Below are 288358 nucleotides of genomic sequence, written 5' to 3'. Positions count from 1 at the left end.
ACAATCCAATTCAATCTACCAATACAACCATAATTAAGTTCACATAAACGCAGTCGTTGACGCAGGTCGTAGAAATTTTAACTAGCGCTAAATTAACTCGTAGCGCTCCTCATTCCTGTATGTCAACGGAAATAATTTTATCAACTCGTGTGATATCGAGCAACAGCTGCTTATAAACTGACCTATTAAATTGGTTTCATTACGCGCTAAAGTTGCTCGCTAAGTTACTTAAATAGTTTCTGTGTTAATAAGTAGATTTAGAAGAGGCTGTAAGTAATTTTAAAAGAAAATTGTAATTTTATATGAACGTATTAATATGACGCCGCGTTATAGCGCAGCGGTCATAGCACTGGTTTATTCTCCTCTACGGCTTTCCCCATGTAGGCCTAAGCCCAGCAGTGGGATATTACAGGCTGAAGCGATAATTAATGTAATTTGTGTCAAGGATAGATCATAGATCTTATCTTTATGATTATAAAATAATTGTCATGACACAATACGAGTAGTAAAATTAAAAAGATTTTGGGAAAATTTTGACTAGTGGCTATTTAAGGCAGATCCATGTCGTATCTTTATCTATCATGTCAAAGTATAAATATTATATTTTTACAAATATTTATTGTTCGCCAAGGTGTTTCTCCCTTGGATCTTCCGTTTGTTCTTAGGACAGTTTGGAAATTCGTTGGTCTTTGTTGTTATCGTGAATATACTTGATAACGAACGTTATTCTCTGTCGGGAAATTATTCGCCACCCCGAAGTTAAACATAGTGATAAATTAAGCTCATATTACATATACCATCATTACCTTACATCTTTTATTTGATATGTAATGTGTTTATTCTAATTAAAGACAAGTCAGTTCTAACTCATATACTTAGAGATCTATCATCGGATAATTGTTACCATGTCTTAATACCTAAATGTATGCCATTAATTCTGTTAACTAATATAGTTCTAAAACGTTACGTCTGTGATATGTTTGGCATTTATGTCACAATTCCGGTAATGTATTCAATTACACATATTACGAAGCAAATGAGGACATACGAGCATAGGTCAACATCTTTTTATTGGAACGTATTGTATGATAAGAATAATAAACAAATTCGCCACGATAGCGACGACGCGGAAATAGGCGTAATTCCTTACGCAATGCTGCTATCGAAACGTAGAGGCCTCCGATCGGAGAGCGTGAAACAAGACAAAAGATATTTATTATTTACCGAGGGCGAGCAATGGGAGAATTTTACGTCTTCCTGAAAATTAATGAGAAATGCCGCTTACGCCGTTTGCGATCGCGCCTCTTTCCCACAATACGGCGTCGCTACTTGGTAGAGTCGGTAGCATCGCGGCGCGCCCGCGACCAGCCTGCCCGCCGACTAATGACTACGGTACGAAGTCATAAAAACATGTCGTTCCTTCTCTCGCGGGAACTACGGAAATCGACCATCTCTCTCGGACGAATCCAAAGCGGCAACGTTGCGTTTTAACCCGGATAAATTACATCCTATTAACTCCGATCCGGTGCTCGATTTACGCTTCAATGTCGTCGAACTTAAGGATTAAAATTGCGTAAGGATATCTGTTACGATTTAAATGTTTGTTCAAGACTTTATAGCTTTCATTATAAAGTCGAAGTTGGATTGTTGCGGGCGCGCGTTGAGACTTTCCGGTATCGTCTGCGCTTATTAATTTGCTGTCAAATAAAGGCGCCGCTCACTTGGGCGTGCGTGTCAGAGCAAATTTCTGCCATACTTCGGAATCGGTAGTGATTATTTTTTTGCGTTCGCTGAATTCGCAGACGGACATTTTAGTACACAATATTCTAGTTTCATAATGTTTGGAATTTCTTTTAATTAGGCTTTATTATACCGCAGGGCTCTTTAGCAATTTCACAAAAATATGTTTATAAAAGTCGCTTGAAGCTAAGTATTTTTTAAGGAATTATACTGTTGCTATCAAATCTTAATTACCTTACTTTTAACGGTTTAACAAAATTTAGTTTCATATTTTATGTATATACTCGTATAACGATTGTATAAATATAAGTTAAAACGGTTTACATACTTCATCAAAATGTGTAAATATTTAGTCATTGCCTTGAAAAATTTTCTTTGAAAACATAATCGTTTTAAACATGAACATGAATGCGGTAATATTACTTTTTAATTTTAAATTAAGCAATTTGTAACTCGCAAACATTCGTACTCTAGTTACATTGAGGTTTTAAAAGTTAAATTGTATTTTTACGTGTGTAAGTTTGTGTATGAAATATTAAGCCGAACCCCATAATCAAAACAATCGCCCGCCAGGGGTATTATCTATCAATAAATGTAAACATTGATCCCCTGTGTTGACTCGGGCGGGATAAACCGCTTTAAGATTATGTTGTATTTAATCGTCTAGTCAATCATAGCAATTTGTAAACTATACCAGTAGACCACTTGTATTCAAAACTAGCTGAGCCCCGCGGTTTCACTCGCGTTAATTTAAAGAAAACTGTACTAAAATATAAAATAGCCTATATAGCCTTCATCGCTAAATGGACTATCCAACAGAAAAACAATTTTTCAATTTGAACCAGTAGTTTTTGTGATTAGCGCGTTCAAACAAAAAACATACTTAATACATAATAACAGCCTTATAATATTAGTATAGATTGTATTCGTGTTAGTTTCCTTTCAGTTTTTTATTCTTTATAAAGAAACCTAACCCATTTGTTTGCGTTGACATTGTAGTTTCGAAAATTAAATGTCATCTATTACTAAAGTAATATAATAATGGTAGCGGATAAGAAATTACTGTATGGAACTGAAATGTAAATTAATAAATACGTAATGAATTTCATATTTAAAAAAAAAAAGTCTAAATTGAAGATTAGTTGTCAAAATTATAATAAACGTATTAAAATTCATAAAATCGTTTTATTTAAATTGCAGCTCGATACAGAGCTAGATAAATAATATTAATAGGTATGTCTTTTTATCAGCCGTATTTATAGGAGAAAACTTGTGTATACAGTGACCGGAAACGACAGCTTTAAGTTCTATGAAATAAAGTAAAAACTACAACATTGTTATATAAACACAATAGGACATGACATGACGTGAATACATCAGATAATGAGAACCGAAACGTAGAGCACGTTGGTTAACTGAAACGCATATATGCACAATTGCGAACACGTGTATCAACGAATGCCACGGGCCAATTCTGCCGTTCTTAGATAAAAAACATTGGCCGTTTTTCACTACTTTTATTTATTTATTAGGATTACCAACAGAATTAACAATAGTAAAACAAAAAGAAATATTTTACATAATAGATCAAAGATGTTTAATTGTATTTCTTTTTAAAGGTAATTGCAACATTGCAATAATCAAAATAAAAAAATATAATGGCGTATTATATAAAAAAAAGGCCATTATATTTATTATTTGATGTAATTATTTGATTATAGTTGTAAAATATATTAATAAACATAAACTTATCTTGACAAATAAATAAAATTGGAGTGTATGCTTGTAATAATTAAAATAACCGCTTTTTACTAAATGCGGATGTATGTGTAGGTATACACGGTACATATACCAAAATAACATTTTTTAACATTTTTGTATGTCTGTCTGTTTGATCCGGCTAATCTCTGAAAAAGCTATGCCGGTTTTGACAGGACTTTCATTGGCAGATAGCTGATGTAATAACGAGTAACTTAGGCTACTTTTATTTAACAATTATTTTTATTTTAAAATTCTGCGATCTGAACAATAATTTTTTGTTAAATAACAGCTAGTAAAAAAACAGCTGCTATTGTAATATACCCTGCGATTTCACTTAATTTGAAGAAAACAGGAGCATCCTTCCTCGGCAAATGACCTATCTCACACAAAAAGAATTTTTCAGTTAAGTTCCTGAGATTGGCGCGTTTAAACAAACTTTTCAGCATTATAATATTATAGTATAGATTTATTAAGTTCAAACAATCTAAAACTTTGAACTCAATTTTCTCAGACTTCAATAATTTTACTTTACTGCCTTTTACCTAAGCAAGGCAGAATTGTCTGCATTTTTAATAGTGACGAAATTGTATCCGCAAAGCTTTATCATCCACTATTTTATACAGTTCGTATATCTATATTGTATATTAGCTAGGTGAAAGCTGTTTTTAGGTATCCTAATTAAAATGTTACTATTACGTTTTTCTTTCTTATAACGCATTAACGAACTACTCGCCTCAAGATTTTGAAGAATACAGTCAAATACCATCAGTTTATTGATTAGTTACACTATCTTTGGTTGCTTCCTATAGAATAAATCTTAATTTAACGAGATGAAAGGCAGGAATTCGTGTGGTATTGTTATCTTAACTTTTTGTAAAGTTGATGCAAGTTGATGTGTCGACTATCCACATTTTTTTCAAGAGATGAGTTGGAAAAAGTGGAGTTTTAAAGAGTTTAGTGCCGTATCGTTGAACTAGAATCGTTTATTTTTCTGCGCGCTTTCTGTGGTTTCGTTTATTTTCAAAACTGGGACAAAACTATTTTTTTCCTATAAATAGTAATAAATAACCTAAGAATATTGAAACGTAATTAATACACATAAGTTTATTTTTTATTTTTATGTCACTAGGTCGGCAAACAAGCGTACGGCTCACCTGATGGTAAACGATTACCGTAGCTTATAGACGTCTGCAACACCAGAAGCATCGCAAGCTCGTTGCCGATTTCATCCTCAGTTTCCCCCAGGAGACGTAATTATATTTACCACAATTAAAATATATTACACTCTTCACTGTTTATTAGTGTAAGTTGCATGACAATCCATTTCGAGGTTACCGCGAACAGAAAGTGGCGACTGTGGACTTTTTTGTTATAATATCTTTTATATTTTAAAATTTGCTGTCAATTGACCATATACACATCACACTGCCCACATGGCCACTCGTAACAGTGGCTTAGAGGCAGCGTATTGTGATAATTTGTTAACATACATTCTGATGTATCATTACACGTCGTAACGTCCTACACAGTTACAAGCTTGAACATCATTGAGTTTTGATTCCCGTTTCATTCAAATGGATGGTAGTTTTCCTCTAAGTCTGAATGTAATGGCTTGTAGTGTCTTAAACCTTTTTCTGTAAAAGGCTTTATAACATAAAATTCATAGTAACTTTAACCTACTGGTAGTTCACTTTTCAATTTTTACAGTAGGTACATCAGCAAGCATTGCTTTAAAATATTAAAAAAGATGTTCGAGGTTTTTCTTGTAGATCGTTGCTATATGTGCGTCGTTTCCATGCATATAATAATAACTATGTGTGCGTAACAATTCTCGTTACTTTTTGTGCTCTGAAAATGTACTTACATGTCGATTCATTGTTTTTCAAATTTTAAAACAATTTGAAATACTTTATTAATCTCACTCTCAACTCATTAATTTATTCAATTGATCGCCCGAAACAATAGTGATTCTTGAGTTTCATTACATTCATATTGTAATGTGGGTGTGATTTTTTTTTCAAATATATATAATTAGGTCGACAAAGAAGCGTATAGCTCACCTAATAGTAAGCGATATCCCACGACAAAGAAGCGTATGGCTCACCTAATAGTAAGCGGTATCCCACTAGGAACTCTGTTCACCTTCCTCACCACAGGAACACAACACAGCTTGAAAGCAGTATTATTGAGTTGCGATGTATTTGTATATCTTATTTTTTGAAGTTGTTTCGGTCAAATGAATAGGCCTAGGTAGACAATATTGAACACCCGGACAGGAGTACTATCGACCGATACTAATCTCGGTATGACTTGTCAGTTAAACATAACTTTTGTTTTGTCTTTTGTGTTAAACATAAGATACAAAGTAAGAACGAAAACGATTAAGACAACTTTGATTTATATCACGCAGATAACACTCGCTTATCCAAGCAATAATCGTTAGTTGATACAACATTATCTCGCATAGACAAACTCCGTAACAGGACAAATCTTATCAATCAATGAATATTTAAACGCACGAGGGTACGTATAGATAAAAGTTCGAAGAAAATTTATGGAAAATATAGTGTAAGTATGTTACATCCCACCCAGATAGATTTAAAAGTAAAAAAAATAATTTCGACTAATTGTATTATATTACAACATAAATATTCTTTATTGTACATAAAAAAATATCCACTTAGAAAAAGTGTAAGATGAAAACAAAAATATGTAAAAAAGGCTATCTTACCGCTAAAAGAATGATCTCTTTCAGACTACCTTTAGAAAAAGGCCATTACTTTAAGCGGAATAGAAGTGTGCATTCATAAATGCATAAATATACAGACATAAACATATACTATTATTTAGACACACCGCTTAAATAAAATCTATATAATATATTCTATATATATATTATCTTTTTTTTATATATATAATAGATTAACAAAATACACAACGAAAGGAATATTATTTATTTAAGAGTAAATTACTAATAGTTTACCTACTTAATATTAGTTTAATGTGATTAATCAACTGATTAAATTGTACTTACACAAACATTTTAGCTTGTCCACAAAGTAAACTCTACATAGGTATCTAGTATGTACCAATATTACTCTTTCTCTTATAACACGTATAGGCAATAATTTCACGCCTATAAAATGCTATTTTTCTCCATAAGTCGAAAACACGGGCACATGTGTTGACCCGCTGTGTATGTGTGTGTGCTGTACACACATCGCACACAAACACACCCAGATCCAATTTAACCTCATTCTTATTCAGCACTCGGGTTCGAGGTTCTTGAACATTTCGAATGCATTAGGATTTTTATAAACGAAAACGTTATATAGGTTGTTGATTCACCGACTTTCAATTATACTTATTTAAATAAATACAGAATTGTATAGCTGTAGTCCTTAAAGCCCAATCTTAAAAATAAAAATAGTAAATGATAGTACTATTTTTCTTAAAAAAAAAAAAAAAACAATTGCATATTGTGTATTCAGCCTTACAGTATCGTATGAATAAGGATTTCCCCGAAACACTCGTTCGGATATCGCAATTATTGTCCAACTTGTTTACTCCTCTACTCGTCTTTGTTGCTATTTCGTTTTGAAAATATATGACCGATAAATTTTTCTTTCCAAATTTATTGTACTTCGTATTTCTGATTGCCATACCCGTAATTAAAATGTATGTATATCTAATCGAGAATGTGTATAATTGCTATAACGGTTCGGAATGTGTACTAAATGGTCCGCCTGGTTTTACCTACGTTTAATTTAGCGTGTCAACATCCTAATAATGAGTTTTTACCTTTCATAGTTTTATCAATTCATCCATTCTTTTATCGAGAAAGATTAAAAAGCGAACGATATTGTTCTAAGACTCATAAGAGAGGAGGGCTTACAACGAAAGCTATGTACCTAAATGAAGCGTGTTACACTCAACATACTGCATATTTTTAAAAAAATGTTGGGCACCCATATAAATAACTTGAAAAGTTTAGGTTTTCATCCTTAAAGTAAGATTATAAATCCCTCTATTCACGTATGTATCTCATAGTTTAAGTCCATCGATAACTCTCCTGTAAAGCCGCTAATCTAAACAGTATTAATAAATTCGTTTTCGCATAGATAAAAGGCAATCGACCGAAGCGCGGCCCACGCTAACGAGGGACGACAAAATTGTTGCCCTTTAAAGGTGAGGCACCGCTATCATAACTTAAAAACTCAACGTAGGCCGTACCGAGATGTCCTAAAGGTCTGTAGGTAAATTCACAATCCTGAAACCAGGATAAACGATCAAATTATTGTAGGCGTTCTTTGATTTATTTTTTTAAGTACTTTTTTCCGCAACGTTTGAGATATTTTCGACTGATTCGATACTCATTTAAATTGTGTTTTTGACGTCAATGCCTTTTTTCCCTCTCTTTTTGTAATTTTAAAAGTTAATTGTAGCAAGCGAAACGTTAAATGACTTTTACGATTGAATCTTGCGTCTAATCTCGCATTAGTTTGTAATGTAATTGGTTTGTGAGTATTTTTATATTACATAATAATACTCGCGATGTTTATTATATGGGAACACCGAACAGTGAACACGCTCGCTCCTGTGCGCTGCGGTGGGATTATGCGGCGGTTTTACCATCGTTTCTAATAGAATTCCATTTTCGTTAAAAAAATATTTCGTAGCTAAATTATTTTGTGGCTTTGATGTTTTGAATTGATTTCGCTTTGGCGGTTAATGTATTCATTAAATTATTTATTTCTTTTTTGTGTCTGTGATTATTTTTATATAAATATTTTTATATTCTAAAAATCAAAATCTTTGAATAAAAAAATACTTCAATAATCGTATAATTACAGCTTTAAGATTGCAGTATATAAAACTTAAAATATCGTGTTATTTACAAGTGCCTTCGAGTACCACCGTGGCACCACTGCTGTAGAAACGTCGCAAAAGAAAACATAGTGCATTTTTGGTTCCAAAGTTTTCTTTCTGGGAATTTCGACCTGCAGAACAAGCCCCGTGGACGGCCAGAGATCAAAGTTTATAATGAAGAATTGAAGGCTATTGTGAAAGCGGATCTATCACAACCATGTCCGTTAGCTGCAGGCTGCGCTGTTAGAACAAAACTGTTGAAACTGAAGAAAACTGTTTAATCCTCACTAAGCAAATTGGGAAGGTAAAAAGCTTGAAAGGTGGTTACCTCGTGAATTGAGTGAAGCAAACCTACAAACGCACTTAGACTGCTGCGTAACATTACTCAACCGGCACAATAATGAGGGAATTTTAAATCGAATGTGGTGAAAAGTGGATCATGTACGATAATCCGAAGCGCTCATCGCAATTGCTGAACCCTGGCGAGCCAGCCAAATCCTGCCTCAAGAGAAAACCGTCTTAAAAAAGTTACTGTGACCGTTTGGTGGACTAGTGCCGGTATTACTACAGCTTTCTTAAATCTGGCCAGATGATTACGGCAGATGTCTTTCGTCAGCAACTGCAAACCATGATGGAAAAGCTAGCTGCTAAACAACCGAGGCTAGTCAATCGCTCTAGGCCACTGCTGTTTCAGGACAACGCTAGACCACATACTGCACAACAGACGACTTCCAAATTAGAGGAGCTTCAATTGGAATGTCTAAGACATCCACCGTACTCCCCGGACCTTGCTCCAATATATTACCATTTTTTCACCTTCATGGTTTGAGATTTTTGAGTGAAACTTTTTTCACACGGTACCTACATAGTTCTTCTTTCACAAAATGTGCAACATTCAATTATCAACTTTCAGTTGTTTTTTTTTTTATTCAGCTTAGACAAGAAAGATGGATACTTCGAGAACTAGAGTGATTTTTAAATACGAGTTCCGACGCGGAACTAACGCGGCAGAAACAGCTCGCAATATCAATGTTGCGTTGGAGAGGGGACTGCTAATGAACGCACCATACGATTTTGGTTTAAACGCGTTCTCGATAGAAACTTTAATTTGAAGAACAAACCACGTGAAAGACCGCCCACACAGGTGAAAAACTATGAAATGAAAGAGACAGTGGAAGCCGATCCGAGCCAAACTAATCAGGAATGGAATCGGCATGCCTTAACGTTACTAAGGTATGCCGAACCAACAATATTGACTCATTTGCGTCAAATCAATAATATAAAAAAATATATATGAAAAATGGGTGCCTTATGATTTGACTGCAGAAAGAAACGCGTGTTGAAACTTGCGTTGCCTTGTTGAATCGATACAGAAATGAAGGAATATTGGATGAAATTGTGACATGTTATAAAAAGTGGATTCTTTAAAATAACCGTAAGCGAAAAATGCAATGGCCGACCCCAGGTCAAACGCCGCACCAGTGTCCTAAAGCAAAGCTTACCAATAAAAAGGTAACTGCTTGGTGGTCTCAGCATGGTTTTATTCACTATAGATTTCTTCGATCTGGTCAAGCAATAATGGCAGATATCTACTGTGCCAAACTCCGAACAAATGATAGCAAAACTAGAAGTGAAACAGCCCCGACTCATGAATTTCACCATTATTGCTACATGATAACGCGCCTCATACGATAAACCGTTTTAACTCTACAGGAACTACAATTAGAAACCATTCGTCAGCCTCCGTATTCGCCAGACCTTGCTCCAACGGACTACCATTTTTTTCGTGATTTGGACAATTTTCTACGTGATAAAAAGTCTCTTTTCAGGAGGAAGTACAAAATGCTTTCACACAGTTTAAGGTTAAATAAAATAAAATAAAACGTATTTCAATTTTTCAGTATAAATCGGCAATTTCATACTTTCACCCCTAATATATTACATATAAAAAAAAGTTCATGTTTCGATCATACAAAACGCCAATTTCATATGTAAGGACCTAATATTATACAATAAATACGAAGATGCGTTAGCACTATATTACCTGCCTGATAAATATATTATCGAACCCTGTAACAATGGAAACTCGTTAGTGTGTTACATTTCTTAACCAGATCGCTAAAATTACTAAAATAAAATTTTGTAAGGAATAATTTTGTAACATAGAGACCATAAATTGAAACAAAATACTATTTGCACAATCACAAACGTAATATTGACATCAATAAACTTGTCGCGAGGACGATTATAAACGTAAAAATATTTTTAATTGTATAAAATTACCATCATTACATCTTGTTGTTAATTTTATAGACAGTTTTTTATATATCATTAAATAATTACTTGAAACTAACTAACTATTCTCATTATCGTCAAAGTCTATATATTTTTAAGTTTTAAACGACAACAATGAAAGTAAAACCTTAATAAACAACACTATTATGTGTTGTTAGTTGTTGATGAGTAAGTTCATTGCGATAACGTATTGCGAATGAAACGAAAAGGTCAAAGAGGCAAGGCCGATCGAAAGGAACGTATCACCGCGTGGTACGAAGATAGCCGCGATAGAACGACAGCTATGCTAAATTATTACATGTTTGTATTAAAAACTCGCAAAAGATCTATGGTCTCTCATTGCGGCCTTTAGCAATAAATACTGTTTCCCTCGAAACAAATCAACGTTGGAAAAGGTTTCGCTTGCTTCATCTTGTTGACGCGATTTAATGAAATAAGTTTGATGTATGTCTTTGGTTGGAATGAAAAATGTTTAATGTATTTTATTTATTTTTTGTTACAGGTACGTTTCAAATACTTTATGATTTATGAAGCGGTCTTCACAGCTGTGAGGTAATTGAATTGTAAAAATGTATTTATATATGTATGTTTATTATAAAATATTTTATGGCTCTTGAATAGTTAATAATAAACAGAAGCGCGATTGTACTAAGCGCACATAAATTAGTTTCGTAGAGGCCAATCATGCATGCAAACAATTTATTCAAACGTACATATGCTATTGTAGTAAAATAATATTTTTATGTCCATTTAAAGGCGTAAATCAGAAAACGTGCTAACTAATTTTAATAAATATCTTAACTGTGCTTGCCGCAGTCATACTTGGTCTAAACTTAGGCTTTAAAATATCAAACTATGATTCATATCAACGTCATAATATCATGCGGATGATTTGCAATAAACATCAACGCGAATAAAATCGTAGATAGATCAGTAACAAAAAATTCAGCTACCAAGCTCGTATAAGTGGTAAACAATAAAGGCAAATAAATAACAATATGTACTTTTTCATAATAAAAGTACCGTAAATTCGTAGTTTGTATACCGATTCGTGGAACGCTTATTAAAATTTTCGGCTCGTATTTATTAATTAAATTATCAAGAGCGTTGATTGGAATAATGAATAGTGAGCGGCCTATGTTTGTAGTTGCAAATATCTTTGCGCTCTGTTTATCAAAACTGACCGATCTTCCGAACTGGTTTAATCACAGACGAGTACACTGTCCGACTTGTTTACTTTCTCCTATTATGGGCAAATTTAGGAAAAAGATGTTTTATAGAAGAAATATTGTTATTTTTTTTTTATCATACCGTCACCACACATTTTCGTAATTGCGCTATATTAGCACGGCGATATATTATTACTAAAGTATACTAAACTCATACAGTTAATAAGTTGTATAAAAAAAGTCCTGCATAGTTCCGAAAAAAATATGTTAGACTGTTTTGTTTGTTAATGGTTATGATTAACTAGATGACAAATTTTATTCCCAGAAACTGATTAAATACTTATTGTTACTTATTTGATGTGGATATTGTAATAATTTTATCAGAACTAATATCGACAATACTGAACCCATAGTAGTTCATTTCTTCTTCGTGTAGTTATTATATATACAGTGACGGTGACTAAATATACTATATTATTAGAAATAATTTTATTCAAATCAATATACACCATATATATATAACACCAGTTCTATTCACTACGAGGAAAAGTTTTATTTATCTACCCAATCGTTTAGGAAATCTTGTTCGTCGAAACTAGAGCGATAAGAGGAACATACATCTGAAACGAAACATAGAATATTAAATGATAAATGTAACAATTAAGGAACTGCGCTCAGTCGGAAATTAGTCGCCGGGAGAAGCGACGCGGGTAACTGCAGATTGCAAACTCCGCTAACTGCTCCATAGGCTCTGATGCATTATGTAAAGTTTGAAGCGCAAGTAAATTTATGGTTTGGAAAATCATCTGCGATGTTCGCTGGTATACTTTGTTGAGTTAGACTTAGTTTTGATTTTCGCTGTGTTCCATTCTCGTTTTTTACTAAACTTTTGGTATTAAAAAGGGTCATTATTTATGTTATAGTATGATTGTAGGATTTATGTTGTAGTGTGACTCCTAAATAGGCGTTTTTTTATTTAAAATTAACATAAACCGGCTCTAAACGCCCATCCATGCTTTTTGTTAAAAATGCATTATAATACCATAGGCGATTTATCATTAGAACTACAAATCGATAGTCCTGTAACTGCCTAGTAAAACTAGGACGTGGGTCCGACGCTGACGGTTTTTTTTCTTTAATTTATACATACCTACAGTTACACTCATACACACAAACACACACATTACATTGCATTGCATACTTATACATAGGTATACATGTAATTAGTATACACAGCTTACACTTATACAGCTAATTAGGCGTTATAAGTCCTTGTTCGTAAATGTCCAATGTGCATCTGTCTCCATGTGTTCTTTGGATATGTAGTTTTAGTTATACGAATATGGTAATGAAAACTTCTCATACTCTGTTGTTGATTACGGTACGATAATAAGTCTTTCTCGTGTCAAAGAATTATCAATACCTACTTAAAACTATCTAATACTGATAGATTGCAACGCCTCGTTGCTAATGTTGAGCTGATAGTGATATACATTTTGTCAATACGTCAAACACACACGCAATAATAGATTAACAGCACATAACACGAACAATACTATCCGATAGTATGCTCATATCAGTGACAGTAGACAGTTCCAATTAACTCGGAACACGTGTCCCGATACACTCGGGACATTCGTTCGAGGAGATGCGTTAATAGATAAATCTAATCAATGCAAACAGAGGGTAGAACGAGAACGATGGTGGCTCGCGACGTGACGTAAGCAAACACACGTCCCATCTGACAGTTATTCTATTTTCGGCAACGTACACGAAGCGTCGTTGACAATTGCCCTGAGGGGGTATATCCTCAGGACGATGTCGTCTGATAAATCTGTTCTTAACTCGACAGTTCCACTATCTGTAAGTAAAAAAAAGTGAATTTAAAAATAGAAGTAAAACTGTGTTTAATTTTTGTTCCGTTCCTCGTTAAAAATGAGACCGGGGGATTTCTTCGTGCTATTATTGTAAAGATTTACTTGCGGTATAGATGAGATGGTGCTTATTTTAAGTCACTCACACTCACACACACACAACATTCATTGACACGATCTGCATACGAATAAAAGTCGTGAAGATATTTAATACAAAAATCAAAAATAGTTATTTTTCAGTGATTAATTGTATCCGATAATAGGTTAGAAAAAAAAAGAAAGATAGGGTTTAATTTACAACTTCGTGATTTCGTACTAAGCTTGCTGTTTTATGATGGTATTTATACATCGCACACATCACGGAGAAGTCATAGTTATAAATGCTATTTAAAAATTCTTTATGCTCATATACTATGGCTAAATACTACGAGAACAACTACGTATATACTTATTTGTTATTCCAGGGTCATTATTATCATTGGCCTAACAAGGATATAGGTTTGCCACGAGATATAAATTATCACGTCAAGAGTTTAATTGAAAAAATTTCGTATAAACAACGTCTCATTATAATATTTATTGTTTTTAACAAAGCGCCACTTTGTTATGACTTTGGTAAGATTAAAATTTGTTAAATATGCGAGAAGCTGATAATTGCGGTGAAACTCGTTTTATCCGATATGACAGTCTCGTTTACAGTTGGGGTTACCAAATGTACTCACGTTTTCAGGATAATTTTATTATGACATACACATAGAAATTAATTTTTCGTTAACATTGGTTTTATATTACCGCTTAAATTATTTATAATTAAATATTTATGTAAATTATTTAGCTTTTCATACATGATGACTTCAGGTATTTTTTTTTGTGACCGAGTGTTATTAATATAATTAAAATCGTCCTAAGATATAGAAATAAGTAAAATCTCACTGAAAGAATTGTTTTACGGGAAATATCTGATCAAAGTTAAGGCACAGTGAAATGTATCTGATTTAGTTTCTATACGATAGTGTTTGCTTCTTAAAAGTCAACAAAGAGCCTAACAGAAGTCGGGGGTCAGTGATTAGTTAATTGTGTTAGAGATGTCCAGGAATCGTATCGATTTGGTAACTATAGTAGGTACTCTCGCAGCGCAGCTGTAGTATTAATCCAGTCATTACTAGGGCTGCCATCCTTTCGATTTCCATCGGATTGTCTAAATTTGAAAGGGGTTTGAAAACCGTCCAAGAAAGAGTATTACGGATACAAAATCCTGGATACATTTTATCTCAGTCAAAATCCATTTAAATGTATGTTACATAATTATGCACAAAACCAATAGAAATCTCGTTTCGTATATACATAATCTTTTTTTTTTTTTAAATTTTGTTTACTGACCAAGAAAAGTTTAATTATAATCTCCGCATTTATAACAATTTTATCCGGCGTTAGCCGTTGAAGTGATGCTAGCCCTAGTCGTTACCCACCGGGTGGTCCTCCCACTTTCCCTTATTGTTTGTTTTACCACGCTAATAGGGCTAGTCACCCGGCCGGAATATGAGGATGAAGCGATAATATTGGCTTCGATTATTAATATTATTACATTGATATCATGAGCTGATTTTAACAGACTACGTTTTTGCAGATAGTGTAATTATTGTTACTATTATGAATCTATGTATGTTAGGAATATTTTTATGTACTTATTGAAAATGTTTAAAGACAGGAAGTAAAGGCAATATACAATATTTTTTTTTATTTTATATGCAACTGACGACCGCTCAGGGACCGTTTAAACACCGACGGTCGCGGGTTCGATTCCCGCTCGGAGTGGATATTTGTGTTTATACAAAAATTTATTTCCGGTCTGGTTGTTAGTCTTTGTGGGTTTCCCCACCGTGCCTCGGAGAGAACGTTAAACCATCGTTCCCGGTTATTATTATAAATACCTGATAGGGATCGTTACTCCTAGTAGGGAACATATCCACCAACCCGCAGTGGAGCTGCATGGTGGGTTAATCTGTGATCCTTCTACTATACGGGGAAAGAGGCCCACGCCCAGCAGTGAGAGATTACAGGCTGAAGAGATATGCAACTGAATTAGAAAGTGTCACCTGTGTGGTATCATTGTTCGTCGGGCATTTTGTTCCTTTTATTATTAAATTCCATCATACTAAAATGTTTACCTAAACTCGACTTGATGTTGAGTAAGAAGCGCCGTTAGATTCCTAAAAGTATCTGAGCCTGAGTAGGCAATACATTACGTGAAACCTCATATGGAGGTACTAATAAGTTACTGTTTGTTTTTTACCTCCACGAAAGCCTTCTGAGTTTATGTTTTCAATTTATTGTATATCTTGGATTATATTCTCCTATTCATATACATATACGAGACTTGAAGCTGGTCTCATCTGAATTGGGTTGATACTTAGCAATAGAAGTCCACTGTATATCTACTATGAGTCATAACGTGATGTTACATAGCCAGTCATGGAGCTTTAATATTTTTAATGTAAATTAAATTTTATTTTTTTTTTTACCTCTAAATATAGTTTCATTTGAATATTAGTTATTGCTGGAATTATGAGAAACTTAATCGTTCGATCATATACGAATCTGGTCAGGGAATAACGTTCAAATATTTTTCAAAAAACCATTCCGCACGTGACCGAGTCAACTAGTGTTCAACGAAAAAATAACATTATCAGCAAATATAGAAAACTCGGTTCATTGCATAAATTAATTTGACTCGTAATGAAACAGCTCATAGCTCAACTAAGGCTGAGTCACGTATACGTAACTACGGCGATCGTACACAATAAAATGACCTTTATGTATGTAAATATAGAGGACATAATTATAAATAATATTAACTTAAAGCCGAGTCGACGGGTGTATCGGCAGATGTTGAAATTTGACCCCGTCTCGATAACAATAACGACGGTAGACGCATGCGGACCCCACTTCGTAGACGTTTACAGTGAAAGGTAATGTTAAACACTAAGTAATGATTACTTGTGATTTCAAGTACAACTGACTGCCTACAAACGAATAGATTTTAATATTCATTATATTTTAATTATACGTAAACGTGTGTGTGTATAAGCAATTTAAACGTAGGTTGTTTTTTTTTATTTTTTGTCATACAAGACATTCTTTACGGTTGTGTAGTGTTTATTTAATTGAATTTAGTTTATGGGTATACTGACCCGTTAATTATTACCTACTTCTTTTGTGATAGAATGAAGAGTGATATTAACGTTTTCTACGTCAAATGTTTTGTTATTTTTTAAAGTGAATGATAGGATTTGGAACTTGCTATGAACACCATGCAAAAAAAAAAATATAAATTATGTAAACATGCTTAGACTGTAGATACTTTTTGTACTGAAATTCAGTACAGTTCATTTATAGGACAGGATGACAATAAAACTGGTTTTAGTAACACTGGTTAGTAAGATTTTAACTTTAATTTTGTCACATGAAAACATATCAAATTATGAATGTACTAGGGCCACCAAACCATAATATATGCATAAATGAAAAAAAATTAACATCAGTTTTCCTTATGCTTAAAAACATATATTTTCGTAAAAAGTAGAAACACCTGCTACACTTAGAGAAATAATTATTCGAAGTAAAATATTTATAATTTTTGTGAATATTTCGCGTCTCGAGGTCTTTTCTAAGTCTCAAACAATAATAATCCGCTAACATTCCTGGACTCTTATTTCCCTTGATAGAGCTTGTCCATTAAAGGAATGTCCTGATGGAACCTTTCGCCTTGATCGTCACTCATAGAACCAATTTATCCGGAAAGAAATCCAGATTATTAAGTTCACGTCAACAGAAACGTTATAAAAATAGACTTAGAATCACCTGCAGGCCTAGCATGCGCGCCACGACAAAATTTTGTCTACCCCTTTTCTCGTATTATCTCTCTATGTCTACAGTAGCTAACATGCGTGCACGCGATACTCTTCTCGTTACGTCAAGAAGAGATAATCATTAAATTTTAGTGATCTGTGATATCTATCTCTACGGAAGCTAACATGACATCGTAATTTTGTCGAATTTTGTCGTTTTAGGAAGAGAAACTTCTCGTCTTCAATATTATCGACGAGAAAGACGATAAATAAAAAATAAATAAAACCGGGTGCCTATTTTTTGTATACCATGGCGTTTCCCTATTATAATTATATAATTTCGGTATACGAAGAGCGGGAAATGCGAAAAGTCGAGTGAAGTGTGCCATATAATGACACAAAAATCGTATCTGCGCCCTGTTGCTTCTTATTCTAAATAATAATAATAATAATACTTTATTTCAGACCAAAGTATAAGTCCATATTGGGTTAGTACAACAAGACAAGACAACATTCAGAATAAAAAACAAAACAAAATTATATTAAAAAAATCAATAAGTAAAAATAAAATTAAATAGAATAAAAGTAAAATCAATAATCAAAAAAAAAAATTCAAAAATTCAAAAAATTTAAAAAAAAAAAAAAAAAAAACAATGCGTGATAGAATTACAATTATCTAATGTGCGACAAGATATAAAGCACAACACGAGCATATTGTTTTACATATATAATTAAATTCATTTACTTACGAAGTTTTATTTTCCATATTAGATTTTTTAAATTAGATATACACTTTTTATCTTAGCCAAAAGGCCGAGAACATTGTTAAATAAAACATGTGTCACTCGTTTGAAATTGGTCAATAACCTTGTAAATTCAACTTTACGACATAAGAAATAAGAATGATATTCAGTTGTGATTATGGTTGATAATGTTTCTCTACTCGACAAGGCGAAGTCTTCGGAAGAGAATTTTGTCTCTCGTAGTGCGCATGTTAGGGTAATCGAGAAAATACTCGATGTAGACATTATCTCTCTCTCTCGTCAAGAGATATCTCGTTGTATGCATGCTAGGCCGGCTGATTTAGAAAAGTAAGTTTTATTTCATCGCTGCGATGTTGAAAATTGTGCGGACGGAGGAGTATGATATTTCGCACACTTATAGTTTTAATAGAGAAGGAGTGCAGAATGCTAATGTTTTTTTTTTTAAATTATGCATAAAAAATATATTACACATGTATGTACTCTTTTGTTTTTTTTTTATTTGTCTTATACTTTACTAGGTGACCCACCCCGGCTTCGCACGGTTGCAAAAACTATCAGTGCTCCTCAACTATATTATGCATGTAATATACATATAAACCTTCCTCTGGAATCACTATTTACTAAAGAAAACCACATTAAAATCCGTAGCGTACTTTTAAATATCTAAGCATACAGACAGCGGGAAGCGACTTTGTTTTATACTATACAACGATTGTACACCACAAATATATTACCAAAGCATAAAAATAGTTACAGACAGTGAAGTACAATGTGCGGACTTTTGGCTAATTAGCCATTTCTTCTAGACAAGTATAGTCTTTGACAACAGGATATTAATAATCGACCACTGGACGACCACTAGTAAATATTAATCGATACAAATAAATAAAATTGGAGTGTCTGTTTTTAATTTTTAAATATACTTTTAAATAGCTGTTGTTGACATTTTATAAAATTGTCTAAAAATGTCGAGGTCTCCAGAGTAGGTATAAAAATGTTAATAATTGTATCGTTAAGTGTCGCGAACGTATTATTGTATGCTCGACTTTTTTAATTATAATAATTACCTGAGTCGACTTTGGGTATTTATCACTGTTAAGGTGATACATGTAAGTAACTTTCTTTAGAAACTATTATACTTAATTATAATTTGAAGTATGTCTTCTTCTTATTTAAAAAAATCTCCCTGTTTTATTTTGTAATTTTATTTTATACTAGCTGTACTCCGCGGTTACACGCGATTTAGTTCGAGGGACAAAAAAATAGCCCATCTAATTTACCTTCCTCCGTATATTGGCTATCGTACACGAAAAGATTTTTTTTAATTCGAACCAGTCGCTCCTGAGATAAGCGCTTTTAAAAAAACGAACCAACTTCATCTTTGTAATACAGAATACGATATACCTACTGGATTATAAATTATGTTCCGATTCCCTAGATCAAGCTCAGAAAAGCTATTTATATCCTTGATATTAAAACATAAAATGGTATAATAGATTTTGTTTTCTAATGTTTACGCGAATTTTACTCATTTAATAAAACACTTTTTTCGGATTTTATCGCGGTTTATTGTTAACTTTTGATTCCCGACGTTTCGGATACTTTACAGCAACCATGGTCCTCCTCCCTCCCGTGACCATGATTGCTGTAAAGTATCCGAAACGTCGGGAATCAAAAGTTAACAATAAACCGCGATAAAATCCGAAAAAAGTGTTTTATTAAATGGTATAATAGATGTTTTAATAATTATATATATTATACCGGCTTTTGTTTAGCAAATACTGTTTCGACAGAGTCGATCTATAAGTGTTTACATATAGATTTTGAGAAAACAAACGATTATTATTCTAGGGTCTTTTTTAATATGAATAAAACAATGTAAGGACCACGACCCAAAAAATTAACAATGTTATATTTATATACAAATAAAGCACTCAGCTTTTACATTGTTAAGTATCGTAAGAAAATTTTTATCATTAAGGAAAGAGCCTTCCTTATCATCAGTGCCATAACACTCTAATGGCGTATTGAAGGTCTCGTGATGGGAAGTAGCGAATATCGAGCGTGGGAAAATATGAATACTATTTTTTAAGTGACTCGTCGCATGGATTACATTGTCTAGGTCTTGTAGTTACTATACTTATTTCCGTATTGCATTACATCATGTTTTATACTACAGCTAATAAATCTTTTTTTATAATTTAAAGTGATTAAATTATTATTTACCATTGATAGAAGGATATTATTTCAAATAAATATACTTTAACATACACGCGGTCGTCTGTTTCTAAGGTAAGCAACTTAATGCTTGTGTTTATAGGTAACAGCCAACTGTTATAGGTGATTTTTTTTTTTTTTTTTTGATAAATATACATAGAAGTAATACATATATAAATACAAATATTACTTCCAGACGCACACGGGAATCTAAACCGCAACCCGCAGAACAGAAAGCAGGGTCACTACAACCTGCACCAAAGGGCTAGTCATCGTATTTTATATTAAAAATTTCAAACATTAATGGCGTCTAGGTAATAACTCATAGTTATACTAAAGCATTTAAACTTCAAATTGTACACGAATATGCTGTTAAAAGACCGTGTGATATAAACATTTGTCCAAATCGCGTAATAAATCTCAGAAACCAGATTTTAAACCACAGCATTTGTATTACGCCAATGCAACTAGCCATAAATTTTTATTATGACAATTCTTGCAAGTTTCTTGGCATCATTCTTCCTATCTAGCGCAGACATAATAAGAGAAATTAAAAAAATACGAAATCCACATACTTCTAAGTAACTGAAATAAAAATAGGAAAAAGCAGTTAGGTACATGCATTTCACGTGTAATTTTTTGATACAAACATTTCGATGTTCTTCACGTACTGTAATATTTAATTTTAATTAAAAAAGTAAAAGCTAAATTTAACTTACAGTTTCTCAAAAAAAAAAAAAAAAAAAATACTAAATACATTTTGACTTCACCAAATCAAATGAATATTATATAAGTAATTTGCTTGAGTGATTATCGCAAACAACATCGTATAACATATATCGTGTAACATTTTAGTAAAATAGTTACACTTAATGGATTAGCAGTTATTGCAGTGTCAATAATTATAAACAAATTAATGTTAAAGTTTTTTAATTTATTATTTTATAACCCAAGAGCCCGTGAGGGCCAGACCTTCGTCATTTTATAAAAGCTGAAATTTCTCAGCGCATGCTCCCAACACAGGTTGAAGCAATGACCAAATATGAAGTTTAGCTCATGGTTACTTTGGCAGATACCAGGTATCAAAGGCATGTAGAATTACTTCGCACTCGCACCCACGGCCAACCAAGTTGAAATACGAGATTATTTTTATTTACTTTCATTCGGAAGTAACACTAGACCATCGAAAGTAAAAAGATTAATCGTCGTAACTGAACGGAAGTGTATTAGGAAATTGTTTTCGAGAGCGTCCCGATCGCACCAGTCGTAGAGAGACGTCGTACGTCCACACGTCTGAGGTAACCGGATGATACGCATCCGGCTCGCCTTTACCGTTATCGTACGGACAACTTATCGCAGCCGACAGTCGCACGTGAGCGATGACGCGTTCGAAAATTATTGCACACGTCACGCTATAAAGGAAGTATGTACATAATTATTGTCCTTTACGTAAAGATTGACTTTATATTGCTAATAACCTAGCGAATTTTTTTTTCGTCTCTTAAATGCGTTAGCAAATATGGGGCAAAGGGGGTTTTATGACGAGATATGACAAGGGGGAGAGGCTCTAAGAAAGTGTGACATTGTAACTTCATTAAGTTTTAAAAATAAATTTACCTTGAGTTTTTTCCTTGACAATAAAATACCCTTCGCACTTACTTAAAAGTTATCTCTTAATACTAACTTAAAAGTTACATCTTTGAAATAAAAAAGTGTGTGTGCAATTCACATATGGCAGAAGTGAAACCTTTGAAAAATCGTAGGAAGGTAAACCGTTGCGATTTGTTCTTTCGACGATGATCACGGTCTCGTCAAAAAGGTATTAAACGTCATGCAAAACGCGTCGCTTAAACGTTTTGAGCTGTAATGTATTCTATCCTATTCTTTTTTATACATTTATGTGTTTCTTTCTTTGTCGTGACGCACATTTCGTTACATCGAGTTTTAAATCACAATGATTCTAAAGGAGTTTCACTTCAAAGAATTTCAAATTGGTAATCTAAATGCTACTTATGTTAAACACGAAATTATTTATGGAGAGGAGGCTTAGCTTTTGTGACATAATGTTTATTAAGGGGGTCGATGAAAGTGTGATTTAACGTGAGCAAGGGGGAAAGAGAGAGGTCCAAAACTGTAATTTGTTCGTGTGACGTATTTTATGGACGGTCTCTTATTTGATTTGTTATGACTACTTTTGAAAATTTTAACACACGCTTTCAATAATTTTGTCGCTATAGCATAAAAAATATGATTACAAGAGCTTCACTAAGGATCTCTTGCAAGTTGATCGATTATTTTGATAGTGTATCGTGTGATCGGAATTAATAATCAGCTCATGTTTCTCTTAGTTTAATGCTCGCGACTTCAAAACTTAATTTATTACGCATTTAGATGCGGATCGTGGCGAAACGGGTGCAAAAAAGTGTAACAAGTGTAAATGCGCTTCTAAATTACTTGTCAGTTAGTTTATTGGTATAAACAAATATGTATTAATATTCCCTTATTTGCTGTTAACATTTAATATCTTAAAATTAATGTGAACAGCGGTCAGAAATGAACCGAACCAATTAACACAACATATTACTATATGTAAACGATTGAAAACGTGTTATTTAGACAATTTGATTGTTATAAGATACCTGTTATTTATAACAACCCTTTTACCAATTAAAGCAATTTTGTATGTAGATAATATCGAATCGTGAAGCGAATTTCGGTGCTCGGAGCGAATACCCAAGGTTGTTGGGTCATTCACACAGATGTCGGTTAGTGACGTCTACCAGGTTGAGTGGACCATAATAACGTGAATTGCCTCCGCTGATAAAATATATTTTAATACTAAGCTATTCAAACATCTAAGAGACATTTATATTTAAACTTTTTTATTTATTAAACAGCTTATGAAGACGTAGACAAAAATATTTGTAATTTATTTCTATATTTGACTTGAACAGGTATGGCATAAAAATAAATATATGGGTAAAGAAAGGTCATATAACTTTCGTAGACATTCGGAAGGTCGTATTGTAAAAATATATTTATCATATTAAGGCTTAAGCGGTATTATTCAATATCGAAAGAGTTCAATGTCCGTTTTTGGAAAATAATCGAGTCCAATTACCAGGATAGTAACGGGTATTAGGAGGTTGGCAGGAGTTCGCAGGTCAAGGCGGTTCATGCGTTGTCCCGGGTCGAGGACCGCTATGCGCCGCCCCCCGCGCTTGAGGTAGGTCTGGTTACTGTTTCCGACCTATATCTCGCTAATATGTACTTAAGTTTAAACTAAAATTATGTATAATGCAGATATTATTACACTCCTAAATTTTATTTAGAAAATTAATAATAAATGTATCGTGCTACAGATTCGACGGACTAACTCGTATTAATTAATAAATAAAATTCCGCAGCGAGTAATTTTCACAGTATTACGCAAATAAACTGTTGACTCTGTACAGTTATAATATATATATATATAACAAATTCAAGATCTGTAATTTTAATAGAATATAACTCCAAATGGGACGACAAATTGTCTGTACGCGTGTTTCTAACACTTGTTCGTAGAGTTAGCGTCAAGAAAATATATATGTATACACTGCTTTTATATGTATACACTGCTTAAAATTATATTTAAGTCAATGAATGATGCTTATTATTTTTGTGATTTATTAAAATACTTTTACGAAATAATTTATAGTTTTAAAAATAATATAAAACACATTATATAAATATTCTGTTTTCTTAGGTGTTAGCAGTTCTTCCCGAGTAGAAATTTTTTCGTGTTCCTTAGCGGGACCGGCCGAGCATCCCCGATCTGGACCGGATAAGGTATGTAACGCATTTGTCTGGACCTGATCAAGATGAGATGAGATTTCCTGATCGGGTCCAGATCAATCATCTGCGTTACATACCTTGCCTGGACCGGGTCGGAAATGCCCGGTCCGGTCCTTTTAAAAAACACGAATCTATATTCTTGAAAAAAATTTTAAATTAAAAAAAGTGAATTGATATTATAATTATGTTACTTAACATAATAATTATTATATTTATTTCCGTTTATTTTTTCCAATGTATTATTTATTTTTGTTTTTACTTTAAATATCAATTATTTTTATTTATTTTATTTATTAACTTGTAATAATTAACTACTAATTAACTACTTCCTACTACTTTCGGCTGCTGCAAGTCTAGATAACTGTATCTTTATCTAGCGTTTTAAACGATTCGAATTAGGAATAACTTAATGCCTATTCAAACGAGTTCAAATAGAAAGTGTAACGCGACCACTGTGACTGCGCCTTTACCGTGGGAACGGAACGGGAGCGTTCAGTGTAGTGCCTTATCTCGAAATATCGTCGTCGACAACCTTCCCGCGGTAAATTGCCGACGACGGTCGGCGTTATGGACGCGAGCTATATTTTAACACATGCTATGTCATTTACCTACTACGTACAGTAATAACATTTATGTAGGTACAGATTGTATGGTTTTGCGAACTCTGTGATTTATGTTTTTTTTTTAAGATGTTCTGCTAGAAATAATATTATGTTACTATAGAGCTCATTTCAGTACGGTTTTTTTATTATTATTATTTTTAAGGTTTTACAGGTGATGTTACGAAGAGAGAGAGAGTGATAAAACATTTCTCTGGCGATATTATTATATATCTATAATTTTTAACCAATATTATAACTTAATAAAATTAAGTTTATAATTTAAGTTTGTTTTTAATGCTTATTTAAAATCCATACTAATTAAAGCAAAATTAATATCTAAACACTAACAGCTTAGTTAATAATCCGACCATAATTTAGTATTTCTAAATGATGTAGATACTTAATGATTTTTATTCCTATCGCTATAACAATGTAAAGTCTAAAGCTGCTATTATTAGCCCAGTCTTCATTACAGTACGAAAATATTACAATTGGAATCGAGGCAATTATCAAAATGCCATGGCTAGCGGTTGCTCGCGCTAAAATTTATGATAATTACGGTTTGATGTTGCACGTTTCACACCACGGTGAGCTTTGTCCAGGTAATGCCATTACGAAATACGGCGTTCGGATTTATAATAATGTTAAAAATGTGATAATTTATTTTACATAAATAATCGCAAATTTTGTTGGGTATATACAAATGTCATAACTTTAATAATAATCATGTGCAATTTTTTTTGAGTTTTAACCGACGAAAAAATGGAGGAGGTTCTCAAGTCGACGCGTATATATTTTTCTTTTTTTTAACCAAATTTAAAAAAGGAATAGGTTACTCAATTCGACCTTGTATATATATATATATATATATATATATATATATATATATATATGTGTGTGTGTGTGTTCGGGGATAACTTCGTCGTTTATGAACCGATATTGATAATTCTTTTTTTGTTTGAAAGGAAATATCCTAAGTGTGGTACCATAATAAGGAAACCAGAATCTGATGATGGGATCCCAGAGAAATTGCGGGAAACCCTCGAAAATCCGCGTAACATTTTACTGGGTGTACCGTTTAACATGTGGTCACATTTAAATTTCATCGAGATCTGATTTCAACTTTTGGAGTAATCTTTGATAATGCGTATTTACTTGACTATTTTTTCTTCTATCTACGTTGTATTACTTGTCGATGTAATTGAAGAACACAATTATTTTATTAATAGCACATATTTAGTAAATCATCACCAAAACAGTTTCCAGAGACTGAAACAGTTTCTAAAGATTGAAATAGTTTCCAAACATTGAAATAGTTTCCAAAGATTGATCCATAGCACGATTATAATTTTGAAACTCCCCGATATTTCGGCGTCACGCTGGCACCAAGTCGCGTGTGGGAGTTTAAAAATGAAAATTTGGTAAGTCTATGCTCATGCACGTCGCCAAGACGCACGTACTTAATACGCGGCGTACGTACTTACTGTGTGGCTACGGTACTAAAGAATTTAGCCACCCCCTCTCTTCCCGTGGGTGTCGTAAGAGGCGACTAAGGGATATCACAGTTTCACTACCACCTTGGAACTTAAAAAGCCGACCGGTGGCGGGATAACCATCCAACTGCTGGCTTTGAAATACACAGGTCGAAGACGGGCAGCAGCGTCTTCGGTGCGACAAAGCCAGCCCTGCGGTCATCAACCCGCCTGCCCAGCGTGGTGACTATGGGCAAAACACATAAGTTCACGCTATTTTTGGCGAAAGCTTATGGAGGCCTATGTCCAGCAGTGGACTGTATAGGCTGTAATGATGATGATGATGTACGTACTTACACTACACACTAAACACTACACACTAAAAACTAAACACTACGCATGTATGTACACATGTACACGAGTGCGGGGACAGCTTTGTGTGCAGGCACGGTAGACTCCGATATTACGATGCTCAAACAATTAAAACAAAGAAATAATTATATGTATTCTATTCAATTATTACTGTGTACATATTTAGTTATTTAAAATCATCGCCTTTCTAGAAGCGGGAATGAGATATTATTTGCACAAGTGAATGTAGACAAAGAGTCTCTACGTTGCTTTAATAATTTCAGTTTAAGTTAGAAAATTTTCAAACAAACATGTTACGTTTAATGTATGAAAAGTAAACAAATCTCCTGTTTACCGGGATTTACGTTAAAATAACATAGTCTGGAATGTTCTTTCTATTCGTTTTGTCCTCATTAACTCAACAGCCCTTACAAAAATACCTTTGGAAGTTAGAAAACCTTATAGTTGCGTCGCGTAAACGACAAACACATGTATAAAGAAATACTACTTATAACAAGTTCTCGTGTATCCGCGTATTTTTTCCTCGCCCAAAAGGATAAACGTTGCGCAATATTTGCACTTATACGTTCTACCTAACGTTTATTATTATTATTATTATTATTTATTTACGTCGAAAGATAATGGAATAAGTACAAAACTTTTCCATCATAAATTTTAATTTTTATACTAACCGGTAACGTACACAAATTATAAATCTCTGATTTATAAAACACTATTTATTCGCCGTGAACCATCAAAGCCGACTTCGTGAATATTAAATGTAAGTCAGTAACAATAAACAACAATGTTACGATTATTTCCACCGTGAGAGCTAAGAGTTAAAAACGAAGTCAGTCTCCTTAAAACGGTTCTTTTTAAAACAATATTAATATATAACAACTTCGTATCTTGAAATAAAATACTCGGCTCCATTAATGACTGACGTAGGTGATCTTGGCGTGCCGCCAGTCCAGCGCTCTAGTCTTGAACCTTTGATATTTTCGAAAGCGGTGATAATTTACAATATGCTTAAAAAGCGCGTTATTATAGTGCTGATTGAAGTTTGTGTAAGACGGCCCTTATGCTCCCGACAAGCAAGACCGTAAACAGACGACGCATTTTGATATGGTGTCTGTGTCATTGTTTCTATCGTCTGACCTTAACCCGTTAGGTTTTCTTTGTATAATATAATAATACACCAATCTCAATCGTCCGAATTATAGAATTCATAAATTTCCTTCTTCCTGTACTTTTGTATTTCGAACATGAAAGGATGCATTTTCTTCGATGCTCGATATACCTCTACTCCTTAAATTCCCTATCTGTCTATATCTAATACCTTTAAACATATATTATGGTCGGTCTTTTTTTGTGTTATCTTATAATTCAACTTTTTAGTTAACAAAACACAAACTTTTGACATGGAATTAAACTGTTTTGTTTCGTGAACTGTATTTCAACTAGTAGGTGCGCTGTGTAGCGTTAAAAGCGCGATGAGTGGCCTGCCCTACCTTACGCGTTCAGTAATTGCGCACGCGTGTTTCACTGTACCTTAACCTCATTCTGTACAATTATTTGTCATTAATATATTACAGTTGCGCCTAATAACAGTGATTCAGCTGTTTTTTTTTTGTAAGAAATCAGTTAGTATCGTCCATAATTTGTTTTATACGTCTGTATATATAAAAATAAAATACAGCTTATAATGTGCATTATAATTATATTTTAATTGACAAACCATGACTATAATGTTCTTAATGTAACTAACTAATTCTACTTTAAAGTAGATAAGAATTATTGTTCGGTTAAATTTTATGTGACCTTCGCTGAGGTCAATTATTCAGAAATACTGCATTGATTTATTCCATCAGCAACGTTATTTATTGGCAAGAAAAACGCTATTGAATGCAAATGCGACTTATTTTACTTAAATTTTACATTATATATGCACGCTATGTAACGTAAACATTTCGATGACTTTGTGTTTTGACCATCAATAAATAGTAAGCTAAGGCAGATAATAATTACTTTTTATTTATGAACTATTATGTCATTACGAAAAGAGCTTAATCTTTGCTAAAATGCACTAACTTTTCTGCATTTATTAGTCTGTTTTTGCAAAAGTGTGTCGCTGGTAATGCCTTAATGTCGAGATATCGTCCGGGCCAGCGGATGTAACACCGCCGCAAAATATATGTAGGTATGACGACATTATAAATGTCAAATATTTGTCGTTGTCGAAAACGTTTTGCAAAATGTCTATTTATTTTTAAATTTACCTATCTAGACTCACGGCGATTGTTAAAGCTTACATTAGTACGTTTGGTTAAATTATACTTATGCACGCTGTCAGTTTTTTTGATTCTTTTGTAACCTTATTGTGCCCTTTAGCGGCAATATCCGGTCTGTGTAACCAGAATTAATCAGTTTTTTATCAATATTAATTTTTTGTTTGATTACTCTTTGTTTTAGAACTAAAAGTTTTATTTATATAATAGTATTTTTTCGTTTCAAAACAAATTTATTAAGAAAATGAGATTGATAAAACATCACACCTTATACGAAGCAGTTACCGTAAGCGTAAATGTCAATCCATCTGTGAAGTATCGGATCACGAGGTCGTCTAGTCTTCTGTAATAAATAATTATTGAAAATGCAAAACACTAACGATGTGTCCTAAGTTTCGAAATCAAGATGTTTTTATTTAGATAAGTTTATTGTTAACCCTTAATTTGGCACTGTACCATCGGCGGAACATTAAAAAGATTAAAATATTTATAACTATCGGAAAGAATTTCACTGTGTTTTTTACTTGACTATGGTAGCTTGGATACTTAATTTATGGTAAAAAAATAAATGATGGAGCTGGTAACATTCAATCTGTCAAACAGATGACAAAATGTCGTCGAAGCACTGGTCACGGTTGTTGCACAAGGTATTTATTTCATTTTTTCCTATAATATGTTAGAATTGTACAAAAAAACAGATTGGTATTTACTTATGAATGTTTAATCGTTATGTTTATAGCAAAATATAGCGAGAGTGTGCGATAATCACATCGCTATTCATTGATCAAGTTGTTTGTCCCGTCCACGGGACGTTACCAAATAGGTAACAAAGTACTGCCTCAACTGGTTGTTCCACCCAAGGGACGTTGCCAAGTTTCTAGCGTTGTTTTATTTCACTTTTAATATTATTTACTAATCACTATTAAAAATTATTTAACGCTATCTTCTGAATATAACACTTCTTAGTACCCAAAACAGCATGCTTATTACAAAAATGTTTGAAGAATGTGTTTCTTTTAAACTTTCTTGGGCTTGGTTTGATCTGCAAACTTACAATTTTTATAAACAAAACAAGCTTATTTGTGCTTTTTGTTTACATTGGTTGTGGTTTTGTCAACAGCATGCTGCACATTTTCGCACTCAAAAAATCTTAGCGCTTGTGCCTAAAGAATATGCACCGTCCGAAACAAGCGATAAATCCAGCTCTGATGATGAACAGCACTCATTGCACCCAAGCTTTGCTTCATCCCCCGCTCCTTCATTTGATTCTTCTTTAGAACGCATGCACCTACTCAGTTCCGATGATGACACGAATTGTGATACAGACGAAATGCGAAATGACGCAAACCAAGACAAAGAAAACCAATCGTCAATTGAGGATGTTCCGCTCACTCCTATTTTTCAACAGATATGCCCATTATCACCAAAATTTACCGATTATGATAACATTCCTTCCCTTTCATCCATTCCATCCCTGACTTCAATAAATCCATCGCCATCAACGTCAGCTAGAACTCCGGTAGGCCGAAAAACGAGATCCAAAAAAATGGTAACAGCTCCTGCAGCTAAAAAACCACGCAGGATACATAAATTTGCTCTGGCCTATAAATGGAAGACGGCAATATTTCGTCATAGGGCTTCAATCGATGTAAATGATGTGACTAACATTCAACTTCCTGAAGAAATCGCCAATAAGACAACTGTTGAAGAACATGATGCCACTAGCGAACAACCTGATAAAGAAGCTGCCATTGATTATTTCTTCAAATTCTTTTCTCCGGATATAATTACTGAAATAACAGAGCAAACAAATATTTACTCCGTTCAGTTGACTGGCAAATCTATCCAACTAACAGAAAATGAGTTACAAGATTTTCTAGCAATTCATATTTTGATGGGTATAGTACAAATGCCTTCCTATGTAGACTACTGGGGTAATTGTTTTCGTTTCGAACAGATTGCTGACATAATGCCACTAAAGCGGTATCAACAAATCCGAAGGTTCCTGCATTTTGTTGATAATAGCCTAGAGGACTCAGATAGATATTACAAAGTAAGAAATATATCAGAAATGATTAGAAGGAATTGCTTGCAACATGAATCCGAAAACAACTTTAGTATTGACGAAATGATGATTGCATATAAAGGGAGGAAAGCTGGTAACCGTAAGCAATACATGAAAGATAAACCTAATAAGTGGGGCTTCAAGAACTACGTCAGAGCGGGAGTCAGCGGCATGATTTACGATTTCATTTTGTATGGGGGTGATGATACATTTCGTTACCATAAATTCACCGACGACGAAGTTTCTTTAGGCTTTGGGGCTCAAATCGTCATTGCCTTATGCCAAAGCATAAAAAACAAACCAGCATTAATATTTTGCGACAACTTTTTTTCTTCGCCAGAACTTTTTTATTTATTAAGGGAAAATTATGGCATTTTCGGTTTGGGAACCATCAAGGATAATAGAATACGTGGTGCGGAAAAACTTTTGCCTGACCAGAAGGCAATGAAGAAAAAACCAAGAGGTTCATATGCGCAGGTAGTTTGTGATAAAAATAAGCTAGTTGTAGTTAAATGGAATGATAATAAGCCAGTGACGCTTATTAGTTCATTTGTTGGAGCTGAACCTGTTCAAAAAATTAAGAGGTATTCAAAAGAAGAAAAGCGCAAAGTAGAAGTCGATTGTCCACAGATTGTAAAAGAATATAACAGACACATGGGGGGTGTCGACTTAGCGGATATGTTAATATCCCTATATAAAATTCCTTTTAAGTCTAGAAGGTGGTATATTGGAATTTTCACCCAATTGTTGGAAATTTGTCTAAATAATGCATGGCTGATGTACAGAAAGAATTTGGAAGGAAAAGGTAAACCTTTAAAGGGTTTTAGGCATGAAGTATATCAATGTTTGATAAAGAGAGGAAGATCACAAGATGTTGAGAAAACAGAAAATTCTAAAATTCAAAAGCCACGTTTAGCTCGGCCTGTAAGCCCAATAAGATACGACAATGTTGGGCATTTCATCTCAACCAAAGAAGACATAGGACGTTGCATGCATTGTCATAGCAAAACAAGTGTATATTGCATTAAATGCAATGTACGGTTATGTTTCATAACTGGAAAATCACCACGCAATTGTTTTTTAAATTTTCACCAGAAATAAATAAAGGTTTTTATTAAAATCAAAGTATGTATTTTATTTGCCCCTATTTGGCAACGTACCATTTACGGGACACTAAAAATTGAGTATAGTTATCCATAACTTTGGCAATGTACCGTCAGTGGGACATTCATTATCTAAAAAACTGCAATTACGAGATTTTTAATTTTATTTTTTTGGCCTTTTTTAGACCCTATAGAACACAAATATATAGATAAAACTTGAAAATTCAGGGAGCAATTTGCTTGCCAAATTAAGGGTTAAAAAAATTCTTTTTCTGGGTCTCCATTGTGACTGTACAATGGAAGCGTAGACCTCTGCCAGAGCACTTAACTGTTCCGCTCCAAAACTCTTCTTCAAGTAACAACGATAAATAAAACTTGTATTAAAACTTTACCTATAACGTTAAAGTAATATATCAAGAATTGTAAAAAGAGTTGATTTTGACTTGCTCTCAAGCAGAAGCCTTCGATGTAGCCTTAATGTCATTTATAATATCTTTTTGAAAATGTTGTTGTCTTAATTTTCCTAAATTGGATGATCGCACACGACGACCGCTCTGGTGTAATAGTGCATGTGCCTTGTCGACGGCGCCTAAAAACCTACGGTCGCGGGTTCGAATCCCGTTCAGAGTGCACATTTGTGGTTATACAAATATTTATTTCTGGTCTGGTTGTTAGTCCTTGTGGGTCTTCCCACCGTGCCTCGTAGAGTACATAAGCTATCGGTCCCGGTTATTACACCTCCGGTCATGTACATCTGATTTTTCTAATGTGATTGATTTATTTTGGGGGGGACATATTTCAGTTGATTTAATTATTATATTAGTATAATTAATTCTTATATTTTAATTTCATTATAGAATACAGATAAGATGACCGACTGACGGAACATTTGATCCTTAAACGGCATTTAAAGTGTTTATTATTAAAAAGCAGTATTTAGTGTGAACCCGTTTTTTATGCCATATCGTGTTGTTATAATAAGTTCTATAATTTTTTTTTAAATTATTCCAATATATATCAAGAATAAACGAATTATTTTTAAAAAACTCACTTTTGTACACTAGTTTAGATTAAATGTATTCTTTTTTTTTTATTCTTTATTCAGAAAACCATCAGCTTTATAAGCCATGTATCTTACAGCTATGTATATGCTTTATAGTATTGCCAATAACAGGTTTCCCTTAAATTAACAAATAACACTGTAACAATCAAACTTACAAATTTACTATTTTGCAGAATATACATACATACGATTATATGTGTTTAAATATGTTCTGTGAAATAGTTTGCAACTGTTATGTTGTTAAAAAAAGTTATATTATCCGTGTGAAAGTCATTGAAATTTGTGAAATAATCAGATTATATAGTCAACGAGTCCTAGACTCGAGGTACCTGCTGCGGTTCATTCCAGTTCTAGTTTCCAGCGACAAACAGTAAATAAATGTTAACTAGTGGAGGTTTAAATTTACATTTTGATTGGAATTTCCACTGAGATCTGTTGTATTCAGCTCGTGTGCCGAAGTTGAACTACCGAGTTGAGTAATGAATGAATTTATTCGCACTCGGGTGTTCCTACTGAAAATATAATTGTTCTTATCGTATGCACTCACTATACATTCCGATGAGAATTGTATTATCAAATTAACAAGCTACTTTTGGTTTTCGAAATTAAGTTCAAACTGTTTTAATGTTAAAAGACACGTTTATTTTTTAATCTCAAAGAATGAAGTCTTTGAATTCTTGCAATTATTGTAATGACTGTACCGATTTAGAAATTTGAAACTTTTTCACTTTAAAACTATGAAACCGCTTATTATAAGAATAAATTTGATATTATAAGGAGGAGGATATACTGAGTAATTTTTTATTCAAATACTCCCGCCGTACGCATAAAATATGTATGTATAATGTTTAGTCGTGTTAATTGTTAACATTTCTTTGTATTACTTACTGTAGTTAACGTGTTTATAAAGTAATTACCCTTTCTCAATTAGGAATGAATAAATGTTAGTCACATCTTTGTTGACATTAAGTATCCTCTTCGACAAAAAGACTACACATCAATGTAAGCTGCATTCAAATTGGTTCCATATCAAGAATGTGTTAATAGACTCTTTTAAAATTTTATGTTCAATTCTTCCGATGAATAGTTTGCTCTTTTCGACCTTTACTTTTCGAACAACTATGCATGGAATGTGCTGTAAGGGATGCAATTTTTTTTGTTTGTTTGTCTCTATGGAATTCTTCTATTATGTTTACTATAAATCCTTCCGAGTTGGTTAAGTCAACATTTGTCGTACTATTTTATTTGCGATTAGTGATAAGATAGAATACAAATTGAAAGTTTTGAATAAATGCTCCATTAATCGAATCACGTTTAATACTTTTGAAGTTAAATATAATATCTACATGTACTAAATATCGAATTTCAAAAAATATTATAAAGAATTAAAGAAAACAACTAAATATAAATATTGAGGTCTGTTACGAAAAGCTTGGACGCTAATATAACAAGTAATTAGACCTAAGCGTCGTCTAGCCACAAAAATACCGAGATCTGGGTTCTTGGTTCGGTTTTATCTAGGTCACGTTTAGCGTCAAAACCGCTAATTGACTTGTGATATTCCCCCCAGATACCTTTCACATTAATATTCATATAATATGACACGATAATTGATAATACAGTGCCATAACATAATTATGCTTTAGACGTTCAAAATGTATATTGTGTGTTTTATTTAAGCTATCCATGTAAATTATTTATGTGTAAATATAAGTATCTATTATGCACACGCGTTCAATTGTTTCTCAAGTAACTTAATGCCTGTGATTTATGTAACAACCGACTGTTAAACAAATTTATATATATTTTTAAATTAATAAATATACAAATATTACACACGGAGCGGAAAGTAGAGTCACACCACTATGCCAGAGTCATCAAGGTTTTATTTTTACTAGTAACTTCTATAATTTATTTATCGTCTTATATTGTGCATATTTATATTAATATAAAAATATATTATGTAGTTTTTGTTATATATTGATGAGAAGTTCCGTACCTATTCTGTATTCCTTTTGTCTTTGGCATCGTTTTTCCTGCTTCGATACGGAGAACAGTTACGTATACGTCTCCGCCAAAATATTCATTGTTATATAAACAATAAAAGTTCAGCAATTATGATCAATGCTATTAATACGCTGCAGTTGGAATTCACACGAAATTCGCTTGTGTGTCTGTATTTGTTTGTGCATGATGCCTACTTAATGCGCTTGAATTTTTACGTTTGTGTGATATCAGAATGTTTATAAACAAAAAATTAAAATAATAAAAAATATGTATAGTATATATTATAATAATAAAATGTGTATCATTGGGAAGTAAACATGGGAAGACAAATGTATATTGCAGTTTTCTCAACTTTCTTTGCCACAAAAATAAAGTTTAGTTCAATTAAGTCGTTTTCTTTGACGCTCTAAGTTAGAGACAACATTAGTTCAGTAAACACTGCTAATGTTTTCACTGTTATTTGTTTAAGACGAATTAAACTAAAATCATTAACGTCTCGGTTACTTGTAAACATTTTAAAAAGTAAATGTTTAATTATTATCACGTTACGTCTGAAAGCAGTTGATGAAACCGAATAACGTTTTTTTATTCATGACTTGTAAAGCTGCTCATATGATCATGCAGATAATCAAATTATAATTTTTACAAAACTTTATGAATAGGCAAAAACATTATTACTAAACAAAATATTATACTACCCAGACCATATTTGTAAAAATATTTATCGTTTTTGGTTCTTTAATATACTTAGGTACTAATCGCCATCCTCCTCTACGAGTGGCGTTTTGCGATAACTCTCTTTCACGAAGATTGAGCAAATACTTTTACTTAAAACGATTTCAATAATTTTCCAAAAGAAAATTCCATTCTCTTCTTGATTAAATGAAATATTATTCACATCACAGCAATACATAATATAGAAAAATTTGAAAAGCCATGGGTACCGAAGTCCACTCGGTCGCAACTACTTAGGAGCCAGGTGTAAACAGATAGTAATTTGTTGTATTTTTACGTCCATGACGTATATTCATTGATTTTTTTTTTAATCAAAAGGTGATGCTTGTCATGTGGTCCGATTTAAATGTCATTGGGATCTCACAAGTACTTTTCGAGCTTTATCTAATGATGCGTATTTACTATTTTTTTCGTCGACTTACTTTGTTAAAATTTATTCTAGGTCTGATAAATGTGTATAACTTGATAACGCGTATTTCCTTGACTAACGTACGCTGAATTGCTTGTCGATGTAATTTAAGTTGGTTATTTTTGGAGCGCAAATAAGGGTTACTAACAAATAAAAATGTTAGGTGTCAAAGATAAAGTGAACGGAGCTATCGCAAAACGCCAATGGCGATTAGTAAGTGTAATAAAGAACTCCAATAACGTTAATTATTTTTACAAATATGGTCTGGGTAGTATAATATTTTGTTTAGTAATAATTTTAACAAAAATTAGTTTAGTTTAATTTTTTATTTTAAAATTTATGTCTTGTTACCTTGTTTTTTATTTTATTATTTTATGATAATAATTTCTTATTTATAATTCTGGAGTATCTTTAAAGTCGTACATCGTCTACTCTGCTTGCGTCGTTGGTTGAGAACCGTATCTATCAACTCATGCGTAATGGCTTTACAATATCACGCACCTGGTACTCGCCATTATCCCATAAACAATACATTTTATAATAATTATGAAATGAAAAAAAAAAACAAACTAACAAACGTAACTAAACGTTATACATGGATGAGGGTGATTAAGAAGAATTAAAAATACATCATAGTAAGTAATCAAATCATACCTATACGAGAATTTTAATGAGTACGACGTCAAACATTTTAATTGATCATCTCATACTGTAATACATTGTAAAAATTTATTACCCACCAGTTCAATACAATGTTATGCGCAACCATGGGATCTTAGATTTTTATATCTCTTTTGTAACGACACTGGGTCACTCACCCTTAAAACAAGAACACAACGCACGGCAAGGGGTTAGAAAATAAAATATAAAAATTTAATTACACTTTTATACTTAGTCAGAATCCATTACGTAACATTGTAGAAGGTAGTCTATGAAACTACTGATTTTATAAGTAAATTATATGTAGGCTCCAAGTTTTTATCCCAAACAAATAAAAGTGGTTTCTTTTCTTTGATCTGGCTAATTACAGTATCTGCAGATCCGACTTTTAAAGATATTTTCGTTATAGAACAGATTAATTAGAGAAGACATACGCAATGAAGGAAGACGCTAGAAGTACGCGGTAAACTTGAATTCGAGGAAACAGCCCGTGTCGCCTAACCATTTCATAAAGGGTTATGTTTGTATTATTTATGTATGTACAAACAGAAATATTACGTATGTAGTCGGACAGGGGAATATAAATCCTAAAGAGTTACCCTTCAGAGCTCGATATTATCGGAGCACTTTCTGAGGATACCTCGCGCACGACATATGAAGAGACAAATTAAAGTGAAACGATACAAGTGGGACGGTTAGCACACTACACAAGGTCTTCGACAGTGATCGATCTAAGAGTTAGCGCATAGCGGTAGAATTTATTGCGACTTTTTTTTCAACGAAATGTGTGCCAAAATAGTATATTATGTTACCAAGCATGTACGGTAAAATGTTACGCTAACTCTACTAAAATCTACGAATGCAAAGCAATATCTTTTCCATACTGTATTGAAATCATACTAAGTCTCTGACCAGAAACTGCTCGATATTAATCGTTTACAGAAGCTAAATAGTGAAAACGATAATATTAAAACTCTTAATAAAATATGCCCGAACACCAAGACGTCGTAATATTTTATAGTGTAATAAGATTAGTCCGTGGCTGAAACGTTCTGACATCGAGTAAAGTCATGGATTGCCCAGTTTGTGCAATTATTTTCCGTTTCATACTAAAAGTCGTATCGCATTCTTGCCGTAGGTATGGCAGTGCGCGCTGGCACTCTCAGAGTAGTACTTGCAAATATGTTGCGAGCTTCTGTGGACACGCCCAATGATTACTAGCTATCGTTTGAGTTGGAAGCCAGTGCGTATGTGTATACAGATGGACGAACATGTATTGTATGTATGTTTTAATCTTTTGTGCAGACATTCTTGAATTTGCTTACAAGCGAATGTGCCATTGTTATATTTATGTAGGTTTTAATGTTTTGTTTTAATACTTTTTATCGCTATACTTGTTTTACATCATTACGAAGTTTTACATTTATACTGTTGTTATTATTAAGAGTATCAATATATCTATATATCCTCCTATCTATCCACTTACTTCCTTTTAGCTAGTTTTATTATAAAGACAACAGGCAAAATGAAGTAGGTGTCACGGCTAAAACACCATTGACAATGAAAGGGCAAAGTACTTGAGGCTTTGTTGATCATACGTATGATGATATTACAATATCATTGAACTAGTAATCTTTTTTTTACAGAATGAACTCGTGTACGTACATACACATTTTTGCTTGAATTTGGCACTTGAACTAAATAAAAATGTGTTAACAAGATATTTAGAAAAAAAATGTTTTTTTATTTTTATTCAATTATTAATTATTAGTGACCCCAATCGGCTTCTCACGAGTACAAAATATGTCATAGGTAAAGGACGCGTCAGCCCATTCAGCTATGAATGATTTTTTTAGAGTTGCGTATTAATTTGTAACTTATCATCTAAAGTACTCGATTAGGTAGTCATAATTATGTAAAAGAAAATTTTAAATTATATAATATTTGAAAAAAAGATTACTTATTTAAATAAGAGATGATAACAAATTAAGATAAATAGCTTCATAACTTAATATATTATTATGTTACTTTATTTATTATTATATCATGTTAAAATTGTAGATCTTTACTTCTAAATTTTGAGGATGAGAATATCTCACTAAAATGTAATCTAATTTTACCAAGAGAATTTAGGGATCCAAACTTTAAAAAAAAGGCGTAACGATATTCACTCATATATTTATTTTAATAGCAAAATTTTTACTTCCATTTTTGAAAAGTTTAATTGTTAAAATAAATATTAATTAAAAGTCTTGTCTAGTTGTTATAATAATGTACAATATTTCTCAATCACAACACAACACAGCGTGACCTATTGTCGTCTTAGAGTATCAACTTAAAAGCCCCGCGCTCTCTCAGCTAATTAGTATTTAAAGGCAAGATGTAGATCGATATTGTTCATTTCCTCTTATCGATTCACGTTTTAATAAGTATTTACGACCTAGTACGGCTGCCGTATTTATAATTTTTTTTTTTTATCAAATTCTTTAACTCTCTATTTCTTTCTTCAACAATTATTCAACTGTTCAGTAATTAATTTCTGTTATGTATTCAGTGTTCTGAAATATTTGCATACAGTTTTCATTTAATCTTGATAAAGGAGGCTATATCTAAATTATAAAAAAAAAAACTGTCCCAACATACTTATATTAAAAAATATGTGATATGCTTGAATTGAGCTAACGTGCTGCTTTTATTTCCTTTTTTACGAACATTCAATACATTAATTGCACGATATTTTTATTTCATATCGAACTTGATATATGACATGAAGAGAAACCAATTTTTACTGTATATAAAACCTCGTTTAAAATAGGAATGAAAAAGAAAATTAGTAGGCAGCATAAAACATACTAAAAAATATTCATCTTGATGTGTTAAATGGTAAATAACGTGTGCGCATTGGAAAGCTGACAAGGTCGCGGGACAGCTGATAACCAGTCCCGTCACACCGGTACGCTTCGTACGATCAAGCCTCGCTTATTCATAGCCGTGTTGAGAATATACTGCTTTGATGAGGGCGATGATTTACGGATCTGTTACGTATTACTCTATTAAAATGTGTTAGAAGGAGATTTAAAATGTTATACATATAAATGTTATCAAAGCTTTTTGTAGGTAATACCTACTTTTCAATGCATATTTTCCTCTGTCTAAAGGTTCTCTGGAAGAGATCGCTATTAATCGATAAGACCGCCCTTGTACATTACTAACTATGTGTAAATAACTGCTTTATGTAAATCTTTCCTGAGTGAGGTATATACTATTTTCTTTTGTTTTAATTTTGTCGTATGTATTTTTTACGTAAATAGGTAGTTATCATTTAGAACTAAAGAGTAGGTATATGAAATTTATCGCACATGCAAATGTAATTTTAATATCATAACTATCTACTTGAACGCTTTGCGTGTATACTATTGTGCAGTAACTCTATATGTCTTGAAAATCCGAGTCAAATTGTTTTATTAATATCATTTTTTTATATAAATGTTACACTAGCCGGAATCTAATCTGCAGCTCACAGTAATAACTTCGTTACTATACCAGGACGTCTATCAATTAATTGACCATTATACGTAATAAGCGACGCTTTATCAATAGTGAACTCGTTAATGATCCCGATCTAACGATTACCGAGTTTTTTCTGTCTTTGAACGACGCACAGCTGATAAACCGGCATCCTCATAACTCTCAACAACAAACACCTGCCGAATTCAATGAGATTTAGTCTTACTACCGGTTTTCTGTATTGATACAGACGCTGTACGACGATAACGAAGCAATGAAATCTTATATCAATTGATAATTATAATTGATGTGTCAATTATAGACTGTTTAATGTGTTGGGACTGTTGAACACTGGGTTTAAGATATATGCCACTTTTTAGGTGCTTGAAATATTATAGTCAATTCGACGAAATGCATTTGTCTTAAAATTACACTTAGCTACAAGTTATAGCAGTTACGATATATTTTTTTTTTGTATGAAAAATACATGTCACATAAAACGTTTATATTATGATCATAGATATAGTAAAAAAAAGTAGATAATGCGCGGCCTTTGTTGTTAGTGAAGCCACAAAACTCGGCTCCTTCAAGTAAATACACGCGCTCACGCACACATATGCATCAAACTACGCTCATTTTCGTTAGTATGTCACGAGGCTTCATACAGTAACTTTGCTTATAAAATGCCGTCTTGTGTGATTAAATGGTGCAAAAACAATTCCAAAGTAAACAAAAAATCTGAAGGAATATCGTTTCACACGTAAGTACATATAAAACTTTAAATTTATTGTTATTCCAAAATAATATTGAGGTTATTCGGAACTTATAATTTCAATGTCACGAAATGATGTACCCCGAAATGTGGGTAAGTAAATTGTACGCAATCAGAAAAATAATTAAGTAAAAAGTAGACATAGTTATTGTTTTTTTTTCTCGTGTTATTTTATGTTACATAAATTGAAAATAAAAAAATCAAAATATATTTATGAATTATTAACTCGTTTGTTTTATGTTTTAACTTTTTACAATTTTTGAGCAAACTAGGTACCCATATTTTACTATCAAATTACATGGTTTTAGGTTTCCAACGAATATTTTAATAAGAGGTGAAGGTAGCGGCTGTAAGACTGAGAAAATGACCACGATTATGCTGGCCATGCGCATAAAGTGAATTTAATACGATTAGTGATTGAAAAATATTTGAACATAAAACTACATCATATTAGTAAAATGCAAACAATGACGATGACTCTGAGTTCTAAGCGACAAAAATTTAAAAAACTTATACAACATAAAGGATTCTAGGTTTAAGAAAAATAGTTAAAAAAAACCGACTGCAAACTGAAAAGAGATAAACAGAGGGGATAGGAAGTGTCCATTCATACTAATATCTTACGAATATATTTTTTTATTATTCTACCGATTTTTTGTTTTATTTTTAGTAAATTTATTTAAAAGTATAAACAGGTTTTTATTTTCACATACCCATTTTACCTATATTAAATTAATTGTTTAATAAAAATTTTAGGGACTTTTTTTAAAAGGTGTCAACACTTCACTCACTCACACATCTTTAAAAAAGTGGCTTCAGTTTTCTGTTCTAGGTGCGTTATCTACCTTTTTTTACTTGATCTATGATTATGATTTAAATAAGCTCCTTATTCCGTCGATATAAGGGCTTTTTTTATTTGACTGTAATTGATGATTGAACTACTCAGTCGAAGACAAAAGAACGTTAATTAATCCTATTGTAGGATAGGTAACAGCGTTTCAAAAAGAATCAAAATAAATAAGGCCTACTTTGTCAAGTGCGCTAAATATTTTCTCACCGTTAAAATATTTTCTGCTATTTTTATTATATCGCTAAATGGTACCCATTTTTAACCAACTTCAAAAAAGTTGGAGATTCTCATTTCTACGCATTAATTATTATGCATTATTTGTTACTAGTTTTTATTTTTAATGTTCCAGAGACATTGATCGTCATTTGATAACTTATCCTACATTATACATTAGGGCTCTATGAGTTGTCTACATTCACTGTTATAAACGGTCTCATATTAAAGTTACCGCTTGTAAAGGAAACAAATAGAAAACGCTTCTCGGTTTACTTACAAACTTTAATATTCATTACGTATATTCTGCCATGGTAATTTTACTTAATAGCGTTTTGCCCGCATCTTGTGTTCGTTTGATATAGAATTTACAACCTGTTTCATTTTCTACTTACATTAAAAACTTAACGAGAATTTAAAAAAATTAAAAAAAAAGTTACAATACAGAGGTATATTTATAAGATTATTTGTAGGAGCTAATCTCAGGGAGTACTGAAATGATTTAAAAATTATTTCATCACAAGAAAGCTAAGTTAAATAAAGGCTATATTATATTTCACCATGTGTAGAACAAGTCGAAAGAAGATCTAGTCCTTTAGTACTGCATTGCTTATCCGCAAAGTAGCGTGGGTCAGCTAGTGTAAGCTTATAAAATTGTTTCTATACAGGTACTTTTGTTCTACTGATTGACTGCCAATTTTTTTAATCTTTTTTAAAGTTTTTTCTAAGTTTCTTTTTCCTTCTATTTTATTTTTCTCCGTTATATTGATACTATCATTTCGTTAATCTTACCAATTCTCACTCCACTCAGTTTCGATTGAGGAATGTACCACAATGTTGATGCCATGCACGGCACAAAGTGGAAAGCACCGCAATGTCTTAACGACTCTGTGTCGGCTCAGCGCTATCATTCAGACAAACTCACGCTGCTTAACTAGAGACTGCACCTTGTTCTGTTGTATTCGCAAACTGTGCCTTTGCACACCTATTCTATATTTTAGCTAAGGGTCTTTTTAAGAACAATTGGTTCATTTATTGTTATTAATACGATTTGTAATTTTATTGATTTTAGGTAAAAATATTTTTAATCCCTTATTATAGTCTATACTTAAACAATAAACGTATATTGATTGGCATTCAATAATTTTGTGCGTAAGTAATTTTAAGCGACATCTAAAGACTCATTAATAAAACATAATCAAAAATGTCTCGCCTAAATGATGAATGGTACATTCAAAATCTCGAAATGGATTTTCGTTTGATCGAATTAGCTGTCAGTAGGGTGCTTGTACTCATATGCCATTCGATGCGGTTCGCTTAGTCTCCATAGAAGGAGGCTAGCGGTCGGAATACATTCATAACATATATAGCCTGAATGACTAGACTTAATATTGAGGGTTATCTGTACGGTGTGGAGACCGATTCCTTGGTTGATAACACAATTGCTTTCTAAGTAATGGTCAGAAGTTGAATAATTACTTGAACATATTTATATATTCTAACTATGTGATGTACATATATTAAACTAGCTACGCCTTGCAGTTTCACTCACTTCATTTCCGGTCCCGTGGGAAAATTAGGATACAATGTTGTTCTTTATCTCCAGCTATCTACGCAAGTTTTATCTACAATTAGATCAGTAGTTTTTGAATGAAAGAGTAATAACCACCATCCTCACAAACATTCGTATTTGTAATGTTAAGTAGGAATAATGTGATTTTTTTTTTTTTTTTTATTTGTTCAAAACACAAAAAACACATAGTTAAAACTTATACATAAGCCTGCCACGAAAACTCACAAGAGCTTATCCGGACAAGCCGCCGCGTCGCATATCATATTATCATATAATATCTTTATCGTACCGTACCATGTTAGGCCATTAAATTTAAACTAAGGTAATTACCAAAATTTTGTAACTATTAAACGCTTAAAGATTTTAGTAAATGTTCTTTTAGTGATCTTCTATATTTGCGTTTGTCCAGGTATAACTCTTGTAGGTCTTCGGGAAGTTCATTAACAAATGCAGGTATAATAGTGTTTAACATTCTAGCTCCGTAAAAATTCCTAGCATTCGGCACAACAAATTTTTTTGAGTTTTGGATATTTCTTAGGGTATTGGGTCTACATTTTTCGATTAATAAAGAAGGATCATTAACTTCATTTAGGATATTGAATTTCACCAAAGTAAATACATCCATGACATTACAATATTTAAAAATATCACCTTCATTCAAGATACATTTATTTTTAAATTTTGGGATAATGGTTTTTAATAAACGTAACTGTAAAGCATAAATATTATTTAAATGTGTTTTATAGGTCCTACCGTAGCTACTCAGTCCATAACTGATAACAGATTGAGCCAGGGCTAGATACAGTGTTCTACAAATTTTATATGGGAGCTTATGTTTCAATATAAACAATCTACTAAGTAGAGATCTTAATTTAGAGCAGACGAGGTCTATGTGAGGCTTCCAGCTAAATCTGTTATCAATAACGATGCCGAGATAAGTATGTTGATTTACTTTTTCTAACAGTGGACATTGACAATTCAAACTAATACGACTACTATGGAAACATTCATGAGTGTGGGCCATGATAGCAGGGGAGGTGATAGGTACATTATGGGAAGAATGTATATGTATAAATTTAGTTTTTTGAGCGTTAATCACCAGCCCAACATCGTGGGCCCATTTACAAATAAGATTATAGTTGTTTTGCATAATATTTTCAGCTTCAGATACTGATCTATGTGCCGCAATCAAACAAGTGTCGTCGGCAAATTGATAAATGGAGCCTTGTTTTATCAAATTACACATTTCATTAACATAGAGGAGATATTCAATTGGCCCAATTACAGATCCCTGTGCTGTGCCATTTGTGGTTGGATACATATTACTATAGCAATTGGCAACTTTAACGGTGGTAAAGCGATTCGCATGATAATCTTTTATTACATTTAGTAAAGGGCCTTGAATCCCATTTTGTGATAATTTACTGTATAAAGTATTGAAATCTAGCATATCAAAGGCTTTTGAAAAGTCTATAAATAAAGTAATTACATGATATTTTTCATTAAGATAGAAGTTTATTTCATCTGTAAATTCCCTTAACAAGTCAGTAGTGCTTCTGTTTTTCTGAAAGCCATACTGTTTGTGGTTAATGATATGATTGTTTCTCAGAAAAGATGTTATTTGATCCCCTAGAAATCTTTCAATAATTTTATCGATACAAGACAGTATAGTGATGGGTCGGTAGTTACTGTAATCATTATGCTTGCCCTTTTTGAATATGGGTCTTATAAATCCGACCTTGAGACTGCGAGGATATAATCCTGTATCCAGACAGCGGTTTATTAGGTGACATATAACAGGTACTAGCACATCAGATAAATATTTTATTTCGCGCGCACGGATTCCGTCATAACCTGGACTTTTATTTAAGTTGATACGTTTTAAGATTTGGGCAACAGCTTCGTGATTAGCGCGTTTTACTCTTAAGGTCATAGTGGGTTTTATTTCGTACAAATTTGGATCTAAAAGTTTAGTGTCACAGTAAATTTTTATTTTAAATGATAAAGACCTAAAGTGTTTATTGCTTTGCTTAATCGATGTTAGTTGTCAACCCGATTGATTCTAAAGTTTCTAAGCTTAAATTCTCCTTCTCAAGCGATTTATATATATTGAGGAAAGTTGTAAATATATCGTTATAAATACTTTAAAAATTACGCTACGGCTTAGGGGAAGAGTATCCATAAATATATACCACAGTGTAATGAGTTATAGTTCTTTAACGCCTTTGAAGTCTTGCGAAATACCGCCTTATGTCTTTTCCGCAGGGCTGTCACATTGATATTTTTTTATCTTTCCTGTTTTAAATCAGACTATTTCGGGTGGTTATATGTCTAAGTTACCAGGTATTTATTTATCATAATTAATTTATTTGCATGACTCACCTACTTAATATAAAAATAATAATAAATATATGAAATGGTTTTCAGATCATGCTTAACAAGCTTAGCCACATAAAATATTATGTTATTACTAGCTGACCCGGCGAACTTCGTATCGCCTAACACAAACTTTATCGTATGGTATTAAAGTTCAAATTGACTTTTAAGTATTATCACAAATCTTTTGTATGGGAGTATAGAAAAGTGTTGTTTTTAGACTTTTTCAGGAAATTTAAATTTTTTTTTTTAGAATTTTTCTCTCCGTAAGAACCATCCTCGTAATTCAAGGAATATTTTAAAAAAAGAATTAGCGAAATCGGTCCAACCGTTCTCGAGTTTTGCGCTTAGCAACACATTCAGCGACTCATTTTTATATTATAGACTAGCTGACCCGGCGAACTTCGTATCGCCTAACAGTGACTTTTAAGTATTATCACAAATCTTTTGTATGGGAGTATAAAAAAGTGTTGTTTTTAGACTTTTTCAAGAAATTTAATTTTTTTTTTAGAATTTTTCTCTCCGTAAGAACCATCCTCGTACTTCAAGGAATATTTAAAAAAAAGAATGAGCGAAATCGGTCCAACCGTTCTCGAATTTTGCGCTTAGCAACACATTCAGCGACTCATTTTTATATTATAGATAAAGTTACTTCAACGTGTTTTGCTTAATTTTTAACAATTCAATATTCAAAATATGAGATAATCTATCTGTACAGTTCGATCTTTATATTTTTAATATTTATACTTCAAAAAATAAAAACCCTACTGTTTGTCCCTAGTGAGTCCCGTACGATTGCCCCGCATAGATGTCCGTTGAACGACTGTATGAAAGATTACCTTAGACCGTGTGATAGTACTGTGTATGTAGATTGATATGTTTTCGTAAACTAGCTGGAATATTTTTTAGGTTTTTTTTTTGACGTGACAACGTCTAATAAATCGATGAACGCCGCCTGCATGCACGAAAACGGATGACTCATTGTCCCGTTACGCTCATTGTACGCTTGCGCCGCATCTATCTCTCTTCCAGTCGATTGACCTATGCGTCCGAGGAGATGTTTTGTTATGGAGTTGTCACGTTAAGCTATCGTCCGTAAACCAACTTTACAGACAACCAATTTTTTTTACTTTTTTAATTTCTATTATAAAAACTGTCCTTTTTGTGGTGTTTAACGTTATACGTTATTATTAAATATTGAATGTAAATAAAAAAGTAATTCTACAATTTAGTGCAATCGTTCGAAAGTTATACGCGTACATACATTTCTGCGATTAATTTTAGTTTATATAAAAATGTGTGAACACTCGAGAGCAAGGTATATTTATAGTTTATATTATACATTTAGAAAATATTTTGTGTTGAATCTAATTAATACATTTGATTGCTATGTTATTAAAAGCTACAAAACAAGGTTATGTAGAAGTAGTGGAGGTCGCTATGACGATTATGATAATGCACTTTGCATTTTTAAGTTTAAAATCAACTTTATTACTTTGTCAATACATAATTTATTTTGTTTTTCGGTGATATTAATTTGTTAATGTATTCGTGTAATAATATTACTTATTTAAATTTTAGGTAACTTGATAATTTACGTGAATTTTTTTTATCAGTCCACCTAACCGACACTAATCGTTTAATATAGTATGTACTTTACTTTATAAGTATAAAGTAAAGTATAAAAGTTTAAAGTATGTATATACAATTGAATCCACTAGACGTGGAAATAGCATGTATGACAAAGACAAAAACATAATAGGAAGTAGAAGTAAGGAATATAAAAGTATTAATAAAACACATGCAATTCAAAAATACAAAAAGTAAACATTTCAATATTAAAAAAGGAAAAAATCATCACAATGGAAATTTAAAAAATACGATAAAGCAATGTATAATCTAAACACGGAGCTCATTATACAACTTGTTTTTAATTGTAGGTGTGTTACGGTTATGTTAGCAGCTACTCTCACCACTGACAAGAATTTTACCAATTTAAGTGCATTGATTAACCCCTTCATAAGATTAGACAGGAATAAGATATACGCAATCCGCGTACGCCACCTAGTATTACCTATCACAAAATTGCTTGGGCAGCAAGTCGCTATCATTACAGTTAAGCTCTCACGAAATATTAGAGAAATTAAAATCGCCATCGTATGGTATCATCATCATTACAGCCTATACAGTCCACTGCTGGACATAGGCCTCCACAAGTTTACGCCAAAAACAACGTGAACTCATGTGTTTTGCCCATAGTCACCACGCTGGGTATCCATCGTATGGTATGGTGGCTTTTTATTATTGCAGATATCTGTGACATTTAAAAAAAAGCATTTCTAGTACTTCCTCCCAAACAGGTGGAGGAAAGTAGGTAACGCAAACACATATATGTATACCTAAGTATTATGGTTCTAATTGTCAACCATAAGTCTTCACTAGATGATTCCCATTTATATTTCCTTATTGATTTGATCTTTTTATTAACAGCTATTGAAATACCACCACCTTCTTTTTTTTGGCAAGAAAGAGGACTTGACGACCGATCACGCCTGTGCAAATATAACGACTAACGACAATTTCTTTGTCAAAAGCCGTGCTGTTCAACCAAGTTTCAGTCAAAACTTTAATATCAGTCATGACAAAAAACCGCGGAATAGATATCCTCTGTTTTGACCTCGTACGTTTTGATAAAATATATTTACTCTGAATTTATAATAGAGATAAAAAATATTATAGTAGAGAAAAATAAATTATATAATGGTAAACATTATGAGTATATTGAGCGAAATTTAAAATGGAGGTTATCAAATCGACACGTTTGTGTGTAATATTTATACTTACTACAATTTATTCTCATATTCTTTTTTTTTTTTTACAATACTTTATTTACTTTGTTACAATTTTTGTTGTCAATACACTTAAAGTGTATGGAATTAGTTTTATACGTAACTAGCTACTGCCCGCAACTTTGTCCGCGTTGAATCGTGACTTGAAAAAAAACCCCGATTTTAAAACATTCTTCATTTGGGCTCCGCTCCTATTGATCTTAGTGTGATGATATATAGCCTATAGCCTTCCTCGATAAATAGGCTATTTAACACTGAAAGAATTTTTCAAATCAGATCAGTAGTCGGTGAGATTAGCGCGTTCAAACAAACAAACAAACTCTTCAGCTTTATAATATTAGTATAGATTTAGTACAAATAAGAATATACTTTTGTAAAAATAATAATAAATCATATACGTTTACAAATTGTCAATGAATAAAAACAATAAAACATTTTTAATTAAAACGTATTTACAGTAAGCTTGCATAAAGCGTGAAGCAATGTTTTGAGAAAGACAAAACACATTGAAAAGTTTTAATGAGAAGATCAAGGAACTCGACGACAAAGTATTCCTGAAGTGTCACTTGAAGTTCACTCGAACTATACTAAATGTGCAAATGAAAAGTGCGATGAATTTACTGTACAGAATCAAAATGCTATGTGTAAACTTGTCTTTTTAATTACTAGAATCAAAAATATGGGAGAAGTTGTGTACATTTTTTAGAAATAAAATAAGAAATTTCAATTTTTTTTTTTTGATGTTTTCGTATTTTTCTTTTCTTTATCCTGTATCAAAGTAGTTTGTAATATATGTAGACTGTATAACTAACACGGCACATGCAATAACAGTCAGTTTTATTATTAGAAAAATCTATAAATGGTTGCAGGTTGGCGATAATGGTTGCCAGTAGTAAAAAGAAAACTTAAGCCTTGCAGCTTCAACTTTCAATAACCCTGAAAATTGGCTTGCCAGCTTTATCTAATATATAAAATTCTCGTGTCACAGTTTTCGTTGCCATACTCCTACGAAACGGCTGGACCAATTTTGATGAAATTTTTTGTGCTTATCCGGTATCTATGAGAATCGGCCAACATCTATTTTTCATCCCCCTAAATGTTAGGGGTAGTCCACCTCTAAATTTTTTTTTATTTTTTAGACAAAATTTATAATTTCTATTTTTTTATGATACAACATTAAAAAATACATACAACCCTAAATTTTCAACCTTCTACCATCAACCCCTATTTTTAATAGCGTTTAGCGGCCAGACAAAGATTGCCGGGTCAGCTAGTCTATAATAATATATATAAAAGCGAAAGGTCACTCACTCATCACGAAATCTCCGAAACTATAACACCTACAAACTTGAAATTTGGCAGGAACGCTTCTTATAGAGCGTAAACATCCGCTAAGAACGGATTTTATGAAACTCGACCCCTAAGGGGGTAAAACGGGGGTTGCAAGTTTGTATGAAAATCCTATGTTTTTGAAGTAAGAGACCTGGAATTTTAAATGTGTGCTCTATAGATGATGAGAAGACGTCCAAATAATGCATCTTTAGAAATCAACCCCTTTTTGGGGTTAAAACGGGGGATGGTAGGTTGACTCACTGATCACGAAATCTCCGAAACTATAACACCTACAAACTTGAAATTTGGTAGAAAGGCTCCTTATAGGGCGTAGAAATCCGCTAAGAACGGATTTTACGAAACACGACCCCTAAGGGGGCAAAACGGGGGTTGGAAGTTTGTATGAAAGTCCTATGTTTTTGAAGTAAGAGACCTGAAATTTAAAATGTATCTCTATAGATGATGAAAAGGCATCCAAATAATGTATCTTTAGAAATCAACCCCTTTTTGGGGTTAAAACGGGGGATGGTAGGTTGACTCACTGATCACGAAATCTCCGAAACTATAACACCTACAAACTTGAAATTTGGCAAGAAGGCTCCTTATAGAGCGTAGACATCCGTTAAGAACGGATTTTACGAAACTCGACCCCTAAGGGGGTAAAACGGGGGTTGCAAGTTTGTATGAAAGTCCTATGTTTTTGAAGTAAGAGACCTAAAATTTTAAATGTATGCTCTATAGATGATGAGAAGACGTCCAAATAATGCATCTTTAGAAATCAACCTCTTTTTGGGGTAAAAACGGGGGATGGTAGGTTGACTCACTGATCACGAAATCTCCGAAACTATAACACCTACAAACTTGAAATTTGGCAGGAAGGCTTCTTATAGGGCGTAGAGATCCGCTAAGAACGGATTTTATGAAACTCGACCTCTAAGGGGGCAAAACGGGGGGTTGGAAGTTTGTATGAAAGTCCTATGTTTTAGAAGTAAAAGACTTGAAATTTAAAATGTATGCTCTATAGATAGCAAGAAGGCGTCCAAATAATGTATCTTTAGAAATAAACCCCTTTTTGGGGTTAAAACGGGGGATGGTAGGTTGACCCACTGATCACGAAATCTCCGAAACTATAATACCTACAAATTTGAAATTTGGCAGGAAGGCTTCTTATAGGGCGTAGAGATCCGCTAAGAACGGATTTTTTGAAACTCGGCCCCTAAGGGGGCAAAACGGGGGGTTGGAAGTTTGTATGAAAGTCCTATGTTTTAGAAGTAAACGACTTGAAATTTAAAATGTATGCTCTATAGATAGCGAGAAAGTGTCCAAATAATGCATCGTAATCTATATATATAAAAGAGAAAGGTCACTGACTCACTCATCACGAGAACTTAATAACCGCTGGATGGTCCATCCATCGAGGATGGACAAAGATGAGGCAGGGAGGTAGATTATAGTTAGTTGACGTCCGCTAAGAACGGATTTTGCGAAATTCCACCGCTAAGAGGGTTTAATTAGGGTTGATAGTTTGTATGAAACATATACAGCCTGAAAATAAAACTAAAAATGTGGTGTATAGAGAGGTTTTATAAAAATAACTATTAAATTATACTACATTGTGCCTTTTAAAAAGTTACTCAGTTTGATAAGCATTTCAAGTGACTGAAATAAAAAAATAATTTGCGTTAAACATCTTAATAGTGATGCATATCTTCATAACCACGTGGACGTAGTCGCGGGCGACAGTTAGTGTATTATAAAACAAAGTCCCCAAAAGTATATGTGATAGATTCCTTCAAAATCTACTGAACGGAGTTTCATGCGATTTCACCAATGGAGAGAGGGCTTCGAGAGAAAGGTTTACGGAACGGCTAAGCCGATTTTGATAATAGTTTCACTGGAAGTTTGCCGGGAAAACTTTGTGACACACTGATTTCTACGCGGGCGAAGCCGCGGGCACAGCTAGTCTATAATATATATAAACGCGAAAGGTCATTCATCACGAAATCTCCGAAACTATAACACCTACAAACTTGAAATTTGGCAAGTAGGCTCCTTATAGGACGTAGACATCCGCTAAGAACGGATTTTACGAAACTCAACCCCTAAGGGGGTAAAATGGGGGTTGGAAGTTTGTATGAGAGTCCCAGGTTTTTGACGTAAGAGACTTGAAATTTAAAATGTAAGCTCTATAGATAGATGGTGAAAAGGTGTCCAAATAATGTATCTTTAGAAATCAACCCCTTTTTGGGTTAAAACGGGGGATAGTAGGTCGGCTCACTGATCACGAAATCTCCGAAACTATAACAGTTACAAACTTGAAATTTGGCAGAAAGGCTCCTTATAGGGCGTAGACATCCGCTAAGAACGAATTTTACAAAATTCGACCCTTAAGGGGGTAAAAAGGGGGTCGGAAGTTTGTATGAAAGTCCCATGTTTTTCAAGTAAGAGACTTGAAATTTAAAATGTATACCTTATAAATGATAAGAAGGTGTTCAAATAATGAATCTTTAGAAATCAACTCCCTTTTGGGGTTAAAACGGGGGATGGTAGGTTGATTCACTCATCACGAAATCTCCGAAACTATAATACCTACAAACTTGAAATTTGGCAGGTACGTTTCTTATAGGGCGTATACATTTGCTAAGAACGAATTTTATGAAACTCTACCCCTAAGGGGATAAAACGGGGGTTGGAAGTTTGTATGAAAGTCCTATGTTTTGGGAGGAAGAGACTTGAAATTTAAAATGTATGCTCTATAGATAGTGAGAAGGTGTTCAAATAATGTATCTTTAGAAATCAACTCCCTTTTGGGGTTAAAACGGGGGTGGTAGGTTGACTTACTCATCACGAAATCTCCGAAACTATAACAGCTACAAATTTGAAAATTGGCAAGTAGGTTTCTTATAGGGCATATACATTTGCTAAGAACGAATTTTATGAAACTCGACCCCTAAGGGGATAAAACGGGGGTTGCAAGTTTGTATGAAAGTCCTATGTTTTTGAAGTAAGAGACTTGAAATTTAAAATGTATGCTCTATAGATGGTGAGGAGGTGTCCAAATAATGTATCTTTAGAAATCAACTCCCTTTTGGGGTAAAAACGGGGGATGGTAGATTAACTCACTCATTACGAAATCTCCGGAACTATAACAGCTACAAACTTGAAATTTAGCAGATAGGTTCCTTATAGGGCGTAAACATTCGCTAAGAACTGATTTTACGAAACTCGACCCTTAAGAGGGTAAAACGGGGGTTGGAAGTTTGTGTGAAAGTCCCATGTTTTTGAAGTAAGAGACTTGAAATTTAAAATGTATGCTCTATAGATGGTGAGGAGGTGTCCAAATAATGCATCGTAATCTATATATATAAAAGAGAAAGGTCACTGACTCACTCATCACGAGAACCCAAAAACTGCTGGAGGGTCCATCCATCCAGGATGGATAAAGATGAAATTTGGCAGAGAGGTAGATTATAGTTAGTAGACGTCCGCTAAGAATGGATTTTGCGATATTCCACCTCTAAGAGGGTTTAATTGGGTTTGATAGTTTGTATGAAACATATACAGCAGCTATAAGTTCGTCGATAGGTTATTTATACTGCAGCCTGAAAATAAAACTAAGAATGTGGTGTATAGAGAGGTTTTATAAAAACAACTATTAAATAATACTAAATTGTGCCTTTTAAAAAGTTACTCAGTGTAATAAGCATTTCAAGTGACTGAAATAAAAAAAATGCGTTAAACATCTTATAGTAATGCATATCTTCATAACCACGCGGATGTAGTCGCGGGCAACAGTTAGTGTATTATAAAACAATGCCCCCAAAAGTGTATGTGATCGATTTCCTCAAAATCTACTGAACGGATTTTCATGCGGTTCAAGAGGAAGGTTTACGGAACGGCTAAGACGATTTTGATGAGAGTTTCACTGGAAGTTTGCCGGTAAAACTTTGTGACACACTGATTTCAACGCGGGCGAAGCCGCGGGCACAGCTAGTACTATATAAAATCAAACTAGCCGTAGTCAGTCTGAATAATTCTTAACTACGCATAAAGTAAGTTTTTTGATTGGCTTAGTAAATTAATTGTGGTTTTTGTCACCCTAATCTAAAACGTGTAAAAAAATAAACTCCGACAACTGGTAATAAAATAATGTAATCTAAGTTTCTTTCAACCAAGTCATAAGTCGTAGACGTCGTAAAAGTTAGCAGAACTTTATCTTTCCCATACGCACCCTGATCTCGTGACTAACTGGTTTTACTTAACATGAATTTTCGAGAGGCTATTTACATCTTATAAAGAATTTTACATTGAAATTCTACCGTTTGGTACGAGGAGATCATGATTAAATAATTTCAATGTGAAACGGTACTTGACCTTTATTTGTGATATATTTCGTTAAAATACGGCGTGAGATTCAAACAAACATTGAGGTGTAAGAAGTTTTTGATTAAAAAAAACTCTTTAAAAAAAAATACAAAACATATTTTTCTATAGGATGTATGGATGGATGATTTATCTATTTTATACATCAATTCATTTTTATTTGTTATTATTTTTTTAGTATCGTTTTATTTTTCAGTTACGTTTTATTTCGGTTTATCTTTAGATGAAAAACAGTTTATTACGCTAAATATATTAACTATTAAAAATTAATACCCAACACAGAATAAACTTAAAGTCTGTACACTTAATGAGAATTACATTTACATTATTAATACAGAGGTCGCGTTCGCGAGTCGTTCGTTATAGGTTTTAAAGGCATTTATATAAAACGCTAAATATTAATGAAATTAGGTTGTTCAATTGAGGTTACTCGTGTCGCTGTTTCAAAAATCATCTCTTCTTCTAGCACCACTTGGCCTCTTTAGCAGCGACTACGCTTGCCTTGCTAATGAGCTGATGTATCTCTATTGCCATCTACGGAACCCGGCAATGCCTTCACCAACTTCATCTGCAAGCTAAAGTGCACTCACTAACATTTTATTTTTGACGTTAATCTATATTTTCGCTAACCATTGCCTGGTTTTGCCATTAAAATCCTATTCGACAAATTGTTTTGGATGCAGCAAAATATTTATGACTGATTGGTTCTTTGAGTTAAATTTTTAGAATAATTAGCATGGTTGTGTTAGATCGTTTTAACATCGGGTAAATCTTATGAAGGAAAATTTTAACTGTGTTTTTTGGTTAACGTCAGTAAAATTATTAAACTTTGCTTGAAATATCTACTTTCTCACGAGGGCGTGCCGCGTAGTATAACGCAATGTAAGCAAACATTAATCGACTGATTGTAAGTAACGAAATGATTAAATATCACTCTTTTTCAATTGTAACAACCGCTCTGGTATAGTGGTGCTAGTAGTCGCCCAATACACCGGCGGTTTGCGGATTCGATTCCCGCTCGGGATTGATATTTGATTTTTACAACTATTTCTTTCCGGTATAATAGATGTCTGTCCTTGTAGGTCTCCCCACCGTGCCTTGGAAAACACATTAAGTCGTCGGTCCCGGTTGTTATCATAAATATCTGATAGCGATCGTTACTCATAGTAGGGAACATATGAGCCGGACAGTCCATGGAGGAGAAATCTGGTCTTTTCGCCGAAGCCAGCCTGTTGCTGAAGGGATCCTATTGCCTGCAGATCCGGGACCCTCCAATTAAAGCGGCTGAAGGCTCCCGCAGGGGTTTTGGGCGGTATTGCACCCCCCAAGTGCTGAAGCCGACATACGGTCTAAGAATGCCTACCCAGGCTTCCTGGATATCACACGTAAACGGGGTTCCCCTGCGATAACAAAAAAAAATAGTTATATAGTAGTATGTTCCCTACATATCCGCTAACCCGCAGTGGAGCAGCGTAGTGGATTCATCTCTTTCCTCTGCATGGAGAAAGAGGCCTATGCCCCACAGTGGGATGTTACTGGCTGAATTCGTATGAGTATGAATGCAACAAGTCCGCTGTCCTTAAACAAGGAACACTTTCATTATTTGTTACTTTAATTATTATAAAAAGTGTCTCTTAAGATACAGCATAAAGAAAAGTAAGGAAGTATTCATTCTTTAGAGCAAACATTTCTAGTGACCGCGTTTTAAATTCCAAACGAAACTACGGCATTCTTTATTCGAAATTCTTTTGCTATTCTAAATCTTACATTATTTTTAGCGCCAACTCGGTTTGCCATTAAAATACTACTTTGACTAAATATGGATGATGATTAAACTTTAATGAGATACAATATCCTTTATAAATATACAACAGATTAATAAGTAATACATATCTATGAATAAGCCTGCCGCTTAATATTGAATGTGAATTTTGCGTAGGTACAACCGTACCTACTAAGAAAATGTTTTTAGTAATTAAATATTTTACTTAGTATAAATAGTCGAGGATGTAGTTTTCCTTATTTTTGATCTACACGTTTGTTATTAAGTTCAAAGTGATCTTAGTATGTAATTGAAGTATCTGAATAAATCTATCTCTTGGTATGGAATAAAGATTGAAACTTAATCAAAACATGAGATTCCCGAAGTGGTAATTAAAAAAATACAACCAATCGACATTTTTGTAGTAAATATATTATTATCATATCCTAACAATTCGATTACCTGTTAAGTGTAATTAATTTGTAATAGCCAACTTGATTATGAAATGAAAACATTCGACAGTAATTATTTGTACTCAGAATAATTGTTGCTCTGTAAATAAATAAAAGTAACAATAAAATATAATAAATACAGTTATTTTCTAACCGATTAATACATAAGTGACCATGAAACCGTAGAAACTTGTATTAAAATATTTTATTTGTGCGGGCTTTTGTCTCGGGAATAAGGCGTAATTTGAAAATATTTTCTTATACAGGTTCCTCTTTAATACAGTTTCTTCCATTATCTTTGCCTTATATTTTGTCGTTAATAAATCATAACAACATAATAAAACATACGGTTATCTTTCCATTATTATTATAAAAACGATATAATAAACTACCCGTTCCCGATCGAGATAACAAATCATCATCACATTACAGACATTTCGATTTAAACGTATTACTTAAATACAGGGTTTCTGTCGGTCTTTTCAAACGTCGTCCCTCACTTACCTGATTTCGGCTACATAATGCCAATTCAACACGTATTAGAAACAATATGTTCATTTTATTTACCGAACGAATAAAACGAACGAAAAAACCGTGTAGTGTCAACGATTCGGATTGAAAAATATTTATCTTATCTTTGATCTTTATAGTGTTTGTTAATTGAAGATATTTATTTGTATTCTCTCGTGTACCAATTTTATTGTCTTTATTTTTAACTCTGTTAATTTTACGATTTTATTTTTATTAAATGTTTGTTCTTGCTTTTATTTTTTATTTACTTTTTCGTACTTGTATTATTATACAATTAGCTCATTTGATGATGTTCTAAGTAGCTAGTAGTAGTATTTAATGAAATTGGACTGATAAAAGTTCTTGTAACAATAGTACTTATCTCTAGATATATCGTGTATTATATACTAACATTATAAAACTAAAGAGTATGTTTGCTTTTTCTATGAACGCGTTTTTTCAATCAATCTTAGGAAGTACTGGATCAAAGTGAAAAATTCTTTTTGTGTTGGATAATCCAACCGTCAATTCGAGGAAGGTAATATAATATGTAGTCGTCAAATTAATGTGGTCGAAACCGCGTTGCACAGCTAGTTCGATATAATATTGTCGTTTTAGCATAGAAGTAAAGTTTTAAGCTAGCATTATTAAGATCAATATTTTTAGATGGTAAAATGAATTTCTGCAAAGAGAATATCAGTCGAACAATTCGTTCACAATGGACGGCCGCAAAATGAAATGACCGTTCGTGGTCAAGAGCTTGTGGGTATGATGGTTGTAGTTTTTTTTTTTTTTCGAGAATCAAATCGTTGGGTGGTCTATCATTGTCGCTCGACGATTGATTGGACCAGCGGTAGCATTTGGCTTCTGTTCTAACAATTGCAATTTTGATCTCCCTTGCAAATACTTGTTAATATATACGACTATTTGGATAGAGGTACTAACGTCCATATTCATGATTTTAAAGATTTGCTTCTTTTCATAAATGTAGACAAATGTAATTTTTATTATTTGAACTAGGTTATTAAAAATGATAACATTAATATAATTATGCTTTTAAAAAATAGGATCATTATTTTACAATAATTTTACTTAGATGATAACAAATTGCCACAAATAATCTTCATCAGATTCTGATTTTTATTTTCTGAAGATATACCTTATACCAAAGTTATCTATATTTATGAAAACGATGCTGAGTGGCTGCTTCATTAAATAATATAGTCACCACATCTCTTCTCGTGGGTGTCGTAAGAGGCGACTAAGGGATAGCACAGTTCCACTACCAACTTGGAACTTATAAAGCCGACCGATGGCGGGATAACCCGCCTGTCCAGCGTGGTGACTATGGGCAACACACATGAGCTCACGCCATTTTTGGCGCGAACTTGTGGATGCCTGTGTCCAGCAGTGGACTGCGATAGGCTCAAATGATGATGATATTGATGATGATGATAAAAACGATAAGTAAAAATTACATGTCTAGGGAATATTTTTAAACTGATTACAAATTATTTAAATTTCCAAACTCCGTACCTTTTAACACTATCAAATTGATAGCATCCGTCGGTACTGAGATAAACAGTTGTGACGTACACGCAGATAGGTCTTAGTTTTTATAATTTTCTTACTAGAGATCTTTAACAAAAGGAAGCCAGAAAAACTTCCGTTCATATAGTGCCGGTTTTACGGATTGACTTCCTTCCATCCATACATTTAAGACTCGTTGGCCCTTCTTTTGAAAATGTCGGGGCCATTTGCAAAACGATATTTCATACGTTACGTCCAAGTGCTCTGTTTTTCTAAACAGAATTTTTATACGCGTCGCAGACTTAGATTCTGCTAAGTCGGTGATATTCTTTTTGGTTAAGATTTGATGGCTTACGCTTCAGCCTGTGATATCCTACTACTGGGCATAAGCCTCTTTCCCCATGTAGAAGAAGGATCAGAGCTTAATCCACCACGCTACTCCAATGCTTGCAATTTGATGGCTTACCTAGCTTTAAATATTTTATGGATGAAGTCGTTAATTTTATCATAAATGTGAAAGTACGCATACAGGATGATCGACTCCTAATATCTGTTTTGATAGACTCGTCCCGCATGATTCATTATTTAATAATTTACAGCGAGAAACATTCTACGAGTAAAAGAATTCGTTTCCATATGCGGTTCTTTAGTTGTATGCGGCAGTTAATCTTAATATTTTACTTGATCGACGTTTTTAAGGTGTTTTTTTTCACGTAGAATGTGATCAATAACACCTAAAGAACCCCCATTAGAGCGCAATAAGAAGAAAAACTACCTATATACATTGATATTTTTGAACACAGGAATCCAACTTGTTGACTTTAATTGTCAATCTTGTGGTCTGCCTTTCTTTCAGTCAGCAAATGTGACTTTATTGTTTATCTAGACAACTACAGTTGAGATAAATGTAACAGTTGATATTATTTGCTTAAAAAAACTTAATTAAATTAAAATATTAAGTAAAACTCCATTGAATTTTTAAATATACTGTATGCGAGATTGATTCGCATTTAGCTTGAATAACATTTATTGCAAATTTATAAGGTTAAGGGAATGTTAATCGTTTTTACGTAATATAAATATGTAGTGTTACTATTTTCAAACTATATAAAAACGTGACTGATGTTCAAGTCATTTTATATTGACTATATCAGAGTTAGTTGTAAAAATTCTAGTTGCTGATAAAGCCGGTTGATAAGTGTGATAAGGCGATGCACGACCGTGGAAAGTAACGTAATAAGATTTATAGCGATGACCTCGGGGACTTGAAGACTTGATAACAGTGAAATTATTGAGACAAATAATTGCAACGAGATAGGAACGACATCGAATAAATTTGAGATAGTTGATGCCTTCGGTGATTAAAAGTTTCTGGAAATTATTTTGTATTCTTTGTGTTTTTCAATTGTAAGTAAAATTAGTTCACCAAAATATTTAGAAGTAGAGATATATACTTTTATTGATAACAGTGTTGTTTATTTTGCTTAAGTCATACGAAGTTTTAAAGTTAATCACTTCTTGAAATAAATAAAAGTATGGAGTGAAGTGTGTGGCTTTAGGATTTAATATCAAATGTACCATTTATAAATAAACCTCTGCCTGCTTGCGGCTTTTCACGGATAAGTCATCGTGATACACTGTATCAATTTATCATACTGTATTTAAGATTTCACTTTTTAAGATAAATTATAAAAAGTTATGAAATGTTTTACAACGATAAATCAACAACAACACAACAAACCACAATATACAAAATAATTACTTATATTATTCTTAAATGTTCTTAATAAATACAGAAAAGAAATATTTTGTGGATTTATAAAATTATTTTTTATGGGGCAATTTTCCTAAACTTAACATTTATATTTATTATTTAAGTATACCAAGGTATTCTTCTACTGCGTACCATAACCTAAAGTTTAATCAATTTATTAATTTTGAATGATTTAACTTTTTAATAGCTGTAGAGTCTATCGATTAAGTACATACAAAAAATAGATGTGTGTGTACTTATGTAAGCACGTAGGAAATTATATCTCACAGGCTAGCTCTAGCTAACTTTACGTTGCTAACTTCTTGTTGGTGGACTAACTTCAGGATGTCTGTCGGTTTTCTTGTAACGTTGTGCGCGCGTATCGTAGAAATTTACTCTCATCGTTTTCCCCTAACGCGCCAAAAGAAGTATAACTTCAAAAAAAAACAAATACTCTTCTTTCTCTCTATAAGCTTAGATTACACATTCGTAACCAATGATTTTTCCGAATAAAATTAGTATTAGTAATTGTACCAATTTAGAGTTAGTTAGTTTAATGGTTTCTGCGTATCATTGATCGCCGAATACCCCCGAGGGCAGCAAAATAACACGGCAGATATTCGCTCGGGAGCTCGATTAATACCCAATGGACGGTATCACTACAACCTTCCGAAGATTATCGTGATTGCTTTCGTGTCTATCCAATACGATTCCATTCAGTTTTCTATTAAATATCGGATTTACATTTCTGATTTTATTCTGCTTCGACTGTGGCCTTGCATTGTTACAAGTTTTCCTCTTCAATGACATTTATTTTTGTTATCGACTGCTTTTTTTTGTTAATTTTAAGTGTTTAACGTATATTAAGATTTTATCTCATATAATTGTTCCTTAAATAGTTTTCTTGCTTTTGTGATTTTAATTTTTTTTATTCATTTATGTTTTTTATCCATTACAGGCCGCACAAAATGATGCTGGAGTCGAGCCGGTAAGTTCGATACCTACTTAAGATTTATTTTATATTTTAACATTTAATTTCTTAAGATATAATACAACAAAACGATATCTTGATTCCGCCTCTGTCTCAAACGATCGGCGTCCGTTTCACGAAGATATAAAGAGGAGAAAGCGGGACAAAGACATAAACACACTCACTTTTGTATTTTTAATATTAAGTAAGTTATTCCATAATTTGTTTGATAAATGTATTAAATAATAATAATTTACATAACGTACATACATTTAAAATAAAATATTAATATAGTTTAAGGCTCTTCATTCTGCTGATGAAATAAATAAAACATTGGGTGCAACGGTAAAATTTCAAATTCGTCGCACATGATATCTCGTGAAATCTATTGATATACATTTTACAACTTACCTGCACGCTTGTTCATTAACTCAATAACCTTTGTTTTAAAGAATTTCTGGAAATGTTCTTTTAGCCGTAGGGTCGTCTTTTGAACCTTTTTGTCGGTACTATGTACGAATTCTCGTATTGTCTTTTATTATCTCGTATTGTATTATTATTTAGCACATGTTTTGTAAGGGGACTCCATTGTAATAACCCGTAATTTACCATTGCTGGTTAGAGGTTTCTATTCCTATTGTATAAGTAACTGCGGAGTTTCTTTCTGATTATCTGCGGACAGAGTATTTCGAATCGGTGCAGTGGTAGCTTCACTTAAACTGTAATAAATTTATTAAAGACTAGTATAATTTTATTTCTTAAAATGACGATTCATAGTTCTTATGAAGTCAAATCGAGTTAAAAGATTGGAGTTCGGTTAGTTTAGCTGTTACATTGGATTGACGAACGGTCTTCTTACCGTTGAAGGTGGTATGAATGTTTTACGGATGTGATTTATAAAGTAGCATGCACATGTAATGTCTAACTGCTAGACAAAGGATGATTCTTTCATGAAATGAAAGAGCTGAAGCTTATGATCCAAAATGTGCAGGATCTTTTATGTTGTTCAGCGGCTTTAGTCCAGAGTTGTATCGTATTGTAGCACTTCAGGGTTTTTGTGGACTATGTTATCTTTAATTTAAAACAGTGCTTAACTTGATTTAGTTTCTGAACCTTTTAGTTAAGATCCATATTGTTCCATCCGCTAGTAAAGTAATAGTAGTTAGACGCTCGTCAAATTATTCTCATAACGAATCTTATCATGAAATAATCTAAGTTACTAACGACGTAAAGAGCGAGTTAACGACTTTAGGTACGTTTGGTAGGTACCTGTAGTATCGGTGCGGGTAGGGGTACAAGACGAGCGTGCACCGTTCACATAATATCTAGCCGAGTGTGTTGCACTCTGCATAATTAGTTTCGCCTATCCACTCGCACTACCATCAATTACGTGAAAGTACGTCATTTTCTAATTTCTATTTTAATTACTATTGCGCTGCGATGCTACTTTTTTTTACTCCTATTCTCTGTCTATTGAATGTCAAGGAAAGTAAACATCTATAGTGTTGTGTTTTTTATTTATACATAGCTCTCGCTTTGAGTTTATTTCATTTCCAGTATTAAAAATAGATACAAGAATAGATGCTAAAGGCAATTTCTTCGTTTGTTAATTTACTTTCCACTTACGTACTACAAATGTGTGTAGTTAAAAATGTATCTGTCATAAAGGGATATTATGTTATTGCATCATTATTCAGGTATCAAAGGCTTGGCTCACTATATTTATTTATAACAATGTAATAGCTCTTTTTACTATAAATCATCGTGTGAAAGAAGGTTGAATGACTCATTTTAGAAAAACGAATAAAAGAAAGAGATGCATACTGTTTGCGGACACTGTCGCTGGCCATGAACTGCAAACGTAAACACCGGGCATGTTAACTAATTTATTTACCACTATTCTGCTGTTTAGGTTTAATTTGTTTCTATTTTATTTGACTATAAATTCACACAACTTGTTAATTTTAAATTAAGAATTGTAATAACGAAACCTAATTTATGACAGGGCTTTAATAAGTAATCTCGTAATCATAATATAGCAAATTTTCTAGTTACAAAATGTTATGCAAAATACAAAAGGTAAAAGTCAACTTTATCACTTAACATAATCACAGCGATGTTTGCCTTTCGCGTAAATAAAACAGAACTTATTAGAATAACATTGTTGCCAGGCATTTAATAGAAGATCCACAATATCTATAAGTTGTGGCTTACTAGTCTTCAGGCTGAGATTTTATGACGACGCGAGCTCTGTTTACGATTACGAGCTATTTATTACTTTCCAGTTTTCTGTAAACGAGGACCCATTGTTGTCATCCTCAGCGATGTTTAAGCTGACAAACAATAGAATGGCGCGGAGAGTCCAGATTTTAAAAGGCCTCTGGCACAAAAAAAGGTGCATCTAATCAATCACGGCGACTCGACACAGTAAGTCGGATGCCCGCTTTTTTTTTAATCGACGCTCATTTGCATATACCTTTTTCTCGCTCCGTTTCATCGATTTAGTTATTTGTTAGAAAGAGACGAACACTGTCGCACTGACCTTAGAGCAACGTGCGCGTGCGTCAATACCGTTTCACCCGTGAGAAGGAATTTTTCGTAGTGTTCAATCGCTGTCTTAGCTTGTGGTATAATGATCACATTTCGTATTTAAAGTAATTACGTAAATTTCACACAGGCCGATTGCGGAACTTTCTATGGGATCATTCCCATATATTTCTGCGTGATCTATGGTAATGTCTTATGCAACAATCACTTCTTACCAACTAAAGTCAGCTGCTTAATAATGTATCGGTTACATTTTTCGTAAAACAACAAAAAAAGAATTATGTTTCTTATCAATCTAAAAACAATATTATATAGAGAATTAATTTTTTGTTGAAGTGGATTGAGAGTGTAAAGCAATAAAAATGCGAGAGAAACCGCGCCGTTTAGTTATACTTACAATGTTTACTTGTCAGGAATTATGCAATGTAATCTCTGGTTTTAATGAGTTAATATTTCATAACTTCTCTATAATGTGTAAAGATTTTATACAAACAAAATCGACGTAAATTCAGATTTAATTGATTGTACGTTTCGCTGGGTACATTTAACCATATCCAGAGGGTAGTCGAAATCCGATTAGATTCCCAAGGCAGTTGATAAACCAACCTTACTCAAATATGTACGCTAATGTACTTGTGTGGATTTAATGTTCCCTTGTACACTCGCGTTATATTTTAATGTGAAACTTTAAATTTAAATGCGGTTAGACTAAAAGGACTTGGCGATTACTTTACGTCAGATCTAAATGATTTACGTTTAAATAATCAAGCCTCATCTATAAATCAAATTCAAGAACAAAAAGAAAGTAATTTTTACTGGGACCGGTATTAGGGTAACTTGTGTGACATATCAGTTACTAGGCGAGCTGCAGAAGATGTAACCCCACGGTAAGGGGAGGGAGAAACGGTGCCAAATAGACGAAGTTTAGGGTGGCGTATTTTACGACTGACCCTTTTGATTTCCGTACCAAAAACGCAAACAAGATAGGTTAGAAAAATTTAAATGTTAATATAAATTAGGTAATATATTAAAAACCCATCAATCAAACTAAATTCGATAGAAATTCGTTAATACAATTTTAGGGAATATGCTGCTCACTATAATACTACTAATACTTCGCCGTATAATATGCATATTCATTCTTCATGAAAATGTAATAATTAAACGTACAATGTTCGAAATTGACAATATTATCGATGCAAATTTATTATTCTAATTAGGGCTTGGCTTACGATATTAACTCAAAATTACAGACAGCGTTTTATTATAGCGCCGTAATACTTTAACAAAGCGAGCGGTGCGAGTTCGTTGTTATTATCAATAGTTTGCACGTGTCACGGCGTCAAGGCTATAAAAGTTGTGTAGAAAGCTGGTTACCGCGATCGGTAACGATAGGTGTAGATGTAGTTGCTGCATGAGCCAACAATTAGTTTACTTAAAAAAAAAAGATATGATAGTTTTAATAGCTGCATCTTTTGTGTTATTACTGTAAAAGGAAATTAATAAAATTAATATAGTGCCTTATTTTTCTAAAAATAGTCCGAGTAAATTAAATTCGTAACCTCGCCTGACAAACTTGATTACATTAACACTATCTTGTGCCAGTTCGTTTACTTTTTGTGTACGTTTAAATAATTTTATTTTTGTTTTTCATTAAAAGCTTAACAAAATAATTAATACCTATCATAAACGTGGTATTTAATGATGTCATGCGTATCTCTTTGTCGTTTTGCGTAAATATTAGCTAGCATGCCTCACTTGCATCGAACACGCATCACTCCTCGAATTGCCGACCTATTTTAATACTTATTCCTCTCGTGTAATTTATAATAATATTATCATCAGTGCTCAGTACGAGCAAACAATGAAGCGGCCACTCGTGATAATAATTTATTATGAAACTTGTGGCCAATCATGACGCTATTGTCATTTTCTCTTATAACAGGCTTCACCGTATTTATTATTGTTCTTTCTGTTCGTAATTTATCGCCGCGAATTCATTTCGAATTTTCTTCTGTTTCTGTATTAAGTTAAAAATTATAATTTTTATCTCTGTCATAATCTTTCTTAGGTATTTTTTATGAGAATATTAATTTTTAATACGACTCTAGTCACGTTTCAATTCATTTTATGGCATTTCGAACTCTACTGTCTTTGAATAAGGAATCATAGTTGATTTATTTGCTATATGGCATATTATAACTATAAAAATATGTTTACGTAAACACGTGCAAATGGATTTGCATTTCATGTCGTACAGTCCACCGTCGCCCATTTGACGATTACTGTCAACAAAAACATATAATCGCGTTACGTCAGCGAGGTGTGCAACCTTGGCATTGATAGCTTGTTAAACTCGAAATACTCTTGGAGAGGCTTTGATCGTCAGCCCGGCGCTAATTAACTACGCATCGGATTTTATCTCTTGGCTTGTTTATTTTTACCTGATAAGAACGAATATATGGAATAATTCAATTATGCTTTCCCTTTATTCGGTTTTATACTTGCCGAGTAACAGCTACGATAAAAAGTTTTACGCCCATTTACGCCTCTTAACTTTATTAATATTGATTCTTAAGTTATTATAGATAGGCCAGAAGAAAACGTTCAAAAGATCCGAAATGATTGATCGTACTTCGTTAATATACGCCAAAAAAGTTTTTAAATTTGTGGGTGAAGGCCTCGAGTTCGGTTGTTTGACCGTGGTTGCTTGTTCTAGATAAATTGATATTACCAACGTAGTCAAGTTTTGCTGCAGTGGAATAATTACGTTACCTGACTCAGCGTTCTATACCTATGCTATTACGTAGTTTAATTTGTACGTTATGTCACCTCATCATATTTTTATATTTTTAAAAATGATAACAGATGTCAACAAATATTATGTGAGAAGTATGTCAGCTTAGAACACACCCTCTCTTCCCGTGAGTGTCGTAAGAGGCGACTAAGGGATCACACAGCTCCACTACCACCTTGGAACTTATAAAGCCGACCGATGGCGCTATAACCATCCAACTGCTGGCTTTGAAATACATAGGCCGAAGACGGACAGCAGTGTCTTAGGTGCGACAAAGTCAGTCCTGCCTAATCGGCCTGCCCAGCGTGGTGACTATGGGCAACACACATGAATTCGCGCCATTTTCTCAACCATACATACGTTCGCGATTGATGTAAACTAAGATAGTGTAAAGTTTCGTATTTAACGAAAAATTTCAAGTGTATTCCTACAGAATAGACCAACAAATTTATAATGGCATCTATTTAAATTTCCAATGGACGCGCTCTGTGGCGAATGTTATTGGCAGACACTTACTAGTGAATAATTTCTAACGTTGACATTACATACTTCTGTTTTATTTTCTATGACGTTAGCTTAGGACTTTGCTGGAGTATACTTACGTTAGATAAGCGGTTTGTTGACAGTCCGCCGGGAACCCTTTCATTTTTTCAGGATAAAACGTTTCCTTTATATTGACCCTGAATATAATATATCACCTTGTCGAGTTTGATTAAAAGTGCTCAGTGGCTTTCAGATGATAGGTAATATACGTATAAAAATGTAGCTTACATTTCAGTCTTGATAATCATGAAATATTAGTTTTGTGTCATGAAACAGACGTGTGTATTCGCTATACCAGACCGAGATACACATGCTAATGAGGAAGTGGTAATCAAAAATTCTTTCATAACTTGTCGTTGAAACGTTCCGTAGGCGGCTATTATTCGCGTAAATTGTAAACACGGCAGGGAGAAAGTGTAATATATTCGCGATCTGACTTCAACCTGTAGTTGACCCATATACTGAAAATGCATGTAGTTTATTATGTATGGAAATGGAACCGTCTTGAGACGAGCGAAAGAGATATGCGAGATAAAATATTGCCTGTTGAAAATGTTCAAATACTAGCGAGCGTGTAAATATTTTACTGCTTCTGATTCATAATGATTTGTTAAAGCTTAAATTAATTGTAAATTTCATTGGCCATGCTTTGAAAAATTTCTTAAAACTAAGATTTTTATATTAATTGTAAGAGGTGTAATGTTTCATTAAGCAGTATATGTCGATTTGTTTAAGTTTTGACCTCATCGTGTTTCAGGGCACCTATTGGTACATAAAATATATCTAAGGGTATTTATTTTTCTTGTAAATAATACAAAAGTAATACCAAATTTTTATTTTACGTAATTTAGAAAACGCAAAAATTCGTTCTTGCTTGTATTTCAAGCTCGTGTATTTTTTCAAAACGGTACGAATGCGAAAAAAAAGTAAAAAAAAAACTAAGTGCGCAAAAATGTTAACATCATTTATTAAATAATAAATAAACCTTTCACAGTACGAAAATATGACAGTGATAAAGCAACAAGTCCCTTTTTGCCACATTTGAGACCATATTTCGTCGCTGCACCTTCTAGGGGAGGATGGGGGGAGGTTGGGGGAAGTGACGCGCTCTCACCGCCATAATTATTTCATACTTTGCATTCGCGTTTCGAATAGAGAAACAATCGTATCCGAACGACGATGTATTTTTCCGTCTGGCTGCTCGGGGTGGAGATTTAGGATTCCCTTCCCTTTTTTATTGTAAACCCTTTGCTTACGTTATAGTTAATGTATGTAGTCTATATATATTACGGTACTCAATATAGAATTGTATGTTTAAGAAGCTAAGAAGATAAGTTTGTGTAAAATAACTATGTTGTATGGGTATTTTATTGTGTACTTTGAATCTTTTTTAAGACGTGATATTCAAAAACTATTTTAAAGTCTTATTCAATATACTTTTTAACTAGCTTATTGATTCTTTTAAGTCATCTCTCATGTTTAAGATTAAATAATAAGTAGAAATTGTGCAGTTTAGTAAACTTTCAGCACCGTAAGAAAAGCTAGTTACAGAAGCTTACTGGTAATACTACAATTATGATGTCTAAGAATTTTTATTGTAGCTCTGATAAAATGTTAACTATGATATGTAACTTGTTATATATTCTTCCTGTAACATCTACGGAATCGTCAATCCTTATATTCGATCGTACCAACCTCTCTATTTTTTTCCGCTCTCAATAAACACAGCCCTGTTTCAGATGTCTTTGTTTGTCGTACGGTCCTCCACACAGTACAATATTTGTTTTGTGTTACATTCGCCGTTATGTCTAAAAATATAAGAGCTACGATCGTTTCAATCAGCTTTTTTGTGCTTATTCGTGATCCGTCACATGCAAATACACACGCGCTGCAATGAAAATGTGCTTCGTTTTTGTTTATTTTCAGCTGCAGTTGAAGTCTATTGTTATTGAGTCATTTAACAACTAATTACTATCTACAGCATATTACACAAGGAGAAATATATATACCTATTAAATATAATCCTAATATGATACTCAAAGCTATTAGAGCAACGTTAGTTAATAAGTTTCATCGTCTGTGTAAAATGTTTCAGTAACATTTCTTCTAACCTTAATATTACTTTTAAAATCAGAGCTCTCTTTAATTTTATAAAATTAATTATCATAATTTGTATTATAGTCGATTTATTGACATAACGCTTGACTTGGAAAAACAATAATGATAATGGTGTCAAGTTATTTTCTTGTCTTATTGATAATTGTCATTGTTCACGATTGCTACATAATTGTGACCTAAATCGTGTTCATTAAATTTTAAAAATTGAAAGTAAAGTGTATTTTCGTAAATAGATAAAATGTTGTCATAATTCCATAGAACTATTGTGGTCGCGATGATTTTGCCTCGAACGATATGAATGTAGTTTGTCGTAGTACATACATACCACACATGGTGACTTACTCGTTTAACAAACCACAGAAACATTTAAAATTGTGGAAAATTTTGATATGACCTTTGAGGTGTCTCTGTCCACAACTGTATTGACATATTTTTTTAGTTTAGTAGTTTTTAATATTTTTATTAAATACTAGCGACCCGTTCCGGCTTCGCACGGGTGCAATGCTGATACTAAATATACTACAGAATGTCTTTATTTATAGTGTGAAGCTAGCTTATAGCGTGGTTATTAACATTCAAATATGCGTCGTGAGTTACAGAATGCGTTGAAAAAATAAAGGTTCACTGCTAGTTCCCCGTAGGTGATAGCGTGATAATTTCTAGCCTATACACCCGACTACTTAATAATATTCGTGCCAAATTTGAAGTAAATTCATGCAGTACTTTTTGAGTTTATCCCGGACATACATACAGACAAACAGACAAAAATTCTAAAAACCATATTTTTGGCTTCGGTATCGATTGTAGATCACACCCCAAATATTCTTTTAAAAAAAATATTTAATGTACAGTTTTGACTTTCCTAACATTTTATTATATGTATAGAAGTCGTGTGGGACGTCCTCCGGCCCGCTGGACCGACGATCTACGTAAGATTGCCGGTGTAGGCTGGATGAGGATTGCGGAAGACCGGGATGTGTGGCGCGAACTTGGGGAGGCCTATGTCCAGCAGTGGACTGCGATAGGCTGAAGTGATGATGATGATGATGATAGAAGTCATCTAAACAATAACTTTATTTCTATTTATTTTAACAATTTACTGTCAAACCAAATTCTTATTCTAAATATTATTTCAGTAATTTCATTTTAATTTGAACAATAAATAAAAGGTCGGCTTATGCTAAACCAACTAAATTACAATTATAAGTAGCTAACTTATTATATAAATAGACGTCAACTTACTTAAGTTATCAGGATTGGGAAGATCATACTTGTCCGCCCGATCGAATTCTATTTATAGTAGGTATTTTCGTTAGCGATAAATTTTTATATTTCGCAATACGTATACGATAGTCCGACTTACGAACTGACGTCATCAAAGCCCTTTCATTGAAGTTTCCTTGTATCGTAGACAAGTTTAAGTCTCGTCTTATTCCTGAAGTATTGATCAAATTTGAGTTGGTGACGTGCATATTTAAATCCGTGGATTCCGTAAGTCGAGCCAGATTGTGTGCCGGGAAGCGGGATTACTTCGCTGAACTGAATATAATTAATTAATAAGGCGCACTTGTGTTACTCAGTCTTACCGTTCCTGTTTCGACCATTTGGTGTCTAATCGCCTTCATCGTTTTAACGAAACAATTATATTTAACGACATTTATAACATTGTATTTGTCCTTAATTACTAATTGTAAAAGAGCATTATGTATTTAACTTATTAAATATTGTGGTAACTCGTTTATACTAGTGAGACCCAAAAATAGTAGATATATATATTTAAAAAAAAACTTAAATTTATTAATGTTATGGATCCAAAATACGAACTTGTAAACCCCCGTGAGAAATTTCCTTATGTTGCCGAAATTGTACTTGCACCTGCCTAGCAGAAGGGTAAGAATGAATAAAAGGCGGCCTTAACAAAAGTCTTAGTTGAACCGAGGTAGACGAAAATGCAAGGGCTGTGTTTTAATGTACCGAATGCATTTTCTGTTGAAGAGATCATCTAATAAATAACAAAGTCTTTACATATTTATAAGTATTAATAATATTGTTTAACAATTATAATTATTTGCATTCCCGTACGGTAAAGTTTCTGAAGAACTGTCTCAATCCAAATACTTTATAACATTTTAGTAATCCAGTTTTTTTTCGTTTTGACTGGCATTTGTAAAAATACATTACCAATAAATAATAGGTAACTAAATAAAGCTAGAAAGTACGCTCAGTTTCGTTCCCCCGTTGGTCCTAAATTTCCCCTCGCCACTCTCCCGGGATCATCCGCCTATTTCCGCTCCGGCCGACTCAACCGCTCCACTTGTCATGAAATTTGGGTCACCGCGTATTAGTTATCTGTATGGAATTTACTTAATGGTCAATAAAGTAATTCTTTAGCAAGGTCACTAATGATGCGTAGAATTTTTCATTTTATTCATCCAAAAATGAACTATTACAAACGTGAATATTTACAACTATCTCCTTTGGGCGAGTGTTAGTAGAAAATTTAGTACCCAATTTAATGGCTGGCTCATTTAAAACTTTGTATTTCGTTTGAAACTAAGTATTTGACAAATCTTTACGAGCAATTTATTACGACATTTTACCGAACAGTGCGCATATGCTAATTGATGTCTGAGTTTATTTTAGTACCGTGTTTCATACACAATATAGACTACTAAACATGACCAGTCAAGCTCTAAGTGTTGATGAATTAAATTTTGTTGTTGTTATTATTTAGATTTGACTTTCGTGAATCTAATCATGTTTATAGTGAAATTCAATAAGCAGGAAAATATACTTTTCCGCTCCCTCAGTAGAAGCTGTTTCACGGAACTCACCGCATAAACCTCAATAACCTATACATTCATCAAGCAAAAAACGCTTTTTAATCCAACCAAAATTTAGAACCACACACCGTCTTGCAAAATGGAAATACGTGGAGAGATTTTCTTCACCGATAGAAAATAAGAACCTACTGCTGCATAATAAAGTCCATTTTGAAAGGTACGTGTTACTTGTAAAATTCAAGACTTCAAAACGTGTCATTCGGCGTAAAGCAAGCGATCTTTTAGCGACTTCTTAGTGTTCATGATAAGGTATACATTTGTAGTTCGCATCATCGGAACATCAACAATTTTCAAAACGAAACAAGAAATAATGAATAAAGGATTGATCCAATTCAAAATCGTGGGATTTTGTATGTAAGGTTAATTTTTGTTTGTGATAAATGGCCATTGGACATGAATGTTACTAAAAGCGGCGCCCGGCTCATTTCAAGGAGTTATACCTTCCTCTTTTTTGATGCGATTCTCAAACGCTTCAAGTTTCATCAATATATCGACTTAGGATAATATTGCGTTTAAGATAATAATTGTCTATCAGTTTTAACATTTTTATTAAAATATGCATTGCTACTTAGTCAATAGATGGGAATCGATCATGTTCGATTCGTTTATTATTAAAGTAAAAATTCGTCATTAACTAAAGATAAATCCTAATATGTAAGAAAGGTCTACGCTACAATATCGGATTATTTGGAATGTTTATAACATAATAGAGAGCATTAGTCCGATCCACTTTTGACATCATTATCTGTGTAGTCAGTCGACTCACGATAACCTGCGAGCGGTGTTCGTCGCACCCGCCCCGCCTCGAGCACTCAGTCTCGCACTACGTCGCACGCCGCTTGGACGTTTGCACCGCCTTGGTCCGTCGTACTGAGAGATCATCACTTTTGGCGGGTATTCGCACGGACGCGAACGAACGTGACGCGAGTCGGAATGCGCGCGTGTTGTCAACGCGTGCGTCCCGCCGTCACAGTGAAATCTGTGACTCGGAACACTTGGATTGCAGTGTTGGATTGTTACATGGAATAGTGCTCGGAAGTTTTTTTGTAAGCATATGCGGATGGATGCGGTGTCCATGATGTTGACTCATGCATGACGCGCTTGATCGCTGGAACTAGGAATTTTTACGACGAACTGCGCGATTGTTTCGATAGACAATTTACTGGCTTTATATTAATTCATTCAGTGTTAGATTTGTTCAGTCAATTACTATATAATGCTTTTAAAGCTTTCATAAGCTAAAAAGTAATTGTGATGAAAGAAAGAAATTTTCATATCGGTTTATTTTACCTTTCCAAATATTTTGTTGTTAATTTGTAAAAGTTTAGACAATTGTGTTAGATATAGACAATTATTATGCAACAATCAATTCTCATTATTATTAAAAGGTTGTGGAAAATTGTGAAAGTATTGACAATGCAAATTTTCTGCACTATTTGTCGACATATTATCCGTACTTAAATATTGATTCATTTATTTTTTATTCCTATTGTTATCTCAGGTTTGTCGTGCAAGTAATCAATAAAGAATAATTGTGTTGATGTTTTATTCATCCGGTAAAAAATCTGAACATTCACAACAAAAAGTCACAAACCAAAGTTAGATTTTTTACGACTAATTCAAGAAATTGTTTTTGTAACAAAAAGAACTCAATATCAAGATTACGTACATAATTTATTCAGAGATCACAAAAATGCCCCAAACCAAATACTAACTAAAAATGTTTTGTCACATCATTTTGTCATGTTTGTATTTTTAAGAAGAATATAGAAGAAAACGCTATGTTGTTCAAATTTAGTGAAGATGATTTCTTGATATTTTTCCCAAATCTTGTTACGACTATGTTTTTTACAAACAATCACAATTAGAGTGAGATGCTATTATCAAATCTAATGACAAGGCAATCATTTCGACCTCGACTTTAAGTGGGTTAATGTATTTGAAATGTGGAGCGGGCAAGATTTGGTTCTAATAGAAGTTTCCTCGTACACACGAGAATCGCTAAAACCTTGACTGACATTTTTAATTACGATGTTTTCACCGACATTAATACTGAAATGCATTTTTAACGCCATTTCATGAAAGGCCTCATGCCTCGACTTGGTTTTCTTACTTTTGATTTTTTAGTAACGATTTCGACATTCCATCTCTACTACCGCAAATTATTCCAAGTGGTATCTATCAATCACTAGCAAATATCCACGTAATGGTTCGTCCTTACGCTCATGAAAAACACAACATTCTATTTACTGCGCGTTTGTTAAATAAAGCAAAAAGTATTCGTCGAGAACGAAGCAATTAATCATTGACCGAACGGAAAATCCAAACGATCATTTTTCCTTCAATTGAGATTACAACTTGTCTTTCTCAACTTCGCTTCTTTTCTTATTCACACGTATATTAAAGTTGATATACGTTGAAATGACGTTGTATTAGTCAATATTTTAACAATCAGTTGGAAATGACTACACCTTGCATTAAGTTTGACAATGTTTCTGTTTTACTATCAGTCACTCAAACAATTAGTATAATTAGTAGTCATTTAGAAGACTCTAAAATTTTTATTACGTATTTGGATTTTTTGATGATGCTAATTATTTGTTGATGATTTGATATTCAGTATTGAGTGGAAATGTTTGGTAACCATAGCGTTACTTACACGATGTACTTGACTCTTTATGTTGCGTGGTAGTTTGAAACACATGTTCTGACGTGACGCTACAAATAAAAGCAGTGATCGTATTGACCATTTATAGCCACATACATATATGAATACTTATTAATGCAATATTCAATTAAAATTTTCCTTATCTGTTCTGTCTGTGTCTATGTGGGAATATATTTAACTTAAATTTATGGTTTAGGTAATTCAAATTATTTTATGTCAAATAATAATTATTTTCAACCTAATTGTAAGTTTTTGAAAGATTCTTAGGGAGAAGGTATAAACGAAATCAATATGAATTTAATACGATTCCAGCGGTAAAGCGAAGCATGACATGAATATTAACGGTTAACTGATTGCTTTACATCGATTTAGAGCACCGCGTCTAATGGAAATTTTTTTTCGCAGTAACCAACTAATTTGGATTGTGTGCCGTTTGACGAACATTCGCTAGAAAATGTTTGTACGTGGAGTAGATTAAAGCTAATTGGTGTATAAAACAAAGTATAATAAATAAAAGTATTGTTTTGTGATAGTGTTTTAAAACTTTTTCAAAATTTCGTACAGTGGTAATAAAGTGAAAGGGGCTGCTGGTATGCATATGTGCTATGAAAGACCCGGAGTGGTCAGCGCCTTGAACGGAGGCGTCGGGTAAGGACATTTCATTATTTATAGTGGACACTTGATAAAAATGAATGTATATCAATTAATCTAAATCTCAATTAAAATAAAAATTAGTGTATCAATTAATGCGTTTTAGTAAACAAACTCATCGGCTTATTATATTAGATTAGTACAAATGTCATTGATTTTTATTATAAGATCCTCTATAATTATTGATCATTATTACATAATCTATGCAAGTACATGCAAATAACATGATAGTTTAGGTTATCATAAAATGTAAAGACCACGTTCGTATGATCAAGTTTACATTTACGTAATATTTTTCGTCAAAAATCTTATTTTCTACTTAACCTAAAACAATAGGGAAGGGTGATACAATATGCTGATTTGATATTGTTGGTTTGTTTATATTTCATGGCGCATAAACACAGAACTTGACTTGGTGCGTCGTAATCGTGTTATAAAAAACAAAAATCAATTACAATGGGAGCCCTTTTTGGAGACCATCACGGAAAGTTATATTTTATGGCTGTCCTTTCTATATGATCACTTGAGTCAGTTTCTCTTTTATTTACTGTAAATTTTTTGTTTACATCTTTTTTTTTATAACGTATATTTTTTGTACTATTTCGGCAACGATAAAAGATTTTTTTAATTAGTTTTACGACCGATGTGTTGAGTTGAAAAGTTATAGATCTTCGTTAGTCACGCTCCGTCGCTAAAGTGGTTCAAATATTATGTGGACTACAAAAAGTATAAACTCTGTAATTCTAGTTACATATTAAATTTTATACGCTATGTATATTTAATTCATAATCGAAATTACAATGGAAATACAAATCCGGTGTACAGCACTAAACAATGTGGGTTTACATAATAATTTACTTAACAGCTATTAATGATTTAGCCGGAATAATGCATGACGCCGTTCGCTTTGTCAACATCGTCGACTTAAGACCGATGTTTGTCACTCTATTTTGTACTGTATAATGTTGTGATAAAGACTAGTATCATGAGCTTCGTTTACAAATTCATACAGTGATTTTAGCTATTCTATCGCAGAAAAAGTGTTACAAGATTTTCGTATACGGTCCTTTCGAAGACTTTTTTTGCTAAAAGAATGTGGCTGTATTGTTATAGTATAAATATGGCATAAACGCAAAATTTGTTTTAAAATAGAAAACTAGAGACCGCCTGCAATTTATACTTTAAATAGCGGTCTCAAGAGATTCATTTAGGGATTTTAATGATTGAAATAGGTGTAGAATGAACATGGTCTATTTAAACATTATAGTAACCAATGCACGATAGGGTACAAAAGATACGTACTTAAGTGCAATTCTATAAAGATATACCCCTTGCAGGGACCTGCAATATTTACTAAAGGAAGGAAAGTTTAAAAGAGTAGCAAACTGTACGTGCTTTTTCTTCGTGTTCCTATTAAACGTAATCCAATAAACTGAATCGGTGGCCGAGTCAACCATCTCACCGGCACTAGCTTGCTAGTACGGTACGTTCGCTTTGTTGTTTGTATTGCTGCAACAACAATCAGCTGCACTTGAGAAGTTATATCATCAGTTTTTATAGGGCTTCCATAACCTAAAGAGTACTAATTGAACCATTTTACTAAAACGCTGTCTGTTCATTTATGCGTCCTCGTGTCTTAGATATATATTTTTAGAATTATAAGAGGCTATTTTACATTTCTGTGTATGTGTGTGCTGTGTGGCTACGGCACTAAAGAATTTAGCCACCCCCTCTCTTCCCGTGGGTGTCGTAAGAGGCGACTAAGGGATAACAAGGTTCCACAACCACCTTGGAACTTAAGAAGCCGACCGATGGCGGGATTACCATCCAACTGCTGGCTTTGAAATACACAGGCCGAAGACGGGCAGCAGCGTCTTCGGTGCGACAAAGCCGGCCACGGTCACCAACCCGCCTGCCCAGCGTGGTGACTATGGGCAAAACACATGAGTTCACGTTATTTTTGGCGTAAACTTGTGGAGGCCTATGTCCAGCAGTGGACTGTATAGGCTGTAATGATGTAATGATTTTACATTTCTAACGCGATTATTTTTAAAATTAAGTGACAAATCAAAGAGATTCTTTCATATTATACCTATGTTGACAAAATTAGATTTAAAAAAATATATATTTTATTATGTTTAGTATTCAAAATATTCTATGGCATACATTATGTTAACTAGCGATGATTCATTATAGATCTTAACGGTGTTTAGAAATGGAATAAGGCCATAAAAAATTAAGTGGCTATTTGACACGAGCTAAGAATAAAAACGTGCTTAAGGAATAAGACGCCCTATTATTACTTCCTTTTTGACGAATTTTTTAGTTATTATTTTACTAAACTGAGCAGGTACTAAATAATGCTCGATTCTGAGCAGGTACTAATAATGAGAGATTAGAACAGGAATAAAATGCTTATGCCATACGTACTTTACTTTATCAAATGTTTGTTTCTTATACTTATGTCGTGCATTATAACAGTCGATATGCGTTTTAACAAATAATTTAACACTTTGATCGCGGACACAAGAAACGATCTAATAGTATCACGAGCCAAGATTTTACTGTTTTGAGGAGCGGTTGTAATTGCGGTCATTACTCTTTTTTTATTTTTGTAAGTTGGCAAACATTTGACTTGTCAAATGAAATAATACGAAGTATCCTTACACGTTCGTTTAAAAAAAAAACTACAGACAAATTAAACTGCAGTCAAAATAAATGGCATTTAAAATAAATCGCAGTCAAATTAAACATAAACGCCTGTTAAAATATTTTTTATATTAGTATTAATTACTTATTATTAATTAAATGCTAATACAAAATTTTGGCAGTACTTCTAATTAATGGTTAACCGTTAATTTAATCCGCCGATCGAGGAGAATTTATCATAAAAAATGATTTTTTTTTTACTGTAAATGTATAGCAAAAGGTTATTGTTATTTAGATAGCTTTTTGTGCCACAGAAAGTATTTTTTTTACATCAGAGGCCAACTAAAACATAATTATATTGATTTTAAAACAAATCCCTATATTGTAAAATATACTTAAAGATGATAAAAAGCATAATTTTTGTCTTTTGAAACATAATAAATATTACTAAAAGAAAGTATTGCATCGTCCGTAGCTTAAACTGGTAAAAAATGACGTTTAATTATATATAATCATAGTAGGTACTTAACTTTATACTATCCTACTAAAATTAAGAAAGTGTTACTGTAAAATAATTATGAAAATAGTCGAATATAAAAAGAATTGGGAACATGCCAAATACTTATGGATAAAACAAAACTTCCTCGGCGCATCCGTTAAAATTCTACTCACGATATTACAGCTTAATTTTATTATATTTGAACAACCAAAAATTAATATAATATGTAAATTAGAATCTATTGGAAGATACTGTATCCGCCCATACACGGCAATGACCAAACAAAACGTGCAATTTAACCAATTACGACGCTAAACTGATTATAAAACGACTGGAATTAATGCATCCAGGCGGACCAGTCGCTTTTACCACATGCGATATTCACCTGTATACCTATGGATATAAGGTCCGATCGACTCTCCTCTTCGTAGTGACGGTCGTCGTGCCGAGATGTAAGCAAAAAAGCTGCCAGCGGTGGCGCTAGAATTGTTTACAGTGATCATAATTCAAAGAAAGAGGTACAAAGAAAATGTAAAAAGTTGCCCGTTTAATGTAATAAGTACAGGATAGATTGCATTATAAAATTTTATTTTAAGTCTAATTCGCACTGAATAAATATTTACTGCTTTAATTATTCGCGTGAAGATAACACTATAGAAGAACGTACAACCGCCGTTATTTATTTTTATACGCTTGTGTAAAAGAGAAAACATTTTGTATTAGCTTAGGAACAGACTCTCTTGAACTATTTATTGTTAGTCGTTTGGTTTATGTTTTGACAGTTATTATTTTGAAGACAGCAAAATAACTAAAGCGAATACAAATTCAGATGTTTTGGTGCATTGGCACATTTTCAGAAAATAAATCATCTAAACCGAATTGTCTGTCACTTAGTTACTTGATTAAGGCGATTATAGTATACTCTCAAACAGTACCCCGTTGATAAATGAATGGCATAGACAGACGAGTACACTAATTAAACATACTGCGAGGGCTAAAGTCTGTAGTCTGGAGTAACGCGGTATTGTTCGAAACCTCCGATTGGCTCTGTGTCTGTGTTACATGTTTTTGTTTCTTTTTGCTTCACTTTATGATGCGAGGCATTATCGTTATTACTTATTATTCCAAACGTTTCTTCATATGTCTGCTTCCAGTTTAATTGCAAGGCAATCGCTTTGATGCCGACTTTAATGTTATAACTCTACATTATTAGTGTTTTTGATTTTATTTTCAAGTTTATAGTTTTTACCGTTAAAAAACTCTTTTAATTTTGTTTTAATGTTAATAAGAAAACAGAAGTATAACTTGGATGTTGAATGCTCTTATTAAATAACTTTTAAGTTTATTTACGATTTATCGAAGTATCAGTGAAACATATTAAGCTAGTCTCCCCGTCTACAAATGGAGGTTATTTGTTTAAAGCTTCTGGAGGCTTCTCGGTGCGGACGTTGACCCGCAGCACCCCACGCCTACATTGTCAACTCGTAGTGTAATTGTATTATATTCTTCATTATTGTCATCAATAAAGTGTTTTACAATCAATTTTAATTAAAGCGAACTGTAATCAAATTTCTCATGCAATATTTGTTTTAACTTTTTCAGATACAAAAATGTTTTTCGATAGTAAATTTATAAAAGTATCAAGTGATAATAAATTCGTAAATGATATTAAGTTGTGAGATTGCTAATTCTACTCGTGCCCACTTATTGTTTTATCGAGTGACATTGTGTACATTATCGCAGAGATAAAATTTATGTCCTCGGAAAAATAACGCGTCAACGACCGCTCGTATACTAGGAGTCGGATTGTGTTTGTCGTTAATTATCTTTATAGAGATAAAAAAATTGCGCTTGTAGATCACTTGTGTGCTGATAAATTAGATAATTAAATGAAACTTTGCATTGCTCGCTACTTCTATCCCTTTTTCACTTATAACGACTTGTAAACGAATGAATAGCAACGAAACGTATTCTTCATAATAATATTGTAATGTGTTTTGTATGGGATTTTAATGCAAATTTTTAAGATTTAAAGGTAATTTGTCTTCATAATTCTGAAACAAATTTAGATAGTGATGTCGCTTTGGTGTTTTTATTTATTTCAAAGGGGACGTATATGAGATGCCCTCTAGCCTCTTGAATTACGGTCGATGACCCAAAGAGGGTGACTTTATAAGCATATGAGGGGATTGATATAATATGTCGGTGTTATTTTTAATATGTATCTATCTAGTTTTTAATATCTACCTTGATTTTATATTATTTCTTTGAGTACAAAATTTTATGTCATGTTTACAAAAGTAACTTATACTTTCTTTATAATATGAAAATAAAGTTAATTTAAACTGTAACTATTTTGTAAGCGATAATAACAACTATAAAACAATTTTTGTATAAACGTCACTCGGTTGGTATATTTTTTAATTGATATGATATATATAAAAAACAAATGAATATGTAGCATTTGATACCTATAATAATTCAAACGAAGTAATAATAAAAAACATCATTTTTTTATACATTCGTATTGAAAAAAATACTAAGAGGCATTGTGTAAAATACTGATAAATGTGAAGCACCGAATAATAGTTGAGAACAGTTGTGTCCCCGTTTTGAAGTTTTAATACCAGAATTAATGAAAAACTGCGAAATAAAAGCGGTCAACATATGCCACGTGACGAATTTTAGTGTGTCTACAACTCGAAGTAAGAATTCCAAGGTAGAAGAATTTAACAAAGTTTATTTCATTTTTAAACTGAATTTCGATTTCTATTGTATGTAAATACAATTGTAATTTTAAGTCTTCGACAATAAGCTTCCCGATTCCTTTCAAACTATTATTGTGCGAATAACATCAGACCTTTTCTTTCTCCGCATAATAGGAACTGTCATTTGAGCATGTTTTTTTTTTAGAGTTTAGACCATGATTATTAACAAAAAATTACTGCGAAAAATTTGTTGAAACAATCGTATGGTTCGCTTCTTAACTTTTTTTAAAAATGTATTAGTCCAGTCATTACGTCGGAAAAATCGGGTTAGAAATGCAAATGAACCGAGAAAGCCAAATTTTGGATATTACGTGGGGGATGGCTAGAAAAGCTTAAGTTCAAATTGTCGACCAAAATAACCTTGTGGGTTTTCCGCCATCTTGGAAAAAGGGTTAAACTCAGTTTTTTTATCATAACTCGGTTCCCCGCTGAGATACGAAAATTTTTATAGAATACTTTTTTGTTGCTCTTTTTACGATCTACAATTAAGGTCCTATACATTTTTCACGTATCGATCATCGTTATCGAGATATCGTTAAAAAAAGCCACAAATTTTGGGAGAAAAAATTGTTTTTCGCTATTTCCTTTTTTCTCGTGAAAAATATCGAAAAATGTTTGAAATAAAACTTGTAGAGCCTGTTCTGACCTACAAATTCGTTTTTTAATTTTTCGTTTTCGAGAAAAATTACGACCTCTAGCGCACCGCAAAGTGAGTAAGACTGTGCCCGGTGTCGATTTAGTCGCTCGCACGGTTGTATCCACAACGTAAAAATGAATGAATTATTTGCTTAAAGGAATTATTTTTAAGGGAATTATTGGTTAAGGGAATTATTGCTATACGAAATATATGAATAAACCAGCCAAATTATAAATCAAAAACATGAAATTTATTAATCAAAAAATTTTTATGCAGCAAAAATAATAATTACACGTAGTCATTATTGTCACACGTTTTTCTCCGTTTTGATGATCCTGGCTGGTGTTGAAGTTCCTCCTCGGTACACTCTTCGAGTCGTGTAAATTCTTCAATCGCAGGAAATGATGCTGTGACCGTCCAAAATTCGTAATCTTCATCTTCGTACCTAATCGTCGTTGAATAATATCTCGAGTCTCGACTTTGGCGACATTGTCGCATGTCTGTCCACTGCAGTGCAGGCAAATAACCGAGCAACTAATTCCTGCTTTCCTGCACCCACAAGCAGCCCCACACTTTCCTTTACATTTGCACGAAATTAGTTTTAAAAGTTCAGGTGGAGCGGGTGCGGCTGTGGTGCAAATTGGCTCAAGCCCGTAATTCGTCTGTTGCCAACCCCATTCCTGAGGATCTTTAAAAATTTCATGTTTTTGATTTACATGCGACAATGTCGCCAAAGTCGAGATATTATTCAACGACGATTAGGTACGAAGATGAAGATTACGAATTTTGGACGGTCACAGCATCATTTCCTGCGATTGAAGAATTTACACGACTCGAAGAGTGTACCGAGGAGGAACTTCAACACCAGCCAGGATCATCAAAACGGAGAAAAACGTGTGACAATAATGACTACGTGTAATTATTATTTTTGCTGCATAAAAATTTTTTTATTAATAAATTTCATGTTCTTGATTTATAATTTGGCTGGTTTATTCATATATTTCGTATAGCAATAATTCCCTTAACCAATAATTCCCTTAAAAATAATTCCTTTAAGCAAATAATTCATTCATTTTTACGTTGTGGATACAACCGTGCGAGCGGCTAAATCGACACCGGGCACAGTCTTACTCACTTTGCGGTGCGCTAGAGGTCGTAATTTTTCTCGAAAACGAAAAATTAAAAAACGAATTTGTAGGTCTGAACAGGCTCTACAAGTTTTATTTCAAACATTTTTCGATATTTTTCACGAGAAAAAAGGAAATAGCGAAAAATAATTTTTTCTCCCAAAATTTGTGGCTTTTTTTAACAATATCTCGATAACGATGATCGATACGTGAAAAATGTATAGGACCTTAATTGTAGATCGTAAAAAGAGCAACAAAAAAGTATTCTATAAAAAATTTTGTATCTCAGCGGGGAACCGAGTTATGATAAAAAAACTGAGTTTAACCCTTTTTCCAAGATGGCGGAAAACCCACAAGGTTATTTTGGTCGACAATTTGAACTTAAGCTTTTCTAGCCATCCCCCACGTAATATCCAAAATTTGGCTTTCTCGGTTCATTTGCATTTCCAAATGTATATAATGACTGGACTATATTTGTTGTGAATGTATAGTGATTTATTATTATTTAAGAAAGGTTTTTTTTTCCTTTTTACGACCAATTAACAGTCGATTTATACCCACGTATATCAATTGTTATTTAACAACTTTATTAGCTCACAAATAGATACATATATTAGTACAAAACCCTTACATTTTAAGACTTTTAAATAAATATTAAAAGAATTTTATGCAGAATTTGGTTTAAACAGATCCTCTATAGCTATGATATTCGCGCTTCAACCTAGACATGGACATGAGTGTCTCAATTTCCCTCCAAGCAATAGTTAACACGTATCTAGTTTACTTTGTGTTTTTGTGTTTCTTGTTTTCTGTGTTTGCAGGCAAACGAAAAAAACCGACTTCAATTATATCGACAAGTAATACAACGTAGGTACATGAAAAAATAGTCAAGTAAATATGCATTATCAAAGATTACTCCAAAAGTTGTAATCAGATCTCGATGAAATTTAAATTTGACCACATGATAAATAAACATCGGCTTTCGATTAAATTAAAAATCATTAAAATCGGTACACCCAGTAAAAAGTTATGCAGATTTTCGAGAGTTTCCCTCGATTTCTCTGGGATCCCTTCATCAGATTCTGGTTTCCTTATCATGGTACCACACCGGGGATATCTTCTCCCCGAACATACATTAATACGATCGAATTGAGTAACATCCTCCTTTTTTTGAAGTCGGTTAAAAAATGAGCACAGTTAAAATATTTCCTTATCTCTGAGCCACACACACTTTTTTCGTTTTTAACATGTTCCAAGTACACGGTCGCAAGTAATCTTCTAGTTAATGTCAACGGAGATAAGCGCTAAGAAAGAACTTTTGTTGTCATTGTTTTTAATGTGTTTCGAAAATGTGCTTTGTATAAGAAAGTAGATTTCTGAGAAGTTATTGACAATGAATCGCTTACAGAAAGCTATTTCCTGGAAGTATTCTTATCATTACTATTTAGAAAGTTTATAATGTGTATTGTTTCAGTTTTGTTTAAGAAAACATTATAAAGTCGGAGAACGTTTTTTTTTGCGATTTTAAGCTTTTAGAAGCAATCTTTAGAATTTTTTTTGAAAGCTTTTAGAATCAGTCTATTGTTAATAGTTAATACTGCTAATACTGTCCCTTATTTTATTTTATTTTTTGTTTAAGAAAGGTAGATGACATTGTTTGCAAATTTGCTTTTATTTGAATCTGCTTTTGATATGCTACAACTTAAATATGTGTAGTTTAAAAAGTATGTACTGTTGAATATCAACATTTTGAATTCTATATGTATATATTTTAATTTAATTATTGAAACGTATTATTTTTATGAATAGGAATATTAACATAATTATTAATGTTTGATGTCACAATCGTAATAATTAAATCGACTATTGTAAATTATTATTATAACTTAAGAATTATTTTAACGAATTCAGCTCTATAAGTGTGAATTAATATTAATTTTTCGTTTTCATTCAATTACGCATGTTCATTCTTTTGCAGTCACATTTCAAAATTAATTACATATTAACCGCAACGTTTCGACCATCAAAATATTTTAAATAAAACATAGGTACGTTAAATTGATAGCGATAATATTATTTACGAATGCGATAAAATCCGCGAAATCGGCGGCGACAGGAGCGTTATCAATCACACTGTAGTTAGTCCCACAATGGTGGGCGGTAATAGGAAACAGTTCACAAATATTTCGATTGATCGCCTGTGTGACGCTTTCATCGACGTTTTCGCGATCCGCGAGAGACAAGACTATTGAGTAAACGAGCGATGATACGTCCGTTAAGCGTTTGATACGTTGAGCGTAACGCGAATACAAGTGAAACCCGTGTAATGCTATAGAGAAATAGTAAATAATTCTACGTTGTTGACTCGTAAATCCCTAGTTTGCTGACTGTATAAGGCGGAGCTGACAACGCAGAATGTGGCTAAGACCCGCATTATCGTCTGCTCGATACAGCCGTTGATGTATAAGTCGCTTGATGTATTTTCTCTATTTCCCTCTAGTTGCTTTGTCGGTGACAAACTCGAATACGTTTTACTGGAAATATAAAATAGATTTAACTCCGAGACAAGCTGTCGCACTTCGTTCGAGTGGGTGTCGGTTATGCGTTATTGCTCATAGTCTCCTGGGAGTATTTTTATTAACCTCAATTATAAGTATTCTTGGGCTATTATGTTTTCGATGATAATTATATCCTGTTGGAGCGAAGTTCTTTATCGCGCGGTACACGCACTGAGCGCGATGGGATCGAGATCGAAAAAAGCGTAAAAAAAACTTTTCCCGACGCTTCTTGCTATAATATAAAATTAGATGATTAAATATATCTTAATATTTCTTTATTTTTATAATAAATAATAATTATTTATTTTTAAAACTATATATTATTTATAATGAAGTTAATTATCCTCCATCATTCAGTATTTAAATTATCATTGTACCGCTTTGTGCTTTTTACTTATGCCCTGTACTGTTACTCTCTACATTATATAGAAATAAATATATTTTATAAAAAAAAATTTCAATTTACTCTGTTAATTTGATATCTATACATCTATACAAATAAATAAAATTGAAGTGTCTGTTTGTAATACACGGTACTTGTACCAAAATAACATTTTTTACAATTTTTGTCTGTCTGTCTGCTTGTTCCGGCTAATCTCTGAAACGGCTAGCCGGTTTAGACGGGACTTTCACTGGCAGATAGCTGATGTAATAAGGAGTAACTTAGGCTACTTTTAATTTAATTTTGTTTATTTTGTTACTCTCCGAACTATAGAATATTTTTTTTAATTCCACGCGGACGAAGTCGCGGCCACGGCTCGTTGTACAATATAAATTATGACTGTACAACAGCAAACGTCTACTAAAAAGCGAAAGATACTTCGTTCCGGCCGGGGGTCCATAGACCCCTAACGCAGTTTTTTTATTTATTTATTGCGTGATATTAACATTTATTAATTTAATTTTTATTATTTTTATCAATTATTGTGATTTCATTTCAAATTATAATAAGATAAATAAATTAGCATGAGTTGGCTTTAGGAATAGAATTTAGACTACATATTAGACTATTCCATGGATAGTAATCTATGATTAAAAAATATCTCAATAACGTTAATTACTTTTATAACGTTTCTAGAAAATTCATATTTTCATCAAGCTCTTTCAAAAGCATTATCGAAAGACAAGAAATAGAAAGACTCGTCCAGGCAACTTTATTTTATACTGCCATACATTTAATAGCGTTAGATTGAAATAAATAACTTAAGCGTCAAGCAAGGCCTGCAATGCATTAGCTGTGTTAAGTAAGTATAGCTTATAATTCTTTCTTTTGCTAATGATTGTTAAATTGCAAGGTGTTGCTCGTTATCCAATCCATTAGCACGTCAACATTACCTCTCAATAAAAACGGCGTTGAAATATTAAGAGACGTCATTTGGGAACGATATTGAAACGTTTCTCTTTCCAAAGACGTATATTGGAATAAATAGTAAACATCTATAGAGGTGCATAAAACCACTCTGAACAATCACGACAGCGTCTCCACCATTTCATGTTCTTGTCATTTCATTGGTGAAATAATGTTACTAATTTTAAACAATTAAAACATACATCATGAGAAATTTAATTGAGTTGTAGTATAGAACTAGCTATAATGTTCATATCAATATCCAAACCTTAATAATAGATTGCAATGTCGCCAAATCTCAGATCGTCTGATAAAAAAAACAGGCTGAAGTAAAAGTTACGATGCGCGAAACTTGCAGTTGTAATTCTATACGGTGAGATAAGACCATGATTGAATCGCGCCACTTTCTCCTCGGAGGTCGAACATCACAAAGATTTATTATTGCATAGTAAACAGTTGTGAAACTCAAATGCACGACTGTTCGACTAAGCTGTGCTTTAAAAACCCCTACCCTCTACTTAGTTTCAAGCCTAAAGTAATAACTAGTGGCGGTTTTCTAGATTGAAGCAATATTTATGATTGTCGTACTGTGATTCGGAAGTATGAATTATTATCTCATTTCTCGGAAAAATGATAGTCTTACTAATGTCATCTGTTTGCACAGTCGCTTTCTGGGCAAAGTAAGTAGTATAGTACTACTTTTTTCTTCTCGTAGGTACAGGAAAAAAGTAGTTGGTACTATACTTGAGCTATTTGTTACACAATACTGATTTACATATTTTTGTTTCACAAGTAATAAATTAGATTAGAATGAAGTTTTGTCTCATCAAACATCATTTTGTATTCTGAAGTGACACTTCTCAAGTATATTTTAGAATGACAATGAAAATACTCGGCTTAGTTTTAAACGAACGAACGAAAGTTTGTAACGAACGAACTTGATCGTCTTATTATTTTATCTTAAAATAACGCAAGACATTATCAGCAATAAATTCGATGTAAGCTAGCTTAAAATAAATTATACATAATACACGAATTTTAATAAATTCCAAAGTAATAAGCAAAATAAATTTTGCAGTAATGTAATAAGTAAACAGTACATTATAATTAGTATCACCGTGTTGCACAGCTACTCGCGGCGAGACCGCAAATTACTCGATAACGCAAGACTTACGACTCGCGAACGTAAATATAATATGCGCGTGCAACGGCCGTTCCTAGAAGTTACACCTGGCTGAGCTATGACGTCGGCCACTATCTTGATGTATAGCACAAGTTATTTAAAAAAAATAAACAAAACTAAATTACAGTCCTGTGTTCTTTTCGGCGAGGTGTTAGTACAAAAAGGTTCATTAAATTTATTTTCTTACTAACATTATTATTTATCAAATAGTATTGTTTTTGCAGATAATATGCGAGGAAAATTTTCCTATATTTCTCTAATTATTTCTAGAAACTTTGAACCTTTCATAATCGTTAAATGCATAGAATATGACGATCAATTATGGTTTGATGATATCAGAATAAGTCTTAAACGCTTTATAGTTTTGTTGATTGCTGGCGTTTTCCAGTATGGAAAAGTCTAGATAAATCAATGTGTTTTTTGGATGTTAATGAGAAAGTTTTCTTTGTTTTTGTTTCTCTTCGGTAATATCTCAGCAACCAATGATCTCACACAAAGTTCAAACGATGTTTACTAAATATTGAATAACTTCCCTAAATAAATATAAAACACAAAGAAAGTTGAGTATTTATGTTAAAAGAGAAAAAAAATCATGCGATTATATTTTCCAAACAATTAAATTTAAAGAAAAAATAAAAGATTACCCTTAGGAAGGGCAAATCGTTTGTGTTTGAACCTTTTCTACATGATTACCGCTCATAATTCAATATTTTTGTTAAATTCCGTCAATATTAGGATTTGAGTTTCCCAACAGTTTTTGGACCCATAACATCATATTTATTTACGTCTGTGTTCCAATTTTTAAGAAGAATCTTCACTACAAATAATTTCATGTCTCACGTCGAAATCCTTCTTTGGCGCGGTGCCAGGGAATTGAACTTCATATGTTTCCTATTGCTTATTGGTTTATCCATTTCTGAATGTAAGTATAAAATAAAACTAAATATATTACAGATTACTTTTATGTAGGAAGTTATTGGAAAGATAATTTATGTAATAAGAGCGCAGTCTTGACGTGTTGAGTGCTAAAATAGTTAGAAAATTAGGCGTGAATTGGTATTCTAATTGCGAAAACGTCTTGTGGCAATAACATAAAATAAAAAACCAATATATCGTATTTGTAACAAAATGGCTAGTCGTACAATATTCTGTCTACTATGCATTTTTATTTTGTACTCTTAATATTAACTGCTATACTACTTTGTAAATCTCGAAAGTCGCGAATAATATTTGCATTTTCTATCTTTAGATAGCTCGTTTAATGAGAATAGTAAAGACAAACTACGCTCTTATACATAGAAGCCGTAACTAATATTGTTTACTAGTTTAATAGGCGCGAGTAAAATCACGAGGGACGTCTAGTTAAAACATAAAAATACGGTTAAAGTGCGTTTCAGCTATCCTAGTTTTCATATATTGAAAACATTAATCAACTAATATGTTTTATCGGAATCGATTCCCATAACGGAACATACAGTGAATATTGTAAATGAATACGTTCATACGTATCCTGCACGTTTCAATTAAAATCATTGCAGACGCTGATACTAATCCATTAGACATATCGCTTATCTCGGAAAATAAGCGCAGAGTAAATATAGTGACTATCGGAAGGGTTGTATTAATCGATAGTAATCGATCAGATAATGTGATAATGTTTAACCGGTCTTTGTGTCTATGACTAGTTTACCGATAAATCATTAACGTATGTCGTTTAACTAAAAACTTTGTTCACATGCATGTATTTTAATGGAACGGTTAAATATTTTGAATTAAATGATTTGTGTTCGTGTTTACATCGACTTTAATTATCGTTAAAACCTCGGTTTCAATTAGCGCATATAGCGAGTGTAACAGACACTCAAAATATAGTTTATTTAAAGATATCTTTAGTGTGTGGCTATCAGTGTGCGGGTTACGTTTCAAACTTTTTTTATATACCTACTAGCTAATTTGCCGAACTTCGTACTGCCATATTTTTTTTTTTAATTTTGCGATAAAAATATCGCGGCCATTAATTGAAATAAAAGATAGCCTATATTTGAAGTTGGACAAAGTTACATATATGTGCAAAATATCATTAAAATCGGTCCAGTAGTTTCAGAGATTAACCTGACACGAGATTTTTATATACTCGAATTATACGAGTGAGATAGGTAATTGAGGAACTTTGCAGACTGAACAAGTTTTTTTTTGTGTTAATTATAAAATATTGTAAATTATCCTTATGTAAAAAAGAAATTATTTTCATCTACAATAGACTAGTTCAATTATTTGTTACAGTATATTGCGTTGCAAATTCAGATTCGATGGAAACTAATTGTCCGTCTGACTGCGGTTGTAATTTGCGTAGAGTTCGAAATTATTTTTAATTAATTACAAATTGATCGCGTGGTAATTTTTTTTAAACTAATTATTTCATTAAAGTTTATATAAATGTTTTATGTACATAATAGTTTATAATTATTATTACTAATATAACTTATTATTTGGTTTATTTAACGAGTTCTAATATTGTACATGACATTAAATATATTTTGCCTTTTTTATTTGTGAATTGGTTTCAATAAAAAAATAACAATCACTAAACAAACAGTAAGAACGTGTGTGTGAACTTACGCACGTAAGAAGTTATACTTTGCTTCTTCGTTGACTAGCTAATTTCAGGGTGGCTGTTTTTTGTGATGGTGTGCGAGCGCATTGTAAAAATTTACTCTCATCATTTTTCCCTAACAAGCCAAAAGAAGAATAACTTCAAAAATGCTTAAACATTATGTTATTTAATTATCTGTGAAGATAGTTAGCCATATTTACATTAAATATTTGTAAAGATACAGATATAACTGCAATGTTCAGATTTTATTGAACTGTGTTATAAAGATGACTTCTCAACTTCTTGAAGCCAATCCAGGATTTCATACGTTTACCACATGTTATTGTTACAATATATTCGATCCATTTACGCCTTACATTAATCACTTTCAGGAGTATGGAATAGCGAATATTCCACCGAATAGAGCAGCCACAGCGGTAATTAGTCAGATATTGTCCGATAACGAAGTCAACCGACCCAAATCCGTAGCAACACGGACGTAATCACGGTAGCCGAAGTGCAATACGGGGATACAAGTATACCATACCTTTACACGGGTGTATATTTTAATACAGGTATATACCTCCTGAATATAGTATGTGCAGCCGTCCGCTAGTATGGCGATGCAAGTGGTATACGGCGATCTGCAACACGATACGGCTAATCCATTAACCTTTATACTGGTAGCAAGATTGAACGTGCCAATATTTCGTATTGCATTTGGTTCGGATAGATATATAAAAAATATGGATTTATTTTGTTTTTGGAAGGCATTTAGCGATATATATAGAGATGCTGCTGTGGTATAAATATTTTCTGTTTAATATTTTATTGCGCTCATTATCACAATCAAATTACAATATTAAATGAAAACATTCTTAACAGCTATTTAATTATATAATTATTAAATGAATTAAAAAAAAATATTTAAACAAAGCTTAGTAGTCTTGCTTGATTAAATATACCTTAGTACATATTATTTATTATATACTTTGACTAACATCTTTTGTTCATTCATTTAACTTAATGGCAGTAATAAGTATAAATTTGCCGTAAAGGTTACTTGTCCACCTGCATCATATCGTTTCATAGAGTTATAATCAAACTTATCGACTATACTTCGCCTATAGCGATAAATCGTGTTGTAGGTTTATAAAAGTACGTATTTTACACAGTAACTATAGCTCGTAATGTTAAAGACCACCCACTAAAAGGAAGTGGTTGAAATACCAAGTAGAACATTGTCCAAACAAACACTTGTTTCTTCGACCTAATATGTTGTAAGAATACCCTCACACGTTTCATTTGTTCTGTTGATAAGAAGTACAAATATCCCGTTGGTTTTATCATCGCTGAGCATCGTTAATTGTCTTGTGCAATGTAATACGAAAATTACCTATGATTAGTTTCTAAATTAGACAATGTAATTAACTACCTATAAGTAATTCTATTGTGTATACTTTCATATATTGTTGGTTAAAATTTGTGTATAAAAAAATTAATGGCTAAAAGCTAAAAACTCAAAAAGGTTGGACTAGTCGGTCTAATTTTTTTAAGGTTTTCCTAATACTTCCTTGGTTTTATTAGAATGAAAATATAGAAAATTAAGAAGTTTTAGAAAACGCAATGACAATTTTTTAACTTTATGCGTTCAATTCGCAAGACAGAACAACGTTAGCCGGGTCATCTAGTAATCTATACAAATAAATAAAATTGGAGTGTCTGTTTGTAATATTAAAATAACAGCTTTTTACTGAATACATATGGATGTATACACGATACATATACCAAAATAACATACATGTATAGAACTCACTATAGACGGCGCCACGGTTCGCTTAAACCGAAAATAAAAATCATCATAATATCAAAAATTTCGCTCTGGCGGGTACATCGTTCCATAGCTTAATTGGCTAGAGCGCCGACACGGTCAGTCGGAGACGCGGGTTCGAATCCCGCTGGAGCGGTCAATTTTTGATATGATATTCAAAAATGTTTAGAATTCCTAATGTGTGGGTAACACAAAAATAAAATCTTACATATTTTTTACAATTTTTGTCTGTCTGTCTGTCTGTTTGTTCTGTCTAATCCCTGTAAGGGCTGGACCGATTTTAACGGGTCTTTCACTGGCAGTGATAGCTGAGTATAGTATAGCTATAGTAAGGCTACTTTTAGTTTCGGAATCTATTTATTTTATAACTTTGCGAACTGAACATTAACTTTTTTGTTAAATTCCACGCGAACGAAGTCGCGGGCACGGCTAGTATAATAATAAAATTAGGAATATTGAGAATTAAATGATGGAATATATTAAATTTAGAATATAAAGTATTAAATAATGAAATATATCAACAATATAATCATCGGCGTTTCAGGTACGACAAGTGGGACCGGGGCGGGGGCGGCGGCGCGGGCGGCGCGTGGGCGGGCCGCGAGCCCCGCGACGCTCGCGAGCCGCGCGCCGAGCCCCGCGACACACGCGACCGCGAGCGGGACCGCGAGCGCGAGAGGCAAGCGCGCGCCCACCAGATGTCCCACGCGCACGCCGCTGAGCCCGACGCCTCCTCGCTCTTCCCTGCGCCCTTCAGGGTGAGTAACAAGGCGATAGGATTCTGAAAATTATTATTTGTTTTTATTAAGAAATGCAAGCTATGGTGTAGCGTTAGAGGCTTTTGATTAAAATGCAATAACCTGAAATGGGACTAAATATTATTTTAAAAACTAAATATTTAAGTATTACATAATAATATGGAGTCTTAGGTCTGATTATAACTCTTTTACCGTATATGTAAATAAATTCACGATTCAGCCTGTAAGAACCAACTACTGGACATAGAACGTACTGACTGTACATAGACGACTGGACTCTTTCTCAATGCAGGAGATAGTCAGAGCTTAATTCACTACGCTGCAGATCTTAATCCACTGCGGATTGATGAATATATTCCCTACTATGAGTAAAGATTGGGTGCCTATGAGAACAACTAAGATCGGCTGCTTAACGTGCTCTCCGAGGCACGGTGGGGAGACCCACGAGGACAGATAACCAGATGCTAAAAAGGTGATTTCTTCCAGACAACCTTTGGGTATAGAACAAGTCATAAAAAAAGTAGCTAGGGGTGTAAAAATAATTGATACATGAATTAAAATAAATTACAATAAAATGTAAAAAAACATACAGTGCTTAGAAATAAGTACTTATTATTTTTATTTTAATATACTTGACATATGTCGTCACACCTTGAGAGATCTTGAGAATCGTCAGCTTCTTTTATTACGTTCTGTAATAATACCAGATTGTTGACTTTATTTGAATATAATAGAATGTATATTTTATTTTATGTGATTCGTATAATTTAAATTCTTTATTAAAAAGTTGAAAGTTTTGCAATAATGGGATTAAAAATGAACGTGAAACTCTACTTGCACTAATAAAGTTAAAAATAAAAGGTTATTAAACAGAAGAGATTGTCTGGCTAGTACCGGATTACATGAAACCGGATTCTCGATTTGGCAACAACATCCGTAAATTCAACTCGTTATAGGAATACGCTGACATTGCAGAATGCTACGTTTCTGTTTCTATCTCACAATTAGATTCAAAATTATAATTAACTCATACTTACTTTATATGCATTAAATGATTGGCTAGTGGCAAATGACACTGAATACTCTTGATAAATATTACAATATTTTAACCATAATACTTACAAAATTAAGCATCGGATTTGTTCTCGTTCAAAATGTTTGACGCAATATTCAAAACTAATTCAATACATTATGAACAAATTACCTAAATACTTTTTTCCGCGGGGTGATCCAAAATAGTATTTTTAACTTTCTACTATCGAAAGTAAAAATATAATATTGAAACATTCTGTTATAATAGGCGTGGTCGACTATCCATTCAACTATAGATTCCTCAAACAGATATCGTAGTAAAGTACACTGTTAGTCGAAAGTGAGCGTCATTATGGAAAAGTTGTAACTGTTATTGTCTACAAAGTTATTGTCACATATTTGTAACAGCATCTAACTCGTAACGAACATGCAACAATGTTTGAACACGTAACTCGAAAAACTGTTTCGTTTGCGAACTTCTCCGAAGCCTATGTCGCGACTGTCGCTAGAGATCGCGTGACCGTTCTCAGTAAGAATGAAGTATGTGATTTTATGTGTGTGTTAGCTCGACTAGCAGATATGTTCGTTCGATAGCCGTTGCTCATTTACTTTAATGAGATTTCTGATAACGAAACGCGCAAACCCCTAGGCCATTTTAACTAACGGACACTAAATGGATTCGGTCGAGCAAACGCTAAGTGAGTTCGAGGCCACAGTTGTTTACGCTTTGACGTCGGTAATTACGATAGTGTTCCGTCGGAGCGCGGTGGTAAATGTTGCCAAATGATTTACTTGTCCGATATTTGCACCGATGATAATAAGAGTGTTTCTCTCGGTCTCGTCGGGCCCACAGTTTGTCGAGTCTATTTTCACCGACGTGTTATGACGTCTCTTAAACTCTGTTAAACAATGCATACACAGGATTTCCTTTGTTCGTGTTTATCTCCGGGTTGAAAATTAAAATGAATTTATATCGTTTTAAAGTGGTAAAAATAACTGCGAAGGAACAAAGTGGAGATATAATAACGTTTCAAAGCGGTCGGCTTACGGGCCGGCGTGGCGCTGGCACGACCCACTTTTTGATGCATCGCAATGCTCCGAGCATAAACACATATACAACTGTAATTAAACCTCACCACCGTCTTCTCTAAACTATTCCAACGGCAGCGTTGTTGCCAGCTCTTGTTGTTTTACTTTTAAGACATATGTGGATATAAAGTAAGACGGAGTAATGTTTAATTTTCGCTGTTTAGATACTTTCCTTGACTACTCATAAGAGAAGCGAGCTAATAAACAAGCGAATATCTAGGTAATAAATATTTAGAATAAAGATCTTAATTGCTGCGAGCTATTCAAGTAAACTTTTGTCGCGATAAGCGAAGTATAAATATAATGCACGTTGAAAAACGTAACGGCGGAGGAACGAGGCACTGTTTGACGTCATAATCTTGAAAAGTAATTAATACTTAAGTGTTAAGGAGAGGAAAGTTAACAGTGTGTTTGTGAATGTTAGCAACTTTTTGTATATATTTTCTATTGGGATCGCTGTTTACATTTTAAATGTATAAATTTGTACATAAATTTTACCTGTAACATTCAATCCCGATTCAATTGAGGGTTTATCGAAGCAATTAATGTCTATTGATAAGAACTGGATTGGAGAGATAAAGAGATAGTTTATTTGTGAAGAAGGATCGCGGTCTTAAGTGGTCGGCGACGCGTTATCGATTTTAAAATCGATATAAATTAATACAATTAAAATTTAACATACAGTTTAAATGCAACGCGTAATTATATTGTTAAATCCTTATTTAATTGAAATTTAAAGTGTGTGTGTGTGTGTGTAGAAAATCACCGGATGAAATAAATAGTCTTTATCGACGCTCAGCTAATATGCCAATTATAAGTAGAATAAATAAAGTTCTTATGTTTTTCTGTACCAATTGTTGCCATTATTCTTTACGTAGTATGTAATTGTCATCAATACTAGTTCTTAATTTTTTTTATCTCACGTTTTCTCGTTTCGTATACCTGTTTCGAAGTATCACCTTGACAAGGCCATTCTTATAAATACCGAGGTTTCCGCATGCTATCATGCAACTCAGTATGAATTCATTTTGTAGTAATTGAAATAAATACACAACCTCCTTCAGTTTTTATAACATATGCAAACGAAAGACACGCTCGCTTAATTATTTAATTGGTTGAAGTCACTTATATAAGAGTATTCTTAGTTAATATAATTTAAATGGTTAAAAAGTAGTTTAACGTTATATAAATATTTTCGTTTCTTGTAGTATTAAAACAGGAGCGTTGTTAAATGATATGAAGAAATGAATGTTTTCATGATATAACGAAATCAGTGTGAAAATAAAATATTTAAAACAAGTGCGATTTTAAATTATAAGCTGCTCTAATAAAAACAGATCAAAGTTAGCACTTTTTCGTTGTGAATGCTTAATGTTTCTTTAAATCAGATAATCTGTAAGACTGAGGATAGGACATGAAAAAGAAATGTAACAACGCTTAATGTAGAAGTTTAGGTATCTTTTTGATTTAAAAATGATCTTTTTCTTATAAATAAGTGTTAAAAACCGCTGCAATACTGTTCTCGCCTCTTCGATGGTAACGAGTCAGCATGTTGTCTTACTTGGGTCTTGTATGTCATCAACATCATTAAATTTTTAACAACTCCAGATAAATGGTTCAAAACTTGTAATTCTATCATCGCAAGTAAAAAAAAATGATCGAAATATAAAATAAACACTGACTTCGTTTTAAAACACATTTCGTAGAGAAAAGAATAAGAATCCTGTTTATTAATTATTACTTGGGTATTGTATTCTAAGAATTGTAAATTATCCTCAAATTTACATAAAATTAATGATTTATAAAATTTGTAGAGTCAAATATTATGGCTATCCGAGCTACGTTTATATTTTCATTTGCCGGAGGAAAAATAAGTACTGAAATGACTTGTGGATCACTGATCATTAAGACTCGTAGTTGGTTTTAAATTTCCAATCATAGTGATTTCAGAAATTAATGGGAAAGAATCATAAAGTTTTATTTGATTGATATACTGCTTATAGGGGTTTCGACTATTCAATTTTTTGATAATTTCAAATAATACTTCACGTAGAACCACCCAGGTGCTCTACTATCGTACGCAATATTTGCTGTTTCTAACGTGAAATCAAACCGATTTACGGGGCCAGCATTTAAAATCAAATATTTCCAAACAACCATTAGACGTATAACACGAACTGACCGTCACGAATCTCGGGCACGTTCTATTAATTTCGCAGTTCATTAATCATTTGCATGCCACAAGGTGGATAGCGGGTTTGAACGGACTAGCAAGGGGCATAATACAAATAAAATATAGCATTGTAATGCTGTACGGTGTCTAGACGGCCTCATTACTCCTCCCCCCTCCACCGCTAGCCCCCCACGTTCAGCGCCATACACCCTCGTTCTCATACACCCTTGTCCTTGCGCAGAAAAATATTCTTTGATAATCATATTGTCTAGCGTACAGCTTTTTATTTAGGAGGCGCTCGAGTACTCTGCGATTTAATGGGAATGTCTATTTATTTATCCATCTATTCCTCTTATCGGATTGACTTTTTATATTTGTACACGATTTTGTATCAATTTATTGTCACTTGAAAGTTTTAAGCCTATTTAATAAATATCGGGGTCTTAATAACTTTAAGAGTCATTGGTATTTTGGATTTATAATAAAAAAATAAATAAATAAAAGGAAATCAATCGTTTTTTTAGCCGACTTAAAAAAGATGGTTACTCAAATCGATCGTGTGTTCGCGGATAACTTCGTTGTTTATGCTATTGCTAATTCGTTAATTAATTTGCTTTTTTTGTTGAAAAGGAGATATCAAAAAGGTGGTACCATGATAAGGAAACCAGGGTCTGATGATGGGATCCCAGATAAATTGAGGGGAATCTTCGAAAATCGTAGTGGTGATTAGAGCCTTTGTTAAAATTTTTCGTCTACTTACGTTGTATTACTTGTCGATATAATTGAAGTCAGTTTTTTTCGTTTGCTAGCAGACATAATTATCAATTTTCTACTCCTTTACATATTAAATTTGTTACAAACTGGTGTATTCAATTTTCGCCAGAGCTTATTTACGAGTGTCATATCATAAACCGAGTGTGTCCACTATTATAACCAACCAAATGTCAAGCCTGCCGTAAGGAACTTCTTTCCAATAAAATTTTCATCAAATCATTCTTTGTGTATAAAAATAAATGTTAACACGCCTATCATTGTGTCTCCAAGTGTTATCTTGTTGTTCTGTAATTAACTCTTAAATTAACAATTAAAACAACATTGCGGAAAATCTGCCAAATTTGTTCGAGTAAGTCGCTAAGTAGGCGGTAGAGGCATAAGTCTAGCGACATAAAATTCTAATCAAGACGCCGTAACGTCTTGTATACGACGCGGAGTTGGGAGCTTCGTGGTCGTATCGTAAGCGTTATAATCCCTACGTCTCCGCCTGATGGTTGTTACACAGTTTCGGGTAACCATGTGATGCCGATGATATTGTTGTTTATGGATATGCCCCAACCTAACTCCGTGTTTGTGTTTATTTTTAAAGACCTCTTTATGTCTTTTTATTACTCATGGCGCTTGTAATGTTATAATGTACAATCGCGGTTTTCGAGACTTTAATTGTATTTTAAAATCGAATTTAGTTATGATTATGTACATATGTATAAGAACGTATTAATTACTCTTGCTAAAAGTATAGTTCAACTTTATTTATATTAAAATAGAGAAATTGTTCTAAGCTAGACTTCGAAACGTTCGTTTCGCGACAATGACTTCCAATACAAACTGAATGTTAGGCTCGTTGTTTGTGCAACACATTAGTCCGACTCGTAGAATCATGGCCCAGTGCGGCGGCCGTTGACTCCTCTCACTTGATTTATCGCCCGCCCGTCCGCTGAAAACGTGCACGGCGCGGACAATTTTACTTACACCATTGACATATTTATGGCGACGAGAGGAGCTTTACTCGGCATCCCAGCGTCCACATTCTGTAGCCATTGGAATAGTTTTATTGAATTAATTGGACGTTCTGTTTGTGTTCGGTGTTTGCGCGGTTTGTATTTTGTTTTTGTAGAAATAGGTCACGACTCGATGGGCTAAAACAGTCAACGATTTCTTTGTTTATTTTATCGCCGCCTTGATGTCGTTCAGAAACGACTTGCATTCGTTTAGCGTTCGAGACGAAGTTTCCATTGTCTATTTTCCTCTAGTGCTGCACAGTCGAAATAATAAACCAAAAGGTCAATTCATCAGCTAAGAGGTAGCGAACAAAGAGTCAAACCGCTAAGTACGAAGCTTCAAACCGCGAAGAATATCCACAACGGGACACAAAGCCCCGTAAAATATTTTCGGGAGATATAATAAAAAATTTAAATGACTTTTTCGAGAGTGCGCGCAGACAATTATACCACTTTGTACATATTATTCATTGTGTTAAGAGTTGTTTTCACTACTCGCGAGTTATTTGAGAGCTCAGACAAAACTGCTTGGTCGAGTTAATGATATTGCAGTCATAATTAATATTTACTATGTATATACATCACGTTTGTATACATTTGTAACCTTTTAATTGTTAGAAATGCTAGTAATAAGTTAACACAACACTGTTTTATGTTAGAGTCTTTATGACTTATTTATTGCTAGCTGTGCCCGCGATTTCATTCGCCTGGAATTTAACAAAAATGGTTTTTTTTCAGTACGCGTTTTTTTTTATTCTTTATTATAGCCATACAGCCTTAAAGGCTAAGTCGGCTCATAAGTCTTAAATACTAGATCTGTATACAATTATTTACATAGTCTGGTCGTCTGAGTCTGATTGTCTGAGGAACATAGAGTTAACATAAACAGTTATGGAAAAAGAAAAAGAGGTTTTTCCTACCACAATCAATTTCTGTTAAGAGTTCCTGTCTCAAGGGTACATCAGTACACAGAGTTAAAATATTAAATAAATGTCTAAAATAAAAGTAGCCTAACTTTTTCCTTATTACATCAGCTATCTGCTAGGGATATAAAGATAGGAAAGACCCGTCAAAATCGGTCTAGACGTTTTAGATATTAGCCGTAACAAACAGACAGACAGATAAAAATAGTAAAAAAAAATTGGTATACGTACCGTGTGCGTACGTGTACATCCATCCATATGCATTTAGTAAAAAGCGGTAATTTTATTATTATTAACAGACACTCCAATTTTATTGATTTGTATAGATTTTAGTATTTCCTCCAAAAACTTGAACCTATAGGTAGATTCTGAATTGAACTATCTAATATCAAGATCAGGATTATGTATAATAAAGAATTCTTAAGAATAATTACATCAATAGGACATTAATGAGTTTATATGAACTAGTGGTCGCCCAGAGGTCGAAATTCGACCATAATTAAAAATTTTAATTGAATAAAACCAAAAAATTATGAAAATAAAGAACCTTTTTAATTTGTTTACAGACTTTAACAATCAACAATAGAATAAATATGCGTGTGTGTGTCAAATACATGGTAGTGTGTGTAGTGCTTTTATTTCAAAAAAGTATTAGCATTTTGCGCTTTTTCTCTATATACATAAACTATAAGTGTGCGAAATTTTATACTCCTCCGTCCGCGCAATTTTCGTAAAAAGGGATTTTTCACCTTTTATTGAGTAGTTATGCCAATCCATCATGTGTTACACGAGCAACAATAAAAATTAAAAGTTAAGTTTGTTTGACTTGTAATTATTACACACACACACACACACACTGCACTTAAAAATAATTATTTATTTTATTATTTATTTTATTTTTTTATGCATTAAAAAAACTTAGAACTAACATTACAGTAACCCAATGCGTTAGTTAAGTTTATCACAACAAGTAACATTAAATTTAACAAACAATTTAAACAATTCAATAAAGACAAAATAATCAAAAAATATAAAATAATCAATAAATATAAAATAATCAATAAATAATCACACTTAAAAAATTCATAAAATTCATAAAAAACAAACATAATAATAATACAAATTAGTACATTTATATTAATAAAATTAAAATCAATGTCAATATGTAACATTAAATTTATCAATTAATTAAAACAATTCAATAAAATCAATAAAAAGATAATAATAATTTTACGTCTAATTAATCATATAATCAAATCTAAAAAAAAAAAAAACAAAATTCATAAAAACAAACATTCAATAATAAATAATTAAATATATAATTAAATATATATAACATATTAATTAGGGCCTGTATTGATGTCTATGATGAATCAGCTCTGAGTAACGGGTGCTATTTTTAACTCAATAACGTATCTAATATTGTTGAAGTGAATCTTCGTATTATAAATAGAACGGTGCAATAGACGAGTGTCGAAAATGAGACGTAAACATTTTCAGCCTTAGATGATTGGAACAATAAAGCCAGCAGCCAAACAACGCCCCCTTTTGTAAAAGTTTGAAAGAAAATTAATTAAAAAATCAAAAATTGAGTTTACTACGGCATTATTATTGTTTTTTTTTTTTTTCATTAAAATGTAGCCTATGTCACTCGGTGAAGTCTTAGGTGATGAATTTTTAAAATAAGTCTAGTAGTGTTTGAGTTTGTCCGTTGCAAATAAATAAAATCGCAAGTTTCTTCTTTATAATGTTAGTATAGATTACTAAAAATAATTGTGTTTGCTCGCAAACGAAAAAAAAAACCGACTTCAATTACATCGACGAGTAATACAACGTAGATCGACGAAAAAATAGTCAAGTAACTACGCGTTATCAAAGATTACTCAAAAAGTAGATATCAGATCTCAATGAAATTTATATGTGACCTCATGATAAATTCAGCTTTCGATAAAATTAAAAATTATCAAAATCGGTACACCCAGTAAAAAGTTATTACGGATTTTCAAGAGTCCCTCGATTTCTCTGGGATCCCATCATCAGACCCTGGTTTCCTGGTTGGTACCATACTAGAGATATCTTCTTTCCAACAAAAAAAGAATTATCAAAATCGGTACATCCAGTAGAAAGTTATACGGTATAAATACAACGTAGGTCGACGAAAAAAGCTTCAAGTAAAAACGCATTATTAGATATAACTCGAAAAGTAGTTTTTAGATCTCAAATAAATTTAAATGGGACCAAATGACACACACCACCTTTCGATTAAAAAAAAATTGTCGAAATCGCTCCACCCAGTCAAAAGTTCTGAAGTAACACACATAAAAAAAATACAGTCGAATTGAGAACCTCCTCCTTTTTTGGAAGTCGGTTAATTATTATAAATGTGTGATCATAATTGGATTTATAAAAATATTATAACAGGTAATATCATCATCATCATCATCATCACCACCACCATCATCATCATCATCATCATCATCATCATCATTGCAGCCTCTCGCAGGCCACTGGTGGACATAGGCCTCCACATTTCGCGCCAAAAATGGCGTGAACTTGTGTGTTGCCCATAGTCACCACGCTGGGCAGGCGGGTTGGTGAACGCAGGGCTGGCTTTGTCGCACCGAAGACCTTGCTGCCTGTCTTCGGCCTGTGTATTTTAAAGCCAGCATTTTCGATGGTTATCCCGCCATCGGTCGACTTTAGAAGTTCCAAGGTGGTAGTAGAACTGTGTTATCCCTAAGTCGTCTCTTACGAAACCCACGGAAAGAGAGGGGGTGGCTATATTCTTAACTGCCGTAACCACACAGCAGGTAATATTCACCCTTAGTAATCGTATAATATTTGATTAGTCTTTCACAGTGATTATAATATAAATAATATTGATTTTTCAAACAAATTATACAGTATCTACGATTAAAATAAATAGTTTTAAGTAAAGCTTCCTAATATCGTATTAGAAAAGATAGATAGATAACAACAAATTTTTCTCATATAAATGTTGAATCAACAAAACACACACGATTCTACAAAGACATAAATTTCATAAAAGTTCTTTTCAACTTTACTAAGAAGACATTACGTGTGCTTTTTATAGATTGCTCTATAAGCGATAAGGCTGACTGCCTGTTGTATGGGTATTTAGTTGAATTTGATATATTAAATATATATGTAATCGCATATAATAAATGATTAAAATAAGTAAATAATATTACTGTATATTACTCTACGAGTATAGGCGTTATCAACTCGTTCTTCATTCGTGACCGTCATCGACGACGGGTCAGAAATAGAATATTATTCATTGGTGCGATCGCTCGGCCGTGTTTGTAACCAAGTTATTTCAGATATGAGTCACGGGTCTTGTCCAGATTTGGTCATTATATTATATTATTGTATCGTAAGGCCCTTTCTTGGGTTCTCTCGTTATATAGGCGTTATATAGGACACGTCATGGTTTTGATAACTTTAATAGACGGTTCACTACTATTACTAATATAAACACGCACTTTAATGTCGACATATATATATATATATATTTATATATAAAATCTGAATCTCAGAAACACGGCTCCAACGATTTTCATGAAATTTAGTATGCAGGGAATTTCGGGGGAGATAAATAAATCTAACTAGGATTCATTTTTAGAAAATGTCGTTCTATCCCAGTTTTTAGAAAATTTAAAAATGGCTACTATATCGTTAGAATACGAAGGTAAATTTTGCACATGTTAATAAAATTGTAATAGCCTCAGGTCGGAAATCGCCCGGTAGCGATCTACCGAAAAGACCATGGTTCAAATCTTCGATCGATTATTATTTTTTCTTTTTTTTTCTAATTACACTCGTTAATTTCTATTTAATAATGTATGTAAAATCGAAAAATATTATTTATATTTTATCATTATTATTTTTTAATTATTTTTTTTGAGTTTTTATATATATTTATATTTTTTATCATTGTCGGGAAAAAAATATTATTCATATTTTATAAATATGTAATTCGTATTTAAATATGATTTCCAAAAAACACGATTTACTAAAAATACTAGGTATTTTCCAAGCTCGGTCCACCCAGGTACTTATTATTTATTTGGATAAGTTTAGCTGATCTGACAAACTTCGTTATCTCCTTGTCTCCTTTCTCGTTAATATATTGATTTCTTTTTAACTTTTGTTTTTGACATTAATATAAGTAATGTCAAAATGTTATTGTCAGGACTTAATTAGACTAAATTAGATTAAGATATGTACTGTCTAAAGATTTTTAACTAGTATTTAAACAAGAAGGTGCATTTTGATATCTGTTGTCGATTTTTGTGACACACTTATAAATGCGAATCGAAATAATTTCTTTCAACGTGGATGTTTATCGAGTCCAATTCTCGAATGTTTATTTAAATTAAAAATATATTTTAGTTAAAAAATTTCACAGTCGGTACTTTTACTCTCATACATGTTGACTTTAATATTCGCATGTAAAAAAATAAACATGTAAAATAATAATTGACTGATTGTAATAAATGGAATTAAATAAAATACTTCCCGTGATTACTACAAGGTTTTAAAATGAATATATTTTAAAATTCACTCGCAATTTATCGCATTTCATAACGGAAGTTTTAAATTCAGATATTGTATCGAAATTATTGCAATATGTGTAACTCGTTTTTTCATTTTAAACCTTTTATACTCGTGTCTACATCAAAGTAGTTAAAAATAATTGACAAACAGATGTCATACCACATTTTGCTTTACCCGCTGCGGAAGTAAGATAAGACAGACATTTATTTTACATAGATGAAATTATTTGTCAATTTATCTCTATGACATATATATTTTTTTACATTCTAAAAAATTATGATAAACTAGCGACCTCTGTCCGTCGATATTTTTGTACACGATAGTTAATCACCATCATATCATATACTAAAACCTTCTCTGAAACACGCTGTATTTTATGGTATAAGTATTGTCCCAGATTACCAAATAATTACTACGTATTATTCTCATCGGTTCAGTAGTTTCCATAGCATAACCGATCAAAAAAACCGGCTCTCCATTTATTAGTATAGATATCATTAACCTTGCCACAAACATTACAAACAAACTACTTGTTCAGATTGAAAAAGTCTTCTTGTGTTGGATAGGATAATATTTTAGTACGTTTTTTCCTCAATTTACCGCGGTTAAAACTATTAGGCACAGCTAGTAATGTTATAGAACTAGACATTTGTTTGTTTTGAACACGTTAATGTTGGGGTATACGCATTCAGCCTGTAACATATCACGGTTGGGCGTAGACCTCTTTCTCCATATAGGAGAAGGATTGGAGGTTAATTCACCACGCTCCACTGCAGGTTGGTGGATGTGTTCCCTCTATTAACGATCGCTATAAGGTATTTATGATAATTAATTTAGGGTGGGAGGAATAGGCTGGGAAGTCCCACATCCGCCATCGTAAATGGAGGTTCCTCCGACCAGACGGGAGTTATGTCTGGTGGGCTACTGCCCCCGACGGTTGATGTCGGATTCTTGTATATATCGTCAATCGCTCGGATAACTTTAATATCGCGAAGTGGGATACGACAGTTTTAGTCCGTATGTGACGAGATAGATGTCGCTACAATAACAACCTAACAACCGGGACCGTCGGCTTAAAGTGCTCTCCGAGGCACGGTGAGGAGACAGACATCCAAACTGGAAAGAAATATTTGTAATAAATACAAATATCCATCCCGAGTGGGAATCGAACCCGCAAACTTTCGGTGTTTTAGGCGACTAAACCGAAGCGGTTGGTGTATACGTCTTCGGGCTTAAAAATATTTTTGGATTAGAAACGATATTAAAGAAGTTTATTGAAAAAGGTCTTGGGCTATAAAATGTAGTTATTGGTCTTTCGTCACCTACAGTGTGAACACCATTAAAATATGTCTTTGATCAAGGACAACCTCTTTATAAGATTTTATGTACTAATAGATTTAACATTACGATTACCAACATTATGATTATTTTAATTGAAAACAGTATTACAGCGACTGACATTGAGCGCATTTATTTAGGATGCTATCCCGAGCGAAGCGCGCGCGCGGCCTCGTGCTACCTTTGTGGACTCGACAAAAAACATAAGACCACATACGAAGATGTAAGGCTGAGAATGAGCTTTATTTTCGTAACGAAACGTATTTTTGTTTTTATGAAATAAAGAAACGTCATTGATTAAGTTATATAAATAGAATTGGCTTTTGTTTTTACACCGGTAACCTAGATTTTTATGTTATTTTACTCTTTTGTTTTATCAGAAGTGGGTATTATATGACATTTATGTGTTCATTGTAATAACAATATTCAGGACAATTTCGGAATACAATACCACAGTTATAGCTCAATTGATTTTCTTTTCAATTATTCGAGACTCATCATAGATATTAATACGTGAAGCAAAAATTTTGTATACCCCTTTTTACGAAAATTGCGCGGACGGAGGAGAATGAAATTTCGCACACGTATAGTTATTATAGACAAGAAGCGCAGAATACTAATATTTATTTTCAAATTATGCACAAACACATGAAAAAAAAACATGACACACACTGCCACACAGCAATAAAAAAAACATGACACACACTGCCATATTTATGACACAACAAGCATATTATATACCTTTATACGCATATTTAGTCTTTTGTTTACTGTCAAAGTTTTTAGTCAAATTTAATTTTTTTTTAAAGGTTCTTTATTTTCATAATGTTTTGGTTTTATTTAAATTGATTTTTAATTGTGGTTGAATTTCAACCCCTAGGCGACCTCAAGTTTACATAGGCATAATCTGTTACAATAAATTCAGGTATAAATAATCGAATCGAATCTCAAATCTGGTATAAATAAATCGAAAATCTGTATGTCTACGATTACAATAATATAAAATTGTGCTACGACGCCGCGCTGGCATAACGGTCACAGCCATAGATTGTACCTCTTGCGCTGGCGGTTGCGGGTTCGATCCCCGCACATGACAAACATTTGTATTGGCCATACAGGTGTTTGCCGTGGTCTGGGTGTTTGTGCAGTCCTTGTGGGTCTCCTCACCGTGCCCCGGAGAGCACGTTAAGCCGTCGGTCCCGGTTGTTATCATGTACACCTGATAGCGATCGTTACTCATAGTAAGGAATATATCCGCCAACCCGCATTGGAGCAGCGTGGTGGATTAAGCTCTGATCCTTCTCCTACATGGGTAAGAGGGCTATGCCCATTAGTGGGATATTACAGGCTGAAGCGTAAATTCGTGATAGGCTTAGTAGCTTAAAACTGGTTCCACATTATAAGATAATTTCAGTATGATTCGCTAGCTTATTCACAATGTTTTAGAGAGGTGGCTTAATTACTGTATTCATTTAAAGCAGTTATTATTATAGCAAGTAGCGAAAAACAAAAAATTAAAACAGCATTCGAATTGAAAATCTCATCTTTTTTTTCAAGAAAGCAAAACTGTACAAAGTAGAGATTAAAATAAATATTTATAATTTTCAACCCTAACCCGCTGAACGTGTTGCAGGTAACGGGCAGCAGGGACCGAGTGAGCCAGCAGATCCAAATCAAGCTGGGCGACTACCGGCTAGCGCAGACACTGCTCGACGACCCCAGCAAATCTATCGGTATATGCGCCGAGCCTCCCAGCCCTGCTCCCTGTGAGTATTGCGCTTATAACGTCCTACTTAATAATTTACCTGTATTTAAGTAGCTTTAGAGTTCAACCAACACTATTTCAAATGTTTAGGTATTTTATCGAGAATAACCACGGCAAAAATAATTTTTAAAAGTATATCTCTTTGATTTTATACTGTCTTAAATCAGTCAATAAACCTCTAATGAGCGAGATTTTTTAATGTTATACAGATCGGACGAATTTAGTCAAATCTGGACGGATGAAACTAAAACTGGCTCGAAAGTGTTCCGATATATTGAGAAAGTGCATTACTATTAAGAAACAAATGATGTTGATGTACTTAATTACATAATTTAGATATATCCGTTCAGATTACTTCATTAAAGACAAATAAACCACGATCATAAGAATATAGTTGAAATCGAATATTGATATCCAAACCATTATGAAATATTGTTATTACAATATTCAATAATTTTAAAGCAGATATATATAAGGCTGTTTACATACACATTATTTTTTATTTATATCTTTTTTCGACATCTTAACCTAAGTAGAAAATGTCATAACAACTGTTTTCAAAAGTGTTTGCAAACATTTTTGATTGTAGCATGTACTTGTGTACCTATTATAGTAAAATTTGTATAAAAAATCTATTCAACTTGTTCATATTAACGAATGAACGATAAAATCGCTCATTGTCAAGTTTCTACACAATAAATGATTGGTTACGGTTGTGTTGTAAGTCATTGCGTTTTTGTGTAGGTGTGCTCGATAGTAAAAAGATCTAAACAAATTTATAATCTTTGATTGATATTGAATTGACGTGATATTTTTTTTGTTCATTTGGTACTTTGATTAGTGAGGCAAAAGAAGATATTTATATTGCTTCATAAACATTTTCTGAGATAGTAAATAATAAAAAAAAAAAACATAATATAAATAATAATAAATTAAACATAAAATCTGTTAAATTTCTTATTTACAATACCAAAAACATGTTCATTTCAAGTTCACAAGCAAATAATAAAAAGCTTATACTTACAAATTGCGTATTGTATTCACTGTGAACGAGACTCGAGGCAATTCGCTCGCGATTCGCTCGGATCATCTCGGCCAATCATCGGCCGAATAAAGTGCTAAAATAATGGAAACTGCATAATAAATCCATTTTAAAGTCGACCTCGCTCTTACAACGTTATTCCATCTTAAAATATCTCTCAACGTTTCATTCGTATTAAGGAGACTTCTTTGAGTATCAATATAATATTAATCGCAACGCTTTTGATAAAATAGTATTTAAATTGAATTTAGCTTATCATTCTAGAGTTTTCAGTTTGTTTATTGTGATTATAAAATACATTTTATGTTTTCCAAGCTAGATACTTTATATTTGGGGATTAATTATTGTGGGATTTAATAACATTTTTGTCGTTGTAAAAAGTGAAAATTTATAGGAATGGTGCTATTCAAATTACCGTTATAAAATAAAAACTATACTAACACTATAACTAAAACTATAACTGTATATTTTATTTATGTAAGATATGATTTTCGAAAATGTATGCGGGTGTAGATGTGGTCGAATGTTAGGACCTAATACGAGTACATACATACTGTTATTATTTATACTACTACTAGATCGGCAAACAAGCGTTTAGGCTCACCTGATAGGACGCGATTAACGTAGGTCCCTGATACTTGATAACGCGATGCGGACCCTACCTGGGGGTAGGTTCCACCCAGGAGCCTACTTTACTCAACACACACTTGCTTGAAACCAATATTATTTAGATGTGATCATCTGTAGGGTCGAGATACTTTCCCAATCGGGCTGCTACAGAATTTGAGTTAGATATTGCCTGATGTGCCCTACCTCAGTTATTATAGCGGCTTTATTCGTAATAATAAATTTTTATTCATAATGAACAGCTGTTGTTAAATTTTTTTCTTTTTTTTTTGTTAAAAATATTTACTCTCAATACGTATGATTTCCATGTCAAGTTTTTATTTATTTTTTTGATAGTCTGCCAGAAAGGTTATCGTTTCAAGTTATCGATTCAGAAACGGTCTGTTTTCTTTGTTATATTTCAATTGTTGTGACTCTTCGGAACACTATTCGATATCGATCATTGTGTTTACGTAATTCGTATTTATTAGAACATCGCTAAGTAAATAGCAACGAGTGTTTATTATCTCCTTTCGTTATTAATAGTATAATTTGATAATAGTTGTAATATTGGTATATTTCAAATGATTAGTTAATTGTTTGATGATTGTAATATTAGTAGAAATTATAAGTTATTTGGTAATTAAACCGAGAGGTGTTTAATGGTTCCCTAATGACTTTATTATTCATAGTTAAAATTACTATTTCTTAATGAGGGTCTTAAACGTTGTACCTTTTTATTCTAAGTTAATTTTAGATTCATGTAATTATTTCCCCATTACTCTTTATGCAAATAAAATTAATAAAACGCTATTTACTTTTTAAATGTACTTTTGTAAAATTTGCTCCCAGTCAAAATGAAAGGATTTAATTATCAAGTAGCAACAACAAACGTCTCGATCTGTGTAACAGTAACTATGTAACAAGTTCCGTTTGATCACGACCGAGTCGCGTCCGACTCTCAAAGGGTTCAGAGATTTCCCAACTTCTTCGAGCAGAAATTCGATTTAATTTCTTAGTAACTTTCAGTACGTACGCCCGAACGATCAGGCGAGCCTCTGATGTTCTTCGGATAATAAGTGAAAATATTTACGGTAATTTAATTTTTTTATCTAGTCTTTTAAGAGATAAAACATTTTTTTTTCGGTGTATTAATTTTTTTTAGTTTAGTTGAAGTGGTTTTAATTTATTTGAAGAACTCCTTTTTGTACTTGATAACCCGTTAAGAAGAATAAGTTGAATTATGAATGGAACTGGTTTGAGTCTCGTCATTTTACGCGAGTTTTATTCCCGTGAAAATTAATTTTAATTATCCAGCGTTTATTAGATATATAGATGAAGATCTATCAGGACACTTATATTTGCTGCAACCTATTAAGTAGTAATTTGTATACATCCATGGATGTATGGATATGCTAAAACACTTCATAGCATTAAAATGAGTGGAATAATAACAGTCAATAAACATTTTGGTTGAGAGTACAACCACGCGAGACGTCTAGTGTTGCACGACTGTTAACTTAGTTTAGTGACGAACAAATACCAACCCACATATGGCGAATGATAATTAATAAATTCAATACATTATTACATTACTTATGCACACACACGTTTATATACAGCTGCATTAGCTGCATAGCTAATACTTCTGTTTCGGGTGATAACAGGCGTCAGAGAGTACGCAAAACATTGAAATAAATTAATAAATAAATATCTTTTAAGCTACAATAATAATCCTATATATTGCGATGTGTGATCTTTGCTCAGCTTTGAACATTTATCGGTATTTCAGTTTAATTGAGTACCTTAACAAAATAAAAAAACGAAAGTATTTAGTTGAAACTGCTGTGACATATTTTTATTACAGATTAAGGGAACGTTAGGTAGCGTGGGCATAATAAATTACCTCTGTTACTTTTGCGGATAATCCAGCCCTGTATTGCTCTAGTAACTTTTTATATCTTTCGAGATTACACACAGGGAACGATTATTTTGGCATTACCATAACAAAGGCTAAGTTATTTTATACGTGGTCGCGCAGTTGCTGCGCGAATCTTCAATTTTTCAGGTGAAACAAAAAAGAAACGCCAGCGTTGGCCTGTCTCGAGGACCCCTATTTGCATAATGGCTCATTTGAGATATTCATACCTTGTGCCCTTGTAGGGTTTCATCTAGTTATCTATCTTTATATCTGTTACATATGATAATGTTGATTCTCTACCATCTAATCTCCTATCATTTTTTTTTCGTATTTGCTAACAAAACTATTTTAAAATATAGCATTACTTGAAAAGATATATATTTGTATCATATTTATAATTGTGTTTTCGTTTACATATTTAAATACGATCTTATGCAATAAAAAAATTAAATAATTCTGTAAGTTTCTAAATTATGAAAATGCGACGAATGTCCGAATTATAATTTCACATATCTGTGTCACACGCGATGGTGTTAAAATTTAAAAGGGAGTTAGTATTGTGGACGCATGTATTATTTAACGATATATTGGCAGCGCCTCTGGCGTTGTGTCGGCGGCTAATAAATGATTCAGCCTATCGTTCGCGGGACATTGTCGCGTCAATGACACGTCACGTCAAAAGTGACGCGTCTAATGCGTGTGTGGTGTCGTTGCTTTACGATCTACGACTTTTAGTAGATTTCAAATAGATTTCAATCGCAAAGATTCTTCATATTATTTTTTACGTCTACATTTCAAGAATTATAAAAACTTTCGGTATAAATAAAAATAAGAATGTTACTTTAGAAGAAAAACAGCCAATGCGTTAATCAAACCAAGGTTAGTTTTAAGCAGTTCAAAAATATTACTGTATAACGCATCACAGTGCTTTTGAGTGTATAATATATTTGGATTATAAGTGACATTTATAAAGAGATGGTTAAGGCGCGACCGACGTATTAATAAATGATTCAGCACATTTTCGTAAAATATTGTCACGCTGTCACGCTACCTCATATCACGCTTCGCTTACAACCGTATACTATATGGTTTTAGGAGTCGATAGAAAATCATTGTTTTAATTTATCGCTATTTAGTTTACATGGATTGTTTTTCTTTATACTGACAAAATTATATTTTAAAAATCAATCCATTTTGTTGACTTTTTCATAGTTTTGGACATGTATAGAAACTCCGGATTTTCGTACCGTCAGCGTCACGGCGTTTCAAAAAGCCATTCATTTTAATTATATTATCGAATAAACACACACACATGGACGCACACGCAGACTCTCTCTCAGACTTTCTCTCTCTCTCTCTTATTCGCGCAAAGCTGTTGTTTCTTTTAAAATCGTCAAAAAACGAAAATCGTTTAAAAATGTAATGTGCAGTTTCCCAGCAATATTAGTGCTTTATGCTGTCGGCCAAATATGTAACGTATAAGACACACCTTCTTGATTTGGTCCCATATAATGTTTTTATTTTTAAATAAAAATGTCCTATTTGAGTAGGTACAGTTTGAATGTTAAACAATTTTGACTTTTAAACTGGCTCCGATTCGAAATTAAGTATTCGTTTATCTTTAAGTTACTTAAAAATAAACTGTGTTAAATGTCTCGGATATTAATTTAAGCTTTATTAATTCTTGTCAATAATAATCGTTAACAAACATGTAGTAAGAACGAAATATTAGAAAATTATTTATAGATTTTATATCGAAAACGTTTTCTTTTTATATGCTAACATTAAAAAATAAAACAATGTATGAGTATAAATCTCTATCGATGTGTAGATACACATCTTTGCGGCTTACCGTACTCGTATATTTTGTTATAAATTTATTGATTGGCGCTGGGCGTCGCATCGCGTTTCTGAGTACGTCGGCGGTGAAAAGGTTAAGGCATCAAGATATGGATATTGACCCTATTTGGTTCTAGCATTTTTTATTTATTTCTATCGTGTCCTAATTAACCTAGATGGGCATATAATAGCTTTTGTATATGTGTAAGAGAATATTTTTTTTTGTAAATTTCTTATGCATTTTATAAAATTTATAAATAAAAAAACTTTTTATTTGTTATTTTCACTTTTTATTTTATGTATTTTTGTATGAGTTATACAGTAAAATATCAGAGATATTATTTTAAAAAGTGAAATATCTATTTGTTTACAAATTATTTGTCCAATCTTGTTATTATTTATTTGATCGAATATAATCATTCGTATACGATATTTCGTCGAGCTCACAATTTTTCATATAAATGTTATAAAATGCGGTATATCGTTCCAATAAAGTTATTGCTTTATAATAATTCAATTTAAACGATATCAAATATGCAGATTTAACTATCGCGTAAAATGTGCCAATAACTTTTTTGTTTGGTGTTATATCAATTAAAGTAGCGATCCAATGACCGCTTTGTGTATTCAAATACATTTTTTACATTCACTTCTTTTGTAGTAATGGTATAACGATGTGGTTTTTTGCGATACTTAAAGTATTTAAATGTTAATTATGTTTAATGTTTGAGAGTGGAAGGAATAATTTATTAAAGACATCTATTTGCTTAGGAATTGTATTTATATAAAGAAACATCTACATATGTAATACAAACCCGGAAAACGTAACACTTATACTTTTGAAAGCTTTTGCGCCAACTTAAATGTTTGTACACATACCACACAACATGTCGTTGCATTATGATAATAAATAATTCAGAATGTATCTCGTGGCGATGTCCTTTGTATCTCGTGAATCGCGATATTCATCGCACGAGACTTCGCGTTGATAATATACAAGTTGATAGTAATGTATTGTCATAATGATCTTTGGGGATCAGATTTTGAATTGGAAAGCCTGTTCATTAGGTTTATTGTAGCCTAACAAAAATACTTTACGATATGATATACATTTAGAAAGGTCGTCTAGTTGTTTAGGTAATTCGGTTATTCGAATAATTAATTTCGATTTCATACAAATAAAGGATAAGACGCAGATCGCCCAAAGACTGCGGATAAATTGATATTTATTATTATTTATGTATAAAAAACACTTCACTATTATTTTAACTTAGTTACTATTACTTATTATTTTAACTTAGTTTACCTTACTATTTCACTACTTTATCCTGATTTGATCAATACAAAATTATCGTTGTCTGTGAATATAGACAGTGCTCCAGAAATGTCCTTTTTTGAAGTAGGCTAAAAACAATGATTCTCTACCGAAAAGAAAGATGAAAGCGCTCCATATTTCCTGGCTTCGTGTCGCGGGGTAAATAATAGTCAAGGAGAAACTTGTGTAAGGTTGAGTGTGTTCTCTGATTACGTTACGCATAGGCGATTGAATAAAAATTCACCCGTTTTGTACTGAGCATTGTTAGTCAAAGAGAAAAAGCGCATTTTCATGTTACGCTTGTTAGCTAAATCAATTTAAAAATATCTGCCTCAACTCAATTTGTCAAAATAAAATTATAAATATTGTATTTTTCCTATCTTATCACCATCGAATTTCTATTTTTAACCGACTTCCAAAAAAGGAGGAGGTTCTCAATTCGACTGTATTTTTTTTTTTTTTTTTTTTATGTATGTTACATCAGAACTTTTGACCGGGTAGACCGATTTCGACAAATTTTGTTTTAATCGAAAGGTGGTGTGTGCCAATTGGTCCCATTTAAATTTATTTGAGATCTAACAACTACTTTTCGAGTTATATCTAATAATGCGTTTTTACTTGACGCTTTTTTCGTCGACCTACGTTGTATTATACCACATAACTTTCTACTGGATGTACCGATTTTGATAATTCTTTTTTTGTTGGAAAGGGGATATCTTTAGTTTAGTACCGTGATAAGGAAACCAGGATCTGATGATGGGATCCTAGAGAAATCGAGGGAAACTCTCGAAAATCCGTTATAACTTTTTACTGGGTGTACCGATTTTGATGATTTTTAATTTAATCGAAAGCTGATGTTTATCATATGGTCACATATAAATTTTATCGAGATCTGATAACTACTTTTTGAATAATCTTTGATAACGCGTAGTTGCTTGACTATTTTTTCGTCGATCTACGTTGTATTACTTGTCGATGTAATTGAAGTCGGTTTTTTTTTCGTTTGCGAGCAAACACAATTATTTTCTGATTTTATTGAGACTGAAAGCTTAAGAAGAGAGGGAGAGCCCAAGGGAAATAATTTTTGCAATCAGTTCATAAATAAAGAACATAATCAGATCTTAAGTAAAAAAAAAAAACATAAATACGGATGTGTTTTGAAAATGGTTAAAAGTTTTTTTTTTCTATTTGTGTGTAAACTATTATTTGCATTTGAATAACTAAAATAATACGTTAATAATTACTGCTTTAATGTATATTTATATATGCAGCGCTACGTACTACTTCCCGAGATTGACAAACTCAAATAAACAATTTAACTATTGTTACGCTATAATCGATCAAATATTTGTTCAATCAGTCAGAAGTTTAATCTGACAACTTGACTTGAATAACTAATTAATTAGTTATTAATTAGCTTATGTTAGACTGGAATAGATTGTATGTGTACTACATTTAATATTTTACTTTTAAACGTGCTATTTACCTATTATATATATTATTTATTATATTTAACAGAATTAGGGATCCAGACCATATATGTAAATTAAACATACTATATTTTACTGTACAAATATTTTGCTGGATAGATCAAATTTTACGAAATTGTAAATATTAAGAATCGAAATTGATTTCGTATGTCTATATTAGGGTAGTGCTCGCAACTGTGTTTTACGATATAAGAGGGCTGTCGTGTACACAGTTATTGATATTCCAAAGGTTTTTTAGTTTATGTATTTGAGTATTCATATGTTTTTTAAATGTGTATCCAGAATATCGAATTAAACTAACGAATTAAGTCTTTAATTGTAATTTTATATGGAATGCATTTTAATTTATCCCCGATTTTTTTTGGAGAGTGTTCAAAAATTTTACATGTTTAATCAATCTCAGTATATAAGCTCTAACAAAGAAATATATCTTATATATTCTTGATAATAAAGAACCAGTCATTACGGTCGAAAGAACTTCAATAAGACAATGATTTCGCATCACGCTTACTCACAAATATAAAATACGTGATGCGCATTTTATATCGTAACCTTTATAACGTGGGTGTATGGAGTCGGGTATGACTTCGTTTGTTTACAGCGGGAATATAGCGTACATGTTGAAGATGAGAATATACCTCGGTCCTAATTGACGTTTAGATTCTCGGTGATGTCATAAATCAGATTTAATTGAAATTTAGTATTCATATACTTCGATAAATCGAGATATATCAAAGTAATGGATTGGGGGATTATCATTCGATATAAAGTCTAGAAATAACCCGCATATTATGTCAATTTGCAAAGGTTTGAACAGAGTAATGTCTTCTTCAAAATTATTATAACAAAGACTAATACGTTATTTATAATTCTATTTTCTACAATTTTATGCAAATACTTATAGAAATGAATAAGTTTGGATGTTTGTCAACTTATTCGATATTAAAATAGGTCACATGATTATGTATAAGTGAATAAATTAGATGATATTAATTTTAAAATCACACGCAAATACAAAAAAAGAACATTTACGTCAAAATTACTGTCTGTTACACAGTCGAGCTAATATAATCAAACATATGCATACATAACCTTAATATTTAAAGCTTTATAATTTATCAGCATACATGTGTAAGTCATTATAATGATTAAAGATAAAAATACAAATTAGTAATCAAGTAAATATATATTTAGTGTTGTTTATTGTTTGTCTAAAGATACACTTGTCATATTTTTTTGGATTAGAAAACTATTGGTTGTTATAAGGAGGTTAATAGCAATAAATCGTGTTTTTTTGGAAGTACATACGGACGGACACGTATTTTTTTTTATTAATAGTAAAGTGAAATGAGGTGGGTTAAAATAGTTAAATAATGTTTGTATAGTTCGATATGAAAGCAAAATATTTTGATGACTAGAGGCAAATGATATAAATTTATCAGTGCTATAATTCCCGCGGGCGCAGCGGTGAGTCGCCTTGACCGAGACACAAACAATGTCACACACATGCAAACACGCTGATAAAAATGTTTATATACTTACTTTAATATAATTCAAGGCGAACATGAATACGAAGGAAAAATTACTAATTTAATACGAGTTTAAAAACCTTGAATATATAATGATGTTGTTATATTTATTTTCGTTTCTTTTGTTGTTAATACTAAACGTAACCCGCAGTTCGAAGCTCGTTGAGTTATCATTTTGGTTGACTTGCTGGATTGTTCACTATGTAATCCCCGTGGACCATAATATGACGTTCCATCATAAACATATGAATAATTTTTCTAAGAGCCTATCGTACTCCAGAAGATTTTTGTAATAATAAATATATGAAATAATCGCATTCGATAAAACTAACACTTGTAATTTATTAATTATTTATTTATTTTATTTTATTTTACAAACTTCTTATAAAAACAAAAATATTATATATTAGTTTTATGTATACATTTATTTATTTTTATTACCATGCATCCGACATAACAATAGTTTTTTTTTTGCATACCATGCATAAACAAATAGGAAGGTGTGTAAGTTTCCAAATGTTGAAGTACGAATCTATTCAATTCTAGAGGTATAAGTTATATCGACTCAGTAAATAATAATCACATCGCGGTAATCTGTCTGCGACGTTTAATGCGGTGGAGGAACGTTTCTCATAAATATTTCATTTAAAGCCAAATCGTATCCAAGCTTGACTTATTAAAATAATCCCAGCGCCTACTCTCCCATATTTCGCTAAATAATTTTCAATATTAAAATTATAACTTGTATTATAAATATGTTTTCTTCGTAAAGAAGAACCGTCTGTTTGATTAATGCTAAGTTATTATTTACATTAAAGGCTGTAGTGTAACTATGGTATGTGTGTGGTTTGTGGATCTTATGTATAATTTGACACCTAGTTCTCTCATTTGAGTCAAAAAATAAAAATATTCTTTATTGTTTCGTAGCTATATCTACCAGATGAGGCCTACCCTACCCTTTGAGAACAAAGTCATAAATATGCAGTAATATGAGTATATAAATAATATTTCAGAAGTCCGTAGAAGTTGTAATAGGTAAGTGGTAATAGTAAAATTACTTCTTGGTAACGAAGTTTTCTGATCGTAAAAGCGCTCTAAACAATTTTAAGTTCTGTTAATTAACCATTACGAACGAACAAATCTTTCATTTTAACAATATTACCATAAAGGTATACTGAATGTTCTGGAACGTAACAGTTATAAAGCCTTTTAAACTTTTGCCTTTGTTCATTTTAACGTCATTAAAGGTTTAATTATTCGAATGCTAATTGCAATATAGTTGTCGATTTTGACATTACATGCTGACTCGTAAAGGTCCTCGTCCATCGTTCATAAATGTATCGTACTCGTAATTTGATTCATTAATTTGTACATCGAAAGGATTAAAGTGACGTATATCTTTTTATATTCATATATATATATATATATATATATATATATATATATATATATATATATATATATATATATATATATGTATAGTTGTATACTATACCGATATAATGTCGTTATTTTGAATGCGTTAATTTCGATTATAATTATTTGTACTTTGATCTGGTTATAAATTAAGTTAATAAGTTTTGAAATGTTACATTATAATTCACGGAGACAGAGCAGTAAACATTAATGAAAACAAATTTGACAAGTTGATATCCTAATAGAAAGAGAAAGGAAACTATATTATTACACTTAGGCGTCCCTTACGCTGTTAGCTAGCTAGTAAGCATACGTTACAAAGTTTGTTGGTTGGTAAAATAACCTAATAATGTATAAAAAGTATTGTTGTAATGTTATTTGATCTAGTTTTTAATGGACTTTCAATATCAACACGGAAAGGCAATAACAAAAGTAGAGCACGCAGCGTCAGGCGTGATATTGCGCTACTTGACGCTATGTAATTATATATCCAGAGGAAGGTCAACTCTATAGCGGAACATGAATGAATGTCAAGGGTGAGCGCGGCACGTCGGGGATCAAGATGTGAACGAAATATATTACGAGAGCCGCTGGCTGACGTAAGACGTCGTTATTGCTGCAATCAGAAATGAGGTTGCAATAAACACTTCTCTTTTGATTGCAACTTTTGTAGTATAAAATGATAAGACACAGGGTAACATTATGCTACAACTAGAATAAAACGATAGGATACTTAGGATGATAGGTGAGATGAATAGAATGTCATATAAGGACATTTTAAAAAGATAAAAGAAGTTGTAAAAAGCTGACGTATACAATACTCGACGGAGTTATAATTAAATTTAATGTCATATGTTAAAGTAAATAAGTGACCCGTGTAGACAGGTTGAAAGAAATTATAAGAATTATAAACTTTTTTATACTAAATTTGATTAAAGATTTGATTTTCCTTAGCGATGAAGTAAAATATTTAGCGCTTAACAAATTTCTATGTCAAAAATCGTAAAAAGTGTTTAATTGGTTCTTTTAATATCTTGACATTTCTATGTGTATATTATTACCTCATACAAAATAAGTTGCGTTTGTGTTGTTTCTAAAACAGTCGCAGAATTTAATTAAAATTAAGTGAAATAGTAAATAACTTAAATATTAATTAAATAATAAAAAAATCATCGATTTGCGACGAAACCTTATTATTACTAAAAACTGATTAATTATTGACATCCTCCTCTTTTTAAGTTGAATAGTGACTCAGAGAATAACATACGGGATAATAAAGCATATAGTTTATTCTGAAATCATTAGTCATAATACAGTGAGTCATTCTAGGAGTCGGTTAGTTACAATTATCGATTCGATAAATACGAAGAATATAACTCGAACACTAAGCACTCTTTGTTCAAATATACTTCAAGAAATACTGCAAGTACTATTACGAAGTTCTATCTAGATAATGTCTTAGTAAAAGAAAGATTAGATATTAGTATTAAAATGTAATAAAAACTCCTTTATTTCTTATTAAAATAGTTTTATCATTGGCTGTTGTAAGATTTTTATTTTCGAAATCAGTATCGGGAACTAAATTGTGTAAGTGCCAAATACAATGCGAACTAAAACAAAAGAACTACGTGAAAAAAAATGTAACTTATGCAAAAGTCCTCTCATATAAATCTACTCGCAGAGTTAGTAGTTAGGGTTCGTCTTATTTAAAGAGGTGTGTAACTAACTAACTGGGACGATACCAAGGGCGTGGGCAAGGTGGCGACGCAGGCGGGCGTTACGAAGAAGCAAGGACTTTTTGTATTATGTTTATAAAGTATATGCATTAGTAGAGTTCTGAAGAGAAGAATGTCTTGTTTGAGTAATATGTAAATCTTCCCGAAATTCATCAGTCAAGGAAATGGATCAGTAAACGAAATCAAGGAAAGGAAAAACTTGTTTTTTGGCGTTAGGTTATCCACCTTACTGTTAAAGTAATGGAAAAAATGAGGCATTTTAGTCTGGAAAAAATCATATGTCGATTTCCTGCTAATTGTTGGTTAACAGCAAAAGAGGGGGCTTAATCCATATATAAATTGCTAACGCACTGACGGACATTTTATGTAATAGTAAAAACATGCATTTTAATTTTTAAATGTAAGCTTTCATCGTTTAGTTTGTCTTGAAACTATATATACAATCATTTTTCAACGTTTTAATACTAACACTCTTGTCCATATTATGTCAATTACCTATAAAACACAATTTCAATAGGTCGTATACGAGCACTTGTTTACAATGTTGCTTCGCTTGTCTTGTATTTTATGAGGCATTGTGTTGCATCAATCTTGTTAATATTTATTTCGATAATAATTTATGATTCTCTTTATACACTAATCAGTAAAAAAATATAATGCTTTGACGTACTGTTTAACTGTTGGACCGTACTTTTATTTAACACCGCAGTAACTACGATAAAAACATTATTCAATTTCCTAATTGGTAAAAAATTAATTGATTTGTAAAGAACAATAGCTAAATTTACAAATATTATAACAATGTCTTAAACGAATTACCCTCTTTCTCTCAATCACGGTGCGCTATCCCCGCTTAATTCTCCGGATCCGCAGCAATATAATGGGAGCAAATATAACAAGCGACCACCGACCGCTGAAACGCTTCGTAACCGTTGACTTTTTTTACCCGGCGGCTTATTATTTCACTCTGTAGCACTTTTGAATGAGATTCGCTCGACTTTAGGATATATCGTTTTGCTTACCTTTCCTACGTTTTCATGTGGCCTTTTCGGTTGTTATTTATCTTTTAAAGGTAACTTTGGATTACGTAGATACATCTGTTGTACTATTTTACAGAGAATTATTTATTTTACGAAGTTCTACGGTTTTTTCATTGACTTTAATAATCATTATTTATATTACACTATGAAGTAACAAATGAAAAGTAATGATGATTAATTATTGATTATGATATATCTAGACATTAACAAAAACAATTTTAGTTTTTTTTAAATAATAAATAATAATAATAATAAATACACTTTATTGTACACTACAAAGAAATGTTACAAAAGATGTACAAAGGCGGTCTTATCGCTAAGAGCGATTTCTTCCAGACAACCTTAGGGTATAGGACAGGGCATATAAAATGAGAAGCGGTAGGGAAGTGTACAAATATTTTTTGTAGTTAAATTAATTTGTTTCTCTTACAAATGTCTTTTTTTTTACAAAAATCAGTTGATTTCCTCCTTCGACGTGCAGCCAGACGCATGATAAAAACTCGGTCCGTCGATGATGTCTAAATAAAGTGAATTCCACGCGAACGCTATTAAAAGCGCACCAATCGGGAGACGAGTCAATTTGCGAACGCGCTGTGTGCGGTTGTTAACGCGGATTACGTTGCAGCGATTTGCACGGGACTAGGTTCACCATGCTTGTGGGCTTTGATAGATTTTGTTAATCGCATTTGTGAAAATAAATCATATCTAGCAATGATGATTAAGTTGCAGATTGTTTCTTTGATAAATTTTTAAGTTGTTTCTAGATTCATAAATAAAATAACGTGATTTATAATGCAGGTGTACTGAATAAAGATGTAAGTAAATAGTTGTGACTGTTGCCGTAATTCAACGCGAGTGAAATAGCGGGAGTCGTATAGTGCAATAATTTTTTAAAAAAATGTAGTAATCAAAGCTTTAAAACTTTGCAAAAAATAATTGAAAAGGTAGCACTAATAACTATTACGCAACACTTACACTACACGAATTAATCAAAAACGCTTATGTATTTAGAGTTAAACACGTTGTTCAATTAGATCTGTATAATATTGAAAATTTACTTGGAAGTAATTAGATGAATCGTGCCAATATGTAGAGCTAGAGTATAGATACTTTTCATAGAACTGTCGCTAGGTTTTCGAAGTTCACTAACTTGTCTACATTGAACTAAGTTTTGGGCAAAAGTCTTACAACATTAGTTTATAATTAATTGTCATGGAATATAGTTGGTTTATAAAGTTTACTCGTATAGATAGAACTATCGCGTAATATCGCTAGCAAACTCAAGCTATTTTGCTGTTATTTGTCTTCAATTCATACGTAACAAGTCTTACATATAATAAATAAAAAGGACGAAAAAGGCAACTGTGTTTGTAATCGGATTTTGGGCCTTTCATCGGTCAAACTTATGACAAAATTTAGTTTTTATATTTCGTAATTATGATTAAATCTTTCAAAACATTTAACCTACTAACCGTGCTGACATTAATATGAATATGTACAAATTTGAAAAAAAAAAAATTCACGCATAAGTACAATAATAATTATATAAGAATCATACGTAACAGTTCGCTATTATTATAATTAATTTAATATTTCAGTAATAGTATTAAACAGATGTAAACTATTTTCATAACTGAATTTCATAATTATAGTTTAAAGTCACTATCGAATTAAACGAAGCGTCCATTAAAATTAAATACGGTTTAATTAGGTTACAATAATATAGTGAATGAAGTATAATTATAATAAAATTTCGAACGTCGTAAACCTCTCACGCTAAAGATAAATTTCAAGAACATTGAATTTCAAAGTAGAACATTCAAAACTAAAGCTTTTACATTCGTAAACAAACCAGCAGATGTCTGCGCGGGATAGGTATATATTTAGGGTTTCTTGTACATATACATATAAAATTTTCACAAAATTTCATTCTCCCGTATTGAATATCAAAAAGATACAAGATGAAAAGTTTTCGAGTGTACGTTTCATTTTCTCGGTTCTTGAATTAAATGTTGACTTTAACTTTTATACTTTGGAATCGTATAAAGTTGTGTTACATACTTAAATTTAAAAAAAAATCTTTACTATTTTGACATAAAGCATTTATTATTTCTAACAGATTGGTAATCTTAAAATGTTATAATAAATATTGATGTTTTATAAGAAGCTAAAATAATAGCAACATAATAACTATAAATTTAACAGATGGAAAATATGCTAGTGTTACGTATAAACTACAATATTCTAAAACGACTTTACTAATCGATAACGTTTATTCGACAAATATTTTGATATTAAATTCTCCGGTAAATATTTATCGTTGGTACATTTGGAGTGTAATCTGTTTTTACTTGCCGTTATGGTATCCAATAATCTCTTTATCCCTGAACGGATCGAACCATCCGCTAAGCCGGTTTACGGAGTATACCCGCATTTAAAAGTTATACCGCATCTGAGATTTAATTAACGTACGGGGAAAAATATTGAATTTATTTTATACGGTTTTAATATGTTCGCGTATCATGTTTTTTTAATGAGGAGTCGAAACGTTTGCTATTATATACTTATTTAACATTTATAGCACAATATTGTATTTGTAGCATCACAAACAATGACAATTATCTCTTTCATATCTTTTCAAAAAGTTTCGGACGTAACAATAACCAAGTATCAAACATTCCAAGTACTCAGAAACCGATGCGTGCCCTACCACGAATCATTTATCAACAACAGAGGGTATGTAATGAACATACGACGGCGAGGTCGTTAACGCAATTAGCCACTGCACTCCACAAACACAAAAATACATACACAGACACGTATCGCGTGTGTTTGTACATACACGTGTATGCAGCCAATGAAAACGCACAAAATCAACAAACACATGCAAAACTCACGTGTACGTATGTCAACCGACCAATGAGGAGATACGCACCAGTTTATTTAGACTTTCACGCAAAAAATGAGACATCTTAAAATTTGCATTTATTGACCTATGAAGTAATACATCCGATATTGCTTTAGTTACCCACTGTCTTTCTAATTTTGTAGGTTGCTTAAATAGTTACTTAATATTTGTGACTCTCTTAACCTGTCAACCTAAAGAAACGAGGAGAAAAGAGAGATTAAAAGAACGCATTATGTTATTTCTACATTTAACGATTGATGAAAATCGACATTGAGATATTTATTAGATTATTATAAACAGAACAAGTTATTGTAATGTGAAACATATGTATATTTATTAAACAGATTATAATCACTAACTCTTGCGTCATTAGAAAATGAATTATCCATTAGTGGTCGCTCGAGTGTTCGAAATTCGACCATAATTTAACCACAGACTCACAATAAACAAAAAAGTATGTATGGTGTGTGTGTGTGTGAAATACATGTTACGTTTTTTTTTTTTTTTTGATTCGTTGTATTTTTTATGCATAATTTAAAAAAAATACATGTTAGCATTCTGCACTCCTTCTCTATATAAACTAAAAGTATGCCAATTTTGCTTCACGTATTAATATTTATACAGATAAGTACCATAAACAATACCTACGTTAAAAAACAACAACGTGCATCAAAATTACTTAATCTTAGAATAAACATCAAAAGTGGTTAAACGGTAAATGTGTAAAATATCAGTAGTGCTACATTTTTAGAAGTCAGGAATTCAAATATAACTAGGTACTATGAAAAAATTACAGTATAATTCCTAAGTACTAGGCGTGTAAATATCGAGGACATCGTATAATCGATGCGGCGGAAATGGTTGTAACGTCCCTGAGTATCATATAATTAAGTATGTAATCGTTAATTAATACTAATAAAAAATATTACAATAAACAATTGTCCTACTAAAATAATAGATCAAAAGTAATTAAAATAATAACACACAACAAGTCTAAATTACGAATCGATAAGATCGTTCGACATTACGAGCAATTCCATTACTCAAATGAAAGAACGATCGCCCAGCGAGCCGTTCAATCATTCATTTCCATTCCTCGTTCATTTCCATTCGTCCAATTTACTCGTGTAGTTTCGGTTATTTGTTTTAGTGATCGCTGTGTAAATATTTAATGTGTAAAGTTTAGTTAACAAATTATTGGACACGTTTTAGATGATTTGTATTATTATTTTACGATTTTTTATTTACTTACATAAATGTTTATTTAAATATGTTTTAAGATAAATATTTTCTGTAATATTTTTAAAGAAGTTTTATGGGTTGTTTAAAGCACAAAATAAATATGACGACAAAGTCGTCTATTTTCGTAAAAATCAAAAATAAATCAACGGTGCATAGAAATTCGCGTCGGACGCGGTGGCGACGCGCGTTTACCGGCGACACATAAATATCGGCGCCGGCTGTCGATACGCGAAATCTCATTGTTGTTTATGCGCGCAGTGTTGTATTGTATTCTAAGTTGTTGAATTTTACAATACATCTGCTCGGTCGAATCATAGTGCGAATTTATTAACCTTTCTAGAAAACAATGTTAACATTTATAACAAGTGTTACAAATAAGCTGGAAATACGGATGTTATTGCTACGTTTAGATGAACAAAAGAAAGATAATTTTATCAACTTATTTTTTTTAAATAAAATCTATTAAGAATTCAAGATGTTTTGGTTGCCGAAGATACGCGAAATATACGAATTTATCCTTTTAGTGATGCAGTGAAGTTAAATTAATAGCAGTTTGAATAGAAATTTAAAATAATCATTTCTCCTATTTTTGAAACGCATTCGTACGTAGTTAAGCAACGATTTGAAAATACGCTTAGGTTAAAACTGCTAATGCAAAGAACACGTAGTAGAGTTTTAGACGTAAACATATAATAAGCCAATAATGTATGCTTTATGTAACGCCGCGGACGGTCGTCTGCATACAGAGGACGTCCCGTCCCCGCAATTCATTCACTAATGGAAAACTTTTTACTGACCCAGACGCCTTTATATTAAAGCTTTGCATTTTTAAATGGTACCGAATGATTCGTTCTATTTGTATATTTTAATATAGATCAGTAAATATGGAAAAAAAAATGTATATGGATATTTTTTAAAAACCTTAAAATAGATTGTATTGCTAGAAAATTGATAAAATTGTTATCTATACTAAAATTATAAAGAAATATTTGGTATAAAATAAACTTAAAAATTACTCAATCGATTTTAAAAGTTCATTCACCAGAAGAGGGTTCCGTCATCACTGAGTGATAAGTTTTATTATGACGGTAGGAAATAGATGTAAAAAATCACTTAATACACGTGCGCAAAGCCGCGAATGAAATTTAGTTATGCGTAAATAGTAAAGGGGTGTATTTAAGTTTCTGTAGATCTTAAAGATGTGTGAGAGTTGATACGGCTCAGTGGACAGAGTATGTGAATCAACAACAGCCAGTCACGGGCTAGCAGTGTTTTCAACTGCAAATCTTATTTTTGAAATATATCGTGCTCGCCGATGTAGTTTTGCATCTTGAGGGAATCTGCTATTTCGGAAGAAATTCATCGATATTTTTTATCTGCAGTTTAGTGGCGTACTGGATAAGGTACCTTTGCAAAGGTATTTGTCAAATTATTATATTTTGTAAATAGTTAAAACAATGGTGTCTATTTTGCTAGGTCAGCTTTACTTCATCGATCAATCGTAACAATCTTTCACAGTTATAATAAGTTCCACATATTCAAGTGGAGGATGGGGTTGACGTAATCTGTGAATGTAAGCTTTCGGAATAGTATTCGATGAAAATGGAGCTTAAATTAAGAACTTGCCTAAGAGCAGTTGGCCCATACCGTTACACCAAACCTATCGTTCGCTAAATAACGTACATTTGTGGTTTTATTGTATTTATGTATTTTTTTATTATTTAAAGTTATGCGGAGCAGTAAACACGTTTGCTTCGTAAGCGGTCCGAGTAGGAAGCGCTAAAGAATTATTAAACCATGACTGTTGTGTGTAATTAATTCTAAATCCAATCCATTTATTAATATCAAGCCGAGTACCCGCTATGATGCACAAAGAATTCAAATTAAGATCATGCGAACGACGACGAGAGACTAAAATTATTTTTTGGCCATCATCCTTGTGCTGTCCGTTTTCTTGTTTTTCTATTTATTTTGTGTAAAAATAAATGTAAGAAATAGATGTTCTACTTACTTTGTTCTTTTTCTGCCATGTAAACTTAAAAATAGGTAACGTAAGTAGTGGGTATTCGTGCATTCTGGATCAACCTTCGGTTGATCCAGAATACACGAATACGACATGGCTCCTCGCCTAAAAAAAAAAGTGATGGGGTCATCTAAATCGATTGCACTCATTCGTTTTGTGCTAACTCTAACGGTTCGCTACTTAGGTTTCTAAATTTGCAAAAATTCGTTGCAAAAGCCAAAGGCGTAAACAAAAGTGTAACAAAAAAGTTAGGATTAGGAAATTACAAATCTTGTCTTTTTAATAAAAATATTCAACATCATAGTATGTATAGGTTTAGATCAATTAAACACACAATATTTACTCAGGAAATCAATAAAACTTTTTTGTCATACCAAGATAGCAAGCGCTACATATTACCAAACCAAGTCGATACATTGGCGTGGGGTCATTACAAATTAAGAAAAGTATAATAGGTACATAGTTTATTTTTATTTGTTTTCTTATATTTGTGGTTTTATTGTAAATAACTTTTAAATTTTTAAAACATGTTTATCTTTCTTTTTGTATTCTAATGTAATAAAATCAATCCTTTACTTACTTGAATTTTTGTTGTCATAAGTGTAATATTTTCAGAATGTATATATTTTTAAATTGTTTTTAGATGTAATAAATTTGTTTTCTTACCTCCATTGTATTATTGTAATTTTTAGTTTAAGAATCAATAAAACAGTTTTAAAAAGTAAAAAATGATTATTGTTTTCTTGTACCTCGTCTAATCCACACGTAAGGAAAAATGAAACATTTTATTCATCCATTCACTGCAATAGTTGCGGGACCTAGTGGTTGTGGAAAATCAAATTTTGTTACAAAATTTATTAATAATATGGAAGAAATATGTAACACATCTTTTTCCCAAGTAACATGGTGCTTTGATGAGATGCAACCCTTATACAATTTAAAAAATGTTAACTACTTTCAAGGATTACCTGACTTAAGTATGTTTGATGGTAAAGAGGCCAATTTGATTATAATAGATGATCTGATGAGAGAATCTGATGGTCGCATTGTAGATATATTTACAAAAGGTAGTCATCATAGAAATTTAAGCGTATTTTATATAACTCAAAATCTGTTTCATCAAGGAAAAGGTCAGAGAGATATTTCCTTAAATTCGAACTATATAATTTATTTTAAGAACCCTCGTGATAAAACACAAATTCGATATTTAGCTCGTCAAGTTTCACCAGATAATGTAAAATTTGTACAAGAAGCTTATAAAGATGCAACGACAGAGGCACATGGTTATTTAATGATAGATCTCAAACAAAATACTAATGACATGTATCGTTTTAAGACGAATATATTCCCAACTGACAAAAACTGTTCAGTTTATGTACCGAAAAGAGGGTTTAAATACGACAAGAACCAACAAAGTTCTATCATTTACAAATAATGTCTGGAGCCTTAAAGACACATAAAGAACTGCTCATCGCATTGCAAACTTTAAAACCAAAACATCAAAAAGCTTTATTAAAATCATGTGATGAAGATGAAATAAATTGCATATGTGAGTGTATTCATAATGTGCTACAAGGCAAAGTCCCAATAAAAGAAAAGGATAAAAAATTTTTAAAACAATATATAACATTACTCCGCAAACTTGTTCGTAAAACTACAACCAAAGTTAGAAAAAATATAATTGTTCAAAAAGGTGGTGCATTTCTACCTATTATTTTAGGTTCTATATTAAGTGGATTAGTTAGTGGTCTTATTTAAAATGGAACACACTAAGAAAATGTTACTGGTGGAACCAAGTTTGATTGATAAAATAAATGAAAGGAACGCGAGTCACGAAAATCCTAAATCTCGATTAGATACAGAAATGCAAAATATTCTTAAAAGTAACGATGACGACAGAAAAAAATGGATTTTATACTTACAAACATTACAAAGATATTTGCACTTTACCAGAGAAGATCGTCAATCTTATCAACTTCCAATAATAACCTCAAATATGGATTCATCTGAAACACTTTTGAAAAAAGAACAATATGATAAAAGTAGTGATTCATACACCAAAGAGCCTATTGTCGACCACACATTGAATGAAGAAGTTGTACACAAAGAAAGTGACACAGTTCAAAATAAAACTATATACTCAAAAAAGCAAATATTAAGTTTAATACCTAAATCGTACATTAAAAAAGGTGAGTCATTATTAGATTTCCTATTAACAAATCAGAACAAAGTACACTGGAATGATGATGGTACAGTACTCGTGGATAATAACAAAATAAGTGGGAGTAATATTGTAGATTTAGTTAATGATTCATTAAGACCATTAAAAAAAAGTGATCCAATAGGATGGGAAAAATTTGCTAAAGCTTTGAAGGATCTAAAAGTCCCACTCACTTATATTGGTAATCCTAAGAGAAGCGACTATATTAATCAACTTCGGTTAAAAAGTTTTGAAGAAATATCTGGTGACGAGGAATATTCTACACCTACATCCGAAAAAAAGTATATTAGAAAATTAAAGAAGAAAATCGATTGGGAAAAATGGACCCCCTACTAGAAATTCACAAAATTTATTATGATGCATCACACCCTGCTGGTTATAGCAGTATTGAAAAACTTGCAAAAGCTATGACAGGAAAAATGAAAAAAAATGAAGTCAAGCAATGGTTACAATCACAAGAAACGTACACACTTCATAAACCGGTTTACAAAAAGTTTCCTCGAAACAAATATATTTTATCTGACCTTAATAAACTATGGCAAGCAGATTTGAGTGACATGCGAACATATAGTAAATATAATGATGGTTATAACTATATATTGTGTGTTATTGATGTATTTAGTAAGTATGCTTATGCTCGACCTATGAAAAATAAAAATTCTTTAACAATCAAAAAATGTTTTGAGAGTATTTTTGAGGAAGCTCATACAATTCCTACCCACATACAGTCTGATAAGGGTACTGAGTTTGTTTCCAAAGATGTTCGTCAATATTTTAAGAGTAATCATATTAATTATTATACAACAAATAATCCTGATATTAAGGCCAGCATTGTAGAAAGATTTCAAAGAACACTCAAGTCAAAAATGTGGCGCTATTTTACACATAAAAATACGTATAGATATATAGATATTTTACAAGATTTGTTATATGCATATAACCATAGTTTTCATTCAAGTATTAAAATGCCTCCATGTGACGTAAGTTCTAGTAACATTATGACTGTTTGGAATAATTTGTATGTTCGAGAAAATGAAAGATCTCTACGAGATATCTCATTACCAAAGTTTCACGTCGGTGATTATGTTAGAATCACAAAATACAAACATATATTCCAGAAGGGATACGAATCTAACTGGAGTGATGAAATTTTTATTGTTTCAACTGTAATCCCTAGATCACCTTGGGTTGTGTACACCTTAAAAGATTTACAAAACGAAGTTATAGAAGGTACTTTTTATGAAAGAGAATTACAAAAAGTTACTCCACCTAACCCCACTTCAGACTACAAAATAGATAAAATAATAACATCTCGATATTCTGGTAGCAGAAGGCAAGTGCTTGTCAAGTGGAAAGGTTATCCTGATAAATTTAATAGTTGGGTTTTGGCATCACATTTAAAACAGATATAATGAAAGGAAGTTTTTATTTAACATTACTAAGCAACAGTTCAATAGAATATTTTCCAGATAATATGACAACAAAGTTTTCTACTAAATTACCGAAATCAATCAAATTAGAGGGGGAATGGGTTGTTGGTGTTGTTGAATTTCAGTACCCGTGTACAATGTTCACTGTTCAAGAACATGAAAATATAGTTTATATTAATAAGAATATGTTAATGCCAAATGAAAAATATCCTTCTATTGTTTACTATAAAAAACATATTCCCGCTACTAACTATGACAATATTAATCACATTTTGAAAGCTTTAAATAATATGAGAGAAAATATAACCTTTCGATACGATGAGATATCTAAGTTCGTATCTGTGACAATTGCAGATGATTCAATAAAGTCCTTGACATTATCACATAAGTTATGTATTCAATTAGGGTTTGAACCTAATAAAAATTTGGTAGAAAAGACGTTTGGAAAACGACCTGCAAACTTACATCTGGGATTACCGTCACAACTGTTTGTTTATTGTGATATAGTGGAACCACAGATCGTTGGAGATGTTATGACCTCTTTACTTAGAATTATACCACTAGATTCTTCAAAATACATATATGGTGCAAATAAAATGCATGTGTTTTCCCCTCCTCACTACATATCAGTTATGCGCAGAGAATTCGATACAATTGAAATAGATATAAGATCAAGCACTGGTCAAAAAATACCATTCCAGTTTGGAACAGTGTGTATTAAACTACATTTTAGAAAGTTATAATGTATCCTCACAGTAACATAAATTGTCCATACGAAAATTATTATACTCATCAAGCTGGTTCTGGAATAGGAGTCATATACAAAGGAGTTCCTTATCAACGTGGTCATGGCATTGGGAACTTTTTGGGAGGGTTATTTCGATCTGTTTTACCTTTGCTTTCAAGCGGTGCTAAAGCCATAGGAAAGGAAGCTTTGAGCGCAGGTGTTGGAATTCTCTCTGATATGACAAGAGCACGACCCATGGATGAATCAATAAAGTCACGACTTAAGGAAATTAGTTCAAATTTGAAAAGAAGAGCTGATAAAAAAATTGATAAATTAAACATGTCTGGTACAGGCTATATAACTAAAAGAAAATGTCTTGGGACGGTCATTCCTTCATCGAACGGTAAAGGAAAAGGTGTTAAGAAAAGAAAATCAACTCGTCAATATCAAGGAGATATATTTACATAAATTGTAAAACAATGTCTTTCTTACATAGTCACTCTTGTGAATGTATAAAATCTGAATTAGATTTGTTTGCTTTACCATCAACACAAACAAGCATAGAAAGTGGAATGTGGGTGCAATATAAACCAATATCATCTTTAGCTGACGATGGTCCTATAGAATTTCAAGTCCCTGGAACTGGTGATGACTATATAGACTTATCTCATACACTGATTCAATTAAAAGCAAAAATATTAAATGAGGATTCTTCAAAACTGGCTGCTTCAACTGTTGTAGCACCTGTAAACAATTGGCTTCATTCAGTTTTTACTCAACTCGATGTTTATTTAAACCAAAAATTAGTTTCACCTCCAAACAATACATATGCTTATCGAGCTTACATTGAAACTCTTTTGAATTATTCATCTGAGGCAAAACAATCTCATTTAACGTGTAGCCTTTGGTATGAAGATACAGCTGGTAAAATGGATTCAACCGAAGAAAAAAATTCAGGTTTTACTAAAAGACAGCAATTAGTTTCAGAAAGTAAGGAAGTTGAAATGATAGGACATCTTCATGGTGACATATTCAATCAAGAAAAATTTTTAATTAATGGCGTTGAGATGAGTATTAAATTGGTGAGATCACGTGAAACATTTAACCTGATGGCTCCAACAGACGATGTTAAATACAAAATAAACATTACAGATGCGACTCTCCTTGTTAGAAGGACAAAAATTAACCCCTCTGTCTTACTTGCCCATCAAAAAGTCTTAGCCACCACAACTGCAAAATATCCCATAACTCGAGCTGAAGTAAAAGTTCTAACGATACCGTCAGGGGTCCAGGGTAAGACATTAGACAATATCTTTTTGGGTCAAGTACCTAAGAGATGTATAGTTGGATTTGTAAGTAATGCAGCATTTAATGGTTGTTTGTCTAAAAATCCGTTTAATTTTGAGAACTATAAAATGAATTCCTTTTGTTTATATATTGATGGTCAGCAAATACCTTCAAAAGCTTTACAACCATCTTTTGGTAATAATATTTTCACTGCAACCTATCATACATTATTCTCAGGAACAGGGATACATTTTCTTAACGAAGGTAATGGGATATCTCACGATAAGTATTCAAAAGGTTATTGTTTGCTAGCATTTGATCTCACACCTGATTTATCAGCCAATTCATCTAGTCATTGGAATCTAATTAGACATGGTAGTGTTAGATTAGAAGTTCGCTTTGAATCTGCTCTGACTCAAACGATCAATTGCGTTGTTTATGCAGAATTTGATAATGTCATTGAAATAGATAAAAATCGTAATGTAACCGTTGACTATAGTAGCTAAGAGAATGAATATTGTATTTCCTTTCTAAGTATTATTAAGTTCTCACTCTGTAATATGTGTTATTGTGTAAGTAAATGATTATTTTTAAGTTTTCTTTCATTTTATTTTAAAAACCCTGTCAATTGCATGTTAAATAAGAAGGTCTAGCTTATTTATTCCACTTGTGTATGATAGAGCGAATGAATAAGTCTTCTTTTAAATAATTATGAATACTTTACAAATACAATCATACTTAAAAAAGATTCATCCAAGCTTACAAAATAATGTGTATGCTGCGAATCGATTACCAATGTATGTGACGGCTCCCACATACCTTATAAGCAATTTGGACCCGGACTCAAAACCAGGATCTCACTGGGTAGCCATCCACATAGACAGTAATGGTGTTGGTGAATATTTTGATACGTATGGCCGCTTGCCTATGGGGATGCATAAAATGTTTTTGAATAGAAATGCAAGGAAATGGCATTTTAATAATAGTAGGATACAAAATGATTGGAGTTCAGTGTGTGGCGAGTACTGTTTAATGTACTTACTGTATAAGTTTAATAAGAAGTCATTGACAGAGTTTCAAAATGAATTTGACAGCGATACACTTAAAAATGATATGTTATTAAGTATTATGTTCAAATCTTATTTTATGAGAGATTAAAAATGTAACTTAAAGATTACTTGGAAATAAATAATGTTTTGAACAGAAATTGAAGCAAAGTTTTATTGTAAACCTCCGCTTTAATATTGTCAATAAGACGTCAAAGGAATGTAGTTTGGTAAGAAGCGTAATGGTCGTTAATGATAGTTAGTAATTGTATAGTAATTAAGGTAATTGCATAGTAATTAAGGGTAGTGGAGTTTGCAAATTTAGAAACCTAAGTTGCGAACCGTTAGAGTTAGCACAAAACGGATGAGTGCAATCGATTTAGATGACCCCAAAACCTTTTTTTTTTTTTTTTTTTTTTTTTTTTTTTTTTTTTTTTTTTTTTTTTTTTTTTTTTTTTTAGGCGAGGAGCCATGTCGTATTCGTGTATTCTGGATCAACCGAAGGTTGATCCAGAATGCACGAATACCCACTACTAACGTATTTGTAGCGCTATTTTGTATTTTTATTATTAATATGATCTTTTTGAATATTTGTTCTAGAAAAATAATTTCAGTAACGTATGAATTTCGAGTCAAGATTAACTCGTGATGCTTTCTACCATTAGGTCCTCGTGAAATACATTTGTAGTTACCCCCTACCCATTTTACCACGCTCCTGGGGAAACCGGCTGGATTCAGGAAGTTTTATAGGTATTATGTGCGTTAGTTCGGCTTTTATACGAAACGTTACGGCCTTTGTTATGTTGTGACCCTGAGTGTGAATCAACGTTCTCTGTATGGTGTAATAAAATCTTGTGTGCGTTTCGAATTATAGAAAGCTGTTAGAGGGTGTGAATGAATTGGTCATTTATCGAGACAATGGCTAACGAATAATGACTCAGGCATTAAATAATATTTAGTATGTTAAACTTATTGCTACTTCTTTTAAATTGTAAAAAAAATAATTTTCTCTTTGTAGTTCGAATACAGATACAAAGGAAAATGCACAACAATCTCTTGAATTAAATTAACCTTTTCTATTTTGTTAGTTCTTTCACGTAACTCCATTAAATGGTTTATTATCTTATTAAGCATTAAATGTACACAATGTTCTTCCTTAACGAAGGAAAAACCTCGAGACATCCCGGCTCACATTGACCTCCTTATTTGCGATTGATACCTACGACCTTGTTAAACGAAAAAAAAACGTGCCTCGAATACCTTTTATGATTTGTTTTGGCTGTATTCGTCAGAAGGGACCTTTTACGTAATTAGCACGAGGCCCCAAAGTTTCGATCAAACGTCGGAGGTGAGAGTGGAATAAACCAATCTCGGAATAATTATCGGCAAGTGTTAGTTTATATGTTTCTCGAAGAGTCTGAAAAGTTTATCAAAGTAATATATTGTATTCTGTGATAATTTCTCAGCATAATTATTTTTCGTGTATTACCTTAATGAATATATATAGAATAATATATAATGAATATAAAAATCGACCGTTCCAGCGGGGATCGAACCTGCCCGAGTAGAAATTTTTTCGTCTTCCTGAGAAGGACCGGACCAGGCATGCCTGATCAGGACTAGATAAGGCATGTAACGCAGATGATTGGTCTGGACCTGATCAGGATGAGATGAAATTTCCTGATCGAGTCCAGATCAGGAAATCTTATCTCATCCTGATCAGCCGGTTCGGTCCTTTTAAAAAACACGAATGTATATTCTTGAAAAAATTGTTTAGTAAAAAAAAAGAAGCAAATTGATATTATATGTTACTTAACATAATTATTATGATATTTATTTCCGTTTATTTTTTCCAGTGTATTATATATTTATGTTTTTACTTTAAATATTAATTATTTTTATTTATTTTTGTTATTAATTAATTATTTTTATTAATTAAATTTTATTTATTAACTTCTACTAAGTAACTATAAATTAACGATTTCCTATTACTTACGAGTGCTCCACAGTGTAGAAATGGACTCCCTGCTGGACTGTCCTGATAATTGTATATATACTAAGTGCGCTTAAAAACTTTAATAGCGCGATTCAGGCTCAGTTCGCGTAATTTCTTTCAGTCTATCCTGATCCGGACCGGACCGGGTCCTGATCCAGTATGCCTTACTATATTTGATATATTTTACATCAGGCTATCCTGATCTGGACCGGACCGGGACCTGATCCAGTATGCCTTACCATACTTGATTAAATTTTACATCAGGCTATCCTGATCTGGACCGGACCGGGTCCTGATCCAGTAAGCCTTACCATACTAGATTATATTTTACATCAGGCTATCCTTGTCTGGACCAGACCTGGTCCTGATAGAGCTTGCCGGACCTGGCATGCCTTATTCTATCCTGATCCGGTCCAGATACATGATCTGGTTGAGCCTGACCTTTTTTCTAGTCGGGTGTATCTCCGACTGACCGTGTCGGTCCTCTCGCCAATTAAGCTATGGTACGATGTACTCGCTAGATCGAAATTTTTGATATGATGATTTTATATTCTGTTTAAGCGACCGTGGCTCCGTCTATAATAAAATATTTAGAATTTCCTAATGTGTGGGTAATACAAAAATAAAACCGTACAAATTAATGAATATCTCTTCTCCACATAAACAAGAATGTGTGGTCGAAATGTACGCGTATAACTTTCGAACCGTTTTGAAGAAATAAAAAAATAAATAAATAATTTCACAAAAAAAAAAAACATTTAACTTCACACAACTTCGTACCGACAAGTTTGTAAACAATCCTTTAATTTTATTGATCTTACAGTTTGAATTTTGCGTTTAGGATTTGCATGAATATAATCGAAATCCTCGCGGATTGTGGTCCCAAGTAAAATAACCCTGACTTACTACCATTTGATTCGAATAGTTTTGTACTGATTATACAAGATCATTATGTAACGGAATAGTTTTGAATCATGTTTTAGCTGTAGGAGAACAAAATTAGTGTTTACTAGTATCAATTTTTGCATATTCGCAATGTTAGCTTTTATGTGTAAAATATGGTGCATCACTGCTTTTAAAATTATTTAACTAATGTATACAAAACACAAAATAGGATATTATTTGCTTCTCTCTGTTAGCGATCATTATATAAAAATGTTACTATAAAGTAATCTTAAGATGTTGTTTAATGTCATTGTTTCAAGGAAGGACAAAAAAGGGAAGTTTTATAACCAAACAGTTTTCTTCGTCAATGTAACAGTAGACAAGAGAATACGTAAAAGAATTTCGTATAAAACGATGGATGTATGATATTTTCATACGTAAATTGAATAAACACCAGCTGAATTTGATCGGTTTAGGTAAATTCAGTCTCTTTCGAACATTCCGTTATTATTACGTGCCCACGCCTATTTATATTGATATAATCTTATACGCTTCGAAAGTTTAGCAATATAAGTTTGTACTAAATGATATACAGTGGCGTGTACAAGGGTTGGCTTCCCTTGTATTCAAAGCGATTGCTATTGTGTATGGTTTAGTTCATATTTCTAGTCCATCACACTGAATAAACTGAACTGAATGTCTGTGAACGACCTACTTACTGCTGGTTAAAGGCATCCCCTTCATAGATAAAAGTTTGGAGCTAAATTCATCACACTGCTCTACTGCGGGTAGATGAATAATTTTTCTACCAAAATAAAAGATCATTATCACGTGTTTATAATTGCAAATGAAACAGTCAGACTCAATTTTCTGTCTTCAGAGACATGGTGGGAAGACTCACTAGGATGAAACACCCAGATCAAACTCAAATATTTACAAATAGGCAAATATCTGCTAGGAAAGGTATCAAATCTGCGAACGTCAGCATCTCTACACCGAAAAGTAACCTAACTAGTAAAACTACTTAACTAAAATAATACTAAACTAATAATATAAAAATCGAGTAATCATGACAGCGTTGTTTTTTTAAAGAGATTTTGCACAACTAGATAAGATAAACTTCACTAAGTATTGATAAACTCAAATCAAATTCAAATGTAATAACATAATAAACATAATAACTTCATTAAATATATAATGTGCAGATGCTTAAATGCAATAAAAACGAATAAAACCCGCAATGATGGACGCAAATGGAAAATGAATGAGTGTAGGGGTGATAATGACTGAGCGCACGGGCGCGGGCTGCGCTTGCGCATGTGTCAACGGCCGCAGGTGCGCGTGTCATTGGCCAGGACTCGGCCATTGTTTCATCTCACTCGTACACGGACATCTCACGGTTTTAGGGTTGTTATATTTGAAGTCTAGTGATTTTTAATTAAAAAAAAAAAAAAATTGGTAACTCTTTAATATAATTTTGTTTATGTTTTTTTGTACATAATATTCTTTCAATTATTTTTATCAATCTTAATAAATTACGTGTCACGTTGTTCGTCCGCGATGGACTCCTAAACTACTTAACCGATTTTAATCAAATTTGTACACCTTGTGTAGTTTGATCCAACTTGTAAGATAGGCTATATTTTATTTCGATATACATTATTATTATATTATTGCCAGGTCGGCTATATCTTAATCTATATTATGAAAACGACACAGTTAAGGTACGGTATAAAATACTTGTTTTAAGTTTTGTTCGTCATAAAGCGACTTGTCCTGTGTACATAGCAGTGTTTGTTCCGCTCATCGTTATATTTGCCGCTATGTCATTCAATACTTATTAAACCTACACAACAGTAATGGATAAGGTTTAGTTAATATTTCAAAGCTAGATTCGAATTATAAACATTGCAAAAGATGTATCAACAAAGTGTACCTAAACTGTTTTAGTAAAACTACATTAGAATTAAATATTTATTATTTTTTCTTAATAAATGCTGATATAATAATATAAAGTTTAGGTTATTCAAAGGGGGAACGCTGCCAGTATCATCGGAACCTTGCCTAAAGGGACTCCTTTTAATAATATTTTTTAGTTATTATATTATGTATATATATATATATATATATATATATATATATATATATATATATATATATATATATATATATATATATATATATATATATATAGACATAATATATATTATATATATATGTATATATATATATATACATATACACATATACTTAAGGTTTTTTTTTATTTATTTTTTTATTTATATTTATACTAATGTAGTCATTATCGTTACAGTTTAGGTTCTATATCCATATCTGTATAATATTAAAGAAAGTTATAAATAATTTAAAAGTCGGTAACCCTACGTAATACCACCCTGGGTGCCAACTGATCACTTTTTAATATCACAAATAAGATTTATTTCTCTTTTTTCGTACTCGACGTGGCTTTATTTGCGGTTGAATGTTTTAAAAATAAGTACGCGGGCTTTTAAGTGTTTTATTAAGCATTTAATTCGTGTACCAAGTGTCTGTTGGTACGGTTCACTGATATGGGCCATAAAAATGTGCATATCTTTACATTTATTATTATTGATATTCAAATAGATTTCTGGTCTATATCAGTTTGCAAGTGTACATAATGTATTAAGATATTCTTTTATTTTATTACTAGCTTTTGCCCGCGACTTCGTCCGCGTGGACTCTGTTTCTATTGGTCTTAGCGTGATGATATATAGCTCTATATATAGCCTACCTCGATAAATGGGCTATCTAACAATGAAATAATTTTTAAAATCGGACCAGCAGTTCCTGAGATTAGCGCGTTCAAGCAAACAAACAAACTCTTCAGTTTTATAATATTCGTTTAGTTTCATAGTACGTACGTTTATTTAAAAATATTTTAGCAATATTAAAAATAATAACACAAAAACGCGTCTATAATTCACCTGTCGTATACTACCGCTATTTATCCACGATATTGTAAGGAAAATTTATAATTTATTGTTTATTGTATAACAAAGAAATCCAATTTAGTAACTCTTGTAATATAAAATATAACAACGTATTCTAAAATTGAAAACAAAGCTTTCGAAAAATACTCTCGCTAGTTAAATAAAAATTCTCGAATACAGCATCTAATCTCGAAGTCTGCGAATGCAACAGGCTCCCCGACTTATCTAATATCGATGTTCCAATACTTTCAGAGTATATCGCCATTGTTCGGGAAGCGAGGCAATCCACCCGAGTGCATCTGGGATATTGTTTAGTCGTATATAATCATTATATTACTGTTCGACCTAAGTGCGACGGATAACCGAGTTCTAGGTTTCATTTTGTATGACAACCTATTGTATTTTGTTACGTTATATGGCGAGCGAGGTATTGGATTACGAACATTTCGAAATTCAAATTTGAACATTTATTTGTAAGAATAACAAGTTACTCTTGAATGTGCAAAATAATGATTTGATTATTATAGTCCATACTTACTGTAAAATACATTTTTAAATTGTTAAACAATCGTGGTGTTGTTCTTTTTAGTTGAATTTATAAATGTTCACTTTGATTTTTTATAAATTTATTGATTTCTTAATTTTTAAAATTACTTTTACTTTTGTATTAGATGTAACCTAGTTGTAAAATAAATAAATGCATACATACAAAACTTTACTTTTGCAAATTACCGAAAACGATAAATGGGAATTTCAAATTGAATCTTTAAAAAATAGTTAAAAAGAAAATTTTAAATTTAGTATAAACGTAAGAGGTAAAGGTATTTTTTTCGCAATACATCCATCGTTCTATCGAAATGGTATTTTAAAAGAGGTTTTAAAGGCTCACTGAAAATCCGTCTGTGTGCTCCGACTCACCATGTACTGTACACACAGTATTACTTCAAACTTTATGCTACGTTAAGAATAGGCCTAATTATGTACATAACACATATATTAGCAACTCATTTGCAATAAAAATATAACAGTGATTGAAGCTCTATTAAAACAAAATGATAAGAGAAAAATGTAGACGCAAATCACGTTGTATCGATTTAAGATTTAATAAATGCCTACATTAATTAATACAAAAGGAAAAATACGATTTGAAATGTTAAATAAAAGCGGGAAATACCGGCAAAAACTTTTCAAGAGGTATTTTGTGTACAGGGAAAACCTTAAAGTGTGATTAAACATTTCGCTGAGGTTGTCGTATTTTGTAAACAATCTTCCCAACACCCACTCGATATTTTATAAATAAAAATCATTTTTGTTTTCCTCAACTGTTAAAAATGTTCATTATTTTTCATTTTATTTTTTTCACAATTTTGTATTATTTGTATTATTATCTATAGATACTTATTATATCTTCCTTGAAGTCATATCATGGTCTAAATAATTTATTAAATAAAAATCGAACTAGAATATTTTCAAATATAATAAGATAGAGTTCGTAGAACAGAAAAACGTAATTAAAACGTTTTTTACGTTCAAAACACTTCTTTACGTTTATGGTATAAATAATTACCAGAATTTATCGATAAAATTAATAAAAAAATCTTTAATATACAGTCTTTTACGTACTAGATGGTATTATTAAAACTATAATCAATTTAAGATCACTAGGAAACTCCACTAGTGTCGTGTGGTAACACCTTTACCAATAATATTTCAACTGAAAGCCCATAGAACTATTGCACTTATTTTTACGAGCAATCCGATTTGATAATAAAGTACTGATACGAAATTTATTACGCACTAAGTTATGTTCAGAGAAGCTATCTCCTGCGATGTCTTCTACTTACATACATTTTATATCTCTCTACGAGATTTCTTTACTTCGATATTAGAATATTACGTTCTCCAAAAGGTTTCGACGATCCGATAATACGAAAAAATGCGTGTGACGTGAATATGTAAACACAGGTTTTTATGTTGTAATGCATTGGATATTAATTTTCTTTTTACATTTTTACGTTGTAAAAAGGGGTTTTGTGAAAGCAATTTTGTTTTGATTGCAATGTAATCCATTTGGACGATCTCTATCTAATTTATTTTCGCTACATCTTGTCGTATCGTATACGTGATTTAAAACAGTGTTTATGTAATTGTTCATTGACTTTTGGATAACGATGCGGCTATTATATAGTACGTCTATAATGTATGTCAAAATCTGATTTATTTTTCTCACGGATACTAAATAAGAATTTAAGCTTTTCAACAATACCCAAACACATATATTTTATACTTACAGTTTAGTAAGCCCAGTCTTGTCATATGTTTTACCTTATTTAATATTTAAATCGTCTAGGTCTTATTTTTTTAAACGTTTTTTATTCTTAACCTCCAACCGAGTTCGATGTTAAACAATTATTATCAAGTCTCATTTTTTCAGTAAATCCAATGAACACGACCCGGTTTTCATTAATACATTGTGATTAATTTTTAAATGAGACATTTAACTGGGTATCCGTTAATCGTATTTACTGTTTTAAAATTGTTTTAAATTTTATGTTTTTGTTTCTATATACTTTCTTGGTCATAAACTTCGAATTTTAACAAGTTTGAAATTGAACGCTTCGTGAATAGAACGAATAGTATTTTGAATATAGGAACCTTGTTAGACGAAAGTAATACTTGACATATACTAATAATACGAGTGAATCTTGATAGTTGTCACATTGTTGAATATTAACAAAGTATATCGTACTTTTTACAAGATTAGTACTTAGTAAAGTAATAAACATTAGCAATACTCATTTAATTCCAACTTTGACTGTTACAGTAATGTAAGGTATACATTACTAATGCAGATAACAACCTAACGTGGTTAACGCCAGTAAGTAGACTGTCTTTATTAATCTTGTTAGTATCTCAAAAATTAACTTTCCTTTTGAAGAAGCGACGCAAATATAAAGTTGGTATAAATTCCATGACCCCATGGTACACATCCCACGGTGCGAGTCGCGTTCAATTTTTATATTACACGAACCTCGAGTGTACTATGTTTAGTAATAATATTTCCCATGTGATCACGCTCTGAGACGTCGTTTGATCGCGAAATGAGATTCAGTTATGTGCTGTTCATTTCTGTGTTATGATCCCGCCCTTTGCGGGCCGACTCACACGTAAACGCACTTCTTTTATTAATACTTATAAGTAATATCGTTTCTATATACATATGTACTATGTTAAGTATGTATAGTTTTCAATTGTCGTTTTAATTTATTTATGTATCTAGTTCGAGTTCTAGAATGTGTTAAGTAATGTGACTTATGACTTAATGAGAAAATATCGAGTGTACGACTCTTTTAATCAGATTAAGAACCGTAAAAAAAATTATCGCGCTTATTTGAATACAATTAGATGGCATTCGACTTATGATATATCTATGATTGTACTGTATGTATGTACCCATGTGTGTATGTGTTTATCAATAGTTACGTATCTGTGTTTATTGTGATGAGTTTGTCATTTTAAAACCCCTATTATGCTTCTGTCGACTATCTATCTTTTATGGTTGTTTCTTTATCTCTAATAGTTTGCCGCCTACTGTGTGTTGTTTATTTTCTTAATCATGTGAATATATTCTCATAAAATATTAGTTTAGTCTGTACAAGGTTTGATGTAATAAATAATTTGCATTGCATCATTAAATGTTTATATTTAAAAATTGTTTTGGATTTAACATTACTGAATTTGGAAGGTAATGTAATAAAATCATCAATTGCATCATAAATCTACTCTTAACAAATTATATATGTGTTTTAAAATAAGTTATTTTGTATGTTTAAAAATACTTTGCTAAAAATATTCCTCTCTGTGACTTTTAAACCGACTTCAAAAAGGAGGAGGCTATCAATTCGATTGGTTTATTTTTTTGTATGTACACCGATTACGTCGAGTTTTCAGATTCGATTCACGTGATTCTTTTTTGTTCGATGCGGAATAGTCGCCTTTAGGTTCTATAAAATTTTAATTTAGTTTGACCCAGTAGTTTTCATTTTATGAGCATTTTTGTTCACTTGGACGATATAAATTTTCACGGTACTTTATGTACGGCTTTTTTTTGGCAAAACAACGAAACCTACTATAGTCTACTATGGACACTAAAAAGCAAAAAAATAACAAATATTTATCTTTAATATAATACTATTACTTGTACGTGCTATCTAATGATAGGCTGGAAGTCGGTGCCAAGCTATATGTAACACTTGCCGGGACTTCGTCTAGAAAAAAACAACCCAACCGTAGTAGGAATTATATTTCAGTGATTTAACAGTATTCATTTAAGCCGTTTATAATATTAAATTTATTTTGTTTAGGGCCTTACTAACTCAACTATTTAGGTATATATTTGTAGTACTGTGTAACTTCAAGTACGCAATAGTTCGCCAATGTTTGAAGTCTATCCCTTAAAGACGAACGACTAAGTGTGTGTCCTCCCTCTCTCAAAGTGCATTAGTGGCAGTTAGTAGCCAGTAATAGAAAACGGCAAATTGACCAATCAGATGCGTTGTACGAGAGTAATTGAACGGATAGTGCAATTCACTCTGATAGTTTTTATCAGATAACTTCTTATTAGAATATCTTATCCTTGTTTGAATCATTACAATCAATATTGGGTAAAAACAATGAAAAGTGATAATTGACAGCAATAAGAACCTTTTATGCGTGTTTTCATTGTTAGAATTGTACTTACTACGAGTACTATTTTTCTATCTGAGCATCAGTAATATACTTTTTAATTTAATTACATAATTAGCGGTTAACTAGGTTGTGTTCCTTTTGCGTCTTTTCTATATTTACTCTATACAAACTTATTTGACACTCATTTGTATATCTGTATCTATATTTTTTTTTTTATACTTTTGTGTCATTCAATTGAATTCCCAATGTTTAAAGACAAGGTTTATTTTTGTAATAGTGACAATGCAATCTTATAGGTACAATTGAGGAGATGTAAGCCGAGAATGGTTTTAAGAATTTATAAATTATAATACATTTAAATTGATCATACAGATAAACATCTTATTACTGTTGATCATTTTTTTTTTAAATTATTTATTGTTCATAAAGAATATTTATAAAAATGGCATTCGTAGCTATATTATTTGTTGCTCTAACAATTTCGTATCATGGCTAGTATTTAAACCGATTTCGTAGTAGCTATAAAGTAAATAGACACACAACAGCAGTGTTTCCCAGTAATTCAATACTGATGGTGTGTGTTCACGTCTAGATGAATAGCTGGTCTGTGTTAAGCCTCAGATGCTTACAATCGCCGCTATATAACTCGAACGTTTCGAGCGTTGCTTGTCTAGAATACTAGATTATGTATTAATTTTAATAGGCATGTATGTGATATACAACGACGTATTATAGTTACAAATAAATGAAATTATATCCGTGCACTAGTTATATTTAAAATTAAAATTTGTAAAATAAAATTTGAATCACAATCATATCACAAAGTAATAACAGTAATAAGCTAAAGTAACAACACTAAATACTAAATTATTATAATTATACACGTAATTCTTTTGACTTTTATTTCATAATTCTTCAAGACAGAGTTAATTTTCGTGTTGTTCTGAAACAAAAAAAAATTGTATATGACTAAATATCAATTACCTTGGAAATAATATAATCAGCATAATAGTCTCAGACCAAGAATCGTATATTAGATCAAAGGCGCGATAAGTGTTAATACGAGTAATGCACAAAGTTAGCGTATACCCAAAGCTCCTTTTGTCCTGTTCGCAATCTCCATAAAACAGCTCGACGTCTAGATAGCTAGGCACCTAAACTACTGCCGAGATTCCCCTCAGACGGGAGTCCGCCCCCCATAGGGAGCTAGCTTCTACACAGATGTATTTTAATACACACTTTTAAGTGTTTTATGCGTGTAAGATAAACATAAGCATTTGAAAACGTTCACTATGTGTCGATTTACAGAATACGTGCTCTCTTGTAATCGTAATCTAGGCATTCGTGGCAGATAAAGAATTTCTAGAAGCTAACTAGGAAGCTATTATCAATAATTTCATGTTCACACTAGTCTGAACTGTAATTTGTAGTGTTATCTATTATGATTTTTGAATAATGTAGCTTCCTAAAAATGGTTCAACACTTTTTATTTAAAAAAAAATTAAAAAATCTCAATGTAATTTTAGAAAAAGCGACATTGAGTTGATACTTGCTCGCCACGAAGACTATTATAGTTTTATAGCTATGCAGTGTTGTGTTTCGTCACAGTTATACAAACGGAATTTTTTATTCTTTCAATTGTACGTTTGCAGCATTAAAGTAATATTTATGAATACAAATCTTATTCTCTCATAACACAATGTCTGCAATGTAGTGTCTCACTACAAAGTATCTAAGTGTAACGTTATACTGGATTAAAACAATTTTTTTAACATGCAGTCTAAGACGCACGTTTTTTATGACATGTTATCCTATGTACGTATAATGAAACGTACATAATTCTCTCGTGCTTAGTTCAATGAATGATTACTGAACTCTAATCAGCCTGTAAATTATGTGGGCTAAGGCCCATAGGAAGAAGAAGAATAAGGGAGTACTATAATAAATACATTAGCATGCGTAATTAATAATAAATAAATACTTTTTCATGTTATTAATTTCAGCATAATTCATTTACATTTATAAATCATGAAATAGTAGCTGTTAAACTAATTTTACGTTGCATTTTACTGAAATTGTAAAGAACGCATCAAAAAATTTACTTCATTTCTTATTTTTATTCGCGAGGTGAAACGATTTTATTTTTTATTTTGATACAGCACCCGCGGTCCGATGCAATACGAATGAATACTACATGTAAAATTTCTTTTTAAAAAAAATTCAATAGTTCAAATAGTTTCGATTTTGGTAACACGTCAAACAATTTGGCTTACTGCCGCCGATCAAATGATTTCTCGGACGCGATACTGTATTTTTCACTGGCAAAATACGATATAGTCGCGTGTTCTTAGATATGTTACTACTTTTTATCATGTATATATTCGTACAAAAGGCGTTTTAATTGAAATATATCTTTTAAAGATAAATTCGTTAACAATAAAAATTGAGTTGTTGTTTTATTAAATAAAAGTTAATATTAAGCTTGTAAAATTAATCTCTAAAGTATTATTTTTCTATATATGGTTTACGTGTAAAACGGAACTGAAATCAGAAAATAATTTTTCATCATATTTCGTAATCAATAAACCTACGTAAACGTAGGTATAACCAATTCTATGCTATTTATATATTAATTTGATTGTATGCGTAATGTCAATTTATTTATCATATTTAGTATAAAATTAAAACACAAATATAAAAACTTCATAGTATCACTAGCTGACCTGGCGAACTTCGTATCACCTTATTTTTTTCTGAAATATAATAATAACATAATATATCAAAATAAAATGTAGCCTATCTTTTAAGTTGGATCGAACTGCACATGGTGTGCGAATTTTATTATAATCGGTTAAGTGGTTTAGGAGTCCATTGAGGACAAACATTGTGACACGAGATTTATATATATTAAGATGGAAAATTAATTATTTAGTTATAAGGTAAACACAAAGTAAAACAAATATTCCTGTCACCCTCACACTACATATTATTGGGAAATTGTGATATTGTATGTGAGTCTGGAGGTCTATTGTTATTATGTTATTGAACTCTATCTAGTATATAGATAGATATGTTATGAAGTATATTTATTTTATTCTTACATCTTTGTCAACAGGTCACCCGTCCCGACGTGAGAATGAGTTCAAAAAGCCCGCCAACGCCTTACAAAACGGTCGAGTACACCATCGCTATGCTTACAATAAGGTATTATATTTCGGAACTGTTTATAATATTTATTTATAAGTTGCTTACCTTAGGAACAGACAATCGTGTGTGTACGTTATACATATAAAAACAAAATATTCCAAATTTACTTGAAATATGTTATATAATAAGTGTTATAAAGGAAAACAATATTAAAACAACGATAAAAGGGTCGAGTAGTGAGGTCGCCTTGAATTATTAAGGTCACTTCACTCTTAAAAACTTGTAATCGGACACCGATCTGATAATAAACAAGATGACGATAGTGATTATAAATGAAAGGAGAGAGCACAACGATGCTTTTTAGTTATTATGACATGAATACATGATGTTTGAAGATTTTTTTAATATTGTTTTATTGTGTATGTAACGTTATTGGTCTTTTTACCATGAGATTTTTGAGTCATAGTATTTATTTATTGTTTTTTTTTTTGTGACGATTTTATTAAATTGTTGTTATACTTAAATATTAAAATAATGATATCGTAGCATACAGTCTACTTAGATTAACAGTCTACTTAGATTCAAATCTTATACGGACTAAAAATGAAGTAAACTATGGAATCGATGTTATGAAATTTGATGCAGTTTTAACTTGTGTCATAATGTTACAAATTGAAATGAATATTTTAGATGAAAATCACTAAAATTTTTAAATACAGCTTTTGTTACTTTTGTTTCGACATCTCACTAAGTAAAATCTCTCATCTTCTTTATAAAAGTGTTCTTACCGTCGTTTCTATGAAATTTCCTGTAAAAAAAAGCATTCGTATAAATTATATGAAATCCGAACGATTCACAAAGTAGCTATTGTTATGCAAAGCTTCGTTTTGATCTGCTACTCTGATCAAATTATTCTTAGCCGTTATAAAGATTTATTCTCTTCCATTAAAATGGAATCTCTTCTAAATTGACTCAGCACTTTTTTTTTCTAATAATGTTACGATCGAAATGAAAACTCATGCCTTTAAAGCTTTAACTACCGGGACTTTGTATAATTATAATGTGTATTAACCAGATTTTTAACTATACGTTTGACTAGCTTCTGCCCGTGACTTCTTCCGCGTGGAACAGTTTCTTTGGGCAAACTGGGGAAGCTCTCAAAAGGAAAAAAAAAACCCGATTTTGAAACATTCATCATTGGCGCTCCGCTCCTATTAGTCTTAGCGTAATCATATAGCCTATAGCCTTCCTCGGGAAATGCTATCTAACACTGAAAGATTAATTTTTCAAATCGGTCCAGTAGTTCCTGAGATCAAACAAACAAACAAACTCTTCAGCTTTATAATATTACTCTAGATTTTTATTCAAATTCTTTATCGTACAATAAACTCTCACGTGTTGACAAAAGGCAAGGTTTAATACATACACTTCCATTACGTATGATTTCAATTGTACTAAATTTTATTTCTGTTTTATTGTTATTTAAGTTATAAATAAACAATATAATGATTCATTACTGTAGAGCGATGATACTGTACTTAAAAAAGAGCAATCATATTTTATTGTTAACTCATGTGTTTTGTCCCTCGCATATGTAAGTCATAATGTCTGGAAGTAGTAAATAAAGACTGTCTAAAGATCTTTTACTAAGCCATTTAAGCAACAGGTAGATTCAGATACGAGGACACTATAAATACGAGGATTCAGACATTAACTATTAGGAGATAGGTCTTACCATTAAGAAGGATTGGTTTTTTATTTTTATTTGTTTTAACACCAATTCATGCTTTTGAATTGTATTTTCAATAGAGTATTTATTTATTTTTCGTTATACGATGTAAATTAGCTTTAGTAAAAATACTTAAGATTATAATTAATTTTACTTTTCAACCCTTTTATTGGTTGTATTTTGTGATATTCTTTAACAAACTATAATAAACAATGTATTAAATATCAAACATTAACCTTTAAACTTCTAAACTTATAATCCTGATAAGGTTACTTTGCCCATTTTGGCTATTACTAATGACTAAAACAAAAGCAAAATTCTATTACTTACTAGTTCTTTTTCAATGCATATTAAAACTTCTCTAAACTAAGTACACGTGTTTAAAATCTCCACAGAATCTTTGAACATTATTTCATAAAATCGTAGCAGCGGTTAAGTTATGCTTAACTGAGCCAGTGGTTCGGAGTTTCGTAAGTTGTGCTCGAAGTTTCCGAAGCTCATGCCTCGGACCGGCGCGCCGTGCCGATACTTTGTTCCACTGTAAACACGTGCTTCAGATTTAACGCTCGATACCGGTTTGATATTTTAATTAAATTGTTAAAGATTAATTACTTTCTTGTTCTGCTCTCTTTTTTTTCAGTTAGTTATTTTTATACTTTGATATCGGTTATGTTTATCTTACTAGTTTGTATATGTTTGCTGTCATAGTAGCTGCCTTTAAAGTGTATGCTTAGTAAATGATCATTTTTACTACACGATTATGATTACAAGCTGAACTTAATATATATTAATATACGAGTCTTGAACGGGAATCCTAAAAACACTGAGTTACCTTCAAGTTTATTTAGTATCACTACGAAATACGAAGGAGAGAGAAAGAGTTGACAAGACTGTAGAATTTTCTTCTTGAAAAAGAATATGTTTCTAAGGATACCTAAAAAGACCAGTACATGTCGCTGAAACAGCTTGGAACTTCACTCAGGCAAACTTTGTAAATCGTAAAGTCTACTCGACGTACGAAAGCTTTCTTCATTTAAAATTGTATTTTATCGTAATTATTCATGGACGGGAAGGGAAAGCGTATAAAATAAGTACGGGGTTGAAATGATGACATTTACATTTAACGATATTGCCGAATTATACAGTGTCCGTTTCGTGTAAAAAGTTTTGTGTTTTGTAAACAGAGCGAGGGAGTTAACTCTTCGGGTGCGACTGCGCATCGGCCGCCTCCCTTACGGATACCAAACGGCGTTCAAACTCAAGTGAGTATGAAAACATGTTGCATTGTTTACCAACTACAGCTTCACTTTCAAAATGTGCTGTTTTCTAAACATAAATGAAAAGCCTTTTTCTATTTTCAATTGAAAGTGTAAATGTTTACGCAAAAGAGCGTTTACGAAATTGTTATGGAATTTAAGTTCAAAGAATTAACTCATCGACAACAATGCCACGCTGTTCAAGTGCTAAAAATACAAAACAAAAAAACGTAAATTTTAAATAACAGTAGTTCTATTGTTTCATTAAATAAATTATTTTGTCTAACACGTGTTTATATGTATTGAAAATAATTTTCTAAAGCGTTATAATCCCGGACAAGTGCACGGCGCTACGTGCCGATTTAGTTTCAACCTGATGTTGTTTATTAAACAGCGCACGGCACAGCGAGTTGTTTTCTAGGTCACAGCGGCTACAATGCCTCGGAAAGTAATCCTAGCCACCTTAACTTAGGAAGTTTCTCTTTATGAGGCTGTGGTTTAACTTGACATCATTAGTTATCTGGGAAGATACTGGGGTTAGATCGACACCTCAAACATACTACGACATTTTAAGTTTGCCACTCATAAATAATATATCATTGTATTATTTTCCTTATACAATAGGTTACCTAAGTTAACAAATTTTAGTAATAGGGTTTTCAATAGTACGGACATTATTGGTATTTATTTCTTTAGAAGCTCCTCAGCTTTTCCTCGTTTCGTTAGCCTCGTGTACTGTTCTAACATAATGCAACGTTTATCACAAAATTATTCATGCAAAAAAATTCTAGTGAAATCCAAAAACGCTTATTGCATCGAAATTTGAATTGCTGGATAAATTATGACTACATATTTGTATTTACCGTGTTCATACGTATCAAGTTCACGTGTACACATTTTGCTCTTATTTTATTTTAATGCCGTAAATACGTATAGATTGCTTAAAGCAATAAGACCGTCTTTGCATGCTGTCATTGTAACTTCTTTTTGTTTAATTTTATTTCTGTTCTTTTTTTTTCTTTTTTTTTACTACGTAAAAGTGTTTGATTATATGTATGCAAGAAGTAATAAATAAATAAAAAATAAGTATATAAAAATTAAATTCATATAATTCTCAACAGCTTTTTTTATAAAAACAATTTTTTATTTTCATAAATTTGATTTGATTTTAAAATGAAGATTTATCTAATATTTTATCAATTAAGTTTTAGGAAATAACGTGTTTCAGATAAATATTATCGCGTACATTCGGAACGTGGTATCAATAGTTATTATATTGTTGCAATCCGCTTTGTGGTATGAACTTAATTAATGGTTTATAATTGGATTAGTCTGTTAAATATTTCATATTAGACTAGTTGAATATACAAACTAAATCTATGTGAAGTTTTAAACTAGTTGCCATAGCAACGTCTTGCTTATATCACTTAGCAATAATGTAACATGTACACAGTCTACAGAGATCGTTCCGCAGAAGGTGCGCAGGTGCAAAGGGCGCGGTTCCGCAGGTTCTAGGTGGGAGAGGTCCCAAGTGATTTCACATAAACTTGGGAAATTTTAATTAGGGTTGATGTATGTAAATAAATATTTGAAATAAACGACACTTTTGATATAAGTATAAAAATATTAATATATGGCAATCTATTATTTCAAATTTGTAAATGTCGAAGTTACTCGATATTTTGTAAATAAGATTTAATCTTGATAATGTTTGCGGGTAATTGATTAGTTTTATAATAATTTGCACAGATTCGTAGCACTTGCTGAACTTCTTCGCCCACACTCAGTCAGTGACTCGACTCACACTTGAGCGGATTCCGGTTATGGATTAACTTGATACCGACTGATATTAATAGACCTTTTATGAAATAAGTTGCTTTGGATACGCTTTGATGAAATAAATATTAGAAAAGTACGATTTCATCTATATTTAGTATATTGGTATGTTATTTATAACTTTTGTTCTTCTATTTGTTGTTTGCAAATACTGAAAGTACTGAATCGATTTATACATTTTCTAATAGCAGTGGATAGGCAATTTTTTTTTTTAATTAATTACAATTACCTAAATTAACAGTAGTTTGAAATGTGAGTAGTTCAAATCAGAGGTAATTTATAGTAAATTAATAATTATGCAATGATAAATATTGAAAAATGCTTAAAACAATGTAGCGAACAATATGGCTATCTTTCTACATAGCTATCTTGGTGACGTCATTTACCACTTACCACTGAGTACCCACATGCTATTAACTCGTATTAATGTATAATATTGTAATATAGTGTTTACATTTAAGACGAGGACACAGTAAACTGTCTGTTTCCCTTTTATTTACTCGTACCATCTGTTAACATACACTTCACCGGACAAAACATCCCTCAATGCAGTTGTGAAATTTTTTATTGCTGTTACTTTTAATGTGAAAATAATAACATAATAATTTTTATCACCTAAAAATGCAACCTGTAAACACTTTTATTTTTTTTTTGTTAATTATTAAAAAATACTAAAGTTACAGTCGTTCACGAAATATAATTTACAGAACCGTGTCAACAAGGCGTTTAGTGCTGTAAAAATAAAGATTGATGAATAAAAAATATGTACGAGTAACTATAACCTTTAAATATATGTTTATAGAGTCGAAGTTTCCTTGTAGTTTTTGTTAAAGTAAACGGGTCACAAAGTTAATAGTTGAACTTACTAAGATGTAATCACGTGGCGCCGTAAAATTATTTTACTAGCTCTGTAAATCGTCCACGATATTTTTAATATGCTCGTTAAAAAATAGGTTATTTTGTTTTATTTTATAAGTATTTAAAACAAAATGAGTATAATTTAAACAAAACAAAGAAATCGTTACTAATCTGTACTAATATTGTAGTAAAAAAACTGATTTGATTGAGCGGTATAATATCAGGAACTACTGTTCCAAATAAGTTATTTAAGTGTTTGATAGCTCATTTATCGAGGAAGACTAAAGGGTATATAACATGTCACTGTAATCAATAGGAGCAGTGTCAATGAAGAATGTTGCGAAAACTGGCAAAATTTATTCCTTTTGATTGAATATCGCTTGGGATAGTATTAAAAGAATCCCATGTGATCGCTTGTAATACAATAAATTATATAACTTGTAAAGATATAATGAAAGGTTTTTGATCAAGCATCTAATTTGGTTTTGACTATTTTCTATTCGAGGTCGAAAAGCATTATATATAGATCAAATAATACTAACAAAAGTGATCTAAGAGTTTGGAATATCTTGACCTAACGCTCTCCATCGTCTTTATTACCTACTGCATTTCGAACATGTTATTATGTACGTGGTACGTAACATACGGGCGCACTGGACCTACCCTTGCTTATTTTTTACAAAATATGGTATTTTAAACAATAATAAAACTAAAATATCTATGAAAGGTATCAATAAATGTAATAATGTATTGTGCAAAACGCACAGGGCTAGTGGTGTAGTATTGAAAAAATGTAGCAATAGAGCTCTGTACTATCATTTTATTATTCACTAGCTGTGACCGCGACTTCGCTCGCGTGGGATTTAACAAAAAAAGTTATTGTTCCCTTTTCAGAGTTATAAAATAAATACATTTCTAAAATGAAAGTAGCCTTAGTTACTCCTTACTACATCAGCTATCTGCTAGTGAAAGTCCCGTCAAAATCGGTCCAGCCGTTTCAGAGATTAGCCGGAATAAACAGACAGACAGACAAAAAATGTAAAATGGTATATTTACCACGTATACCTCCATATGCATTTAGTAAAAAGCGGTTATTTTAATATTACAAACAGACACTCCAATTTTATTTATTTGTATAGATAATTTGTAGGGGAAATTTCTTAGCGTATTGACACCCATCGTCTTCGTTTATTTTAGTAAATACAATAGTCTTAAAGAGAAGCTCTACATAATCTAAAAACTATTTTGATAGTGATTGCTTATATGTATGAACTCCTGGCCGGAACCTGTGGCTTTGTCAGTCCGTTGTTCTATTTCTAACGTGTAATAGATGCGGAATAAAACTACTTTATAATGTTTTTATTTCCAGTCTTTATCGTTTTACAAAATTTACCATGCCCTTAAGTTATCTTTTACTTAAAGCTGTTGACTTTTTTGTAATTATGTTACCTTGAGTTTAAAAAACTCTATTAAACGCGTGTAAAGTGAGCCACTTATGAAACAACATACAGTGATAACCATAGTTTGTAATATCAAAATATTTTTCTAATAAAAGTTTTAGGCCAACACAAGCTGTTTAACACATTAGTATCCATAATTAATCTAAGTATGGACTTCTTACACCGATTATGCTTTTGCTATCATTTCACCATAGCGTTTGTCTCTATGATATTGATAAGTTATTAGTTGTTGAGATATAAGATAAGACAATATCTTTCTCTTACAATTATCGTGATAAGTGAAGGGTATTTCTGTATTCGTACAGTGTTGTTAATTTGTATCATTTGTTTGACAGAGCAACATCGACAGCAGCCAGCCGCCCATAGAGAGTATACTTAAGGTAATATGCCTTTATATATTATATATATTTAAAATATGATTGTACCCGTAAGTGTATGTAAGTGTGTTCCTATTTATGCAAGACAAAAAAAAAACAAAATAAGTTTTGTCCTATTTCGTACTTTCTGTAACGACTTATAAGACGATTATTTCGTAGGATTTATGAAATATTTAAAGACTGCATAGCAAAAATAATGGGTAACTATATAGATGATGGGAGATATTGCACACACATACACATACACATTTTACACAAACGGTCGCGGAATAGATTTCTGCTCAGCACACTGCACAGATATTTGTTTTTGTACAAACATTTCTTCGTTGTTTGGGTGTGTGTCATAGCGAGTCATCCCCCAGTGTTGTATGTCGAATCGCACATAAGTTGTAGATGGTTAAATTCGTCTACTTTTCTCATAGGTAGAAAACCGAAGTAAAACGGCTATAGCTTGATTCTGTAGACTGAATTATAACTTAATAAACAATAATAATTAGTATAACAGTATTTCATGTTAAAATGATGTCATTATTTCCTTTGACCACCGATATACGAGTAATATGTATTTTTTTTTAAATTACAGTCATATGTCCCACAAGCTTGTTGTAATTAATTATATAATTTCGTTTCGTGTTGATATGGAATTACCTACACTTACATTGTTATAAACATTTAATGTTAAGTATGATGAACGTTTAATACTCGTTATTTTCATATATGATAATGATATTATTTATATGTAATGAACACAACATATAAACTGTTCTATAGTGATCTATGTATATATAATCATTATCACCTATGTAATATAGTGAAATGAGACAGTTTGGAGCAGTGGTCACAGCAACTGGTTCTTTCACTAGAGTTCGCGGGTTCGATCCCCGCTCAAAAATATGTGTGTAGGTCATACAGAGGTTCATCGTAACTGATTATTTGTGTTTACTTCATGTGTTTTTGGATCTCTTACTCTATTAGGATTGTAGTACCGTATTCTACTGACTGCCTCGCGTTCTACCTCTTTCAGTAGGTATTTTTATGGCAAGCCTATCGGCGCAGTTTGTAAAGAAAGACCCTGCTTTCTGCTCCAAAGGTTGTTGATTCGATTCCTGCCCTGATTCTGACCGTTCTATACGTATTATTATTTATATGTATATTTAGGAGATTAATGGAACATTTGCTATCGTAAATTATTATATTTCGTATATAATCAGACATCTATTTAGTGCGCACAGGTTCACGTCGTTCGTTAATCAATCACAACAATTGCTTGAATTGTTAATATATATAAAAAATAAGTTCCGTTAATTCGAGTGGTCCTAGATGAGGTTAAAGTACCGTGTGAACTTTGTTACTAATATTCGTCGAGACTTGTGCCAGTTAAGTTACGAGCCTTGCCTAGGAGCAGTGGGCTCACACCGCTGCATCAAATCTATCGTTCGCTATATAACGACGTGCTTCTGTAGTGCCTATGTTATACCATGGCTACGATGACGAGAGAGAGACAGACACGTCTAACGTGCCATCTCTTCGACATAATATCTATTTATTAATAACATACATACTCGTATATATAGCCATATCAGTCTATACCTATAACACAAGCATTAGGTTGCTTATCCTTGCAACAGACCGTCTCTATATTAAAGATATTTATTTATGTATGTTATGTGGTTGTCAAGTCTAAGATAATAATAAATTTAACCAGGAAATGAAGTCACTACCGACGCCGCTATCAGTGATCGCAGCGACACCTCGAAAGGAGCTCGAGAACAAATTCATTTTCAACCCTTACACTAACAAGGTGAGTTATCGTAATTATTATCTTAGAACTTATGCTTCAGCTTATTTTCAGACACTGCTGTGAGCTATAGCAATACTTATACCGTAATATTATTCATACCCGATAAAAAGCGTTTAAAAGGTAAATAATTGTTAAATGAGGTTCTTTTATGTAATTGTGTTAAGCGATTAAAAAAATCAAAACATTATCTACCTTTTTATTATTATAGATAAACAAGTAAAGGTTTACCTTTGTTGATGTTTGTTTAGATGAAAAAGATAATACATAATAAGATTTTTTTATTTACTTTTTTTAATATCAATTATTGAGTCATAGGAATTTATAGAAATAATATTTTTTTTTTATTAATTAACTTTGATATAACTCTACTTTGTGCTCGTTCGCACGCATGCAAAATGCATGTATTTATTATTACGTATATTATAAAATATAAAAATTTAACAGGTGCAGGAAAACCCCCAACTGGTCAATAACGATCTCAAGACAACCCCTACAAAACCCGGTAAGTTTCTATTCCTATTGTATACATCTCAAAATATACAAATTAAAATGCTTCTTTTACAACGATAATTATAGTTTTTATAATAATTTAAAGATTTTGTAATCAAAATGGTATAATTTGTTAATGTAATTTAATTAAATAAAGCTGTTCATATTAAACGTAATAAAATAGTACAGTTAGTATCTGTCTCGAATTAATAGAAATATAATTTTCTTATAAAGTTTCTAAGAGTTTTAAAATTCTATAAGTATATAGTACTTACTTCTGCTTAATTTTGATTAATGACTTTGCGAGAGTGTACAATATATAAAAATACACACATATAAATATATTGAAACCTGTTGGTACACAATAACGTGATCGCAAAAAGTTCTGTGTATATAATATATATTCGAATGATTTGGTATTTAAAATAGTATAATCGCGAAGACATTGATATCAACGCTATCAACGGAAAAAATTGTTCTCGACCTTAGGATAACCTTACTATTTAAAAATAGATTGTAATTTTTTAACAGAATAAGAATCTATGTAAATAATATATACTAGCTGACCCGGCGAACTGCGAACAACCAGTTAATTCGTTAAATTTATTGATTTTTTTTCTTTAACATGAGAACATAAAATAAGACGTATACACGAAATGAATGAATTAGTCAATTTGATGCACTCAATTGGAATTAATGAGCGTAGATTCATTTCGGTGATTCATTTCTATTTATATAAACTAGTTGTCGCCCAGTGGTCGAAATTCGACCATAATTAAAAATTTAAATCAATAAAAAACCGAAAAATAATGAAAATAAAGAACCTTTTGTAAATTTTTCAATTTAACTACAGACTGACAATCAACAAAAGAGTATTAATATGCGTGCGTGTATGTCAAATACATGGTAGTCTGTGTAATGGTTTTTTATTGATTTAATTTATTTTTATTCATAATTAAAAAAATATCAGCATTCTGCATTACTCTGTATAAACTATAAGTACGAAATTTCCTACTCCTTCCGCGCAATTTTTGTAAAAAGGGGTACAAAGTATTTGCTTCACATATTAATATATAGATTGTACTATGTATGTTCTGTAATATAAGATATTACTAGATTACTTTGAGTTTTAATAGATCCTAAATTATACGTAGACCTGAACAGGCTGTAGTTTGAAAGACCCCTGACTCCGCGTGATATTGCTTCCATGAACCGTGCTAGTTTACGATTATGAAATAGACTACTACGACGTAGTTAATTAATTATCTAATACTAGAAATCGATGTTAATTAGTTCAAACACGCGTTTGTATTGAAATTGTCTATTTATATCAAATAAGGTTATTTATGTCTTTGCGTTTTTATAAGAGGAATGCATCATTACAACTGTATTATCATTTATTAAGTTATAATAATTAGACAGGACCCATCAAGTTACTCAATTATAGAGTTTTTGTATTGTTTAAACGTAATCGATTCAGTCTCTTAAGTCTCTCGGTTCCTATAAACTCGACGCGATCCGGTAATCGTCGCGAATGTTTGAAACGTCGCCGTCCAAAGGCCTCGCAATAAAAAGTCAAAACGCCTTTTTATCGTCGTCCTAATTGGCTACCTCGTCTACCGCCGAGCGGCGAAAAACCCAAGGCTTAGCTCTCAATGAGCGTTTGCCGTGTATAAAGAAATCGGGAGTGGTTAGCGATTTCTACTGTTTATGTCGCGTTTGTTTTAAATTATCGAACTTTGTCTGTTTATTTTTGGTTATAATAAGGACTTTTCTTCTTCTATAGCTCAATTAAGTTTCTATGTTAAACATGTAATTTACTAAAAAAAACTTATATTTTATAATTATAAACTATATACCTTTCATTTCATGAAAGACAAAACTTCGAAGTATACTTTCGTTTGCTCTCCTATAAAGCGTTAAAACTTTTCGTACCATTAAAAGAACGAAAGTGCTACTTAAGCTTTCTGCAAAAAATAAAAAAATTTTAACTCGCCGGCGATCGAATAAAACTTATTTAACGAAACCACTTTACATTTAATCATTGCAATGTCAGTAAAAAAGCTTGTCGAAAATATTTACACATTTATGTAACGTTACGCTCGACTGGGCGAGGAAATAAAAGTTAGAATGAATTATTAAAGGCAGTTTACACGTATAGCGGGTACGGATCGCCAGCGCCACCTGTCGGCGACGCGAATAAATAAAATAAAACAAAACAAAACGGACTGCGCACTCTGACGTCGTGTCGCGGCGCGCGATAAACTCATAAAATAAACGTGCCCGCAAAAATATTTGCTTCGCTAACTGAATAATAATGAATATGAACGGACTCGACTCCGCAGCGGTGTGCCGCGGCCCTTATCTACAATCTATTTCGCTTTCGCACGCGAACGCAATTCGTTTCCGCTCGTGATAAGAGTGAATTTCGCTTACATTTGCAGACGCGTCTGGTTTTGTATGGTTGGGTTCTAATGGAATTTTTACACAGTAAATTCTAGTGCTAATTATAATGTCCTTGAGTAATGACTATCAATACATTCGTTTTAGCAACATGTTGTTCTAATTGGTTCTATGAAATTGAAGATACTATGAATATTTATGCAAAATTAAATAAGCCATATATGATCGCTATCGATACACGGATTATTTGCGCATTTAATCTCGTAGAGCAGTGGGCAGAGATTGAATATTAACCACTGCCCACTCACGCAATCATTCATGAATTTGTAATTTTTTGTTTTTGCGTATAAAACCCTCGCTACGCCGTCTCTATTTAATCAAAAATAAATACAAATAACTTTATCGGACGAATTCTCTGTTTTAATTCGAGTGTTCTCCGAAGTTTTTTTGCTAAATATTTTCGATATTTCTACATTTTTCAGTTGTACTTTTTTTTCTACAAATTATTGCTAATATTCTTTGACGATTAGCAGGAAAGTGGACATAGGGTGCCAATCAAACCACCAATTGCAAATTCATGCGACGTTTCGATCCTTTATTGGACCATCATCAGGCATCTACAAATACAAAAAATTGAAGAAAGTTGTATACCTAAATTAATCCACAACAACAACCAAACAAAATGAACCAAATCATCAGTACCTTCACATACGGTAGTCAAAAGACATCTCCCCGTCAAAGTTCTTTCATTATGTAAGATTCTAAATCCAAATACATTATATATTATTTTTAAGTTATATTCTAAACTGTAATCTCTAAATTTTGAAATTTTAAACTAAAACATTTGAATTTAATAGGTAACAATATGCACAATTTTAAGTTATTAAGTTTTTGATTTTTTACAATTTCAAGGCATCAAATTCTCCGAACTTGACTATTGAACTGCATCTAAAACATCAATCATATGTGTACACACAAAACCATCAAAGACTGACAATGTCTACACAACGATCACAACCAACATTTTATATTACCTTTACATATGTTAATTAAATTTATAATTTTTCCTCCTATTTTGGTTCCTTTAATTTATATTATTTCTACCCACATGTATTTTTCTTCAATTTTATATATTAATTTTTTTAATTATTCATTATTTAAATTGTTAAGATTTAAAAAATATTAGTCATTTCTTATAAAATTATGTCATTAAAATTATGTCATTTAAATTTGGCTAGTTACAAAATTTACATTACAATTTCTATTTTGTAGTTATTGCTCTTTACATTTACATTTTGTTATCCAATTTCTTGTATTCTCGTGTCTAAAACAACAAATTATACATAAGACATAGCCGAACACGTTGCATTGTACAAGAAACAAATATAAAATGTTGGTTGTGATCGTTGTGTAGACATTGTCAGTCTTTGATGGTTTTGTGTGTACATATATGATTGATGTTTTAGATGCAGTTCAATAGTCAAGTTCGGAGAATTTGATGCCTTGAAATTGTAAAAAATCAAAAACTTAATAACTTAAAATTGTGCATATTGTTACCTATTAAATTCAAATGTTTTAGTTTAAATTTTCAAAATTTAGAGATTACAGTTTAGAATATAACTTAAAAATAATATATAATGTATTTGGATTTAGAATCTTACATAATGAAAGAACTTTGACGGGGAGATGTCTTTTGACTACCGTATGTGAAGGTACTGATGATTTGGTTCATTTTGTTTGGTTGTTGTTGTGGATTAATTTAGGTATACAACTTTCTTCAATTTTTTGTATTTGTAGATGCCTGATGATGGTCCAATAAAGGATCGAAACGTCGCATGAATTTGCAATTGGTGGTTTGATTGGCACCCTATGTCCACTTTCCTGCTAATCGTCAAAGAATATTTATAATAAATGGACACAACGATAATTAATGAATAATTATTGCTAATGTCGCTTGCTTATTTTATTTGTTTGGTGTACAATAAAGTGTAAATAAATAAATATTTCGCACCGTTACAGACAAGATACAAATATTAAATGGACCATTCAAACACATTCCGCTGTGTCTATCTTTTGATACATATACGAATGCTTGAATTTAAAACAACAGCTCGTATAGTCGAATGGAAACGTGCAATTTTCGTTTTTCCTCGTTAGAAAAACCAATTCGATTTAATATTCTATAGGTTTTGTTTCAGCAGCGACAGATAGCGGCTCTCGGAATAGCTTCAAATAACATAGGGCTTCATATGTGTGACGCGGAGCCGGGGACTGGTTCGAATTAGAACGGTTTTAGCTGGAAACTGCGTATTCATTTTTTGGCACAACTTAAAAACTCTAGTTACATTCTCACCTCTATTACAAAGCGATAAGAACCACTTCGGTCACGACGTATATGTTTGTTCAGCGAAAACGTAGCCCGAAGTTTAAATTGATAGATCCCTTTGTTCGTTAACTGCAATCGAGATGTTAACGAGTGAACCCTTTTTTCGTTTATCGGATTTGTGATGTAAAATAGCTCACTGATTCTTTGGTACTTTATATTAGGTCCTGTCGAAAATCGAGAGACTTCGTAGGGAGTTTCGCTTAGCAGTGTATAATATAATCATTAAACCTGGGCTTTTTCTATATTTATGAATTGGTATATAACCAAATTTGTTCTATAAATTGTTTATGATTGGTATGAAAAATTGAATAATTGCCATATTTGTCAGCTAATATTGAATCAGTAGGACCTACTGATTCAATATTATAATGTTAGCGACCGTGAATTGGAATTCAAATTAAAACAATTACAAACACCTGCACCTTTGTCTAGGTTTCTAGAATTTATTCCATGTATGTATGTCGCTCGTCAGCGTGTGTGGTAGAAAATGCAAACCTGTTGTGAAAGTTGAGGATAATGAATTTGCTAGATTAGTAGACTGTGAAACATAAGTAAATAGAAATCAAAGTTTTGGAACGGAGTCATAAAAAATTGATTTTAAACTAAACATCATGAATCATCGACAACGGTTTTAAGGTATATAGGAAAAGAACGCTTTGAAGAATTTCAATCATGCTTTTAAACAACAGTTTTTAACGCGAGCGATGATAAAATGTAATAATTTATTTTTAAAATAAAACCCAATTTAATCTCTGCGTCAGCAAATTCGAATCTCATAGATGGTTGCTTGCTGTACGGCTTCTGAAATATCGTTCGGTTTTCGTGTTCTTATAAATATGTGCCTCGTAAATATTTTATCACTGTGTTTATCATATCTAGGTCGCATATTTTCTTTCATAGCAAATATTTTCGTAAGCACATCGTATATTTTTGCTATCGCCATTGCAACTGATTAAAATTATCATTTCCAAATACGTAATAGTAGCTTCGTTTCATTGAAAGCATTACGTTTTAGCTAGACAAACCACGCGATTTCGCCCGCGAATACGAATAATTAAGCTCGTAATTTTCTTTTATTATTTGTTAATATAATTATATTATTTATAAGATACCTATAAGTATAGACTTATAGATATATAATAGTTTTGTACTCATAATTTGTATAAAAATTACCTAACAAAAAAAAATCGTAAATATTACCAAATAATTCCTAAAACTATACTATGCTCAAACCTACAAATACACCCTTCTGTTTTATAGTACCCTTTATTACATACAGTCACACCCACACAATATTTTTATTAATAAAACGGTCACCAATCTTACTATTTACTTCATTTACGCCTATATGTTATCACATCATTGTATTCAGACATGCTACATTAAAATTCGCACTACGTGTTCCGAGCCATCTGTCTAACGCAACATTGAATATTATTATATCGTGTGCTTTATTAATATTGATGTCGTATTAATTTGCATATTTAGTTTTATTTTCATATAGTATTATGAACAAAACTCGTCGAATACCAAAGATATAACTATTATTCGTTATTTTTTATATTCATTATTTGACGATACATACGTCCGTTTATTTAGGTAGACAAGTCCGTAAGTTAAAAGTATATATCATGTGTGTATTTATATCAAACAAGAGTATAATAATGTTTCAAAGTTATGCTATCAATAATGACAGAACTACAAATAAATTTCGATGGTCAATGGAAGAACTATATGACTGTTTATTGTTTACTTATCAATATTCTTAAACTAAATTTTTGTAACTTTGTGGGTCTCCCCACCGTGCCCCGGAGAGCACGTTAAGCCGTCGGTCCTGGTTGTTATCATGTACACCTGATTTACTGATAGTAGGGAATATATCCGCCAACCCGCATTGGATCAGCGTGGTGGATTAAGCTCTGAACCTTCTCGTACATGAGGAAAGAGGCCTATGCCCAGTAGTGGGATGTTACAGGCTGAAGCGTAAATTTTTGTAATTATCGTGTACAAAGTAACAAACTCTCAATTAAAAATTCAACTATTCTCCTTTTCATTCCATATTTTACACACTTAAGGATATAATTCTTAAAAATACCAGAATACGCGTTCATTTATTCAAAACTTAAAAGTAGTTTTGTACTTGTAACTTAAAAAATACTGGACTCTATTCAAATTTTCTTCGCTAATTTCACTCCTTTGACGAAAAGATTTCTTTGAATCTTTTCTCATTAAGTGTTAATAATTATGTTACTTTTAAATATACTTTTTTTAACCCTGATAAGCCACAATAAATACGTCTAATAGTATATAATTGTCATTAATAGAACTTCCTTTTTTTCTGTTTTTTTTTTGTGTTATAATAAATGACGATCATAGTACCGGTATTCACACAATCCCCCGAACTTCTAGGTAACGTATAAGTCCATTTTTCAAATAGATTTATAGGGGGTTACGGTCGACGTATTGCGTGCCTTCTCGTAAACTATTTAGAATCTACAAGATGAAAATGTTAGATATCGCACTTTGTACTTTTTTATATTCTTTAACGAATCTAAAGTAATTAAACTCTACTTATAGGCACTTATTGTAAGACGATGATGTGATTACCATCAAAATCAACACTGTACACTTCTGTAAACAACTCGAAATTATCATATTCAAATGCTAGGTATTCATAAGAATTATTTTAATTTTTTTTTTCACATAATCAATTCCTTCGTAGATGTTTCATTTATAGTAGTTTTAAACAATAGTATATTATCATAATCTCTGATAAATCGTACCTAAGACGCAACCGCAGAATAAGTTTCGCCCCACCTGCGGTCAGTGGGATTTACGAAGGAGTCTCTTCTCTGTTATTAATCGCTGTGACAACTTTATATCCTTGTCAGATATTCACCGATTGCCATGTTTCATTTGGATTTTATCCATCGCTTGAATTTATGTCCCTTTGCAAAACATTTCTTTATTCTGGATGGTAAATCCTCTCGATTTCCATATAAGTAATGCAATGTTATGAAATTATGAATTTTCTATATTTTTCCTATAGTTTAAAGCTGTAATTAAATTTAATGTATGCATATTATTTTTTATTAGATAAATGTATAAAGTAACATTGTCTAGATCAAAATCAAGCATCGGAATGTTTATTCCGATAGTATTTTTAATAAACGCGATGATTCAATCTGCGCGTTATAACTTTTTGATATTACAAGATATCCTGTTTGTAAGCCGCAGCAGATATTCTCCGGGGGTATCTTTTTATTCAGTACACCGTCAAGATGTCGTCCGTTTAGTTCTGTTAATTTCCTTCGAAGCCTTCGCATTGAAAGCTATATTTATTAACAAACTCGCCTCTGTGGTCTACCGGACTGGCTCATCTTCGTTAAGTTTTTAATTAATGCACGTAGTTAATTCGCCGTTGGCTTTACTGTCGCATGATTTACTTTCCGTTGTTTCAATTGAGTGTGTTGTTAGTCGATTCCTTATTACGTAGTCAAGTAATTTGAATTAATTGTTGTTTCATTTAATAACGTCCGTGATGTTTACATGTTTCTTTTATTACGTGTTACATAACTTTGGTCTTTGAACAATAAGTTTTTTTTTGTATTATTTGGTTTTAAGTGTCATTGTTGAATTGTTGAATGTTAAATTTTACTTGTTTTTCAGAATTGTTCGTCAAATTAAATCTTATGTTAACCTTTCAATATTAATAACAAAAACTAAATAGATTTCCATTGAATCAATTATCTAAAATATACCTAATTTATTTTCATATATATTTCCTCGTATCTCATTAGCTATCAATTCGCGACAATTTGTTTCGTACAATACATTAATTATTGTGTTATAAATGCTTGTCAGTTTTCAAATAATTATTAATATACGTGTCGATACCTTTTATATTTAAATTACTTCGATTCCCACGTCTGCATTGTTCGGGTTTCGTTCGTTCGTTCACAACGCTTTTATCCGGTAAATAATATATCGCGATTGCAAATAGTTCGCATTCTAGAGACGGGAGAGGTTTAAAATTGAGAAGTTAAGAAACTGGTATTCCTAACTCAGATTTACACCTTTTGTACGAGTGGAGAATTATGACTTCGAATCGTAAGATGTTTTCCTGTGATACTATTTCATTATCTTCGAGTGTTCTTTTGAGATGCTGTAATATAATTTTCTAACCAAGACTAGTGAGTTACATCAACCAAAGTTGTTAAACTTAAACAGTAAACTGTTGAGAACAGTATTAGAAAAATCTTTTTTATTGCTAGATCGTCTTTATCGGTATATTTAAAAACTAACCGTTAATAAATATTTTATGAGAACCCGTTGTTTTGTAACATTCGACAATATATATAGTTTCCATAACATCTTGGTATTCACTTGCCGTGTTCAAATAAAAATAACTGTCATCGTATTTTCCTCGTAGAGTAACGTATAAATGCCGTTTCCTATTTATTTTTATTTTATAAGATAAAGTGTAGTTAAAGCCATATAACGACAGTGATAAATATAAATATGGTAGTTTTTGTTTTTATAAATACCTACTTAAAATAAATGGACTACGACTAAATTACGATTTTATCGAATAATTTTTAGACTTCAATTAATTCTTATCTTACGCTCCTTTGTTTTGCATCAGTAAAGTGTGATATACTGTTTACTCTGTTATGATTGTAGCATGAGCATTACATAATATGATTACATCACAAGCATTCGCTATACAAACAATATAATCGTATTAGTAGCGTTATTCGTGTACTTCTAACGCGGTGTTTAACATTAATAAAAAATAGTACATTTTACAGGCCTCGTAATCCAGAGATTTCAATAGGCGATGTAAATACGGCGCTTTCCTCAATATGCCAATTTAATCGTGCGGCGCCATCTATTGACCCGGACTCGTAGCGGGTGTGGGGGGAACTCCCCCTCCCTACCGTGGCCCTCGCGTCCCTCCCACTACACAGTACGAGATCGTGTACTCGTAATAGTAACGTGATTGCTCGATTCTTTGCAATGAATCGAATAGACTTTACGCGCGTAAAATAATCGTGTATTTATGTTGATGATATGTTTTATTTTAATAGGTCGGGGAAAAAATCTTTTCGTATTTACTAATAAAATGTTGCAATAAAACCTTCTTGGTTGTATTGTTTGTAACTGGCTGGTTTTGATACCATAAAAAGGTGACATTTTAAAAATAAAATTAAAAAGTATAAAACCGTCTCCCGCCACTTTTCGTTTGTTTCCTGTCCGCCAAAATGGGTGAATCCAACAAAGAAATTCGATACATGTTAAAGTTTTCCTTTAAAAATGGGAAAAAATGTGACCGTGGCCGCGAAAAAAAATTGCGTCGGTTATGGGCCTAATGCAGTGTCAGTAAAAGTAGCACAAAATTGGTTTAAGCATTTACAGTCAGGAACTTTTGATGTCAAAGATGCATTTCGCTCTGGTTGCCCTGTTACGAATAAACGTGATGACATTTTTTTTAAAGTGGAGCTAGATTGATATTTGAGTAGTTAAGATATAGCTGAAGATCTCAGAACTGATCATAAAACAGTTTGGCCTGTTTGAAAAAGGCTGGCTATACAAAAAAGCTCGATATATGGGTGCCACGTGAACTCACTGAACGAAACATAGTGGACCGTGTACTCATTTACGATTCTCTCTTAAGACATAATGTTATCGAACTATTTTTAAATAACTAAAATAAAAGATCATACAAAAAAGAAAAGCAAATTATTTCCAACGTTTTAATGAATTCAATTAGCTTTTAAAATCCCAAAATGAGTTCTCTTCAAAGCTTAGGAAACAAATCATATTTAATTAATCATTAAAAAATTTCAATGACAAGTTTTCCCGTTTTCCCCGAAATCGGGTCAACGTAAACGGCGAGTAAAATCAACATCAATTAAATTATGAAGGGTTTGGGTACAAGCGGCCGCCCGCTGCGCACTTTCGCGAATCTTGATGAAAAACAACGACCTGTTTCAAACGATTTACTTACTTCGTTTTAAACGACTGAGTGTTTAACTAAAATGTTTCAAGTCTAATTTTAACCGTCTGGTCTATTCTGTGGGTTAACCTTCTAGAAAATTTTATTAACCCATTCTAGTAGACCGTAATTCTTGGAAAGAGGTTTTAATGTTTTTAGGTGTTGCCGTTCAATTTAAATGGAATAATTAAAGTAACTATGTAATAACTTTTGTAATCTAATTTCGTACAGCTGCACAGATCTATTATTGTCAATTATTACCTACTAAAGTTATACTATTCTGTGCAATGTATAGTTTAGTACGACCGAGAATGGGTATTTAAATCATTTAAAATATGCAGTTACGTAAATAGCCTATTGTGATAACAGAGTGAATACATAATTATTATGCTAAATATTATAAAAAATATAAAATACTGTGTAATGTATTCTATCTCATTGTCTATAGATTTAAGTAGTTGTTTCTTTATCGTGTCGTATTTTCGTTTCATTAAGTTGATTCTAAAGAAGTTTCACTTCAAAATTCTTCCTGTAAATTCTCGCGGCTACGACTAGTTTACTATTGTGTTACAGTTAGTATTTGAAAAATTAGGAATTAGTTTGTATAGTCTTTGTTATAACCTATAATTTAACGCTAATATTCCTTTCCTTCTTTCCTCTTAAAGTACTGACAACTTCAAATTGGTATATACAGAAAATCTAATATAAATATCAATACATGCCGGTAGTATATTTTCTAAATAAACAATGAAAACGTGACAAAAACAGAATTACTATGGGGAGGTGTCATAATATGAGTATGAACATCATCTCTGTCCATACCATTGATAACTGTCACGCTGTTTTATCCCAATTTGTTCAAAGGCTCTCGAGGTACACGCGAGTGTGGGGGTCGTGGGGATGAGGTGACGAGTGTCGTGTGGGAGCGGGTCCGGCTTGCGAGACGCATCTTAATGCCGACCTACATCCCGCCTTGCATTCATTGTAGCGAGTAGCGGCTTGTGACTAGATGGTCTTTTTCATTCCTGTTGTTTTCTTTAAGTCGAAAAATTGTTTTTAATTATTTTTCTATTGAAGTGAATTGTTTAATTATTTTTTTAGTATTTTACGGTGGTAAAAATAATAGAGAAAGGGTTATTTATTTATATAACAGCAAAAATCAACAGTAAAGCTGGATATCGGATTAAACAGCTCTACGTTAGAATTTCTGATATGCCATTTTAAATTAAATTAAATTATTAAATTTACATTATCCTACATTTATTAATCTCCATTGATAGTTATACAATACCGGACTTATTATATTAGTCTTATTTCGGTTCTTTTGAAAGAAAATAAAAAAAATTCTATCACCAGTGTAATTAACTATTATTTTTAGGAATAAGTTCTTTGATTTTTTTAGCGTGGTTACTCAAAGACACAATAATTTCGACTGCAACTAACACAAAGATGCAGTTTAGCATGTAAAGCCTTTGCGGATAAATCTGTGTAATTTATTAGAAACACAAAAGGGATGTGTGAAATTTCGATCACATTAATGATCGCACGAGTGTGGCATACAGTTCATATGCTAAACGCCCTTTCAGTTAACAGGAGTAATGGTTGCTAGTATTCAACGGGAAACTATCTCTCGAAATCCGTGCCAATGATCCCTGAATTTCGTGTTTAGGCCACATTCTATTTATTTTTAAACAATTAAATAGTTGGTAATATTCAATTATTATCAAATCTACTATACTACTATAAATCTACTAAATTTTAACAATGTCATGTAAATATACAAGACGAAAAATAATTTTAAAACACTAAAAAGTTAACCTATTACAAAATAAATGGATTTACCTCAAATATTGATTTATTTAATTTAAACAAAGTGAATAATATTAAAAAGATATTAATATTTTCTTAATGTATAAAAAATAAGTATTTGAAAGTAATCGCATAATTGTTGGTTGTCAAGTCTTACAAGTCATTCAAATCTTCAATACAATTGTATTCGTATTGAATACTTAGCGAAATATCATGTCAAGTGATTCTTATGCGAGAGTGTGTGGTCGAATGTAAATTCCCGTAGCGATTCCACATCTAATCGCCTCTCTTTGTTTAACCTCTCCAAACCCCGAAATGAAAGACGGGTACCCCCACAAGGACGCCATAGCCCCCTACCCAACTCCTATCAAATCTAAAATGGCGCAAATTTCACCGAAGTGATTTTAACCATAAATACCTCCAATAAGATCGAGTTTACCTTGACGCTACGGGTGACACTACTATAGGATAATAAACGCATTATTTACAAGACGTAAATTGAACTTTATCGAATTTCTTTGAGTTTTTCTTTCCTGTTAATATCGAACCGAGATTCCTGAAAATGCCCACCTTTCCGCTCTATTCTTTTGAAAGGCTTTTCATCCATCAAAAATCAATCTGCGTCGTTTTCTTATTCCGTTTAATGTTTTAATTGATCGCGATGAATTTAATTCGATCTTAACGAACTGAAAAGCCTATAAGATCGTGAAAAAACTTGGTGCAATTAATTTTGATTCGGTCCTTTGTAAACAGATGGACCGCACGGTTCGGAATCTTTTTCGTGACTCGTATCTCGAAATACGTATTGTAATTAAATTAATTAAGAACGATGATTTCGTGGAGACACCCGCGACGGACGTCGTGATCGTTTACAAACGAAAAACTAGTAGTCGATACGATACGAAAAACTAGTAATCAATTTAACTGAAAATTGTACTTGTTTTTACACCTCATTCGATATATCGGCGAGCGTTTGTTTTGTGATCGAAAACGATACGTCGGCATTGAATTTACGCTTCTCGATTATTATTATTTTGTCAAGTATTTCTCACTAATCGTGACTTTGAACATAATCTGCTTAGTACTTAGAATTAATGTACAAGTACGTACATAACGTATATCATCTGTAATACGAGAACTCTTTTCGACGTTCACCAACTTGTATGTCATCGCTTCGCTTAATCGATTGAAAACTAAATTTATATTCATGACTTTTCTTTACGTGTCAACGCGGGTAATAACATTTTGTTTTTTGGAAATATTATGTAAATTTGTATTGAATCATTAGATTAGTTTCTTGTGTAGGTACGTATTTTAATAACAATGTCTATCATCTTTTTATGCTAACCGCATGCATTTACAGTAAAATACTTTATGACTTTTTAACCGACGGAGGATGGAAAGGAGGTTTACCAGCTGTGGTACCATGATAAGGAAACCATTATCTAATGATGAAATCCCAGAGAAATCGAGGGAAACCCTCGAAAATCGTTGTGACGACTAGTGCGTTTGTTAATTTTTTTCGTCTACTTACGTTGTTATTACTTGTCGATGTAATTGAAGTCGGTTCTATCGTTTGCGAGCAAACACAATTATACCTATTCAATAGAATCTTTAACACGAGTAGAAATAATCTTATATAAATTAGCTTCGATTGCATTAACAATAAGTAAACCGGCATTAAATTAAAATTTGGATTTCATATACAAAACTTTATACTATCGCACCAAATTAATTATAAAATAGTTCATATTAAATGTACTATTGTGTTACTAACATCTTCACTATACGCACATTTAATGAAAGTCAGGCCCAATGTTTAGGGGGTGAATCGTTACCCGACCGATTTCAATACGTACCTTCGGAACACACATTGGTATTGTAACAATGTTTAATCGTACAAGCGTAAATAGTCTTTATTGGGTTAGATTTGAAACCATATTTGTATACTGTACTGTGTGAATTGATGGTTACAGACTGCGTGTGTAGTCGCCTATAAAATGTTGTTTAGGAATATGCATGATTAACCGAAAGCGTGGAGATTTAAATTCCTCAAGTAGTTTTATAAAATGTTGTATTAAAAGCAATGCGGGAAGTAACTTTCTAATATCAGCAGACAAAGGGTTTGTTGGTTAACTTTTACGAGGGCTATTTAAGTTTAAATCCCGTATCGAAATAATTACAAAATTTTACTGTCACTCTACATTGCTATAACATGATTTTGAATATAGTCGATTACACTATATTATATAATTAAAAATAGATTAACTAACACAATAAAATATAATAATAAATAAATAAATCTTTTGCAAGATTGTTGCGCTTAAACAAACAACTTCAGCATAAATAATATTAGATTACTTTAAGAAACGTAGTTACTTAATACAATTTCCGCACAAACACACATCTGAGTACGTATTACTGTGAACATTTCCGTGTGAGATACACACGCGAATTAATTGCCTGCTATGGGTAGAGGCGGCCATTTAATTTTGCCGGGTGATATTAATTTCATAGCAGCGATTTTGGCGTATTCATGTGTAGTAACCCTCTGACATGGAAGCGACAGTGATAATGCGGATAATGTCGCTTGTTTCGAATATTATTTAACCTATTTTCATTAAACATTTTGTTAATCTTTGCTTTTATTTATAAGTGCTTAGAAGAACTATTTTCAATTAACTGTTTTAAATTATGCATGGACGTTTAATTGTTTGTAATTATGTCAAAACGGAATTATAATAAATAGTTTAAAATAACAATAATAAAATATTTCACATTTAACGCCCTTCAGTAAGACGAAAACATCATGTCTAGGTTCGAAAACTTTAATAGGAATAAAGAAAAAATTAAGTAAGAAAGTAAACTTCAATCGATATTACTCTGGGGATTTCTTCAATTCGTATAATAAAAAACACCTAATATTTGATAGTTCATTGGTAGACTACGTAATAAGCCGAGAATTATTGAAATTCATATACTAGTTCACGCTAGAAGTATCTTTCTTGTGAAGAAGATTACATGATTCTAAAAATGATATAATAATAATAATAAATACCCTTTATTGTACACCACAAGAAACATTACAAAAAAAGTGATACATACAAAGAAAGTTGTATATATACTGTTTAATCAATCTTTCATATATATTGAAATTATAATAAATATAGATTTAAATTTCAAATATCATCATCATAAAAATAATGAAGCTGAATACAAATTTTCTTACCCTCTACCCCGTTTACCCCATTAGGCTCAATTAACTCCATAGGTCAGAAATGCTTTGTATTTGCTACGTCATTAGTCTTGCCTATAAAAATCATGTTTCTAGATCCATCGACTTAAGACTGACCGGTATTTTAATAATTTTATGGCATTTAGAAAAAAAGCGGAACGGTTAATAGTTGAAAGTTGTTTCGAAGAATGTCGTAATAGAGTGTTATACAAATTTCATCGGTGTTTCGTTGTCTTATTGCTCAGTATTTTATTAACTTTAATCCCAATAAAATTTTAAGAACCTTTTATAAGCCTTTCGAACATCTACGCACGGATTCAAACGTCAATCTTGCCTTAAGTAAGGCAAAGCTAGGTTGTAAAAGTGTATTAGCCCAGAAAACGGCTGTTCAAAATTTAACTAGGTTGTCGATAAGAAATCCTTTTTTGGCGAATCACATTCAAACTTTAAAAACAGATACACGCATATCGAAATAAATAAAATAAATATCTTTTAAATTATCGACGTGAATGTTCTCGTGTAATTTGCATACTACAGAAGTACACGGTCGTCTTCGTATTAATCGTCTCAAGAGCACGTGGTAGTAGCATATGGGGTACAAAGAGCCCGCAAATGTTCGGGCAGGTGTCCAACAGGTGCTGAGGTCCACTTGCACGATTTAACCGTCGCGTTTCACCTTGAATGTCGTATATATGTATATTAGAGATTGCACCCTAGTAAATTACCCGAGTCGTAAAACTTTGTAAGTGATCTATTCGTGTTTGTTAATACTTTTTCAAACTACCCTCGTAGTAAATAAAAATAAAATCTCTCGCGACATAATAAAATCTTTGACTTTCAAGTCTATCGTTACGTACGTACTCTACGTTGTACGTAGAAAATGGACAATATTTTAGCAATATTTTTTTTGGTAATTAGATATAATATTGTATTATGTAGAGCGTACTAAAATTAAAAAAGTCGGTATAATATCAAAAATTGTTAAATATTTCATCATTTCCTCTACAAGTAATGTCAATGATCAAAACGCTATAACAGTTAAAAACCATAAACCTACTCCTTTCATACTATTAATTCTGACTGTCACTGATCCACGGAAATGAAGTAAGTCGTGCATAATTTAATTATTACAATAATTTTCCGATTATAGTCGCTTTCAATTTCTTTTTAAACTAGTGGTGAATATGTACTTGTATATGTAGTGAAGATTGAATAATGGATCATATGCAACAATCTCAATTTACTGCTCTATATATAGACTAAGAGGGGGAACTATGTATGTTTGTTTATATATGTGCTCTATTTGCAATATTTTTTACATAGATTCTTTAATGTATTGTTAACATAAATATGTTATATATATTTGGTTTTACTGGTTTTTGTCAAATAAATAAATCAAACTTCTACTACTACTAAAGCGGGCATTCGTTTTTTAAACAAACTTTGATCTGATTCGACATTCGTTGACGAAATCGAGGATGTCTAGTTGTTAGGATATTGTACAAAGCGGATAATACATTAGTCCAAACCACGACCGGAGTACGAAAATAAACCGAGAGGCGGCGACGCGACGCCGTGCATCGTGGCTGTACGCGCCGTAGTGCATAACCTGATAGATCTCCGCGTAAATTGATTTAAGATTTGATGAAACGGCTCTAATGATGCCTGGCGTTAATGATGGTCATATTGTGCAATAATTACGTCAACACCATCTTTTCCAGTAGACGATAACGAGTAAGATTATTGTTGTTTGAAATTGTAATTGTAATAATATGATATAGGATGAAAGCTTAAGATAATTTTATTAATATTCGGGCAAAAGAGAAAATACCATTACAATATACAAGGCCAAATACCATTTACAAGGTCAATGAAAGTAATGTGTAAACGACGCGTTTTGCACGTAAGCTGTCCGATTCAAAGATCGGTATCGGGTACACCCACGCCTCACAATGTCTCCCCTAAGTTTTTAAACCCTAGACTACCCTCTCTAATTAAATATTGCCCAACTTATCCCCACTATCCTAACGATGCATAGCTAATAGTGCATCGAGGACGTGCGTCCGAAAGGCGCGTGCGGTCAGTACACTCGCGCACGCGGTTCCGTTGCGACGTTCCGACCTACGCGACGACACGGCCACGTCGCGTCACGGGCTAAATAATGTATTCCTTTCATAGCGTCACATTAAGATACTTCTTGTGTCACACTTTTACGTCATTTTGTAATCGGGCTCCAATCGAAACACGGTCGCTTCCAGACGCACATCCGTTCCCACACGACGATTGTGTACATTACTGTACTCTACCGACTACTTACTCGTATGAATTTGACATGAACTTCGGTTAAGACGTCGCGTTTGTCTATTTCAGGGTATTTTGCGTACGTGATGTGTCGGGCGTCTCAAAAATCGATGCAATGCAAACATGTTGATGTGCGAATAATCAAGCCGCGATTCAACCCCACGTTTCGATTCGAGTAATAATAGCGACGGTGAGGGAGGGGGAGTGCAGTATACGGAGGGCCGGACCTACCGCGTTGCGATTTAAGAACTTAACATGCACTGGTTAAAGATCACAATGCAGTGTACGGTTTACTGTAGTACTTGCACTTGTGAATGGCTTATTCTCATCGATTTTAATAACTGTCTACTACGTCTGTAAAGAGGGCACTAAATTCATTGATCAATTTTACTGCCGCGTAATTTCTTGATGTAATTGTATAATCGCTTAACGTAATCTCACTTTAATAAAAATGTTAATGTGTGATAATTTTATTGTTTTTTATTTATGATGCTGATTTAAGACCACATCTTGCTTTCTTTTACTACTTTTACAAAGCCACATCTTTGTTTTCTCAAGACCCTGTTACTTAACAATAGACACATAACGATGTTACTCTGACATCCTTTAAAAGGGTCGTCGTAAAAAATAAGTGAATATTGAATTAGATCCAACAAAAAGCACGTTAGAAAGCCAATCGGGGAACAAATCGTGCGACTAGTCGAGCGATCCGTGAACGAAATAGAGGGGAAGTAGGGGCTCCTCGTCACCACCTGTCCGTATATAATAGCTTTCGGAAGACGCAGTCGTCTTTAGACTTGCGCGAGCGCATCTGTCTTTTCCTTCGCGCCAAAAACAAAACTGTCACGAATTGTAGAAATATATCTTTGAAATAACTTAATATTAAACGTCTCTATATAAGTAGAGAATATTACGATATATGTGTGAATGTATTTTTTGTAGCTGTGAAAGATAAGTGTTATTAAGAGCTTAATGTGTGTTTGTGTATAAACAATGTGACAATGTTAGGAATGCTTACTTCCGACTTCGGATACCAGAACCGACTGACTTTGTTACAACAGCTCATCGAGTGTGGAGATGTGTTGCTTGGACGTGAATTCGTTTACGGTATGTCTCTATGGGAAAGTAAATCTTGGTTTATGTCTAAAATAACGGTTAGAGAGTGTGTTGTACCTAATTTTCATAAAAATAAGCCTCGGCTTGTTAACTGTTTGTATACTTATAAGGATGAAATAATGTAAAAGTTACAAAAGACTTCTAACATTGTAGGTAAAAAATTCAAATATAATCTAACTCTACCTACTCATTAACTACAAAAACGTTAGAAGCGAATACATTTTAATAAAAAAAAAATCTCTGGTCTTGTCTGTCTTGCGCGTGACATAATGAATGTCACGTCATGGTCATCAATATTATTTCTTTCTTTCTTAAAAAGAACTATACATCAATCAAACCGGACCGTGCTATAGCTCGGCGCGTGCTCAGATCCACACAGAGATCGTATCGTACTTATTTATCGTCGCATTGTCTTACGACGTCATAAATCGCGTTAATTAGCATCGGAAATAACGCAGGCGCCTCTCGTTCTCTCGCACTCCAGCATGTCGCTAGCGCGTTTGACACCTATTTATATCTGATTGTTTTGTTCCGTAATTTATTGAGTACGTGTTTTATTAAATGATTTAATTGTTCGCAAAAGTTTTCCTTCTTTTTTATGTTATTATCATATGACTAGAATGATTGCGACGAAGGATGCGAATTAATTTAGTTACTTTAGTTAAATATTTATTCATTAAAAGTTTTCGCAATAGCTTTAAATAAAGAGTAACTAACTTTACAAAGGTTTTTTTGGAATATTTAAACATGAAGAAATATTCCTATTCTAAAGAAGTCTTACATCACATTAGCATGTTCATTGTTTTGAAGGAAATTAGTATTCATATATTTTATTCATAATAATATGTAAATAACACAGGAAAGGTTTACTTTTTAAAAAATGACCAAGAAAAGGGCATGACAACTCTACAAGTTTTCAAAACAGATTTTAAATATGTTTCCTTTTCATGTCAAATTCGGCCATCTCCTCTATAGAGTTATTACAATATGTTCCGTATAAAAAAAGCGTTATGTTAAGTCTATTTTAAATTTTCGCAAAAATAAAATCTCTCCAGCTGTCCGATACAGCTGCACAAAATATGCATTTATCACAACTACATGTTTATACATGTACATGTATTGTATATTTCAATAGAAACGTTTGATGGAAATAAATGGTCCAATATTATTTCTCCCGTAAAACGATTAAAGATCGATCACCATTTGTTGATATATACGGATTTATCGGTTCATTGTTTCAAACAATAAAACGCACCGTACTTCACGTGTTGCGTAAATAATCAACGAATGGACATAAGTATATAACATACTCCATATTATAGTGCGGTTAAACAATTTGAAAATTTGAGCACAAGCGAATGGTCTCTATAATACTCTATTTTATCAAACTAAAAATTTACTTATCTACACGATGAGTAGGTCATATTAATAAATACCCTGGTAATACTGTCTCTTATATAACATATGACTAGTAAACATGAATGCTAGCTGAAGGTTGACTTTGAACGTTTTAATAAGATTCTTTCAGTCATTTTAGCTTGATGACTTTCAGTAGTGCTGAGGTAGCACGGGTGATTTCGCCAAAATTATATATGACTGAGAATACATGAAGGATTAGTCGGTGTAGTACAGATAACTTCTTTTTTTAATACGCAAAATGCCAGCTGAGATATACACAGATTTCGTGCGAACTTTCCCGAGCCAAACGGAATTCTATTCTATTTTCTATAGTAAGCTCGGTTCTCTCTACCTCACTTTGTTTAACCGTACGATTAAAGGTTTCCACTTTAACAATTAAACTACGACGCTAGTATCCCAGGAGTACACTATTAACCAAGAATACATTACTACTACACTTACTAGCTACAATAAATCGTTTATCATTTGCTTAATTTACCGTTTTAAGACATTGCACCGGATACAATATGTAGGTACGTGTGCCGAGGCATTGAGTAATTGTACTTACATTTAGTATGGTCTATTTATTAATTCCTAAGTAAATTATTTGGTCCTGTATTGTTTAATTATTCACCGTGTACTTTATATTTTAGTATTAATATTTATATTGAATTCCAAAGAAACGTAGGTGATGTCACCTTAACAAGATTTTTCAGGGGAGTTTATCTATGTGAAAAAGTGTTTAAGTGTGTGTGTGTTTTTTTTTTAATTATTTTGATTTTTGATTGTATACAATGTCTAATGCTCCAATAATCAGAAGCTAACTAGGTATATGTTTCATAAAATGACGATGCCGGTTTATTATTCCTAATTTTAGATCGAATGTAAATAATCAAATAATTCAAAATTTGGTAAAGGTACTTCTTAATTGATTTATATTTTAAACAATGCCTATTTTATGTCATAGGATGTTGTCAAATACAAGAACAAAAGGTAAAAAACTTTCCAAATAAACCGAGCAGATTTTTCGAGCGACGCTTCCGTTACGTCACTTTTTACATTATTTAGATAGATTTTTATCGTCCCGTCCAATTATATCATACAGTTGCGAAATTGTGTAACAAAAATATACGGTGATCGAATATACGGTAACGAAACGATATATTTTTCTCTTTATCTCTGTATACGAGGAAATCTATTCCAATACACAATTACCAGATGTTTTAAAATTGTTAACAATTGTTACACTTTTTTGGCTTTGGTTTGCATGCTCTAAACAAATAAAATGAAATAAATAAGAAGTCCTTTAAAAACCCTTGCGAAATATTTGCTCGGATGTCGTTACACGTTTTCGTTACTTAATTTGTAAAAAAAAAGTGTTTTCTGAATGGCGACAATTGCACAATTTAATCGTTAAAAATAAACATTGTTTTACTGTTTATAAGACTGCTTAATAGAAGTTGAATGCTTAAGGATGAAAATTTCTATTTTTCTCAATTATAAGTTTCAACTCTTCAAGCACTCTAGTACAGTAAACAAAAAAGGTAGTTACAAAAAAAATTTTTGATGATGTGATTATGTATAATCAAAGTAGAATCTTTCTTTTCTGTATAATAACGAGTAAAATTGCTCATAAAAACCAGCTTATTTTAGACGCTATCAATTTTAATATGAATAAATAATAGATTTAAAATAACGTTCCATTTCTTGTACCGAGACAATATAACGCCTTACCGATAATAATGAAAAGAAATTAAATGTAAAAAAAACCTTTCTTGAGCTGTTCTATCGCCTTTTAGTTCAGTATTTAATTGAGTTTCCATTTTACACGGTGATTGACCTTATCGAATCATCACCGTACAATCCCCTAAAATAGATACCTCTAACATTGTATTTTAGGACTTACGTAGCAAAGTTTAAGACTTAATTTTAAATAAACTTTTTTATCGATGTTTATATATTTCATAACTTATAATTTTTGAAAATTTGTTTAATATTGCCGATAGAATACTTTTAATATAAGATTGTATTTTCATTTTAAATCACTTCAATTCATTTCATAGAAATTGTGTGTTACACAAAAGTAGCTTTGCGATTTAAAATTACTTCATGAAATAACAATGTACCTAAAGTGTATGTACGTGTTAAGCAACTGATGTTTATCGGCACTTCAAAAATGTGGAAATTTGTGTAATTATAAAAAAATACCAATATAATATATCAAATTCAATAAACCACCTCGTTACGCGACATAATTTTATTTACATTCGTAGACAATTATGTGTCTTTATGTCTCTTAAATTTTGGCAAAATATTGTCAAAACTGGCGGATAACTCAATATCGACCACGTTTAGTTAAAAATAATAATAGATTTTTTTTAAAAAAGTGTAGTAACACACTTTGTTAGTTCTAATGAATAATGTATCCGTTGTATTAAAAACTATTTTTATATATTTTTACCTCTACAACGAAACATTGTCTGTCACTCAATATGTTCTAATGTTTTATTTAAAAACGATTCATACAGCAGAGCGTTCGCATTGAAACTGTACACTGTATACGCAGAATTATGTCAAGCGTGAAGCGGTTTTTTACGCTAATGCGATGGTATGATACGTTCTCATTATTTGTGTAATAACACGCTGCTTACATTTCCTTTTATTATCGTGTCTCTGAAGGGCCGGTAATTATGTAATATTGTATTGTGTCGCGAAAGTTGTTAATATCGTATTTGACGTCTGAAGCGTAAATTTATCGTGATTATAAAATTACTCAGTAACATGTAACATGCAAGAGTGCATTTACATTTTAAAGTATTCATTTATTGAAAAGTAGTATGTTTTATACATTTGTTTACATAAAAATACTAAGGATGTTCTTAAATATTTATTTTGTTTTTTTTTTTTTTTTTTGTTTGATAAATACGTGTATTTTACTAATATGGCAAATACGTGAACAAGGAAAAGTTATGATAATATTACATTGTTACATTTATTTTTTATTTTTTTATTACATTTTTTAATTTGAACTCATTATAATTAGTTCCAGAAAATTCTCATTTTAAAGCTTTTACAACTTATAATTGAGTAAAAATAATTCGCAAATACAACGCTCTGTGCTCTATTATATGAGAATCTTTTATATTTTTGTTTCTTATATGTTTATGTAACGATTTAGATTATCTTTCGTGAAATCCGTACGTGTGTCTCGAACACCGCCTATGTTTATACGAAGTTTATACATGAGGGACATTTACATGCCCGCAACGGTACCGCGAGACATCTTAATACGTCAATCTTCTTTTCCTAGAAAAAATTCGCTCATATTCGTATGTTGATAGCGATACGAAGTTTCATGTGAAGTACCCATGGTAATTTGTTACTTTTTTTTTCTTTAATTTTGAGGTACGTGATTTCGTAGTTATAACAGTTATTATTCGATGACGTAATTGACATTTATTTAATTTTTAGTTATGTATTAAATAATAAGTACAGTCGTTTTTGTATTATCGGCAGACTGGTACATATTATTATTTGAAAATAATCATACGTCGTATTTTATTAATTTGTTATAAATTATTTATTTGTTAATAAAAGATATTGTTATTTAAGGTTAACTAAAAAAGTCTTTGAAAGTATTTCCAATAACTTCAACAAAAAAATATATATATATTGAACTTCGATAGGTTTTAGGCGCGATGTCTCGCCGACCTGCGGTCGGAGACCTCATAGGACGGGCAGGTCGTTGATACCATTTTATAAGTCTCTAGAATTCTAGATAATGAGTCTATCCAAATGGGACTCGACTTTGATTTGATGTTTTGTTTAATTTCATATTGACAGATTTCCAGAAGGGTCGCGAAGTTCAGTTACTATTTTGCAAGTGGACAGAGTTTCTTTAATGGGAGAACTTCGGGAATGGTTGAAACGTTGTGGCTTCAAGACTCTTTGCGTTTCAAGTTTTAATTTGATTTTCAATTAATGATTTACTAATTTTGTAATCCTTACACGGTTTTGTTTTACTTGTTAAACCACCGTTTAAAAATAGGATTAGAAAAACCGATTAGAAAATAGTTATATCATTCCTATATGTATAAAATTTATTAAAAGATTCTTGTATTACCAAAATGCATTCTAGGTTAAAGAGTTACATGACTAAATTTAAGACTAACTTTTATATGGAAAAACCCAACGCTTCGGTGACTATGTAATGTGACTCTATATAGTCAAAATAGTCCACAATTCTGACCTTTTTCTTTATAATTTTTTAAGTTAAAGTGCACAGGTCTTGAATATGTATTACGTGTACGTATTTAGCAATTTAATAACCTGCTTTATCCCACGTGTATCTGTATAAAGAAAAAGATTGTTTTGTACAATTTTCAATTAAAAAGTATGATTGAATTTATATCCTTTACGAACGAAGTCGAGACGCGCCACTGTAAAGTTCGTAGCCCTGTTGAAACTTGCGGGCTATCGGCCGAGAACCGAACACGGTGTGTGTTTACACTTGTGCTCAGAGCGCCTAAACAAACACTCGGCCCTTTCTCATACTCGACCGCAGAATCGTTCGACAAATTTTGTCACTTACGGCATTAAGAATTAGATTTATATTCGCCTGTGGTTCTCTTTTAATAGCTTTTTTTAAGCCTTTTAGTTGTGGAAACGTTAGGCGTCTGAGATTTAAGACCGAGATAGTAATAATTATTATGTTAAGTGCCTGCTTATACGATACGAGTTCATATTTTTAATTGTTTGTTTTGTCGTCCTCTTTGATTGTAAAATCGTTAGTTGTGTCTACTTATCCTAAATAGTGTTTTAAATTGTAGTGAATAAAAACGAAGAAAGATAATTTTTTGCTTTTTTAACCGACTTCCAAAAAAGAGGAGGTTCTCAATACGACTGTATTTTTTTTCTTTTTTTTATGTATGTTATATCAGAACTTTTGACTGGGTGGAGCGATTTCGACAAATTTTCTTTTAATCGAAAGGTGGTGTGTGCCAATTGGTCCCATTTAAATTTATTTGAGATCTAACAACTACTTTTCGAGCTATATCTAATAATGCGTTTTTACTTGACTTTTTTTCGTCGACCTACGTTGTATTATACCGCATAACTTTCTACTGGATGTACCGATTTTGATAATTCTTTTTTTGTTATAAAGGAGATATCCTAAGTTTAGTACCATGATAAGGAAACCAGGATCTGATAATGGGATCTCAGAGAAATCGAGGAACTTCTTTAAAATCCGCAATAACTTTTTATTGGGTGTACCGATTTTAATAATTTTTAATTTAATCGAAAGCTGATGTTTGTCATGTGGTCACATATAAATTTCATTGAGATCTGATAACAACTTTTGAGTAATCTTTGATAACGCGCAGTTACTTGAGTATTTTTTCGTCGATCTACGTTGTATTACTCGTCGATGTAATTGAAGTCGGTTTTTTTTCGTTTGCGAGCAAACACAATTATTCGTCGATCTACGTTGTATTACTCGTCGATGTAATTGAAGTCGGTTTTTTTTCGTTTGCGAGCAAACACAATTATCCTTGTTTCATAGTTAATTTCGAATGATTTGTTTAATAATATACTATAATTAATTAATAAAAACTAACATTTGTTTTTCTTTGTTTTCAGGCCTAGACAACCGGATATCAAACTCAAGGAGTTCTGTATCACCGTAAGTACTAACCATCTCGTTATATCTAATAATTAAAATATTATAATGCCTATAACAATCACGATAGAAAATGATTCGAACAAGGGCAAAAGAATTTATGCGACGAATTAATATTTATTAAGTTAATAATAATAACACAATAGTGCATTTAGTTAAGATTATTAACTATAATTTTTAACAAATTGAAATTATCATCACATTGAAGTGTCAGCAATTTCATATTTTTTGGTTAAGCTAATCTTAACGAAGAAATTGGAAGTTTCAGGCAGAGGAAGTTACACAGGAACCTTAGACCCTCTGTCTTGACAGAGAAATCTGATAACATTATAATTTATGTGATGTTTCGTAAGACTCTTTTAATGTTAAACTTCTGCGTAAAAACCTCTATACATAGCATTTTATTCTGCTATGCGGTTCTACTGTGGCTTTGCAAATATATCTGTATCATAATTTTTTCAAAACATTCAGATTTCCTTACGATGCGTTTCTCTATCTACGACCATGAAATTATTGTCCAAAAGAGTTAAATTTTAGTTTTAATTGTAAATTGTTTATTTTATTGTTGTTATAGTTTTATAGTTATTTTTATACCACAAGTTGATGATCGTCAACGTGCTTGTTTACAGTGGCGTGGTGAACAAGGACCTTGGTCTGTCGGAGAGTGACGACGAGGTTGCAGCGACCACTACCAGGCTAGAACCGTAAGTTCTTTTTCTTTTATCTAGAATAACTTATACTCTGTGGTGTTCTTATCTAGAATAATATTCTTTAAATTCTTAAATTATATATTACTAGCTTGTACGTTGCTACGCTTTTTTTAATTTCTTTTTGATCGTACCAACTCTGAAATTTTGTGAACTCATGCACAACACTGCTGAAGATCATGACAGGATCAAACGCATAGTTTGCGATTCTATAAAGGACATACAGACAAACATTCATTTATTTATATATATATATATATATATATATATATATATATATATATAGGACTAGCTGTTAACTGTGATTACACTTAAATAAGTCTCTTCCGATTTGATCTTAATGGCGCTGAGAGAAATCAATCTTACATAAAACTAATATCCCAATAAAACAATTTTAAATTTAACCGTCAATAAGTTTGTGGTAAAGAATAAATGTTTAATTTTTAGTTATCGCCCAACCTTGAATAAAGTATGCGCTTACTTTTATCTTAATACGCAACAAGTGGTGTTACAATACATCGATATTATGTACGTACAGGGCTCGGTGGCCTACGCAATGAGTTCCGTAATACAATGTCGATGTTGTCCTTGTATACGTAATTTGGGGTCACGTACTTAGAAAATTGATCACGCGACCTCTTAATACATCAAAATACAATGATGTAAATACTTAGAACTAAATATGCAAGACTAAACAATAACAAGACGGTTATGATTGATGTTCAGATTGATACTAAATATTCTTATAAACGTGTGTTGCTAAAATGTAAATGAAAACGTATAACTTATATTTACAACACTATGTATATTATTGATTATTACTTATTTGATTTTAATATAATTTAACAAAACATTAAATTTGGAAAAATTATACAGTTTTGAAGTAAGCTTAAATTATTTTAAAATTAAATAAATTCGTCGAAAGTTGTTAACTTATTTACTTCTTTCTCGACATATACATAACTGGACTGGGGAGCGTGATCGAAATATTCGTCTTTCATTTACTGCCATGACCGAAATAACATAATACACACCTTTAACTCGGTACGCTACAGGCTATAAGATATATCACTTCAGTTCTTTGTCAAATGACTAAATATGTAAATTACTATAACGATACCTCGCACAGAAAGTGCGTATATCAGTAAGATATAAATAATGTTTTGACATGAATGTTGCATACTCAATATGGATGGTCTAAATGGTCTAATACCGTACCACGCCTACATCTGTGTTGACATACGAAAAATTATTTATTATTATTATTATATTATATCATGTACAGCTGATAGCGATCGTTACTCACAGTAGGGAATATATCTGTCAACTGGCATTCGAGCAGTGTGGTGGATTAAGCTCTGATCCTTCTCGTATATGGGGAAAGAGGTCTATGCCCACGTGGGATATTACAGGCTAAAAGCTGAAGCGTATGATTATATTATAATACTATAATACTATATTAATAAGAGCTATTTTACTGATGCTAATGAGGGATGATTGAATTAAAAGTAATATCATGGACGTATACCAATGACTCGTGGTCGGTATTATCCAGTATCCCAACGAATCAATAAGTTCTTGAGTAATCTTTTAAACTCATATCGAAGTCAACATTTTATAAATTCCACACATCGGTATGTAGTTTGAGTTCATTACGCAAATCGGCTTACTTTAAAATTTTTATAATTGTGTTTATTAAAAATTTTGTATGTCTAAATTTGCTGTGGAAAAGACTTCTGACGTAGTAAAAAATAAGTTTGAAAGCTAATTTGAAATATGGAAACCCTAACACTTCAAAAATTTCTACCCTGTTTAACATTATGCATACACACATATATATATATATCGGTATCGGTAGCATATGTATGTATATAAATTATTAAAGGAAAATCAAGGCATCCGAAGAAACTCAATTTTATAAATACTATGAAAATATAAGTAGGTACAGTGGGAAATAACCTACACGTAGTCAGCGGGTACTTAAATTCATGTTAGTAGGTGCATTGCGTTATTAGAATGCCGAAGATAAAGTTGTCGTAAACAATATAATAAATTGATGCTAAAGGGAGTTACCCTCACACACAGCGCTACATAGCTCTTGCCCTCCCCTAACCGATTTTCTGTCGCGTGGCTAATGCCTCAAACAATAAGAGTTGCTTGAAGGATCACGACTAATCTTGGAATTAACTTCTGATATAATAGTATGATTTTTAAAGTTGGCATGTTTAAATAACTTACTTTTTTATACTACTAGGTCGGCAAACAATGTACGGCTCACTTGATGGTAAGCGATTACCGTAGCCAGAAACACCAAAAGTATCGCCAAACTTATCCCCAATCCCCTAGGAGCTTTGGTCACCTTACTCATCACAGGAACACAACACTGCTTGAAAGCAGTATAATTAAGCTGTGATCTTCTTTAAAGTCGGAGTACCCAAAGTCGGGCTACTTCAGATTTTGAGCAGGATATTTCATGCCTCAGTTAAGCTTATTTACTACTGTTAATTTACAAGAAAAAAGAAAAAACATTTCGTCCTATTATTATTTCTTCATAGAATTAATTTTTATTGCTCACATTCTATCTATTATAGTATGGTTAATTACAGTCTTGATTTTTGAGGCTTACTTTATTTTAACTGCACCGATAAACATATAGTTAGGAAGGCAATAGCATCGTTTTAAATTGACAGATATCGTTATCAGCTTTACTCGTGATACCGGGAAACCGACATACACTTATTTTATTAATTCGATCGCCGTTTACATTATCACAATTGCATACATAACAAAGCAGCCTTAACCAGTACTGAAGTTAAAACTAAAATGTTTCTAACATTTCTTTTTTTTTTTCAATTTAATACTTCTAAAATTAATGGTATTTTTATTCTACTCTCGTGATTATTGTAAAAATCGATCAATATTAGTTGAAATTTCGTATCATCAGAAATATTTCGTCTATTGAAATTATTATTATAATTTGTTCTTTTAAGTACAATAAAATTCTCTTGTTAAAATGAGTTATAGATAATTGTGTATGTAATAAAAAGGCCATGAAAAAACAATCGTATAAAACGTAGTTAAATATAACGCTAGTAAATATACCATGAAAACTTTACTATCAACGGCGTTTACCGCAACGTTTACTGTACCATAAACGTAAGGTTTACGCAAAAAGATATAAAACTAGGGTCAATAATGTTGGAACTTTTTTAATCTAGCAGTATAATATTTAACCAAGAGAACGAGCAAAGTTATAGTGACCCCACAGACTAACTAGGTTTTCTATCGGTCGATAACTCATATATACTTATAATGCTTTTGATACTTAATAAAAATAAAATAAAAAATTAAAACAATAATTAAAATAAAGGTACAAAATGTGGTGTTATGGCTAGAGTGACATGATTATGATGAGTTTTTTTTTATTCAAGTTTAATCATCATTCATATTCATCAGTTTCGGAGTCCAGAAGCACACACAATACACAAACACAAACGCCCAGACCACGACAAACATCTATAGGGCTAATACAAAAGTTTGAAATTGCGGGGATCGAACCCGTAAGCGCAACAGCCAGTGCTGTGACCGCTGCACCAAGACGTTGTCTATAATATCTATCAGTGGAATAAAAATAAGATTAAAATATAGTTCACTTATATACGATAAGCTGTGTGGTTACAGCAGTTAAGAATATAGCCACCCCCTATCTTCCCGTGGGTGTCATAAGAGGCGACTAAAGGATAACACAGTTCCACTACCAACTTGGAACTTAAAAAGCCAACCGATGGTGGGATAACCATCCAACTGCTGGCTTTGAAATACACAGGCCGACGACGGGCAGCAGCGTCTTCGGGTGCGACAAAGCCAGCCCTGCGGTCACCAACCCACCTGCTCAGCGTGGTGACTATGGGCAACACACATGAGTTCACGCCATTTTGGCGTGTACTTGTGGATGCCAATGTCCAGCAGTGGACTGCGATAGGCTGAAGTGATGATGATGATGAAGTGATATACGATTATCGATAGCCGACTAAAATGTCGAGGACTATAACTTTTCAGTCTGATGTTGTCCTTACGTCCAACTAAACTATAACATATTGACCATCCTTTGTTTACCGACTTCACAAACTCAGTTGTAGTCGCCACGCTTCAACTATTCCGTGTTCTATTAAAACCGATCAGACTAGTTTATGCTGTTAAACTTGACAATAAAATAGTATAACGAGGTTAATTATTTATTGTAACCTTAACATAATCACAGTATACAAATAAATAACTGTGGTGATACCGCATGTCGTCCTCCGGAGTACGTAGGGTTTTCACACTTTGTTTTAAAACTTAATTAAAATATAATGTTATTATTTAGTAATTTATTGAAGTTCTTAATAGCAACGTATACAAACGGGCATTTTGCGTAGACAAATTCAAATAGAGTTCTAAAATGTTTTATATTAATGTTAATAATGATTGAATCTTTATATATGTAAAGAGTAATAAAATAAGATTCTTATTTTATAGTTCTTACATATTTCAATAAGTAGCTAAAAAAACCCTTATAAGAATAGTTGTAATGTAAAATTTGAACCTTATTTATACATATTAAAAGTGATAATAGTAAGTACTATAGTGTCCGAGTAGTATTTATTTTCAATAACTATCAGGAACTTGCTGTGCACAGTAACAAGATACGCCTATTAACTCTGATTGTTTCTACTTGTGTTGTTATGAAACTTATTTTCTTTTATTTTATACATCAATAGTTTATTATAAGGTGAATAACCTTAACCGACCGAACTCATTTCATTTTACGTTGTATTTTTACCCCATCTTTACAAACCTTCAACAATATTTAACAAATGCTATTGGCTGTGTGAACTTGGCACCCGACTTTGGAAAAAATGTTTTTTTTTTGGATTCATTTAATAGATATTGGTTAGTAGTTGATTGTAGTGACAACAACTTTTTTTGTAGTTGTACAAAAAAAAAATTTTTGGCACCAAAAAATATTGCATCCCCCCACATTTAAAATAATTTTTTTTTTCCTTCGATTCTTATAGAGGAACGTTAGTAGATGATTGTAGTGCATTTTGTTTTGTTTTTAGTAAGCTAGAAAAAAAAAAAATTAAAAATATAAAAAATAATAAATTGCGAATAATTATCGTCATGAATTTTACCTCTATAAAATCAATTAGATAGCTTAAATAATTACAATTACAGGTTAATTGAACGATAATTTCCGTAGCGATATATAGTCATCAGTTTTTTAGTTTGTGATAGAATTAATATGACATACTCGTAATATATAACAGTATCAGATGCAGTGAAAGTAAGAAAAACAGTGATTCAGTGCGAGCCAGTAACCGATGGATGGTCTTCACAATTACTAAAAACGTCTTAAATTATTGAGGAACTTCCAAAGGGGTTTGTAGTGAAGAAATTTTCGTTTGCAGTAGAATAAAAGTTTAAGGAAATTGAAGTGAGAGCCGCGGAAGTACGAAAATTTCATCTTCAACGATTCGGTGCGAGCCAGTTACCGATGGATGATCTTCACAATTACTACAAACGTGATAAATGATTTAGGGGCCCTCCAAAGAGGTTTGTAGTGAAAAGACTTTCGTTTGTAGTTGAATAAAACTTAGAGAAAATTGAAGTTAAAGTCGCGGTAGTACGAAAATTTCAACTTCGACTGATTCAGTGCGAGCTATTAACTATTCGTGGTCTTCACGATAACTACAAACGTCTAAAATGATTGAGGGACCTCCAAAGAGGTTTGTAGTGAAAAGACTTTCGTTTGTAGTTGAATAAAACTTAGAGAAAATTGAAGTTAAAGCCGCGGTAGTACGAAAATTTCAACTTCGACTGATTCAGTGTGAGCCATTAACTATTCGTGGTCTTCACGATAACTACAAACATCTAAAATGATTGAGGGATCTCTATGGAGGTTTGTAGTGAAAAGACTTTCGTTTGTAGTTGAATAAAACTAACAGAAAATTTAAGTGAGACCCGCGGGAGTACGAAAATTTCGACTTCGACTGATTCGGTGCGAGCCATTAACTATTCGTGGTCTTCACGATAACTACAAACGTCTAAAATGATTGAGGGATCTCTATGGAGGTTTGTAGTGAAAAGACTTTCGTTTGTAGTTGAATAAAACTAACAGAAAATTTAAGTGAGACCCGCGGGAGTACGAAAATTTCGACTTCGACTGATTCGGTGCGAGCCATTAACTATTCGTGGTCTTCACGATAACTACAAACGTCTAAAACGATTGAGGGACCTCCAAAGAGGTTTGTAGTGACAAGACTTTCGTTTGTAGTTGAATAAAACTTACAGAAAATTTAAGTGAGACCCGCGGGAGTACGAAAATTTCGACTTCGACTGATTCGGTGCGAGCCATTAACTATTCGTGGTCTTCACGATAACTACAAACGTCTAAAATGATTGAGGGACCTCCAAAGAGGTTTGTAGTGAAAAGACTTTCGTTTGTAGTTGAATAAAACTTAGAGAAAATTGAAGTTAAAGTCGCGGTAGTACGAAAATTTCAACTTCGACTGATTCAGTGCGAGCCATTAACCGATGGATGGTCTTCACAATTACTAAAAACGTCTTAAATTATTGAGGAACTTCCAAAGGGGTTTGTAGTGAAGAAATTTTCGTTTGCAGTAGAATAAAAGTTTAAGGAAATTGAAGTGAGAGCCGCGGAAGTACGAAAATTTCATCTTCAACGATTCGGTGCGAGCCTGTTACCGATGGATGATCTTCACAATTACTACAAACGTGATAAATGATTTAGGGGCCCTCCAAAGAGGTTTGTAGTGAAAAGACTTTCGTTTGTAGTTGAATAAAACTTAGAGAAAATTGAAGTTAAAGTCGCGGTAGTACGAAAATTTCAACTTCGACTGATTCAGTGCGAGCTATTAACTATTCGTGGTCTTCACGATAACTACAAACGTCTAAAATGATTGAGGGACCTCCAAAGAGGTTTGTAGTGAAAAGACTTTCGTTTGTAGTTGAATAAAACTTAGAGAAAATTGAAGTTAAAGCCGCGGTAGTACGAAAATTTCAACTTCGACTGATTCAGTGTGAGCCATTAACTATTCGTGGTCTTCACGATAACTACAAACGTCTAAAATGATTGAGGGATCTCTATGGAGGTTTGTAGTGAAAAGACTTTCGTTTGTAGTTGAATAAAACTAACAGAAAATTTAAGTGAGACCCGCGGGAGTACGAAAATTTCGACTTCGACTGATTCGGTGCGAGCCATTAACTATTCGTGGTCTTCACGATAACTACAAACGTCTAAAATGATTGAGGGATCTCTATGGAGGTTTGTAGTGAAAAGACTTTCGTTTGTAGTTGAATAAAACTTAGAGAAAATTGAAGTTAAAGCCGCGGTAGTACGAAAATTTCAACTTCGACTGATTCAGTGCGAGCCATTAACTATTCGTGGTCTTCACGATAACTACAAACGTCTAAAATGATTGAAGGATCTCTATGGAGGTTGGTAGTGAAAAGACTTTCGTTTGTAGTTGAATAAAACTAACAGAAAATTTAAGTGAGACCCGCGGGAGTACGAAAATTTCGACTTCGACTGATTCGGTGCGAGCCATTAACTATTCGTGGTCTTCACGATAACTACAAACGTCTAAAACGATTGAGGGACCTCCAAAAAGGGTTTGTAGTGACAAGACTTTCGTTTGTAGTTGAATAAAACTTACAGAAAATTTAAGTGAGACCCGCGGGAGTACGAAAATTTCGACTTCGACTGATTCGGTGCGAGCCATTAACTATTCGTGGTCTTCACGATAACTACAAACGTCTAAAATGATTGAGGGACCTCCAAAGAGGTTTGTAGTAAAAAGACTTTCGTTTGTAGTTGAATAAAACTTAGAGAAAATTGAAATTAAAGCCGCGGTAGTACGAAAATTTCAACTTCGACTGATTCAGTGCGAGCCATTAACTATTCGTGGTCTTCACGATAACTACAAACGTCTAAAATGATTGAGGGATCTCTATGGAGGTTTGTAGTGAAAAGACTTTCGTTTGTAGTTGAATAAAACTTACAGAAAATTTAAGTGAGACCCGCGGGAGTACGAAAATTTCGACTTCGACTGATTCGGTGCGAGCCATTAACTATTCGTGGTCTTCACGATAACTACAAACGTCTAAAATGATTGAGGGACCTCCAAGGAGGTTTGTAATGAAAAGAATTTCGTTTGTAGCTGAATAAAACTTAAAGAAAATAGAACCAGAAGCCGCGGAAGTACGAAAATATCGATTTCTGCATATTCCGTGTGAGCCACTACATATGGATGGTCTTTACGGTTACTACGAACGTCTTAAATGATTGAGGGACCTCCAAAGAGGTTTGTAGTGACAAGACTTTCGTTTGTAGTTGAATAAAACTTACAGAAAATTTAAGTGAGACCCGCGGGAGTACAAAAATTTCGACTTCGACTGATTCGGTGCGAGCCATTAACTATTCGTGGTCTTCACGATAACTACAAACGTCAAAAATGATTGAGGGACCTCCAAAAAGGTTTGTAGTGAAAAGACTTTCGTTTGTAGTTGAATAAAACTTAGAGAAAATTGAAATTAAAGCCGCGGTAGTACGAAAATTTCAACTTCGACTGATTCAGTGCGAGCTATTAACTATTCGTGGTCTTCACGATAACTACAAACGTCTAAAATGATTGAGGGATCTCTATGGAGGTTTGTAGTGAAAAGACTTTCGTTTGTAGTTGAATAAAACTTACAGAAAATTTAAGTGAGACCCGCGGGAGTACAAAAATTTCGACTTCGACTGATTCGGTGCGAGCCATTAACTATTCGTGGTCTTCACGATAACTACAAACGTCAAAAATGATTGAGGGACCTCCAAAGAGGTTTGTAGTGAAAAGACTTTCGTTTGTAGTTGAATAAAACTTAGAGAAAATTGAAGTTAAAGACGCGGTAGTATGAAAATTTCAACTTCGACTGATTCCATTTCTCCATAAATTTAGAATGCGATTTTGAAATATTAGGGAAATACATAACTGCGTAATATACGAATCGAGAAATATCATAACTGTGGCGTTTTACTAGCGGCTTAACTCGGCTTTGCACGAGTAGTAGGTATATTATTTAGCGGCTGTGAGCCGGGAGCCGAGCGGCGCGGGGAGTGATTGCATCGAGTCTCGTCTTTGATGTGAAGCCGCTGACTGATTATATTTTTACGCGTATTTTTTTTCATTCGGCAATAATTCCGTAGATATTCGTTTAAATTTAGTGATGTAAAAGAATGACAAAATGTAAATGATATAGAAACTAACGTACATTAATTGATAATCGCTTAAGAATTACCGCATTGTAAGTGGCCATGTTTTAAAACAATTAAATAAAAGGTTCAGTATCCGCCAACCCGCATTGGAGCAGCGTGGTGGATTAAGCTCTGATCCTTCTCCTACATGGGGAAAGAGGCCTATGCCCAGTAGTGGGATATTACAGGCTGAAGCGAGTAAATAAAAGGTTCTAGTTTCGTAGGTACTTCTTAGTAGTAACAGGAGGTTTTAAGTTCGTCTGTATATACTTTGTGTCACTAGCGAACCGCCCTGGCTCCGCACTGGTGCAATGCTGATACTAAATATAAAATATAAAAAATATATATAAAATAATTTAGATATATAAAAAGTGTAAAATAAAATAAATACAATACATAATACGGCACAAACACCCAGATCTCTGATCCTTCTCCTACATGGGGAAAGAGGCCTATGCCCAGTAGCGGGATATTACAGGCTGAAGCGTAATACATAATACTAGCTGTGCCCGCGACTTTGTCCGCGTGGAATTTAACAAAAAAGTTATTGTTCAGTTTGCAGAGTTATAAAATAAATAAATTACTAAAACACAAGTAGCCTAAGTTACTCCTTATTACATCAGCTATCTGCCAATGAAAGTCCCGTCAATATAGGTCCAGCCGTTTCAGCGATTAGCCGGAAAAACAGACAGACAGGCAAAAATTATAAAAAATGTTATTTTCGTATATGTACCGTGTATACATACATATGAATTTTATTAAAAGCGGTTATTTTAATATTACAAACAGACACTCCAATTTTATTTATTTTTATAGATTGAGATGTATAGATATGCGCAAAAAAAGTGTTTATTTACGACGTCACATTAGAAACTTCAAAAACTATCAGTGTTCCTCTACTGCATACACATAAACCTTCCTCTGGAATCACTCTATTTACTAAAGAAAACCGCATCAAAATCCGTTGTGTAGTTTTAAAGATCTAAGTATACAGACAAGGGGAAGTGACTTTGTTTTATACTACCTACGTAGGATACCTCGATAACTTTATACTGGATGTATCGATTTTTAAGATTCTTTTTTAAATCGAAAGCTGGTGCTTGTCATGTTCTTCTACGTAAATTTGATCGTGTTCTGACATGTATTTTTGTTATATGCGTTTACTAGCGATCCGCCCCGGCTTCGCACGGGTGCAATGCTGATACAATTGCCTTAACTTTAAATTCAAACCAAGATTTTAGTAGAAGAAATACAATGGATAAATTATGGTTTTAATGTAATCCTATCCAATCTCATGTACACTATAAGTGCTGTTTAAAAATTTACCTTAACTACTGGTCGCCCAAAGGTCAAAATTCGACCATAACTGATTTAAGTTATTTTATTATATAAGTTTGAGCATTATTAAGGTTTTGTTGCCAAAAACTATACTTCTATAATAAAAAAGTATATAGGCGTGTGTGTGTCAAACACATGGTAGTGTGTTTTTTTTATTGATTATATGTATTTTTATACATAATTAAAAAAATATTTTATTCTGCACTCTTTCCCTATATAAACTATTCGTATGCGTAATTTAAAACTCCTCTGTTCGAGCAATTTTCGTTAAAAGGTTACAAAGTTTTTACTTCACGTATCAATATATAGATACTGACTAAAGTACGAACATACAATTTCGAAAAAATTGTCGCGATGAAAATCAAGTTTTGTCTTTAAAAAAGAATTCACTTTAGTATTAAAATACTATTATACAGTTTCAAATATATATTTTTAATTTATCGTAACGTACTTATAAGTTTCGGATTACGTTGTCGCGCTGAACAGCATATTTTATAAGCATATACCTAAATCATTAAGTGATAATATATATTATATGCTGTGTGGTTACTTTCGTACTTCCGCGGCTTCTGGTTCTATTTTCTTTAAGTTTTATTCAGCTAAAAACGAAAATTTTCTAACAACAAACCTCCACAGATGTCCATGAATCATTTTAGACGTTTGTAGTAATCGTTAACAACATCCAGCGGTAAGTGGCTCGCATCGAATCAGTCGAAGTCAAAATTTTCGTACTTTTGCGGCTTTAACTTCAATTTTCTGTAAGTTTTATTCAACTACAAAAAAACATTTTTTCACTACTAACCTCAATAGAGGTGCCTAAATCATTTTAGACGTTTTTAGTAATTGTAAATAACATCCATCGGTAATTGGCTCGCACCGAATTAGTCGAAGACGAGATTGACGTACTTTCGCGGCTTTAACTTCAATTTTCTGTAAGTTTTATTCAACTACAAACGAAAGTCTTTTCACTACAAACCTCCATAGAGGTCCCTAAATCATTTTAGATGTTTGTAGTAATTGTGAAGACCATCCATCGGTAACTGGCTCGCACCGAATCAGTCGAAGTCGAAATTTTTGTACTCCCGCGGGTCTCACTTAAATTTTCTGTAAGTTTTATTCAACTACAAACGAAAGTCTTGTCACTACAAACCTCTTTGGAGGTTCTTTAATCATTTAAGACGTTCGTAGTAACCGTAAAGACCATCCATATGTAGTGGCTCACACGGAATATGCAGAAATCGATATTTTCGTACTTCCGCGGCTTTAACTTCAATTTTCTGTAAGTTTTATTCAACTACAAACGAAAGTCTTTTCATTACAAACCTCTTTGGAGGTCCCTCAATCATTTTAGACGTTTGTAGTTATCGTGAAGACCACGAATAGTTAATGGCTCGAACCGAATCAGTCGAAGTCGAAATTTTCGTACTCCCGCGGGTCTCACTTAAATTTTCTGTTAGTTTTATTCAACTACAAACGAAAGTCTTTTCACTACAAACCTCCATAGAGATCCCTCAATCATTTTAGACGTTTGTAGTTATCGTGAAGACCACGAATAGTTAATGGCTCGCACCGAATCAGTCGAAGTCGAAATTTTCGTACTCCCGCGGGTCTCACTTAAATTTTCTGTTAGTTTTATTCAACTACAAACGAAAGTCTTTTCACTACAAACCTCCATAGAGATCCCTCGATCATTTTAGACGTTTGTAGTTATCGTGAAGACCACGAATAGTTAATGGCTCGCACTGAATCAGTCGAAGTTGAAATTTTCGTACTACCGCGGCTTTAATTTCAATTTTCTCTAAGTTTTATTCAACTACAAACGAAAGTCTTTTCACTACAAACCTCTTTGGAGGTCCCTCAATCATTTTAGACGTTTGTAGTTATCCTGAAGACCACGAATAGTTAATGGCTCGCACTGAATCAGTCGAAGTTGAAATTTTCGTACTACCGCGACTTTAACTTCAATTTTCTCTAAGTTTTATTCAACTACAAACGAAAGTCTTTTCACTACAAACCTCTTTGAAGGTCCCTCAATCATTTTAGACGTTTGTAGTTATCGTGAAGACCACGAATAGTTAATGGCTCGCACCGAATCAGTCGAAGTCGAAATTTTTGTACTCCCGCGGGTCTCACTTAAATTTTCTGTAAGTTTTATTCAACTACAAACGAAAGTCTTGTCACTACAAACCTCTTTGGAGGTCCCTCAATCATTTTAGACGTTTGTAGTTATCGTGAAGACCACGAATAGTTAATGGCTCGCATCGAATCAGTCGAAGTCGAAATTTTCGTACTCCCGCGGGTCTCACTTAAATTTTCTGTAAGTTATATTCAACTACAAACGAAAGTCTTTTCACTACAAACCTCCATAGAGATCCCTCAATCATTTTAGACGTTTGTAGTTATCGTGAAGACCACGAATAGTTAATGGCTCGCACCGAATCAGGCGAAGTCAAAATTTTCGTACTCCCGCGGGTCTCACTTAAATTTTCTGTTAGTTTTATTCAACTACAAACGAAAATCTTTTCACTACAGACCTCCATAGAGATCCCTCAATCATTTTAGACGTTTGTAGTTATCGTGAAGACCACGAATAATTAATGGCTCGCACTGAATCAGTCGAAGTTGAAATTTTCGTACTACCGCAGCTTTAACTTCAATTTTCTCTAAGTTTTATTCAACTACAAACGAAAGTCTTTTCACTACAAACCTCTTTGAAGGTCCCTCAATCATTTTAGACGTTTGTAGTTATCGTGAAGACCACGAATAGTTAATGGCTCGCACGGAATCAGTCGAAGTCGAAATTTTCGTACTCCCGCGGGTCTCACTTAAATTTTCTGTAAGTTTTATTCAACTACAAACGAAAGTCTTCTCACTACAAACCTCCATAGAGACCCCGCAATCATTTTAGACGTTTGTAGTTATCGTGAAGACCACGAATAGTTAATGGCTCGCACCGAATCAGTCGAAGTCGAAATTTTCGTACTCCCGCGGGTCTCACTTAAATTTTCTGTTAGTTTTATTCAACTACAAACGAAAGTCTTTTCACTACAAACCTCCATAGAGATCCCTCAATCATTTTAGACGTTTGTAGTTATCGTGAAGACCACGAATAGTTAATGGCTCGCACCGAATCAGTCGAAGTCGAAATTTTCGTACTCCCGCGGGTCTCACTTAAATTTTCTGTTAGTTTTATTCAACTACAAACGAAAGTCTTTTCACTACAAACCTCTTTGAAGGTCCCTCAATCATTTTAGACGTTTGTAGTTATCGTGAAGACCACGAATAGTTAATGGCTCGCACCGAATCAGTCGAAGTCGAAATTTTCGTACTCCCGCGGGTCTCACTTAAATTTTCTGTAAGTTTTATTCAACTACAAACGAAAGTCTTTTCACTACAAACCTCCATAGAGATCCCTCAATCATTTTAGACGTTTGTAGTTATCGTGAAGATCACGAATAGTTAATGGCTCGCACTGAATCAGTCGAAGTTGAAATTTTCGTACTACCGCGGCTTTAACTTCAATTTTCTCTAAGTTTTATTCAACTACAAACGAAAGTCTTTTCACTACAAACCTCTTTGGAGGTCCCTCAATCATTTTAGACGTTTGTAGTTATCCTGCAGACCACGAATAGTTAATGGCTCGCACTGAATCAGTCGAAGTTGAAATTTTCGTACTACCGCGACTTTAACTTCAATTTTCTCTAAGTTTTATTCAACTACAAACGAAAGTCTTTTCACTACAAACCTCTTTGGAGGTCCCTCAATCATTTTAGACGTTTGTAGTTATCGTGAAGACCACGAATAGTTAATGGCTCGCACCGAATCAGTCGAAGTCGAAATTTTTGTACTCCCGCGGGTCTCACTTAAATTTTCTGTAAGTTTTATTCAACTACAAACGAAAGTCTTGTCACTACAAACCTCTTTGGAGGTCCCTCAATCATTTTAGACGTTTGTAGTTATCGTGAAGACCACGAATAGTTAATGGCTCGCACCGAATCAGTCGAAGTCGAAATTTTCGTACTCCCGCGGGTCTCACTTAAATTTTCTGTTAGTTTTATTCAACTACAAACGAAAGTCTTTTCACTACAAACCTCCATAGAGATCCCTCAATCATTTTAGACGTTTGTAGTTATCGTGAAGACCACGAATAGTTAATGGCTCGCACTGAATCAGTCGAAGTTGAAATTTTCGTACTACCGCGGCTTTAACTTCAATTTTCTCTAAGTTTTATTCAACTACAAACGAAAGTCTTTTCACTACAAACCTCCATAGAGATCCCTCAATCATTTTAGACGTTTGTAGTTATCGTGAAGACCACGAATAGTTAATGGCTCGCACCGAATCAGTCGAAGTCGAAATTTTCGTACTCCCGCGGGTCTCACTTAAATTTTCTGTTAGTTTTATTCAACTACAAACGAAAGTCTTTTCACTACAAACCTCTTTGAAGGTCCCTCAATCATTTTAGACGTTTGTAGTTATCGTGAAGACCACGAATAGTTAATGGCTCGCACCGAATCAGTCGAAGTCGAAATTTTCGTACTCCCGCGGGTCTCACTTAAATTTTCTGTAAGTTTTATTCAACTACAAACGAAAGTCTTTTCACTACAAACCTCCATAGAGATCCCTCAATCATTTTAGACGTTTGTAGTTATCGTGAAGACCACGAATAGTTAATGGCTCGCACTGAATCAGTCGAAGTTGAAATTTTCGTACTACCGCGGCTTTAACTTCAATTTTCTCTAAGTTTTATTCAACTACAAACGAAAGTCTTTTCACTACAAACCTCTTTGAAGGTCCCTCAATCATTTTAGACGTTTGTAGTTATCGTGAAGACCACGAATAGTTAATGGCTCGCACCGAATCAGTCGAAGTCGAAATTTTCGTACTTCCACGGCTTTAACTTCAATTTTCTGTAAGTTTTATTCAACTACAAACGAAAGTCTTGTCACTACAAACCTCTTTGGAGGTCCCTCAATCATTTTAGACGTTTGTAGTTATCGTGAAGACCACGAATAGTTAATGGCTCGCACTGAATCAGTCGAAGTTGAAATTTTCGTACTACCGCGGCTTTAATTTCAATTTTCTCTAAGTTTTATTCAACTACAAACGAAAGTCTTTTCACTACAAACCTCTTTGGAGGTCCCTCAATCATTTTAGACGTTTGTAGTTATCCTGAAGACCACGAATAGTTAATGGCTCGCTCTGAATCAGTCGAAGTTGAAATTTTCGTACTACCGCGACTTTAACTTCAATTTTCTCTAAGTTTTATTCAACTACAAACGAAAGTCTTTTCACTTCAAACCTCTTTGAAGGTCCCTCAATCATTTTAGACGTTTGTAGTTATCGTGAAGACCACAAATAGTTAATGGCTCGCACCGAATCAGTCGAAGTCGAAATTTTTGTACTCCCGCGGGTCTCACTTAAATTTTCTGTAAGTTTTATTCAACTACAAACGAAAGTCTTGTCACTACAAACCTCTTTGGAGGTCCCTCAATCATTTTAGACGTTTGTAGTTATCGTGAAGACCACGAATAGTTAATGGCTCGCACCGAATCAGTCGAAGTCGAAATTTTCGTACTCCCGCGGGTCTCACTTAAATTTTCTGTTAGTTTTATTCAACTACAAACGAAAGTCTTTTCACTACAAACCTCCATAGAGATCCCTCAATCATTTTAGACGTTTGTAGTTATCGTGAAGACCACGAATAGTTAATGGCTCACACTGAATCAGTCGAAGTTGAAATTTTCGTACTACCGCGGCTTTAACTTCAATTTTCTCTAAGTTTTATTCAACTACAAACGAAAGTCTTTTCACTACAAACCTCTTTGGAGGTCCCTCAATCATTTTAGACGTTTGTAGTTATCGTGAAGACCACGAATAGTTAATAGCTCGCACTGAATCAGTCGAAGTTGAAATTTTCGTACTACCGCGACTTTAACTTCAATTTTCTCTAAGTTTTATTCAACTACAAACGAAAGTCTTTTCACTACAAACCTCTTTGGAGGGCCCCTAAATCATTTATCACGTTTGTAGTTATCGTGAAGACCACGAATAGTTAATGGCTCGCACCGAATCAGTCGAAGTCGAAATTTTCGTACTTCCACGGCTTTAACTTCAATTTTCTGTAAGTTTTATTCAACTACAAACGAAAGTCTTGTCACTACAAACCTCTTTGGAGGTCCCTCAATCATTTTAGACGTTTGTAGTTATCGTGAAGACCACGAATAGTTAATGGCTCGCACTGAATCAGTCGAAGTTGAAATTTTCGTACTACCGCGGCTTTAATTTCAATTTTCTCTAAGTTTTATTCAACTACAAACGAAAGTCTTTTCACTACAAACCTCTTTGGAGGTCCCTCAATCATTTTAGACGTTTGTAGTTATCCTGAAGACCACGAATAGTTAATGGCTCGCTCTGAATCAGTCGAAGTTGAAATTTTCGTACTACCGCGACTTTAACTTCAATTTTCTCTAAGTTTTATTCAACTACAAACGAAAGTCTTTTCACTACAAACCTCTTTGAAGGTCCCTCAATCATTTTAGACGTTTGTAGTTATCGTGAAGACCACGAATAGTTAATGGCTCGCACCGAATCAGTCGAAGTCGAAATTTTTGTACTCCCGCGGGTCTCACTTAAATTTTCTGTAAGTTTTATTCAACTACAAACGAAAGTCTTGTCACTACAAACCTCTTTGGAGGTCCCTCAATCATTTTAGACGTTTGTAGTTATCGTGAAGACCACGAATAGTTAATGGCTCGCACCGAATCAGTCGAAGTCGAAATTTTCGTACTCCCGCGGGTCTCACTTAAATTTTCTGTTAGTTTTATTCAACTACAAACGAAAGTCTTTTCACTACAAACCTCCATAGAGATCCCTCAATCATTTTAGACGTTTGTAGTTATCGTGAAGACCACGAATAGTTAATGGCTCACACTGAATCAGTCGAAGTTGAAATTTTCGTACTACCGCGGCTTTAACTTCAATTTTCTCTAAGTTTTATTCAACTACAAACGAAAGTCTTTTCACTACAAACCTCTTTGGAGGTCCCTCAATCATTTTAGACGTTTGTAGTTATCGTGAAGACCACGAATAGTTAATAGCTCGCACTGAATCAGTCGAAGTTGAAATTTTCGTACTACCGCGACTTTAACTTCAATTTTCTCTAAGTTTTATTCAACTACAAACGAAAGTCTTTTCACTACAAACCTCTTTGGAGGGCCCCTAAATCATTTATCACGTTTGTAGTAATTGTGAAGATCATCCATCGGTAACAGGCTCGCACCGAATCGTTGAAGATGAAATTTTCGTACTTCCGCGGCTCTCACTTCAATTTCCTTAAACTTTTATTCTACTGCAAACGAAAATTTCTTCACTACAAACCCCTTTGGAAGTTCCTCAATAATTTAAGACGTTTTTAGTAATTGTGAAGACCATCCATCGGTTACTGGCTCGCACTGAATCACTGTTTTTCTTACTTTCACTGCATCTGATACTGTTATATATTACGAGTATGTCATATTAATTCTATCACAAACTAAAAAAATGATGACTATATATCGCTACGGAAATTATCGTTCAATTAACCTGTAATTGTAATTATTTAAGCTATCTAATTGATTTTATAGAGGTAAAATTCATGACGATAATTATTCGCAATTTATTATTTTTTATATTTTTAATTTTTTTTTTTTTCTAGCTTACTAAAAACAAAACAAAATGCACTACAATCATCTACTAACGTTCCTCTATAAGAATCGAAGGAAAAAAAAAATTATTTTAAATGTGGGGGGATGCAATATTTTTTGGTGCCAAAAATTTTTTTTTTGTACAACTACAAAAAAAGTTGTTGTCACTACAATCAACTACTAACCAATATCTATTAAATGAATCCAAAAAAAAACATTTTTTCCAAAGTCGGGTGCCAAGTTCACACAGCCAATGCTATTATGGGGCAAAAGGATGATTTTGGTAGTTTATGCAAATGTTTATTTGAGTTTAATTATTAATATAAATTATTTTAAATTGAGTTTAATTATTATTATAAATTTATATATTATTTAAAAATTGAAAGAATATAGTAATATACCAAACTCATTTATCGGGATCATTTTATATACTTAATGCAATACACATTTCAATGACACTTAAACAGAGCGCTGGGACCTCATACGTAATAGTTCAATGTTTAATTTGTAAAATACATAATCCGCATTCTAGGTTTTACTACAGTTCAATCAAAAGCTTTTACGCTACGCCACTGCTCGCATTTCACAATAAAAATAAATTCATTTAATTTCCAGCATCCTATCGCCTATCGGCTCGGGAGGTAGTCCGAGTTCAGGCAGCGAGTCCTCCCCCTCGGATTCAGAGTCCGAGTCCTCTTCAGCGGAGTCGAGTGGAGGGACGGTGCCCCCTCCCGCCCCTGCGCCCCCTCCCGCACAGAGACCCTCCTGGAGCCTATCAAACTTCGCACCACCTCCGGCTCACGCGCCCGACCCGGCGGATCTAAGCAATGTTCTGGCTGAGGCAAAAGGAAAGCCTGTAAGTTTGACTTTTTTATATATAAAAGAATTGTTTCGTAACGTAGTAAAGGATTAAAGGGACAGTGTCTAATTGAAATTTTTTTAATAACAATGACTTGTGTGGTAAGTATTCAGCAGAGTAAGTGTAGTAAAACTGAAAGTGTAAGATATAAGAATCCATCTGTATGTCTCTACAATCTTTCGCATTTAACATACATATGTGTAAATGGTAATTCGAATACACGATGGTTACCGAATGGCTGAACTAATATATAAATGACATTCTGACCTGACTTTTCGGTTTGTAATTCTAACCATTTGATCTATAAAAAAATCATTATTGATTCACAAGAAGTCAGACTGACTTACCACAGTAAAAACAAATGCAATTTATCATTCACATTCTGTTTCGTCGGTAGAAATTCATTATTTTTAAGTCTATAATAGTTCAAGTTATAAGGTTCATGCTGTGCATGTTCGTCAGATTTCATGCTATCAACTTTTGTTTATATGTCTAAACATATTTATACACAAGGACAAATAAGACACCTTTACATCTGCATATTCATTACTCGGCTAGATGTCACTGCAAACCTTTCCCAGTGTCGCGTTACAAGAGATAAACACTTCTCCGTACATGGACTCTGATTCAGCACTGCACGCTGCAATTTATATAAAAACTCATTGTGAACTAGCCATCAAAGCGAGAACATTGCTAATACTCGAGTCTTCTATATAATATATAATATAATCACACTTTGAAGAACTATAATCATACTTGTAATATATTGGACAACAACTTTTACTAGATGGACGAAGATTTATTCCAATTGCTTATAAACATAATGGATAGTATTGTAAATCGTCGAGAGCAGAATATTCAACAGAAATGGATCGATCTGGCCATCTTGAAGTGTAATTTGAGAAGTGGTTTAACGAATTTAGAAAATAACTTAGTCGATATTCCACCAAGAGACAAAACAAAGGTTTTGGACAATTATTACAAGTTAAAAGACATGCTATGGAAAGCAGTTGGAGCATTGCACGGAAATATATCGGCAGTGTCGGTTACGGTACTATTAGAAATAATATTTATTGTATCTTCCTCTATATATATTATTATTTTAGAATATAACACTTCTTGCATGTGGTATTCACCTTAAGAAATTGTAACACTTAGCTGTATCGTATTTATTAACTTTACTTTATTATGTTAACAATTACTGGTCATTCTAAATAATAAATAAATAAAATGATAGCAAGTTATATGATGGAATATTTATTACAGAGTCCAATTTCGGAGTTGTCAGATTCAGAGGCGTCTTCGCCTTCCCCCGGTACAAGGAGACGAAGGTCGTTGGCGAACCGTGTATCTGCTGCCTCAAGTGACGATGAGGCACCTAGACCTAATCCAGTGAGTTAATTTAATCAAACTAGCTATTACTTTTTATCAATGTATATATAAATCAAAATATCGGCTGATGTATACGAATTATGAAATTATATTAAAATAAATTATATCAGCAATATTATCTATTAAACTAAAAAAAGTATCCATTATTATTAATTCTTACGACAAGAAATCATATCTAGTGCATCGATATACATTAGATACACCAACATTACATTTAAAAAAAACAGCGTTATAATAGAACCTAGCGCAGCAACTAATAAGTTGGGATGACACGCTGAGTAAGACCAATTTTCGAGCACTAATACATGTCAACGTAGTGTAATAAAAAAGAGTAAAAATTGTATTCGTTAATTCATTGTTTGCCTCTTTTTGTACTTTTTCTTTTTTATATGTATATATTCTTATATTTTGTATGTTAGAGTGAGAGAAGCAAATGGTTTATTTATTTAATTATTTATACCGCTAGGTCCGCGTACAAACATCCCCCAACGTTTCGGCAACTATCGGCAGCGGTCAGAGTTCGGGAGTGAAACGGGGTCGTCCGCCTAAACCTCGAACTTCCGAAGAGCGGCCGGCCAAAAAGAAGAGAGGCCGTCCGCCCAAGACCAGGCCTCCATCGCCTGCCCCCGATAGCGAACCAGAACCTGAACTCCCACACCCTTTACAAGACACCAAGACACACATCTTCCGCAAGGTATTACTGATATTAATTGCAACATAAATACTTTTGTACGTCGTATCTTTATAAAAAAGTGTTTATCATTTTTAAAATATGTCTCGCGATTACTTAAATAATAATAATAAGACTGCAGTTTTTTCGGAAAGAAAAATTAGATTTCTAAGTTGGTTAACGTCATTGGTTGAAATTTGGAAATTTTCTAGATAATCTGCAAAAGATCTCATTAATTTTTTTTATTTTGTAGGTATTCACTCCTAAAAAGGGAGACGAATGCGGGGGTAAAGGTGGCAAAGGTGGTAAAGGAAAGGGTGGCAAAGGCAAGGGGCAAGTGACTATAATTGAATCAGGTGCAGACGATGATGATAGAAGGCACCGGGACCGTTCAGCCGAACGTCGCAACGAGGAGGCGATCGCCCGAGTATCACCTCCACAGGAACCGGAAACACTTACCAGGAAACGAGAAGCCGAAAGAGTCGCTCACGAGAGGATACAGGAGAGAGTCGCGATCGAAAGGCCCGACAGAATACCTGAACGATCATCAAACGATCGACTTCCCGATCGAACGGACCGATTACCAGAGAGACGTTCCAGTGATCGACTGCCCCCCGACAGACTGACCACAGACCGGCTACAAGAAAGACTCTCCAACGACCGAATTTCATCTGAGCGATCGGATCGGATGTCGGATCGGTCGTCCCACTCAAATAGCGACAGATTATCGACGGATAGAAAGTCGAACGATCGACTATCTAACGATAAAATGCTGATCGATCGGATACCTAGCGAAAAGATGTCCATCGATCGGTTGTCTAGTGACAAGCTCTCGATCGACCGGATACCAAACGACAAAATGGATAGGCTATCGAATCAAATGTCGCATGATCGATTGTCGGGTGACAAGATGTCGCATGAGCGTCTATCGAGCGACAAACTCACACATGAGCGATTATCGAACGATAAATTGTCGATAGATCGTCTATCAGGAGATAAATTGCCCTTGGATAGGGTGGAAAGGATTGCGCCTGACCGTTACATTCGAGCTGAGGCTGACGTCGGGTTTGTTCCAAACTCCTTAACAAACAGTGAGTAAAATTCTTATTTTCATCATTTTTCACTTCAGTTCTAGTTCTTTAGTGACTAGTGACTTATAAGGATAGTACAGCAGGATATATCTTTCTCAAAATCTGGAGTAGTCTGGCTTTGGAAGTAACTTTACCTTACAAAAGTGTTATGTTCTTGTGGTGAGTAAGGTGGCCAGAGTTTCTGGGGTTATTGGGGGTCGCAATGCGATAGCGACGCTTCTGGTGTTCCTGGCGTATATAAGCTACGTTAATCGCTTACCATCAGAAAACTATTACGCTTGTCTGCCTAGGTAATTGTCCATATAAAAAAACGGCATTATTTTGTAGACGTTTGCTGTACAGTCATATATTGTAAAATATCAAGTTCACAGAGTTACATTGAAAAAATTCTAAAAAAAAAAATATATTTATTTCTATATAATAAAACTAAGTAGAGAATATATGTATGTAAAAAGCACAAAGCCACAATATAATGATAAATAATACACTGAATGATGGGAGGATAGTTAGTTAAGGTAATAAATAACAATTATAAATTTAGGAACTTTATTTATATTTTATTTTATAAATTATGATTTTTTTTTAATTTTAGAAATAAACATAAATTATTATAAAAATAAACAATATTTAAGACATTCATTTTTAAATAATAATTGATCTGTGGTAACTAAAATATGACATATTTGAGATCTAATTCTATATTATAGCAAGAAGTGTCGAGAAAAAGTCTTGTTATGCTTTTTCCGATCTCGTTCTCCCATCCCGTTCAATGCGTTTTACGCGCGATAAGAAACTTTCGTTCCAAAAAGAACGACAAATGTGCAATGGACTATTCAAGTAATATTTTTTTTTTAGTTTATATAAGTCGTCCAGTCGGGCTGCTCCAGATTTTGAGCCGGATATGTTCTGCTATGCTCTACCTCGATAAAATGTAAATTCAGTATAAATCTAAATTGCAAAATGCACAATATTTTTTAGTATAGGGGGTTTCGTCTGAAAGCTTATGTGTAACGATATTACGCTAAATTTCATAGCCTTCGAAAATACGCGTTCCGAGTTAATCGTCTGTCACAATTCTAATTTGAGTCAGAGCGAACTAAACTTCAGTTAATTCAAGCAAAGCCTAACCTGAGTTCGAGTCGAGTCAGTGAGTGGCACGTCCGATCTGTGTTAGAGTTTTGTTTAGGTGCATGGCAATACTCGTCGTCACAGTGACTGCGATTTTAAAATATTAGTGACAAAATACGAGGCTCTCGACTACTCGATATTTGTATTCTAAAAATACAACGCGCTATAAGCACGAGCGAGATGGAGATGGTATTTTTTATACCTGTAAATATAATACCAATACTTACAATACAAATACAATACAAATATACTTTATTGTACAACCAAAAATAATACAAATAACATAAAAGAAAAAGAAACAAGCGAGAAATCGCTAATCTATGTATTAAAAAAAAAAAAAAAAAACCGGCACGGGTATTTTCTAAAGCAGTCACAGTGACGGCCGTGTGTACAGTAGTGCTCCCCGTGTGCAGGCGAGCGCGAGGCGCGCGGCCGCCCGTCGCTGCCCGTGCGCGTGCCGCTGGCGCGCCTGCGCGCGGAGCTGGCGCGCGCGCTGCAGCGCCCCGCCCGCCGCGCCGCGCCGCCCGCGCCGCTCCCGCCCTCGCCGCCCGGCCCGCCCTCGCCCGCCCACCGCGTGAGTACCCGTCGACCGCACACGCCGCTACGTGTGTACGTACGGGCCGCGAAATATAAAACTTGTTTTTTTTTTTTTGTCACCAGACATTGGAGGGAAGCAGTGCTGGTTTAGCGAGCCTTAGTGGTCTAGAACGTTCCGAGCGCGGTACGGAAGTGACCCCCATATACTTCTCGTACTTCGAACGACTGCCGGCAGATGCGCTCTCCGACGAGGAACGCGACCACAAGTGAGTGTCGATAGATGCGTACTTCCCATCGTATTAGTTGTATCTGTTATACAGGATTACATGTATGTATGATTAAATTAAGAATAGCAATGATCTTGCGCCATCTCGTGATGACATAGCCGCTGTTATAAACCGTTTAGGTACGGTTAGAAAAAAAGTTTCATTAAAAATTTTCTATGAAATGAAATGAAAATATTAGTTTCACCATAAGGTGATATACAGCCACTAAACATGCCGTCGCCCGCAGGTACTACCTGGGCGAGGCGGCGCGCCTGCGCACGGCGGCCGAGCGCGAGCAGGAGCCGCTGGCGCGCGTCATGCTGTACCTGGAGTCCGTGCTGTGCTTCGTGCTCACGGGCCGCGTGCTGGAGCTGGAGCTGGACACCAAGCGCGCCTTCACCATCTACCGCGAGACCATCGAGTACATCAAGTCCATCCACTCCATGCCGCAGCGCTTCCGCGCCTCGCCGCACTCCACCTTCAGCAAGCTCGACATACTCAGGTGACCGCGTCCGGGGAACTGCCGTGTTGTGTGCCCGTAGAGGGAGTAAGGTGGCCAGAGCTACGGCTAATGACAAATATATTTCTGTTCTTTCTTTTATTGATTTGGCATGTTATGAGAAACTCTTTCTAATGACCATTGGTCGAACGAGATCTCTTTCAGAGATAAGTCTACCTGTGCCAGCTCTGTAATTATGTCATATATCTGTATATCTTCTTATATATAAAATACTCATGTCACACTATTAGTTACAATAATCCTCCGAAACGGCTGGACCGATTTTTATGAAATTTTGTGTGCATATCGGTCTGTGAATCGGCCAATATCTATTTTTCATACCCCTAAGTTATAAAGGGGAAGGAGCGATTAACGGGGTTTAATAATATATATGGCAAAACAACGTTTCCTAGGTCAGCTAGTCATTCTATATTTTTTAATAAAATATATAAATATAAAATTTGTAGCGAATATGAAACCATGACATTTGCAAGACAGACGTTTTCTATATTGCTTAGATCTATTTGTAAGAAAGTCGTCTAAAATTTAAAATGTGCTATTATTAAATAAAGCAATTTAATTACAGCCTTCGAGTGCAGGCGCTACTATATCTGCGAATGTTCAAAATGTACAACCGAGAAGTTAGAGAGTACAACAAGATTGTGCAGGAGTATCAGCAGAAGGTTTGTCTTTAAAAAAAATTAACCGAAAATTAATGTCTCTGGTTTTTCTTAGTCTGTCTCACACGACATTCTTGCTGATTAATGATTTACTCTTAAGATACATTTATTTTACACATTGTTGGTTAGTCATATTTTTACTTTCAATTATATTGTGTTGGATACAAGTGAAGGCGCATGCAATATTTACAAACACAATGAGACAAGAATCAGCTAATATATAACAATAACGGATACGATTTTTTGTATGCACGTATTGTGTAGTCCAAACCTTATTCTATATATAGAAAAAGCGTCCTTTGCCCAAAAGTGAGAGTGAATAAATAGAAAACAATTTTATGTAATCCTAACTAATATTACTAAAAATTGTTATAACACTAGTGTGTTACTCTATGGATGTAATGAATCTGAAATAAACTATTTATTACCTATTTATTAAAATTATAATTGTAAATAGCAAAAGTAGCCACTGAATTTTTATAATACTACGTACTCGTATGTATGCCTTCATTTATTCTTAGTTATTTTAATTGTCATTGTTATTTTTGCTGGTTTTCATATTCAAGTTTTGTTAGTCGTGGTATCTATGAATGCAGTGTTGCTTATAATGAGCGCAGCAATTGGTCATGAAACAAATGTATGTGTTACACGCTTCAGCCTGTAATATCCCACTACTGGGCATAGGCCTCTTTCCCCATGTAGGAGAAGGATCAAAGCTTAATCCACCACGCTGCTTCAATGCGGGTTGGCGGATATATTCCCTACTATGAGTAACGATCGCTATCAGGTGTACATGATAACAACCGGGAGCGACGGCTTAACGTGCTCTCCGAGGCACAGTGGGGAGACAAGGACTGCACAAACACCCAGACCACGGCAAACATCTGTATGGCCAATACAAATGTTTGCCATGTGCGGGGATCAAACCCGCAACCGCCAGCGCAACAGGTACAATCTATGGCTGTGACCGCTGCTCCAACTCGGCGTCAATGCATGTGTCCTATTGGCCAATCCCCCCCCCTCGCTAAACGAACCCCCCGCCCGCAGCCCGCCTGCGCCGAGGCGGTGCCGGGCGCGGCGCTGTCGTCGTCCGCGCGCTCCGCGTCGCCGCTGTCGCCGTCGCCGTCGCCCGCCGGCTCCGTGGGCTCCGGCTCCGGCTCCGGCTCGTCCGGCTACTGCTCGCTGGCGCCGGGCGCGCCGGGCGCCGGCTCCGGCTCCGGGCCCGGCGCCGGCGCGCCCGGCTACTGCCCCGTGGCGCACGCCGTGCCGGCGCACGCGCACCACGCGCTGCTGCAGCTCACCAAGTACTACACCTTCCTGTACGTGGCGCACGACCTGTGGGAGCAGGCCGACGGGCTCTGCCGCCTGCGGGCCAACCAAGGTGAGCATTACATAACGTCTCATCGTCAGTTAGTCTAACTTGAACAACATCGCTGTTGCTGAGTAACGCCTACCTTGAAATAATAAAAAATAAATAAAAATAAAAATTGCATGTTTTTAGAATAAAAAAGGACATGGGTTCATAAGCCCGTGGATGTATATCACTTGTTTAAAAAAAATAAAAACATCTATCGTCACTTTAGTGCTACTCAACTTACTAGGAGTAGAGGAGTACAGTACTGTAGGAGCCAATTTAAAGACTATTGCCGTGTATTTTTAGAGGCTCTACTACTTTTTTACTCTCTAGTCGTTTTACTTTTTTGGATTCTCTACTACTCTTGCTCTAAAAAGATCGTGAGTATAAATTTTGTGTAAAAAATTAATACACAGATGATTAATTTTAAATTAAATATCTCCTTATACTTTGCTGTGTGGTTACGGCATTAAGAATATAGCCACCCCCTCTCTTCCCGTGGGTGTCGTAAGAGGTGACTAAGGATTAATACAGTTCCACTACCACCTTGGAACTTAAAAAACCGATCGATGGCGAGATAACCATCCAACTTACTGGCTTTGAAACGCACTGATCGAAGACGGCACGGGGACGAGGACAAAGACTTCTTCGGTGTGACAAAGCCAGCCCTGCAATCACCAACCCGCCTACCCAACGTGGTGACTATGGGCAACACACATGAGTTCATTCCATTTTTGGCGCGAACTTGTGGAGGCATATGGCTGATATGATGATGATGATCTCCTTATAGCGCTTAACTAATTAATTCTTCTTATATTAGATCCACATTACCGCAGTTTACATACGACGTTAATCAGATTGCTTCTCCGTTTCCAGATTTGTTCATAGCGGTTGACCGCAAATGCGGGCCTCTGACGCTGTTCTCAACGTTCCGCCACCTCGTGCAGTACGTGCGTCACGCCATCTCGCTACTCAAGAACGCGCCGCGCGAGTGACCGTGACGCGACCGTGACGCGAGCGTGACGCGCGCGTGTCGTCACGCGCGGCGCGTGGAGCGTTCCTGTGACTGTGATGCGTGACGTGATCGTGACGCGGCCGTGACGCGTATCGCGCGATGTGTTCCTGTGACTGTGGCGCGTAATGTGAGGTCACCCTGTAGACACTAAGTGATACATGTATAGTCAAATTGAAAGCGAAGATATTGTATCATCATTCTATTAGATTTCATATGACAACAGTACGTCACGTTAATATGATTATTGTTTAAAAACACGGTTTTGTATAAATACTCAGAATTCGTTAAAAGTAAAACGAATGTAAACCGTCTTCGGCAGAATGGTACCCAGGGACATGCGACCTGAATAAAAGGAAATATTCTACCTTCTCTCCGGATTCGACAAATATATCGACAACAGCGGACTAATTTAGTATATATTAATACATTTAAGTTGGTTTTTGTATAAAATTTCAACGATTTTTTCTTCTAAAATACCATTTATAGTATTTTTTTCGAACCTTAATATTACACGTTACTAATTGGACTTCTCAATTTTAGTTTGTATACTACTGTATACCATAAACGACTTCACTATCGAAATATTCAAATGAAATGGCCTATACTTACGCAGTATTTACTAATCATTAAGCCTTTTACTCTGCCCTGTTTTAAAATCGACAAATTTGAAGATTTTTTTATCAAACGTATATTATATTGATTTTTTTAAATTTATTTTATGGATATTACTAACTTAAGACAACTAAAATCAAAATATCTTAAAGTTCTTCAAATTAAGGCCTACATTATTTTACCACTTATTGAAAACAAGTTAAAATATTTGTCATGTTATACTTAAACGAACAAATTTCCAAACATTACATTAATTAATTAAGGCTTAAGAAAGACACTTATCAAATTTTTTACCGTACCGTCTCCAAGTTTTTAACAAATCCCAACAACAAGACAAGGCAGTATTATCTGTTTCAATTGCAAATGAAGTTCTTATTACACGCTTGAACACAGATAGTAAATAATTTATACTAAATATATAAAAGTTCATAATTATGAAATATGTAATTCAATCAATTTTAAATGAAGTTTGTACTAGACAATATATATAGAAGACAAAACAATTAGACAATATAAAAATACCAAACGAGAAATACTAAAATAGTTCGGATTCATTTCCAAAAAAAAAATCAAAATTTTATTTATTTTAGTAAACATGAAAACAATACTTTTAAATCCTCGTGGAACAAATATGCATTTTGTGAAGCCACGCATTTGGCATGTAGATTTTATTGAGAGGACATGCAAAAACTTATAGTTAAGTGTTTTAAAAGTTTGTTATACATACCTATAATCACGTCTCTTTCCCGTAGGGGTAGGCAGAGACCACTTCTTTCCACTTGCTACGATCCTTACACACTTCTTTCGCTTCGTCCACTTTCATTATTCCCTTCATACATGTTCTTCGGTTTAGGGTACTCTTCACCTGGCCTTTTTTCAAGACGTCCCTTATTTGGTCTCGGAACGTCCGCCTAGGTCTACCCCTTGCAACTCTTCCATCCACACTCGCCTTATACACTTTTTTCGTCAATCGTTCTTCACTCATTCTCTCGACATGACTAAACCATCTGAGCATACCTTTCTCAATTTTTGTCACTACATCTTCTTTCAGACCACAACGTTTCCTTATCTCACCATTTCTTATCCTGTCACTCAGTTTAACTCCTATCATACTTCTTAACGCTCTCATCTCAACTGCATTTATTCTGCTTTCGTGTTTCTTCTGCCATACCCAACTTTCACTTTCGTACACGAGTGTCGGAACCAACACCCCCTCATGCACAGCCAAACGAGCCTTGTTAGACACCCTCCGACTGCTCATAAATGAGTGCAAAGCTCCATTCACCCTGTTTCCTGCATTACAAAGGCTCCACTCATATCAGTTACCATCTCCTGCAACTCCTCGGGCTCATCAGCATCAGATCATCAGCTTAGAGAAGACATTTGACGAGTAACTCATTCTCAACCCATTTTCATACTCTTTTAAATCTGTCAAGCAATTGTCCATGAACAGATTAAACAGCCACGGTGACGCTACACTTCCCTGTCTAACACCTTTTTCGATATTAAACCATTCAGTGTATGCCCCGTTCATCCTCACTCAAGCACTAGAATCCCTATAAAGAGATTGCAATGCTCGTATGAGGACACTGCTCACACCATTCACGGACAATGCCGACCACAATTCATTTCTCATCACTCTATCATAGGCCTTTTCTAAATCAACGAACGCGCAATAGACTTTTTTATTTTGGGCCAAACACTTTTCGGCTATGCACCGCAAAGAAAAGACCTGATCCGTACATCCCATTCCCTTTCTAAATCCCGCTTGTGCATCCCATACTTTATCGTCTGTTTCATTCACAACCCTCTCAATCAACACTTTTGCATACAATTTACCGACGACGCTGAGAAGGAGGAAGTTTGTCAATACATCATTATTCAATAAAATTAAATGAACTGTCTAAAAAAAATTGTAATCTTATTTTTTGAAAATTAATTTTGCTTAGTTTCATATAAAACAACAGAATCAATGATACATTTTATTTATAAAGAAACAATAAAATAATAATTGTTTTGTGTTCCTATTGTCCCTCAGTGTCCACAACTGAAAAATAAATTGTAGACACAGCATACACCCGTCATTAAATTAAAATTTATTAAGGTATTAGTGGTGCGGCACTCGCAACGTTAAATTTTTACTGTTTAATTTATATATATTTTTAATTAATTGCAAGTTAGATGTGATGTAACATAACAGTTTCTAAGATTTAATTTTAAAATTGTAATTAGCTCCTATTACGTGTATATGGCAAATGTGTGTTATATATAATAAGTACAAAGTCAAAGAGCAGTTTTACATAACAATGCCAGTAATAAATGAAATTAATTTTCTAATTGACTTTCGATAAATCACTCCGTTTGTGATTATTCGATTTTTTAATTATTTTAAAATCAAAAATAGAATATTCGATTTTAAGACGATTAGAATTGTCGCTAGATTCGTTTTATATATATTTTCATTTAATGCATTAAGGTCAATCAGTCATTGGACAATCAGTTAAATTAATTTGTCAATATTTTGTATTTTTTTTCTATACTATTAAAATGTACTAAATAAGTCGAAATGCATGTATGATCAATTTTTGGTTCGTAACTGATTTACAAAATTAATCGACAGTTTCAGTATCAGATGATCAAATATTATTCAATCGTTGTAAAGTTCTTGCGAATATTTCCTTAAAATATCTTCCGTTTCTTACTACGTAATGTATTATTAGTTCGAATCATAATCGACTGCCAAAAAGTGACGAAATTTGTCTTCGCATCTTCACTTCCCAAGACGATGACCAAAAATACGATGTATAAATTGTATATAAACCGTCGCTAAGCGACACTCGGGCTCGTTCGCCGACGTAGATAAGTGATAGAATAACCATATCTTAAGTGTTTTTCATCGGTTCTACCTTTGTAAAGGGATATACCGCGAGCGCTCATCTGAGGCGTGCTACACTATACGATACTTAGGAACAAATTAGCGCGACAACTGCCAAAAAAGTGTCTAATATTCTAATTTTTGTTATCATAAGAAATGGGCCTATTTATCGCATAACGTAGTAGAACCTCGAGTGCGATGAGCTCGCTGCTATACGACTACTAGTGCGGGCCAATCGAGTAATATCTCAAAATTGAGGGATCATGTAGTGTTTCGCTATAAATTTCGTTTAACTATCGCTTGTTCGGAGTGAGGATATCTTACTTAGCTCAGGTTAGGGTACAGACGGTCTCTAGGCTATACGATCAGACGTAACGAACAAAATAATCGAAGTCTCTGAACAATAGCCGAGCAAATTTGCCTCTCGGTGACGTGTAATTTGATCATTTTTTATTATACATATCAAAATCGGTGGTGGGAGATCGGTTTTAGTTCAACCGCGACAAATAAAAAGGATAAAATACTCGGGAAGACAATAAATAATTAACGTTTCCGTTGAGTGGGCTCGTGCGACGCGCCGTCCTCCGCACTCACGGCTGCCCGTTTAAGGATTAAATTTAACATATTCCTTTTAGAAATGAATTATGTGACGACATTTTTTAGCGTTTATATTTGAATTTATTCTTAAACAAAAAACAATAACACCAATATATCTTTCTCTCGGTTGTTTATATTTATGTTGTGATTGTAAATACATAATATTATATACATTTTGTAATGATATACATGTTAGTGCCAGATAGGTTTTTGTATGAGCGTTTATAGTAAGATCGCTTGTCTGTCGTCGCGACGACAACGATGGGCTTTCTGCATCGTGATTGTGTAAATCGCAATAAAAGTGTAACGTATTTTTACTCATAAAGACACAGTTCATAATTTTCGTCGCACCGACGGACAACACTATCGCGTTCGGATGCGATCACAAAACACAATGGACAAAATACAAACTTTGTAAGTCTTTGATAAGACGCGAGATGCCTTGTAAATAGTTTAATATAAGAAATGTGTAGTTTTCATTCTATATTTTAATTTATATGTAAACTATATTTATAGTAAAGAGGAAGAGATCATAATAAGTAATAAGTAATGATAGATGACGAGGCCTGGCGTGTTAGCGACCGCGGTCGGCAGGCTTGCGTGTGTTTTGTTGGGGTTGTCAATCGATAAACACGAAATTGGCTACGAAATAGATGCAAAAGATCTATCGATTAAAATTGGGAAAACAAAAAATACATATTCAACGTTTTTGTATATAAAAACAAGCATGTAACTTTCGACTCGCACGGGCGGTTAGAAGCCATCCATGAATTACGTCGCACGAATTCACGATTTTTTTACCTCTAACCTGTCCTTGTCGCAATTGGTAACATTTATGAGATCCCTCACTACCTAGTGTGACATCACAACACCCCTCCTCTTGTCACACAATGTCACACTTCATTGCCCCCCCCCCCCCCTTAATGTGTGACGTAATTTACGGATGGCCCTGACTGTAAATGATACGCGTGTTACGCACACGTATAGCCGCCGAGGTGTATGTAATGTAACCATAGAGGAGCTTGCAGCGTTCGGTGTATTGGGTGTGGGCGATTCCGTTTATGATAGGCTTACACTGCCGTGTTATTTAGCGGAGATTCAAAAATTGTGAGAAATTCGCTTGTGTTACTTAGCTTGTATAGTGTACATTACAAGATCAACGTAAAGTTTACTATGCTTTGTACGATTTAGTTGCAAATTCGCTTCAATTTCGTTCCTTGGCGTTGCGATGCGATATCGAAATGTTGAAGCCTTTACCTGCTTCGATATCGGTACTTAGGATTCGCACAAAATATTTATAACTTTCTTTTTAATTCGTTATTTATTATGACATATTTAATTTATTGTACTGCGCACGAAGCGAAGTTTACTTAATTATGTGTAATCGGCCGAGCGCTTTCGAGGCCATATTGAACCGATCCGCGCCTCGCGAACATCATGTTTTGTTTAGGCTTTTTATTTTTGACATGTTGTGTATAATTAGATGTATTATTATTTATTCTTTCTAATTTTTTTAATAGTTTTATTACATCGTTCGGAAACTCGCAAATATTTAGGTACTTTTTTTGTTAAAGTTCTTAGTTTTTAGCTTTCAATTCGTTTCGAGACACATATTAAAATTTGTTGCTTATTTAATATTTAAGCTAATGAGTTATGGCATCGGAATTAGAGTTAAATATGATCAAGTGCCCTTTGTAATCATGCAATACGGTAAAATTTAGGTACAGATAATTAAATGTTACTTAGACAAATAGATTAAAAATACAGCCTAAGCTATGGATGGACCTATGCGTTCCTTTGTATTGTAAAAGTTACCTCATAATGTATTTCGTACACGTGTCGGCTCCGGCCTTCGGACCATGAAGATTGTTAAATCTAAATTAAAATGTGCCCTAAAATTGACGCCAAATTCTTATCGACGATTTTTATATTTTAAGATGTAATGTGTGAGCGCCTACTACGAAAGCGCTATGCGATTGTTTTAGGTAAATTGTAAAATACTGTTTTTTTTTTTCGTTTTTTTTTCTTAAGTAGTATCTTGTGTTGATAGCGTGTATAATTTGTTTTTTTTTATATTTACGTTAAGCAATATGTATAAATTTGTTTTCCTCTAATTTTATTATCTGTGTAACTATACCCTATGTTATTGATGATAGAATACATTAATTTTTATGTATAATATATTTTTGGTTCTTTATTTTCCTTTTTCCTTTTTTTACTTTTTTTTTTTCGCTTTCGATTTGTCATCGAGAAGGGCGGACGATTGTTTTAATTAGAACAGTCAATTTGATAACTGTTAATTACTAATACCTAAAATAAAAACTACTGCGATAATAATGCCTCGTAGCGGAACGAGAGCGGGAGTTTATATTTTGATCGTTTTGTAATTCGTAGAAAGACGTATGCTTAAGTAAGTGTTAGCCGTATAAAGCTACGGTCAGTGGGTTTACTACGCCAAGACACCAAGCAATATTTGTCGACTACCTCATAATGAGAGTGTAATTTCACGATGAAAAGGTCATATTGAGGTATATTATTTATTAATTTTTTTTGAGTAAAATGTACATGATGGTGTCTAAACTTTAATTATTACGATTTGAAAATCCTTTGACGGTTTTTTTCCTGCATGGAGAAAGAGCGATATCATTATCTTTTGAAAAATACTACAAGAAACAGTAACATCCATCATCCTGAAAATCCTTTTTTTTTAATAAAATTTAATTGTCACAAAATTAATTCCACCAATAATATTATTGAAATCTTTACATATCTAAAATCTTCAAGGCAAATAGCTAAAACAAATAATATTAAATATTTAGTCAATTAAGACCCACCCACTCAATAAAAATGATATTATTTTCACCGTGAAAATACACAGATCGCGTTTGCAATAAATGCCTTATAGTATTTCCATCGCTGTTCTAGATATATTGATTTTTGTAAGATAATATTAATTTCAGTACTTTTAAGAAGATTATTATTTTAAATGGAACTATAAATTGAAATCTATGGAGCTATGTTTGTTTTATTAAGGACTTTCAAGTACTTTAAAAAAAAAACACGAAATTATTATCAAATCAAATCAAAATAAAATATTGTTGATAACGAAGTAATTGATTATTTTTTTTTTATTTTATTGTATTGGTACTGTTCTATAAAACATTTTTTTAATAGTTGACAGATGAAAAACAATAATACAAGTATATTTATAATGTTTTTAGTATACACTAAAAATACACCATCATTATATCATCATCATCATTATATCATCATCATCACATATTTTATTATTAAAAATGAGTTATTCGATGATTTATTTTTTATTTAAGATTTGTCTGTCTTTAAAGTATTGAAATTATTTTGAATCGCAGCACAATTATAACATTTTATAATAAATATTATTCGAATAAGGTAAAATAGCATTACTATTGGTGTAGTAATTCGGTAAGTATAGGTGATCGCTGCAAGCTCGCGTTAAATTTGAGGCAAAATATATTCAATCACTGGCGCCAATTCATAAATATAATTATAATCTTTAGGCTTATGTGTGTTTCGTCGACAAGTCAATGCTACTCCCACCTTTGGTTGAATATATGTTGTTATAAAACCGATTTTACAAATTAACGTTGCTAGAATGTCATTTCACACTCTTAAGACTCGGCCAGATCGCATGTAATAATACGATCCAAACAATTTTACAACAAAAAATATTATTGTACAAAGATTGAAACAATTTTATAAGTAATATGTAAATTTGTGATCTATTTGCTTTAATAGCAAGTTTTTCCAAAATACTTTTGGATATTGGTCACGATGTTGACAATAAAACGCTTCCAAATATTTTTATATGTGCTAAAGAGATAATTTTTACATTTACAATTTATGTTATAATGTGCTTTTTAATGATGATGCTATTATATGCGATTGGCAGTGTTAGGAGTGCTTTATCATAACGTTTAACGCTGTCAGATGGAAGTTCCGAATATACTAGGCGTGTAGCAAGAATGCATTCTCTGACAAAGCTTTGTATACGATAGATATAATTAACGCAAGGAGTATGCACACAAAATGCCCATAAATTAACAAATATATCCAATATGGTAAACAGACTGCAACAAGTTCAAGCTACTAAGATAGTAAGAAAATGATAAAGGTAATGGAAATGGTGTTCTAATATTGGCCATATTAGCTATAAGTTTTGTTAATATAAGTATTTATAAATTTGTCGAACCGAAGGCGAATAAGGGATTGTAAGATGGGATGCTAAAATTTTGACTATCGAATATGCACTAGTGTTTACCATATTCGTTGGATATTTGAATTTTGGGAATCTTTTAACGGTTTTTGTACCGAGACAATGATTTTCGGTTTAATTGTAACATAGTTGTCTAAAATACCATAATCGAACTAAAGAGACTTAAGGAAACGATTGAAAAAAAAAATTTAATTCTTCGTAAAGGATCTTAAATGGAATCGCTCATAAAAGTATACAAGAAGCCGAGTTTTAGTAGTAATAATTAAATAAAATCCGTTCTAGGTGTAATGTAAAAAATGTTTACATTAATATATTTGTAATATTAAGTTTCATGTGTTGGTGTTAAATTACAAATCAAACGTAGATGACAGCTAGCGAATACCTCACGACTCGAGGAGGGGAATTGAAGTAATTTATTTTAGAATTAAATAAAGTTCAAAGTGGAAATTTAAATTGTGCCTTAGTGAGAAATCGGTCAGACAATTCATTTTGAACGATAATGAGAAACGACGCGGCGGTGTTGCAAAATATTAAACAGTGGACAATTGATGCCGCACCGGCGGACACCCAATCTCTAGCACTGTACACAACTGCACTTAATGTAAAAAGAGACTTATAATATTGTTTCAAATGAGAAACCCCTTCTGATTTATAGTTGAACTAAATTAACGCAATAATATTTAACAATATTTTGTTTTATTGGATGTTGTAATTGATTATTGATTATATTTACATTATATTATAAAAAAGTAGATCAGTATCTTATATGTCGTAGCAATAATTTAAGAATGGCAATAAGGTCTAGTGGATTTGCTTTTGTGTCTTTGAATATATTATTATTAAGGTGTATAGAGTCCCTTCGTCCTCACTAGTCCACCCGACTCCCGCTGTACACTGCTTACCGAACCCCACACTATGTTCAAATTCTTGACGTTTTTAAAAATATATATTTTATAATACATAATATTGAAATTAAGTAGAAACGATTTATATCAAGTAATTAATATTTCATCGATGTGCGTGTTCCAATTATTTTTATTAAATGCTAATTTGTAGCTGTTTACGAATGAATGGATTATGGATATTAGGCTTCTTACTTCGTACAACTACTTCATCGAATTGAGCACAGACGCGGTGGTTGTATGTTAAAGTATAACACCAATTGTTCACATTAGATCGCCGCGTCTGAACTCATCGTCAGCATAATAATTTCTGTCCTTCCTCTGCCAACTTTTCAATCATTTAGTACAATTTTGTTAGTTTTCCAATTATACATATTATTAACTTAAGACAAAGTGCCAAGAGATGCAAAATTTTCCTAAGTGCAATTCTGTCTCAATTACTGTAGGTACCTCTGTATGTTACGTACAATGTACTTTATGATTTTAAAAAGCGTGTTATATTGCTTAGCCTTTAAATTTCTCACGGGATACTTTACGCCAACACCTATTAACAAATTCAACATTGATTTGCTTCATTAACGATTTAACGCGAACGATTCCATTCACTAAATATTCGCTTAAGATTCACCTTCAAAGTATCCTGATGAGCGAAAGTGAGAAAAATATATCGAAATTTTGTAACATGTAGATTATATTGCAGCCAACTATAATATTCTAAATTATGTTTTGTAGTCGATGTTTTTTCTATAGTTCATAGCGAACGTATGAGTGATCGCAGAATTGTTACACGGCTTCGCATTGTGTCGCGTGCGCTTAGCATAAGTATATCACGAGACGAAACGAAGAGGAAATGTCAGGCCTTCGCCGTAATGCGAGCCGTTTCATTGGTAGTGCGTGTTTATCGTAAGAGACAAACTAATTATAGTATAAAATTGTTTACCACACGCCCGTCAGCGGCGTTAGACGAAAATATTATTTTTCTTAGATCACATTATATTGTAATAAAATGGTAAAGTCTAGCGCATGCCCGGGAGCGGTGCGCGTGCGACGGTCGCTTCACACAAAGAGTATTTTTTTACGAACGCCGCGTCCCCCTCCCGCCCCATGCTTGTTATGTTTAAGAGGAAATATCTATTGTCTATTCCAAGGGTTGAATAACTACCGACACTTTTTTATATTACAATAATTATAGAAATTATTATTGACTATGTTGTTTCCTTTTATATACCCAGTTATACTATCTCTGAAAAGTAACGCAAATCGACAATTAACTACTTTTTACCCGACTACAGAAGGAAGGTAATGTTTTTTGAGTGTATGTATGTAGATTTCTATGTTTTCCACTATAGCCTAAACGGCTGGAAGGATTGTAAAGTTAGATTCGTCTTGATGGTCCGAGTGACTGGGTACATAAAAAAATATTAAAATAGCGGATTTTGAACGACATTATTGAAAGATTAAAAAAATTACCCAACATATCGAGTATGGAGGACTTAATTAGCTGATTTCAGAAATATATATAATTGTCAGCCTTTAATTCCATGTGGCGCCCTCTAGAGATTAAAAAATAACTTTGAGTGAAAAAGAATCATCTCGATCTTGATAAAGTTAATTTGAATAGTAGTGATGAATAAATAAAAAAACATTAATATTTTCTAGTAAAATAAATTTATTTCACTTAATTCCTAACATGTTTCTTCTTCTTCTTTTTCTTGCTAGAGTGAGCTTCGATTAAATCATCAATTTCTTTGCTGTCATCTCCGAGCCGTTTCTCACCGCTGCAAGGGACATAACTGCTTTATTTTTGAACAAATGGCGCTTAAAATATTCGTGTAGCTTTTCTTATGAGAACTAGATGGCACTGATATTATTTTAAATCGCTTTATCGTTTATACAAGTTCAACAGGATAATTATGTATTTTCAACGCAGTGTTAAAATCGTTAATAACGAACATCCAATTAAACCAAATTATTGGGAAGTAGCGTCTTTCTATACTACTTATTTAAGCGTAAATGTATTCTATCTAAACACCGACGGTCGCGGGTTCGATTCCCGGTCGGAGTGGATATTTGTGATTATACAAATATTTATTTCCGGTCTAGTTGTTGGTCCTTGTGGGTTTCCCCGTCATGCCTCATAGAGCACGTTAGTGTAAGTGTCAGTCCCGGATAATATCACATACACCTAATAGCGATCGTTAATTATAATAGGCAATATATTCGCCAACCCGGAGTGATACAGCGTGATGTATTAAGCTAACATGCTAGACTATAGAAAAAGGCCTGTGCCCAACAGTGGTATACTACAGGCTGAAGCGTCTTCTTCCTATCGTAATTAAACTTACTGCAATTCTGATGTAAAGCATAAATATTGATTATAATGTGATGTCTATGTTAGTACAGAACAGTGCTATTTTCTTTAGAAGAACTATAAAACATTGGTCTATAGTACGTTCAACGAGCCGAGATACCAAACGTAAACAAACAAAACGCGATATCATTCAACTATGCAAGGTTTTGTTGTAACCTTTTTTTTTCTTACACAAATTTTTAAAATGCAAAATAATTTTAAATTTTGATAATTACTTAATTAAATATAATTAATTCAATTTAATTATGTATATAAGATTTGATACTTCTTAAATAATAATTATCAAAATATACAAATCATCCCGAGCACTTCCGAACACGGAATGAAATAAAAATAAATAATACAAAATCAAAGGGCCGTCTGCGGTCCGAGTGTTTTCAAAACCACTTTAAATATCGTTCGACCTTGCACGTACGAGTACGAGAGACGTACAGCAGATAGAAAACAAACAAGATAGAAAGAGATAGTCTATATTTTGTTTGTTCCGTCGTCGCTACGAAAAAATGATGGGCTTTGTTTACGTTTGGTATCTCTTCTCGTTGAACAGACTTTAGTATAATTATTTCATTATTCACAAACAATTTTACTCTGTTCTTTGCTATCAATAGACAACACATTCATATTCATGTCATTAATAAGGAATATAATCGGAGCCTATACGATCGTTTATACAGTGTGTACTTGTGCTTTATATATAGATAGTAGTAGTCTTAATAATAATAATAAACAACTTTATTGCAACTAAAACTAGTTTTTGATTATTATCAGTAAAAATACAAACCTCTTGACAGAAACGATTTTCTTCTGATTAGAGCCAGACAAGGCTTTGCCCCAGTCGAGGTCGCTGCCTTTAATTCTGTATTGCGCGAGGTCTTCGCCCATCAAACGCGATAACTCTTTTCTTTGTTTACGTTCCAATTCCTGAAAAATAATATAGATGTTTATTACCAAAAAAAAATGTTCAAAATTAAAAAAAAAATTAAATCACTTTTTTATTTTATAATCTTAAAGCAATGTTACATTAAAACTACTTGCAACTGTTCAAGTTTTTCAAAGTATCTTGATGTTATGTATAATTTAGTCACTGGCTTTTAATTGGTAACGAAGTAGCCAAATCGTATTTTTACTAACAGTCATAAGAGTTGATGGTATACAAAAATTTCATTAATGAACATGAACTTTATTATGTACTTTTTTGGGATAAAAGTAAAAAAAAAAACAACCTCTATCACAAAACTTTATTTCTAAATTTCAAAATAAGTAAAAATACACAACAAACAATCACTACCTTTGCCGCCTTCGATAGTTCCTCCTGAAGACTCTGTTTGACTGGTTCATCGGTCGCTACATCTGCTGTTTTATCATCAATACCCATTTCTTTAGCCACCGTTACTTCTAAAATAGAGTTTAGAGCTGCATTTATCTTCTTGCAGCCTTCGTAGAACTTCGCCAAGATTTGAGAACCAGGTAAACCGAGTTCAGTCGCTATTTCATCTACGTCTTTCATTTGAAAACCCATCGCTACAAATAATACCTGGAACAGAATTATATGTATGTAGTAAGGACTCATACAATAGAGACACTGATATATTTAGTTAAAAGTAAAAAAATGAATTAGGTTAGTTTACTGTCTAAATTCATTCAGTTAGTGGACAACAGATCGGAAGCCACACAATATTTTCAATTCATTTTTTTTTTTTAAGTTTTAGAACATAACTATAGTATACGAAATTAAAGTTACACAGTGTTTTGTAGAGCTTTCGATGGATGTCTGATGGTAAGTACTCTGAAAATTTAGTCAGAGCTGCTAGAACTTCCAATATAAAATGTAATGTAAGCCATAAAGTACATAGCTAAGACAATAAAAATCACAATTAGCATTATATATATCTACTCGTTGGCGCTGGCGCAACCGTCACAGCACTGGTTTATGGCTGTTGCACTGGCGGTTACGGGTTCGATCCCGGCACACGACAAACATTTGTATTGGCCATACAGATGTTTGCCGTGGTCTTTGTGGGTCTCCCCACCGTGCCTCGGAGAGCACGTTAAGCATCGGTCCCGGTTGTTATCATGTACACCTGATAGCGATCGTTAATTGTGTAATGGGAATATATCCGCCAACCAGCATTGGAGCAATGTGGTGGATTAAGTTCTGATCCTTCTCTGGTAGACTGACAAAAACGTATTTTACTGCTAGAGTCAGTGTCTCTCATGAAATATAAGTTTTTAAACTTTTAAGGTTCACTATGAATATTTTTTGTTGTTTGGGGTTTACCGCGATTATTATTTTGACAACGATGCCGAAATACAGGAAATTTTAAAATAATAATTGTTATCCTGTAGAATTAAAAGCTCTCGCGACATGTATCTAACCTGCTGCACAGCATCTAGCTTCAATTTAACCTTCGTGTGGAAGACTATGCTGGCGAGAGGGAACAATAGGTCGGTAATCAGCCTATAGTCTGCCTGTTGTCGACAGTAGGCTTCCAACCGGGACTGGTCGTGACTGGATAGGTGTTGCTCGATCAGTTGCTTTGTTAACTCTGTGGACATTAAATTTTATATTGTTTACTATTATAGCTGTACCCTGCGCGCGTTGCTAAGCTTTTTTTTTATCGTACCAACTCAGAAACCTTTGTGGGGTCATGCACAACACCATTCTGAAGATAATGACATGATCAAATGCATAGTTTACGATTCTATAAAGGACATACAGACAAACATTCATATATATATATATATATATATATATATATATTAGCTGACCCCGCAAACGTTGTTTTGCCATAACATAAAATTTCAAATATTTTTCTCAATTTGATCGCAGCACCAACTTTTGGGACAAACTGAAATTAAAATAGAATAATATTTAATATTTGATGCTGCGACGATAGCGCAGTCTACTGGATCCAATGTAAAACATTCCAAAATTAACAATTAATATAAATGAAAAAATTAGTAAAATAAACATTTTCCAGTGGACCAAATTGTGAATCTAAACCATCCTCGAATCCCTTTGAACTCACACAAATTTTTTTATCAAAATCCGTCAAGCCGTCTAGGAGGTTCAGTGACATACACACGCACACAACAAATATATATATAAAGATAGATTTAGTGATTATAATTATTGATTCAGGCGTATTCAGGTGTCTATTTAGGCCTATGCCCAGCAATGGGATATTACATGCTGAAGCGTAAGCGTCAGGCTGTAAGGGTAACCCACCGGGCTTGTCGACTTTGACGGCGTCCGAGGAGAGTGCGGAGAGCGCGAGGGACGCGGAGAGCGGGCGGAGAGCGCGCGCCAGCAGGCGGGAGAGCCTGCGGCGGAAGTCGCCGTAGTAGGCGGCCGGCCACGGCGCCGCGCGGACGGGCCGCAGCATGATGCACGAGTGCTCGCCCGTCAGCTCGTTCGCTTTCTGACTGTGGACGGATTATTCATCATTACAGCCTATACAGTCCACTGCTGTACATAGGCCTCCACAAGTTTACGCCAAAAATAACGTGAACTCATGTGTTTTGCCCATAGTCACCACGCTGGGCAGGCGGGTTGGTGACCGCAGTACTGGCTTCGTCGCACCGAAGACGCTGCTGCCCGTCTTCGGCCTGTGTATTTCAAAGCCAGCAGTTGGATGGCTATCCCACCATCGGTCGGCTTCTTAAGTTCCAAGGTGGTTGTGGAACCTTGTTATCCCTTAGTCGCCTCTTACGACACCCACGGGAAGAGAGGGGGTGGCTAAATTCTTTAGTGCCGTAGCCACACAGCCACACAGCACAGGACAGATTATTACACAATTCAATGACACACGTAGTCGCAACTTAACTGAGGTAGGGCACAGCAGGAATTCCCTGCTCAAAATATGGAACAACCCGACTGGGGAAGTACCTCGACCTTACAGAAGATCGCAGCTAAATAATACTGTTTTCAAACAGTATTGTGTTCCTGTTGGTGAGTAAGGTGACCAGAGCTCCTGGGTTGGGGATTGGATCGGCGACGCGCTTGCGATGCTTCTGGTGTTGCAGGCGTCTATAAGCTACGGTAATCGCTTACCATCAGGTGAGCCGTACGCTTGTTTGCCGACCTAGTGATATAAAAAAAAACTCATTTTTGTGTTTTACTTTACTTTCGAAGCCTACTTATCACAAAATTTGTCAAAAAAAAAGTGGTCTGCAAACGTGTAACGATAATACCAATTTATGTATTATTTGCACTACATAATAAGATTTTCGTCCAAAGGCTTGGAAATAGTTTGTTGGTTTCCGGAAAATGATTTAAAGAAATAACTACGAATGGCTATTCTGTAAGTGTTTCTGTTAGCTACATGTCGTTGTCAGAATATTAACTGTATAAAATATTCTTGTAAATGATGAAATTTAATGTATAATCGTTTATTTCATCTTTGTAACAATTAAGCGAAAGTTGAAGAAATGGTCTGTCGATAAACTTTTGAAGATCGCGAAAGTCTGCTTTAAGCCTATAAATTAATAAATAAATGATTAATCATAAGAGCAGGTAAAGTACGTAAATCAGTATAGTTCAGTTGACTTGAGACGTAGAAATAATAACAAAAAGAATCTCTCCTGTAAAATTCATTACTGTGTACCTATGACCTTCTTTTACTTATGTCACTGTTGGTTACGCGGTATTGCAGTATCAACGACCATATTCTATATTTAATTATGTACACAAGAAAAAACACTACTATATTGGCTTCCTATATAAACTAAACGTGTTTAATCATTAATACAGTCAATTAAATCAACAATTAAGCAATATAAAATATAACTCACCTTATATATACCGGTACATATTTCTGAGATTTCCAAAATTTCAACAAATCTTCTGTAAGACCAAAACTAGTTCCCAGGTAATCTAAATGTTCTGCTCGTACTTCAGTTAGTCTACGCAGGAGTGTTGGAGGTTTCGCTCTGAAAATATTAAAAATATATAAATATTTAGAACAAAGAAATTTTTAGGATTATCAAACTCAGTAACTGAGGTCGTTTTCTGTGTGTCAAAACTTTTTGATATATTGGTTAAATCAATAAATACATACATAGTAATACATCAAATTACGTAGGATTATCATAGCATATAATATTAAAATCTCGAAATAAATCGTTGGTTTGCTATATACATATATAAAAATTTATCACAAAACTACACGCGCTTGCCCAAGTCAAACTTGGTTTTCCTTAACTGATCTTATATAAATAAAAATTAATGTTGCTAAGCGCATAACTCGAGCATGGCTCGACCAATTCGGCTAATTTTTTTATAACCTTAAGGCCCAAGGAAGGTTTTAATACAAATTTTTTTTTTTTTTTTTTACTATTTATAAGAACATTTGTCAGAACGAAGTCTGTCCGGGCAGCTAGTTATTATTAAAATTTATGAAGTTTTTTAACAATTAAAATATGTCGCACCTGGGTGTAATATTTTCAGTTTGCAAGGAATCATTTCTTCCGTTTGCTTGTCTGTCATCATCGTCGCTATTAGCTTCTTCGAGACAAGGAATCTCACCGGAATAGTACGCAGCTAATTGTTGCAAGGCTCGCTTGCCGTAACCCATCTAAAAAGAACAAAATGTATTACTAATTCTGGTCTAATTTTGAAAATTAAGTATTTGCAGTTCTAAAATTTTTAAAGTGAACTATAAAACATCCATGTCACTAATAAATTTTTAGTGAGGTTAATTCAATATAAAATTGTCAGTTTTAAAATATTTAAAAAAAAAATCAGAATAACGAACAGTATTTATTAATATTTGCTGGGTCCTTAGGGAAATAAGGACACTCCGAGAAGCCTGTGAACGCCCCAGGAGGCTTCTGAGCTTCTGGAAGAAGCTGGGCTGGCTGAACTAGTCAGCCCTCTTTTCACGCATAACGGACCACCATGTGTCTAAATGCGGAAAACCGAGCCCACAACAATACAATACAATACAATAATATTTGCTGGTAAAACTCAAAAACTTTAAAACCGATTTTGATGAAACTTAATATCAATAAAAACGAGCGTGAAAACTTAATAACAAAAAAGCCTTTATAATAATACCAATAATAACAATTGTAAAAATAAAAATAGCATACCCGTTGATAAGATGGATGTGTGGCTATTCTGACGATTCTCGCTCCAGATAGTTTCGGAAAGTCTTTATCACCGAACTGTTCACACATATTCCATGGTATGAGGTCGCCTGCCGCTTTTCTGCCTCGACCAAGACTGTCTGTCACCGATCTAGGAAAGATAAGAGATTTTATAAAATGCGGCATTTATATATGTATAAATAAATTAGACTTTGTTTCTGATGTTCTGATTAATCTAAAAAACGGCCAGTTTTGACGTAACTGTTATAGGCAGATAGCTACTGTTATAAGAAGTAACATTAAAAGTAACAAGAGACAATACTTAAAAAAACCCGCGCAATTTTAAAATTTAAAGCGGTAAAACGAATAATAAATAATATATTTTAAATTACGAGTATTTAAATCACTTTGTGAAACAATCTAAATGTCATTCTCCTCCTTGGCCTCAGCCACTCGTAGTCAATGTATGTACTTTACTGCAGCTGTAGGATATTGCAAGGTGTTCTGTAGACTAAACTATGTATAGGCGCTTAAGGACCGCAACGCCATCGACCACGACCACTGAAATTGCTGTTCGACTAACATAAAAAGGGCACGGGCGTTATAGGTGATTTTATAAGTATTATATGGTGGATTAGCCGAGAACAGAGACCAATGGCGTAAGAGCGTGAAGGATGGTCAACAACATCACGATGAAGCCTGGTTTGGACTCTTATCGGACAGGAGAAACAAAAAACACCAGAACAGCGACATCAGTGACACTAGCACATCTTTTCCTTGTTCGGTCTGCGGTAGAAACTGTCGCTCCCGTATCGGCTTGTACAGCCATCAGAAGAAATGCTCAGACACCGTTTAAATCGTCTGGAATAGACGTAAAGGCCCATGATATGGTGGATTATATGGTGTGTGGGTTTTGGGTTGTGTAGTGGGGTATGGGGTGTAGGTTGTGAGGTATGGGGTGCGGGTGTCCCCTGCAGGTCCCACCGGTCGCTCAGGTTGCCCTCCAGGCACAGCTGCAGCACGCACAGCACCTCGGGCAGCGCGGCGCGCGCGGCGGGCGCCAGCAGCACGAACAGCTGGTGCGCCGGCGCGTCCGCCAGCAGCTGCAGGTCGTTGGGGCTGTTCTGGGGGGGAATGGGGGTGGGGGTTAGCATCATTTTATAATGAAGAATTACAAATTTTATGAGTATTTATGATAATTTACTAGGATGTTAGGCCAGTACTAGTACCAATATTATGAAAATAAATATTTAAAAATATAAAAATGTTTGTCCCAGTGGGAATAGAGATATATATATTTTTAACACAATATTATTACAATTACATGCGCCTACTTATATAAATTAATACCCTATACACTATACATAATATATGACACAAGACAATAAATATATGTAAATTATTTTTATAAACTGTGTACGTATATAAACTTGAGTTATAAAGTATAAAAATAAATAAACAATTTATTACCTTATAATGACTGGACACATATATAGCAACAATGCGATGAAGGAATGCCTCAGCAGCTTTATGGTAACAGAAAAGAGCATCGCGGTTCACTCTGTATAAGTCACAGGCGGCGGGGGGTGGAGCCCCCATGCCCGGTGTGGGACTTGGTGCCTCCAGACATAGTAGCGAGTTGAGCCACTGTTCCACTGGGTCTCCGGCACGGTAACGGATTGGTTCTTCTAATTTGATCTGTGATAAAGATTTATTCTTATAATTTTTTTGTATAAGTATTATAAATTTAAAACCGTTTATTTTTTGGTTATTTTTATTATCTGTTAATTTGCAAAGTACTTTATAAGCCTAAATTACAATACAGGAAGGACAAATACCTTATTTTTTAGTTTTCTTGTTATGTTCTTCAAATCCTACTGCATTCACAAGTAAACCCAGAGTCATCAAACTTTTTTTAATTCGATAGTCTTTATACCATTTTCAATTAAATTGGGCCAATATACGCACTATGATATATTATTTATGATATTATATTTTCAATACATAGTAATGACGTCACTTCGCTACAACGACGGTAATCACTCACCGGTGGTGGCGCATTATGCTCGGTCTGCAACTGCGCGAACAGTTTAAGAGACAAGGCTCGCCCCGTACCCTCGTACCCGGACACGGTGGAGGAGAGGAGAGCGAGCGGCGCACGTGTAGCCGCAGCAGACACGTGTCTGAGAGGAATGGCGGCCGCCTCGTCCACTAGCACCAGGTCGGCGGCTGACAGCAAGGCGTGGTCGTCGGGGGTTATGTACTGGAAAATGATGCAACATATTACATTTTAACCAAAAACAAATGATGGGGTATTAAAAAATAATAAAATAATTGATTGAGGGTGACAAATCTGATTTTGATCATAAAGAGAATTTCTAAAACACATTTAACAATGATTAAATTAAATTAATAATTTCATTCCACGTGGACATGATTTATAACACAACTGTCTGTAAATATTTTGTTCTAAGTTCGAAATACTATATATAACAAAATAATAATAAGCTTACTAAACATTTTTATTAATGGACACAGAGATATTTATTATTCTATAACAAACTGACTGATTATTCTATAACAAACCGCTGACTAGCCCGTTGGCGCAGTTTGTAGTGACCCTGCTTTCTGCTCCGAGGGTTGTGGGTTCGATTCCCACCCCGAGTCTGGGTGTAATATAAATATTTATTTATATATTTATATATGTATTATTTATAAGTATGTTTATCGAAAAAAAAAATATGTAGCTATATACCAGTCGGCTGTTACCTATAACACAAGCATTAAAGTTGCTTACTTTAGGAACAGACGACCGTGTGTGTATTGTGTAAATATTTATTTATTTATTTATTAAACTAGCGACCCGCCCGCGTAAAATAAATATAATATATAATAGATGCGCAAAAACGTGTTTATTTACGAAATCACACTAGAAACCTATCAGCTGAAGCGGAAGCTATCAGTGTTCTTCTAGTACATTACACATGTATTCCTGTCGAATTAATCTATTTACAAAAGAAAACCACATCAAAATCTATTGCATAGTTTTAAAGATCTAAGCATACATACAGCGAGAAGCGACTTTGTTTTATAGTATGTAGTGATAAAGGAATTTAGTTAGCAATATTTTTTTGAAATTAAATATACTTTACCTGTACAGTCTGACGTGAATTTCTAGCAATATTGATTCTGACAATGGCCTTTTTGAAGTCCGGGTTGGTCGACCTCACAATATTGTAATCTATGTGTTCTTGATACAGACAAGCATCTAGACCTTTTAATACAAATTCAAACAATGTGATCAAGTTTTCAGGGTGTGGTGATGTGACATATATGTTGACGTAGCCCAAGGAGACAGCGCCAGCTATCGCTAGACCGAGGCAAGCCGATTTGCCTCGACCTCTCGCTGCTGTAAGACAGTGGGGTGGCCTGAAATATCATAATAATGTACAAAACATCACTGGTTATTTACACTTCAGCCTGTAATAACTCACTGCTGGGCATAGGTTTCTTTCCCCATGTAGGAGAAGGATCAGAGTTTAATCCACCACACTGCTCTGCATGCATGCTCATGCGAACTGGCAGATATATTCCCTACTATGAGTAACGATCGCTGTCAGGTATTTAAGATAACAACAGGGACCGACGGCTTAACGTGCTCTCTGAGACACAGTGGGGAGACCCACAAGGACAGAGATCCAAACCGAAAAGAAATATTTGTACAAATACAAATATCTATATCGAGCGGGAATCGAACCCGCACACCGTCGTTGTTTGAGGCGAATAATCGACCATTACACCAGAGGGGTTATTAAGTTTATTTTATTAGTAAGTAGTAACTTTTCTTTCTTAACGTTATGAAAATAAGCGCAAAAATGTGTTTATTTACGGCATCACCTTACGCATTCGAAACCTCGAACTATCAGCGTTCCTCTACTATATTATGCATGTATTATACATATAAACCTTACTCTGGAATCACTCTATTTACTAAAGAAAACCGCATCAAAATCCGTTGCGTAGTTTTAAAAATCTTGCATACAGACGTCAGGAAGCGACTTTGTTTTATAGTATATAATGATATGATCAAATTAAATTTTTTAACTGATTAAGTTAATTTAGATACAATCATCTCACCTAGACTGTTTATCTGCAAGCGTGTTAATAAGAGCTACTAAAGCCGTAGCTTGATCGTATGTCCGACATAAAGCTACAAGTGGACCGGCTGGAGGCGTGTCTGATAATGACGACACTAATTCTGTTAGCTTTGTGTTTACTTTCTGTAAAATAAAAAGTCAGATATTAAATTTTCTCAGTTTTCTCTTTTAATGTCTTAAAAATTGAAATAAAAATACATAATTAGTTTTCATTAGACTATCTTTAGATAAGAAACAAAAAAATTTAGTTTTCTTTTAAGTTAATGCTTGCATAATGTTACTTCTATTTTAAAATACAAATTTATCAACAAATTCATTCACAACACAAATTATACTCTAATCATAATTAATCCATATGTTGTCTGATCTTGATTTTTTTTTATAATTAAAGCCTTTGCATAAGTAAATTTTGTAATTGATATAGTTCGCGTCATGTAAAAAGAACGCTGAAAGAAACTGGAGGGGGTGCGTTTGCGCATGGGTATACTCGCGCACAAGTACTACTGTTTTATTTTTTAATTAGGCTTTCACTCGCGGCTTCGTATAATGGTTATTGGTAGGTACATTAAAAAATACTAGAAATACAAGTGCGAATAATTCGGACTAAATAAGTATAATAATTATCACTTTACGAAATCACAATTTTTTTTTTAAACAAAAGCAATAACAAATTTTTTAGTTATTGAAATGTCGTATTCAAAAATAATAATTATCTGTACTCTCGATATTCGTATCTTAATAGTTTTTATGTGTTTAAAATGATAAATTGATAATTGTTTTTTGGTGAAATAAATAGTAAATGGAGAATTTTGTAATTTAAAACTTTTGTGCGCGATAATAATTTGAGTCGACGTCGAACTGTCAACCGCTGTCAACCAATAGCACACCGGCAAGCATGCGACACCTGATAAACACTCCCGTCCCCCTACCCCGTACCACCAAATAGACCGATAAATCGCTTCTGCGCAGCTTCAAGGCCAGCGTTCTTTTTACATGACGCGAACTATACCAGTTGTTAAAAATGTTTATTGAAATAAAGCTTATTATTATTATCATTACAGCCTATACAGTCCACTGCTGGACATAGGCCTCCACAAGTTTACGCCAAAAATAACGTGAACTCATGTGTTTTGCCCATAGTCACCACGCTGGGCAGGCGGGTTGGTGACCGCAGTACTGGCTTTGTCGTACCGAAGACGCTGCTGCCCGTCTTCGGCCTGTGTATTTCAAAGCCAGCAGTTGGATGGTTATCCCGCCATCGGTCGGCTTCTTTAGTTCCAAGGTGGTTGTGAAACCTTGTTATCCCTTAGTCGCCTCTTACGACACCCACGGGAAGAGAGGGGGTGGCTAAATTCTTTAGTGCCGTAGCCACACAGCACTATTACTTATTATTATATTTAAAATTAATAAATGGTATTAAAATTAAAAATAATTTGGTGTTATTAAGTTTGTCAATTAGCCCAACCAATATAAATCAAAATCAAATCAAAATCAAAAATAGTTTATTTAACTGTAAAGATACACCTTACATGAAAGGAACAATGAATCCCACACTAGGCAATGCCTGTTGCCTGGGATTCAAAAAAAAAAATACTTTTTAGTATAATTACCTCAGGAGCAGCATCAACCGGTTCAATTTGAGCTGTTTTCGAAGATATTGGAAGTACATTTAAAGCATCATCTAAAACAAGACACCTCGGGTTATCGGCCAATGATAAAAGAAAACGTTCATTGAAACGATTTACCACAGTGTCATAGGCTTCTGTTTTGAATCTGAAATGTTAACATACATTTTAATTTTATAGTTATAGAGTTTATTATTCAAAAATCATTAAATTTATAATATCTGCATTGCCCATCAACAGTTTAAGACTACCACGAGGAAGAAATAATAAAATGTCGGTTACAGATCACATGAATCAATCATCTTTAATTTTTTTTTTATAAAGAGTAACATAGACTATTTATTAAGTTAATTTATGTCCCAATAAGATGTGATTAATATAAAACTAGAGTCTAGACTAACGTGAATTGAATCAGCAGGCTGCATTATGTTAATATAGTGTATTTTTTTTATTAGTGATGAAAAAACTTTCCACAAACAATAAAATAAATATTATTTAACAAATACATGATAATTACCTAGCATGGACGTCCATAGTTATAGAATGAAGCTGTCGCAATGAATCCATGGTTTTGAGCAAGAATATGATGAGACCACCTCCTTCCACGGTTTCTATCGTGCGAGCCATCAAATTTGGAGTGAGCGCTTCGAAATCCTTTAAAAAATATTATATTTATAAGAAAACAAACTTGTATCCTCCAATCTTTATTTAAAAAATTATAAAAAAACAATATTCTTTCATTTCACTTAAAATTTTTGTACAGTTATTTGTATACAAGTTTAGTTAGCACCAGTGGACTTATTTCTAGTAAAGATCTATTCCTGCCAAACTGTGATAGTAAGAACTATATTATGTAGCAGACTAAAAAAAGTGCAGTAAAGTAGATAATATATAGATACTTGAAAATAAAAAGCTAATATAAAGTTATAGGATCATACAATACATATTACACATACATACAAATGTATATGACATAATAATAATTATACACATACACATTACATTCACACCTATTTATATAAAAATATATACATAATATACATATACAAAACTCAATAAAAGTAATTATGAATGAAATGGAATATCAGCTTCTTTTGAAAAGAAAAAAAGAGAAACACTTGGATTTTTGAAATGAAGTTTCTCTTTTTTAACCGACTTCAAAAAAGAAGGAGGTTACTCAATTCGACCATATATATATATATATATATATAAAAGACATCCAATTACATAATCACGCCTCTTTCCCGTAGGGGTAGGCAGAGACCACTTCTTTCCACTTGCTACGATCCATACACACTTCTTTCGCTTCGTCCACTTTCCAGTTTATTCCCTTCATACATGCTCTTCGGTTTAGGATACTCTTGACCTGGCCTTTTTTCAAGACGTCCCTTATTTGGTCTCGGAACGTCCGGCATCCAATTTGGTGCAGTTATTTGGAAATTAAGTGTACATACATTTTAGATTCATTATTTTTGTAAAGATAGCTTTTAAAACTTACTTGCAAAACACAGACTCCATAAGTCTGTCCGAGCATCGCATGACTCTCTGAATAGTAACGACCGTGTATAGTTGTTGCAACTCTGAACGCATCAAACAGTGATTCCTCTGATACCTCTAACTTTCCAGCTGCTATCTTCTTAGCTCTTTTTCGACCATGACTACAATTAATATCATTAAGTTATTAGTTAACAGTATGTTTTTATGAGCTATTTGGCTTTACTGTAGTTTCATTCTTGTTAATTTTAAACTAGAAGCTACAGATAAATTAATAAACAGTTTAGAGCTCTTAAGTAGCGGTAAGAGTTTTAATTTCACAGTACAAATACCTTATAACTTTTAGTAAGTTGGTAACACAATTATTAACATATAAAGAAGAATATTTGCATGAGTACTTATGGACCCAGGAAGAGTATCAACAGACATGACAAATAACTATACCATTTTACAAACTGTCTCTAAATATTATTATTATATTGATTTGAACTTACTTGCTTATAGCTTCATCTTTGTTTTTGTAGCACCACAGTACTGTTGGCCTAGCCTTAACGGTAGACTTTACGAGCATATCGTACAAGATAGGTACCTAAAAGATTCATGATATAATTATTAGGTATATAATCCTTAAACGAAATGAAAAAATGCATTAATACCATGATACAATCACCACGAATACCGTTTTCGCTTAAAATAATCAACGATTTAAATGACTAAATAGGAATAAAGAAGGGATTTCTCTATTAAGCATTCCAATGACGACGCATTTAATTAAAAAAGCATACATCGTAAATAACTTACCTGATCCCTACTTTTGTCACCAACGAGTAGAAACATAGTCCTGTGGCCGAGTTTAACGCCATTTTCTATCATAACCCTTATACGATTATCAATCTTTTTCTTCACCATTTTGAAGTTTTCATACAAATCACAATATTTAAATAAAAACCCTTTCTGTATTTTATAACCTAAGACTGCCTAAGACCACATGTTTATAACATTTTTATGACACAAGTGTTGACAATTGACTGTTGACATACGACGATTTTTCAAATGTCTGAAATTAGGTCTTAAACAGAGCATACTTCATCCTAGGGTCTTAAAATACAATACAGCGTAAAATATCTTTCATATTCAAGCAAAGAGTAAAATAACTTGCTTATACAGCATTCAAGGAACCAAGGAAGTTAGGTACAGTCCGGTCGTCAGTTGGCCGACTACCGAACAACTTTACTCTTTGCTTGTATAAGCAAGTTACTTTACTCTTTGCTCTTTGCGAACAACTAAATTGCGTACCTACGTTTACAATTTAGTTGATCAACTTTATTTTGTTGGTTGGTTAACCTACCCCACCCCAGCCGGCAAAATAATCATATTTGTAATAAAAAAAAAATACTAATCGATAGATTTTCAATAGCTCAATTCAACTACGTTGTCCTTTTAAATTGCTCACCTTAAATTATTTAATTAAAAATCAAAAAAGTCGTTGAAAAATATTCATCTATCAATTATTTCAAACTCCTATATCTTTTGATGAGTTTTGCCAAATACCCTAGAACGTAAGTTGGTAAGAAACTGCAAGAAACAATAAAATAATTATTAATAATGTAAAGTGGTATAAAAAAGACGTAAATTTTTTGGCCACGTTAATTAATAGTTAGCATGCAATTTCTAATTATTAAGAAACGTCTCAACAACAGTAACGTTCTATCTTTTTTTTTTAATACGGAATTTTTTGAGGGACGTTGGTTCAATCCCGTAACTAGATTTAGTCTAGTGAGAAGTGCGGCTGCAACTAGTTTTATTGTACGCGTAGGACCATTTGGACTTATACTTTGACAAAGGGGAACGCCTGTGTATGGCTACTCCTCTCCGTGTTGCTCTATAACATGAACAAACGCAGATCAAATTTTCATTTATCTCGTAGCCTCTTACAACACGTTACGAGAACCGTACTGTATTCCCCAAAATAATCTCGGAATTTTCGCACCGCGGGCGTCGTCCGCGCTTACTGCACAAGCCAGCTACCCACATGCGCTACGCGGCATACGCCCCAACAATACGCGCTCTACATTTGATCAGCGATTTGCATCATTGTGAGGTCTTAGACTTATTTGCCGATAAAACCTCTGTTTTCTGTAAAAATAGCTATAAATATCTTTGTACGTTATTTTATTTTATTGTATAATTTAATTATTATTATTATTCTTGGGCTTAATGGCTTTCAGTTGTGCCAGAGGCACTGTCGATTTCGCCAATGTCACGTGGGATAGAAAAGACACGAAGGAGAATGATCAGTGTGGTTGAGATTATAAGCTATATTGATTATTGCAGACAGAGAAAAAAAAATAGTCAGGCTTTTGTTGTTAAACCACAACCTGAAACAACGGACAATAACATTAAAAATACATATAATATTTGAGTTATATTATATATTATACACACTAAGAAAAGAAAAAAAAACAGGACGTTCACATAGTCTACCTACAACTTAATTTTGTTAATTTCTATATATTTACACAAAAATGCACAAAAGGGACTAAACACAAACGCTAACAAACATTCTACATTAATAGGTCGAGGAATTTCACTGGGAAGGATGTCATAGATAGGATGAAGGAGTTTGGGGCAATTGAAGAGGATGTGGGATACTGTACCTTCGTCAAGGCCACATTCACACAGCGAGTGGTCGCGAACTCTTATTTTTACCAGGTGGACAGGTGAGCACGTATGTCCAAGACGTAAACGACAAATTGTGGATGTGACTCTGCGGCTAGCATGTCTATAAAGAAAGAACCAAGGGCGTCTTGGAATGTCAGGTTGAATTAATGAGTAAAACTTACCCTTCTCCGATTTTGATGAATTCCAATGTGAGTGCCAGGATTTGTCCATCGAGGATTTGGCTAGGGAACGGAGGTCTTGAGAGGAGATTTCAAAATGATTGATGCAACCAGACTGTACAGCAGCTTTAGCGCACGAATCTGCTGTCTCATTTCCAGGAATGCCAGAATGGCTTGGAATCCAGACTAGCGCGATTTGAATGCCCTTGTGATGACACGAGAAAAGAGCCTCTCTTATCTTTAAAATAACAGAAGATCTTAATCTGCTACGAAAAGGATTATCTTTAATTGCATAAAGGCAGCTAAGGGAGTCAGTCAGAATAACAGTCTGTCTTAAGTTATGGGAGAGGGAATAAAGGATAGCTTCGAGTATTGCGATAGCTTCACCAGTAAATACTGAAGCTTCTGGGGGGCATTTAAACTGGAGTACTATCCTGTATTTGGGTATCCAGCAGGCAGCACCAACACAGCTGGAGGGGGAAAGTTTAGAAGCATCTGTGTAAATAAGAAGGTGATTCGACCAATTTTGATGTACCATCATCTGAAACTTATAATTGGTATCAGGAGCATCTTTTACTAATCCTAGATCTGTGAAAACAGGGACTTTATGTGTAAGGGCTTTAAAAGGGATAAAATAAAGTGGATTAACAGGAAACCTGATAAGGGGGTGAGGAAGTTTGGAATATTTAATAAAGCTGTTTAATAGGTAGGAAGAGGGTCTATTTGGATTACAGACTTGGGATAATTGGTCTAATTTAGGCCAAAGGGGATGTGTAGAGAGCTGTAATGACTTGATGACAAAGCGGTCACAAAGGAACTGTCTTCTAATTTGTAAGGGAGGGTCAACGCACTCAACCTGTAGAGCATTAGTAGGCGAAGATTTCATTGCACCTAGTATAATACGTAGGCATTTATACTGGATTTTATTTAGCTTTTCAGCAGTGGATTTGCATAGGGGATCTAATACAAAAAGACCATAATCAATGTGGCTACGGATGATGGCATTATAGATTAATTTTAATGAATAGGGATGGGCACCCCACCATATACCGGACACAGCTCTTAGGGCATTGATAGATTTTTCGCATTTTTTTGAGATATACTCTACATGGGAAAATCCGTTCAGTTTGTTATCGAGAATGATTCCAAGAAATTTAGCCTTGTCCACAAGATTGATGCGCTGACCCTCATATATCAAATCAAAGACGGGGACTGTACGTTTTCTAGTAAACATGATTGCCTGACTTTTGGATATCGATAACGATAAACCATTATCAGACAGCCACTGACCTAGATAGTGCAAAGCAGAGTTTAAGCGAAATGACAAATTTTGCGCGGAACTAGACTTTTCATATAAAACAATATCATCGGCATACTGCAATATGTTACAGAAACTATTGACGGACAATTCGAGGTCATGGGTATAAATGCTGTACAGCAAGGGACTGAGGACTGAACCTTGAGGGAGGCCCTTCCAGACAAGTCTAGTGGGAAGGGTAAGGAGATGATGTCTCACAGATATAGATCTGCAGGACAGCATACTACATATGAAATGTACCATTCTTGACGGAATACTCAGCTGTTGCATTTTCTGCCTGAGCACTGGAAGAAGGACATTGTCATATGCAGCAGCAACATCCAAAAAGATGGCTGCAAGGTATTCTCCCTTGGCTAGAGCTATTCGAATGTCCGTCGTGAGTATGCTTAAACTATCAACGGTACTGAATCCCTTCCGAAAGCCAAACTGGGAAGGAGATATAATTTTCCTGCTTTCCACTATCCATTCCAACCGATTTTTTAAAAGATGTTCAGTAATTTTGGCTAAAGTGGGTGATAAAGCAATGGGCCGGTAAGAGTTTAAATTTAAAGGGTTCTTTCCTGGTTTCAAAATAGGGATAACTATTTGAGACTTCCATGGTTGCGGAACGATTCCTTCCAGGAAGAAAGTATTTATTATTTTTAAAAGGTATTTTTTTGCTTTATCACTAAGGTTTACAATGAAGGAATAGGGTACGCCATCTTCCCCAGGAGTTGAGTCTTTTAGGCCACTTAGAGCACATTGGAGCTCTGAGAAAGAGAAGGGGGCATCCATGTCATCAAAAGTGGATGCTGGCGACGAAGTCAGAAAACTGTCCACTCCTGGGACAAATGGAGGGGCAAGTTTGTCAGCAAAATCATTAAGCCATACACTGGGGTTATTGGACGGGATGTTATGGGAGTCAAGGCATCGGCGGAATTTTTTTAAGTTAGACCAAACTATAGAAGAAGGAGAACGGGGGCTTAGGGATTCACAGAAGTTTAACCAGCTTTCTTTTTTCTTTTTTGATACCAATCGTTTCATTTTAGCATTTATTTTTTGAAAACAATTAAAATTATTCTGAGTCATGTTCAGTGAGTATGCTTTCTCAGCCTGCAATCTTTGTTCATAGGTTCGTTTGCATTCCTCATCCCACCAGGGGGTGGAAGGCAAACGAGTTTTTGAGTTTAGGTGCTTTTTAGGAAAGTGAAGGTCTGCAGCAGTTAAGAGGCCTTTAAGGAAAAGATCATAGCAAAAAACTATATTTCTGTCATCTAGACAACGAGGGAGGGATTCAATAATGTCATCGACAGAGGCAGAATATGCTGACCAATTAACATCATTCAATCTGAACTTTAAGATGGGGTTAGGAACTATGTAAGGACTGGGGCTTTGGTTTAATGTTAAGAGGATAGGGAAGTGATTGCTGCCAAAGGTGGATGGAAGGACGCTCCAGGATAATTGTGAGGCGAGGGAAGGTGATGATAGGGACAGGTCAACGGCGGATTGAGGGTTCTGATTCGGGTAAACCCTACGAGTCGGCGAGCCATCGTTGAGGATGCAGAGATCCACATCATCAACCATGTCCACCAGCCGGAGGGCGAAGCCGTCACAGATATAACACCCCCATGCCACATGGTGAGCATTAAAATCCCCCATAACGAGGATTGGGCTAGGAAGAGAGGAAATGATGGAATGGATCTCCGGAATAAGAGAAGGATTAGGGTTAGGGATATACAGAGACAACAAAGAGATATTGAGGGCTCTGACAGCCACAGCATTTATGTGTGGGGTGCTTGAGGGTAAAGGAATTTGGGAAAAGGGAATAGTGTGCTGGATAAGGATGGCACTACCAGCATACCCGTCACTTCTGTCATCCCTTAAGCAGGAGAAGCCTGGTAACCGAAAACGGGACCCAGGGATCAACCATGACTCAGAGATGGCAATAATGACAGGATTATGCAGGTTAACTAGAGACAGGATTTCTTGTTTTCTATGATGGATACTTTTACAGTTCCATTGGAGGAACTTGGTTGGAGCCATTTTCAATGGTCTGTAAAAGTTGGGTAAGAGGTTGGGCAGCGTTGGACGGTATAGAAGGATCATTACATGTGGAGAGGAAGTTGAGGACTAGGCTAATAAGGCTTAGAAGAACAGATTTTTTATCAGGAAAGGATTTCGTGGGAAGAGCGCAGCCATTAGGAAGGGGGGAGGGACAGTTGCTAATGATAGCTTGGTGGGCTTGCTTGTCATATCCTTTGCCTAACAGGCCTTTGGGACAAGGAGTACGGACAACAGTCTTACGGTGTGAAAGAATAGGAGAAGAAGGAGTTTTTGGAGGATTGGATGGGGAATATATAGGAGGGGCGAGCAGTGCTCTCGCCATTTCTGAGTAGGAAGGGCGAGACGATGGAATCTGGGAGGAGGCTTCGAAGTAGGAAATGTTATCCTGGGACATGCGGACTTTAATGTTGACTTGGCGGGAATATTCTGGACAATCCTTTTCGGTCGAAAAGTGCTTGCCAGAGCAATGCAAGCAAGTTGCATTCTCTCTAGTAACTTCACACGACTTACCTGTATGCGCTTGGGAGCATTTGAAGCACCTAGGGTTAGACCTACACTGTGACTTTACATGACCATAACGACAACAGTTGAGGCATTGAATGGTAGGAAGGTTGTAGGTTTGGACTGGGAGGGAAGAGTGGTATGAGTATACTCGTTCAGGAAGCAATTGCCCCCTGAAAGTTAAGACCACAGATTGGGTCGGAACCCATGTTATGTTACCTTCGGTATTTGATTTGCGGTTGAGCCGTCTTGCTTTGACAACTTGACCGCAGCCAGGGGGTAGTTCCAGAGATGACACAAGTTCGTCCATAGACCAGTCCACGGGAATGCCTTTCACTAATCCCATTCTTGAAACATTGTAAGTGGGTATGGTGGCTTTGTATTTGCACATTACTAGGACAGGGTTTTTGAGAAAATCATTAGCGGCTTTTGGAGAAATGAATTCCACTGAAATTCTATTGCGGCCTACATTTTTTACACCATCGTTCATAATTGAGGCAATTTTGTGCGTATGCAAAAATTGACCGAACTTTAATGCTCGAATAGATGTTCCGGCAGCAGGATCAGCAACTTCCCGTGAAACGTGTACTATAAAAGGACCCTTGTCATCATCTGAGTAAGATTTGGGGCCTTCGGAAAAGGAGGGATGGATGTATGTGAGCTGAATTGAGGGGGTTGCAGTGGACGGGTGAACAATGTTTTTTTTGAGGTTATCCATATTACTGTTCTCAGCTGGACGCTTTTTATTATTTAACTGAGGTTCAGCTGAACCTCGGTAAACAGAATCGCCAGGATCCGGGGGATCAGGAGGTCTATCTAAATCCATTTTCTAATGAAAAAGAACAAACAAAAAATTAAAGCTTAAAAAAAAGTTAAATCCCTATATTAGTACTAAAATACAAATACTTACCGAAACTAGATGTGTTAGTAAAACCACTAAAACCAAAAACTTAACTATTTATACTAAAAACAATATGAAAAAGTAATGAAAACACCAATAGTCTCTCTAACACGTGTGTTAACCAAAGCCAACGCAAGCGAAAAAAAAAACTATAATTTAATCTTGACATTAGGTAATATTTTATTTATCAAATTTTGACGTTTTTTGTTTGTTTTGACATTTAATATACTGATACTTACTATAAAAATAATGTATTTTTGTAAACAGAATTCTGAATTTTAACTAGATTTTGTATTTTGACATTGTTATAGTATTATAACTTCTACATATGAATTTCTTAACCAAATTATTGATATTTATTTCTTTTAATATTATCCACTGAGTATATTTTTATTGACGTTGTAAATTTTAATTATTGTATTTTGATAAGAATGTATATTCTAATTCTACATTTATCATTATTTTCTTCATTTGTCATACCTGTGTTTTGCGTTTTTTATTTTTTATTTTGATCGACTTACTTGTGTCTGGAGCAAAGCTTGTAAACTTGTATGTATGAAATAAATAAATAATAAATTTGGTCAGTATTTGTTCATGTCTTTATGAGGTTTATGAGATTTCATAGGAAAGAAAGCTGCATTCGCTTTGTGTGTACATGTTTTTGATCACTTATAATACGACTCGTATAATACGACTGTTAAAGAAATAAAAATTCAATCGTAGTAATGATTTATATAAGCCCATGTAGATCTTTTTTTTTTTTGAAGAGATATGCTAATAGCTAAACATTTTAATCAAACGTTGTTTGTAAAAATATAATGCTCTCTTATCTCTATCTTTTTATAGCAACACTAATCGCGTCGGCGACTATCGTTTGGCATTTTAAGTGTCACTGTCAAATTTGTTGAAAAAAAGCCTAAATTCTGACTATCGGCATTTTTCTAATTACATATTATTAATTTTTGAATAACAACTTCTATTCCTAATATGTTTCTTATATTTACGTTTATTTAAAAGTAGTGTGGATATATTGTAAATATTAGTGCCTTTCATTTAAGTCTACTGGTGTACTTATAACGCCGTTTTTAGTTTAGTAAAAATGGCAAAATCTCAAATAAATACAAAATCAAGAGATTATTTAAGGGATAAAGAAGTATTTTTGAAGGAATTAAAACAGTTTAATGAGAGCAAAAAGTAAATATAGTGTACTATTTTTTAAACTCGTGTTAAATGTTTGTGGTCATCACTTTTATTAATAAATGTTTGGTTGCAGCATACCATACAAAATACCAGTTGTTAACGGCATCGATATAGATTTATATCTTTTATATTCATTAGTTCAACAGCGAGGTGGTTTGAGTAAGGTATGTATATTTTTTTATGAAATAAAAATCAAATTATAGCACTCATTATTGAACCTACAACTATTTTGTACAAAATAAACAAAGTTGTGTTGTGAAGTGTGGTGATGTTAGTAAGTAAGTGCTATTATTTCACTTTATATTGCAAACCAGTACTCTCAAATGCACTACAAAATACTTTGGTCAGTAACTATAGTTATTTTGATCTGCACTAAAAATAAAATACAATATAAAAGTCCAAAAAAAGTGCACAAAAATCTTATAAAGTTAAGTATTACATTTATTATTATTTTGCGTATATCAGAATGTAAAAAATTTGTTAATACTATTTTTTAGTACTAATACTTCTTAATAGAAAAAATCTTAAATTAATTCTTAAAAACTTGTAACCAAAATTTATTTTTCAGCTGATTGTTTTTTCACCCAATATTTTTTACAGTGATTTATAATTTTTTACTTTTATGTCTGTAATTATCCATGATAATATTTTTTTAGGTAAACCAAAATGATACATGGGAATCATTTCTACGACAATTAAGATTGCCCCATCCTTGTGTTAACGGATCTACATTATTGAGAAGAATATATGGGACATATTTGGAGAAGTACGATTATTATTACCTATTATTAAAATTAATTTAAAAATAATTTAGTTTCTTGTTAGGCACTTACTATAAATATTACAGATGATTACTATGAAAACATTGATAGGCCACAGTAGTTATGCTAGGCCACACCTCAATGGCCACAGTAGTTGTGCTAGTGGTTGTAGGTTTGATTCTTGCACATTAAGTTTGTGTTGTGTGCGTTTGAGATTACGTGGTAGTTGAAATAAAAAAATAAACTATGACGAAAGTATAAAAGAAATATATATATATATATATATATATATACACACACACATATATATATATATATATATATATATATATATATATATATATATATTTCCTACTCTCGAGAAAGCTATATATAGCTGACCGTGAGAGACGGAGGATTCTTTGAGGTTGATGCCACAATATTTTAAAGTTTGCCCTTGCGCTTTGTTAATTGTAAAACTAAAGGCTAATTTAATTGGAAACTGCAATATTTTAAATTGAAATGCCAATTCAGAAGAGATCAGTGGTATTCTAGGTATTATATATTTACTAAACTTCATTGTATTATTATAGATATGAAAGAGCTAAGGGTCCACCTGGAAGGGATGATGACAATGACCTTGATGAAGATCCTAGGAGAACTAGAGGTGGAGGGATGCCAAGGATTTCATTTGGAGGTGGTACATATATTTCAGGTAAATTGTGCCTGTTTCAATTTTTTTTATATATATAGATTCCAAAAAATATTTACCATGGTTTGGGCATATGTACTTGTGTGTTTGTGTATTATGTGTGTTTCTGAAGCCACTTAAAATAGGAGTAATTTCTAGTGAGGGCCTTTGAGTGTGAGGTGTGGATTAATTTGTGTAATTAAGATTCCGTGGTGGGAATATCAAAGTTGAGGTTTTCTCTTCAGTTAATATGTGTCGTGGCATGATGTGTACCAATAAATATTTGTTTCTATAGTAAAAGAGTGATTAAAATCAAATGTGTCTATCGTGTTGGAGGCCTAATTGATAAATAAAGTAAATTTAAATAAAGTTAATTGAAATATAAGAATGAATTTATAAGATTGTAGAGCTATACTTCATCAGCACGGATATAGAGAAAAAAGACTACTGTGTAGAAACACATACAAACAGATTTCTGGTTGTGGCCTGTTGTTTGGAACACACTGTGCACAAAGTGATCTCCACTCTGTCAAAAAAAATCTTACTAGAATATGGAATGAGTGTGGTGAGCAGAGAGTGATACCACAAACAAAGAATCATGTCAATATTATCAAACAAGTCCAAAATATTCACAACTTTTATATCTTTTCAATATAAAGAGTTACATTTTAGAAATGTTGTAAAATCATAAAACTTAAGTTTAAAATGTCGGCTGTTGCATTAGCCATCATGGGATTGATTCCCACTCATGTTAAGCATTTGTATAGGCCATGCAGATGTTTGTCGCAGTCAGGGAGTTTGTGCTTGTGTATTGTGTGTTCCCGGATCCCAAACACAGAAAAAAATCCTACTGTGGCTGTTGGCTGTGCTTATTTATTTGTAATGTTTAGCTCTGTTGTTTGGATAAGGAATGTTACCGATATGAAATTTCAGATATTGGATGAATGGATATTTGAATAATATTGTATAGCTTTTGGTTATGGTTACAGATATTTAATTATTTCAGATTATCCCTTAGCTTAAGATAGCTTTGGTTATGGATATTAAAATGTCATTTGTTGTCATTGGTGAAGGTTTGTATGTTTTTTTTGCATGGTCATATGAATAATACTTTAATTCTAGCATCCGGTGAACCTTTACGTACAGGAAATCGTGTGGCTGGCCCTTCGGAACGACTTACTCTATCGCTTTTATCACCGATGCCGAATGAACAAGATTTTGCAGTGAATGTCTGCACAGTACTTGCCGCCGATCATTCGAATCGTTTGCCTTTGAGCACAACTACTCACATATTGGACTTTTTACTTGCCCATGCTGGTGTATACAATCATTGTGAGTATTGGAAACATTTTTTTAATTCATAATAAGCTTAACTATAAAATTTAAATGGATAACCACATTTTTAACATTTTTTTTTTCAATAAATTTGATAATGAAATTAAATGGTAATAAAAATACATATTTTGCCATAAGGTATACACTTAACGAAGGTTAAAACAATAATATCTGCATTCTCAAGAATAAATAAATAAATAGCGAAAACACAGTTAAGGTAGCAAAAACAACAATCAATTAAAAAAATTCCATATCTATATTCTATTTTTTTGGAATAGTTCTAAATAGTAAACAAATATGGCGTACTTCCGACCACAGACAATAGAGTAATATTGTAAGTATAGTAAAGTGACACATAGAGCAAATGAATGAACAATATTAATAAGCCATAGACGAATATAAAATTCATTTTATGTTCAAATATTAACGCTAACATATCGCTAAAATTATTTCAAAACCTAATAATATATTGAATATTTTTGCTAAGAATTAGTAGAGGTTACAGAATTACGAAAAAAAAAAAAATATATATATATTAATCGAGCATCGAGCATAAAAGGCAACAAATTTATATTTCGTTTATGTGAAATGGTCGGTAAAAAAGACGCCCGAAATAAAATTTACAACAAAATAGGGCCGGGCCGCCTGTGTCTAATAAAAAAGTCCACCCTATTAATATTATTGTCACATTATTTGTATTTACTATGAATAAAAATTTATATTTCGTTTATGTGAAATGGTCGGTAAAAAAGACGCCCAAAATAAAATTTACAACAAAATAGGGCCGGGCCGCCTGTGTCTAAAAAAAAAGTCGACCCTATTAATATTATTGTCACTTTATTTGTATTTACTATGAATAAAAATTTATATTTCGTTTATGTGAAATGGTCGGTAAATAAGACGCCAAAAATAAAATTTACAACAAAATAGGGCCGGGCCGCCTGTGTCTAAAAAAAAGTCGACCCTATTAATATTATTGTCACATTATTTGTATTTACTATGGATAAAAAACCTGGCGCCGGCGACTAATAACATTGTACTCCACGAAGCTCTCATTGGGTAATCCTAAGTCTCATCCTAAAGTCTCAAATTTTTTTCCTGGGAACTACAGTAAACGTTTATGCCGTTGCTATGTGGTATAATTTAATATTATATGGGATAGCGTTAAAAATGTTTAGGATGAAATTGATATCAGAAATATTCATAATATAAAATAAAACCTTTACAATGAACACTTTACCATAAATGATTGACATTTGCAATATTTTGTAAGCATTTTTTGCGCTCAACATAAAAAAAAAACAAAAAAAAAAAACAATTAATAACAAAATACAAATTAATAACAAATCGCTTTACGGTAATATTATTTAACAAGTTATAATTCGTGAAAATTTAAAATATAGTTAAAGAACATGGCCTATTTTATCGCTCATGCTGTTCATTCACTTATACTCATTCACCTCTAAAAATATTCTGACCACATCTCTATTTGCCTATTAAAAAAAGATATTGAAATGTCATATTCGAACATATTAGTTATTTGTACTCTCGGAATTCGTATTTTAGTAGTTTTTATATGTTTAAAATGATAAATTGATATTTGTTTTTAGTGAAATAAATAGTAAATGGAGTTTTACAAATGTCCTTAAGCGAATGTGTTGTAAAAGTGAGTGATAAATGCGTAAAAAATTTGAATTACGATTGACAGCGGTTTGTTTACCAAATAAGACTATTCCAAAAAAACGGAATATATATACATTGAGTACATTACAATTTTAGGTTTAATGTACCTAGTGTTATCCAACCTTTATTTAATTCCATATTCAATGAACACTAAATCCTAGCGTCTAATCAAAATCAAAATCAAAAATATCTTTATTCAAATAAGCTTCAAAAGCACCGAAGGCTTCAATAGCACCTTCGAATCGTCATTTTACAAATTAAAATTTTAATTATTTTTAAAAGTGAAGCTTCCACCGGTTCGGAATGCAGATTCTGCAGGGAAGAATGGCAAGAAACTGCGGAGGCAGTTAGAGTACGTATCTTTTAAAAAAAAGTGTGTGTCGTGGGACATAAAATAGGAACGAAGTTTCTTATTACATAAATATTAAATTAAAGTTCTAGTCAAAGTAAAATGAAAACAATTATTCGGGAATACATTTTTTTATTATGATTTTTTCTATGGAAAAAATAACATAAATATTAAGTTAAAGTTCTAGTCAAAGTAAAATGAAAACAATTATTCGGGAATACATTTTTTTATTATGATTTTTTTATGGAAAAAAAAATCAAAAAATACATTATAAAATTATCTTAACATTTTTATTTTATTCACAATGATCCATAAATAATAATAATAACAGTCATCACATAGACTATACATTAGACACTGTGTAGTAAACATACATAAACTATACATAAAAATTTTACTCCCCCGCATCCCCTCCCCTCCGCATCGTCCCATAAGGGATTTGTTTTCAAAAAAAAAAGTATAAACTTGTTTTATACAAAATTTGGTAATACCATGCATGAAATACAGCGTCACTAAATCCACATCTTTATAATCTATGTGATCCTACACCGAATACTAAGCTTTACTTTAAATGTATTCTCAGACAATTTCAATATCGTTTGAGGAATTTTATTATTACACGCGAATATCATAACTCAAAAAAGAGATGTTTACTTTGAGCAGTCGGAATTATAATTTTGTTATTCCTTCTCGCATTTATACTTCGGTTATTAGTATTTATATCAAAACACTCGATATTCTTGTGAATATACATAAAATTATTGGAATATACATAAATTAATGGACTGATTATTATGAATACAAGAATTACACAAATAATTTGTTTTCAGCGAGTCTCCGAGATACAATCGGTAGATCATATTATGAGGCTCGTGGTCGATACCCTCATGAGTTCTGGCAATTAAGAGCTGGAGGTGGTGGTGCTAAAGAGTTAGCTGATGAGACCAAGTTCATGCAGCCAGGGTTGGAACAGCCTGAGCTGATGGTTCAGGCTCTCGCTGCTCATAATACTTTGACTGACTGTCTGATGCAGGGCGGTGAAGAAGAAGAGAGCTTGGAAAAGATTATAGAGGATGTAAGTTATTGTAGCTAGTTTAATAAAAATGGGGTACTAATTAAAATATAAGGAAATACTTGTGTCTTGACGTGTAAGATTTATTTTAAAAAATTATTATAAAAATGCTCGATGCATTTGCATCGCCAGAAGTTCCAATCATGTAGATATTTTAAGATTGGAGATAACCAGTATAATTCTTGTCTTCTATTTTCAAAAAAGTTTTCCTTCTGTCTGCCAACTCTATAATGGACTTACACATTTGTTTCCTCATAAGTTTTTGCGTTTATAATCTTGATATTAATTTTCAGGATATTCATGAAGATTGGGTAACAGAACCATCTGAAGAAGACCAATTATTTGCACCGGAATTGCCCGGCGGTGCAAGTTGTGTTTACACACAGAGAGTATTGCAGATTGCATCTATAGTGCGATCACTTTCTTTTCATGAAGAAAATATACAATATCTAGCGAGAAACACCACTCTTATTCGGTTAGTTTTTTGGACATATATTCCAACTTGACTTCTCTACTTGATTTTAAGAAATATTTTGCAGCCTGGTCAAAGTTTAAAAATTTCCCTTATTAGAGGAAAATCAAAATCAAAAACCTACCATTTACCACCGATTCAGAATGTAGATTCTGCAGAGAGGAATCGGCAAGAATCTCTACAGTTACTCTTTTGAAAATAATATATAAACTGCGTCATAGTACAAAATTAGTAATATCTTGCATGAAAGACAGCGTCACTAAGTTAAAAAAAAACCCAGAAAGGAGACGTTTAAGGTGGATTTATATTTGACTGATGTGTCGTGTCGGTTCGCATCAGAACAGAACCGGTATCATACATTTTGTATGACAACGCTTACATTGATGTGTTGTGAAATGTCGTGATGGCTTCTGATGTGTCGCATCAGAACCGATCCCGATTCGCGTCAGATAAGCGGTTTGCATCATGACACGTCAGATTAAATTTGCGCGCGATAGTGCTGTGTTATGACGCGTCAGTAGGGACACGAATACATACATATATTATTTATATACACACAACAATCATCATTACAGCCTATACAGTCCACTGCTGGACATAGGACTCCACAAGCTTGCGCCAAAAATGCGTGAACTCATGTGTTTTGCCCATAGTCACCACGCTGGGCAGGCGGGTTGGTGACCGCAGGGCTGGCTTTGTCGCACCGAAGACGCTGCTGCCCGTCTTCGGCCTGTGTATTTTAAAGCCAGCAGTTAGATGGTTATCCCGCCACCGGTCGTCTTTTTAAGTTCTAAGGTGGTAGCGGAACTGTGTTATCCCTTAGTCGCCTCTTACGACACCCACGGGAAGAGAGGGGAAGAGAGGGGCTATATTCTTTAGTACCGTAGCCACACAGTACACACAACAATACGAGGATCGAATACAAAGTATCGATACTGTACTCATGAGTGGTATCGAAAAAAAAGTATCGTACTCATAAAAGTATCGAAACAAAAGTATCGATGTCTGTAGGTATTAAATACAAACGATCCAAAATCTCCTTCTCTTTCTTTCTTTTTTTTAAAAGAGTTGCCAGCAGTAAAAATTTAATATCTCCTTCAAAATGTGAATCAGAATCTGATGACTCATAAAAGAACATTTCAAACGTGTGACCTTTTATTTATTTATTTGTACTTTATTGTACACCACAACTACCTTTTAAACAATAAACACATTTAAAAAACATTTACAGACTGTGAAGTACAATGGGCGGACTTATGGCAATATAATAGTATAATACAACATTGTATATAACAATAGGCATTTTTATACGACTAGGTTGGTAAATATGCAAACGGCCCACCGGTTGGTAAGCGGTGACCGTAACCTATAGACGCCTGCAACACCAGAAGCATCGCAAGCGTGTTGTAGGCCTAACTACTGACCTTCACCAGGAGTTCTGGTTATCTTACTTTCCACAGGAATATAACATTATTTCAGAGCAGTATTGTTCAGCAGTGATCTTCTGTAAGGTTGAGGTATTATAGCCATTTAGCCATTTCTTCCAGACAACCCAACCTTTTCCAGAGCTGCGGCTGTATTGATTCAAAATATTGTCCTAATGCGTGACATAATCTAAACGCTAGCCATCACGTCATGACACGACACGACACGATACGTCAGTCAAATATAAATCCGCCTTTACTTTGCGTAGTCGGAAACTTGAAGTTACAATTTTGTTATCATTTTTTTATCTGTAGTAACAGATCGTAAGACATAATACTATGGAAATAGCTAAAATATATTAGATGTGTGTCGGTCAGTTGTCGTACTTTTCTAACTGCGAATGCTGTGGAGCTGTGCCTAAGCCATAAGCCTCATGTTATTTATTTCAGAATTATAATTTGGATGCTTATCATTAGGCAACGAAAACAACGCACGTGGTTTTTTTGGCGTTCTAAATTAAGTTGTTTGTTTTAAATTAATCTTGAATTCGCGCCAATGAACTGTTCACGTCATTATAATTTACTTTTTTCCTATCAACTTTAAATATAAGCTATGTGTTATCTGCAAATAGTACTACATCACAAATATCCTTAACATAAAATGGCAGAACATTTATATATATTAAAAAAGAATGGACCTAGAATCAATCCCTGTTGAAAGCCCCTTTTTAGCACAGATCCAGAAGACTTCGTCCCATTTATTGATACGTGTTGAATTCTATTAGATAGATATGAAGCAATGAGATGAAGAGCTTTACCATTAACATGTTTTATTTCCTCTATAATTAGCTTGCTGTTACAGATTTCTTCTACTATGTGCTAATTGCTGGGTTGGTTCACTAAGGCAAAGTGGTCTGGATACACTTGGAAACATCTCAACTGAATTGATAATAAAGGTAAATAAATATGAGATCATATTAAAAGTTTATTTGAGAATATTGAGAAAACTTAATTTAATATTTGGGAGTGCGAAGATACTTAATCACTTTGAAAACTCTGATAGCGCGATGTAGCTGCGTCAGTTTTTCTCTAATTACGTAATTAGTATGTTGCGCGATAGATGTCGCCACAAATATATTCATAATGTGATGTATAAAATAAATTTTTAACGGGCCCAAATAGATAAGTCGAAAACTTAAAAAATAAGATAATTTCACAATCAGGTGAATTTTATCGTCTATTAGGCTTAGAACCAAAGAATTTTGAAATTGTATGTTTAGGATCCTGCAACGTGTCTCATATCTCGACATGTGCTATCGACGATACAGTCGGCGCTTGTATCACAAGACCGCGCTAGAGTGCTTGCTGCTTTAGAACTGCTTAACAAATTGTCGCAGAATGAGGCAAATGAAGAAGCGCTACTGAAGGCACTTGAAGCGAAGGTAGTTTTTAAAACAATATACTGTATTTTTAATAGAAATGTAGATTGATTCATCGTCGTACAGCTGGAAGTGGTAGCTACAATAAAATCAATATAGACTTTATTATTTATCGTTGTGTCCATTTGTTATAAGTATTCTTTGACGGTTAGCAGGAAAGTGGACATAAGGTGCCAATCAAACCACTAATTGCAAATTCATGCGACGTTTCGATCCTTTATTGGACCATCATCAGGCATCTACAAAATACAAACATTGAAGAAAGTTGTACAACTAATTAATCCATACAACAACAAAACAAAGAGTAGCCTCTTCGCATCGGCGCACTTATAGCGCTGATCCCAGCACTGGTTTGTGGTGGTCGTGTTGGCGGTGTGGGTTCGATCCCCGCTCTTGACAAACATTTGTGTTGGCTATACAGATGTTTGCCGTGGTTAGGGTGTTTGTGCAGTCCTTCCCACCTTTGGACTCTGGTCACCGTAAGTTCAGTGGGTCTACCCTGTCTCGGAGAGCACGTTTGGCCGTCGGTCCCTGTTGTTATCATGTATACCTGATAGCGATCGTTACTCATAGTAGGGAATATATCCGCCTTGATTAAGCACTGATCCTTCTCCTACATGGGGAAAGAGGCCTATGTCCAGAAGTGGGATATTACAGGCTGAAGCGCATCATCATCTATTGACATGATATTTCACGTATTATTTTAAGATGAAATAAACATCTAATTCATTTTATTTACTAAGTGTAAGAACACTAGCTAAATGTGAGTGAAACCGTAACAAATGTCCCATTAATGGCAGGTGTACAGCGACGTATGCGCGCTTCTGTCGCTACGAGACATCATGGTACTGGTGTGTACGTTGGAGTGCGTGTATGCGCTGACATCACTGGGAGACCGCGCGTGCGAGGCAGTGGCCAGAGTGCCCGGCCTGCCGCATACGCTTGTGGCACTCGTCACTGTCGAGGTGAGTGTCTGGCGCGCGCGCGTGTGTGTGTGTGTGTGTGTGTGTGTGTGTGTGTGTGTGTGTGTGTGTGTGCGTGCGTGCGTGCGTGCGTGCGTGCGTGCGTGCGTGCGTGCGTGCGTGCGTGCGTGCGTGCGTGCATGCGTCTGTGCGATATCTTCTAATGTGGAACTTAATCTTCCTATTGATTTTCTTTGATCAAGATTTGTTATTTTTGCTCAGATGCGTTTCAAAGAGATTTTATAATTTTAGTATTATAAATCAGTTAATATGTTGGTATTATATAAAATTGTAATTTTCAAAACAGGCGCAAAGCTACGGGCCGCGTGCGTGTATCTTGATGCGCGTGGTGGAGACGGTGAGCGGCCCCGCGCAAGCTGAGGAGCGTGCGCAGGCGCAGCCCGCTGTGAGTAGACTTGGTTTGTTTATTGCCTTTTGTGTTGACTTGTTATTTTGTTTTATTTCTTTATATAGTACGCCGTTATATTTAAGGGGTCGTCATCACGAAAATATCACAAGGAAGGCTGCAACGAGACATCACGTGTATTTTATAATTATTTTTCATATATTTCAATATAGGCATCTAAAGATTTCTCATTTAAGCCTTACGGTGTGACATTGCTTAGTATATATTGCACGTACAATCAATAAATCATCTAGACACTTTAATGTAATAAAATAGCTTCATGTTGATATTGAAATATATAATAAAACTGAATGTTTACAATACTTGACCAAATAAAAAATGTATTAAATTATTCTACTTGACACGTACACGCAGTTACGTTTATGTGTGAGAATTTGATGTATTTTTGGTATATGTGTAAGGCGCAACCAACTACCCCTGCGAAGCCCCCCGAGGCTCCGCAGTCTTCCAGCCCTGCGCCCCCTACACCTACCCCTGCACCTATGTCGTCACTCCAGCAGTCACACTTGCAGCAGAGGACTGTTCAGGTAAGTTTTACTTTTTATGTTATCTTGTAACTAAACACTTTATACCAGTTTGATGTAATATGTTAAATTTTTTTCTATTAATTATTTATATTTCTTGTAAGGAGTGATAGGTGTAATAAATAGAAAAATAGAATACAATCATACTACAGCTCATTCTGTAACCATCTGTTTTCTGTATATCATTCACTACAATAGTGAATATGTACTGGAAGAGATTGCTTTTAAGCAATAAGTCCGCCTTTTGTACACTTTTTTTCTACAAATTATTGCTAATCTTGCTTGTTTATTTTATTTGTTTGGTGTACAATAAAGTGTAAAATAAATAAATAAATAAATACTTTTACACTAGTACGTACTAACGGTTTATCGAGCCGGATCGGCACCTAATTATAACATCGCTGATTCAGATCCAGCTTGACCATTTATTATTCCATAAGTTTATGTTAACTAATGCAGTATCAGATTGGATAGAATTAAAAGACGTACGTTTAGAGTAAACACGGCTTACTTGCTAGCCGTATGCGATCTAACTTTATTGCATTAATTAATTATATTTTAAAAGCATGTCGCGTAAGGACGCTAAGTATACATTAGTTACCAATTGATAAATTAGCAATATTTTACCTGTAAAATAAAAAGTATATTAAACATACTTACCTTATTCAAAACCTAATTAAACATGAGAGTAGCAGTCTTGATTTAGGTTTAGAATAAAGGTCAAGTTTGTTTAATATATAATAGTTATATTAGTTTATATGTAATACAGGAAAACGAGCACTTCGCGCAAGCATGGCTTCGCGCTACATACGAGCCACTACCAGGCAGCGACAACAGCGCGTGCGACGCGGCGGAGCTGTACCGGCAGTACCTCGCCTGCTGCACCAAGCTCTCGCGCAAGGGCGTCATCGCGCCCGCGCACTTCCCGCGCCTCGTCCGGTGAGCTTGAGACGATGGACGCGACACGACACGACAGGACACGACACGACACGACACGACACGACACGACACGACACGACACGAAACGAAACGAAACTAAACTAAACTAAACTAAACGATCCGACACGAAACGAAGCGACGCAACACGATAGAACACGACGCGATGTGACACGAAACGACGCGACACGAAACGACGCGACACGACACGAAACGAAACGAAACTAAACGATCCGACACGAAACGACGCGACGCGACACGATAAGACACGACGTGATGCGACACGATACGACAGGACACGAAACGACGCGATGCGACTCGTCACGGCACGATACGACACGATACAATCATCATGATGCAACACGATAAAACATAATACAATACGAAACAACACGGAGCTGTTCCGCCAGGACAGGAAATATTTTACCTATAAATCTAGAGTAGTCTGATTTGGGAAGTACCTAAAACCTTTGAAAAGATTCAAGTACTGTTCTGTTTCTGTGGAGTGTAAGGTAATCGTTTACCTGCAAACCGATTTTATGCTTGTTTGTTATCGTACTTGTATTAAGAAACCTACAACTACGCAAACACATTAAAAAACCTACAACTGCGCAAATAAATTATTCGGCGTAGTGATATTAGTGTCTATGATATGTATAAAGTAATAAGTAACAAAAAAAAAATAACGTCATCTTTGAATCTCTATCCAGAACCGTCTTCGGTGGTACAGTAGGACCAAACACCATTAGTACTGCGTCCGGGGAGACACAACACGTCTATATCGGTATACGAGCTAAGAATATGCCGAATAGAACTAACCCTCCTGTTGGTAAGCAAAAATTTATTAATGTAATTCATTAAGTATGTAGAGAGTAGTAGAAATGATTTAATTACCATAGATAAAGTAAAAAAAAATAGATAACGCACCTAGAACAGAAAAGTGAAGCCACTTTTTTAAAGATGTGTGAGTGAGTGAAGTGTTGACACTTTTTAAAAAAATTCCCTAAAATTTTTATTAAACAATTAATTTAATATAGGTAAAATGGGTATGTGGAAATAAAAACCTGTTTATAGTTTTAAATATATTTACTCCTTTTTTCGATTCAAATTGTTACATAAATCTATTGTAGCCGTGTTTTGATTTATTTAATTATATAAATCTGTGTCAATGAAAACTTGCGTTTTTAAGTAATTGATGATTTCTCTGAGGGGCAAGTTCCTGCTTTAAAGACGTCTAACTCTTTGCTGTAATAAATTGATTTTATTTTTACATTTTTTTAAAATTAAGTTCCTGTTTTTTTAACTTTTCTCTTAGTTTATGTTTTCTACGTGTATCAAAGATTGAATCTTGGTTAACGACTGATTTAGACTCATCCGGTAGGTCCTAGAACAAAAAATATAACATTAAAATACGTAGTAGTAAGTAGTAGTATGTACTTGATGGTACTCTGCGAAGTCCACGTTTTGTACCGTACATGTCAGCTTTATCAAAATGGTTTGAACAAACAAACTAGATGAGGATGGCTGTCGTTGTAGTTCATTTCGGCTCAGTCGTAAAGCAGCCCATTCATCTCCTATTAAAATATTCGTTGGAAACCTAAAACCATGATATTTAGTAGTAAAATATGAGTAGTTAATTCCCAAATTTAAACAGAAACAAACGAGTTAAAAATTCATATTTAACTTGACTTCAACTTAGGAAAAACATAAAAATCACACGATAAAAAAAAAAAAAAAATGTTGTCCACTTTCTACTTAATTATTTTTCTATGATTGCCTACAATTTACTTATCCGCATTTTGGGCTAATGGAAATAAAAATTACTGGTAACACTCCCTCGGTACGTCATTTCGGGACATCGAAATTATAAGTTCCGAATAACCTCAATATTATTTTGGAATAACAAGAAATATAAAGTTTTGTATGTACTTACGTGTGAAACGATATTTCTTCAGACTTTTTATTCACTTTGGTATTGTTTTTGCACCATTTAATTACATAAGAACGGCATTTTGAAGGCAAAGTTACTGTACGAGACCCCGTGAGATACTAACGAAAATGAGCGTAGTTTGATGCATATGTGTGCGTGAGCGCGTGTGTTTACTTGAAGGAGCCGAGTTTTGTGGCTTCAGTAACAACAAAGGCCGCGCATTATCTACCTTTTTTTACTTGATCTATGTTAATTACATAATAATATATATTTGAAATAATAATTGTAAAGAAAAAAGATTAAAAAATAATAGCAATTGTTATTGTATGTTCTTTATTCTTTTTATGTTATTTAGGACCTTCGTCACCAATTCTGAAAGCGCAGTTGACTAATAAAACGACTGTAGTTGAAACAAAACCACCAGTCGTCCAGGCGCAGGTAATCTTTTGTTTTGATGTATCATTTCTTTTTTTCTTTAAATATTTCCGTTTATGGATTAAATTTATGTTTTATTCATTTTCGTAACATATTCTTCAATAATTTTAGAAAGATTAATCTCCTTGACTGTATATTTAAACTATTACTAAGTTGGAGGGGTTATTAATTTTTGTAAAAGGACCCTAAAATTATTTGAACTCTTTAGAAAATAGCAAATATTTTTTTCTATCTCTGAGAATGTATTGTATTTGTACTGTGTGGCTACGGTACTAAAGAATTTAGCCACCCCCTCTCTTCCCGTGGGTGTCGTAAGAGGCGACTAAGGGATAACACAGTTCCGCTACCACCTTGGAACTTAAAAAGCCGACCGGTGGCGGGATAACCATCCAACTGCTGGCTTTGAAATACACAGGCCGAAGACGGGCAGCAGCGTCTTCGGTGCGACAAAGCCAGCCCTGCGGTCACCAACCCGCCTGCCCAGCGTGGTGACTATGGGCAGAACACATAAGTTCACGTTATTTTTGGCGTAAACTTGTGGAGGCCTATGTCCAGTAGTGGACTGTATAGGCTGTAATGATGAGAATGTATTGATCGCAACCGAAAGTCCCATACAATGAGCCGTGTAGTCGTACTAACTGAGCCGCGGCCGCAGCCCGGCGCGCCCGAGCCCGCCAGCAGCACGTCGCTCATCAAGCACCTGCTGGCGCACAAAGTAAGCCCGCCCGCGCACGCGCACGCGCAAGTAAGTCACTAACACACTAACCGCCCGCCACATCAACCCCCCACACCAACCCCCACACCAACCCCCCACACCAACCCCCCACACCAACCCCCCACACCAACCCCCCACACCAACCCCCCACACCAACCCCCCACACCAACCCCCCACACCAACCCCCCACACCAACCCGCCACACCAACCCCCCACACCAACCCCCCACACCAACCCATACGATACTAAACTACGTACTAAGTACGTCGACCTTACAAATCACAGCCAGATAATACAGCTCTCGAGCAGCGTTATGTTCCTGTGGTGAGTGAGGTAACCAGAGCTCCTGGGAAGAGTCGGGGGTAGGGTCGGCAGCGCGCTTGCGATGCTTCTGGTGTTGCAAGTGTCTATGAGATACGGTAATCGCTTGTCATCAAGCGAGCCGTATGCTTATTTGCCAAGTAAAAACCAAATAAAAATATTGCAGATAGTTTGCCAATTAGCAATAAAAATACTACAGAACACCCCGCTCCAGCCAGGACACACACCATACTAGCCCACCCAACACTCCTATTTATTCCACAGTCCAGTACCCACACTCCATCCCACTTCACGTTCCAACCTCCAATCCCACAACTCCCTCACCCCTCGCCCGCTAACGTAGGTAGTGTAGTCTAGCACTATGATGCAATTTAATTACTTCGATAATTACTTCAATTAGTATGGATATTTTGCTGTAATTTTTATAGCGTTTGAAAGTTTAATTCAGTTTATAAGTTTTTATTGAGTTTGTCATAATATACTCCTTCACGCGTGTGTTGTGTTATCACCAGAACTTAGCTCAGGTTATTACTACCTGAGATAAGCGATAATAAACAAATTCTGTAGCTTTTTGGCTATAGTGTGTGTAGCGTTTTTTGTAGAAATATTTATAATGATTCGAACGATTTTGACAAATAAAATAAGTCTGTCATATTTAAAATGGTTTTAATTGTAATGTTTGTCTTATTTATAATTTTCAAGAATTTGATTCTCGTAATTAGAATATTTCTTGCTCTTTTTTCTATATGAAACTTGTAAAATTACGTTATATTTTATTTTTCGAAAAAAAAAAAAAAAAAACTAGCATATTCCGAAAAAGTAAAGGAATAGTTACAATATATAATTTTTTAAATTTACGTTTACAATTTAAGCAGGACCTAATGCAGGTGTTGAATGATCAAGTGATAGACACTGATTTACAAAATCTGGTAAATTAAATAATTTAAATTAAATTAACAAAATGCATGTCAAGGTTCATTTTTTTTAAAGTTTCTATTAAGTAGTAGCAAATTGTAGCGAAGCATGTCGAAATAATTAAACTAACATGATTTTTACATAACCTAGGATTATTGGCATGCATAGAAAGAGCTTTATCGGAGCATGAGAGTAACATTTGAACTAAATTAATTTGTATTGTAATAAAATAAAGTAAATTTGCCCAACTTACCCTTAAAAGTCAAATGAGAAATCAATATCTCGTTAACTTCAGCTCGACTTTGTTCTAGGTTAATTGTAATGAATAGTTTAAATTATACGTATTTTAGAAAATAAATGTGAGTGGTTATATTTTAAGATATTCTTTTAATGTAATTTTGAAAAGTAGGCGAGTGTTAATGTGGTAATGGTACGATAGTAGATCAAAATTTTAGAAGAATAGAAGGGGTAGCGAAAAGTGGGGTTACATAATTTTCTGTCCAATGAAGGGTATAATATAAGGGTATAATGGTATAATAGGGTGCTATCTAATGTTTTTTTTTTTTTTGTGATCGAAATCTAAATATGTTTTTAAATGCTGTTAAGAATTCATGTATAAAGATAAAAAAGTAAAAAATCTATCTCTCTATTTAGGAAATTTTTGACCTCTACTCTTTTGTCATCGAATTTCGGGAAGATTGAAATTGACAGCTGTTAAGTTTACACACACAACTTGTTAAGTTTTAGATTACACTTAAAACGAAAAATTTTATTATTATGTAAATTATTAATAAAATTTATTAAGATATATTTTTTTTGGTTTCTGGTAAAATATCTTAATATTTACACCATGGTCGGTATATCTTAACATTTACGAATGGTCGGTAATAATATTAAACAATAAAAATATACCAATGTTATAATTATCTAAGTACTCCGAAGTGAAAATATGTTAAAAAAATACACACATACTCAGGTTGCACAAAGACAACAAAGTCAACAGCGAGTTTTACCAGCAGCAGGCACCGTTGTTGTTCAACAAAATCCACCCACAGTAAGTACTTTAATGATTATTCATGATAATATAGTAGACTATAACTCGGCGCCATGTAAAAAAAAAACGCTGAAAGAAACTGGAGGGGGTGTTTTTGTGCATGGGTACACTCGCGCACGAAAGTACTACTGTTTTATTTTTTAATTAGGCTTTTACTCACGACTTCGTATACAAGTTATTGGAAGGTACATTAAAAAATACTAGAAATACCTGTGAGAATAATTCGCACTAAATAAGTTTAATAATTATCACTGTACAAAATACTTACTATACTACATTTTTTTTTAAACAAAAGCAATAACAAATTTTTTAGTTATTGAAATGTCATATTCAAAAATATTAATTATCTGTACTCTCGATATTCGTATTTTAATAGTTTTTATGTGTTTAAAATTATAAATTGATATTTGTTTTTAGTGAAATAAATAGTAAATGGAGTTTTACAAACGTCCGTAAGCTAATGTCTTGTGAAATTGAGTAATAAATGTGGAAAAAACGTGAATTACGATTGACAGGGCTTTATTTACCAAATAAGACTGTTCCAAAAGAATGGACAGCAGGGAAAAGTTTTTTCAAGAGTTGGCAACACTGTAAGTCGCTTTTGCGCATCTTGACAGCCAGCGTTCTTTTTACATGACGCGAATTATACGCTATAAATATTTTTTTTTTCACTTCTCTATGTAAAACTATTTTGTAATTTAAAACTTTTGTGCGCGATAGTATTTTGAGTCGACGTCGAACTGTCCAAACAATAGCTCACTAGGTAGGGCATGCGGCGCGAGATACACACGCCCCGCGCCCTACCTCATACCACCAAATAGATCGACAAATTGCCTTTGCGCAGCTTGAAGGCCAGCGTTCTTTTTAACCGACTTCCAAAAAAGGAGGAGGTTCTTAACTCGACTGTATTTTTTTTTTATGCATGTTACATCAGAACTTTTTCCGTGTGGACCGATTTCGACAAATTTTCTTTTAATCGAAAGGTGGTGTGTGTCGATTGGTCCCATTTAAATTTATTGAGATCTAACAACTACTTTTCGAGTTATATCTAATAATGCGTTTTTACTTGACGCTTTTTTCGTCGCCCTACGTTGTATTATACCGCATAACTTTCTACTGGATATACCGATTTTGATAATTCTTTTTTGTTAGAAAGCAGATATCCCTAGTTTAGTATCATGATAAGGAAACCAGGATCTGATGACGGGATTCCAGAGAAATCGAGGGAAACTCTTGAAAATCCGCAATAACTTTTTACTGGGTGTACCGATTTTAATAATTTTTAATTTAATCGAACGCTGATGTTTGTCATGTCAATTTTGCCATATATTAAATATAAAATGTGTAGGCAGGCCAGATTGAAATAAAATAAAAAATTAATTTAGTGTGCGCATTTTAAAACTTCCGTAGATTAATCGAGTAAAGTCATGATTCTTCTTTCTGTGACACATTGCGATCGGGGGCGTATTTTTGACATTTTATATATATTGAGTTATAAACCTTTCACCATAACAGAGTACCTAACGTAATAAGAAATTTGTAAGTTTAATTAAAACAAGATTTTCTTTTTGTTTTTCAAATATCAGTTTTTATTTTTATTTTTGATTTAAATTTTTGAGTGTGAAATTATGTACATTGTAATTTGATCCTAAAATTTCTTTTATTTAAGTTTTTGATAAGCTTAATGAGAAAGTAGCCTTTACTGTACATATCGATGAAACAAATAAAAGTAAACAGTCAATTTTATATTTATGTTAATAGGATGGTGATTGTTTTAATTATAAATTTCAGAGTATGGAAGTTGATCCTGAAGCTTTGATTAAGTGTACAACGATCATACCAGGCGGTGTTGCCAGCAATACGGTTCAAGGCGAGAAGGTGTGTATTACGGTGTTTCTAGTTTATCTATTGTTTAACGTGAATTACTTTAATATTTGTTAGCGCATAAGAAAAACCACAGGTTTTAATAACTTAAATATTTATTTTATCTTTTATTACATTTTGACAATCTTATCGCGGCTGGTAACACCCATGATGACTTTAAGACTACACTTCAGTCCCACTGCTGGGCATAGGTCTCTTTCCCCATATAGGAGAAGGATCAGAGCTTAATCCACCACGCTGCTCCACTGCGGGTTGACAGATATATTCCCTGCTATGAGTAACGATCGCTATCATGTGTACATGATAACAGCTGGGACCGACGGCTTAACGTGCTCTCCTAGGCACAGTGGGGAGATCCACAAAGACTAACAGATCCAGATCGGAAATAAATTTTTATATAAACACAAATAACCACTCCGAGCGGGTATCGTATCGAACCCGCGACCGTGTTTAGGTGTCGCCGTCACGGCTCACGCACCGTTACACTAGAGTAGCCGTCACTCTAAGACTACATAAAACATAGACATTCATCATTTCAGCCTATTACAATCCACTGCTGGACATAGACCTCCACAAGTTCACGCCAAATATGGCGTGAACTCGTGTGTTTTACCTATAGTAACTGCAGGTCTGGCCTTGTCGCACCGAAGATGCTGCTGCCCGTTTTCGGCCTGTGTATGTCAAAGACAGCAGTTGGATGGTCATCCCGCCATCGGTTGGCGTTTTAAGTTCCAAGGTGGTAGTGGAACTGTGTTATCCTTTAGTCGCCTCTTACGACACTCACGGTAAGAGAGGGGGTGGCTATATTCTAACTATCGTAGCCACACAGCAAACATAGACATAACTTCATCAATAAACATTATACGTATACATACGGAAAATATCTCGTGAAACTTCGTATATATTGAAAGTTAAACTTTTGGTCGTATTTGTGTATTTTTTACAAATATATACAAACGTTTTATTACAAACAAAATTGAAACTAGAAATGTTTGTCCAAATAATATATTTAAATATTTATTTCGATTTCATTCAAAGAATTAATTTAGCAAAATAAAGTAAAATCTGCCTTTTTACATCTTCGTATTATTACGTCTGGAACAATATTCAGCCAGACACTAATTCATTCCTTAAATATATCTATGTGTCTAAATAATAATAATTTAATTTTTTATTGTTCACAGTTAGTTATAAATGCTGGAGAAGAAGTCGTAGGTATGTATAACAATTTATTATTAGTATAATGAGTACCATTAAAATATGATACTGCGAGTATTATTATAAATTATTCTATTTCAGTTCCAAAGGAAGAACCTGTACAAATACAGATCGATGAACAGGCACAATTGACAATCGTAAGATTTTTTGGTTTAGAAATAACTTTTTTAGGATATAATATTTAACGAATGTTATTTTTTTACAAAAATTCGTTATATTATGTTATCATATTATATGGAATCTATAATTCTTGGACGTTTCCGACAGAAGAGCGCGCAAAATAAAATGTTAGCTGATCTACTCGAGAAAAAATCGAATCCACCGGTACAAGTAGTACAAATGGGACAGCAAATTAACGCTCCAACAATACAAATAACAGAATCAGGACAAATAGTACAAGTCAAAACTGAAAACAATCCTCTAATACAAATAAATTCAGACACCGTGCAACAGACCGCCCCATTCTTTCAAATAAAGAACGACCAGGGTCAACTGATACAGATTAAAAACGACCAAGGCCAGATTATACAACTGAAAAGCGATCAGTTGCAAGGTTTAATACAATTTAAGAACGATCAAGGTCAAATAGTACAGATAAAAAATGACGGGCAAAATATTGCACAGATTATACAGCAGAGTGTCATTCAAGGAAAAAGTGAAAAGGAGCAAATCGTTGAGACGGTTGTAACTGATCATTCTTACACTGAACCACCGCCTAAGAAGATGAAAGTCGAAGAGAAACCTGAGGTAAATACATATATCTATAGTAATACTACCTGACACGGTAAACATTGTTCTGTCATATGGATAGGGACACTATTATTACCTATCATCATCAAAATTAGCCTACGACCTATTCTCAGGCTTACCAAATATACACAAAAAAAAAATCACGAAAGTCGGTCAAGCCGTTTCGAAAATTTTTATTTATATTGAATTATCAAGATGAAAAATTTGTTTTTTTGTTTGTTTGAATGAATGCGCTAAGTAAGGGTTCCAATTGAAAAATTCTTTTTGTGTTGGTTAGTTCATTTGCCGAAAAAGGCTGTATAATATTTCAGTATGTTTTTTTTTAACTTGTAGACTGTATAATATTTCAGTACCTTTTTTTTCTTCAAATTATCGTGAATGATTCCGCGGGGCACAGTTAGTTTATTTGTTTGAGATAAGATTTAATTAAAAAAAAAAATAAATGAGAATACTTTCGATGCCACAACCCGGACCATTTGTACGTCACATGTATATTATTAATTATACAGATTTCTGGATCACTATCTGGGATGTTATTATTTATTTAAATTTTCTTTTTATTCAGTTAATGTAAGAATAGTTGGAAAAAAATCCAAGGAAATTAAAAAAAGTTATTTACCTTAACTTTGTAAGAGTTTTTTTTAGTCTATCTTTGGAAGCGAATGTGTCTTTTAAATCAAATATTATTAATTGTTTACTAACGTATGACTTGATCGCTAGAACAATTCTCCCCAAGAGAGTGTGTCTAAAACTGCCGCTAATCTGTACGCTGCTTTAGCGGCGTCCGCCCTAGAAGATGAAGATGATTTGGTAAGTTTATGTATATTTTATCACAAAAAGCTACTGACACGATGTATATTAATTGTTATCTTCTATGTAATTTCTGCAATATTATTTGACAGAATATATTCAGTCTGCCAGATATTTAGCAAGCAAAGTCGGTTCATATTTTTTCGACAATTGATCAAATCAATAATAATGTTTTGATATTTTATATACACATTGTGTCAGTAGCTCTCATATTATTTATTTGAAAGCAGTTATATTATGTTAATAAAGTAATTCGTTGAATTTCTTTCATGTCTGTACCCAAAGCGGGCCCGAGGGATTATATTGGCAGGCGCTTTGACTGCTAAGGTTTTTACATTATATTAGACGGGCATTATGAAATTTTAATATTATAGTATGACGGGCGTTATAAAAATAAGTAGATTTAATTTGCTTATGACATTTGCATTGTAAGCTTATTTCGGTTAGTGTAGTTGAGTTGGCAAGTACAAACTTCTGGTACGTGTGACGGCGTTCGTCTTCTCATTTTGGTGCTATCAGATGGATTTATGGGTGTGATGGGTAGGATTTTTGGGTCGTGATGTGTGAACAGCTGTACCAGCGAATTTGTTCGTAATTAGACAGGCAGAAAAAAAAAATAGTTTTGGCATTACTGTATTATAGAACGCCTTTTAAATATTTTTTCTCAAAATACCTTAAATGTACCGAATTATACTTATTGAAAATCTTTTATAAGTATAAATTAAGAGCTTTACAATTAAACATTCTGTCAATAAATTAAAGTACTTGCAGTTACAGTAGCGGTTTGTAATGGATCTAAATATTTGAACTAGTTGAGCTTAAATATCGGAAATGTTGTAATGGCTAAATTCAAAGCATTTTTGTGACTCTATCAAATTAAAGTATGACATTATTTAACAATATTGAACATATTCGCATTCATGTTACTTGTTCACTAATTTTTGTACTTGATCAATGAAAGAAAAAATGACAGCACTTAGAAGTACCCAACTGCATGCGGTTAGAATAGCAACTGCAAGAAAACAGTAAATCAAAGGGCAACTGCAAGTCAACTCATACAGTCCTTCTGATAGCAGTTTTTAATAATCTTATTTGATGTCTACAAAGCTTAACTTCGCCACATAGAGGATAAAATAATAGTAATAGGCCCGAGACCAGCAGTGCGATGTTACAGGCTGAATCATACTAAAATAAATTTTGAAATATTTTGATTGTACTGTACATTGAAAACAATACAAATAGTAGCTTTGCCCCCGAATTCTCTCGCTTGCAGGCTACGCTTCAACAATATCCACCTAACTTTACTTTTGTACATTTAAAATTGGTAAGTAATTTAGTCTGATAGATGGATTTTGTAGTATAAGTTAACGCACTTTTAGACATAAATCACATTATGTGTTTACCTCAAAGCACATTGTATCGTTTATAATTATTGCGTTATAAGTACAACATTGTTATTACAAATGTAGCTGCCCCCAAAACAAGCCACAGTGGAAGTAATACAGGCTCCGGTTCTGGTTGCGGGCGCGTCTGACAACCAATCGGTTATTATTCAAGAACCGATATTGCAAGTAAGGGATAATAAATAGTGTTTCGGGATGCTTACTGATCAATCGCTTTGGTATTTATGGCTTCGCTATTAATATTCAACGCTTAGCAAATCGAATTTGACACTGCTGAAATAAAAATAAATAAATAAATAAATAATAATAAAATACCGTGTGGTGTCGTGAGACACCAAATAGGAACGAAGTTCTTTATTATAAAATATTGACTCCAAGTTCTATTCGAGGTATAAAGAAAATAATTATTTGGGTATACATTTCTTATAATATGAAAAATTCAAAAAAAGTACATAACAAAATTATATTAACACCTTTATTTTATTTACAATGATTTATAAAAATATATAATAATTATCGAATGATATAATAATAGCAAATTCCATTAATAATAACAGTAATCACTAGACTATACATTAGACACTATAGCCACCATACATGACTATACATAAAAACCTTACGCTTTTTTAACGTTAGGGACGTTTTTTGCCGGCCGACCCCTCCGCAACGCCCCATAAGGAACTTCGTTCCAATAAATAAATATGTTCTAAAATATTCACACGGTTATCCGTTCTCATGGTAAATAACTTAATGCTTGTTATAGGTAATAACCCAATGTTACAGCTAATTTTTTTTTGATAAATATACATAGAAATAATACATATGTAAATACAAATATTACACCCATTCTCTAGCGGGAATCGAATCCGCAACTAACTGCGTCAACGGGTTGGTCATTTGACATTAAATATATATAAAAAAAAAAAAAAAAAATACAAGAATTTACTTACCTAATATTTAACCGGTGTTTGGTATTATTATAAGCAGGTACACGACATTAAACATCACTTACCGTCATATATTTTTACTTACGATTCGAAGAAAATGTTCACTCGATACTTGTATAGCCTGGTCTGAACTGGTGCAAAAATTTAATTAATATTATTTTTCTATAAATGATGATATCTATAGGTACAACAACCCACGATTCAAGTCCAGCAACCAATACAAGTGCCACAGCAAACTTTGCAAATGCAAGCACCAACAATACAGGTAATTTAAGTATTTACTATTCCTACTTTATACTCATTTAAGTTTTAGGTTAATTTTATAGTTAAATGCGTAAATATAATAATAATTTTTAACTGTATACACAATATTAAGTTTAAGTTTAGATTTTTTTTTTTATATTTATATAACTAGGTCGGCAAACAAGCATACGGCTCACCTGATGGGAAGCGATGACCGTAGCTTATACCTAGACGTCTGTAAAACCAGAAACATCGCAAGCGCGTTGCTGACCCTATTCCCAATTCTCCCCAGGAGCTCTGGTCAACTTACTCACCAACAAGAACACAAAACTGCTTAAAAACATTATTATTTAGCAGTGATCTTCTGTAAGGTCGAGGTAATACCCTTGTTTTCTCCATATTTTGAGCAGGAATTTCCTGCTGTGCCCTACCTCAGTTAATATGAAAGAATTGTTGATTATCTTTTTATCAGTTGATACTCTAGAGAATTCTTCTAAACTTTAGAGGAGTCCAACACTCGAATTCTATTATTCTTTTCGATTTTCAAATTATCTTGATTATATTGTTCTTTTCTATTATGTAACATATACTCGTAGTTACAAATGTATTGTCCGTACCGGTGTTGACATGAACTTGAAAATTATTTTACTTCGTTAAGTATATTTTGTAAAAAATATTTTGTATCTTTAAAGGATTAAGAGTTATTAACATGTGACCTATCGATACCATAAGTCAAATATGTATGTTTTTAATTTTTTTTTGTTTTGAAAATTGCATACAAAATCTTCGTAATAGGTACAGCAGCCAACTCTACAAGTTCAGCAACCGATGCTGCAAGTGCAACCGATGGATGTCCAAAATATAATCGCATCGCAATCGGGACAGTTAATATTACAAGGTAATATATATGTTGGCGGATACGTTCTCTACTATGAGTACGATCACTGTCAGGTATTTATGATAACAACCGGGACCGACGGCTTAACGTGCTCTCCGAGGCACGGTGGGGAGACCCACAAAAACAGACATTCAAATATATAATAAATATGCATCCTGAGCGGGAATTGAACCCGCTAACCGTCGGTGTTTTAGGGGACTAATCGGGTCACTACACCAGAGTGGTTGTTAGTTATATGATATCAAGGTACTAAATATAATTTATGAAGAAATTTCACGCAATCCAAAGTTGGTTAAACCAAGTCATAGATTGTAATATAAAATAGCTGACTCGGTAAACGTTGTATTGCCGCTAAACGCTATTTAAAAATAGGGGTTGATCGTAGAGGGTTGAAAATTTAGGATTGTATGTACTTTTTATTGTTGTATCATAAAAAAGATTAGGAGTGGCCTACCCTTGACATTTAGGGGGATGAAAAATAGATGTTGTTCGATTCTCAGACCTACCCAATATACATACAAAATTTCATGAGAATCGGTCAAGCCGTTTCGGAGGAGTTTAACTACAAACACCGCGACACGAGAATTTTATATATTAGATTATACCCACAGTGGATTTAGCTCCGAATCTTATCCTTAAAATAAGTCTTTTTTTGGATCCTGTTGTATGGTGTGTCTCTGTTAGCTTAAAAGGCTTTTGAAGTGTCACCATTTGGGGGTCGGAAATTGAGACACTGGCATAAAAACGTGGCCTATAGGATGTCACAGAATTAATATTCTTCTTAAGGGTGTATTCTAGTGAATGTACCCTAAGGATGACGTAGATTCCATTTAATAACGAAGAAGCTACGGAACATTTACAAACTGTTTGAATTAATTTCGGTTATGGTAACATTTTATCTGTAGAAGACAAAATGCTACTTTTTGCCTAGTTAGCAAAAAATCGATTAAAGATTAGAATATTTTAAAGTCTGTAGAACGTTTCTGGTATGTCGGAGCTTAGTCTGTCCAAAGTATTTTTAATTTTAATTTTGTATTTGCAGAAAAACCTGTAACATCACAAACAACACAATTTATGCAACAGCCTATGCAGATTATTGCGACACCTGGTACTTCGCAAGGTAAGGGATTTATTTTATAGGTTATTCAAATTTGTAAAAAAAATCGTGTAGTTCTTGTAGAATGTTAGCAAAATATTCAATTTATATTTTATATGTAATTTGTTTTGTATTTAACACCATGACACGAGAATTTTATATATTAGATAATGTAAGTGACCATAGAAATTTAGTTTATTAATGCTACTTTTCTATTTTATATTTATAAAAAAAAAAATCGTTATATCATGGTCTTGTTCCAGCTGGTCTCAGTTACATAGCACAGAATATACCTGGCAATATGATGCAAAAGACAATTATCATAGTACAGGGACCCACAGGAGGCGGACCTTTGACTCTCACGGTATGTCATTTTTTAATTTTGCATCGATATTTATTTTACAGTACTTGATTTTTTTTAAAATTAATTAGATTTAAAAATGTATCTCTTTAGAAATCAATGAGTTTTCTTATTAAAAAAGCTCTTTTGGATTGTAACGAAATGTATAATATTTTTTAACTAATAGTATATCTTCATTGAGAAACTACGCATTTGCGGACGGGGCCACATGAGACGTCTAGTTTATAATATATATGTGATTTATAAAAGGTAAACAACCCTTCCGGCCTGGACGAGGCGACGCTAAACACCCTTATTGCTCAAGCAACAGAGGCGATAACTCAACAGCAAATTATTCAGGTTATAATATAGCCTAGCCAGACTAACCGCATTTAGTTCGTTAATTAACATTATAGTTTATGGGGTTTCTTTCTTAGCGTTTCTTCATTCTATGGCTCGTTTTCATTAATGTCTTCTAGAATATTGTTTTGTTTTATCTTATTGCATTTTTACACCTAATTAGTAAATATTGGATTTTATGAAATTATTGCTAATTATTTCATCTAATAGTCTTACCTAAAAAGTGATTTAAATAATTAGTAGCTGATAAAGTACGCAAATAAAATAGACTTACCGGTCTCAAAGCTGTATTTAATACAATTTGACCAATGGAACAAACAATTTTGATAAAGTTGATGAGTTGATATTTTTGTACATATATAAATTTTTAATTTTTTTTCTAATCTAGATTAGTTTTTCTATTTAACTCCCTTTCTTCCCTGTTTTCCCTTTTTTCTGACTTATATTTCTTAGGTTGGGTTTTTTTATTACATTTGGCTTAGTGCCTCTTTACAAAAATTACTTGGAAATAAGTTACACGCCATTTTGCCTAAACGCCTTTTCTTTCGGGCTATATTTAAGATTTGGAAGGTTTTTTTCTGTAATTTAACATTTTTGTTTTAATTCGCTACCCGCCAGGTTGCACTATGCTTATTAACTATAGAGTATGTTTTTAGTAAAAAAAACACGATTTTTTTGTCTTTTTTTGTTGTTTAACTCATATTGTAACTAATATAAAAAAAAAAAATGTTTTCTGATTGGGTATACTTATTTTCTATACAATTATATGATTTAGCGAAGATAAACGTTCTATTAAGGTAGAAAAAACACTTCAAAATATGACCATTAAAAATGTATCATACAAATATTATTATAATTGTCATCTCAAAAATTCTAACAGCCATTTTACTATATATATACTTACAAATTATGTTTAATTTCATTTAATTTCACTAAAAAATCTAAAATTACTATTATTGGGCCTAGACGCTCATGGATTTAAAATATATTTTATTTGTAAAGATAAAAACAGGTACATGTCGTAAAAGTTTACCGTGGTCACGACACTGAGTCTTAAATTAAAAACAAAGTTTATTCGAAAAATAATTGGAATACAGTACTACTAATATTATAGTATTTGTCCTGAGAATTATAAGCAAAAATATGGCCTGAAACCTAAATTATTAAACTAGAGTATGTAATTAATGAACATTGTAAGCAAAAAATATGTCATAAAACCTAAATTCTTATGCAGAATTCGGGTGTGATACAGTCGACTCAAAGGGTGATAGTCAGTCAGCCAACTCTTGTGAGCACGTCACAGCCCATAGCCGTTGTTAAGACCACAATAACACAGGTTCAATGCACGGCTTATGAAATTTTGCATGTTTTGACATAGACTGGGCTTAAAAAAAAAATAAAAAAATTGTATCCGTAGATATGTTGGCTTAAAAAATATTTATAGCAGTGTTATTTTTATTTCTTGAAAATTGTTTTTACAAATTTGTGCTAAACTATTTATGTAGCATTGTTTTTATTTCAAAATGTTTTTAGGCGAAATAGAATTAAATTTTTACTCTATTATCTGAAGCTTTATTAAGTTTTTGTTGCTTAAAATGAAATAGTTTTTAAAAAAATATATATGATATTTTCTTTGATTTAGCATGATAATCGATGTATTGTTTTTATTACCGCAGCGGTCGATCACTTGGTTTTGGGCTTTTTTTATTTTCTAAGTGCTGTTCTTTGGAGCTATAAAAAGTAGATAAACGCATGGAACTTTTTTTAATAGTTCATAATCATGTTTTCTATGTTTAGAACACTCCACAAATAACGCCGAGTCAGCAACCAATAATAACAACCCAACCACAACCTCACAAAGCACAAATCGTGAACCAAGCGCCCACACAACAAATAGTGGTCACACAGAAACAGCCCCCCGCTTTAATAAGCACATCATCGGGCAACCCAATAGTGGGAAGCAACCAGATAATACAAGGGAATCAGCAACTGTTGCAAGGCAACCAGCAGATAATAGCGGTTTCCAACAACCAGCAGATAATAGTGAATACGCCAATGAAACAAGCGGTCGTGCAACATAGGGTTGTCCAGCAACCACAGAGGAGTCAAGTAACCACAGTGCCAATTTCTAGTATCCAGACATCTTCGACTATTAGTGAAACTAAAACTGTTCCTGTTCAAAGTGTAGCGGTAAGTTCCTTTAAGAAAATAAGCTTCCTTAAATTTTCCTGATTTAATATAGGATTTTCTTTCTTCAGATCAGTATCCAAGGCACTTTAAGTGATTTTCATTTTAATGGGAATGGCGTTCTTTAAGAACACATACGTTATTCAACAAAAAAATATTAAAATATGTCCAATTACTAGATAACATCGAAATTACGTCAATTTTGAATTATTTTCGTAAGGACCTAAAGCCACATTATGCTAAATTAAGAACATATTTTTGTAAATTTCATACTTGTGTTTTTATACAATTTAATAATATATTTCAGAAACCTCAGCAACCTGTCATACGACAGGTTATCACGCGGCAACCTGTCATGGTGGGAAATACGAAGATAGGTGACAAAGAGGTATTTGTCACGCAACCTGTAGTTGAGGTAATTAGGATTAAATGTAGGGCAGTAAATGGTAGTATTTTGAAAATTTAATACTTTCATTAACAAGAATGTAGACGTAGGTTGTAAGCAACTATTTTTTGTACTCAGCTGTTAAAAAGATATCTTGACTCAAGTTTATTTATTTTAGTTTTACATAAATTTTTACAGAAGAAAATACAAAATCAAGCATCAGTATCAATATATTCGTGCGTTATTGTGACTTTTGATTCCTAATTTGGTGTGAATTTTTTGTTCCTGTATTTTTTGCTTTAATATAGAAATTTAAACTTTAAATAAATTATTTTTTTATTATTGCTCATCATTAGTGCAGATTCTCTTATTACAACTACACTGTGTTTTTTGTCAGACATGTAACTTTAAACATGATAATAAAGTTGAAATATTACCTTCTAATAAAGTTAAAGACAAAACTAAATGCTCTGATTGTCAATGCCTTTGTAAATAGTTTAACATAATGTTTTATATTCCTGTCACCAGAAAACACCCGTAGTACCCAAGAAGACGGTGACTCCTCCGCCCACACCGTTACCTCAAGGCGCTGAGGATACTCCTTGGATTTGTCACTGGAGAGGATGCGGCAAGTTAGTATTAATTGATATAATGTAACAGAATGTACATGTAAAAGTCATGTGCTTTCTGCTTAGTGAAATCCTCTGCTATTACATGTTAACGTTTCATCAGATTGCAAATATTATTCTAATTTTAATTCTTTACTTGAACAATATCGTTGATATAAATAAGGAAAAACTTTTTGGACTTCTGGAAAAAGTAATAACGTGGCATTTTTTGATATTGAGCTCCAAGAAGTTATTTTTACAATAGTTGACAAAATTATCGAGATCCCTTTGTAAATCTAGACAGTCCGAGGTACATTTAACTTCTTTGAATTTTTTTATGTCATCCGCATATAACAATATATCAGAATTATTAAACATAGCTAAAACATCCATTGATAAATAAATTAAACAAAAGTGGAGCCAAATGGGAGCCTTGGGGTAAGCCGGAAGAAATGTAGAACAGAATCCTTTTATAGTGACAGCTTGGCTACGCTCACGGAGGTAAGATATTATCCATCGTAGGAGGTCTCCATGCATGCTTATTTCTTTGAGTTTCCATATCAAGACCGAGTGCCGTATCTTATCAAACGCTTTGGAGAAGTCTGTGTAGATAGCGTCTAACTGATGACCAAAGTCCATAGCTGAAGCAACGTGGTGAATAAATTCACAAACATTGCTTTCAGTAGATTTGTTTGTGACAAATCCGTGTTGGTGGCTAATAATTAAGGGTCTTAAAAATTGAAATATATAATCATAAATGATGTTTTTGAATACTTTGACAATGGTGTTTATTTTGGAAATTGGTCTATAATTCTTAATGTCATGCTTGTTACCATTTTTATAAATGGGAACTAACTATATAAGACTTTTTCCAAATTTGAGGCATAGTACCAGATATGAAGGATAAATTAAATAATATAGACAAAGGTAACGCAAGGCTTTCACAACAACATTAAAAAAACTGGAAGTAAACCATCAGAGCCATATCCTTTTGTAATATCCAAATTTGTCGAGTACTTTTGAACTATTATATTACATGTAAAATTAATAGAGCTAATCGTTAAGTTAGAAAAATAGACATAAGATAGAAAGAGATTATTGTAAGAATATTATTGTAATTTCTGTTTTTAGGTTGGTTTTTTAACTTTTTATGCTGAAGAAATTTGTAAATTTGACTAGCCTGTTGGCGCAGATTCTTCTGCTTTCTGCTCTAAGGTTTGCGGGTTTGATTCCCGCCTGAGTCTAGGTGTAATATTTGTATTTATATATGTATTTTTTAAAATATGTAGCTATATCAGCCGGCTGTTACCTATAACACAAGCATTAAGCTGCTTACCTTAGGAACAGACCACTATGTGTGAATGTAAAAAAATAATGTTTGGTTAAAATAAAAGAATTGATTATTATGATGAAAACGTTCCCAGATCGTTCGCGAACGCAGGCGAGGTGTTCACGCACGCGGCGCGCTCGCACTGCCCCGGCGCGGCGGGCGGCGAGGCGCCGTGCCTGTGGCTGGACTGCGACCGCGTGCCGCGCCGCACCTTCGCGCTGCTCAACCACCTCACCGACAAGCACTGCACGCCGCACGTGAGTGCCCCACTGGCTCCTTTACGCCGTGCCTGTGGCTGGACTGCGACCGCGTGCCGCGCCGCACCTTCGCGCTGCTCAACCACCTCACCGACAAGCACTGCACGCCGCACGTGAGTGCCCCACTGGCTCCTTTACGCCGTGCCTGTGGCTGGACTGCGACCGCGTGCCGCGCCGCACCTTCGCGCTGCTCAACCACCTCACCGACAAGCACTGCACGCCGCACGTGAGTGCCCCACTGGCTCCTTTACGCCGTGCCTGTGGCTGGACTGCGACCGCGTGCCGCGCCGCACCTTCGCGCTGCTCAACCACCTCACCGACAAGCACTGCACGCCGCACGTGAGTGCCCCACTGGCTCCTTTACGCCGTGCCTGTGGCTGGACTGCGACCGCGTGCCGCGCCGCACCTTCGCGCTGCTCAACCACCTCACCGACAAGCACTGCACGCCGCACGTGAGTGCCCCACTGGCTCCTTTACGCCGTGCCTGTGGCTGGACTGCGACCGCGTGCCGCGCCGCACCTTCGCGCTGCTCAACCACCTCACCGACAAGCACTGCACGCCGCACGTGAGTGCCCCACTGGCTCCTTTACGCCGTGCCTGTGGCTGGACTGCGACCGCGTGCCGCGCCGCACCTTCGCGCTGCTCAACCACCTCACCGACAAGCACTGCACGCCGCACGTGAGTGCCCCACTGGCTCCTTTACGCCGTGCCTGTGGCTGGACTGCGACCGCGTGCCGCGCCGCACCTTCGCGCTGCTCAACCACCTCACCGACAAGCACTGCACGCCGCACGTGAGTGCCCCACTGGCTCCTTTACGCCGTGCCTGTGGCTGGACTGCGACCGCGTGCCGCGCCGCACCTTCGCGCTGCTCAACCACCTCACCGACAAGCACTGCACGCCGCACGTGAGTGCCCCACTGGCTCCTTTACGCCGTGCCTGTGGCTGGACTGCGACCGCGTGCCGCGCCGCACCTTCGCGCTGCTCAACCACCTCACCGACAAGCACTGCACGCCGCACGTGAGTGCCCCACTGGCTCCTTTACGCCGTGCCTGTGGCTGGACTGCGACCGCGTGCCGCGCCGCACCTTCGCGCTGCTCAACCACCTCACCGACAAGCACTGCACGCCGCACGTGAGTGCCCCACTGGCTCCTTTACGCCGTGCCTGTGGCTGGACTGCGACCGCGTGCCGCGCCGCACCTTCGCGCTGCTCAACCACCTCACCGACAAGCACTGCACGCCGCACGTGAGTGCCCCACTGGCTCCTTTACGCCGTGCCTGTGGCTGGACTGCGACCGCGTGCCGCGCCGCACCTTCGCGCTGCTCAACCACCTCACCGACAAGCACTGCACGCCGCACGTGAGTGCCCCACTGGCTCCTTTACGCCGTGCCTGTGGCTGGACTGCGACCGCGTGCCGCGCCGCACCTTCGCGCTGCTCAACCACCTCACCGACAAGCACTGCACGCCGCACGTGAGTGCCCCACTGGCTCCTTTACGCCGTGCCTGTGGCTGGACTGCGACCGCGTGCCGCGCCGCACCTTCGCGCTGCTCAACCACCTCACCGACAAGCACTGCACGCCGCACGTGAGTGCCCCACTGGCTCCTTTACGCCGTGCCTGTGGCTGGACTGTGTGGTTTCTTCATGCTTCATTCGGGGACAGAGCTGGTGGATGCGTAACGAGAGCGTTACGGGTGAGGCGAACGGAGCAAGAGAGAGAGATGCGAGCACGCATTTTCTTTCTTTCTTTCTCTCATAGTCGTTTCGTATATCGAAGGCACAGTGCAGGCCTATTGTCCAGGGATATTGCTAAACAAGTTTTACTTTAGCCGTGCGGTCTAAAGCACGTTTGTTTTTTTTTTATAACTAGGTCGTCAAAGAAGCGTACGGCTCATCTGATAGTAAGCGATTACCGTAGCAAAGACCGCCTGCAGCATCAGAAGCATCGCAAGCGCGTAGCCGACCCTACCCGTCAATCTCCCCCAGGAGCTCTGGTCACCGTACTACAGTAGGTGTGTCGCGCAACCGCTAACCAAGCAGTATTATTTAGCTGTGATATTCTGCGTATGGTACTTGACATATCTGAGTACTGCTCGTCGTTGTCACTTAGTTGAGCCACGACCATTTAGACGAAATTAAATTAGAAAGCAGTGTTTTCATTATCTAATAGAAGTAAGCCCTTCAAATAGTACAGACGTGTGTATAGTAAATTTTAAAACGCGCACTGAATATTGAGTATGCGTACAACTATACAGAAAAATTTGATAAATGTTGTCACGGTTCCCCTGGTAACCTCTATTAAGGTCGTAAATAAAACCAGAGTACCATGCATTAAAAAGATTTATTATATTTTCTCAACCCGGTGAAGTAGATGAAAAATATGTATATGGGCGGGGTTGAGAACTTAATTCACACAAGTTCCAAGGTAGTCCGGTTCAGGTACTCTCCTGCGTCTCGCCGTGCAGATGGTGATCCCGGGAGTCGCGTGGCAAGATTCCGCTATCGACCAGAGGCGGCAGGAACGGGTAATTCAAAACCCGGCGGAGAGCACTCTCGTCGTTGGGGTGAAAGTGTTGGATAAAAAAACGTCAAATGTGGTGACCCAAACGTCTAACCCTGGAACGCGCCGTCAAAACATAATAATAAGCGGTCCAGCACTATTTGCGAACATCCTAATAATCCAAAGCACCTAAAGTGTAGCAGTAGTGCCGTGGAATCATAAAGTCAGAAGCGGAGATTAATATTTTTAAAAAGTAGGTTAACTTATAATGAAATTTACAATTATTAAAATAAATAAATAAATATGAGGGTAGAATTGGAAAGATGACGAAATCTAAGAAAAATAATAAAAATGTGATTTATGCTACTGAATACAGGAATTACATTTTATAATAGCCATGACTATTTGCATTAAAAAAAAAAAAAACTACATAAATTGCCTGCGATATTAAAATACCACTTACCCAGTTTGGGGGCGATAAACACTGCCACGATATATTTGTTATATTCGAGAGAACGCTATGCAAGGATCACACTAATTTTAGAGATTGCGGTTACGATGCTTAAATATCAAATTATTCGACACCGTATCAGAGACCGTAATAAAAAAATGTGATGTGCGTTAACTAAATTCTCGAAACAAAATTCAAATAATGAATGACGCGGCGACCGGTACTGCCGTTTTTATAACCCGAGACAAAAGATCTATTTGAATTTTTGAAACGCTAAAATGTTACCCGCGCGAATATATAACTGCCGGTTGATGAATTTATATTATTGGTTTGTAGAAAAAATAATTTATGATAAAATGGTATTTTATAATTTACTGTAGATTTTAATGTAAGATTTAATTATAATAAATTAATGGTGTTTTTTTTTTAAATTCATTTCACGTATTTTAAATATTAAATTTAATCATATTTTAATTAAATAGTATAAATAATGTACGTATAACGTTACAATGTACATATAATTTTCAGGCGTTAAAGGCGATATACAATTCGCGTAGGCATACAGTGGTCGAGTCGGAAGCCGGGAAACCGGTGTCCCTCGGATACCCTCCCAACGCAGCCTTAGCGGCTCTCAACAAACACGCAGCTGATATGTTTAATCCAAGGGAACTAATGGTGAGTTATGTGTGTGATTACTGTGTAATGACGAGCGCTTATATAAAAAAAGAGAAACTGAATTTATTTATATAAAAAAATACTTAAATGGTAGTTAGTAGTAATTTTTATAAAGAAAGCCAAAAAGACCACAAATCGTAGATATATAAAAATAATATACATGTCTTACGTGTGTTCTATTGGTATCTACTGAAAAAACAAAACCTTTTCTTCCATTTTAATAAAAAAAAGAAAAATCTTAGTTTCTACAGTATGTGATGAGCATACATATATACTCGAATTGTGCATTTCAAATATTAATGATAAATTTGAAAAATCTATTTCGACAGTGTGCAACTTGGAAGTACTTTTACGAAAGCTTTAACTATTAATTGAAATAATTTTCGAAGAAGCTCCTCTATGTTTTTTATATTAAATTTTATCTTAACTATTTAAGTTATTTTTCTGTGCACGAATTGTACAATTAAATAATGTGCTTTATTTGCATCGCACATTAGATAATAACACCATATATAAATATAACTATAAATAACCGATTTCAAAAACAATTATTGAAACGCATCAAAGATTATTTTATTTTATATAGGTACGTCCAAATGTTTAAATGAAATCTAAAGAAAGTTATAGTGCCGTGCCAAAACCAACAGTTGCAACAATACGCTACTACTAGCAAATCCACTAACTCTCGCTTGTGCCTGTAATATCCCACCGCTGGGCATAGGCTTCTAGAGGAGAAGGAACAGAGCTTAATGCACCACGCTGCTCCAATGCGGGTTATCAGGTGTACATGATAACAACCGGGATCGACAGCTTAACGTGCTCTCCAAGGCACGGTGAGGAGACCCACAAGCACTGCATAAACACCCAGACCACGGAATATACATATGTTTGTGATGTGCGGAGATCGAACCCGCAGCCGCCAACGGCCACAAATCAGTCCTGTGACCGTTGCGCCAACTCGTCAGTAACGCTGGTCTGCAATTATTGGTGAATATTAGATTTTTTTTGCTGGCTCTGTGGATTTTTGATATAATAATAAAAATTTTTAGAATTCCCTAATGTATGGGTGACATAAAAATAAATTAATATTAGCATAAAAGTTTTTGGCGCATTTTTCAATGCAAATAATGTGTTTGACTTGTGATAAAGTTGTTCAGTGTTATCTTAATTTATGCAATTAAAATTGACATTTAGCAATCGATCCAGCGATTGTTGCTCGTTCGCGGTATAATTTTAAAAATACCTGCGGATATTTTGTTATAGCTAATGAGTATAGAATTATTTATCTTGTTTTTATACATTTGGATAAAAATATTTTAAGTAAATGTAATTTTGAAATCGGTTATCGTAATATGTCCGTCGTTCGTTCGCTCGCTCATCACTAACCCGTCCTGTGCAGCACCGCGCCGATGTGAGTCGCACTCCGGACCAAATGGTGAGATTCGTTTGCCGTTGCCTTGTGACGGGGCTTGGTTATTAATAATAATAAATCATTTATCTGCAAGATATGTAGTTTTACAGATGATTCATACAAGTACCTGCGTCTCAGACATTACAGATATTTTTTTTATTCTTTAATTTTTTTTAGGGACTTTTGTCTACACAGACATGTCAGCCCTATCATACCCTAATTCTCACTATGTCTAAGAAATGGAGAAAGAATCATTGATGATGTAAGACCATATTAACTAACATATTTGCTGCATCAGACAAAGGTTCTGTTAACACAGAAAAAAAAGTACCCATATCAAATTTATTTATACTAAATCGTTTCATCAATGATTCTCTCTCCGTTTCGTATTTATAACATTCACTTAAACATTACAGATATATAGGCAAGCTATATTTGCTTATATAATAAAAATTTAAAATTAACGTGATGTAAATTTAAATTTATTTGTTCAACTTTGTTAGCAAAACGCATTGTTTTCTGGATACACAGACTTTAGGATTTCTGTTTAATAGAAAACTTAAGTACTTATATATAAAACGCACATGATAAACGAAGAAATACAAAACGTCAATATATTTTCAATAATAATAATTATATTGATTCTACGTGACATTGGTGGAATCAACCGTACTTCTCTGTCACAACTGAAAGCCATTAAACCAATTAATCAATCAATTATATTGATGACATAATTATTATTACTCTTCTCTTACTGACCTCTTAATTGATTGAAGTGCACTGAACTGTATTTTCAGTAAAGCACAGACACTGATTTTCAAGATTTATTTGAACACTAATGAATTGGAGTTAACTTTTAATATATTAATGAAATAATACTCATAAAAGTTTTGAATGACTAGACTTCAATCTAATGAAACGTTTATATAGCATTATTAAAATAAAGTCGCAGAGCTCTTTCGTACAGTAAACTAACAGAACATGTTTATTATTTATAAATGTTTGTATATTTAAACTTATTTAAATAAATTATAATAGTTTGTATGTTTAAAAATAAAAAAAGTCGACGTTCTTACTAGTTATATACATAAATTACAAATTCAATATATATTGAAAATATAGTTTAACGTCTTAGCTCAACTTGTATTAAGCTTATTGTCAGCTAGAACAAGATTTAACAACCATTTAGGTACAACATAATTTCGTTTTTATTTACCGCTCAAGACTTATATACATACTAGCTGACCTGGTGAACTTCGTATCACCTTATTTTTTTCTGAAATATAATAATAACATAATATATCAAAATAAAATATAGCCTATCTTTTAAGTTGGATCAAACTGCACACGGTGTGCAAATTTGACTAAAATCGGTTAAGTAGTTTAGGAGTCCATTGAGGACAAACATTGTGACACGAGATTTATATATATTAAGATTTTTTACTAATATTGGTATAATCCGTTCAAAAATCTAAGCGGTAGTTTATTGACCATCATTACGTGAATGTTATTTAAGTATATTTAAATTTATAAATCCAAAGCCCCGTCACATTTGTAGCAATCGCACAATAGCCTATTATTTGTTTATGTTCTGTCCGTTCGTTTTTGTCTTTTTTGTCGCTTTATGTGTTTGTCTTTGTCGAAACGTTACATGTTCATTTTTATGTGTAGCAGATAACTAATAAATTTGCGATAATTCAAGTTGTACCAGCGAGAGACATTAAATTAAAATACATATTACATACAATTTTTTTTGTTATATAAATATATATAATATATAAATAAAAAAACGTTTGTAAAATAAGAGCAGTAGTTTGGGCACAACATAGATTTACAGTTGAACTTGAAGTATATATGTGGTGTAATTTAATGTTCCTTGCTATTTACTATGTATTTATTTTATTTAGAATATAGTATATAAAAATGTTCGTTTGTCTGGTTAATACATCGCACGGTGTAATTGCTTCGTCATTTTCTGTTTGTTTATGTTTTGTTTTAAATGTCAACAGAAAATCTCGTATTCAATATGATAGAATTTTCTTAACATTATTGGTTATTTTTTGATTAAGTATCTTTGAATAGTGTGTAAATGTATTTTTTTTTACAATTTATAATACAATTTATATTTGGATAATATCGTGTAAGAGCTCATACAAATGTCAAACATGGTATGCTTATTATTAAGTTTATAGGTAATTATTTAAATATTTTCTGTTGGCACGTTTTGTTTGTTATATATGTTTAAATTATAAATATAATCGACTTTTATAAAAACTTTTATGTGAAACTAATTTTGTTTTTTTTATAACAGGATGAAAACGAAGGACCAGTCACGAAAAGTATACGTCTTACTGCGGCACTCATATTGAGGAATATAGTTATTTACTCGAACACAGGTCGAAGGTCAGTTTTGACTGTATAAGAAACAAAAAAAAAGATAAATATCTAGTTAAAAATATTATTATTAATTAATATAAGGCTATTTGAAGTTAAATACGAACATTGGAATAACAATAAGAAAATGTTTTTAACCAATAAACTGTAACAGGCCAATGTAAATACAGAACGCAATAGATATTTTTGAAAGTCGAACAGTATTTTTGTTCGGTATTTTGTCTCTTTTTGCCACAAGCAAAAATTGCTTATGCAACTTGACGAAGTTAAATGCCTTTTGTTTGAGACGTGTTCTTGATGTATAATTTTAATAAAAAAAAAATATTATTATATGTATATTTAATATGTAATATGCATATATATTTTATATTGATACACCTTTTAATGTCAATTTATTTTTGTAATATGTACATTTCTTATTTTGAGTTTCAATCTTTCATGCGCTGTGTTGCTTATTTTAAAAAAATTAACAAAAGAAAAATTGCACACAAGTAAGTGCAAAAAATTACAGACTATTACAGGATAATAATTAAAATATTTTGTTCCAGACTACTCCGTTCATACGAAGCCCACCTAGCGTCTATAGCGCTGAGTAACGTCGAAGCTTCCAGAACAATCGCGCAAGTTCTATACGACATGAACAATATTTGAGAATCGCTTAACGGGCCAAAGCCCGAGTGAAATTAACTGTAACTTACGTATATCAAATTAACTTAAATATAAATAGAGCGAGTGTTATGTTCTAATATTCAGAAAACGATTCATTTGGATATAGAGACCAGGTTTTATGTCATAAATTAGAGTATTTTAAGCATAGTGAGTTTTTGTAGGACTTGGAACTTTAATAAGGCTTTTGCACCCAAAGGGTGCTAACGGGATATAACTTGAGAACTTAAATATAAATAGTGTGAATGTTACTGCCATGTACAATATTCAGAAATCGAGTCCTTTGTAAATAGGAACACGTTTCGAAGCGTAAACAAGAGTATGTTAAGCATAGTACACTTTTATAGGATTTGGATATTAAGGTTTTTGCACCCTCAGGGCACTAAAATATAGAAAATCCATTGCTTACTTTTTTAACGTTTTTTTTTTTTAAT

At 33.5% G+C, this 288358-nt stretch overlaps 4 protein-coding genes across 4 annotated transcripts; 3 read left to right on the top strand and 1 right to left on the bottom strand.

Moving 5' to 3' along the window:
• The first annotated feature begins 29695 nt into the window (after positions 1 to 29695).
• Positions 29696 to 68967, top strand: LOC123662689 (piggyBac transposable element-derived protein 2-like). The gene is made up of 4 exons (XM_045597493.1): positions 29696 to 29731; positions 30205 to 30400; positions 30437 to 32134; positions 68840 to 68967. The coding sequence occupies exons 1-4, from the start codon at positions 29696 to 29698 to the stop codon at positions 68965 to 68967; spliced, it is 2058 nt and encodes a 685-aa protein (XP_045453449.1).
• Positions 68968 to 83402: 14435 nt separating this feature from the next.
• LOC123662688 (AF4/FMR2 family member 1) lies at positions 83403 to 213890 on the top strand. Its single transcript, XM_045597491.1, has 21 exons — positions 83403 to 83593; positions 93863 to 94076; positions 108621 to 108753; positions 149228 to 149316; positions 152173 to 152250; positions 156734 to 156778; positions 158481 to 158576; positions 159021 to 159078; positions 185352 to 185394; positions 186021 to 186095; positions 205035 to 205275; positions 206545 to 206670; positions 207137 to 207364; positions 207594 to 208431; positions 209973 to 210043; positions 210220 to 210362; positions 210610 to 210864; positions 211448 to 211548; positions 211999 to 212003; positions 212589 to 212922; positions 213772 to 213890. The coding sequence occupies exons 1-21, from the start codon at positions 83403 to 83405 to the stop codon at positions 213888 to 213890; spliced, it is 3483 nt and encodes a 1160-aa protein (XP_045453447.1).
• Positions 213891 to 224800: 10910 nt separating this feature from the next.
• LOC123662611 (RNA cytidine acetyltransferase) lies at positions 224801 to 239913 on the bottom strand. The gene is made up of 18 exons (XM_045597428.1): positions 239690 to 239913; positions 239383 to 239477; positions 238893 to 239052; positions 237912 to 238048; positions 237364 to 237542; positions 235750 to 235870; positions 234765 to 235041; positions 233660 to 233875; positions 233083 to 233310; positions 232597 to 232736; positions 231616 to 231763; positions 230953 to 231098; positions 230317 to 230454; positions 228752 to 228948; positions 227899 to 228068; positions 226811 to 227056; positions 226304 to 226443; positions 224801 to 224929 (listed from the first exon to the last, which is right to left on the bottom strand). The coding sequence occupies exons 1-18, from the start codon at positions 239795 to 239797 to the stop codon at positions 224830 to 224832; spliced, it is 2946 nt and encodes a 981-aa protein (XP_045453384.1). The 5' UTR covers positions 239798 to 239913; the 3' UTR covers positions 224801 to 224829.
• Positions 239914 to 247484: 7571 nt separating this feature from the next.
• On the top strand, positions 247485 to 287909 carry LOC123662687 (AT-rich interactive domain-containing protein 2). Its single transcript, XM_045597490.1, has 38 exons — positions 247485 to 247685; positions 247765 to 247855; positions 248348 to 248457; positions 249025 to 249146; positions 250245 to 250454; positions 253320 to 253564; positions 253855 to 254036; positions 256320 to 256413; positions 256738 to 256899; positions 257697 to 257861; positions 258166 to 258264; positions 258687 to 258812; positions 259579 to 259748; positions 260456 to 260574; positions 262031 to 262197; positions 262766 to 262855; positions 264022 to 264075; positions 265038 to 265115; positions 266907 to 266993; positions 268115 to 268214; positions 268299 to 268354; positions 268485 to 268964; positions 269688 to 269777; positions 271247 to 271348; positions 272312 to 272377; positions 273172 to 273268; positions 274311 to 274388; positions 274628 to 274728; positions 274975 to 275064; positions 276299 to 276400; positions 276862 to 277254; positions 277559 to 277666; positions 278165 to 278268; positions 279669 to 279831; positions 283307 to 283462; positions 284853 to 284888; positions 287176 to 287267; positions 287807 to 287909. Exons 1-38 carry the CDS (start codon positions 247591 to 247593, stop codon positions 287907 to 287909), a joined length of 4983 nt encoding a protein of 1660 aa, XP_045453446.1. The 5' UTR covers positions 247485 to 247590.
• Positions 287910 to 288358: the final 449 nt, after the last annotated feature.

Source organism: Melitaea cinxia, chromosome 19, assembly GCF_905220565.1.
Source record: "Melitaea cinxia chromosome 19, ilMelCinx1.1, whole genome shotgun sequence".
NCBI lineage: Eukaryota > Metazoa > Arthropoda > Insecta > Lepidoptera > Nymphalidae > Melitaea > Melitaea cinxia.
Note: the sequence above shows the minus strand (reverse complement) of the source record. Positions and strands in the feature narration are given on the sequence as shown.

Bases quoted from the DNA above. Each gene is read 5' to 3' on its own strand.
- LOC123662689 (XM_045597493.1), top strand. From the start codon at position 29,696: ATGTCGTCGAAGCACTGGTCACGGTTGTTGCACAAG. The intron at 29,732-30,204 runs GTATTTATTTCA...TTTTGTCAACAG, and splicing joins GGTCACGGTTGTTGCACAAG to CATGCTGCACATTTTCGCAC. The intron at 30,401-30,436 runs GTGATACAGACG...ACGCAAACCAAG, and splicing joins TTCCGATGATGACACGAATT to ACAAAGAAAACCAATCGTCA.
- LOC123662688 (XM_045597491.1), top strand. From the start codon at position 83,403: ATGTCGCCAAAGTCGAGATATTATTCAACGACGATTAGGTACGAAGAT. The intron at 185,395-186,020 runs GTAAGTACTAAC...GCTTGTTTACAG, and splicing joins TCAAGGAGTTCTGTATCACC to TGGCGTGGTGAACAAGGACC. The intron at 206,671-207,136 runs GTGAGTTAATTT...TTATACCGCTAG, and splicing joins AGGCACCTAGACCTAATCCA to GTCCGCGTACAAACATCCCC.
- LOC123662611 (XM_045597428.1), bottom strand. From the start codon at position 239,797: ATGGTGAAGAAAAAGATTGATAATCGTATAAGGGTTATGATAGAAAAT. The intron at 235,042-235,749 runs GTGAGATGATTG...ATGATATTTCAG, and splicing joins CTTGCAGATAAACAGTCTAG to GCCACCCCACTGTCTTACAG. The intron at 230,455-230,952 runs GTGCGACATATT...TAATATTTTCAG, and splicing joins ACTGAAAATATTACACCCAG to AGCGAAACCTCCAACACTCC.
- LOC123662687 (XM_045597490.1), top strand. From the start codon at position 247,591: ATGGCAAAATCTCAAATAAATACAAAATCAAGAGATTATTTAAGGGAT. The intron at 247,856-248,347 runs GTATGTATATTT...ATATTTTTTTAG, and splicing joins AGCGAGGTGGTTTGAGTAAG to GTAAACCAAAATGATACATG. The intron at 274,389-274,627 runs GTAAGGGATTTA...GTCTTGTTCCAG, and splicing joins GACACCTGGTACTTCGCAAG to CTGGTCTCAGTTACATAGCA.